At 47.8% G+C, this 288,358-nt stretch overlaps 4 protein-coding genes and 2 non-coding genes across 13 annotated transcripts; 2 read left to right on the top strand and 4 right to left on the bottom strand.

Moving 5' to 3' along the window:
• Positions 1-284: 284 nt before the first annotated feature.
• On the top strand, positions 285-26,544 carry LOC144169354 (uncharacterized). Of its 5 annotated transcripts, XM_077698458.1 has the most exons (7): positions 285-531; positions 14,774-14,912; positions 19,232-19,367; positions 19,573-19,758; positions 21,045-21,231; positions 23,345-23,543; positions 26,141-26,544. In XM_077698458.1, the coding sequence occupies exons 4-7, from the start codon at positions 19,590-19,592 to the stop codon at positions 26,450-26,452; spliced, it is 867 nt and encodes a 288-aa protein (XP_077554584.1). In that variant the 5' UTR covers positions 285-531; positions 14,774-14,912; positions 19,232-19,367; positions 19,573-19,589; the 3' UTR covers positions 26,453-26,544. The 5 variants fall into 5 exon arrangements, with proteins under 5 accessions (XP_077554584.1, XP_077554582.1, XP_077554581.1 ...); XM_077698456.1 differs by lacking the exon at positions 14,774-14,912 and having other exon boundaries at positions 19,577-19,758; XM_077698455.1 differs by lacking the exon at positions 14,774-14,912.
• Positions 26,545-76,487: 49,943 nt separating this feature from the next.
• Positions 76,488-91,498, top strand: LOC144169352 (uncharacterized). Its single transcript, XM_077698454.1, has 3 exons — positions 76,488-77,077; positions 85,017-85,442; positions 87,170-91,498. Exons 1-3 carry the CDS (start codon positions 76,678-76,680, stop codon positions 87,292-87,294), a joined length of 951 nt encoding a protein of 316 aa, XP_077554580.1. The 5' UTR covers positions 76,488-76,677; the 3' UTR covers positions 87,295-91,498.
• A 2,586-nt stretch (positions 91,499-94,084) lies between these two features.
• Positions 94,085-206,765, bottom strand: LOC144169350 (uncharacterized). Of its 4 annotated transcripts, XM_077698452.1 has the most exons (6): positions 206,678-206,765; positions 174,232-174,444; positions 105,549-106,473; positions 103,810-104,031; positions 101,111-101,836; positions 94,085-98,034 (listed from the first exon to the last, which is right to left on the bottom strand). In XM_077698452.1, the coding sequence occupies exons 2-6, from the start codon at positions 174,342-174,344 to the stop codon at positions 97,579-97,581; spliced, it is 2,442 nt and encodes an 813-aa protein (XP_077554578.1). In that variant the 5' UTR covers positions 174,345-174,444; positions 206,678-206,765; the 3' UTR covers positions 94,085-97,578. The 4 variants fall into 4 exon arrangements, with proteins under 4 accessions (XP_077554578.1, XP_077554576.1, XP_077554579.1 ...); XM_077698450.1 differs by lacking the exons at positions 174,232-174,444; positions 206,678-206,765 and adding an exon at positions 150,526-150,773; XM_077698453.1 differs by lacking the exons at positions 174,232-174,444; positions 206,678-206,765 and adding an exon at positions 136,793-137,352.
• Trnai-uau (transfer RNA isoleucine (anticodon UAU)) lies at positions 153,395-153,468 on the bottom strand. The gene has a single exon. It is a non-coding gene; the product is annotated as a tRNA-Ile (tRNA).
• A 36,762-nt stretch (positions 206,766-243,527) lies between the features above and the next one.
• Positions 243,528-243,600, bottom strand: Trnak-cuu (transfer RNA lysine (anticodon CUU)). The gene has a single exon. It is a non-coding gene; the product is annotated as a tRNA-Lys (tRNA).
• A 490-nt stretch (positions 243,601-244,090) lies between these two features.
• Positions 244,091-245,090, bottom strand: LOC144169349 (biogenesis of lysosome-related organelles complex 1 subunit 4-like). Its single transcript, XM_077698449.1, has one exon. The coding sequence runs from the start codon at positions 245,075-245,077 to the stop codon at positions 244,460-244,462; it is 618 nt and encodes a 205-aa protein (XP_077554575.1). The 5' UTR covers positions 245,078-245,090; the 3' UTR covers positions 244,091-244,459.
• Between the last annotated feature and the right edge of the window lie 43,268 nt (positions 245,091-288,358).

Raw genomic sequence — 288,358 nt, 5'->3', positions numbered from 1 at the left:
ACATTTCATGAAAACTTTCATCTGAGCCCCATCCTCTTCTCCCGCCATTTCTCCTTCCCCACCCTCCTCCCAACCTCTCTCTCTCTTTCTCTCTCTCTCACTCCCTCCAAACGAACCACATGATAGCACCTGTTGGAGCAATGGCCCCGGTTGGAGCCAAAGCCTTTTCGTCCGCTCTGCAGCCTACTAGCACCACCTATCCGCGACGCACTGAAGTACCTCGGCACTTTCGTTCGTACGTGAGGGCCAACGAGCGTGGAACCAGGAACAACGCTTTCAGCAATCGATTGAAGCCACTGCCTCCGTGCGCTGCACAAGCAGCTGGCCGCGCGTCGTTCTGGTTCACCGGACAGCCGGCAGTGGGCTCTCTCTCTCTCTCTTTCCGTAGTGCACAACGAGATGGCGTTGCGGCAGTGTTGCCGTGCGCAAGGGAAGAAGTATTGCAGAGTTGGATTTATAACGCAGTTATTCCGCCCTTTCTCGATCTGATGATGTAAATGGATGTGAAATTGTGGAGCAGCTTGAAGAAATGTAAGTATAACGACATTGGACGTCGTGTGCAGGGAATGAAAGCGTTAGGAGGCTCTGTTTATTTTCCACTGTGGTGTACGCGCCGCCACGCCCCCCGGTCAGGCTGGCCCAAAACAGCGTCATTGCAGCGATTGCAGACCTGCAGACAAAGCTACTGATAGAATGGCTGTTCGGCTAATGCGCTACGGGAGATGAGGGTGACGAGTGGCCTCGAGTGAGCAACCAGCAATGAAACGAGTTCCTCGTCGTCTGTATCCTCTCCTCCTTTTTTCGCCATCGGAATGAGAACCGATGCAGGCGCTTTGTATGCGCTGGCGGGTATCTCTGTCGGGTGGTACTCGCTGCTGCGCCCCTACTGTAGAGAAGTGAATCGATCTAACGGCTGGTTTATACGGTTAAAAAGTATCATTACATGTTTTCACTGAGGTTCATAACATATGTGGCATGACCCGTATGTTTACCAGCGAGAGGCCTCCTGCGCCGGTCGTTGACTAGCGGACGCGCTGCCGCATTTTATTCACATTGAAAGGAAGTGAGTGAGTTTAACCGCAATTATAATGGTAAAATAGCACCACGGTTGGCTCCTGTAGTCGAACTGAACGAAACCGCACGATTTATTTTCTCTGCTGTAAACTTCAAGCGAGCTGCATGCCGCCAATATCATGCTTGTGGGTGGTGATACGGTATCTTCGCGCAGTGCTTGCAAATCGCTCCTTCTTTCGTGTTCCTCGCTACAGAACGATTCGGAAAACTTTGAACTCTGCGGTCACCCTGGCGATAGCTGGAAACAGGCGCTTTGGCGGCGGACGATGCAACAAGCGAAGTAAAGTGCACTAGCTGGGCACTGCCGACATCCCTAGTAGCACAAATTGTTGCCGCAACGTTTCTGCCGTGTTGCCAATGTTGTGTAACGTTAGGCAACGTTACACAACGTGGTGACAATGTTGCCGAATGTGGGCCAACATTGGACACATTCAGCAACATTCCCGCAACGTTTACAAACAACGTATAGGCAACATTGCCCGTATGCACATTTTTCACGTTGCAGCAATGTTGCCAAATGTGGGCCAACGTTGGAGACATTCAACAACATGCACGCAACGTTTACAAACAACGTATAGGCAATGTTGCCCGTATGCACGTTTTTTCACGTTACAGCAATGTTGCCAAATGTGGGCCAACTTTGGAGACATTCAACAACATGCACGCAACGTTTACAAACAACGGATGCGCAACGTTGCCCGTATGCACATTTTTTCACGTTTCAGCAATGTTGCCAAATGTGGGCCAACGTTGGACCCATTCAAAAACATTCATGCAACGTTTACAAACAACGGATGGGCAACGTTGCCCGTATGCACGTTTTTTCACGTTCCAGCAATGTTGCCAAATGTGGGCCAACGTAAAATCAGTGTTGGACGCATCCAACAACATTCACGCAACGTTTAACGCATAGGCAATGTTGCCCACATGCACATTTTCTTGCGTTGCAGCAATTTTGCCAAATGTGGGCCAACGTTGGATACATTCATGTAACGTTTAAAAACAACGCATGAGAAACTGCCATTTACACGCTTTTTTCGCGTTGCAGCAATGTTGCCGAATGTTGGCAAATGTCATATTTATGATGATAAACGATTTCACGTGGAGTTACATAAGCTGCCTAAAAATTCAAATGATCCCGTACAGCACACTTGAATGTTTGCGATATAGTTACAGGATACGTTAATTTCGGGAGTGTGGTTAAAAGTGATCAACGCGTACGTACAGTTTCTACATATTTAGCAATGCTCACAAAAAACCTTCAAATTAACATTGTCTGTGTACATGTTTATCTAGGTTGCCGCAATATTGAGGAATGTTGAATGTATAGCAGCTTTCCATTTATTTATTATGTGAAACACCACACTAACCCATGTTTTGGAGAAATTACGTCGCCTATAAAAGTTCAAATGGTTATGCCCAATGGACGTCTTAGCCACAGTTCACTGCAACGTTTTTAGATTAGGTTGGTTTAGAAAATGTTGGTTCACTGTACCATCGCCTCGTGTACTAGGGCCTCACCCATGCAGGAAAGAAAAGTATTCTTTCCTCCTTGCACGGCACTTGCTTCGCGCCATCTCCGCGACCCCGACCTGCCCCGACATACAACCTGCCCCCCCCCCCCCCCCCCTCCCTCCTCGCCCGCTCCATCGCAAGGGGAAAAAACGTGGCCGAGCTTTCTCTTCTCGCGCAAACCCTGCCGCAGCCCAAAACGAAGAATCTGACGCCCCCGCGCCGGCTCCCTCCTTCGCCCTGAGCACGGCTTTTGAAGCTCCTTTCATGGCGGCCGAGCTCGTGCGGGTCATTCAAAATGCAAAAAGGAAAAGTGCGCCCGTAGCCGAGAGGCAGCACTCGCGCCTTCTTGACTGCAACGTCCACTTGTCTTCCGGCACCCTCCCTGCTCAATTTGGCCTCCAACTTGTCCCTCTCATCCTAAAAAAGAACAAATCTCCCAAACTTTTCTCCTCTTTTCGTCCTATTTCATTCACAAGCGTTGCCTCCAAAATTCTCGAATCCATGGCACTCGCACGCCTCGAATTACAAGTATGCACGAATCTGCAACTTGAACCCTGGGCCGCAGACGGGTTTTCCTCGCCAGCGCAGTGCCATTGGATTCAATTGCCGACCTTGTCTCTGCACTAGAAAACGCGAAGGCTACCAAAAACCGTGGCCTTTGTCGTCCTTTTGAACATTCGCAAAGCCTTCGACCGCTTACGCCACGAGGCTATTCACGATGCAGTAAAACGCTGCAAAATTGGCCGTCACCCTCATCTCCCCCGACGTTACAAGACTGGACGAGGCCCGCCACTCCATCGCGCAAGAACCAAACAAGCAATACCCATACGCGTGGGTTGCATCATGCAATGCACCCGCTCGCATCCCAAGCATCAAATTTGGGTGACAAGAATCCTGCCTACTCAGCAGGCTCCGTAACTGGCTCCGTACTGCAGCCTCCGTACCAGTGCTCACCTACAACTGAATGAGAAAATCAACAGTCCCACTTGTTCTTCATCCACATAAATCAAGCAGCCTAAAATATAGAATCCAATTCGCAAATCAAACATAAAGGCAAACCAGATTTCGCTCAAATTCCAAATCAAATAACTACCCGCTCTTCATTTAAAATATGAGTTACAAACAGGCCAGAAAATATTTTGGAGCTGGAAAGACGGGGATGAGGGGAGATTTGAACTAAGACACACTTTGTGTGGCTGGGGCCCCTATATGTACACCACGCTATGAATGCGAATTCTCAGTGTAAGGAAAAATGTAACTTTGTGGACGTCCTAGTGATATCGCGTAATGATGTTATAACACACTTGCAGTGATATCGCATGGATGTCCACAAGCAGATGATCTTGGGTGAAACATATTGTATGGACATCACATGAATGTCCTGAAATGACATTGGATATTGTGACTATTTGTGGATATCCTATGGACTTTCGTGGTTTGCTGGGTTCAGAGGCAGACCGCAAAAACCCTACATCGATGTGTGATCATTTAGAAACACAGCTCTCGAAAAACTGCAGAAATGCATGTGGAGAAGTGTCACGCTGAGCGTGTAGATTCCCCCATGAAATCTTAAAGGAACCGTGAACGTTTGAACGGTTTCAAAACGAAAGAAACGCGTGGTGCCGGTCCGACGGATGGCGTAGCCAAGCTCGTCGGCAGATGCGTTTATTTTAGTCCCTCATTTGTTGGATGATCACACAACATTATCTTAGAGTGGATGCAGCCTCGAATAAAATAATACCGCCATTCCGCGCATCGTGCGTTACAAGCCAGGTGCTGCACCGTTCTAAGACGGTCATTTTTTTCAAGATGGCCGCCGGCTGTTCCATGAATGAAATTCGTTTTTATTTCATTTTTTTAGTAAGCGGGTAAATCTCATCGCCGTTCTTGGTGTTAATGAAAATATACCACAAATATGGCACCTTCGATTGAAGGTTGAGCGCGAACAAAATATTTTTTTGTTCAGGAGAAACTTACAAAAACACTCATTTATTGCTGTATCATTTTGTAAAGCTAAAAAAATACACTAACAGGCTTCGTTTACGTTGGAGAACAGAATTTTAACAGGTCAGGCAGGCAGATTCCCGATCATAGCCAATACTTTCTAGCCTCACTAAGTTATCAGTGTCGTGCGTGAGCTCGCGTCATCCGCAAATTCCCCCGCAATGATCGTGTTGGCAGTGGCATTTCTTTGTGTTGCACATGGGCCCGCGGCGATTTCCTCCACGTGTAAGAAATCGAACTTCTATTATTAGTCACGCAGGCGTAATTATTATAATCATCGAAAAACTACGTCCAATAAATATAAATACAGTAGTCACTCGTTATAACGAAATCGCTTTGTTCGAAATATCGCTTCATTCGAAATTTATTCTGGTCCCAACCCAAACGGATGCATTTTAGGCCGCATTACTCGAAGCGCCAGAAGAGCTTGACCCGCTTAGAGCGAATTAAGTGGCGAGCGGAGGCGTCGCCGTGCCGCGGTGACCCAGTGGCGAGTCAGGCTGCCAACATGGCAGGTCAACACAAGCTGGTACTTCGCCGGCGGTTTTCTCGAGCCGGTCATGCTCGATTCGGGTGATCCCCATTTTGGGCAAACGGTCCAAATGCGTGGTAGGGTCATTGACCTTCGTCGCAACACATTGGTCAAAGGCGTGGACACGACGGTGCGCGAACACTGGCAATCGATCCGTAGAATTGGCAGTGTCGCCGACAACGAGGCGCCGAAGAACTCTTGTGTTGCAAACTTCATGGCTGCACAACTCGGGAAAACAATTCCCAGTGATCATGCAATGCCCCTAATGCGAAACCGATCAGTTTTCATGATTGTGCTTTGTACGCCCAATGAGCGGTTAATCTTTTTATTATTACTATTTATTTATTTTTTGAGCTCAACAAACAACCTCCGTCTCGAGCCACGGCATCTGCGGCGCTTTTCAGCGCAAAACTCTCGTATAGCGTTTCGTGACGCCCGCACGCCCCCCTATAAAAGGGGCACTGCCGCTGCCAACTTTTGTGGGCGGCGACCATAGCCTCCTGCATTGCTTGGTCAAATGGTCAAATTGTAGCAGGGGTTGCTCTCGCCCGGCAAGAACATGAAACAGCCACCACAGCTTACTATGAATAACGTTTTGCTTCAGTGAATACATTATGGTTTGATTCCTCGCAGCTGTGGTGTATAATAAGCTAAACTGGTTTAGCTTTTCTCGAGTGGTTGCTTATATCAATATACCGCTTATAACGAAATTTTTCGCCGTTTGCTGACTTCGCTATAACGAGGGATTACTGTATCTGTATTCTACATGTTTCCTCTTAGTTTTACGGAATAGCAAGCTCAGTTTAAGCCAATCTTTGCAGCGCGTTATTTGTTTTCATCAGTAAACATGCAATAACAAGAAGTTTGTGTTCCCCCTCGCCCCCTACTTGTTGCTTATCCCTGCTCCATTTATATGTCCCATTTGAACTTCAGCCTTCGTAGATCGCTCAAAAACAGTCACTTTCAAAAGCAATCATGACTTTTCTATACTCGTCGTGCTAGTCGCACTTTTCTTATGGAGTTGATGAACAAATTTTTACTTTTTTACGGTGAGGTGCCCACAATAATTTGAAGATATGACTCAACAACGAAGCACCTTATTTCTATACCCGTTTTTTTTTTTCATTCACTTTTCCTAAAGGTATATACGCATACGACGTATACACGCAAACATTTCTTGGTGGCGTGCATCTGACACATGAGTTTCTTGAGGACAGATTGGACTTACAATAACTAAGCGGCCGCTTTTGTTGGCTATGGACGCGTTTCCGTGAAGTCCAGTCCCCGCGAAATTTGTGAACGTGTGCAATGAAGCGTCGCTGTGCCACACCTAGTAAAAAGCCAATCAATTAGGCACGACCGTCACGCTCTGAAAAAGCAATACCTGCAGTGTAAATCAACTTAGATCCGTGTAAATGACCCCCAAATAATGACGTGTTTTATGCAGAATTTCACTGATGTACGAAACCAACTTTTCCATTTTGCGAATGCGCTCTTATTGGAACATCCGTGCGCTCAACGGTTCGCACCAGCCCCTGCAGGCCGTGTCGCTCATGCAATTGGTATACCGATTGTCTCATCTTATAGTGTGGTTTAGTTGTTCTAGAAACCCACCACAGTGGCTCTTGTGCTAGCGCTGAGTCCAAGGATTGAGCCCGAGGACGCGGGCTCGATTGCAGGCCGCGGCAGCCGCTTTTTGTGTGTGCGTGTGTGTGTGCGTGTGTGTGTGTGTGGAGGCGAGAAGCGGAAATGCCCGTGTGTTCGGGATTTCGGTGCACGTTAATTAGATCCCCAGGTAGTCAAAATTAATCCGGAGCCCTCTACTACGGTGCGCCTCATCGCCTGTGTAGCGTCGGCGCATGAAACCTCATAATCAGTCAAATCAGATATTTTAGGGTGATTTTACCACATCATTAAACTTAAAGAGCAAAACACAGCTGCTGAGCACCGATAAAGCCGCACAGCTTTCACCCTCAACTGTGCGTTGTCACGTATGGCCAACTATCGGGCTGTTTTCGTGAGTCTTTTACAAATGCCACTCGGGTGCGTTTTTGTCAATGTGCATGCCGCATATATCCAGGAAACTGACCAAATGCACAGCGCCTGCTAATTAACCCAACGCGCGCGTGAAACGGATGGCGCAGCATTTCGACGTCGTGAGGCACGAATGAGAACTTGGGTTATCTTGCAATCATTATTTGCTGAATAAATAAACAAACTGGAATTTCAACAAGAAAATAGCTTTTTATGCCATCGTCAAATGGTATCTACTCCGACTTGGCTTCCTTTACGTTCCATAGCCGCTCACTTCACCATGACATCATACCGAAATTTAACGCGGCCTCTTTACAATGGAGATGTGTTCTTTTGGGAAACGTGCACCATATGGAAAGACAAAGTGATCGGGTATACGCCGTGTTTTTCATTCGACGTGTTGGCCGTATCTTTAAGAAGTTCGCGCACATTTCTTTCATAACTGCCTGAAAACAGCATCCAGAAATGACTTCCCAACTTTCCTTTCCTATTGTTAAAACATTGCGCGCCTTCCTTTGGTAGTAAACGGTTGCATTATAAAAAGGTAATCGTGCATCGACAAGGAAAATTTCCAGTTCCATTTTGCTAAGTTTTCACAAGCGACTCGCACTGTTAACTTTCTCTCTTAAAGGAGTACTGACACCAAATTTTTGCTTCATGTTTTTATTCGTTAGGTGTAATAGGCGTAATATTTGGTAAATGTTGCCGTGAATGGGTATTCTAGCGATTGCGCGATTACAATGGCGACTTTCGGAAGCCTATTTATGGCCCCTTTAAAGCATGCATGGCCGGGTTGTTTTATGTTGCCACCTGTATATCCTTAAACAAAAATAATCTACATAGAAGGCTCAAACATTGCCTTGTTGCTGGATCCTCATAATTGCTCGAAAAAATTAATTTACTGGAGAAATTTTATATGCAAGCTATATAAATTTCTGTGCATCATATGGGTGTGCGAGCCGTATACATGTCGCCAGCTAATTACAATCGTGTGTTTTCCCTTCATATATACATTGCCGCAGTAATTACGGTTGATTTATGAAATAGATTAAAGCCCAAAGTTCATGTACTTTAAATTGCCCCCTTCTTGTGACATTTAGTCACTGTTATAGCCCCTCTGATCAGCGAACGTTCCAACTAGTCCACACCTCGCACCTTTGTTTGAAATAGACAACATGAAGTGGGCTGTTTTATATTTCAACTTCCCCATAGACATTTCACCTACCTCGAGCGCCAAAGTCAGAGCACCATGGTATTGTAACATATATGAAACAATAAAACAAAACAAAGACCTAACCCTGGTGTGACACCCATTTTCCAGGAGATACTGCCTGTACGAAAGCTCATTGGCCTATTTCAAGGATCTTTTCTCATTATACAAACGAACCTTCCAAGTAACCTGAAAATTTTTGCTCTTGTTCCCTTCCAATAGCATTGCACACACTATCTTCAGATTTTTCCTGGTGTAATTTTTATTCGTAAGAGGTTCCAATGCATCGAACACTTGTCGCGTTCTGCTTGGCGCGAAACGAAATACAGCAGGGTGGTGGAAAAGGAGAACCTCCGCCGCGCCACGCGTGCTTTACTTCCACCGCGTGGAACCGACCTCCCCAGTGGGCTCGCTCGCTGGGAGGAGGTCCTGCTGCGGAGGCTTCGAGTTGGGGTGGCATTATCCCCAGCAGTGACCCACGCTTGGCCTGCCCGCTATCACGCACCGTTTGCGGACACCTGTCCCTTTTGTACGGTCCCTGCGTCTGAAGCCGACACGAGCCACCTTCTATGGACCTGCCCTGCCCTTCAAACCTCTCGCCTGCAACACCTCCGGGGCACAGGGCTCCATCCTGGGAGACCCCCTGATCTACAGCGGTGGATATGGGGGCCTCAGTACCGGTCTCTGTTGACGTTTCTGCGTGAAACCAATGTAATGTTGTATATATGACTGTTATGCCGTAAGGCAAACTCTCGCAAAAAAAAAAAAAAAAAAAAATACAGCAGGGCGCCAGGCGTTCTCGGAACCCCGCCTTTTTCCGAGACTTCAGCTGGGAATCAGGCACGCTGTCTCGCGCATTCCTTTCTTCCTGCATGCCTTATTTTTTGTTTTCGTCGATGCTCCGTCCCGTCCCGTCCCTTCTGTGTGTCGCGAAGGAAGTTTCAGCAGCCGAGCGCGAAGTGGGGGATGGCCGGGAAAAAAAAAAAAAAAAGACCGAAAGAAAAGGCTTTCGTCCTTGGCCAGCGTCCTACCCTCCTCTCATACGCGCACACGTGCGCGCCCCTCGCAGAGGGGTCCTCCCCTCATGCTCCTTTGCCACTGGCAGCCGGCGGTGGGTTGGGAAGAGTAAACGAAATGCGCGCGCTTTTTTCAGAAAGGAGCAGCCATAGTGACAATCAAACGGAATGGAGAAGGAACCATGTCATACGAAATATTGTTGTGTGGCCGCATGTTACGGCGAATATTTGCGGGCCGGCAAGTTCATAGCAACCGACCAGTGAAGGTAAGCGCTCGATTTTCTGAGCTCGCCTCGTTCTTTCGAATGCAGTTTACTTCGTAAAAGAGCGGGAACAAGATTGCCCTCCCGTTTCTAACTTCTAAGCATATCCTTGCTTTTGTGAATGCGTACGGTTGTAAAAGGGGAACACGTATTCACTTAAATTTTATGGAAAGAGTATAATAAGAAATCAGGTGGGCGCTCAGTAGTAGATTTTTTGTTATGATGCTGAAATCGAGTGTATATATGTTCTGCAAGAACCTTGATATGTACGATTGGCTTTTAATTTACTTCTCGCCGCAGCTGCTCACGAACGCGAAAAATACAACTAATAAATATAACTTTGTTATGTTTAATTTCACGCGAGTTTCGGCGGCATGCTGTAACGGAACACAATTTAGCGTTGCAGTTAAGCCATATGTTATCAGCTGCTCATGCGAACCATCTTACGATGTAAAACAACGCCTGACGTCTTTGTGGTATTCACATATTTTCCATGTGAAAGGCTGGTCTACGTCGGATGCTTATAACTATAAAGAAAATAAATGACAAATAAAAATAAATAAATAAAATGATCAAAAATAAATAAAAATAAGAAAATAAAACAGCTCAAGCCAGTTTTTAGCACATTTTTCGAGAGCAAAAGGTAAAATTAGGCAACCAAGAAAACACACGGTTGTAATTTCATCTAGTTGTGCATGTAATGTTTCCCTTCTTTACATTTGCCTGTTTACTAATTTTTGTTCGTTGCGTTTTTATGTTTATGGCCATTGAGGTAATTATCGTCCTCTTTCAATGATTGCCGACGTACCACGTCGTCATCAGGGCAGGCGCCTCGTAGGCGTTGTGAAATCTCCCCCACTACCCCGAGACTATGCTAACTCCCTGAGAGGCCACATGCGCGCATTTCACCTTCAATTTGCACGTATGTGAATTCTATACCTCTATGAACTCTCAGACGGGCGTCGTCATATTCGTGCCGGACTCGTGAAGCTCGGCAACGTAAATTACCGCACTCGCTCGCTGGCGCGCGGCCCGAACTCTCTCACCGTTTCCGGCCCTTGCATACTATTTTCTCCACCTTGCACTTTGTAAATTCTCATGTTTAACTACACCTCGTGCGCCCTCATCTCTTGCCTGCTTTTCTTCCAGCACAACTCCGTCAGCACCCGGTCGACGCGTACGCTGTCGGGGCGCGTTGGCGAGCGAGTACGGCAATTTCGCTGTTGTCGAGCTTCACGAGAACAGCACACATATCGCGGCCCGAAGACCGCGAGGCGTACGGTCGCCGGTCTCGCGAGCGCAATAGCTGCGAAGCGCACTGCACGGAATTCGTGGGGGGGGGGGGGGGGGGGGGGGAGAGATTTCACAACACCTACGAGACGCCAGCCGTCATCAGTTGGTCGGCTTCTCTTGTTAATTGAAAATTCTCTGGCAAGCTGTCTGATCGAAGACTTTTCACTTAATTACTCGATGGCCTGGAAAGAAAGCTGTAAGGTATTTTATATAATTCAGTATTTTGTCCTTTTCTGTTTTCCAGGGATGCTTGAGAAACCAACTCAAGCGATGTGCGTCATAAAGTTGGCACGGGCATTAGAAAAAGTTAAACAAGCAAGACAAAGTGAAAAGTGAAGAGGCCTGTTTTGCTATAATATTCCTTCCTAAAGGTAAGGTTTTCTCTATTAGCTAAAATTTGCTTCACTTCAGTTTTCTGAACCACTTCTATACACTCTGTTTTGTTTCAGAAATACCTTATGATTTACCAGCACCACAACATTGACACACGAATAAGCTCATCTGGCAGCAAGCGTCATCCAAACTGCAGGTGAGCTTCTGAGCACCCTGTGTGTTAGAGCAATGCCATTTTGTTTGTTTTCCAGGAATGGCAGTCAAACCTCACTTGAAGTACAAGAAAATTGATGAGGCCATATTGTATGCCAAAAGTCCTGGTGTTCTGAGAGGTGAGACATTGTCTATGCTGTAACAACTTTGCAACTTCTCCTAAACTACAGCTTTTTTTCATTTCGCAGAAGCGTGACAGTAACAGCCCCATGTTACTGGGTTCATGGCCGTCAAGTATGTCATCAAACTGACTTGTCAAGGCAGAAGAACAAGCAAGCCCAGGAGGAGAAAAACGAAGACAACGGCTGAAACAGCGTACTTGCGAAATTCATTTGCTTTAACACAATACGTATTCGGATCGATTGTTAATGGTAAAATAAAACGCACATGTTCTTTCATCTTAAAGAGTGTCAGTGTTGTTATTTACGCTAGCTGGCATGTTCCTTGCTTTAAAATTCCGCCATTTCTTAGTTTGTTATTTTGCCGGACTGCCTTAATTGTGTGTGTTGGTCAGTGTAGGGATCAAATGTATGAACATGCAGTCTAAAATGCCAGTTTATACCTTTCAGGAGTTTATGAGGACGAGGTTTGAAGTGCTCGCTTATCATGCAGTCAACAATCGTCTGTCTAGGAAAAAGTTAACTTATAATATTTTCATCTAGTTATTGTTGCATGTATATTAGATACATGTAACTGTAAGTTACCTGTACATTGCTGCAATATCATCGCTTCGTAAGAGAAACATTGCTTGAACGTCATATCAGCAGTACGCGGATGTGGCCCTCGTGGGGAAAAACGTATCTGTAAAGTCGCGGTAACGTTGTAGGAAGCATCGCTTGAACATGATAGCGACGTTTTCTAAATGTTACCCGCACGTTGGAAAAATATAGCTGGAAAGTTACCGCAAAATTGTAGGAATGTTATTGCAACTTCATAAAAACATTGCTTGAACGTTGCAGCAACGTTCTTTGTATGCTAACTTCATGTTAAAAGTGTGGATCTAAAGTTGCTGCAAGATTGTAGCAATGTTATCACAACGTCCGAATGGTACAGGGATATGCTTAAATGTGGTATGCACGTTGCGAAAATGTAGCTGAAAAGTTGCTGCAATGTCATCAGAAAATGTCTCATAACGTTGTTCAAATGTGTCCCGCACGTGGCTGGAAGGTTGCTCCAAGAGTGTAGCAACGTTGACGAACGTCAGAAACAACGTTATCCAAACATTAAAACAACACCCTTAAAACGTTGCCCCCATGTTGGAGCAATGCTAATATCATGTTGACGCAATGTTTCTGGGAAACATTGCACTAACGTTAAAAAAAGCGGACATTAGCCACGTTTTGGCAACGTTAAGGGGAAACGTTGTGGAAATGTTCGGGCAACATTCTGTGCTACTAGGGATGCTTCCGACGGAGCCGACCTACAAATCGCCATAGTCGTGGTACTGTTGCCATTGTTCGGCCTATTCTCAAGATAACGTCAATTCTGCAGTGATACCGTGCGCGGAGCTGGTTGCTTCACGCGCTTTATTTTTGCTGCAAACAACGTCGTGTCAGCTGGGGTTAATTGCAGAGACGGCAAGTGCGTAGCATTTGTCAAAACAGCCGAACAGGTGCGTTGCACACTGTGTCATTTTTTTTTTATTTGCACAAGAGCTACTTTTCTAGGAGCCGCACGCAATGTTTTAGTGTACTAATCGGTTCCATTTCTTATAGCAGCACTCGTGTCCCGGTTTTCGGTCCGTTCACAATTTTTTGAAGTCCGTTCGTTAACAATTCAAAGAAAAAATGTGTAGGACGTTAAACTCGATAAGTCCAGGGCATGATTTATGTGAACGCCCTCAGTCGTCAAACTAATTGTTTATAGTGATGCATATAAGCTATAAATTACTGCATCAGGGACTGAAAACGACAAAAAAATCTGCACGTTACTCTGCGCGTGTTCAATATCGTATGGTTCTAATATTGAGAAATATACGAAACGTATAGCTGACCTATGTTTGGTGTTAAAAATAACATGTGTATGAGGAATCTGAACTATCAAAAAATCGGTTGGGAAATCAGTGAGGTCATCCTTATTTTTTCACTTTATGTGTGATATTGTATGTACCGATCGAGATAAATACAGGGGAGTATCCAATCGATCGTCCTAAGGTTACAAATGGATGTATGTGCCGGCATTTTTTTTTTTTTTTTTTTTTTCATTTCGGTCGGAGAATCGATTTTTGGCACTATTGTAGTCCCATCGCCGAAGCCGGATTTTCGCAGGCCGGGCCATATAATTAGGGTTGTTCGTTTTCGGGTAAAAAACAATTTTACGCGTTTTTTACATTCCGAAAACCCTTCAGGAGAATCGGGTTCGACCCGATTTCTTCCCGAATGGACTTTTTCAAAGTAGCAATCTCCACAATCATGCGCTGACGGTCCGCCGTTCTGAAGCAGCATTTGCTGGAAGCAAGCCCCACAAACACAGCTTTCGAGCTCATTGAATATTGGCATGACTCTACCGCTCACTACTGCAGGCTGGTAAATGCTGCACTGACATTGTTGTGCCTAGCGAACGGAAGCTGTGATGTCGAGAGAACTTTCTCCCAGGAGATACGCTCAATGATCGCACTGGTCTCGAATGGAGACCGACATGTTGCGCGTGCAGACGAGAATCTACGTAAACAAGGACGTGTAAAAAATGGATGACCAGCTTTTTGCCAGTAAAATGCTTCGTTTATTGGAAGTTATCAACGCTCTTTACTGTCGTCATTACTGATCCATTTCCAAACAAACGCCTCATTCCGGAGAGTATTGGCTAGGAAATCCTGATATCCCCCCCCAATCACCAGCTTGAAACAAACGCTAATTTTAACGGGTTACAGTTAAGGAGCTCGTGATACCTACTGTTAAAATCAATTGAGTGTATTACTTAGTACATCTGTAGATTTGACCCGAACGATCGCGAATTTCGGAATGGTTTCGCAAAAAATTACATTTCTCATCGACTATCAGTTTTAAAAATAGCGCCTGATTTCTACCCCCAGATTTAAAAAAAAAAAAAAAAGAAAACCTGGAAACGAGCAAACCTACATATTGTGAAGGCATATAATGCCTTCACAATTAAATTTCCGTTGATGTTTTTGCATGCGAAAGCGTAGCAGCTCATGGAACGAAATATGGCACCGGCGGCAAAAACAAATGCGCATTCGCTGCGAACGCGGCATGCGCTGGATTGACGTCCTCATTCCCTCATTCCCTGCGAACGCGGGCATGCGCGTCCTGGCGGCTTTATCGGCTAGGAATGCAGGTATACAATGGCCTGACGTCGCCACTGCCTGAAACACGTCGCGTCGCTTCATTGCACTGACGTCGTGGATTGATAGCACTGACAAGGAGCCAGCCGAACTGCTGGCGGAGAACCGAGAGGGGCAGACACAGGTATAGAGTTGAAATACCCTTTCCTCTGCGGGTAGACAATAGGGACATTGAGCTCGTGCCTGTTTTTAAATGCCTTGGTGTAATTTTTGATGAATATGTGTCATGAAATTTGCAGGTACACTGTTATTACTAAGGTTTCCAGATTTACCGGTGTTCTTTCTAGACTAAGATTTTGTTTACCGAAAAGTGTTAAACTTCTTATTTATAATTCCCTATTTCTGTCATACGTTCGCTGTTGCCGTCTTGTATGGGGTAAAACCACCAATCAAACATCACTAAGCTTCATATGTTACAAGAAAAGCAGCCCGAATAGTTGTAAACGCAGCATGCAATAACTAGTTACCGTATTTTGAGACATATGAACCTTGTTCCTGTTCATGGTTATTACAAACTCACGTTAATGTAACGAAATAAAAGTTGCCTCAGAATGAGTAACAATTTTCTGAAGCACAATTAGAGGCTAAATACAAAAGAATACTCTTGTAACTTCTGCGATTTCGAAAGCTGGGAAATCCAACGAGCTCTACGGCACATAAATGGTACGTCACCCCCCTGCCTATTATTTAAACAAGTTTTGACAGGAAATATATTTTTAGTTAGAATAAGTGGTGCCTTTTGATCTGTGATGTGACATAATAGTTATGTTATCTTGCTTCGTATCAATTTTTATAGTTCATTCTTTAGTTGAAAGTGTGCTGTTCAATTGGAAGTCAATTGTTGTCTAGTGTTTGTACAACTGTATGTTTTGTATTCCTTTTTGCCTTTTCCCTGATTTTTTATTAGAAGCCTGGCTATACTTTTTCTTTGCTTCCAGTTCAGTTTTTCATCACTGTTTTTTGTTATGGCTATACACACCTCCTTGCTCTTTGACTTGCATTGCTATATAAATGTAAGGTAACTGGTGTAAGTACGGTCATTGTTATGTTAGCAGCCAGCCGCTGCTGCTGCTGCTTGCCTTGTACACCGGGCCCGTGTGGGAGATTTTTCTCCATGATTCCCAACACTAATATTGTTGAAATAGAAACATATGTTAAGTGATTAGCTGATTTATTGATGTGCCGGTCTGACGTTAAGCCGTTTAGGACCTCCCACTCCAAAAGGAGCGCGTCGCCTGATGGCTCAAATATGAAGAAACAGTATAGCAGTCACCGACCACGCCAAAGAGTTCAAAGACGTTTCGAAACCCGTACGCGTTTCGGAACGTCTTTAAACTTTTAAACTTCTGAACTTCTTTTAACTGTTTAAGTTGATCGGTGACTGATATACTGTTTCTTCGTACAATTCCTGACGAGGCGAATTTTCGTCGAACCCTTGACTACGGCTCTGCTATGCTATGCTTCACACCTCTGCTATGCTTCCACATCCCTACACAGTAGTAGACTTAAGCGTCCTCTGCATTTTTTACTGCGTTTATTGGTTGTTAAAGGCGTTCTTTATCGGCCAATAATTATCTGTCCTTAGTTAATGGGGCCTGCAGAGGCTTTCTCGAAAGTATTCATTAATTTATTTAAGCCTTGTTTACGCCTGTACCGCTCGACATTAGAGAGTTTTAGTATAGCGTTTGCGGCTTTTGCGTACGATACACGGTAAATTTTTGCGGCACGCTACGTTGGCACCGCGAAGAGAGTTTTAGTACAGCGTTTCATCGGTTTTGCGTTGCGACACGCAAATGTTTACTGCGCCATCTGTTGAACCGAATGCGAAATGACTAATTCATCTGGCCGAACGAGCACCTGGAATTTCGCACGACTACCCAACCAGTGAACCAACCGCCTGTCTGTTAGTATTGAGTGCAAAACAGACACAACATGATACAAATATTTCTCTGCATAAGCGCACTCTATAGCGAAAGCATCAAAGCCCCGCGGTTACTGTTTCGGCGATCGCACACAGCGCGCACGTGACCAAAGGACCTGGTTTCACGTATGCATTTTATTAGACTCGAAAACAATTCAGACATATTTTCGAAAAAAAACGCGACGTGACGGTGTGACTGCTTGCACTGCGAGGCCGAAGCGCAAGCATAAAATGAGATAACTAATTCTGAACACCGTCGCCTTCCAGCGTGGAACGAACGCGGCAACGTACCGTGCACACAGCTATACACGTGTCGCCAGCTTGCAGGAAATTTGTTAGGGCAGTCAGCGATGTCACGTTAGTTTCGTTCACCGCGAGAGAAATGTGCAAACCACAAGACGTATTAGAAGACACGAGCAAGAAATTGTTCTATAAGATGCAAATTACTGCTCACAGAGGATCGAAAGCGTTGAGATGATGATCAGCTCTGTATACCTACCGCCATGTTGTAAACACAGGGATACGCAAGGGCGGTATACCGTACGCACTCTACTTTGAACGCAAAACTAACTTTGCGTACTGGACATGCGCGGTGCGACCGACACAAGGAAATAATGTACGCGCGGGAAGGTACGTGGAGGAGTGCATAGCGCGACCTATAACTTTCGAGAAATGGTTTTCTTCTCATGAAATAAGAAGAGATAATTTCTTGCAGCACAGGTCGTTTCATAGCCTAAAAAGTTTGTCTGTGTCGTTTCTGTCTTTCCGCGCCAGCGTTCATGTGTTCGTGGGGTTGGCTATTTCGGAGAAAATATCTCCGGCGCAAACTCCATTTACACTCGTGTCGTAGAATACTGTGTAAGAAATGCTGACTACAAGTTGCTACACGACTATATATTTCGGCGTCGTGGTGTAACGCTTTCGGCTCGTATACAAACGCCAACGTCCCCAACTTTCTTCGGAAACTAAATTATTGACTTTATGAAAATTAATGCCCATGCGCACTTTGTATGTGTTTTTACTCTTTAAAGATGCCGATATTTGCTGTACCGGACAGCGCCAACGTCGGGTTATATCACAATGGTGTACTTATTGCTTTCTAGTTAAAAATTGTAGATACGGGTCGCCGATTGAGGCTGCTGTACCAGTCCGTTTAAGATCGGCACGCTGTATTTTGCTCGCGATGTTGCTTTAAAACATTTTTTATATTGTTTTACCGGTGCCGCTCCATACAATGGTAGCACGCATATGGACAATGGGATACTTTGTGTTAATTTGATGTATATTTTTCCTTACTCTTGGCGACATTAGAAGGCGCAATTAAGTGGGAAATACACAAATAATAACGTTTTAATGATGTGTTCCATGCGCCGTATTTTCTGCAGCTGCCTAATGCCATGTAGGGTGCAAATACCCAAATTCACCTACCCTTCTGTGCTTCTTATTTTTTCTCACGATAGCTTATGGATACTGCAAAAAGGCATCGTAAGCAACGAATCCGTGTACTGGCGTCGGCTTTTATTAGCGAGCGAATGGACGATATTTAGAAACATTTTTTAGATATATTTGTTTGATCTGATCTGTCGAAATATAACTTTCGTAGCAGCTATACAAACACAATAAAATACGCGCATTTGCTTCCTTTCGGCTAAATTTTTGGGACCTTCGTGAGGAGAACTGATTTGAAATAGCTACTACTACATTTTCATTGTGTGGGGAAATGCCGCCCCCTCTTGCAGGTGGCACCACGTTTTTAATTGAAAACTGCACCTCACGGGCCTATAAGCTGGTGCCTGACTGTTGCACAGCTGCCATAACTTTGCTTTAGCTACTAGGGCAAAACTCACCCTTTCAAACAATTGGACAGCACAAGATTTCCATAGCGTCCCCGCAATGTGCTGTGATATCAGCGTTAGCTTACGTTGTAAAATGGTTATTTAGCTTCTTCGTCGGAGGTAGGGATTAGACGGCGGTGATGACGAGAGTGATGAAGACCCGTTTATATAGCTTAATCCCACATCGACAGAGGCGATCCGAGCACAATAATGGTTCAGCGTCTTGGCTAATCCCAGGTCGATATAGGCCATGTCGACAGTTACGGGGATACCTTTTCGCTACTGACAGACGACGTGATAACACAGAACTTCCGGTAGACAGCTTGCTGTGCAGGCTGTTGGCATCATCGCCTCATCATGGCCTCATCGCCTGCGTTGCGTCAGCACGTTAAACCCTACAATCAATCAGTCAAGTTTGCATTGGTTTGAAACGGGTTCGAACACGGGTCCACTCCGGACAAAGCGGGGGTAATTTACACTGGGAGAATGGATGGTAATGATGAAGAAGATGATGATGACAATGGTGTACACATTTTCGTATTGTTGTTAAAGTCTGCTGCCTTTATGGGCAGCAAACTTGTTTGGGGAACATCCACTTCCATGGTGGTGCATTCGCACGACTGGCTCTTTTTTTTCACCAAGTTTACTTGCAATGTTCATTTTCGTTTTCTTTTTTTCTCATTGCAGAATAAGTGCACCGAGGGAATTTTGTGGTGACTTAGCCGAAAAAACACTAAAGAACTATCCGGTGGAAGACGAGGAAGAAGATCACTGCGCTTCTCTGAAGACCAGGCGTCTCGCCCTAATTTTCCAACAAAAAGAGGTGAGTTTAAGTATATGGAGCTTGTTAGACTTCTTTGTGGAGTGTTTCGCGGAGACTGTGGGACGTCTGCGTGCTCTACTTAACGTCAGAAATCCCTTAATTATGTCCTGAATTTCATAAGTCGTTCCTTACTCGGGCATTGATTTGGACGCAGAGTGTTCTGAGCTGACTAGCTGTCTTTTCGGCGCACGGCTTTTTTTCCCAGCCAGGCAGGACAAAGTGATGTCGAACACGGACATCAAACAGTACACTATTCGGCCGCTCCTTTGGGAAGAATTGCCGCTGACGAAGGAACTGCGTCTCGAGATTGGCTTCGTAATCGGAACTCACCAGCTGGAAACCCTGTGGAAAACAGACCCCGGAAGCGTCTACGGAGCAATCACAGATGACGGTACGCGAACCCTATAGTCCTTACTTCATTACTGATCTTATTACTAGACGTATCATTCGTTCACACAAATTACGTGCATCCATGAGTGGTCAGATTGCGGCTGTGAGTTTATACTCCGATTCAATTAAGAATAATAATCTTTAAAATGAAACGATTATGAAACGATTTCTATTATACCAAACAAGAACTGAACCTTCATTGCTTGGGCCTACATTTGTAGTGCTGTTAATTATTGCCTGTATGGATCGACAAATTAGGTATTGCGAAACCCCAAATATGCAATAACCGTAACGGGGATCGTACATCCCGTCAACACAGTCGTTCAGTTATTTCTTAATGTACCTTGTACAAAACCGGCCGTTCTCGCCTAAAATAGCAAACCTGTTAATTTTTTAAGCCCGTATGCGCTGGCAATACACATTTACGAGCTTACTTGTGTGCACGTTGTTCGTTTCATCGTCTAATTCCTCGCTGCAGAAGTTACCTGAAACGTTGGCTATAAGGAGTTGCCCAGAGTGACAGTTCAATACTTGTAAGTAACAAGCTGCGAATAGCACTTTACTTGTGCTTTTTCGAGCGTTTATTACAATATTATATCCCTGAAAGCTCGCAAACACGGGTTGTACCCTTTACTTGGATTCAGCTTCTTTTTTCAGAACGAAGTAACCACTCCTTTGATTTCTGAAAGGAAGAACTAGTAACGTATTTTTGTTAACTGTTTTGGCCTTGTAACGGTATACTTTTTTTCGGCAGCAGTGTGTACGGCGCAGGTCTAAAACCTCGTTTCAACGCACGCTCGTGTCATTCTCAATCACAAGATTTGTGAGACGGGGAAGAGTGAACTTTCCAACTCCAAGCACGCCAAGGGTGGAACAGGGCACCCAAAAAAACCTAATCATGACCTCCACTTTTTATTTTTCCAAGTGTGAGATTATCTGTTTAATCTAAATAACTTGGCCGGTACTTGTTTCTGCTAGATGAATACCAAAAACAAAATTGCCCATGAGCCATGCTTTGTACTCGAAATTGAGCACCACACTTCGTTCCTTCTAGCGGTCTTCTAGAACCAACGCTACCCCGATAAGAAAGCCGCAGTATTTTCGCCAACACTCTTATCGCTTACGCAAGTAGCCTAGACGCACTTTATCTCGGCTTACGCGAAATAGTTCTTGTCTCTCAAGATTTGCCACGCGCGCATCAGCAGTGTAGCCGGCGAGGGATGAAACTGCAAATAGGCTTTATACTCATCTAGGATGTGTTTGTTGGAACACGCGTTATGAATGCAGGGGAGCTGTACGGCGTGTGCGCCATACCGTTCGTGGGCACGGACCTGGCGCAGCTGGCGATTCTGGGCGTCGTGAACAAATGCCGGCACCAGGGCATGGGCAAGGAGCTGCTGAAGATCGCCTTGGACCATGTGGGCACGCACAACCTCTACCTGCACTGCCTGCCCGCCCAAGTGCCCATGTTCAAGTACGCTCCTCCTGCCATGGCGCCAACCAGCTCCGCACGCATGCGCACTCGGCGAAAAAAACCAACTCATTGTCGTTGAAACCATAGAGCTTCATATCAACATACACTACAGGAAAATCCGCCGTGGCAATCGCGTGTTGTCGTGGGCAGCTGGGGCCCTATTCTCGACTTCATCAATTCACCGTGAATTGGCCATGTTTTTTTTATTAGAAGCAAAACGTACGCAATCAGTGGGTGTCCACGTATAGCTATGATGGCATGCAGTGTAATTTGACGTTTAGGTTGTAAAGATCACAACTAAGCTAGCAAATACTGCGTATAAACGATATAGAAACGCTTGACATGTCTTGTAAAAATTACTACTGCAGCTGTGGCTGGCAAGAAAAACACATCTTTTAAGGTTAAAATAGGCGTCAATTCCTCAAAGCGATTAAGTAAGGTTGATCTAAAAGCTCCAAAACCGAGCGAAAGGCGTTTGTTAAGCTCTAGGGAACTACTGTAGTTCACTGCAGCTAAGCTAACCAACATCACACAATCTTTTTTGCTGTATCTATTTTTTCTTTCGGTCGATTTTAGTGACATAATTGAGCTCTCTGCTTCAATGCAAGTTTTATTGCGTTATGACATTCCCTGCCGTCACTGCCGCCACGCTGTCGTCTGCTGCTCTATTACAAGTTTATGGCGCGACCACATAAATAGACGGCCGTGACCATCGGTTGTATGTTGCGGCAAGGACAGCGAAACACTACGCCTGATAAAGGCGGAGCATACCGATGCCACCGATTCACTATTCGTCAAGCTCGAACTCAATCAGCGCAGTAATGAATAAAACAGTCGGTTTTCTTCGTTATTTTTTTCTTGAATCCGATCATGTGACACATGAGCTTACTAGAAGGGTGGACAAATGCCATGCGTTGGGTTCTTTGTAATGGAAAGGCTGATACTGCCCTCTGATGTTGCTGTTACGCCAATCAAATAATTGCTATTTTATTGCCAAACATAAAAACAAAATACAGGACGTTGTTTTTACGCTCCGTTATCGCTGACCTGAAATAGACAAAACTATTAAATATTATTTTTTTCGCGAGAAAACAGTTTTAAACCACTCGTCGTGCGAGACTGCGCCTTCTGCAAATTCACGGGGATTTCAAGGCGCCGAAGGTCGGCGAAATTTTTTGCCCTAATTCACGGCTGCTACAGCCGCCTTTTGCAAGCTGTTACGCAACGTCCCGTCACTTAAACGCAGGCTGAAGTTGCCGGTGTTTGACGTAAACGTTCCCGCCAACTGTTTATGTTACGTCTCGTCTTCTCGGCCAATCCTCATGACACAAACGCGATGTCGCCCTGAAGAAGCCTTTAAGTATTACAGCTCAACTCTTAATGCGTTCGCATTCAAAGCGCGTAGCAGACCTAAGAGCACCCAAGAATTTATTAAAGCGAAGCTTTCAGCTTCTCACAGATATCGGCCGTATACTCCACCCAAAACGCACTGCAACAAATCCAACTTTTGTTGACAATAATGATGACCGTGGGGGAAGCGACGAAACATTAAAACGCTTCCTACGAATAGAACCTAGGTCCCTCGCGTTATGAAGCCAATGTCTATCCTATTGCGCCATTCCTGAAAGGTCGAAGCAGTTTGGATTTGGAGTGGGGTGCATGGACGTGCAATATTAAACAGAAAATGCACCCCTCCGTATAACCACCATGATGGTTGGGCGCTATAGGAAAAGCCATGGAATGCCCGCATCAGTAGACCACTGGAGAGCACAACCGCAATGCAGTAAACCGTCCGATAAGGAACAGGTGTTCTCATAAAGAGCGCACAGTTTTACGTCATACTGTCGACCACTAGCTTCTGGGTTGGTTCGTTTGGGGTTGAACTTGATTGTGGAAAGCTTCGCGTTCCCCCGTCGTTGTCGTTTCGACAGAAAGGTAGTCGATTGTCTATTTTGTCTGAGTTAATGACTCTGAGGGCATGAATCACCGCAGGCTACTCAGCCGCGTAAACCTTTCACAACGTTAGGTAGCAGAACCGAATATAAGGACCTCCAATGATATAATAACTTTGCAGTTAGTTCACGCAGCTGCTTTGTAACGCTCTACCTCGCAGGGAGGGCAACAACCTTCAGCTGTACACCCGCGAGATCAAGTCCCTGGGTCCTGGCGTTCCGAAGCTGGCCAATCTGGTGCGGACGCTGCCTGAAATCGAGGTGGTCCCCGTCAGCGAGAAGCTCATGCCGCTGGTGGTGCGTTACGACGAGCGAGTCCACGGCAGCTGCCGACAGAAACTGCTCGAGCTCGCGCTGAAGGTACACGTGCTGCAGCCTTCTTTCTTTCACTTTGGTGTGTGCTATTCGAATGCATTATCATTGTGAAATCCTCCGCGGTGGGTCACTAGCTGAGGCGTTCTGCTGCTTAACCGAAGGACGCATGGTCGATCCCGGCCGCGGTGGCTGCTTTTTTGATGCTGTCGAAAGGCGAAAACTCCGTGTGTCGAGATTTTGGCGCACGTTAAAGATGGCAAGGGGATCAGAACTAATCCGGAGCCCTCCACTACCACGCGCTTCGGCCCGTTATACCTCCCCCTCCCTCCACTCCCCCCCAAAAATACTAATTTTAAGGAAGGAATGTAAAGTTAAGCCACGAGTTAAGCTAAGTCTGATTTCAAAAAGATGACACGTGCGTAGTAAATATAATGGTGAATTCCACTAACTAACCGGCATAGGGCACCGAATCCTCAAAGCAGCAGCAAAACTCGACCAAGAGTCACCCAATCTTCACCATGCATTGGCACAGAACCCAACGGAAGCCCAACAAAAAAAGGAAGTAACTGGTCAAAGTTGGCACAAAATTAAAAAAAAAGTATAGCTATTTCATGTTGTGAAGGAATTAATCAAAACACTTAATGTAATTACTAATAAAATCACCTTATAAAATATTTACATAACAGAAAAATGAGCGATACGCACAAGAAAGATGGTGCGGCCCCAAACATCGTTAACAGTTCATGTGGTTTGATGTCCAGCCACATTAGCAGCACACAGGATAGACATATCGAGCGGAAGACAGTCGCGGTTGGTGACCCTATACGTCCAGCCGTTGATTCGTTCGAACAGACAGAATTTTCGCTATAGCCTTAGGCGTACAGAATATTTCGTGGTAAACATTAGGGTAATACTAATTGAATTAACGATGGATGGAACATGCATCCACATTCGTTTTTTTTTCTGTTCTTGTAAGAGTTATGTGCACACGTGACATCCCTAAAGAGAACAACGCGTTTTTACTGGGGAGGAAGAAAGGGGGGGGGGGGGGGGTACGTTAGAGAACAAGATGCTCAGATGTGGCACGAGTGACGTTCTGCTTCGGCTGGCTATGGAACACGTTACAGCGCGATTGTAACGAAGACTGCACATATTGTGAGGATATACGTGCAGACTTTGTCTAAATTTTCTAAGCCGCGTGTCAAGTTCGTGGACAGCAAAAAAATTTAATGCACAAGTGTAACGTTCAAGTTTGACAAAATAATTTCATGGCAGCAAGAAGTAAAGGCTCTTTCGCCGACTAGCTGACATAAAACATTTTGGTTCCCTAGAAAAGTAAGCGGGCATTTTGATATTCTTGGGGCCTATAAATTTTTGCCATAGTCTCGAAAAGTTTGACAAAGATTACGTGCAATATCCGCTATATAAACCGTCTAATGGCGCTTTTCTTGCGTTCCTTCTATGTCTTCAACATTCACGCTGTACTGTGTTGCATAGATGAGTGCCAACTTTCCCAACGACGTATTTTTCCGCTGGCCGATGTTCTTTACAAATTCGTGGCTTTATGCAGGGCAAAATGAAAGAGTTCTAAAATCTGCGTGAAACTGAAAATTGCGTAAAAATGTTAGCCAGCATCAATAAAATTTGGCGTCCTGCAGAAAACGTTCCATCCAAAAGCAGACCTAGGCGCTCAATTGGGGGTCTTTTGATGCTACTTATGCCAACACCTGCGACAGTGACCAGCACGTAGGTTATAGAAAATGTCGGCCAGGTGCCCCTCATGACATATACAAAGTGTTTTCTTTCGCAAAAACAGAATGCCAAAACAAAAATTGTTCACAATCATATCTTGAGGGGTAAATTAAAAAAAAAAGGCATAATAATAAACCTGTTTTTAAACTCATTTTCTAACTCGGGCTCACGAAACTCCTTAAGGCCGGCCAGAAGACTCTGTAAAAACATGCTGTATTATGCTGCTTCTATACTCAACGTAATAGGGGCGAAATTCGTTCGTAGCAATCGCGAACCCGGACACGGTTCCCTTCGCTGTTTCTGTAAGTCGGAGCGCCTGCAGCAGAGCGACTGTTCGCATTATGTCGCCACGTCTGAGAAATTCCGACCTATTACCGCCGTCTTTAAGGGAGAGCCATCACGGAGTGTTGTTGTTTGCGACACTGGAACAAAGGTGCGTGTTCACCAATGCTACCCATGCTATAAATTCGAATAATAAATGCGTGCACGGTAGCAGCGCACAGTACTCAGCATAAGAAGAGCGCCAAGCATATTTCATGCCTTCTTTACCAGGAATAGCTGACTGCGTTCGCCGTGGGGGACGCCTTTAACGGCTGTTCATGCGTCCCACGGGCGCCCGCAAGGACAGTGCCAGTCTTTCCGGAAAGATTGTATGTCATGTCACGTGCTGATGTACCTGAATGACCATTTACATTTAAGAATTCCACACCGTACTCACGAGACAGTTGTTTCGTACGAACGATTCGTCCCTACCCAGCAGTAAGTCGCAGTGTTTTAGATTTGTTATTTGCCGGGTTAACGCCAGAGAAGGCAGCTGACAATAATAGGTATGTCCCATGCAAAAGTTGGCCCCAGCGCGCATATACCTTGGTGGCGCGATCTTCCCGCAGGAGCCTGACGTCGAAACTGCCGTGGCGTGCCGAGGATCGAAGTCGGTTCTTGGCTACGGCTTCATGACGACCAGCATCTACGGTAACCACGTGGTCCGCGGCATCTGCGCCGATTCCGAGGAGATCGCTGAACTTATCCTGGGCTCGCTGGCGCGTGACGCTCCCAAGCTCACCATCCTCGTGCACATGCGCGACAACGAGGAGGCCTACTTCGAGAAGAAGATCGGCCTCGAGGTCTCCACTACCATCAAGACGCTCTTCCGGTGGCCCAGCAGGGATGCCGACTTCTCCAAGATATACGCCGCCAGTTAAACCGCTGCTCGCGACTGGCCTTGCATACCGGAAAAGGCGCCCATGTTAAGTCCGCACGTGAAGCTTTCCACCAGTAAATTTTCATATCTTGATGTACGGTGAACCTCAGAATTGCCCTTTTGCTTAATTTCAATTTAAAAACAAAACGCACGGGACCTCTGCGACCTATCTCGTATCTCCCAATGCATCCACCTCCCATAATCCCCTCAGTATATACCACTTTAGTCTAGCCGTGTGGTGTCTTTCCTTGTCCCATTTGACAGCGTTGTTTTGATTGCCGTTGAATATGACCCTAGTCTACGTATGCCACCGCCGCCCAGTCCCCTCATCTCCCCTACCCCTGAGCAGTGGGAGGCTGCGCTGCCCACATCGGCACCGGAGTGACGAGCCCTTTTGCAACGAGCCCTGGAGTCAGCGAAGTTCCGCGGCCTCCTGGACGTAGCCCACACCTATTGTTCAATAAAAAAAGGTTCTTCCTCCTCCTTGTGCGACCTTAAAGAAACACAACGGGATTTTTAGAGAAGCTGTTACTTCGACGAGCCCTTTCTGATTCCGCTCTCAAGCAAACGGCCCCAACCCTCACACTTAACATAGAAACACCAAAACTTCGTATCACAAAACGTTCTTCGCAACAAAGGGTACACAATCTACCTGCCCCATAAGACATGCACATAATGGTCTCGACTGCTTGCATTAAATTTTAAAGACAATAGTCTTTCTTGGGCTACTCAAACACACAAACTCTGTCTGTCTGTCTGTCTGTCTGTCTGTCTGTCTGTCTGTCTGTCTCTGTCTGTCTGTCTGTCTGTCTGACAGACTCAATTAGCCACCCCGCCGAAGAGAAACAGAATCTGCGAAATAGTCTTATATACGTACAGCCAAATCTAAACGTCGGGTGTCAGTGTCCATAGTTGTCAACATTGTTGAACAAGAACAACACATTATGCAAATGTGAGGCAAAAAATCAATACATAAGTGATATTCGTGGTGTTCCTTTATTGAAAAATCATAGATGCTTGATTTTTGCGATATCAAATGAAATAAATCAACTGCAGAATATCGTCGCCTGCTGTTGCCCGCGCCACTGTAGCTTCTGGCAGAATTTCAAGAAGTCACATTCACGGACATTCACAAGGCATATGACAACGTCAGCCACAGCGCTATCCTGGAAGTTCTCCAAAGCCTACTTGTCCCGGAAAAGGTCCGATCTGTCATCCGGACCTTCTTTACTAAAAGATCATTTTCCGTATGGATTGGTGGAACTAGTTATGGCCATTTTACGGCCGTCCGTGGAGTGCCTCAGGGGTCGGTAATTTCACCCTTCCTCTTTAATGTAGTTATGCTGCCGCTTGCCTGGCATCTTGGCTCCATATCGGACCTACACCTTCTGGTGTACGCGGACGATATTACAGTATGGACTGTCCACCCAGACCTGTGCCGCGCTTTAACGGACACACAGAAATGGTGTGAATACGCTGGTCTCTCGCTTTCAGCTGAAAAGACAGCCATTCTGTCCGTGGCCAATGCTTGGGGCCGTCGTAGACTGGAGATGTCACCGATCTCGCTACAACTCTCCGGCCAGCCTGTGCGCACTGCCACCTCTCTTCGTGTGCTGGGATTGGAGATTTCATCATCAGGGTCAGCTGCCTTGTGGCTTCGATCTGCCCGCCAACAAGCAGGTCAAATGCTACACCTTATACGACGCATTTCACAAAAGTCTGGAGGCTCCTGCTTCAAAATGGCCCGACTCTTGGTGCGGTCAATACTTCAGCCGCGACTTGTCTACCAGGCTCAATTCCAGCATATGACCCAAGCGGAGTGGGCCCGACTTGAAGCAATTAATAGAGCTGCAATGCGGACGATCACCTGCCTCCCTCAAATAACGCCTATACCAGCTCTTCAGGCCGAAGCTCAACTTAACACCCTGGATGAGTTTGTACATCAACGCCGCTCCGCACGCCAGAACAAACTAAATTTTGTTCCGGAGGCAGCGGCGTTGGCGATCTACATGGGCCGTTCTCTACCCGCCTTACCAGCCCGCCCTGTAGCTAGGCCGCCCTGGCTGTACCATCAAGTGACCGACAACCGGCCTCTCATTCGACTCTACAGTCTGTCGATGGGAAACGAAGTCGAGCAATCCGCGGGTGTGCCATTACTAGCCACTGCGAACCTGCCCCAGGTTGTAGAGGCATTTGTGGATGCTGGGGCCCAAGACGGCGTTTTAACTACAGCGATCGTATGCCCCTCTCATCCAGAAGCAAACCAAAACTGTGCATATGAAACACTCCGCACCTGGCCTTCTGTGCTGCCGGAGCTTACAGCCATCCGGGACGGACTACAAGCTCTCCTACCGGCACTTCTTGAAACTCCTGGAAGTTTTACGGCACAAATTTACACGGACTCAACGGCGGCCATACGGGATTTGCGACGTGTAGCCTCCAACTCGTCTGTCTCAAGAGACATTCATGACCTGCTGGACACGTGGCCCTGCCCTCTCCGACTGTCCTGGATACGGCGTAATACTATCACCGCTCATATTGCGGCGGATAGTTTCTGTCACGTTACGTCGGTTCCACGGCCCCTGCCCTTGCTGACAACTGACCCACATGACCAATTTGTCCAACTAAAGGAAGATCTGCGTCGCGCCACACGTGCTCTCATCCCACCGTGTGGAACAGACCTTCCCAGTGGGCTCGCTCGCTGGGAGGAGGTCCTGCTGCGTAGACTACGAGTTGGGGTGGCCCTCTCTCCTGCGGTAACCCGGGCGTGGCCACAGCGATACCATGCCCCGTTTTCCACGACCTGTCCCTTCTGTACGGCTCCTGCCGAAGAAGCCGACACCAACCACCTGCTATGGACGTGCCCTTCACTGAGTGCAGCGAGATCCCGGCACCTTCGCGGCACAGGCCTGCATCCGGGGAGACCCCCCGATCTTCAGCGATGGCTGTGGGGGCCCCACCACCGCTGTCTTCTGGACTTCATCCGGGAAACGGGTGCAAACTTGTACCTGTAGGAACTTATGCCAAAGGGCATACTGTCGTAATTAAAAAAAAAAGAAGTCAAACGGAAACAGTACCGAAAGGTTCCACTAGTTCATAGAGTTTCATGCTAATGTACACTAGAGAAAAATCTGGCGCCACTGTCTAGGGGAGCCGCGCTTCAGCGAGCGTTCCGTCATGTACCGGCCAGACACGTTCCACTTGTCCTTGGCATGGCTCCTGAACAGGCTGAAAAGTTGCTTCTGGCTGCAAAAAAGCGACAATATTACTCTAAAAGATTATTGAAATTCGTTTCGTTATTACAAAATTGAACTTACAGAAAGATTTACATGTCAGTAATTATTCAGAAGCTTTATGCACGATGCAGAAAAAGAAAACGTTACCTTTCTGGCTTCGAAACAAAAAAAGAAGCCATATGGCTAGCTAAGCCAACTAGGCGAGGAACATCGCTAGCTGCAATGGCGCTATAGTGCCTAGTATATTCTAGGCACTATAACGGCGCCACCCATGGCGGCTTGCGATTGCAGCGCCAGATTTCCCTCTAGTATAGTATGAAACTCTATGCACTATATAGGTTCCACGTTCCGCTGGGAATGCACGTGGAGCAGGGCAACGTGGTTCTATAAACATTGTAGTAGGGTGCCTCGAATCACGCGCGTCTCCGCCGTACGGCAGCGCTGCCATCGAGGCACCCGGCCTGGAGCAGCAGAACGCGATAAATTTAAATTGAATTGAGCAGACCTCTGGCGTGTTGTCTAGGCAGTAATGAGAAGGGAGAGGAACAGCATGAAAGTTGATCGGGAAAGCGAAGGGAGGCGTTTACATGGCAGGGGCGGCCCCAATCGACTATCGTCTTTCGTCGACATTTGCAACGAAAGGAGCAGATACGCGGCTATTTTTTTCAAATGGCATATCATAGAGCCACGTGCTTTAAACTTTGCCCGCAGAACAGTGATATTATCATGCACATGTGCACATTACGCACATGCTGAGCAAACTGGAGCTGGTCGTCTTCCCTAGCTTTAACTTGGCTTTTCTATAGCTCTAACTTCGTAAATAGATCGGACACTGATTTCGCCGAGCGCACGCCGTCTCTCTCTAAAATAGGAGAACACCTGTATAGCTTACGTCATCGCTCAGCGCAGCCAATCCGGACGCGCGCCTCCCAAGTCGAAGATCTGCGCCGCGACGTGCATGCCATTTGCTCTCACACTTCTTGACCTAGCATTTTCCTCCTCTTCCCTTTGCTGCGCATTTTTTAGCGTCGCCGGGGGCGGCTGGAACTCAAGCTTAAACATCTCCACTGTTAATATGAACTGTGTGCCCCATCTGGGTCTTTTGGGACAGCGGATTAACATTGTGAGTGGTTTGTATTAATCCTCGAAACAAGCACTTAATTTTTTTCTGAACACTTATTTGCCGATTACCTTAAACATTCCTCAAACTTCAACCAAGATATGTCCCGATTGCCTCCAAATCAGGGGTGAGACAGCTGCGCATATTGCACAGTTTTGATACAAATTTGTTTTCCTGCGGCAGACTGCTCCAAAAGCTTGAAAATTTCGAAAATTGCGCCAAACTGCTCCAAAACGGTCTGAGAGCCAAGGATTTTAACGCTCCCGTCAGTTTCAGTGGGGAAAGATGCTTACTGACGGCATATTTTTCCAGCACCCCCAAGGTGATGCTGTTTGTAAGGGTTTAATTGATTGATCATTCAATAAAAAACCGAGATAGTTTTTAGATGCGACGCATCTCTTACTCTGGGGTATGTCCCTCCGCCATCGTTGTCGGCGTTGGCGTTGTCCGCACGCTCACTGCACATGTGCGACTCTCCTCCGTTCTTCTCTCCGACAGCTGTGCGCAACACTCTCACTCCGTCTCATTATCATAACAACAACAGCTGCGCGCGCGCTCGCTCCGCTCGCGTCTGCTCCGGTACGCAAGTGCGCGCATGCGCGACTCTCTTCCGCTGTCTCCTCTCCCTCAGGCGCTGTGAATATAAAGCGGGTAGCGCGCTGCGGCGGTTCAGTCAGCGCTCGCTCGTTCGACTCCGCGTGACTGTGCTTGACGACTCCGTGCTTTACTTGATCCTTCCGATGGCGACGTGATGGAAGCGACGGTCCCTTCAGCGAGTGGGCTGACACAATCCAATACCAGCGTCAGCGCAAACGCTCAAGGCAACGTTACGACGAATTTAACCCCCCGATGCGTCGCATCACATCAGGGTTCCCTCGCGGGAAGATGGGCGTAATTTTTCGAAAGTCGCAATGTCGGGTTGCACGTGAGTTTTTAATGTTTTCCCATCGAAAACCATTGCAAAGACTTGTAGAAAAAATACTTATGTGTACTGAGGCGGCAAACTACTTGTGGAAGGTGATGAAAAAACGGCAATTTTAGGAGCGCCGTACCTCCGGAACGACATTACTGGGCGCCGCCATCTTGGGGGTGGTGAAGATTGGAAAACATGGCCGCAAAGCAGTTGCTCGTGGTTCAGGCAGAGTGCTCTTCGCCGACTGACTGGGTTCACATTTAGTCGTTTGATCGGGGTCGGGGAGTTGTGCGACTAGAAAGACGGGAGTTCATCCAAAACAACGTGGTGCCCGTGAATTCGCCGTGTTGCCTTGAGTGTGAGGCGCGGTGCGCGCTTGAAGTGAAATTCCGGACTCATTGCGGTGTTATAAAACGCCGAGCTATTCCTGCCTTTGACAGCGAACTTGCGAGCGGCGGGAATTGGACGATCGACACGGCATAAGTGGCGGCGCAGGCCACATCGCCGGAAAATGTTCAAGCAGTGTCCTATAGCGGGATGGACTATGATTGCTCGCTAGTAATAATGGTTCATCTATCTGAAGTGAAATTTAATGCCAAGAGGGAGGTGGGTAAACATACCAACGTTACTCAAATTACAATCTTAGTGAACGTGCACCTTGGGTATTGAAATGGGAGGGCTGGTGGGGTGCGACGACGTCACCTCGTTTTGCGCAACTTTTGCCGTGACGAGTCTACACTTGTGCGTAAAGCCCAATCTGGGATTACAAAAATAATTTCGGCATTCACATGATAATAAAAGTGCCTTAGGATTCCATAGTTTTTCAATTGGATATTTTCAATGGACCTCCACTCTATCTACAGAAGCTAAGAATTTAAAAGTGGTTTGTAAAAAGGTAGTGCAGTTCGCACCTTGTGATAATCTTGTAGAAAAAACTTTATTGAAAGGCTGTTTCAGTGTTATGCACGTTCAAAACCGATTAAAAAGCGCAGCCCGCCTTCCCCACCCGAGTATCCAAAAATTTGATTTTTTTTAAGCTCCTAAGGCGACATAATAAATGTTCTTCTGCTCCAAATCAAGCTGCTTCTGCTCCAAAACCAAGATTTCGCTGCTCCAAAAACTGCTCCAAAATCTGATTCACCTGTCTCACCCCTGCCAAATTTATACTGGAAAACATTTAGTTATACCAGATCCGTACAACACATCCAATTTGCTTGTTCAGCTGGACGTCATGATCTGTTCTGAAATGCTGCGGCTGCATTCTCTCTCTCTCTCTCTCTCTCTCTCTCTCTCTCTCTCTCTCTCTCTCTCTCTCTCTCTCTCTCTCTATCTCTGTATCTCAGCAGCTTTAGTACTTTCCGGCTTAGGCTGGGTAGTAACGTAACCTTCCCGGTTAGTAATCTCAGACGACTGTGTTGCCCAGAGCCTGCTGTAGAACGGATTGCAACGCTCTCAGCGATTCGAAAGTTGGCAGCCCCACACAACACTTTGAACCACATCGTCTTCCAAGGTGGACATTCGAAGCTGCGCAGGGAGGTGTCACGTCTTCTTTTAAGGAGATGGAACTGGCAGACTCGTGGAGAAAGGACCCTGATATTCAGTAATTAATTAGCTTGAGCTCGGGAGGAGCGATTGCCGGCATATCCAGACAGGCTAACACCGCCTGATCCCACACAACAACCACCATTACCACCACCACGACAAATCATAGACAAATTCTTGCATGTTGTCCGAATAAAATTACAGCGGAGGTGATCGCACGCCAATCAATAGTTTTGTCCGCAGGCTTTCACATCTCTCCCAAAGTTGACTGCGCTAGCACGCGCTGGAACCCGCGGCAACCGGCTTCACGAACTCGCCGTCTGTAGCGCGAGCTCCCAATTTCAGGCACGAACGCACGTGAACTGTCGAGGAGAACAGCACGTGTAAGATCATGCCTCGAACGATGGGCACAGTGTTCTTGAAGGTCGAGCTGGATGACGCCGGGCACACCTCGCGAGGCACACGCTCACGTGCGCTTGGTATTTTTTCTTGGTATTTTTTTGCGAATGCCACTGGACAAAGCCCAAGCTTGAAGAGCTCTGCTGCTAAAAGTCAAAGTATATTCACGGCTAGTACGCGTAGTGTAGGTGGCCAGGACCTTCCGACTGGGCACTTCTACGGGCTACTACGTATGCCGATCCTGACGTTCATGTTTATTTTCCCCTTTCATTGCCAGTGGCTCCCCTTGGTTGCACGACCGCCAGAAGAACACCGACATTATAGTGTTCAGTAAATAGCAGTCAGCTTCATTACTCGCACCTCATTGGCCTATTTGCCAGTCAGGTACAGAAAATGGCCGCTGCAATAAAGAGTAGTAGCGAGAAAACTGAGTACTTGTGGCAAAGTGCTTACCCAGGAAACGCAAAAATGGCTATTGGAAATCTGAAAGTCATCTACACAAGATGATTCGAACTTTTTAGAGATGTCTCCGCCAAAAAGTTGTTTATGCAAGCTGTCCTGAAGAAGTGTTGCAGCTGTACATACGCGACGCTTATAGCCGTATAATTGGGTGCTTGCAAGACGGCTACACAACTTGCTAGATGGGTCATAAACTTTTTTCTCATCTAATTAACTTCCTATCAAGCAGCTCCAAGACCGTTTCAAGAGATTTCAAGAAATTCTTGAGAAAACCTCTTATCTACGTTTTTCAAGACTTCCTCAGTGGCACCGGCTATATGCTTGCGCTGTTCCCACAGGCCAGCCTCCGATATTGCTACGAGCTGTCGTAACAATTCGCAGATCAAGCAATAGCAGCTTCTGAAAGACTCGCTTCGACAGCCCACTGTTTTCCGAATAAATCTTTGCTTAAACTGGCACAGAGTTTAAAAGACACTTAATCAGAGAAGAGGGGCTGGTGGTCGTCGAGCGTACTGGAAGCCACCACTGGTCATGTCAGTTGTTGACAGCTGGCGGCAATATCTAAGGCCGGCCTGTCTGAACAGAGAAAGGATGAAGCGGGCAGCACAACGGAAGAGGATGTTAGCACAACATAGACAAAAGGTATTCGCATAAATTCACAAGAATTGAGATGTTCGATGCAAGCTTTGATTTCACCTCAATAAATATTTGTTTTATGTCCTGTGTACAGCAAAACGATTGCAATTTAAAAGAATGAAACCATCGTGTGATATTTTTAAAACCAAGGTTTATGTTTAGTACAAAATTAGCTATACATGTTGAAGCAGTAAGAAAGGGGGAAACTGTTTCAAAAAATGTAATATTCAACAAGCTATTCATTTGGGAGCAGTGATGGTAGCTTCATGTGGCAGGCACTAGAAGTATGGCTTGTTCCCATGAATGCCAGCGTCCTTGTTTCTTGTCTCCATCCATGTTGCCCCATGCCAGCGGGATGCCTGGGTGGAACATTATGCACCGTGCCACTTACAAAGTGTACAAGTATTCAATAATGAAAGTTATCAGACAGAACGACAGCTACATAAAATTTCAATTTCCGTTTTGAATCCAGAGATATAGATTCCAGAAAGTAAGTATAAAAATCTTTAACCTCACCAGCGTAGGCGCGCGACGTAGCGTAGGCGACGTAGCGACATAACGTAGCGTAACCTCACCAGCGACGTAGCGTAGGCGCGCGCGCGCGCGTGGCACGGTTACGCTACGTCGGCGTATGCCGGTCCCTCTACACTCCCGCGTCGGATAACCGCCGGCGTGTCGTACGGAGTTCGGCGCGGTTCCGCGGCACGGGCGTCGGGATAGGACATGCCACAGAACAGATAGGACATGTCACAGAACAGGGAGAAAAATTTGTCCTGGTCCAGGATTCGTCCTGGTCCAGAACGAATCCTGGACCAGGACGAATTTTTCTTCAACTGCGAAGCTTCTGAGAAAGCTGTAGAGCTTTCCTTTGTAGCTGTATGGCTGCATTTATGTGGATGTCAAACTTTCCTTCGCAGTTGCGCGTGTGGTGGAGGCAGTGTCCTGCGGGAAAGCATGTCGTGTTGTAGCGTGTGTCTCCATATGAGTGGGGTGCTTTCTTGTCTGGGCTGTGTTGGCCTCCCGCTGATGTCCTAGGGATGAGGCGTCAAGCTATCGCATGAATGCGATCACTGTCAGGGAGAAACGCATTCCCAGGTATCGATATCAGACGTGCTGGTGGGATGTGCTAGTTTCGGGGAACGATGTGATTGACGGTCGGGGAGATGCGCTCTTGCGCATAATTTCGGCGTACTTCTTATGAGTCGGATATCCGCTCTTGCTGCTTGCTGGGAGAGTGCTGACGGCAAGGGTTATTTCCCACTATTCCGCCTTCGTGCTGTTATCGGTGCGTTAATTGGTGTTTTTTTTTTAATTAGTAACTGATATTGTGTGCCTAAACGTAACGATGGCACTTCGTGTTTGCGATGAAGTTCTTCCTCTAACGAACTCGTAGTGTGATCGCCTTACTCGAGTCCATGTCTCCAAAAAAACTCTTGCGGGTCCTCGACATTGGAGTTAATACAAAGCGCACAAGTAAATAAACATATCGGCCCTCTTCCCTGGGGAAAACAATCAAAACCTTGTTTACTCTGATATCGCGTTGGCATCGCTTTGTTCACTTTTGTTTCTTCACCTTGTGACACGAACTTACTTCGTCGTCGCGGTCACTTCCGCGAGAAATGTGATTCGGCAGAACCTGTGGCCTAAAGTGACGCCACCGCCAGTCTGCCTGACGAAGTAAGTTCGTGCCACAAGGTGACGAAACAAACGTGAAGACAGCGACGCCAACGCGATATCGCAGTAAACAATTTTTTTATTGCTTCCTGCCAGAGGAGAGGGCTGAGATGTTTATTTACTTGTGCGCTTTGTATTAACTGCAATGTCGAGGACCCACAAGAGTTGTTTGTTTTGGAGATATGGCTGTGAGTAGGGCGATCACACTTCTAGTTTTGTTAGAGGAAGCACTTCATCGCGAACACGAAGGGCCATCGCTACGTTTAGGCACACAATATCAGTCACTGATTACAACTAATACTAATTAACTTGAAGTCTTGATGTGTTAACTACAAAAACATGAAATGATATTACCAAACGCTAAAGTTGTACCGGCTTCTTTTTTCACAGGTGCCTCCGTACCTGTCCTCTCTCCACTTTGCGCGCGAATTTTGAGTCCACACCACTGGTACTTTGTCGCCAACCTGAGTTGGCGGAAAGCAGCTCTTGCATATGCCTTCATTACTGATTCTTTCCGCCGGATAGTAGATCATATGGCAGTGTAGAAGCACCATCATCTCGTCCGGCTAAAATTGACCGTGAGTGCCTACTTTCCCTAGCAGCATCACGTTGCTGCATTCTTTTGTTTGGCTGGGCAAGTGGCTTTGGCAGGAGTCTACCAGAAATGGGACACGCTCGTTCTCGTTTTTGGTCTGTAAGCTCGGTTCCAGACGCACTGCCATCTTGCATTTCAACGTGATACGTACCAGCCGGCCTCACATCTGTTTTTAGATCTTCGCTTCAGCAGCGCGGCTCTTTTTTCCCTGGCCAGAAAAACAGCGTGATATGGGTAACAGCCCTTTCTTTTTAAATGCGATCACCTCACTCCGAGAAATCGTGTAAGTACATTGAAGTTCGCACATCCGGCCCCGGGATTTTTTTGCCCGCGCCTTGCAATTCCCCCATTTCAGCTCAGCGGAAAGGGATCCGTGTCTTCTTAACCCGTCCTCAGTTTCGAGGTCCATTTCTGCTTCATCCTAAACTTCGGTTCTTTTTATCAGCACGCCAAAGACAGCACGACCGAAAGAAAACACAGAACGTACGTTTACGTTAAGTAAACAGCTCACCGAGTAACGCATGCAGGTACACGGGGAAGTGCGAGGAGCTTGGTGGGCTCATTTTCAGTCACTTTAAAATATTGTAGGAGAAAAGCAATAGGTAGTTGAGGAAAGCTACATATACACGCCCTTAGCTTGTTGTCGGCTAAAGGTGGCCCTACAATCCATCTGGAAATTTTCTAAAGAATCGATTGTATACAGGATTCCAGAGGGTTTCTGTAATTACCTGAAATATGGGTCCCCATTTCAGGTCCGTCGCTATTAGTGGCTTGTGTTCCCAGTACGGTTTTATAAAATGTATGCAAACAGTCAAGCGGTAGATTGTACGAAAGAAATGCTAACTACTGTTTGTAAACACTTGTCCGCAGTTTCTCTCAATCTGCGTTCGGCCGCTAGCTTTATCAAAGACGCACACAGCTTTTCACCGTTCATTCCACGATTTCCGTATGGTGCGTTAATGGTTATAGGTTCTTTTGGCGGTTAAACTGCTCCATAACAGCTACCCTGGCACACCCGGAAACGGCTATCGATTGAAGGCGTGTACATCCGGCGCCGCCGCTTCTATCGACCGCGGTCGTTGTAATGGCCTCCGCAACGCTGTGTGTCGTGGGGCCGTGTTTGTGACAGCCCCGTTTCTCGAGACGCCATTGGCCGACAGCTGGTACTGGCAGGGCGATAAATGGCTCGCCCGCCCACCTCCCGCGACACTGGCAAAGAGCCTGTTTCTAAGCTCCCGCGTTTCCTGGGTAGGAGCAAACACCTTCGAGATGACGGGAACTGGTGCGTCGCCTGCTTGCCCTTATGTTTATCGTACAGGAATTGTAAATCCCGCCGTTACTGGAGCTTCGTTCTTTGATTGTTTCAAGGACAACATGGCCACCTTCCCAGGCATCTGGCCTAAGATGCTCAAGAGGTTTTTTGCCTGGATGCCAGTGAGGTGCTCGCCTGGAAGGTGCTGCTGCAGTAGCTATTTTTGTATATCGTCATTAGGCATACAGGAGCATGCACCACGCATGCATACATACATACATGCATGCATGCATACATGCATGCATGCATACATACATACATACATACATACATACATACATACATACATACATACATACATACATACATACATACATACATACATACATGCATGCATGCATACATACATACATACATGCATGCATGCATGCATACATGCATACATGCATACATACATACATACTTACATACATACATACATACATACATACATACATACATACATACATACATACATACATACATACATACATACATGCATACATGCATACATACATACATACATACATACATACATACATACATACATACATACATACATACATACATACATACATACATACATGCATGCATTGCAGGTTGCCGGTCTCAGCTTGTGCGAGAATGGCTGTGTATTTCTCGTTACCGTGCGCAGTGTGTAGGTAATTCTTTTCCATTTCAATGATTAAATAATTGCCTTAGTGGAAGATATTTTCTACAGAGCGAGATTCCCTTTTTTATTATTACACTTTTTATGTGGTCTCCGCTGAAATATAAAAAAATCACTGTATCTTCCTCAAAACTTCATGGTCTGTATGAAACATTTTGTTTACACACCGAAAAGAAACTGCGCGGAACATTGCAGGGGCTTTATTGATACAATGCACATTCATCCCGACGAAACCATGCACGTCAACCTCTGCGGCGTGACAACGCATGGTACCGTATTTACCCGATTCTAACGCGCCCCCGATTCTAACGCGCACCCGATTATCCTGAAAAAAAAAAAAACGAAAAAACTTGCACCTCCGATTGTAACGCGCACGGGACTTTCTGACCCAGACAAATGAATGCGAGAGAAACGGGCGATTTATTTCCCGAAGTCGTCTCACTCATCTCACTCCTCGTCGCCCTCCGCTGACCACAACAGCTAGGCCTCCGTGCCTTCAAGCGCGTTCGCGATGCCACACTTCTGAACGAACGTTCAACCATGGTCGATGGAATCATGGCACACGACAGCGGAGGAAGTGGCCATAGCCCTGGCGCTCGTTCAACCGGGCGTCGGGGTGGTGGTCACTGACTCAAAGAGAGCCTACAGCGGTTTCAGAAAGGGGGTGATCTCCTCAGAGGCAGCCACAATACTATCGAAAAAGAGGGCACCGGGCCGAGCCATAGAGCTCACATGGGTGCCTGCCCATACAAAGGTAGCCGGCAACGTCATCGCTGACTACCACGCCCGAGCAATGACCCTCCGGGCAGGGCAGGACACGGACACCCCAACTCCGGCACTCACATATAAAGAAATTACGAACGAATACAAAGACGAGCGGCGTACCCTCCCCGAGCCACACCGCACCTTGAGCAGGGAGCAACAGACAATACTCAGGCGCATCCAGGCGGGGTCACTAGCCCACCCCGTCCTGTTGCATACATTTTACCCTGAACACGAGGGGGACCGCTGCCCATTCTGTAAAACAAACAGCGGCACGCTCGCACACATACTGGCGGAGTGCACTAAACTCAAAGCCCCTATACCCCCCAACCCTCCCTCCACCCCCCCTACCCCACTCCACGAGCGATGGGAGACCTTGCGGTCCAGCCCCGCCCTGCCGACCCAGCTCGCGCTGACGGCCAGGGGCCAGGAGCTGCTGGCCCAATACGGTTCCCGCGACCTGGGAACCGCTCCGTCTGGCGTCTGAAAACGCCTCGAGCTCAAATAAAGTTACTACTACTACTACTACTACACGACTCGCACGCCCATCCCGAGAGCTTCTCCAGAGGTACACGCTTCAGCCGACCGCTCGTTTTGAACGCGTGGGAGCCGCTGCTGCCATTGCTGTTATCAAGCGCGCAAGTGAAACGATCTGACGATTTGTGTGAACGCCGATAGAAAAACCTAGGCGCCTAGGCTTACTGCTATAGAATACTTGCTGCGTCCGAAAAATCGTTGCTAAAACTAAAAGCTTTGGCGCCATCTTGAGATGGCGATGGCGATGGGTGGGACGAAATTTCCGGTGTTTCGGCAGTTTCGGTTTTGTATCCGATTCTAACGCGCATGCAAATTTTCGGCGTATTTTTTCGGAAAAAAAGCGCGCGTTAGAATCGGGTAAATACGGTAAGTAATAAACCGAAAGCAATTGCGTGTGTGAACGTTTCGTCGCAAGCCCCATAATCGGCTGGTGGGGGAAGTTACACTCCCTCGTGGGAACTCGTATGAATTAATGAATGAATGAATGAATGAATGAATGAATTAATTAATTAATTAAATCTTTACTTACAGAAGAACTAAAGTCAACCTATGTTTTACTTCTCGGCTCTCTGCATTCGAGTTCTGGTAAAACTGCAACAAAACTAACAATGCATTGCAAAAGGCAGATGAAAACTGGCGTTCTTTTGTGAAAAGTAAGATAAGGCTGCGAGTGTGCTACACAACGAGAAACAGAAGACTAGCGACACACAAAAAAAGTGTTCATGGTAACGATCTATGAACGGAAGGTTGAGTGAGCTGAGAAACGTTATATTTGAGTGTTTACATTGTCAGCTGAGACGAAATTTCTGAAGTTCGCGATAGCTGCCAACACCAATTATAAGAGCCGTTGACCGCCAGCATGTGGCCAACCAAAATAGTTTTTAAAATTTTGTTCTGGCAAAGATTAGCGTTTTCTTTTTACTTCAGTTTTCAGGAGCATTTACATTTCCATCTGTTCATGGCGTGACTGGCGTGTTCTCCAAAATCTCGGACAAAGCTTGAAATCACTCGGTCGCTTATCCTGCATTGTGCGTTTAGAATAATGTAATAAATAACTCCGCCAAAGTAACGCAGTACTTTCGGGTGCAACGTCAGTGCGTTTTATCAAGAGTAATTGCAGTTGTAATTCATTACGTTTTACTGTTCAATGATCGCGAATCTTTAGTTTTAATATTTCTTTTTAGTTGCGCGTGAAATCTTCTTCATGGTGATAGTGGGAAAAAAGTTCGTTTACTGCCACCATGTACTTTTGAAATCGAACAGTCTAATAAACTAAGGTTATTTCCGCAGAAGCAGTATTTTCCACTCTTTTCAGCGTTTTCTTTAACTCTGTTTTTAAAGTGTCGCCTATACGCACTCCACTAAAAAGACGCCAAGCGGTGTTTAGCAAGAAAACTCCGCGTCTGGCACTGTTTCGCTCTCAGTCCCCTAACATAGCATAACCTAACCTAATAAGCAGATACGTAATATTCGAAACACGGAAAGCCAACTTAAGCCATCAAAACTAAAATTAAAGCTATAAAGAAAAAAAAAGGCGAATCCCAAGCATATGTATACGTGAGATTGACGCGAAGCTTCACGTCAGTTGCGAATTCACCCACTCACAAAAAACTTTTCGAAGTATTTCTCTGCGGCGGCAAATGAGGCGTGCTACTCTCGCAAAGGCAAGAGAAAGGTTTGGTTTCGCCGGCGACCGAAGCGCAGTCGGTGGCGCTTCCATCGGCGCCGCGAGCTGGGTCGGTCGGGGGCCGAACTCTGGTCAGCGGCGCCGTCGGCGCCGTGGAACCGCATGGGGCACCTGCTTAACCTTGGCTGAGATTGAAGGTCAGAGGGACGCTATACGGCGTTTCCTCTGTTAATTTGTACTCGTAGAAATAGGCTTCGCTTTAAAATGGCAACAGTTTGACTCGAACCACAATTCTTCATGTCACGGAGCTAAAGGAAGAGACCTGCACACCGTTGTGGCAGACGTCCTGATTCGTATCAACCAAGCCTTAAAAATTGTTCAAAAGAACTTGTTGCGGTGCCTTTTTGAGCGGTCTAAAAATTCCAATGCCGTCGAATGGCACTCTAGCACCGTGCATTGAGAGCAGAGATGGAGTGCCGTGGGACAGCGCTTTAGACACTGTTCTCCGTGAAACACGCGTAAACGGTGCAGTGCGCGATCGTTCACATATATATAACGGCTCGACAATTCGAAAGCACGTCTAGCTGCTGAAAGCATATACGGGTATACCAACCACGATACCATATTACGGGAACCGAATACACGCTTAGCGCTCGCGCAACTCCCACATTCAGCCCTTTCCCACAAACAAGATGACCAATATATTCATTTGGAATCCCAGAGAAAAAAGAAGGAGACCGAGCGTCCTCACTGTTTCGCCTTCGTCACGTAACCGTACGCCGCTCTTTGAACGCAAATGACACAATGACGCGCATAACCGCAGTGTGGAAAGGAACTGGAACTGTGACAGCGTGAATGGATGAAGGAGGGGGAGCTACGCAAGCGGAAATTGTTGTCGTCGGCTCGCGGTTCGCGCTCCTATATCCTGTCGTCGGCGGTCTGTGGGCCTTGGTTGCAACCTAAGGCCAGAGCTCCGAGACCAATACACCCGCTTCTGTTCTCGCAAAGAGGGGCGTCGGTCGGGCGTTTTCAGAGCGTATTGTTTCCGTCCTGTGTCGGCCGCGTGCGGCCCATTGAGTCGACCGCATTGAAGGGACCCGGCGCGGCGGGGTTCACGTGAGCTGTCACGTGCTCGAAACGCAGAGCGCGAGAAAACTCGTTACCGGTTTCGTGATGCGCTCACCGCGTGGTTGAAGCTGTCCGGGTGTGTGGCCCCGTACACCTCGCCTCTCACGGCGCCATTTTTGTTTCCTGAATATTCATTTCATGCCCGAGCACAAAGCGCAGGTTACATTTCGGGGGCCAGATTTGTTTGTTTGTTCGTAGCAAAGCACGCAGCCAATCACCGGCCAAGGTTTCGAGCGGGCTCGCTTACTGGGTTACCTCCAGCAAACTGCTCACTTACTCTACAATGATTTATTTTTGTTACCTCTTCTTGTTTCAAGAGCATTTGACCATCTTTGTGACCTCTCTAGGTCGCAACATAGTGAGGTCTGCTGCGCGAATACGACCCTCGAAAGGTTTATAGGACCAAGTATTTATGAGATTAATTAGGGCATTGTTTTTGAGAACAGTACCAAATACGATTTCACTGCCAACTAGGAAATAACGGGTTCCCACAAAGCATGCGTCTAGCTCCCAGGTAGCGCATGCAGGAATCAGTGCGATGTGTACTTCTGGCGTGTGGGGAAATTTTGCTGGCCAAGTGTTATATATGTGCTCCACCGAAGGTATACTTTGCTCATACTTTGCGGGCCCCAACCGCATTATACTCAGAACCTTGAGATGGAATTCCCATTGAGTAAAGAATGACGATTGTAATTCAGGACGCATTACTGGACAAGTGTGGTGGTTCGCGTAAGTATTTGCATTAGCATCGGAGTCTGCCCCCTCATGTGATTCTACGGACTGGGAGGAGGTCAGATGCAGCGTCTATATACGATCCACGACCTCACTGTCTCTGCTGCAAGTTGACTGCAACAGTTTAGGTTCACTTCAGGGCGTTCAAGCGCTCCAAAAACTCGGCTCAAAATGAGCATTTGTGTCACTATGCCCCGAAAGGAATGGCGGGTTCTGCGGAGCTTCTCCCAAGCGCAAACCTCTCAGAAATCCGGGCACCTGTCCGAGGGACGCCTGTACCAATTTCTACTGGTGGGCGTCCGGCAGTGGGTTTCGAACCTTCCGCCTCATGCAGCCACTGTACCACGGCTTAGTCCTTATGTAATACAAACAGCCCGCACGTGCAAGACATATCTCTATGCGCTAACTCAAATCTGTGTTTCTCTGCTTGGAGGAAACTCCGCATCTGCCTATGTTGATGGCACTTTAAGAAAAAGACACAACTTTGTGATGTCAGGAAGAAACAGCTTATTCCACTGCGTGGGCGTCGTTTCCAGGAAGAGTGGCTCATACGTCCCTGTTCCCAGGATGTTAAACCAACTGTTGCAAGTAGCGAAACTGCTCTAAGTATATTGTCAAAGGAACGATGGCTCACTATACCTTTTCTGATCAAGAAGTGAAATGGTTCAGTGATTTACGTTTTCGGAGGAAAACATTGATAGACTCTCTTGTGAATACCTGGATGGCCAGCGATGTTGTGCAGCGTTCGATCAGGACTGTATTTGTGAATACTCAGGGCTGTATTTGGAAGGAAGGGGGGGGGGGGACACATGGGGAAACGGAAACGAGTTCGTTGTATCCGTTTTTCGCTATATTTGAACATTAAATATGTGTATACAAATGGTAAGGGGAAACGAACATTTGTTTGTTATAGACGGGATTTTGTAAAAAACGGGTTCATTATAACAAGGGGCCTATACTGTAGTTTGTTACGCAGTCAGAACGAAATGAATGGCAAGTACTGTGCTACCACCAGCGTGTCCCACGGGGCCCTCTCCCCCGCTGCGGTGGCTCAAGGGGCTAAGGCGTTCTTCTTCTGAGACCAAGGACGCGGGTTCGATCCCAGCCGCTCTGGCTGCTTTTCTGGTGGAAGCGAAAAGTGAAAACGCCCATGTGTCGAGATTTCGGAGCACGTTAAAGATCCCCAGGTGGCCAAAATTAATCTGGAGCCCCCCACTACGACGCGCCTTTTCACCCCGGTGTAGCTTCGGTGCGTTGCACACCCAAAATTTGAATTTCGAATTTTTTTAGTTTCACACGCACTACCAGTTCGCTCCGCTGTTCCACAGGCCCCTGCAAGTTCTTTACGGGTGATAGCGACAACGTAAGCAAAAGCGCATCATAGCCGGAATTGACGCCACTTCGGGTCACAATATAACTTATGTCGTCGCTTTCTGTTATTGGAGTTTGAGTCAGCCCCCCTTCGCCGTAACGCACAGCCAGTATGAAATGAAACTCGAAAATAGAAATATGAAACGGTGAAATGGAACGCAGGAATGAAGCTGGTCCTTTTTATGCGAATCAACGATGTTGCTTGGATCATTATCCTCGCGAAGTAGAAGCCTTCCCGCTCGTACCTGCACCGGACCGCATCGGTATTTTGTTGCTTTTTTAAAGTAAGTCTTTCATTTGTTTCTGACTGTACACTCTTCAGACAGTGACATTGAAACGTCCTGGCGGGTCACCTTTTTATGTGCGCACTTTATGGGGTCACCATATGAACAGGGCTGTGTTGGTTACGGACGCGCATACAGGACCATGCAGGTTACATTATCACTTCCATCCCCATTGGAAATCGCAACCCTTGCTTTAAAGTTATACTATTCGCTGAAAAGTTCGATCCCTACAGAAGTTCGCTTAACATCCTCCACATCCTCAGTGGCGCATCCAAGGGCAGTTCAAAATCAATCCAATGCAGATTTTTCCAGTAGCGCTCTGCGCATGCGCTACTCGTGCTCCCAGGGACCGATCCGCCACTATTGGGGGCCAAAATGCGAACAAAACGACGCCATATTGGATTAGCCAGTTGCGAACGCCAAGCCAGCTAAGTGCTGCTCCGTTTTCTGAGCCCTGAAAGCTGCCGACCGGTATTCGCTACGGCTGCCATCGAAGAGTATCTGCCACCAAAACCATGCGTTGGGCCTGAGATGGCTTCCTCAACTGCCCAGGGCAGGTGAAAAAAACGCCTACCACGAGTTCCTCATACTTCTTTTCGTTTGGGCTTCTTCCCGTTTGGACAACTCGGCCCTTAAAGGCCAACTGCACTCAAATTTCACCTCGGCCAAATTTGTTTTTAATGCGTAGTAAGTACCCCCAAATAAGCTGAGACACAAGTGGTAGCCCCGTGAAACGCCTCGTTAATCAGTCAGAAGCGTTTAAAAAATCAAAACATCCCCCTCGCGAGGGGCACGATCAAATGCAGAGCATTTCCGCGGGGGGCGTGCCTGCAAGTCTTATGGATTACGTATTGGTTGTTGTTGTTGCAATTGTTGTCTTCCAGCGTAGACATTGTCGATGAAGTCGATGGTGAAACGTGCCGTGAACCCCCTGCCGCGGCTATTACGCAACGTGGAGAGGCTACGACGCAACATGGCGCGGCTATGACGCAACACAATCCAACACAATCCACTTTAATCCAACCCAATCCAATCCAAGCCGAGCCAATCCAATCGAATCCAACCCAATGCCCTTCGCGAGAGAGTGTTATAGCGCCGAAATCGCGCCACCACATGAACGCGAACCGAACGCGGCGAGAGAGGGTGTTGCGAGCGGAGAGAAGGCGAGGAGGACGCGGGGGAGAGGGCGCACCTGTGGCCGACGGTTGAATCGGTTGAATGAGTCAAGGATATAAGGCGCGTGCGTAACCTTCCATTCAGTGTCGGCTCCGTGGAGCAGTCGGTAGAGTGCCGTGTGCCTTGCGTTCCGCCCGCAGAGTCGTGGGATCGAAACCTGGCGCCGGAAGGTATTATTTCTTTATATAGTGTAGGGTGCGGACTACGTAGTGATGCGGACTACGGACGCCAACGCGGGTGACATCGTGAGTTACTAAAATGCTCTGCATTTAAAAGAAGGGGGCATGTTCTTCTAAAATCCCCCAACTACGGTTCTGGCTGTCGCCGCAAGAGGGCTACGCTAATGAGAAAAGGTGCATTCCTTTTGTGTCCTCGACATCGAAAGTCACGAGCGAAGCAGGAAAAGTATTTCATCAACTTCTCTTCAATATCGGGTTGTTCTACCGGATACCTTTATTCAAACGCACAGAGAGCACATTCGTAAAAGAAGGTCGCAGGTGTGCCGCTTTCGAGAAGACCTTTTTAAACATGTCAGACGATTTGGAATCCAACGGTAGGGTGTTGGTAACTGAAGCCGAAACCATCCAATACGACATAATTGCATTTTCTTTAATACGTAACCATTAGAGGGCTGCTTCCTTCGGATAAAACCGTGCGTCCGTAACGTAACGCGATGCACCCCATAGAGGGGGGGCCAAGTGGAGGAATTTAAAAGTCCCTAGAGCCTTCATATTTTAATTTGACTTTATGTTGCTCTTGAAAAATGTCTTCTCTCCGACACTTTTGTTCAAAACGAACTGTAAAAGAGAGGAAACGCCGGCCAGGTGGTACAAGCGTATTGCTTAAACGAAAAAAAAAAAAAAACAGCGCTTAAGCCAGGACAAAGGAAGGCTATATAGACACACGCAGCGCACTGTTTCGCGCTGCTTGCAACGCTGTCTTTTGCGCTGGTTTTCCGTTTGTTAAAAATTCTGACGTCGACTTTACAGGGGCCCGATGTATAGCAGTCAATCCAACTATTCGCTAACTTGGTCGCCGTAAAACTGGCTTTTCTACGTGGCTCTGGTATGTTGCAGTCAAGACTCACTACAGTAAGTTAGTCAAACAGAAAAACCATGAAGGACCTTGCGTAAGCTTGGCAAATACAGCCAGAATGCTAGCGCTCTAACGGAGAGGTTCTCATAGGACTTTTCTTAAGTCCTCAAATGCAATTTTAATAAAATCAGTAGAACACGGCTATATACGTTGCAGTAACCTACAGAATGTCTAGTGCATCTTAGCGATTCGCGTTGATTAGAACGATTTGAGGATGGTTCAAGAAAACGTTTGGCAGTTAACCCCAACGAATTGTTCACTCTTTACAATCCTTTCCGACTGCTGGTTCTTCAAAAATATAATGTCCTCATAAAATGTCATGGTGATGTTTGTTTGTTTTCTGGCGCAAGGGCAACGAAGGCCAAATAGCGCCAACACAATTGTCAATATCATGACCATTATTTACACGCTGAAACATTAAAGCTTGAAACCATGGCTAATACCCAGAGAATTGACTTATTATGAGTTTTTTTTTCTTTCTTACCAACCGCGGTGGCTCAGGGGCTAAGGCATTTTGCTGCTGACCACAAAGACGCGGGCTCAATTCCCGGACGCCGCGACCTGGAATGGGACCCGCGTCCTTGCAGCACAACGCCCTAGCCAGTGAGCCACCGCGGCGACTGGAATACCCAGAAGGAGAGGCAAGTGTGATGCAGTTGTGCTTCTTGTTGAAGAACCATTGTCAGCTTATTCAAGAAACTTCCTCCAGGTGGTTCGAGAACTTTGCACTCAGAGTGAAAGCACCGCGCACTGTTAAATATGTATTGTTATGACTCTTCACCCACGTTTCCGTCCTTCTCCTTTTTTTGTCGGGCATTGGCGCACTAGCGAATAAGTGATGCTGTTTGGTTTATGCATATTGAGAAATCTCGTTCAGTGCAACTGATGCACCCTGTGATTTCCGCAGGCGCGGGTTTGCATGAATTCGAAGTTTGTGGAATACTACTTCTAGTGGAAATTACGTCTCGTCTGTGAATTCTCCGCGAAGCCTAGCGAACTAAATCGACTGCGGCTCAATTGCGCCGATGCCACGGGGCATAAGTGCGGGGGCGCTTTCCGAACGCTTTCCCCGCATTCTCACGGACTCCACGCTCGATTTAGACACGGGTGCGTGGCCAAGGAAGCAATCGGTTTCTCGGCGTTGTGACTTGGCTCTTTCCCACGCTTCGTCACAGTGCGCCGCGTCGCATTGAGTGCCCCGCGCACCCACCGAGTGTCCTGTACGACTATTTGTCATACTTCAAAGCTAACCGATCCGGGACGAATTAACGTCCGAGCCATTAGTCGCGCGAGTGTTACTGTCTTTCGGGCGGGCTTGCAACGCGGCGAGACCCCGCGTTGGTTAAACCCTCCGCGTGGCCCCTCCTCCTCGGCTCCGCGATGAACCTCCCCATCCTCCCATTCTCCATTCCATACAATTACCCTGCACCTCTATGAAACGAAAAACACAAAATAAGCAAACTTTTAACAGCCTTCTTCCACGGTTCAAGGCTGAAAGCTTCCCAAGAAGTGTTTGTACTCCATCCCAGTTTTTTTCTTATTTCATGTCGTTCTATGGACACCTTCACAGACGAGACCTAGCACCTGACATAATTAAATAGCGCCCCTCTTCACCGTCACATCTGCTCCACAGGCGATATCCCTTTCGGAGCTTACGTTAGGCTTTAACTTGTATTCCGAAGTATACACATTTGGGGTTCAACGAGAAGTTGCATTTGAACAATGAGGCGCGCAGTAGTGGAGGACCACGGAATAATTTAGATCAATGGATATCTTTAGCGTGCACCGAAATGTCGAAACAAGGGCGTTTCTCGTTTTCCACCTTCACATGACAAACTCGCGCTCTGACCGAGATAGAACAGTCTATCCTTGAGCTCATCCGCACAGCGTCTTAGGAACTGCCCCCCCCCCTTGCGCTCTTCCGCAGGCCATTCACAAAAGCACACGCAGACACATACGAAAGCACAATTTTTGGACGTCCGCAGACAGACAGACAGACAGACAGACAGACAGACAGACAGACCCGCAGAGACCTTACGTACGCACATACCCACGCTTGTTTTCTTTTTTCCTCCTTTCAGCCGTTTACCACAGGAAATGCTTGAAGGGGGAGCGAGTCAGGGGTAGTACTGGAGGATGAGGGATGACAGCAACCCGGCCGCAAAAGTTTCCCTATCCTGCGTCGGCCAATACGGCAGCAGAGAACCAATGTCCAAACCAGGCTGGACGCCTGGCGGCCTACGCCGCCGCGTGCGGGAAGAGCTCCCCAATTTCACGCCGGGCGGTCGTCAGTGGGGCGCGCCAAATGCGGCAACGCATTCTTCCCACGTGCTCGAAAAAGCAACAGTCGCGCTCGCCCAGCGCGCCCTCTGGCTAACGAAGTGTGGAGCTTCCCGTGAGTGGCCGCCGGCGCCTCCCCATTCAGGTCCGTTTCCCCCTGGGAGCGCACATTCGATACGGCAGTCAGCAACGCGATACCGCAAGGGCGCCTGTGCGGTGCTGCGCGTACACGAACCGCCGTGCGTAGGAGCGTACACGAAATAACAACGCGTGTCCTCGTATACGTAACTTTATGACGTGGGAATGGTGGCGCTAGAAAGTTACAACTTCGCGATAGTCTCGACGAGAAGGGAGGCCGTAGCATTGAAGAATTAAAGACAGTCACGCTTTTTAAAGAGCGTCAAGAGGTAAAACGAAAATTAAATTTTTCCAGATTACCTCTGATTCTTTCGTTATTTGTGCAAATCAAATTAGCGTTATTAAAATCGAATACCGCTGATACGCAACCAAGCTGCCAAATAAAATACCGCTGATAATCAAATAAAATACCGCTGATAAGCACGAATTACCTAGTTGGACCTGGACCCTGGACAAACTATGGTAGCCGAATAATACATATATATCAAAGTGTATGTCTCTGTAACAGCCATCTTTCCGTAATTGATGAAGCTCATTACTCTAAATTTATCTGGCAATACAAAACGACAATAAAACTCCTTCTGCTAGATGCATTCGGCCTTAACTGACTTCTTGCGTGCTGAGAATTATATGTAATAACCAATTTATTGTGGTATGCATCACATAAGGTAAATGTTCATCTTGTACAAACATACAATTGTAACAATCTATTGTTTATACATGTATTAGTTTTCATTGTGCATGTAATCAACATTATATTTGTATTTTGTACCCAGTGCGCTTGCTTATTCTGTCTTTACCCTATATTGGAAGTGTTCGTTTTTCTGCTCTAGTGCAGATTTTTTGCGCTGTTCTGTTTTCTTTGATTACTCTGTTTTCCTATGTGTACTCCCGGTGCGGGGGCCTCGTCAGTACACATACGAATCTCCTTTTGCCGCGCCTCGTGGAGACGAGTACATGCATGCGTTTATGACCGAAATAAATATATTGAAATTGAAAAACAAAATGAAGACACTGACAGGAAAAGTGGCTTTCGTGCTTGTGCATATGTCGGAAGCACAACTTTAAAAAAAACCCAGAAATCATGCCCAGAAAGCGCACCTACTCTCCCTAGGCGGCCCGTTTTCCTCCTGTCTTGCCTAACTTATATATGCAAGACCTCCATCCACGGGGTGTTTGTTCTGCGAGCGAGCGCTCTGCGACGCGACGGAGGTTCTCAGCTCAGCAAAAACAGGGATGTGGGCAAAACCGCAGGCCTGGCTGCTTCAGTACCTCCATGCAACTAGGTCCGCCACCCGAAAGCAGTGCACTAACGACTTCAGAATTCGTCTCTCTCCCCTTGCCCCCCCCCACCCCCCTCTACATGTTGCAAACTTACCCGCGGGTTCCCTGCTGCGGCGCCGTTCGTGCGGCAAAACGATCTATAGCCACAGCTACAAAAATAGGTTTGCCGCGGTAAATTTCGCGGCAAAACCTATTCGCGGCAAAACGCGGCAAAGCAAATTCGCGGTAAAATTCGCCCCTTGTAGATGTGGCTTTCTGAATAAATGTACAATTTTTTGCCAGGGACACTATTGTTGCCCTGATCAAAATATAATCCTCTCGCGTTTGTCCCCACAACTGGACATTGTGACGTATTTTTTTTTTGTGACTAATTTTGGTGCAGTTATCCGCAGTAGGCGATGGTTGACAAGCTGCTACCATGCAATATACTGGCATAAAAGACAGGGGTGTCAAGATTTGTCTTTAATCATCGCATGTGTGCAAAAAGGAAAAAATAAAAGAAAAAAGGATGACAATGAGACAATAAAATAAAACGCCCACCCATAAGTTGTGTGTTTGGTGTCAGTTATTTGCTTCCATATTTCTTGCTCCCGTGTTTGTTAAGCTTATATGTTTATATTTGTTCTACATTTCCCTATTTCTTAAAGTGCTATTTATTCTAATGTAGATCAAACAGAAGATTGCAAGCAGTGATAGCAACTCTGCCACAATGCTCGGAACATGCGAATAATATTTTTATGAAATATTTTATTTTCCTTGTTCTTGACGTAATAATTTTGCATTTTCAATTAATAGTTCCAAATTTTAGTCATAGTTAGGTATATAATATAAAGTTAATAGTTTTGCATTTATTATAAAAATTGTTGATCCCTTGAAAAATCATATGGAGAAGGTTGAGGCGAACTTTTCTCTCTAAATATTTCTCATTCTATCTCTCTCGCTCTCTTTTGAGCTGAATTGCTTCTTGTTCTTGTCGTTGCTGTCGTTGTTGTTGCTGTTGTTGTAGTATTTGCTTTAAAGTAAAAGTAATACGTCATGAGTTTACATACCTAAAAATGACAAATGCTAAATCACTGACCAGCTTTTACTTAATTTTGATGCAGCTTCGTCTTTAATGAATGTGTTGCTAATTTCGAAATTGGTCCGGTAGTTTTGTTACGGTTCTTTCCCTATTTTTATAAATTTAACGTTTCCCAAGCTGCAGACTCTACAGCAAACTCTAAAATTTCTTTTTCGCTTACACCATTTGCAAGCTTTCACGCTTACTTTAACTTACTCGACAGTTCGACTAAACACTCGTAGGGTGTTGGCTGTGGATAAATATAACTGCCTCTGTGCTTTAACGGGTGGCGACCTTTGGCTTCAAATATTTCACGGGTGCTGCCTGGCAAAAGTTAATGTTATAGCGGTCTTCCGCGGAAGCAGATACTCAGAAAAAAGCAAAAAGGAAAAAAAAAAAGGATACCGCAGATTGCGCGCTAATTTTGGTTAATCATTAATGACGTGTTTAATTAAGACGCAAAGCTGCACGCTCGGTTGCACCTATAGCAAATGAGGTGCCGCAATTAAGCCCTTCAGTGACAGTGCCACTCGGATTCCACCTTTAGTTCCTGGATAAAACTAGGTACAAAAGTGCAACAAGTTCGCAACACTGAACCGATCATCGTCCGAATAAAAAAGAAAACACGCGGATTTCAACTTGCATAGCTAGGCGTCGAGAGCTCTGCGGCACGCGGCACAGCCGCCTTTCACGAGTCCGCAAATCTTCCTGAGGTGCGCGCTTCAGGGCTGCCGATTACGGCTTTTCTCGCGTGCTGCCTGAGCGAGGCACACCCGAATGGCGCACACAGAACGGGAGTGGGGCGGTCACATATCGGTTTCACGCCGATTACGGTTCCCACCGGGACTATTCCACTGCGGATCAACTAGCGTTCATTACGTCACTCAAAACCACAGCCGCGTCGCTCGCGACGACCGCACGACATTGCCCTCAGCTCCCTACGAACGAGCACCAACAGCGCTCCCTCCAAATCCCCCCTCGAGAACCGCGCCGTTCCCCTCGGCACCGTATTGTCACAGCGATTACCTTACCACCGATTCGCGACCTCGTGCGACACAATTTCGTCCGCCGCGTGGTGGTTATCCCTCTTCGCTTCGCACCACTCCCCAGCAGTCAAAAGCGGCCGCTCCCTCATCGACCCAAACAGAAACGCCCCATTGCCCTCGAGAGGAGGGGAAAGTCCCGTTTCCTTGTTTCCTTTTTTTTTTTCCTCCCGCGCGCCGGAGTTCCGCGAGAGGAAGATCGGGTAGTGAAAGCACGCTGCTCAGTGCTCTCTCAACAATAACTCCAATTTGCCAAATCCGTGGCTCGGACCCGAGGACTGCCTCAACCAGGCGGCAGACCACCGGGTCGCTGCCGAGCGGCGCCACCGTCGACAACGCTGTCGTCGCCCGCTTTGCTTCCCCGCCCCGTCACGCGCCCGGTGTTGGGCACGCGACCATCGGCACGTGCCCATCTTTTCAAGCTGGTTTTTGCACGTGGTGTGCGCCTGCGGCGGCGCTGCTGGTGCCGTCCAGATTCGCTCACTCTTTCCCCTACACGCACGAGGCCTACCATCTTCCCTAATCGGCGCAGGGTTGTGGTTCCGTCAGTCCTTGGCTCAGCTTTCCTGCTCGATGTTTTATTTTCAATTTTTTTTTTGTCGCTGAGCTTGTACCTTCTAGCTGTCTCTTGTCGGAATAAAGGAACAACAAAACAAAAAGAATCCCGTCGGGGGTTCTTGTGTCACAGTCGCGAGACGTCGAAGCCTGCGTGAAACAGAGAAACGCTTATGACCCAAGCCCAAAACGCAAGCCCAAGCATATGATTGCGAGGGTGAACTAGAAGAGGGGAGAAGAACAGGGAAGAGGCGTCGAGGCTAGAGGATTAAAAAAAGAACCTGAACGTTTTTTTTATTATTATTATTCAAGTTCTTTATACAGGAGGTTTTTAGGGTAACGGGAGATCGTTAGCATCTCGGTATCCACCGGCACAATGGGAAAACGCTGTAATTGGCACGGACTTTGCGCCTTAAAATATGCTCCCCGACGCTGCTGCATGCCAGGCGTAAAGGCGACCAGCTCGCAGCGGAAGGTTGATTTGCATACGTGCTATGTGCACGTGCGGGTAAACAGCCATTCTAAAAAACTTGCGCTTTATTACTGATTTTTTTTTTCAATATCTTTGCGAACTGTATCCAACCAGAACGCGGTCGCATTTGGAATAATTTTATACATGCCCGGCTCAACCATATTTTGGTGTCAGCTGAGATTAATATTGTAACTGTAACACGACTTATCCTCAAGCCTTTGCCTGCCGTCTTTGAAAAAAAAAAAAAAACGTGTAGGCATTACCGGATTATGGAAGTGGAGTTCCCGCGTAGCCTCACGGAACATTTTACGTTCCCATCACTGCAGCCTGCTATAACGTTCGTTTTGAAACACGGACCATCTACTGCTCTTTCTAACGATCATTGAAAGTTTCCCACAACACCAAACTACGCATACGAGCACATAATATCGACACGCATGTGAACTAATGTTTGGCACGAGATCCACTTATTTTAATTTTTTCTTGGCAAGACACCAGAGCTACGCAGTTATCCTTGGTTACGGATACCGCGCTCTTCAGAATGAAGAATGCCGAACACGCCTCACATTCATGCACGGTGACGTTGCACTTCGCTATCGCTGCAGCATCACGGTAATATATCTAGCGCCTTTTCTTACACCTGATGTCTCTGGTCAACCGCGCCAGGGCTGGAGCGAAGGCCTAAGGGTACCTGGACCGAGGTCAACCGACCCCACTGATTGAAGGCTCAGCCACCACCGTTAGCCCAAATAACGTCTATTCTCTCTCTCTCTCTCTCTCTCTCTCTCTCTCTCTCTCTCTCTCTCTCTCTCTCTCTCTCTCTCTCTCTCTCTCTCTCTCTCTCTCTCTCTCTCTCTCTCTCTCTCTCTCTCTCTCTCTCTCTCTCTCTCTCTCTCTCTCGTGTACAATTTATATGCATCAGCAGTCTTGGTTGTGTTACTGCAGGACGAAGGCATTTCCGGACGAAGGCAGGACAAAAGACTCGTAAAGTAGCGGCGAGAAATATGGCGAACTCCGAGACGGTTCATACGTCTGCAAAGAAACATTGGGTAGTTCGGAGAGCTTATGGGTTCAAAACGTTGCTATATCTACTGAAACTAAAATTTCATGCCTAAAGGTTTGGGTGAAAAGTTCAGCTGGCTGTAATTTTACGTCCATTAACCGACAAGGCCTCCATTGAAGCATCATATGCAGAAATTATAAGGTGCCCTCCAGAAAGAAAAAAAAAATAAAAATAAAAAACTGGGTCTCCCATATTTGGCCATGGCTATAGAGGCCAGCTGAAAACCTTTTAAGAATACGTAGCAGCGCCTATCAGTGTCAATGTCTTTTTTTCGCAAAAAAATTTACTGAGCAAAACAATTTGAGTAATTGAAGACGTTATGAGCTCTATTGACGGTCGTCTATAGCTGCTTTCTACCTCCTACAACGGCGAGTGTATGGTCTGCAACCACCGTCGAGTGGCAGCATAAAGTATAAACGGACTATTTGAAGCGGCAATTTGTACAAGTGAATTTTTTTCTAGGAAGTGCAACCTCTTCTTGAAAAACTCTTCATTGGTCGACGACAGCCGCGCTTGTATATTATGAGACATGAACATAAACTAAGTGCAGTTGCGGACCAACCCACACAACAAAACTTGGTTTTAGTAGTTTTATTCCGGAATTTCGACAGAAGTGCGCTGCAGTGCCGTACCATAGGAACAGCAGATTTTGCCCCCTCGCTGTCTGTTCACTTTTGGTTCGAAAAGCGTTTCTACTAAAGCCTATGGCGGGTATACATATCGCGTCACGAGTTACTCTCAGCGGCCCCTCCACTCATGTCCCGGGTAAAGAAAGTTCCCCAATATAAACATGATACGAACGCGTTTTAACACGTTCGCTTGTACTCTTGCCAACGTTCAGACCGAAACGCGCATGGTAATTGCAACTACGCGTTTGCGACTCGGGCGTATAGCTCCTTACCTGTCCTGAACTGAAGTCATATACTGAATTCCTGGACTGAGGCCCGCTAACCAGGTCTATTTCACTGTTAAATTTTTTTGCCTCCTCCTTGTCCTTGACGTCTATGAAGACACATCTTCACAGACACCAGCAACTACATTAACGAATAGGCATGGACTACCATAAAAATAAAAGGCACAGAACAAACGAACACCTGTCCGTGCACCCAACATGGGTGAAATGCACGCCACAAGACAAGCCGTCTGAAATTGCGGACATGTCACCAAACCTCTCAAAATCTGCACCGGCCCTCGAAAGCATGCATTCGCCTCCTACGCAACCAGATTCTGCCTCGGCATGTACGTTTTGTGGAGTAATAAAATAAAAAGTCAGGTTTGACTGTGTACCTGGCCATGCCGGTATGCAGGGTAACGAAAGAGCGGACTGAATACCCTGCGAATCTTCAGCCTGGTATTGTACCAATCTTGATGGGGAATGCTTACCCAAGTCGCTCGCTTGTCACTCTCGTACCAAGAAGTCACGAAGCATTACCGTCTCTCCCGCCGCCGCTATCCCCTGCCTACACATCCCTCACCAACGCTCAGGAGAGCCTATATGGCGTCTCCAGACCAACTCCCTCGCCAGTCGTTCCCTCCTCCACAAGATCTATCCCTCTGAGTTTCCTTCATCCAACTGTCCCCTCTGTGACTCCCTGGACATACTAACCCACGCCATGTGGGCCTCTCCTCTTAACCCATCCCCCCCCCCCTAATCTCCAGCGTCGAGCAGTGGGAGGAAGCGCTGGGCAGCTCGCAACCGGGGATGCAGCTACTTCTTGTTGACCGAGCCGCCACCGTCGCCGCCACCGTCGCCGCCAGCCTACGGCCGGTAACCACCACGCGTTCCTAGCCAACTTGCTTGGAAAATAAAATGATTTCTCTCTCTCTCCCTCACTGTGGCACAGCTTGAGGAATTGAAGCGAGTCGAAAAGGTTCGTGGACCGTGCTAAGCAAACGCCAGTGTAGCTTTGCTACACTGGCGTGTTAAAGCTTTTTGAGCGACATCATACTTCATGGTTCTTTCCGTCTCATGCGAGAGAGCTTCTTCCAAGATCGCTCTCTGATTTTTCGAAACCTGTCAAGAGTTGAATAGAAATTCCCCGCATTAAATTAGCGTTGTCGAATTTTTGTGTTTTCATTTTGTAAATACAAGACTTAGTCAATATGTATCTCACTACAGGAAGAAAGGAACCCACTCACGCTGTTGCTGGCTTAATTTCGTAAAGTAGAGAGAGAGAGAGAGAGAGAGAGAGAGAGAGAGAGAGAGAGAGAGAGAGAGAGAGAGAGAGAGAGAGGCTAAAACATCACTTGAGTCTACAACGGGATAACGTAGCGACACATAAGGACATTTTATGATCTCGGTTATCTCTTATACACGTGACCTATCATGTACACTACAGAGGGCAACATTAAACCACTGATTATATAAATGATTATTTTCAGCGAACAACGAAAATGGGAAGTGCATGTTCTGAGGTAGCACGAAAACGTGCCGGTAAAGCTGATGTTAATGACTGCGCAGTACGACAAATTTATCGGTTAGCTGAATGTAAAAAGAACGCGGTGCACAGAATTTTCATGAAGTGCGAGCGCGGGAATAGAAAAAAAAAGGGAGCATATACACCATTTTCCATAAGCAGCCGGGAAAGGGGGAAAATACTCTCAAACCAGTTCTCTCGGCGGCCGACCAGCGTTGCCTGTGCGCGCTGGGCTGTTAAAATCGCCCGGCGCGGTGTGCTCCGCAGCGTAGTTCAGCAGTATTTTGCACCTTATGCTTAGTTTTTGCGGAACTTTCAACTGTTTTAGCCAATGCTGCGATGCCGTTCAAGGCGCAAACGTCGCTTGGCCAGCACTGCGCGGTGGTGGGTTATTGAACAACCAGAGAAAGCGAGAAACAGTCGCTGACAGCACGCATGTGCACGACACCGCCTGGAGAAAATGCACTGCGGTCGCGGCGTGTTTTTGCTGCATCACTTCCCAACGCACACCGAGTTGAGATATCGGTGGATGCCGTTGATAAACCGCAACGACTTTGTACCAACGACCAACTCCAGGGTTTGTTGGGTGCACTTGGACGGCAAGCAGACGGAGCAAAATCCATTCATTACACGCAATGCTGCGACAGGGAACCGAACCCCCTGAAATGTTAGAAGCAACTTTATCTTTTACAATACAGCATTGATTGATTGGTTGATTGATTAATTGATTCATTATGGTGTTTAACGCCCCAACGCTTCATGGGTCATATGAGGCGCGCCGCAGTGGAGGGCTCCGGGTTAATTTTGACTACCTGGGGATCTTTGACGAGCGCCGATACAATACAACATTACAATAACTTCGGGTTCTTGTAGTCAATTTAAAATACCATATATTGTTTGTCATTAAAGCCGATTGGCATTAAACAATCCCCTTTTCATTTAATGTAACCTTTAAAATCACGGCGTTTTGTTTACTTTTTTTCAGGCCAACGCATTACACTGCCAAACGATATGAAAAGATAACTTTCTCCATCGCACACTGCTGGTCGATAGCAGGATAAGCAGGCAGCCCAATGTGGAAACGCAGCTGGAGATACGCGTGAACGATGCATTTGGAAAATAGCTCAACCTGTTCACAACGCGGTTAAAGGAAAAGCTTCTACTCCTTTTGCGTTGACACGGCATCTAAAGTATTACAATTACAAAACAGTTACTGCTGCTCGCGTAAAGCATTTGTGGTGCAAGCAGCGGTTTCACAAAGGTGGGCTCCGAGTGACAGGCCACATGCGCTGCGCAGAGTTAGGTCAATAATAATCCCGATCATGATCAACCAATATTAACTCGCCCGAACGTCGACCCTTTGGCTCAACCTTCGAATAGTAATTTGACTGGTTGTGCGGTCGTGTTATTTTTCCGCCCAGGTAATTTCGTTTCGTCAGTAACCGTCATAAGTCTAGTTAAGAAAAATTATATTACATTACAATGTCAACAGCGTCGCAATCGCCTCGTCGAAAGTCCATCGCGAGCACGGATCACCGTGACCCACATATGCTGTGCGCGCTTTGCATTCGACGTCCGCGCTTCCGTAAACATGACTAATCGGGGAACATAACAAGCACGGTGGCATTGAAAACATGTATTTACTCCCCGATATCGATTTCTATGTCAGTCGGTGCCATACCGATTCGTTCAACGTTGGATTCGTTTGCATCGCGGAACTGCGGAGCACCACCGGCACCACCACCACACTGCTACTGCTGCTCGCAACAGCCGGGATCGGCATTTTCCGCTCTGGCAGTAAATTAAGACCTAAAATCCGTCTGCAGATGATGAAAACAAAACAGAACACACACACATACAAGCACTGCAACCGCTAACTTAACGCCAAACCACTACGGTTCACTTGGTAATGCACGGGTACCGAGCAGACGCACGGAAAGAACGGAGCACTTAACAGCCCAGCGCGGAGGTTTCGGCGGTCGCTTCATAGACGGCGCTAGCGGTCCGGTCAGAAAAAGCAAATGGCGGCGCCCACCTCTAGCAAGGAAAATGGTGTATAGAAGCTGCTGCAGGTGATCATTGACTCCACATGACCCGGCCGCGAATAGTTCGCACGGCCGATGAAGAGAGAGAGAGAGAGAATAAACTTTCTTTATTGAGAAAAAAATAAATTAAAATGGTGTCTTCGGGGTGGCTTCCCTAGTCCAGGGCGCCTTGAGCTCGGGCCGCGTCCACAGCCTTCTCGACCAGCTGACGCTGATCCTCGAGGGTGGAGCTGGCCAAGGCTGGCCGCGCTTCGAGGGGCTCGGCGTGCAATATATCCGCTAGAGACGATGATTCGCGCTTGCAGAGTGGCGTACGGAAACGTCGACCAAAACGATGAGCTCACTCTGGCTTTGCTCAACATAAGGTCATTTAAATGCCATGCCCCGCGACGTACAATACGACACCACAACGATAATAAAACTCAATTTTGGCCGCCCATGATCACCTAGACCAGCTTCAAAATTCAAATCTTGCGCGCGAGTGCAAGCTTCCCTGATGTTTTGTCACACAGCAGCGCACAGTTGCCCTCTGCATTGAAAACTGAAAACACGAGCTGCCACTTTAAACAGCCTCCTTAAGCGTCAGCACCATTCAGTGTCTGAATGAAAAAACCTGAGCGTCAAGGCTATTATCAATGGTAGCGGGAACAAGGCACCACGAGTTACAATTCGTTTGCTATCTGTTTCAGTGAAAGTATGACATGCTTCGCCACGACGGCTCATCTACAACATCTCGTAAAGAAAGCAGAGCCAAAGAACTCGCTAGACTCAGCCCACTTTGCAGTCAGCTTTGCCGCTGAGGTTGAGTCGAGTCTGCTAAACCCACTGCAACTTAACTAACATGTACCTCCGCTCAACCTCACCTCAAAGTCAGCTTCGCACATAGTCTTCACATTAACTTATAGTGCTTAAATCAGTTCCCTTAAAGGCGCACTAAAGGGCAAAAACAAGTTAGCTTGTATTGATAGATTACGGTGCTGAGAATTTAAATTCGCCATTCTCGCAATTAGCAGCTGTTTAATAAGGCAGAAAATTCCAGAAACGTGAAAATGGGTGTCGACGCCCGTGCACCTTCGGGTACGGTGGTTTCTGACGTCCCAAAAGTGATGGACAGCGAGAGCTCGCTTGAGAAGCATCAATAATTGTTTTTTTTTTTTTCTGACAAAGTTGGTGCGCAATTATCGAAGTCAATGCTCTATGATGGCGAACGCCCGAGCTTCTCCATGCAGTAACCTCAGCAGGAAGCGCCAAAAGGAACACGATTTTAAGCGACCCGCCTGAGCTTTTAATCTTTTATTCTTCGCACGCTAACGTTGCTTCCGGTAAACCACGCCCGGTTCGCAACTTACCGCCCGTGAAAGGTAAATGGGTAACTAGCTTGCGCTGTTGCGTTCGCCCAAAGCAACTGTTGATAATTCGTAAGCGTTGCATAGCTCTACGTTTGGGCCCCGGTGGAGCCCGGCAGGACTACTCAGTCGTAATGTTCGCAGGCCGTAGTACGTGGCCGGCGGTTTATTCAAGGAGCGTACAAAAAGGCGTCTTCACTGTCAGCTTATCGAGTTCGACTGCTCGAAGAGGGCAGTGCGGTCGCAACTTATCGCACTGACGCACTGTTCACAGCGCCGAGAAGCTCGCTAGAGCGGCGTCGGAAAAAGGTCACGCGCTGCGCCGTTTCAGGTATCATCTCGCAGGTGTGCGGCTTTGGGCAGCGGTTGGTTGCGATGTTGTGGCCATGGGCATCACTGGTATGTCAAAAAGCATTTGTCGTTCCGTCGGAGTCAAATCATAAACGTTCTAGCCACACCCGTCGGCCATAGAAACATCGACCGTGGCTCGCGCACGTAGAAGCTACCGCTGCCAGCATGAGAGCTCCTAGACCGCACCGGTGCCTCGCTCCTACTCTGTGACGCAATGGCTACGTGACTACGTCACGAAAAAAATGAAAGGGAAGCGGGTGAGAGAAATGCCAGTTCTGTTTGCTTATTTCTCAGCAAATACCGTACTGTTGCTCGTCGAACAAAAGCGGAGGAAGCTGCGAAACGTATGACCTTCGAGTTCAAACAAAATTCTATTCAGCCTTTAGTGTCCCTTTAAACTACTCTCAAGCTCATTCTGAGCTTTCTTTGTATGCGAAACAAACTTCACTGATGTGAAACAGACACCGGCTGCTTAGCATAAAGTGTACGTAACATTAAGCTTATTGCATTAAGATTACTAGCTTTGGACCCGAAGATTACTAGTAGAATCGACCAAATGGAGATTTGAGGATTTTTAGAGTTTTTACTCCTAACGAACGAATAATAAGATCTCCGCTTTGTTTCGGAGTAAGCTCCCCCAAAATGCAGGTGATCCAAGCTTAAGAAAAATTGTGTTGTCCAAAGATGCCTTACACACACACTCTGAGAACTATTCGCGCGTTACACGAACTTCATTTATTAGTTGTTTTTTTTTTGTTACGTTGTGCATTTTTAATGCGTAGCATTCTTTGACATGTACCCCGACCGTGTAATGCCATGCATTTGCAGAGAAGCGCAGAATCTGCGGAAGTAACACATTTAGTCGTTATAATAGCGTAAATGGAGATAATTTATCCTACAAAATTTTCAAAAACCAAAAAACACGAAAAAGGAAAATAAAAATTTACACGACTTATCGGAAGAAATAAAAAATATGCACTTTATACATATCCAAACATAATGAATACTAACGAAGAAAGCCATTGAAGAACGCTGAAATTACGAACAGATATTAGCGAAAACGTATCAACTTAGCACTATACATCTGCGAAAAAATACATAATTGGTGTAGTAAAGGCCCTTACTCGCCGCAATGGCATAAATTTACATCATTGCCGAAAAGGAACAAAACAAAAGTTAAATACAATAAAATAACTCAACGTCTTTGACTACTCATAGCCAAATCTGGCTGTAACAAACTCACAATCCGGACAAGCGGCTTAAAAACGCTACACATTGGCAGACAATTATCTGATTTTGTGGATATTTTTGTTACAATGAGCCAACCTAATTGCTTATACACATGATTGTAACCAGGTGTTGTGTCTCTCGAAGTGCGGCAGAAGCCGGGGCAAGTATACCGGTAAAAAAAGTCAACAGAAAAGTCGAACTACAATCGTTATGCTTTTCTTGGCCTTAGAGAGACACAAATATGACAAACTTCTGCTGTTGTTTGCATTGCGCAGAATGGCCAAAAAACTTTTCCATTAATTATCCGGTCTGCGAAGCAGTATTTATTTATAAAGCCTGAAAAATAAAAAAAAAATACCATGCGACCTTTGCGGAGGCCAGAACTAACAGCCAGCAGGGGCGCGTATTCGAGTTGTGATGTGATTGCACCATGTCCAAGATTGGAATTAAAATCAGTTTCGGTTTCGGTTCTGTGCACCAACAGCTGGGCATCAGACGTTATTATTGGTTAGGAACTCTCGATATTACAGGAAACGGCATACCACGCTTCTGCCATGTTCTGCCATGTAGAATGGGTCAGAAAAGCCTGCCAGCACCGCCTAAATAGACTAGGCATACGTCGTTCTGCCTGTGGCAGAGCGGTCTTTTCGTCATCAGAGAAGGTCAACTGCGAGGCACTTCGCCCCCACCTTTGGAGCTTCAATGGCTCGTCCCTGTGTCGCAAGAGGTGTCTTCGCACCAGGCCGAGACTCGACTGATTCGGCACTGTGCCCACAAGCACTCGGTGCTTACGTCAACACCACGCCAACGAGAACTCGCGAGGGCATCATTGTCAGTCTGCATGCGATCTGCAAACTCGCTCATAGAGCAACGGAGGTTGCAGCGCAAAATGGGGAATTCACTATAGAAAACACTGCCTGAGTTTTCAAAAAATCAGCAAAGAAAGTCCTGTCAGGGATTCGAACTTGCTAATTGCCGCACACCCAGTACTTGAGGCCACTCGGCCACAGCTTTTTGCTTGTTTGTTTGTTTTGTTTTCCACATGGTATTTATTGCACTACAGGTCAATGTAGGAAATGATAATTACAACACGTATTTACAATATGTTCACATAGAAATGAGTTGATTACAAGATGAAAAATAAAACTAAATACGATAAACAATTATGTACATTCGATTTCAAAATGGGGGCGGGGCGATAGTGAACAACTAATAAGCAGGGGATACCAGACTGGGCGAGAATCATTTCGTCCTAGACATCTTAAGATTAATGACCATTTGGCACAAGTGTGACCTGAAATAAACAATTGCCTCAGCATGCCCCTCAAACATTTGCGTTTTCCAAAAACTATGCAGCGCGATTAGAAAAACCGATCATTTATCATATCACCGTCTGCGGGGGATACGAGATACCGTATAATAGGTGAAGTCAATTCAAAGTCCTTCTTTAAAGTTCTTTGAAGACATCCCAAAAGAGTATGACCTCCTTACAATTTATGAAGTAGTGCTCAATTGTTTCCGGTACATTGCACAGGCGCAGTTTACAGAAGACACAAAAATGTTCCGGTTGTGCAGCCACGTTCTAAAATGAAACGTTTCGCTCTTCAGTTTGAAGAATAACCTTTTTGTTGAGGAAGAAAGCACCACTTCATGGACAAGTAAGGGCACATCTTGTACAGACAAGTTAGAGTAAACGGTTATCTACAGTGGTGCTAGGAAAAGCATGTAAATTAGGTCCCTGTAGAGTTTAACACGTGACACAGGTAACATGTAATCTAGGGAAAAACTAACCAAAAAAACCATATTGAAGTGAGCTTCATACATAAACGACCACAAAAGAATTGAGGGAAAACAGCATTCGCGCACAAGCCTTGAATGGCGAAGCTACTGTATAGGTGCATTGCCGGACACCTAGCTAAGTTTCAGTATGATTGTTTATTTGAATAGTTGCGGTGCTAGAAGTCGTCGTTATATGCATCGAAGAGATCGTCGTCTTATTCGCTGTGAGTGGTGGATGCAAAGTCATGCTCAGCATTGTAGACTTCAACCAGCTGAACTGGCGAAGGTTATGCTAAGCTGCGCAAGGCTTGAACCATCGCGAAGCTGCAGGATTTCTTTATACGTGAGCACTGAAGGACACATCACCACGCATTTGCACAAGTTTGAAATTGTTTATTTACATGCTCCGTCGTTGCTTTGCACTGTGCTCGAATTAGCCATCGTCATATATGCATCGATATCGTCATGTTCCTCTTATCCAACAGGGAAGAACGGCTATGGCAACTGGTGCAAAGCCATACCCTCCCCTGTCGCTACCACCTGCACCGTATTTATCCTTCCGTCTACCCCTCCCCCAACTGCCCGGCCTACGGAGCAGTGGAAACACTGGACCAACTCCTTTGGAACTGTCCGTACAACCCCTATCCCCCCTTACCAGATGGTGGGCACTGGGATGAGGCGCTGGGCAGCTCCGACCTGTCTAGCCAACGGGTGGTCACGGCGAGGGCTGCTGAGGTCACCGGTACGCCGGTCACCACTCCCCCTAAGGGGGCCTTTAAAGGCTCAATAAAATGTTTGTCCTCCTCCTCATGCCAAGCATTACATGCGCGGAGCACTTGATGACAGCGCTGCAGTTTTTTTTAATTTTTTTACTAAAGCCACTGCGCGAGCCGGGGACTCCGCGTTCAGCGCGAGGAACGCGCTCACGAGCGCTCGGCATTTTCTCACTCCCCGTGGTTTCTGCTTCTTCTTCTTCTTTTTTTTTTTTTTTTTTGCTAAAGCCACTGCGCATGTGGGGAGGCTGGGTGGTCACCGCGAAGAACGCGCTCACCTGCGCTCGACGTTTCTTTGGTTTTTCTTTTTTATATTTTTTTGTTTCCTATTTTTTGCAACATCGAACTTACTCCGCTGTTAACAAGGTCTGGTCGAAAATGATGATGAGACAACAAGATTAGGCAAAACATGGGCGGGTTAACTTGCAAAAAAGAGCGAATAACAGGGTGGGTGGAGTCTTGAGAAAAGAACCTTGCAAGTATTTGCCGTGAAAGGATATGGGTTAAGCCCATCCCGCTAGCTCAGACCGGTCTATAAAGGTTGTCACGCCTCATTGGCTAAATGGTAGGCGACCACACAAATGTAGCGAAAACCCGACGGAACCGCTATATGTGACTACGAGCGGAATGAAGAATTTGCATTTCATATACCAATATTGATGACAAGAATATGTTACATGCCTGGGCCCTTCCGAAAATCGACAGGTTATGCGGAACGAAAGCCAGTGAATAACTATACGAAGCGCCTCAGTGAGCCCCCGTCAATAGTGGGCGCGTTGTCGGTAGGAGACCAGCGGAACGCCGATATATTTAGGTTGTACACAGGACGATTGGATGCCGGCATACTCGGTTGGTGTTAGTGCCCATAGGCCAAACCAAAGTGCACAGCTCTTCAAAAGGTTGACTTTAGCACCAGAAACTAACTAACCCGAATTCGTGTGTCATAAAAATACCTTTATCTATAGTTGGTTTGTCAATACAGAAAAAGACCAAGTCGTCAGAATAGTTTGAGTTCGGTTCCAAACATATCAAAATCCTGAATGCTAGTGCAATGGAACACACTGAGACATAAAGGCTCTAAATAGAGTGAAAAAGTAAAGGTGGATGCGGGCACCCTTACTTACTGATGAATGTATAGGCACCGGCTTCGAAAGGTGACCGTTAACAATTAGGCGGGTATAGAGCAGTTGCTATAACAAAGACGTACTCCCTTCAAAACGACCAAGACAGCGTTGGCTCCCTCTAATAAAAAAATTCAGTGGGAAACACAATCAAACGGTCTTGAAAGATCTACCGGCAGTAACACGAACTGCTCATAGGAATCTTTACAGAACTGATGGGCTGTTCGAGCAATGTGAATTGGTCTGTATTGATCGGTCCCGCAGTCCACACGTTTGATTCTGGTCAGTAAGTATGGGCGTGACATATTGTAGATGATTAGGTAATATCTTCGCGAAAATTTTGTAATCAAGCTTCATCAGAGTGATTGGTCTGTGGCTATCCCAGATCGCAATTTTTTACGCTCTTTACTTTGGGGAATTAGTACTGTATGTCTTTCCGTGAGTGACGGCGGGAGAGAATTTACATACGGACGGCATTAAAAAACTCCAAAAAGAACTGGACATAAAATAGACTTAAACACCTTATAAAACTCTCCGAGAAGTCCATCGGGGCCAGGGGTTTCGGAGACCGGAAGCTGATGGACTGCGGCCTCTATCTCGTTTAGGGTAATAGGGCCACTTATAATGGAACTGTCATTATCTGTCAATGGCTCTACTATGGAGACAAAATGTCCCGAAAGGTCACTATCAATGGGATCATAAGCACCACTGAATAGTTCCATATAATAATTTTCAAATGGTGATATAATCTTTTCCGCGTTAGTTAAATGAACAGCATTTGAATTCATACCCGGGATGAACTTAGTGGCAGCGTGGTGACGCCTGTCAAGTAAAGCCTGGCGCGTCGGGTTCTCACAGTGCATAGCACGATTGTTCCGGCACCGAACACGTGCACGGTGCACCCCGATATCGGCCCACCTCAAACTTCTGAATCTGACGTTTTACGGTAGCAATTCGTTCCCCACAAGTGTCAGGCATTTCGCTCTCAATCTCATGGAAGCTATACAGGCTTTTAAGCAATAATTGTTTTCTGGTAATGCTTGTAGAAAGCATTAATCGAATCGCACTCAATCGCTATGCCACGAACTTCCTGATTGAACAGTTCCCATGCTGCAAATTGCATGGAAAGGCGTGCCTTCAATGTTTCCCGCACACGGACACGAGTGCCTTCATCCCGTAATAGCGACGAATTAAGTTCCATAGAGCCCATGGGGGTCTAAAAGTACTGCGACCACCTCCGCCCAGGCTCACCTCGACAGGACAGTAATCCGGGAAAGAAATTGGTTTGAGGTCACATACAGGACGGTGGGAAAGGAGCGTGGAGGAAATGCAAATCCTGTCAAGTCGTGCATAGGAAAGCCCTTGAAAATGTGCGTACAAACAAGCCGCTCTTCCTGGTAATGCAGTGTCCACTGTCCCACAATCCGCAATGGCGGGCGACAAAACCTCAGCGCCCCTATCCTTATATGATAGAGGTTGGGCGCGATCGTATGCTTCACAGACGCAATTAATCAAACAGATCAGACAGATAAGGTCACAAACAGATCAAACAGATCAGGTCTCAAATAAAAAACATCCAAATTTGTGAAAAAGAACTGACTCGTCGGCCGCTAACATTGAATGTATAGACATTGATTAATCGCCACGGTTCACCGTACAGCAAGAAATCGCCACATATAATCCGCCTCTCTACATCTTCCTGATAGGTTATGGCAGAGTACGGCAATTCCTGTTTTAGAAACAAGACACAACGTGCCGAAAGGACAAATGAATGCGTGACAATTACCTCGTAATCGGAAAGAAATTGCCGTAAAGTTCTTTCTTAATCATAACTACCGAGTTTTGTCTCTTGTGCTGCAGTGAAGTGTAAATCAGTTGAGGAAAGCAGTCGGAGGAAGTGCATTTGTTTCTGCCCGGAACATAAACCGTTTATATTCAGTGTTGAGAAGCTTAATCTGTCGTAGATCACTGTGTAGGCGACGGGAATTTCAAATACCCATTTGTTCTCTCACGGGACTAGAAGGAGGTGAATCACTCGAACTGTCCCTGGACCGTGTCGAGCGCGATCTGTAACGCCTTCCCCTTTTATTGGTCGCCTTCTGTCATGGGTGCTGAACCTGAGACCTTGAAAGCCCACCTTGTCTGGGGTGTCCAACGGAAAAGGAAGCCGCGTTCTTTGCTGCTCTGCTAGGGCGGCAGAGGTTTGAACTTTGAGACGTAGAAGGTTTCACGGTTTTCCCAGCAGATTCCCCGCTTGCCGGCACTTCGACCTCAGTAACAGAAGTAGCAGCCGACTCCTCGGGCTCGTGCGAAGATGGGGTATACGGTGCACGTTGGGCTCACCTGGCACAGGCTCCAAGGATGAAATGGACGCCTCGAATGCACCTAAGGCCCCACAGAAGCAGCAGTTACGTCCGGTGCAGCATTGCTCGAGGAGCCATTAACTGCAGACGTCAAAGGTGAGCCGCTGGCGCGGACTACCGAAGCTGTAGGAAGTTCACCTGTCGCATCAAGAACCTCTGTTGCATCCATTAAATGTTCATTCAAATCTTCATCCGGTGGACGCTGGTGTTGACGGAGTTTGTCCGCATAAGTAACAACATGTTCTTCAGCCGAATGTCCGAAACGGTGGCAGTCCCCACACCTGGGCGCGCACTACTGGCGGTGAATGCGACCAACGTGGTTGCAGCGCAAACACAAAGGCGGCCTTCCGGGAATGAAAACAAGACATTGTACGCCGCCGACGAACAGCTGATGGGGAATATCGCCGATAGCTCTGTCGGGTATGGAAATAGAAAGTATATATCGTACAGTGTGTTTATTTCTTTTTAGTTTCGGCATTCCCAGAAGTTTATATGACTATTTCCTGACTGATGCTGTGCAGTAAGCGTCCCCCACAAAAATCTTGTATCTAGTGACCCCATTTCTTCGGCATGAAAGCGATTGCAAATGTGGGGTCGTGCTGTTAGCTGCGGTGTCAGTTCACCCAGCGCAAAAAGCACTTTTTGTATACCTTGGTATACCTTGAAGGTGTATACCTTCAAGGATCCGTGAAGTCCTTGCGTCACGCGATCAACGCATGCTCTTTTCAATGGAAGAGTTAGAGGCGGCTCTGGTATCCTGCAAGTGCAGCTCATCTCCAGGTCCCGTTGAGGTCTCCTACTCCACACTATATGTCACCTTGGCCTTCAAGCACGTCAAACGCTTTTGAATATCTTTAACAAGACGTGGAAGGATCGCATTGTTCCACCGGAGTGCAAAATAAGCCGTCCGGTCCCTTTACTCAAGCCTGGCAAATCTTCACCGGACGTTTCATCATACCGCGCCAATTGCCCTGGCAAGCTTGCCTTTGCAAGGTCATGGAAAGAATGATACTCACGCATCTGCCGTGGTATTTTGAATACAAGAATATATACCCTGAAGTAATGGCCGGTTTTCGACGCGGTCGTTCCTCCATAGACTGCGTGGTGGACTTGGTAACGTTTGCGCAGCAAGAAAAAAGTCGCAAAGGCATGTCCGCAGCCCTCTTCCTTGACGTTAAAGGCGCCTGTGACAATGTCGTTCATGAGGCTATTCTAGACGTCCTGGAGCACTTCGGACTTGGTAGGCGAGTTTACCGATGGATAGAAAGCTTCTTGTCCCGAAGGTCAATAGACGAGTGAAGCGGGGAGGAGAAGAGCGTGAGGGTTGGTAGCAGTGAGTGGAGAACGGCGTCACCGCCCCTATGGCGAATCACTGCTCTGCACTCCCGACAGCTTTCATGTTGAGGGGAACTGCTTTAATTTTTAGGGGTGAGGCACCTTAGGGGCTCGACCCATCGGCTTCTCCAGTCGTCTCATGTAGTCACGGTACTAAAACACCAGGACATTCGTTTTTCAATTCCTAGCGCTAGAACGTTCCATCTCCATGGGCAAAAACGCGTACTAAAAGAACGCACCGGGGCACTCGTTTTCCAACTCCTCGCGCTACTTCTTAGCATACTTCTTAGCATGCTGCGGAGTGTGACACGAAGACAACTTACGGCCAGTCTGTGTCTCTATCCAGTTAAACGCAAGAGACGGCGCCACCACCTCAGCAAGCGCGCGATTGCTCCTTTCACCAGCGCTTCTTCGGCACCCAATCAGCGCGCGTCGTGTGACGAGAGAGATACTTAACAATCTTTAAATATACTTATACACTCCATGATTCACCCCTACTCATGTTTCCAGTTAGTGGAGATGGCCCGGGATTTTTTAGGGGCGAAGCCCCTTGGGGCTCGGGCTGTCGGCGTCTCCTGTCGTCTCGTGTAGTCACGGTACTAAAACACCGGGGCACTCGTTTTCCAATGCCTCGCGCTAGAACGTTTCATCTCCGTGGACAAAAATGTGTACTAAAAGAAGACATAGGGACACTCTATAGTTTTCCAGCGCCTCGCGCTAGAATACTTCGTGCTTCAATGACACGAGAGTTTTACAACAAAGCTGTCTAACTCTACCCCCAATGGTTTCATCTCCGTGGGAAAAAACGCGGAGGCGCCAAGAATACACTTATACAGTGCATGCTTCGCCCCGCCTCGGGTATTTTTTTGCTACTCACCTCATTGGTGCTTCTTTGCTTATACCAGGCTCAGACTGCTGCTGCAGGCCTCAAAACCCGTCTCTAACACACGTTTTTATGTCGGAGGCCACAACGCGTTCACTAGGTCCAGTTCTCGTTCAACAAGAGTCGGCGAGATGTGGTGAACTTTGGGGTGTGTGCTAGCCTCGCCTTCCGCAGTCCCTCGTTTCAATCGCCCGGTTCTTAATTATAGTATTTCTTGGGCTGTCTGTCTGTCTGTCTGTCTGTCTGTCTGTCTGTCTGTCTGTCTGTCTGTCTGTCTGTCTGTCTGTCTGTCTGTCTGTCTGTCTGTCTGTCTGTCTGTCTGTCTGTCTGTCTGTCTGTCTGTCTGTCCCTTCGTCCGTCCGCCCCTCGAGTCAGCCATCCCGTCAAAAGATAAAAGAATTGTGAAACGAGAGGCTTCTATAGGCAAAACCTTTCGAGGGTCCCGTTGCAGTTTTCAAGTATGGGACGGTTGTCGGTGTAATATTGTTATTGTACTACTTTTTTTGGAATAACTAATAAACTGAAACTGAAACTATAACAGGGAGATGTACCACTAAATCTGGTACGATGCTTCATACTTACCAACATTGTTAAGCAAAAAGAAAACATCACGCGTAAGTGTGGGAAAAAAATCAATAAATAGCTGGTACTATGCAGTGTTCTTTTAATTGTAACTAGATGTGCGTTTGATGTTTGCGAGAGCAAATACAAGGATACGAATTGAAAACAATATTTTGACCAGAAAATACAAAAAGAGCTCGTTTCCGAACCTATAGACTCTCTTGCGGCATTGCAAGTCCAACAGTAAGAAATATTCAATATAAGCCGCGCGAGCAGTGGAACGCGTGAAAATGGAATGGTCTTGAGCAAACCTACGCTGTGTTTATCGTGGCAGGACAAGTGGGAGGGGAAGAGCCGGAAAGGTTGGCTGGGAGAGAAGAGAAGTATTTACGTGGCCGCGAAGTGAGCAGTACGCAGCCAATTTTCTATCCTTTCAACCGTCGAAAATTTTGTGTGCCATCCATCGGCCATAGTGTGCGTCGTATGTGTGTCATTCCTGCTAGATTTTAGATCGACTGGGCTAATTAATGCTATGAATTACAAAGACTTTGCGGACCACGCCAGGAGCATCTGATCCGCCGAGCGTCCTCTATTCAAGCATTCATTGCTTACTGGCGGGATCATTTACTAACTTGCTAGGCCGCAAACTTTATTGCCACATTATAAGCACTCGGCAGCTCTCTCGGGAAAATGACAGCTGTCCTTTTAACAGCAGAGCTGTTTTAGGCTTTTAGTTCCATTGTAAAGCGTTACCAGGAAACGCAGCCCAGCCAAGCGCACGTGAGCGTGCGTCTCGTGAGGAGCGACTGGCGTCGGCCAGCTCAATTCTTCGATAACACTCTGCCCAGCTTTCGTAGCGCGATCTCTCCGGAGATGTTATCCTTGCCAGTTCACGGAGCACAGATGCCGAGTTCGCGCTATACGGACGCCAAGTTCGAGAAGGCGGTTGCAGTGGGTTCTACCGCATGCTAACACGGTCCACTTCGAGAGAGATGTGAAAGTCGGCAGACAAAATGATCTGGGCCTGGCAGTCATGGAGAACTTTTAGCGGCAAGTTCGGAAATCCATGTCAGGTGCAACAGCCGGGTCTCCGACGATGGTAGAGGAGCCGCCAGCTCTGCTGTTTATCCGGCCTTGCATCACTGGTGCAAGTCCTTTTTTTTTTTTTTTTTTTTGCGTTAGGCCGGGTTCAGGCTGTTGCCGCAACTGTCGTAATGACTTTGAAGAATGACGTCATTTCACGTCTCAGCCAACCGAACAACGTGACACGCCGTTTTTTTTTTACGCCCATAGATCACGATATGGCTTTTGCGTCGGTAGTCTGAACATACATCAGAACGCGCACTGGACCCACATGATTGCCTCCTTATGCTGGACATGGTTGTTTCTTTTTTGGTGCGAACGAACTCCCGGATGCTTATGTTGTGGCGAGAATAAATAAAGTGGGATAAAAGCAATCGGTGCAAAACAACAAAAATGAATGTTTTGTTCCTTTGTGTGAAATAGGGCTGGCGATCTATCTATTGAGGGCCGGATTCATTCTTAAAACAAGGTAAAAAAAAAGAGATTGCGGGAGTTCGCCTAAAAATGGCCGTGGTTTAAACGAAACGACGTTCTTATGAAACTGTTATTAAAGAAAACCCGACAGTATTGGTAGCCTGTGCTTTACCATGGGGATCAAAATAAAAACAAGTCTGGACAAGGCGTCACAAAAGTAGCAAAAGCCCTCTTGGCCACTGCATACTTTGTTGTTTCCGTAGGCCAGAGTCCGGAACTCCATCCGTGTGCTCGGAGGATGATATTTTTGGAAAAAAAAATTAAAGCACAGTCAGTATCATTCGCTTAGTGAATGGATATAGCCTCGTTTAGTGTACCCAACAAATCTCTCCCACACAGAACCGCCTATGCCTCAAACTAACCGAATCGCTTGTTTCTAGTAATTGAAAGTTTAACAAACAGGGCCCGCGAGACGCCGATGAGCGTTATCACCTCGCGCTGAGTAAACATTGTGTACATTTTAACTTGTGTGTATTTTTTTTTTGGAAGCCGGGATGTACCTACCCAAGGGTCTGTTTTCTGGTGTGTTGCGCTCTTTTTTTTTTTTGCTTGTTGTTTCTGCTGCGGAAACTTTGTGATGGATGTACCTAACAAAGAATGCTTTTTGGCTATGTTACGAGCTATTTTTTGTGATTGTTGGTTTCTACTCAGGAAACTTTGCTCTCCCTTGTTCGGTTACGTGTTTCGCTGTACCACGCGAGTTCTCCGCTGCACCACAGTGCTGAATGCATAAATATTACTCCTGCCTTGGCTGCCAACAGGTGGCTGGCAGTATATTACAAATAAAATAATTAAATAAATCTCCAAAACCGCAATCGTCGAAATTACACTATCTTGTCCTTTTACATTTACCGTGTACGCCTGCTTTTAAATCCTACAGCGAGGAATAACGCAAAGAAATAGCCAACACCAAGAAATAAGCGTCCAAAGCACCTTCCGCCCCACTCGCCGTGGTTAACGAACCCGCCGAGACGCGGGATAATTTCCCCTGCCGTTTTCCCCTTCCACTTTTTCTCCTCCGCTTCTCTCGAGCGATCGACGCTCCCATTGGCCCTCTTGGTGCGGTGTGTGGGCGGAGCTTCCAGGCCGCAATCTCCCTTTTCCGCCAACCCGGCCCAACTGATGTATGTTTCATCGATCCCTTTTTTCCCCGTCTCCCACTGCACTCCCTCGCATGAGCCAGCAAAACGGGCCGGAGAGGGCGCCAGGGAACGTTCGAACTGGATGCCGGAGGCCAGCGGGAGGTGCAAGAACGCACGCAAAAGAAGTACAAACAGAAAACAAAGGCGTTGCCTAAAACAGAGTCGCTTTTGAGGAGCCCAGCAACCGAGCGAGTGTGCCAAAACTGGCTCAACATAACCAAAGCAAGAGCGCGACAAGAGCGCGTGGGGGCGGAGAGGCTTTCTCAACGTGAAATCCTTCTCCTTTTTCTTCGCTTAGAGAACAGCTGAGTTTGGCGCCCGCAGTAGTGCAGACGTCCGGTGCTTGATAATTTGCTGGCTGGTGGCGCATATGTAGAGAGGGAGAGGATAAAAGAAGGTTGGAGGGAGCAAATTGACTGTCAAAACGAACCGCCCTCGCGACGGCTCTGTTAGTTTGCGCGCTCGAGCCAGCGTGAGCGCGGTGCCTGTCAGCAGCAGGAGCTCCTCTCGGTGATCGGGAACGAGGACCAGCCGACTTCCCTCTCCCTCCCTCTTTTTTCTTCCCTTCCAACGCGAACTCCTCTCCCTCGCTTCCCCCGGGGACAAGCAGAGCCCGCCGGGATCGAGCTTGTATCCCTGGGCGTGTGGCGGAACGGCCCAAGGTGCAACCGCAGCACGGGGTGTTGCCCACCGCGGGACAGTGTCGCTACCCGTTGCCGACGGCTCCTCCTGCGACTGCCAGAAGGAAAACCCGCGGCCACGCGAGAACTCCGTCGGAGCGGCCCGAAAGATTTTTCAGAAGCCGGCAACAGAACTCCGATTGTCTGCCCTTAGTCGCGCGTGGTTCTGCGGCATTGAGTTCCAGTTCAGTCTTTCCGCCATCGTTCCCAGGACAGAGCGAAGACCCGGCTACCGACTCCTGGTCACCGCTGCCGAGCACTGCAGACTGTTCCGAGTCCAGACATCGTCGCGCCTTCTTCGTTGCCGGAGGCGGGCCGAGCCCTTTTCTCTCTTTCCATCATCGTTGGAGCAGCTCTTCCATTCTTGCTTCACTCTCTTTCTTGTTCTCTATCGTTCGTTTCTGCGTGAATTGCAGAGTTTTTTATTTGTTGATAATTTTTTTCTCCCTCCCCCAGCGAGCCCTTCCATTTTAATTTCTCGTTTCTGCATGTCATGCGCGGTATTTTTTTCCCTTCACGAGCAGGCGACCAATCAATTTGCGTAGCTGTCGTTTAGCGTTTGCTCCAGTCCCTTCATCCTTGCTTTCCTTTTCTCACAAGCTTTACGGTCCCCTGCGGCGGCGAACTTGCTTTTTTGTCAAATATTTTTTGCTGCTCGAACGTCTTTAGTTGTTGCGTAGCCAGCATACGGTCGCCGCGGTTGCCATCTTCATCGTCATCGGGGGCCATTTCAGAACAGGACAAAAGAAAACTTCTGGACCGAAAGGCAAAGGATAAGGTAGGCCGTAAAAAAGGCAAGTAGTAGGGAGCATCTTTAAAGGAGGAGGAAGAGAACTGGGAAGGAGGAGGAAAACTGCGCAAGACGAGAAGAGGATAAGCGAAGGGTTCCCAAAAAGCCGGAGAGGAGAGCTCGAGGAGAAATTCAAAGCCGGTCGCAGGATCTGCCAGAAACAGACTTTTCAATAACCGCATGCCGGTGCCAGGACACGATTCTACGGCGACAGAGCCCTGAGCGGCGATCGGCCCCTCCGGCGGACCTCTACTTTTCCCGTTTCCACTACTTTCGCGCCGCCGGTGTGCCGAGCTTCGTTTGACTCCTATTATTTCCGGCAAGAAGGGAAGAAGCAGAAGAACAAGGCCCGAGGAACAACCAAACGAGTAGGAAAGCAGTCGCCGCTGCCCCGGAAAGTGCGCGCTGCTGTTCGGGACGTGGTCGGGAAGAGGCGGGAGAGAGGGAGGCGTCCCCTACCCCCTCACGCACGCACGCGCGCCGGTTTTTCGGGAGGGCGGCCTTGTGCTCCGGGGCGCGCGTTGAGCGCGTGCGCTCGCGTTCAGAAATTGGACTTGTCGCTTGCAGCAGCGGCGGATGCTGCTTCTTTCTATGCGGCCGGCTTCTTCTTCCCTCGCCGCGGTGCGGTCTCTTCAGCGCCGGCTGACGCCGCGGCCGCTGCTGCCCCTGACGCCGGGCGTATAAAAAGGGGATCGTGGACAGCGCGGGACCATGTCGTCGCAGTCCCAGGCGCCGTCGCAGCAGCTGCAGATAGCCCCCCCGCCGGCGCCCCCGCACCACTTCCGCCACCACAGCAGCGGCAGGCCCGGACAGCAGCACTTCGCCGAGGACTTCGGCGCCGCGGCGGCTGAGTTCCCGGCCTACGAGGAACTGGCCGGTTACCCCTGCGTGGCCTCGTCCGCCGGAACAGCCACCGCATCGGCGTCTTCGGCGGCAGCGGCGGCCGGTGCTGGGGGCTCGACGTCGGTGCCCATGCGCCTGGAAGACGCGCACGTAGGCAGGGACTCGCCGGGGTCGCCTTCTTCGGCGGAGCTCCAGAGGCCGGCGTGCGAGTTCGCGGCCAGGGCCGGACCCTTGCCGCAGGCCCTGCCCTACCCAGCCTGCCTCGCCGGTTAGTCTCGCACACCACCACTTGCACTATTCTATATATAGAGAAGCACACATCGATCTCTGCTTGACCAAGGGCGAAGTTTCCTTTCTTTTAGGACTTGAGCCGAGATTTTGGTGTAATACGTTCGCTGTGTACTCTTCTGTCCTGCGATTCATTCTGCCCTTGAAATCTGTTTATAGGATCTTCAAAAAAAGTGTATTTCGTTTGGTTACTGTAAGTCTACCGGAGGGACTAATCTATTGTAGTGCACTGGCATGAACGTCGCGACAGCAGCAAACACCATCTTCATATGTCATACAATGTACCAGCATCCCCATCATTTTAGGTGGCGCTAGATTTGACTAATAGCACGCAAACATAAGACAGCTTGTTCGGCCTTGAACCTGCAATTATTTTTCTTACTTATACAGTCGATCTTCAATGAGTGGAATACGCTGTGCTTGAATCATAGCGGGGCCATTGCAGGCTTCACACTGTATCAGGGTTTGCTTTTGCTCGAGCTTTATTGCTAGCTGTAGCGCAACCGGTGGGTGGCTGAAATACATTGGGTGCAGGGTGTTACAATGCGCAACGATGGAGCAAAGGGGGCTTCATTCAAGCAGAAGAGGAAAACGTGGATAGAAATTGATTCATGCATTTTGTCGAAATTCCAGCCGCATTAGAAACTATCGCGTAGTTTACGCTTATGGCAGGGTTGCAACTATGTCATTCGGCTTCAGCACCCGCTGTCTGTATTCCCTGTGCGTTAACAGCCTATTATCTCTGCAGTTTTCGCGCATTCCTTTTTTTTTTTTTGTGCGTGGAAATTTCAGGTATTAGGGGGCCAAAAGCACATTAAGATTATGATTTTTTTGTTGATAACTCTGCTAGCAACTGGCTTGCACTGCTGCTACTCCGCTATACTTAGTTATCAAATCATTGCTTCTATTTTCATTGGTGTAGGTTTACTTTGTTTCTTAACCTTTTAATATTTTCCACCTTTGTTTGGCGGGCCGCCATGAACATCTGGAGGGAATACAGTAGGTTGAGATTATGTACACACCTGCAACCTCCCGCATTCATCTACAAGGTTTATTCTCGGTGTTTAGATGGATGGTCCAACAACATCACAAAGTTTCAATGCATTTGCTCTTCCGCTGAGTCGTTTCGCCTCCCTACATGTCTCGCCTGTGCTCACTAACACGCAGCAAAACTTGCATCCCGTATGTCAACTTTCCTGCATGTCAGTTTCCTACACGTCAGTGTGTCCCGCATGCCAGTATCTACGTTGCCGACGGCTTCTGCTTTCACAAAATTGCTAATAGTATTCCGGGCGAATCAAACAATCAAACGCCTTTATTCATCACCCGCCATTCGAGCAATCGTTGCCACCTGGCCAAGCCCATGGTGGAACCCAGCGATATAGCCAGCGGGGGTTCAAACCCGCTCCGAATTTTTTTTTCCAGGAGGCGCGTAAGCGAGCTTAGTGTTCCTTTCTGCAAAAATCCTCGCCTCCAATGGCCCATAACCCCCTCCGAAAAAAAAATTCTGGCTACGGTACTGGTGGAACCAGTACTTCACTGATGAGGTATAAGCGCTTGTGTTGAGGAGAATCTTGCACCGAAGTTATATTCCTACATATGCGTAGGAATGTGCAACTGTGCTTTATAGCTGGAGGAACGTTTCCGTCAGTGTGCGCCTTGTCACTGCTTTCGGCCGGCCGTTTTGCCGCGAAGCTACGAGCATAATCGATATTTTCTGGTGGCAATGATATCCATAGCTAGTTCACAGCGGAGTTGCAAAAGCGTTTGTAAAACTTAGCATGCTCCGCCCCTGAAAATGTACGGGCTTTAAGGAGAGGACTACGACTGCGTACAACGCCTGCAAATCACGTTTTAATGTACATAAAAGAAAACTTCAGCTATGCCGCATTTGTCCGCTAAGAAGCCTCTATAAAGTGACAAAGTTCATCTTACTTGGCCCTTTAGATAATAAAAAGTGGATACGATGCAACTCTTCCCAGCCGCGCCGAATTCGGAGGAATGACTGAAGAAGGAGTCATATACCCAGCATCATGAAAATAGCTGGCACCAGACCTGTCTGTTATTACAGACATATAACATAATAAACTAATCAGAAATAGGCTACACTCAATTCCGATTCGGCCGATATTTTTGATCTCTTACATATTTGATGCCTATTCCGGCACTCCGGCCATCTGCCGGTCATCAATACTCTTCAGCGGGGGAAGCCACCTATGCCGATACGCGACTTCTAGCCTTCAGTATCTTGTGTATTCGCCTTAAATTGTCCCTGTCATCACCTTAAATCTCCCCACTCCGCACGGATTCAAATTGTTCAATCGTGACCACTGATTTAAATACCGTATCGTCGCAGTCGAGTTTCTTGGGAAAGCTTGCCGCACCAAGAGACGATGACGTGGCAGTGGAGACGACGACACAGTGTCTTACATTCAAGCTGTTTATTCAGTCGAGAGGAAGACAAACATATGCAAGGTGTGATCGTCGCAATTTTTGCTGGCACAGGCACAGGCTTCTGTTATTAGAGAGTTTTAGCTAACCGTGTTCGACGGTCCGCTCCGGTATCGGCGGCACACTCAGCGCAAGCGGAGCCAATGCCGTTCGCGGCCGAGCGCGCCACGCATGCGCAATGACGCTCCCGCTCGCTATCGGAGCGGAGCGGACCGTGAAAAACGGCCAGCTAAAACTCGCTATTAAAAAAGCAGTCTCTTTCATGGCACACCACTAGAAGCACTGCTAGTACACGCAATACTAGTGGCTTTCTTAATTGTGTCAGGAAATTGTGGAATAGAATGGGTACGAATGGATGGCGGAGGTTATGGTGTGAAACAAAGTCAATAAAAAGTACTTCTTAATGAGTGTTTCCCTAATAAAGGTCAGTAGAGTGTCAAGCATGTGCTTTCTGTGAGGCAGACTGCCGATTGGACAGACTGAAAATTTATAGTCTGGCCGTCGTATACTGGGCAAGTGTCCTCAGGTAGTGTTCTTTGTGAACACGAGGCATCAGGACGTAGCGAGAGGGCTTGCCGCTTTTTTTTTTTTCAGTAAACGCGCGTTCACTATGTTTATAATCCTGTAAGATTCGATAATTTCTCTTGCATTTTTGTCTTTATGACCAGCCAAAACAGCGCATTGCGTGAATAACGACACGCAGTCGTTTTTGTAAATAGCCACAGCTATTTACAAAAATAGTTATAGTTATTAGCATCTTGTTTGTGTCCAGTACGTAGCCGGTCAGTCGAGCATATATATCCGTTTGGCTAATGTGCTTTTCGCCACATGACAAAATAATTTCACACACGACTCCTTTCTTCGCAAGCCACAATCCTGCATTTCTTCAAACAACGAAGTGCTACGGCTCATGACATGCTCATATCTTAGACGGTTTGTTGAGCTTTTCGGGCGCAGAGGAAGTGGCTGTTACAGTCTTCGTATTTGCAAGATTTTTCAGAAAGTGCACCATTCGATGCATGTACAGGATCACTGCAATCTCCTGCATCTCTCTATAGGTCCACCTCGATAATGGCTTTCATTCCTTCCCAAATTCTGCATGCAGCATGCTACCAATCACAGGAACGAGAACCATTGCTTGAAAGTCTGCTGACGATAAACGCTTGGTCTGTTACATTATACAAACAACATATGATAATGTCATGAATTTTAATGGAAATACAGTCAAACATAAAATCACAGTCCCGTTTTTGTCTAGTTAACTATATGCGCGGGTCACTCCTTGGAACCGTTGATACGCGGAAAGCTTCAGCTTGCCGTCCGGCGTTTGTCGTGCTATTCAAGTCGCCCACTGTTTGCTGCATCTCATGATCGTAGAGCAAGCATTCTCAGTTTATTTTTTGTTCACTGAGTGCCCCGCTTTGCCAAAAAGGCGTCACAGCAGGGGGGTTATAATATCTAATAGTCATCACCAAAAAACAATAAAAGAATTGCAAATGGTACACCCGCCATTTACCCCCAAGATGCCCATACTGTCACACAAGTACCTCAGCAGACCTCACTCATCTCGTGTGGTCATGTCCTACTTGTGCCAAACACCGAACATTCACGGCACCACAACTGCACCCTGATCCCCAACAACTTGACAAAAATTAATCCAGCAAATAGCACTTTATTCTCTAAAGAGCGGTCTGGCACGAGTTGTCTGAGCGGAGACCTCACCGGTCCTACTCACAATGGACTATTTTGCCTGGCCTACCAGTTGGGATGGACTCATTTCAAGCGTGAACCTGAAAAGAACTGAACCCCCATAAGCGTGAACACGGAGCAACGCAGTGCAAGCCAAGAACTGTACTACTAGTCCCAGTGCTTTTACTACCCTCTCCCCTTTCTATTCCCCTGTTTAGACCAGCGGTCTCCCGTTTTCAATAAAAGCTTTACTACTTTACTACTACTACTCACTTTGGGTAGGTGGTCGTTTCGACTGGATATGCAATTGGGCTTATTGCAATAGAGCCGAACAATTCCAATGTTGCCATGAAATACAGAAAAAAACCTCAAACGCAGTTTCGTTTCTGCGCAAAGAAGACGATTCACGACCTAATTCCGTTTTCATACCAGTTTGTCCCATCTCCGGCGTATTGCGACATTCGGTTCGAAGCAGTACATCGTTTGTTTTGATGGACGTGGGGAAACTAGAGTTGTAATCAACGGGTCACAGTGCGAAGAACGCCTACGCGGGCGTTAGAATGGAGTTTTGCGCCATAAAACCGTCGCCGTGACATCGCGCCAAGCTTTAATTGGTCGCCATCCAATACACCGTGACTGTGCACTTGACGGTCAAGTCACATGACTGCCCCCACCTTCTACGGCGCATTTCCGATCGACCACGGGCACTTATTTCAGGAGTTTACGCTACAACCTACCATTTCCACCACTCTTATCGGTGTTGCACATATAGCTGTCTGTCAGCAATAAGAAATCGTCACCAGTTTCTAGATAGCAACTTCATTTTTAGGGTCATAGAACCTGAGCTGGTTGGGGCATATCACCATCTTAACGAGTTGGCCTACAAATACTGTATACACTGAACAACAAAAATGCGACATCGGTCGTATTTTCCTCTGTCAGCGCGGGTGTTGTCGCATTTCTGTAGTAGTAGTAGTAAGCTTGCCCGCAATTTCTTGGGAGGGGTTGGTGTCGCACACCTCACGGGCGATTACATGGTTAAATTCCCGATATTTGTAATCAGGCTGTGAAAAATTGTTACAAATGACATTTACAGACTTTCTGTGAAATCAGTCGCTATAATTCCTGTGATCGTGCTATTGGTTCGAACCACCGAGAAGCACATCATTCTGCCCAGTTGGACGAACGCAAAATAGTCACAGTGCTTGCTTGAGCTTGAAAGCAGGTTGACCCAGTCATATAGCCTTAGCATTAGTAAATTTTAAAACCTTTCGAAGTAGCCCTCTTGAAGGATTCAGCGCAAACTCTAAATTCGTTTGCTTCGATCACAGGCAATTTTACTTTGTTAACTTTATCAGCTTTGAGGCCTTCCGAACACTTTCGAGAACCTCATCTAAATTACTGTCACTGTGGCGCATAGTTGCGACGCCGAAATATTATTGGGCCTTTTTTTTCGCAACTGCAATGATTACCCGTTACAAGATGGTCAGTGTGCAAGGAAGAGACCAACGGCAGTTCATAGGAATGCCCTGCTCCACGCCAGGGTGTGTGCGCGCCGGGTTTAATTCCTCGCTGGCACATAGATCACGTTCTTGGTGACAGCTTAACTCCGCAGCGGCGTTTCCTACATCAAGGGCCTGCTCCGCCCACTGGCGTGGTGCAGTCGCCTTGGGGGCCTCCGCGATTCAAAATGTAGTTCCGTAATGATAGCCCTCTTTTGGCTGTAAATAATCATGTACAAAGGAGGGAACTAAATCCATATCCATTTCCTTTAAAAATATGACGAACTGTTTTATCAAAAGGCACCCATGGGGAACTAAAAAAAATCACTTTGAAAAGGCGATGCGGCAGAAAAAAAAGAAATTACCTGCTGGTTTAGCTTTCGGAAGAATGTATATAATTGCTTGAATTTTTTTCACTTGGCACTGCTGCAAAATGCGTTGTTTTTTAACAGTTTTTTTTTAAAAACGTGCTAAGTAACTTAAAGGGGCCATGAAGATAAAATTCAAGTTTCTGTTATTCAAAAGATTTCGTATTCTATTGGGCCCCAGCGCTTCTCCGGAAGCAAACGATCCTTTATTCACTGCGAAATTAATCAATTTAAGCTAAGATTTTGATTCTCGCGCCAACACGTGTGTTTGAACGACGTTTGCAATGACATCGTAAGAACAGGTTTTTCAGCTAAACTTGGTGTGGAGCGGCGACTTGCTCACTGTTATTCAACCTAGATGGCGACACCACAACGCGGCAAGCAGTTTTCTGTATTTGGTTTGTTTGAGACCTTATTTAAACCTGGCTTATTTTTGTTCATGGAGAAAATAATGGTTTCGTGAAACATGGTGCTCGCTCGACAAATATGGTCACGTAAGACACCATTGAATCGGCCAGTGTCGTCTGAGACAACCCCAAAGCCCCGCAGTGCTGTGCAGCTAAAAGAAGCATAGTGCGCGTAGTACCTACAGCAGTACACATCGGTACTTCTATGTTTACGTGTGCTTTCGTAACTTAACCACTCTTTTTCCCACCATTCATACTGATATAGAAAGAATATGCCCTAAATTTAAGCGCAAGTAGCTCGTTCGGCAAGCTTATAAGTTCTGTCCAATTTGCGTTTGCTTTTACCGCCCTCCGCCAATCGCAGAGCTGGCTGGTATGACATCATAGGTTCTGTTGCGGGAAATCAGCCGGGTCGCATGGCCATTCACTTTTTTTCCTAATTATACAGCTTATTTGAGCGAAGTTTACGTTGAAAGGGGTGTCAGCATGATTCTAACGAGGCAATCTTTTGAATGAAGCAAACCTGCATTTTGTCTTCACGGTCCCTTTAAGCGCGCAATAGCTCCTCCCGTCAGGTTTTGGCACATTCGCGTGCGTGTCGTGTGCCACCATAACGCCTTGCACCGCGTGCCCTTTCTGCTTTCGTGGGCTCTCTGAGTGCGTTGTGTGGATTTTTTTCCGTGATGGATCCCCACGTGGTGCCTTCGACACGTGATTCTTCCTTGCCTGGTGAGTCTGGTGGAGCTTCAACAGCTACACCGAGCACTCTAAGCAAGAAGAACAAGAGCAGCAATGCGTTCAACAGCACTGCACCGTTCTCTGGTTCTTCCCTTTCACCCTCTCTCTTTCCCGTCCTCCCTTTAATAGCAAAGCTTCGTAATGTCAAGTGAGAAAATCGCATGCTCTCTAACCGGTAATGAACACCGATGACATGAGTGCGCTTCTACAGCTTCAGGTTACCGAGAAACTAAGCAAAAAATTAGTAAAAATTGCGCTAAGTTTACTACATTAAGCTTCCCGTCGTCTCCTGAATGGCCTAGCATGCTATGTGGCGTTCGTGAAGTCTTTAAGCGAGGGCACTGGGAATGCCTGATCGCGCATAAGTGCTAATAGGACATGCTACTATGACAAGTGTCCCGAGAAAATGAACATGGCTGCGATAATTTATCGAGTTACAGACGACAACAAAGTAAGAGAGCTTTAGGTTGGGTCAGTTGGTACATGGTCGAGTGAAACAGCCATGACAAAGTGAACAGTAAAATAGTCTGAGACGGTTGTTAGGGTCTGCATCTGTTACTTCTTGGCGGTTTCCCGTCTTAGTGCTGTTCTACACCTAGATTGATAAACTCAATAGTTCTGCACGGAGCAGCAACATGCGCTAAAACTTCGTAATTATGTAAGCCGCCTGCTCTGACGTCATAAGATGTGCTCCTCCCTCCATTTGTCCACAAACACGGAATGCGAGTAGTGCGGTGATCATTAGCAAGGCTTTCCGCATGCAGGAGGCGCTGGCGGCCCTTCGGACGGCTTCTGCTACGAGTACGGCCCAGGCAGCGGCGGCGGCGGACCTCTGGTCGTCGGCGGCGGGGGACCTCTGGCGTCTGGCGCGTGCCCTTCGGTCGTCGGCGGCCCGGGGGGCGGGGTGGTGCCTTTCGCGGGTCCGTACAAGGTTCAGCGCCGGGCGGCCAACATCCGGGAGCGGAAGCGCATGATGAGCATCAACACGGCGTTCGAGGAGCTTCGCTGCCACGTGCCCACGTTCCCGTTCGAGAAGCGCCTGTCCAAGATCGACACGCTGCGGCTCGCCATCGCGTACATCGCGCTGCTGCGCGAGGTGCTCGTCTCCCAGTACGACCCACTGACGCACATCGAGAAGTGCCTCCGGGGAGAGCTCAAGGGCGAGCATGCCGCCGAGTGGAACACCTCAGGTACGCCGCCCTTGCACTTCGTCCGTCCCGTCCGCAGGCACTGACGGTCCCGCGCTGTCTCTTCCAGCAATCGAGCTCTCCGTCAACCCACGATGCATGGACTGTATGTCGATGTCTAGCTATCCTAATGTCAACGTAAACGCAATATCAATGATCTGAAGGAACTTAAACTTCAAAATAGTGTGCCGCGGCCGCTGCACGTCACGCATATATAGCCACTTTCCTCGGCCCCTGCTTATAATTCAAGCATTAAGGTCTTATTTCTGCCAGTTGTGTGGCTGTGAGGTAATTGATCACCCTTCTACAAATGTTATTTTTATTCTTGTTTCTAACCATCACTTTCGGGAGGCGCGTTTTCTGTCTTGCTTGCTCGGTGTATTGTCTTCACAATGTTCTTGGCTCCGCCTCAAATTTGTTGCTATCTGTTTATTGCATTACTCTTAGAAAATAAATAGGGTAGTAAGGTTCACTCAAAATTACTTCACTTTGAAAGCACGTAGTAAACGTAAATTTGCAGTTGCTATAGTTGCGTCAGCCCGTTCGCCATAAGGGAGTCGCAATGACATCAATGAAGCGTGGGCGGAACGTTCACGGGGAGCCCCACGCTTTTTCAATTCTCTAATTAACTTCCCTAATTTAATACAAACTTCACAAAATTGGCAGAGACACGGAAGACTGCTGTGTGGAAAAGCGAAAGCCGAGCAATGACGCCAGAGCACCGTCGTGCTCCTGCGCTGCGCAGTTCCCGGCACTTAGTCACGTGACTTTCGATGCCATTGGTGTCGACGCCGACAACGACAACGGTCACATTTCGCGTTCGATTTTCGCGTGCGATGAGAAACATGAATTGTGCTTTAACAAAATTGTCTTGCTTGTTATACAGGAATGGCAGGCTATAGAAAATGAAAGTTCGTTGTCTCTTTTTGCTTTTTTTTTGCTTTGTTAAAGCAACCAAAAGCGGAGATAAAACTAACGCAAACACACCAGATCTAGTAATTTTCGCTAAGAGCTTCGCCGTTAGCAAAAATTATTGCACCGTAGTCCTCCACTTTACAGGCAACGACATTCTAAACGATTCAAAATTCAACCACCACAAGTGTCGCATTAGCAACAGCGTCTGTTGATGCCACTGATGATGTAACATTGCCTTGTCCTCGCTTCTATAATCTACGTGGCCGTACCCGCCCTGTGACCTCATACAGTTGTGAAGGTAAAAGGGGCACCTCAAAGCGCCGCACAGAGCTGCCAGCCCTCTACCACGAAAGATGTACGCGTTATGTGCGAGTGTCACGGATGATAGCGTTTAACGGCAGACGAAGTCACTTCACAACCAGATGTCAGGTCGTGAGGGACATTGTTACCGAAAATGGTTCCCCTTGCGGTTATGATGTTACACCCAATTCCGGTGACGTCACCACGCATCGCTGCTCTTCAGCTTCAGCAAGCAATGCTGTAGGTGCGAAATACTGCATTTTGTCGCCGCACAGGCAGTGGAACGAGCAGACCAGTCGAATCAAACACAATATATGCTCAGCTCGTCACAGTCACCTACCTGGTGCAAGAGTGTTTATAGTGTGCTAGTATTTGCGAGTTAATGTGTAGAATTATTCTCGGACAGATTTCATGTGCACTTGCCGTACTTCACATGTGTGCTTGTGACGTGTACACTCGAGTGAGAGGAGCGCAACGCATGCGTGATGGCCGCCCTGCTTTCGTGGACCCCGCAGATCTGACAGCGCGCCTGTCCTGGATCAACTGGGAGAACCTGGGCGTGAACCCGAACCGTCGGAGCGTCCTCACCACGCTCACCCTGACCGCAGACACCATCGGCTGCCACAACGGAACCCAGTGATGATCGTGCCATCTTGCGGTTTAGCCGCCGTGTGTCCGCGCCTCGCTGACTGCATGCTGCTGCCCCGGCCACCGACTTGGAGGACGACGAGGACGAGACAGTACAACCCCCGGGCCGTCGCCGCCGCTGCAAGGGGAGACATGCGCTCATGTGCCCCACGACAGTGAACCCGCCCGCTTTAAGTGAGCTGCCCGCAGCAGACAAAGGACTCATCAACGCTCCTCCCGTCGACAAACCTCTCTTCTTAGGATGGACGTCAGTGCACACCGATAACTTTAGGTGAAGCCCGTTCGACTTCGCCCCGACCTTTAACCTTGTAGTGTTTCGCGATTAACGGAGTCCAGAGTGTTGGATCTATCGCGCACATGTAGATATTCGCATGGCTCACTGCAACGGCCCCAGCCTGATCAAGCACTCATAACACGAGACCGTTTATCTTGCACGATTTAAAACACAAGGTTTCGTGATGTCATCATAAACATCGGTCTTGTGGCCAAACAGAGACAGGCTGGTGCTATTGGCAGCAGAAAAATGCGTGATAATCAATAAACAGGTACATCGTGCGAGCCTAAATGGTTCAATATTTCCAGCATGACAATGTTTTATGGGAGCAGATGGGAAGAATCTTGTGTAAGTCTCCAAATAAATTTGTTTCCGTGTCTTGCGGATGCTACCAAGACAACCTAAACATTTTCTTTTCGTGGGAGCAAGGTATAGCTATGAATAATTGTTTTGCAAATAGTGAGATTGGAATGTATAAACTTCGTCACGTTGGCGATGGAAAAGATCTGCGGGACATATATACATCGGCAATTAGTTGTTGCGCATATTGTTGTACTTTTTGTGGGGCCATTTTATTTACTGGTGCGCGTAATTAGTTTTTTTACTTGTCGTGGGTGTCATAAGCGTTTTTTTACTGCAGCAACCTTGAAATCTTTCTAGTCGTTTTAGTCAGTCTATGAACAAAACATTTTGTTGCCGACTCATAGCGTTGTAGCCACTTGTGTCACGTCCTTGCGGCACAGGCATAAGTAACGTGATTTGGAAGAACGGGAAAAAAAAAGCGTGGATGGTGACGAGGTTTTTGTTACATAAGTTGTTGCGTGGCCTTTAATTGGGGCTTGCCTTCGCCGGGAACTTATTACGGATATTTACCTTTGTTTGTGAATACGGTTGTTGAGTTTATTTCTTTTAATACTTGCTGCTCAATGAGCGAAAGTAATCATTGTATAAGCGTGTCATTGTTAGTCTGCAGTCAGCATACGAAACAGTGCGATTTGTTGACAGTCCTGAAAGCCAAAGAAGTACGTACAACCCTCGTTGGCACCTGTGATTCTCTGTATGAACACCAGTGGCATTGGCGATCCAACATTGGCTAAAGAATTCTGTGCCGTTCCAATCTGTGAAGGTTGATGAGCAGCGAAGCTGTTTGTGAGGTATTGGGTAACCACAAACTCCCTCTCAATACGCGCCGTCGCGCTCCGGAAGCGTTCACCGACACATTGCGCTTTCCGTCTAGTGGTGTTCGTAATCCAGACGGGCTTACCCTTCGCGACTGCGGCCCGATCGTCGTCGGTGGTCTCCTTCCGACCGTGGTTCGCCCATTCCCGTGGTTTTGAAAATAGGTTTCGCTGTGCAATAAGCAATGTGCGAAAGCCAGCTTACACAAACCAAGCTTACACCGACCTTCTTAACGTCGGCTTCTCTTTTAAACACAAATTAATTGCTGGGAATACATTTTATGGCCATTATATGCCATCTTATATCAAAATATGAAGCGCTGGAGGAGAACAGGTGGTCGAAGGTAGCGGGTGTGCGGAAGTGAGGAGGAGGGGAACGGGTTTTCTCGGTCTACGCACCGAAAACACGGCGACGTACGTTGGCCAATAACAGCTCCGCTGTAACAACCAATGTCAGGAAGTCTGGCTGGACTGCTAGTGTGTGCAAACCAATGCAGGTCGAAAATAAAAGGTTCGGTGACATCTCAATTTACTCCGACTACGACTTGTCGCGACAGTGTGCTGAACAGAATAGCTGAAAAGAAAAAGAGCCGTGTTTCTTTTAGTGTCCCTTCGCCTGAAATGGCATGGCAGCCTGAAAGTTATGACATTTGTATAGCAAGCAGTCGTGTTTCGAGCTCCCTTTCGGCTTTGTTTTTCTGTTGGCAACGCTAATTTACACCACTTTGTTAGAGCCCCAGTAGCGCACGCTTACATCGGACATGTTTCGCGGACACTGGCTGGCCGACAGCTGAGTAAAGCGCGCAAGAGGTCTATTTTTAGTGATTTGACTCAAGGTACATAGTCCGGGACATCAATTTATCCAGTCATTCACTAACTCTAATGTCGGCCTGCAGACGGGTGCCTAAATTAATGTTTGCTTACAAAATGAACCTGCCATGAGTGAAGTGCAATATCAAGGTAGCAAGTTCAGTTTTGAGGTATTCCTCCTCTAAGGGATTCCTGTAAGCCTTTTTTTTTCTCTCTCTCCAAGCCTCATCTTTCGCGCCTTTTTCACGTTTTTCACGCTACCTTTAGCTTGCACATAGGAAAAATCGATCTTTAAACCATGGCAACAACTGTTACACATGTCCTGCGAAACAGTGCAAGCCAGTCGTAAATTATTCTTTGTTGCTTCCTTACAGCCAGCAAGCAGAAACTCTTTTCAAAGCCAGCGTACTTAGCAAACAACAGCCTTGCAGGTTTATTTCGCGGCATCCGTTGACAAAAACAAGCAAGCACAGTTTAAGCCTGCGTAATAGAAATATACGTGAAAGAAAAGTGAAACAAATTTGCTCAAAACTGAATCGTGCAGGGAATTTGCAGTAGAGAAATCTAAATTGATGTCAATGAACACACTACACATCCGAATCTCTTTTACCCAGCAAGGCACCTCCCGAGGTTTGCCAACATGTTTTTTTTTGTTTTTTTTTTTTTAAGAGTTGAGCATGCCTGGTATTTCCTATACTTCTGGCCTGAGAGTGCCCCGGTAATTAGAATCGCATGTTTAAGGAACAAAAAAAGCATTTGTGATAGCTTGGTGATGAGAACGATTCCTTTTGGCATAATGTACAGAAAGAGCGTTATTTGATCACTTAGTTTGTGTAGTCTTAACATGTAAATAAAAAATCCAGGACCTGGCATCTTGCTTGCTGTTTTCAACAGCAAATATTGAGTGTAACAGACTTCGAAGGGCACCAATTAAAATTTTTATTGAATGAAACATCAGCGGTCTGGCTGAAGCTTGTATAGTTGCAAAACAGAGTAGAACATGAACGGTTTGTCTAGCCTTCGGCGAGATATGCTAGTTATCATAACACTGCAAAGATTGTGATGACTTATTCAGTGTCATAACGACCTAGCAATAGTCTGTAAAAAACTTCTTGTTCAAGGGCAACAACGGAGTTCAAAAGCAGCTATATAGAACACAGGACACACCCTCCACACACACAGAAAGCGAAAATGCTTCACCAGGATTGCCGCAATACAGAAGAAAAATTGTTGGTAAAAATTACTCCCACCTCCCCTCGCGGGAACCCCTGTGTAGATGCGACGCATAGGGGGTTCCGTTGTTGTTTCCGTTAGGTTGATTCTCCCATCGCGTGAAACGTGCCGTGAACCCCCTGCCGCGGCTATGACGCAACACAATCCAACACAATCCACTTTAATCCAATCCAATCCAAGCCAAGCCAAGCCAATTCAATCCCATCGAATCCAATCCAATGCCCCTCGCGAGAGAGTGTTCGCTATCAGAGAGGAGAGGGGGTGAGCTGCGGAGAGCGAAGCTCGCGCGGCGAGGAGAATGGGGGAGGGGTGTGGACGGACAACGACGCCGTATGGAGGGACAAGGCGAGTGAATGAGATGCAGTCGCATCTAAAATTGTCCTAGGAATATTATGTGCCTCCAAGTAGGTTCGGTTAAACATTGTGAGTAAAACGTGAACGCGAATACTGTGTTTTTTTTTTGCCTTTGGTTCACAAAAATGCGCCAACATGCCCAAGTTTACACCTTGTTATCTTTGTCCTCGTGTTCGCGCCGTGTTACCTTTTCTTCGATAGTATTACCCAAGGTCCAGCTTCATACTTTGTTGGTTTAATCAAATTCATCGGTGGAGGGTCCAATGTTGAATCTGGCACCATTGTAGAAACATTTGTTCTACTTCCACAGACGCGGTGTTTCATTTTCGTCTTCGAAATAAAGGAAATTGAGCCTGTTTGTTGTTTGTTTGCTTAACCGCTTTTACTTTCAGTGTTTCTAGCAGAAAGTCTGAAGGTATACGCAATGGTTCCAAACAGTCATTCAAGCTCTTGAATGTCCAAGCATAAAAAAGCATCCTCTGTTAACATTCAAAAGATGTAGGCATATCTTATTTCAGTCCAGTAGCAGCAGCGTCCCCACTGCTGCCAACGTCTTTTTCACCATGCAAGAACTGTGCCATAATAATGGCCGCTTCACCACAACGAATTTCAAGGACGGCTGATTAAGACTGTCTGAAAAGTAATTTATCTTTGCCCTGCCCTACCTAGTTTTCGTGTATATTTCAGCGAACAATTTTGTAAACAGACTTCACAGGTAGATGCGTTCTGTATTCAATTTCCTGTCAAATACACCTCTAAAAGCGCGTCTACATGCTTATACGAAACAAATGCTCCGTAGAAACTGTTCAAAAGAGCTTCAGTGCAACATAGGTGATGGACGATGCAAGAGCTGCATGGAGAACAACAAATGAGCTATGTAATGTCAGAACAGCAAAGCCGCTTTCTTAAAAGAAAGATGGTTAAAACGAGAGGCTTTCTTCCATGCAACCTGAGGCAAAGTCCAAAATACAAAACCCTTCGACCATGTCGAACGAGGTTTTCCCTGGAATATCTGTTTACCCTTTCCAGGAAGGCTTTGACGAACACTTTACTACAGAGTCTGTTCCCAGTGCCGGTTTATCGCCAGCCTTATATTGGCCACCATAAGGACACTGTTTTGAAGCGTGTCACACGTATGTGTCTTCCTCCAAATGCAAAAACATTTTTCTTTAAGCTGCATACATCAACACTCCCAGTGAAAACATGGTTGCGCGAGGAAGGAATGTCTATTCATTGGTCTGACAATTGCCGTTTATGCAATCAACCTGAAACCATTGATCATTGTTTTGTTTTGTGCCGGGATGCGGTGTTTTATGGGATGTGTTGCAACTAACTCTTAAAAAGGACATGGGCATTACCTCTTAAACAATTCGGTTCTTGCCTTTTCGAGATGTTACTGGAGTGCCCTATGATATATTTGCTGGGATGAGATTGTATAGCTTGTGGAAGTTCCGCATGATGGACAGGCACGCGGAACCCCCTCGCCCAACGAAGACCATTTTTCGGAAGCAAGCTGCGTTGGTGCGGAGCATTTATGCGGCGCAAAGTGACCCACCAGAATGGCTGCATCTTTTGGACGTGTGCGCCTGCTTGCCGGAGTTTTGATGGATGGCTTATTTTAGCTGCAGTGATGTGCATCTTCTTGGATGACTCATAACTTTTGTAGGCTGTATTAAGTGCAGTTTTCCATGCAGAAAAGAAAAAAAAAGTCGGAATGGCGCAATCGGATAGGCGTCGGCTTCAGAACGCGAGAGACCCAGGTTCGATTCCGACCACGGGAAGCGGTTTTTTTAGGCGCTTGAAGTGTGTTCGCTTATCATCGTCATCGTTTTGTGAAACCCAGTGTGTAAAGCTGCGTTTTCTGCCGGGCGTTTTGCTAGGACATCGACGCCATCAGTGAGACATAGAAATCTTCCCTTTAAAAATGTTGAGAACGTCTTTGGAACTTCGTCGAAATTGACGACCAACGAGAAGGTGAGGCCTCCATCCGCCCGTAAGCAAGGAGCACAAACAAGCAAGCGACCATTAGTGAACCCTGTAGAGGGGTGGTGTGGTGTGAATCTAAAAAAATGTAATTCATAACGCGATATTTAAAGCTTAGTTGAGTCAATAACTGCACAAATCTGATCTAATGTTTCAGGCAGCGTCGGAAACAGTCTTTGGCACTGTAGACCGCGCATTCTCAAAAATGAACATCGCCTTCTTGTAACTACGCCTAATGACACCATGCTGTAATGCGCACAAATAACGACAATGCCCATATACATTATGCATTCCCGGAATATTCAAATGTTAATCGATGTAGGACAGATCCATTTCCGGCAGGTTTATGAATGTAACAATCTCCTCCACCAACGCTGCGGCCTTGAGCCCATTCTTTACTTGTTTTTAAGTAATTCATTTGTGTGTACAATAAATTTGGTCTGCAAAACAAGCTCAAGCGTGTACAGCATTGCTAAGTTTTCCTCACGAACGTCACTACAGAAAGTGTTAAAAGTATACAAGAACAAGGCCCTTCAGTTATACTATGCCCAATGACGAACAATACTTTCATTCTTTCCGACTAAATTTGGGAAGCGATCTCTCAAAGTGTGCTGCCATTAAGGTGCATCCACCATGGCTGTGCTTTAAGGCAGATTTTGGGCACTTTGGGCACTCAAAACATCTGGTTTTTAAGTGTAATGTCTGCGCATTTGAAAGAACACATATATAATCGGCGTGTTGCGTGTGTTTTGCATGCGAAAGTGTGTGCTAGCGGTGCGCTCCGTTGACACTCTGGAGTCACAAAACTTTTTCAGCAAAAGTGCTCTTAAAGCAGTTACTGTAAAGCTGTCATTATGTTCCTGTACGGTTGCAGCTCTGGTAGCCATTTCGCGGGTGTCATAAAGGGGCATCTTTACGAGATAAACCACAACGTTCGAAAAGCAGGGACGTTGAAAACATCAACAGAGCTTTATTTTTCCGCAAAGTACACAAAGCTGTGGTTTTAACAACCACCCTATAACTCAACAACCCCACAGGCCAGACACACACCGCACGGTTCACTACCGTGCGACTAACCATAGCAAGAATGTCTTTGTTTCGTACCTTCTTCCCATTTACACAGCAGCCGCAGTTTTATACCTGTAAGCTTGCCAGCAGTCTTTGTGCACGCTCGATACAGTATTGCAAGCTAGCAGTAACGTTTAGCTCCTTATTTAGACTGACAGAAGAAGAGAATGGAAGGCCTTCCTCCAACATACTAGGGTAGTGCTTGGGGACGACTGGTAAAAGGAGCCCATCGCAGTCAGATGCTTTCATAGAAAGGCAAATAAAGATGTTTTCTCTCTCTCTCTATCCCTCTCTCTATCTGAAGCAAGTTCTTTCCTTTTCCCATATTTTAGTGGCACGCGTTTAGCGCGACGACGATTATCGCAATAATTAACCTAGAAATTATTCGCGTACAAGGTGCAAAAAACAGGCGGTGCCTATATGCTGTTTGACCTTTCATTTTCCATCGCAGTGCTACGCGAACTGCGCTGACTACCGTAACAGCCTTGAAAATGTTAGAGCGACATGTTTGCAGGCAGCATTCCTTGAAGGACTATATAGGCTTTAAACGGTTCAACGGATGTAGACCTGTGGCAGACAGCCTTTTAGTTTTTTATCAACGGTAGCGTTCTTTTGGACGCGTGGTACACCTCTAGAAGAAAATGCTTACCTTCACAAAGTTACTTGGCGAAGTTAGAACTTCCACAGCCCTCTCTATATAAGGCAGTATATACGACTTTGCACCTAGACAGAAGTAAATTTTCTGGCATTGTGAAGCGCTCAGGTTTAATGTTTGGGCTGCCTTGATAAACCAGCTTCTGTTGCTCTTTTAGCACCACTTCTTTGCTTTATTTCTAGTGAAACTCTAATTTCAACGTTCAGCGCCTAGTCTGGCATCAAAACTTGGAAGTTGAACCTGCATGCATTTACCGTAAAGAATGGCGAGATTTCTGTATCATCATGACTAAGTGCTCTGCGGCGTGACTGGCTCACGTACGACGTACCAATGCTATGTTGATATCCCTTCCACGTGTTTGTGCAGTTTTGTACAGCCTACTGTACAAAGAAAAATCGTCTATTGCTCAGCGTTTGTAATGTTTTGTCCTGAATTAAAATAAAGATTGTTGCGAGAACACAGGCAGCATACTGAATGTCCATCGAGCGGACTATTCGAAAAATACTGCTTTTAGACCTCTATTCGACATTCACTTTACTCTCGTTGAAGTAGTCGCCAACAACCACCCCTAGATATTGCTTTGCGTATATTGTCAGGTGTCTTCGGGACAAAGCCGCTGAGCGACAAAATGCCAGCTCTGTTTTTTGCGGAAACATTCGATTCATGGCCAAACGCAGGACGTTGTCACAGAACGCACAGGAAACCTCTTCCTACTTCTGTTGGCCTGCATTCGCGTCGCTTTCTTCTCCCAGCCGCAGCGCGTTCATGCTGGAGTCCTCGCGCGATGCTTGCTAATTATGTGGCCCTTACACCTCTTCCACGGCGGCTCGAATAGTTTATGCACATTTCTGATGCCTGTTGTTTGATTCCCAAGACCACAAGATAGGTTTAATGCCCTTGCCAGATGCCCTGTATGCCCTGAAGATGTCCTGGCAAGAATTGTAGGCTAGCGCTGTTTCAGCTGTCTTTCATTCATTGGTGAAGACGTGACCCATACGCTCCTGGGTTCAAGCAGTGGGTTGGTCTTTAATAATCTGGCACCGTGATGTGGGCACAGTATGCCCAGCTCACAATGCCACAAAACGAAACCGACGTGCGGCAAGCGAACTTCAGCGGCTTGTGTCTTCACGTTCTGTACACTCAGCCAGATTTCTGGTGGCTGATATTGGCAGTACTGCGGCAAATAAAATTATGCTGTAAAGACTTCATAACGCACCCGTAAGCTAAAACCGCGCGGTTTAGAATGTCAAAACTCTAAATCTCGCGATTGCCACCCAGGCTGCTCTCATTCGCTGACACTTCTGAAGGACCGGCGACAGGTTTTACGCTTGCTGTTGTAATGCAAGTCGTATGGGGAAAGAGTTTCTTGAGCATACAAGGAAAATTGAAGACTTTAGTTCCCATCTAGAACGTTCCACCTCAGAACGCACCCACATCGTGCCATTCTCTGTTTGAAAAGGCCGTTTGTTTTTTATTTTGGCAATTTTTCAGCTTATTCAATGGCCAACCAGTTTTTAAGGAGACCTAGGCACTCCGAAGATGATGCTAACCATACAAGCAAAAAAATGTGCTCATACACTATGCAGAGATGGTTGTTAATCAGCATAGCCATAACGTTCAGCCGGTGTTTTGCATATGACCCGTGGCCAACCCATCTAGAAGTAACGAGCGGCAGCTCTTTGCCATCGCCACGTTGACAATGCTCCGCCCGTACCACCATTATCGCTTTAACTGTGATTCACCCATTAGCTCGCTACGCGAGGGGTCCGCTGCGATAAACCCAGCCGATCTGCCCAACCTGTTTTGTTTTTTTCGCGCATGCGCCTGTGGTTCCGCCGGAAGAGTTTTCTGCATACCCAAGACCGTCAGATTTTCCTTCTACCCAGCCATATAAAGCTTCGTTTTAAAAATAATCAGTGCTCAGGAATCATGGTGCACGGTGTCAAAAGGGCTCAGGCATAGGGCTGCTAATACAAGCATGCTGTTCCTCTTTAGACAACCACGCCTTCAACGAGGCAGTTCCTCAGACCCCGAGTTAGACTGGCGGGTCGCAGTACGCATAACATAAGGACCGTCGGGAAGAAGGGCCCACAGCGCGTGTTTCTTGGTGAGAAAACATAGTATTGCTCCATGCCCGAAATGCGGCGCTGCGCTTGTGCAATGCACAGAGACTTGTCATGGCTTGCCCACCGGAGAATAAAATTTCACACCGCACATAACTAGTTCGAAACAAACGAAGAAGATCACTTCGTGGACGTTGCTTTGCTACTCGAATCCGGCGGTTTCAAGGTGCTTACGACAGCGTTGATATCCACAAGTATGTTGCCGCGATATCTTCCAAGTAGTAATTCAAAGAGCGTACGACTCGAAGTATAGAAGAAACACCGCTGCGCGCAGACACAATGGCAAAGTCCCGCCTATACATACACCTCGAAGCGAAGTTTCCCAAAGACAATACGCCGCGAGCGACTGCAGTCATTTCCCAGACAACTCGTTTTATAACACGATATACCTGTGCGCAAATTGGTCGTTCCACCCGATCTTCTCGCCTGAAGGCTGCACACGCATAATGCCACAGATGCCACCTCAACGCCAGTCAATCTTCGCGACCATGACCGAAAAACAGCAGAGGCAAAGGATGCACAGTACATAAGCGCACGCCAGTCATTAGAGGAACATAAGGATAGCCGTTAACGGGTAACACGTCGGATACGGCACAGTTCAAAAGACTTGCACGGAGTGATTCTTGAAGTCGCACACAACCACCTCGTTCTGAGCGGTGACCGCAATGCCCGAGATCCAGCTGAACTGGCCGCTGCTTGAGCCCTTGTTGCCGAATGTCCTGACGTGGCGTCCGTCGGGCCGGCAGATTTGAACGCGGCCGTTGCCGCTGTCCCCGACTAGGATGAACCCGCGGGCGTCGACGGCCACGCACTCCGGATGCATGAAGTGTCCCTTGAGCGCGCCCTTCTGTCCGAAAGTGCAGATGTGCTCGCCAAGGCTCGAGAAGACGTGCACCCGGTGGCTGCCGAAGTCGCACACCACTACGCGCTGTCCGTCCGCGCTAACTGCCACACCCGTGGGCTCCTGGAACATGCTCCGAGAGCGGTTGAAGGCGTTCTCCGGCTGCGCGTGCGTGCCGATCTCGCGCACGAAGATGCCGTCGTGATCGAGGACCTGCGAAGATAACACATAACACCACGCGTTGATCAAGCTAGGTCCTTACTAGTCAACAGAAAAGTGTTTTAGAAACAGGCGAATATGCACACCAGGATAGTTTAGACATTTCTTTCGTTCCCTTACATAACGATAGAAGTCGCTGATCACCATACTGCTTTCCGATTTAACCTAACCGAGTAGATTTCTGGAAGGAGTCCTTCCCATTGTCCATGTTGCGTGTCTATGTTTTTGCGAACTAGAGAAAAACGACGCTTGTTTTAATGCTAGGAATGCTTCCTGAACGTAACATAAAATGTTGTCGATCCCCCAGGCCTCCATGACCAAAATTTATACAGGTAACACAAATAGTGATTACTCATCTTCAGGTGTTAACTCTAGGTACGCTATCAGCTCATTCTTAACGTTTTGTCTTGGCTGCAAAACGAAAAATTACGCCCACCTCCCCTCGAGTGAACCATGTGTAGATGCGACGCATCGTGGGTTTCCCTCGGCGTTTCCGTTGGGTTGATTCTCCCATCGCGTGAAACGAGCCGTGAACGCGTACGATGCATTTCCGTCTACTACGGGGTTCCCGCGAGGGGAGGTGGGCGTAATTTGTTGTTGTTAGTCTCCATTCAAAGCATGCAGCGTTGAACATCGGAGCACCGGCGCTGGAACGACGGAGCGGAGCGGCGCAGGTACCGTGTTTTATACCGCCGCATAACGGTGAGGGGAATGAGAGAGAGCAGCGCATGCGCATGTGTAAACCGAGCGCTAGCGCGCGCCGACGCACAGCTGGCATTGCGAGGAGCGAGCGCTAACCCGCAGATAACGCTGCGGTGAGAGCGGCGGAGAGCGCAGCTGGCGCAGCGAGGAGAATGGGGGAGGGCGCGGACAACGACGACGCCGGATGGATGGAAGGATGCATGCATGCATGGACAAGGCGGGTGAATGAGATGCGTTGCATCTAATATAACAAAACAAATATTATGTATAATGGCTAGTTTCCGGCCAACGAAGTTTGGGCTCACTGCGAAACCCGCGTTTTTTTTTTTTTTTTTTTGCTTTTCACACATTGTTTGCCAGCAATCCGTTGTAAAATTTTGTAGAAAGATGACACTTCAAAGCTGGGAAGTCAAATGAGGATGTAGCGACGTTTTTTATCACATTTCTAAGTACTTTAACACAGCCCAAATAATATCCTTAATACACGGACGTTTGGAATGACATGCGAGTCGAACGGCATCCGAAATTTGCTGTCATTCAAACTGCAAGGGGTTCCGAAGACCTACACAAATTAAGTTCCAACCATACTTGAAAGTTTCAGTGTCCACCCGCCATGTTTCGGCGTCTGCTTCCAAGTTTCGTTCCCGTAACTTAGCGAGTACTTTAAAGTACACCGTAAAATTTGGGCAAAGAAAATTTTCTCTAAATAAAAATAATTATCAGTGAAAATATGCATGAGTTTGTAAGCTAACTGCTAATTATTTGCGAGGACTCGGCTATAATTAAAAAGATACCTTTTTGCTCTCTGACCCCATGTGGCCCTTCGTTATCCTGTTTTTCATTGTTTCATGGCTCTTAGTTTACTTTTTCGTTCCTTCTAAAATTTCTTAAAGCTCTTGATCTCTAAAATTTATATTTATTCCTAGAACTTTTTTGTAATTGTCGGGTTACGACAGTCCGCGCGATGGTATGACTGTTTCAAAGGCGGTTGAAAGCCTCGAAGGTCGCTAACGGTAAACATTGGGCTCAAATGACATCTCAGCCGAATGGCTTTGAAAAACACAGTGTAGCAGCTAAATGGTGGCTTTTGAGTCAAATGACGTGTAATTTCCAGTACCCTGTAATCATGAGCGCCGAAGGGTATAACGTGCGTATTTGCGTGCAGACTTTGCACGGAGTTCAGTAAAGCTTGATGTCGAGCTAGTTGGTGTAGCATTCTTTTGAGGGTAAGTTGCGCTTGTTAAGAACACTGAGACGGGCACGGAAAAAAAAAACGTAGACTTTCACGAAAAGACGGCGCCGTCTTTTCGTGAAAGTCTACGTTTTTTTCCCGTGTCCGTCTCAGTGTTCTTAACAAGCGCAACTTACCCTCAAAAGTTTGCACGGATATCACATTTCATGGCGCGTTTTGGCTTGGAAACCATACCGGTGACCACACTGGCGGATTACACCCTATATAATCGAATAAAAATGCAGTGTAAGTAGCATTCACCGAGTTGGTTTCTCACCCAGTTCATGTTAATCTCACATGAACAAGTATGCAAACTAAAAAATGCCTGGACAAAAAGAAACGCTCTACATTAACGTTATGAAATATGTTTGGATTATCTAACACGCTCGAGTGGGAGGTGTTCGTGATACCGTATTCCAGAATACACCAAATTTCTCGAAAGAACATTTATTGGTGGTGCTTTTAGCACTACAGCAAGAGAGTACACGCTGAAATCTAGGGCGTAATAACTAACAAAACTGCCAGAAAAGTAGATAAATCTAGTTAGCGCGCTTTATTGGCATATAGCGCTCTTTCCAGCGTCCCAGCAGCGATGGCGCAACGGCGAGGTTTCACGCGCTGGAGCAGCTGCATACGGACCAATCAAGAGCGGCTTTCTCATGCCATAGTGGGGCGCTTGGGGTAGCCCCAGCGGAAAAGAGGCGGTGCGGGCAGACAGTCATGGGCAATATCCATAGAAACGCTTGGCTTTGATGACATTGTTGAAAAATCGCAAATCAATGAACTAGACAAAACATTTCGTGTGACGCCTTCGAGAATGCGAGAAAGCTTTCCGGGTTCGAGTGTTCCCAAATTTTTAGGGCTACGGGATCATGCTGCCACATTACTGTCGAACGTAGAACTTGAAGCTATCGTTATGTACTGAACCGAAAACTTAAGCGATCAAGCTGTAATGAATGTTTCCCACAATACTGAAGAGACCATTTTAAGCTAGCTGCACGAGTAAACTATTTGTGGTTTTTATGTGTGTCTGTGTGAAGTCTGTGTGGGTGTGAGTGAGCCCCCGTGTACACGCACACAGAAGGGCTGGCTATGATGTTTCTTGGTGTCATTGCCAGCCCAGCAGCAACCACCTACCTGTATTCTGTGGTTGCACGTGTCGCAGACGTATATGCGGCCGGCGTTGTCGATGCATATGGACTCGGGACTGCGGAAGTGTCCCGCCGAGCGTCCCTTCATGCCAATCTGGCGCCGGAAGTTGCCGTCCCTGTCGAACACGTGTATGCAGTGCTTCCACTTGTCAGTGATGAGGATCTCCTGGTCGACCGGCGACAGCGCGATGCCAAAGGGGCACAGGAACTCGCCCTCCAGCTGGCCGCGGCTGCCGAACGAGCGCAGGAACTTGCCCGTGCCGGAGTCAAAGGTGAGCACCTTGTGGTTGTCCATGGACACGACGAAGATCTCCGAGGACCACGGGGACACTGCGACGCCCGAGGGCCGCTGCACGAGCCCGCTGCCGAGCCTGGTACGCGCGATGAACGACTTTGAGCGGTACAGCCGCGACTGGGCGTCCGCGGCTGTCTTCTGCAGGTCGCCCTTGCTTTGGTTCGGCGTCTCGGTTGCTGCCGGTCCCGACGTGACGGCGCCGCTGGACGGCGAGGAAGAGGATTGGGTGACGTCCGGGCTGGCGCTGGGTGGTGAGCCTGGAGGGTCGCCTTCGTCCTCGACAACTGCAGCGTCGGCCCGGCATTCGATGGTGACGCTGAACGCCTCAGGATCGAAGCTTACTTGCGTGTTGCCCACGGAGGTGACCTCGGACAGGGCGTCGCCGGCGTCGCGGTGCAACTTCATGAAGACCCGAATCTGGTTGTGACATTATAAATGGTGCACGCAAGGTTTCATTGCCGCAAATTCTGACAAGAAAATCGAAGATGTAAAAAAAATCATTTTTCGCCACTGCTCGCGCTGGGGCTAATTTATCGCTAGCGGGTTCCAGCGTTCGTTTTCAAATTTAACGAACCAAGGGTAACGTCGTTTTCCTAACACCTGTTGTGCGAGCTGCGTTAATCCCAACTTATACATTTACCAAGATAAATTTGCAACATGTCTCTAGTATTGCTCATATCGCATATTTTTCAAAGAACGAATGGACGTCCAACATCTGTTCGTCAGTATCGACCACCGTTTACTCCAGCACTTAAAAACTGAGAATACCTAATATCTTTATTAAATGTACATCTTACAAATGTCCCTGCAGTGCTTCGAAAACAACGCTTATCCGGCAATTAGACCTACAGATGCCTCTCGGCGAAATCGTGTAGGCTATGTTAAGGTTTAGGGGTAATTTAATGAGCTGACGCATGCCGTTTTTATCCGCACTATGTTACATGTGCGCACTTGCCTCCGTTTAGAACATACTGGTTGATCGGTTCATACTTACAGGGAACTATGTCAAAGTATGTCCGGTCCTCAAGCCTGTCCCGATGACCTTGTAGAATCACGGAAACTAGTTTTGCCGTTATTTTTTAGCTGACTCTACCAAAGTGAAGTTTTGTTCTTTGTTGCGGTTACCATTCAGACACGATGTTAGTACGCCAGCATTATGTAGAATGCAACGCGTGCAAGAGGGTAACTATTTTTTTCTCTTTCACGTTAATTTCAGTTTAGTTGATAGGATCTACTAGCCCTTCAATAGCCACGCGCTGAAGTGCATGCGGCACTCATACGTTAGATTGCTTGATGTGCATAATTTTGCGAGCGTATCCTTTCCCTGGGGATCTACTATGAATAAAATGTTTCATACGCCTCCTGCGTGAGGGTCGAAGAATTCAAAATTATGGTCTTCAAGCATCATAGAAACACGTCTGCGCCATGGCGTACGCAAGATTTAGTTTCGGAGGTCGCCCGAACCCAGTAAAAAAGGGAAACAAGTAAAAAAAGAACACTACGCAAAAAACGACTAAAAAGCAATAAAAACTTTGCCATTTATTGGGGGTACACTATAGGCGACTGTGTAACAAGTTGTTTTTATTCCTAACGGCACCGCCTAATGGCTGACCGTGTTGAGAGCAGACGTTCAATTTGCGAAAGTTTGTTGGGTTGTCACTTGTAAACGAACAATAATTGGACAATAAGCCGATCCAGCACCCTTGTTGTCACATCCCCGCCTACCCCTCGAAAACGGAAATTTCTCAGGGGGCCGCGGCCCCCTTGACCCCCTAGCGTACGCCAGTTGGTCTGCGATGAGGTGCATAATAGTGAAGTGCTGCAGATTAGTTTAGCTCGGTTTTTGTATTATGTCCTCCCATGACGCTACATTTCCTGCTTTCTGACTTCATGCAAAGAAAGGAAGCGCCGGTCGGAAAAAAACTCCCAGCCAGGGCTCAGCAGGAGCTACTCGGTGATACAGCCGCGGTGTGCATGTGCCACATCATTTTCTAGCAAACAGAGTTAGCCGACGCATCTTTTAACCGAAATCAAAAACGAAACAGACCCAAAGAAGGAGGCAATACACATTAGATCGATGCCGGGCACCCTTCTCGTGTCCGTGTCGTCCGTGCGGTGGTTTTAAGATGTTCAATGATTACTAAAAGCTAGTTGAATTTTTAGTTTTTTACTATATTATTAATTTACCTAACGCAACATGGTTGTAGTTAAGTGATGCCAGCGACCCCCGGATACACTATAAAAGCGCGTGGACGATTATAGAGCAGTAGACAAAGTCACCTGCAACCGGGTTACGATACCTTCGCCTTTCCTGCAGTCATATGCCCAGGCAAAGTATAGAATCTCCCGGATCCAGCCGCCTCGTTCAAGTGGCGCATCTCGGAATTCACCTTTTCGCTGGGGTCCTGCAGGTGGTCGAACCCCTTGGCGGCGAACAGTCGCGCCCCAACGGCAGCGCCTCGCACCTTCTGCGCCACCTCGTGGAGTCCCGACTCTTCGGCCGCCTTGGCTGCCTCCACGCGCTGCAGGAGCTGGGCCTCGGAGTCGCGGACCTTCCGGACTCGTCGCTCGGCCTCCTGTCGAAGCCTCGCCTGCACCTCGGTCTGGCTGGACTGCGCGCATCAACACAAGGCGATTCAGGGGACGCACAAGTTGCCAGTCTCGTAACGCAACCGGAGCATAGAAAATGTCGTCGGAAAGTACTGCTGCTGGGCCTAGTTTCTGGATTATTTTCAACTGACGGATAAAAAAATCAACGGTAGTAACGCGTCGCAGTCGGAAGAGGTTGCGTATTTTTAGAGCTTGCTACTAGTGTTGCTTGCCTACCTCTTGTCTACGCTTTTCGTTTGACGTAACGCGAGTATGCATCTATAATGTTCCGTTTCAGACGAGCTCGCACTGTGTTTACAATTGTGTATGGAGCCGTAATGCGACCTGCCTTCCCTTTTGTGTCTCCTCCTTTTCCCTCTTGAACACACGACAAGCTCAGCCACCCGGCGTTGAAGCTTTGCGAGGAAGCCACCCTATTGCCGTTGCCGGTTTAGATGTGTAGAAAAGCCCCCTAAGGGCTGGGGCGAGAAACAGTGAATATCAGTGAGGAAGCCAAGACACTCCATGGTGCATGTAGCAGCGAAAGATAGCAAAAACTAGAACACACAATACGACACAGAAAAGCGGCAGCAACAGACCGCAGATAGCAGAACCTGACCTTTTATGGTGAAATAGACTGTTTAATGTTTAGAGTAGCTTTTTTTATTTTTAATGCCTTATGCACTTTTCGACAGCCGAGATTAGGAAACACCAAAAACGCGCGCGGGCATAGCGGCAGTGCCCTATCTAACGATGTCTGTCCCCGCAGCCCCGTTTTTTTTTTATTATACCAATAGCAATCTGAAAGGTCTAATAGCTAATTTAAGAAACAAGCGTAGAGCCGAAACAATGTACAATAGTCAATGGCTTTGTGTAAATGCCACAGGTGCTGAAGGAAGCCCTTATGTAGCAATACTAGTGTGTTGAGGGCTTTTGCCTTCTCTTCTGTATTTAACCATTGAGTGAACGCAAGCTGTGCAGCTCTTCTATGGCTCGTACAGCTCGTAAGAAATAATAAATAAAGGAACAGATAAGTGGAATATTTTGTTCAGCCGGAGCTTCTCCCGAATGGAGCTGACATCTTTTTGCCAATTCTAATAAATTATCATATTACCATGAAGTTTAAATGTCCACACTGGTAGTTTCAGGAAACGTATTAAAAGTTAAACATGTATCAACGAAACTGTCTTGATTACTTTGGAAGAGACTTCTCGACAGCTTACAATTAAGCAAAGCACACGAATAAAGCCGTTACATACCGTGCGGCACGTTACTTGGACTTTTTTTTATTTTTCATATATCACATCTCTACTTTTAAATGTACTTTTGGAGCCAGATACAAAGATGTTTAGCCATAAACACTAGTTTTCCGAAACACGGGCGGGATGTGTACTGTGAGACACATGCGCAGCTACATCAGCTCGCCATACGCACAACTCGTGTTCCAATCTTAAACAAAATGCTCGCGGTAACTACTCCGAGAAACAAACACCCGCATGCATGCAGGACACCCACGATGAAATCAGAACGGAACCCAAACCTCGAACTTCTTATATCGCTGAGTAATCTTGTCGACGGTGGCCTCCAGTTGGTCGGCTATGTGTCCCAGCTGCTTGGCCAACTCTTCCACGTGCCTCGCCATGCAGAGGGAACAGTACGAGAGCTTGCAGTGCTCGCAGAACACGCTGCTCGCGCTGACCGTCTGGCAGGCGCAGCACTGGAGCAGCTCGTCCATCGAAGCATAGTCCGACTCGAGCAGGTCCAGGATGTTCTGGAGGTGGATGCTGGAGGGGAAGCCCGAGATGCCTTCCTTTGGCAGCGGCACCTCGGCGCGGCACTTGGCGCAGCGCAGTCGGCTCGCATCAGCCGACATCACACTGTTCTGCAAACAGAGAAAGCAGAAGGCGTGCTGGCACGGAAGCATCTTGGGCCTGTGGAGGCGGTCCAGGCAGATGGGGCATTGGACCATCTCTTTCAGGCTGTCGGTTCCCTTCGAACTGAGGATCGTTATGGACGCCTGTCGTTGCGCTTCACTGCCACCGTTGCCGTTGGTGTGCGGGGAGCACGATCCGTTGGTGTCCGTGACGGACTGGCCTGCGGATCCGTACCCGTTCACGTTGATGTTTGAACTTGCTGCCGAATGCTGTGAGCCGTTGGAGGACGAGGACGAGTGTAGGTTGACTTGTGCCATGGAGACTTGAGGACACGAGGGGATGGACTCTGTGGAACTGGATGAGGATGAAGAGCCGTGCGAGCTGGAGTGGTGGGAGGCGGGGTGCATGATGGATGTTGACGGTGTGGACGAAACGGAACCGGCTGGCCCTCCTACAGCCGACGTGGACGGGCTGTTGAAGTGGCTCCGATAGTCAGCCACGGAACCCACCGCGGGGCTGCAGGCGGGTGTTGTGGGAGCAGTCCTCACTTCCATTTTACTCGGGAAGTGGACCAGTTTGGGCTGCGGGATCCTGCGACGAAAAGAAATATCGAAGGCGACGTGAGTACAATATTGGCCCTTTGACTTTCCTTTGAAAAACATGCAGAGGTAGCCATGCAAAAACGCTTTTCCTAATGTGTTCTTCCATCATCTGCAGTGTGTTTACCTACTGTGCGCCTATTTCATATCGCTGTAAAAACTAAAACGTCCACGAACCATACAATGGCATTCATGCTACCCACATTCTTGACCGTTTTACGCAGACCACCCACCCGGAATGGGATTGAACTTACGGCAGAATAACAACATCATGCAGACAAATGAGTAACCTAATATAGTCAATGTCCTTAATTAGCTGTACCTGTATTCTCTAAAGCAGGTAAGGTAGGTTAAAGTATTCAGCAAGAAGAAAGATTTTTCCGGAAATCTCGGAAATAGTTTCATGCAGTAATTGCAACGAACTAATACCGGAGGCAGGTGGTCGATAAAACGCCCCGACGGCAAAAGAAGAATCATCTTCTGATCTAATGGAGCACCAAACTGATTCCACTGTCTCGTTATCAAGCGCCGATGAATGAAGTGAAGAGTGAATGAGTACAAAGACTTCCCCACCTAAGCTGGGCATGTCGTTCCGATGAGCTATAAAATCATCGGGAAAGACTTCATTACCAAAAATAGACAGATTCAACCAAGACTCTGTGCCCATTAAGATGTCAGCTTTGAAAGAGTCAATTAAAACTGCAAATTCTTCTACCTTATTTATTAGGCTCCTACAATTAAAATTGCAACAAAATCGCGACGGGCACCCCTTTTGACAACAACTTGCCATTATTTGCGCACTGGCACAACTTCTTTCTTTTCCATATCCCAAATGAATGCTTGGCCGTTGATAACAATCCGGTCATCCGGGGGCAGACATCCGACGCACCTGATCCGAATCTTAAGGCTAGGGCGTAAGTACCTAGGCGTTTGTCTTTGATACAACCCCGGATGCTTTAGGCGCATTTCGAACATATTTAAATTCTGGGAACGATAACGTGTAACGCTATCACCGCCCCGCTCCGCACTACCAAAAAATCATCTACAAAAAGGAAAGTTCTCGACATTACCGTCTCTGCTAACCAACCAGCGAGCAACCTGTTCCAGCGTGCCATGCATAGGTAACGAACGGAGGGCTCTATACACCCGCCTTCTTTTTTAATTAACGCTTCATCTGCCTTTATACGCGCCAGACATTTAATTGTGATCCAGAAAGCTCGTTAAAATAAACTCCCATCAACTTGAACCGGAGCGAATAAAACTGAACAATCCACACGTTTAAAGCTTGCATTGCGGAAAGGAATAATGTATTATTCCTGTAAATCAATTAATCCTGTGATTTCAATAAAAAACTTATTGAAACCCCAACCCTGAACTCTAAACCAGGATCTAGAGAACCTTAATTCCCTGGTTCTTGTACCCAATGAATTATTCCCGTCTAACTACGCAATATTTGTCTGTAATAATTCTGCTATTTCTGCCGGGTGTTCCTCTGAGAAATGATTTCCCCGAAAGTAGCGCCAACCTTATGAATTTTGGCGCTCAAAGCTCGACTTAACACTGAACCGTCAAGCAGCTACCAATATGCTGTCTAGTTTGTTTGAGTTAGTAGCTGCTGTATGTTCCGTCCTTCGAAATTAACAGAATCGATACGGCGTATATAGACCGCGTCTGCCGCGTCCTGCGCTCGTTACTCGGAACATTTTATTTCTTGGTGAATATGAAACTACCCGGCGTGCATATTGTGCGGCAAATGCTATCATCAAAAGACCACACTATTTGAGTACGCGTGTTAACAGCTCGAGAAAACTTTCCCCGGAAATTCACATCTCGTGGTCTTTTATTTTTTCTTGAAAGCATTTTCGCTGGTGACCGAAATGATACGAAGTGTTTCGTGGTCCACCGCTCACCCCCGGCACATTCCGGTTTTTTCCCTCATTGCGCTTTGTGACAACACTGTTACAAGTTTTCGCTGCGCTTATTCACGCTTTCTTTTTTTCTGTTTTTCTATAACTCGATTTTCGATTTTTTTTAGAATACTCCCAACTAACGAATATTTAAAGGAGCGAATAGAGCCTAAACTACAGTTCCAATAACATTAGCAGCCCGGGCTGCATGCGCAGAAATACAAAGCCTCAAGCAAGGAGGCAAACGCGCATGTAGCGACAGCTATATTCATAACAAGCGGAATATCTTGACGGCGTCGCAAAGCACGACGAAAGTGGCGCGCAATACATCCCCACACGCCCACGTGGGAGTCTTGGCACCACCACCAGGACGCGCGCGATGGTACTCGTTACGGCTTTCCTTTCGGCTTCTCTTCTTTCGCTCCGGGGCAACGCAGGTTGCGTAATTGTTTTACGGTTGCATCTGCAATTACGTAAACGATGGACGTCGGACCACTTTCACCTCGTGTACATGGCACACCCCGGCGTCGTAAACTGGCCGAAGGGGCGCGTTTTTCCTCCGGGTTTATTTTTGCGCGCGCGTGGTCACAATGAGGAAGGTTCGCAAGAGCCATCATTGATGCGCGTCCCCCTGCCGTTCGATCACCGAAAATAACACGTTTGTCTGTGGCTTCGGCAGCGAAGCCGGAATACGTAAAAGAGGTCCATCGCCATTCCTCGCGTGATCACTTAGTGCGGTTTGCTTTAGCCACGCCCCTTGAATGTCAGTGGCGTGGAGGAGCACGCCGTACGAAGCTGGCCATCTTGCAGACAAAGCTTCAGGGCACCCCATCTCAATTCCGCCAACTCTCGTCGAGCCAAAGTTGACGAAGTGAGCAAGAAAATAAAGCTTCGCCCTAGAGGGAAAAGTTTCGCCTTGCCAAAGTGAGTGTCGAAAGAACCTGATGCGGTTGTTTTGCTCGCGATTTCGACAGTGAAGTGGTCTTGCATTCAAGGTTCTAGATAAAGAACACTAAAAAGCGGCGCAGCCGGGTCAAAAAACACTTGAAACTTTCACAGGCGCACTGCCTACCTTTTCATGATGCGCGGGCTAAAAGGCGTACATAATGTACGCGTATTTTTGCAAACCTAGACTAAGGCCGGGTTCCGACGGTTGCCGCAACTGTCGTAATAACTTTAAAGAATGACGTCGTTCCACGTCTCAGCCAACCGAACTGCGGGACACGGCGTATTTTTTACGTCTGTTCGTCACGATATGGCTTTTGCGTCGGTAGTATCAACATAGCCTAACACATTGTTAGGCCGGGTTCAGACTTCCCTCAACTGTCCCAATAACTTACATAATGACGTCACTTTGCGTCTCAGCCAACCGAACTGCGTGACACGCTGTTTCTTTTTTTTTTTTTTTTTTTTTACGTCAATAGATCACGATATGGCTTTTGTGTCGGTAGTCTGAACGTAAACTTAGGCCGGGTTCAGACTGCTGCCGCAAGTGCCGTAATATCTAAAGAATGACGTCATATCTAAATAATGACGTCATCTAAAGAATGACGTCAGCAAACCGATCTGCGTGACACACCGTTTTTTTACGTCCATAGCTCCCGATATGGCTGTTAAGTCGGTAGTCTGAACATAGCCTTACTGAACCGGATATACGTTCGATAAGTATTTTGGATGATAACGGAATAAAGCGTTATTCATTCGATCAGACTGACTGGAAAACAGTACTGACAAACTATACATAAATTGACTATGGATACTTTATTGATTGATTGTAGGGTTTAACGCACCGACGCAGCGCAGGCGATGAGGCGCGCCGTAGTGGAGGGCTCCGGATTAATTTTGACCACCTTGGGATCTTTAACGTGCGCCGAAATCTCGTACACACGGGCGACTATGGATACTGTCGATAGGTTTTGGGAACTATCGATGGTTTTAAGATATTCATCTATTCATACAATTGTTGGTAGTTCTACAAAGCTAACTAGAGTCCTCGTACAGGAACGTTGGTGCAACCTGCATGCTGTGCTCTCTAGAGGCAATTTTAGGGGCGAAGCACCTAAGGACCTCGCTTTGTCCGTGGCTTGCCCCTTGGCGTCCGTGTACACAGTGTTGCGCATGCGCGAGGAGCACTGGATTGGATTGGATTGGATTGAATTGGATTGGATTGGATTGGAATTGTATATACTGTACATACGCGTTGTCACTCATTTACATGCGCGAGTGGGCAATGCCACGGGTGATTTACGCTAAGAACTATCCCCAGTGCTTCACCCACTCGTCATGATTCACTTGGTGGAGATGCGTGAATTTTTTAGCTGAACTGATGCAGGTTAGTGCAGTGTCGTGCAAAACAATTCAGTGCAGAGGGCTACTGCAGCTGTCAGCAAAAAATGAACATGTGCTGCACTGCTCGCACCAATGCAGCCAGTGAAAATAAAAAAATGCCTCTTCTGTGTCGATGTTGAATAATCTAGTTTGTGGATAGAATTGCTGCAGCAACCCGCTCCCCTAGCCCTAAGGCTAGGTTGAAGGTATAAGTAAATCATAGGCAAGCAGTAGTGGTAGTAGTCAAAAGTTTTACAGATATGCGAAATAATAAGAAAACCAAAATTATCAGCGACAGCGCAAATATGTGTGAGCTTGTCAGCGGAAGAGCCATCATTTTGTTTCACTCTAGCTGTGGTTTTTGCCAAAAGATACGCATAGTGATTTCTGATATTACTAAAGTTATGTCCTCAGCTGTTTAATTTTCATTGATTGCACTCCATTCGCTGAAGAAATGCACCGTGTATTTAGAGAAAGTTTGAGAACTGGCAGGCACGTACGCACGCGCACTCACGGTCCTGTAACTTCATTTCTCGATTTTTTGTCAAAATGTGAAAAGAATAAAAACAGCATAAATAGCTAAACTTAAAATGGCCAGCTGAAATCAAACTGAAAAAATTGTTTCGGACTGCAATATCCTTGCGATTATACAAACGGACTTCAAAAAAAGCAACGCAAAAATGTACCTCCAGAAAAATCGACGCCAATAAACGTGCCGGGGTTCGCGAAGATTAGCTTCGCATATAACAGCTCAATAATAGCCAACATACTGTTATTTTTTGCGTCGGTAGTAAATAAATACGATCGCCTTGGGGTGAATTTTGAAGAACATTGGATAAAACAAGAGGTGAAAAGTGCATTCACGACCCATTTCTGTCGCCCTTTAGGAAAGGCTTCACGCAGTCCCACTCCCAGAGTCCCTGAGTCACTCGGATCCCTTCTACTATCCCGCTCCTTTTACAAGTGAGCAGCTGTTCATGTTGACGATGACGATGCATTGTTTTGCAAACAGCGAGGTATTCACCGTATGTTACGAAAGAATGGCCCGACAGGATGAAACATAAGAATTCCGAAATACGCCGCCGGGTACGTGACTTGGCGCGTGGTGCGGCTCCGCCCACACGACCAGAAGCAAGCGCGTCCCGAGTGGGCCTAACCCGGTGCGCGCAGGCGTTCGCTCCACTGCGTGCTTCGTGTGAGCGTACGACTGGGGATGGGATGAGTGCCATTGGAAGCTGCGACGCTCGCGAGGAATTCTTCGTGGGTCGAACTGCGCAGAGTCGGTGTCTGCTGGAGGCGTAGACGTGTATTGCTATGTGCGCACTTCATCTCCTTTCCGCCCAAAAGTTCGGCGGGTCGAAAGTATGTGGAGTGGGTGGGTGGGCGCTCCTAGGTTTTTGGGAAGCTAGCCGAGGTCGGAGAACTGGATTTTTCTCTCTAACCCATGCCTGCTTTGAAATCGTGCAACTTATAATCTGGAGGCACATTATTTGGCAGCGTATTCAGCTGATGAGGACGAGATGATGGATTAAGTTAAAACGGCTGGAAATTTGAAAAAAAAAATGTAGCGGGATGCGGACTGAACGACAGGATCCTCATGCCAAAACAAGAATTGTAAGAGCCTGCGAAATCTAAGCAGTTGTTTAAAGGGGCATGTAAAATTGGTGGGGGTGGGGGCTGGATCGAGCCAGGCGAGTCAGACGTGGGATGCCATTAGTGGCAACTCATACACTATGGTTAACATTCGAGTTGTCATCCCTCCGCACGCTCGGCGATTGTACAAATTGGCCAGCTAGGTGTAGGTACCTTAATCTTAACAGCTATTACTGCTATTTTAAAAAGTATTACGTCAATAATGAAGACCAAAGCCCGCGTGTAGCTAATGTGACCTATCAGAGCAGCGTAAAAATAAATATTTGGTCGCCCTTTTTCACGGGATTTTGAGAGATTTACTTCCCATGCGGACGTTCCAGCAGTCAAAGAAAGTTCTCAGAAAATATACTGGCCTTACTTCCTTTTCAACAATAAATAACCACGTTTAAAGACCAACAAGATAGGAGCACGACAAAACTGTAAACCTCGAAACGCGCTCAGCACTGATTTAATCAGGGCGTATAGCTAGCAAGAACTATGTGAAGTACTCAATTCATGAAGTAATTGCAGGACACCATAACGATTCCTGACCTCTTGACAAACAAACGCCTACCTCTCCTACACATACCCAATGCACCCACGACGTGTCCAAGTATTAGAAAGGGGCCGAACTATACTTATCTAGTGCGTTCAGAGGCGGCATATTTCATAAGGCTTTTTTTTGTTCTGCAGTTAGAACAAAGGCGTATAGGCAACCCTAGTTCTACGGAATCGTGACAGGTAAACGTCTGTGACTTCACTTTTTACGGTAAGTGACAGAGCCAGTAATCATATACGTAAAACAAATTGTATGGCAAAGAGCTAACTGATTAAGCACGAGCTCCGAAGTTCAACACAACTGACGCGATTCACATTTGTAAATCAAACTGCAGTTGATAGTATAATAAGACATGAGCAACTGAAGTCGATGGCTCATGTAATAACCTATATATAAAACTGTGCCTATTTGCCCGTAGCGTGAAGACGACAAAGAAGTACTTATCTTGCGACTGGGCGGATGGTTCACGCCACGCATAGTGTAGCTTTGAGCAGATCGTCCTTTTTTTTTTTTTTTGACGAGGTTTCATCAAGAACACGAAAAAAATATGAAGAATTCCCAATGTTCCGCTACACAACGTCGGTAGTGGCGTAAAATGAAAATACTAAACACAGAGTGCGTTAACTCCATTATAGCAATGAAGTATCCCAATCAGACGGAGATAGAGGCAGCACGCATTCCCACTCATGTTTCTTGGTGGTGGATTTGGTGGGCAGCCTCCAATTGCACAAACAATCCATGTGACGTCATAAGAGCTGGACGAGAAAGTGGCTGGTGAATTGCGAGGGCTTCGCCCGCTTTCTTGAATATCTAGCTTAATTGATTGCAGCTCGCGCTAAAATCTGTATCTATGTTATTGAGGTGAAGCAGCCTTCTGAAGGAGCCGAATTTGAATTTTGGCTGCCTGGTCCCTGTAAACATAATAATTAGAAATTATAAAGTTAATATCAAAATATATCGTTTCGAAATTACCTCAGTAAACACTACACAAAGCTTCGTTAGTCGTTTATACATTGGTCGTAAGATGGTCGCCTAATTTCTTAACCCTATTTCTAAGCGATATTGGAGCAGCTGCGATTAGCACTGCCCACCTGATCATACACGTCCAACTGGCACAATACAAACTTCAAGCTAAGAGCACACTGACCGGTGTCTCTTCTGACGCACACAAATCGACCCGCAGCTGACAAACACCGCACATGTCAGGGGTACAAGGGCAAGACAGGCGCATTGACACGTGACAAGTCAGTAGCCACTGACCTGCGGCACGTCTCGGAACGGAGTCACAACGCAACAATCTACACACGCGCAGAGGTCGATGCATATAAACGAACGGCACTTTACCTCGACTTGACGCGCTCGGTCCGCTCGGAGGTGCCGCTGATGTTTACCGGTGCATTGACGTCGTTATCGCGGGGCCTGATCGAGAAGCTGAGGGACCTGAAGATCGCCGCAGCGGCCTTCCTGACACCGTTTCTCCTCGACCACGACGGCGGAGACGACGACGACAGTTGTGGCTTCTTCTTGCTGTTCGACTCGAGAGGCCTCGAGCCGTCCTTACGATCCAGCATCATTGCAGAGTGACCGCGGTCGCAGCCGTCACTTTCAAGAGCACCTTGGCAAAAGCTTCCTCACACTCGGAAGGCGACTCGCTGCGGTGGCCACATCCTTCGCGTGAACGACGACGCCTCCGTCTACTGAAGGAGGCGCACGACGATGCCTCCTTCTACTGAAACCTTACGGCCACTCACCGATCGCGTTATGTGGTAACGATCGATCGCGTCAGTTACGCAGACAGCCCGTCTGGTAAGTCGTTGAGCAAACAAGGGCGAGTATCCAGCGAGAATTCTTCCCCCTCGGGCGCTGCTGCGCCACGGACTCTCCGGCGCGCAAACACACGCTGCACGCGCAACGCGCGAAAGGCGACAAGGACGCCGTCATGTCGATGACGATGCGCCGCGTACGACTCCGCCGTGACAGTTCCGACGGTCCTTGGCAAGGGCGGGTCGGACGATCGCACCGTACGCCTTCCTTCGACACTTTCACTCCAGCCTGGGGGTCGTGCGTCTCGGCCTCGGCCTCGTCGAACTGGAAGACCGCAGTCCCGGTGTGCGGCGTCTGTCGCGAATCGGCAACCAAGGCGCCACGCCGGGGACCGACGCGGAGTTCTTCCCACTCTTCGGTCGACGCGCGCGCGCGCGTGTACATCACGACGCGGCCGAAACACCCTTGGCGAGAGCGAGAGCACCGCCGCCGCCGACGACGACAATCCGGTTTTCTTTCGCCGGCCCGACGACTCCCACACCTGTTACTTTTTCGCTCGGGCGGTGGTCGCGCCCGCGCTGATCGTGCGTGTACACAAGAGAGCGGAGTCGTCGTCGTTCTTATTATTCGGCTCGTTCTTGCGTCGCATTGTGTGCGGCGGCAGGGGAGCCACCGTTGACGATTGCGGAGGCGCGCACGCCGAGCCCCGACAACGGTCGTAGACAAACAAAGGAAACGGGGCAGAGAAGTCTAATGGGTGTGTCGTTGAACGCTAATGACTACAGAGCGTTCTGTGTGCATTCAGAAACAGCGATCTATGTACACCCCGAAAAAAAAAAAAAAAGAAATGCTGACAGCATCTATTCCACAGATGAGCAAAAAAGAGACAGCGAAATCTCAAACGTCCTGAGATCTTGCAACTAAGCAAAACTAACAAAATCCACCAATGTAGTATTTTTTTTTTCTTCAAATCAACGCCATTTTTGTTTATGTTGCAGTCAGGAAGGTGAAGCGTATGCTGGCTTCATGCGGCAAACGATTTCCGCCTCCGGATGTTGCCAGTTTAGAATGAGATGCATTGTCTCACACATGCTATGGCGATCCGTCGTTTTCCTAGTTGGCGGCTTAACCTTGCGTAATCTTTCGCGCTTACCAAGTTGATCACCTTTATTCACGATTGTTCCACTTATCGCTATGCATGCATGAACGGCGCACTATCAGTTTGGCAGTGATGATGATGCTCACAACAACACGGGGAAGATGGATCACCGGACCTCTTCATCACTTAATTTTCAGTTGTAATATCACGCAGTAATTTGAATGTGCACTAAATAATGTGAGACTGGTGGCACATGTAGTTTGCCTCGGTTTGTCCTTGTGTTCCAAATGGAAATACTTAGAGAGCACAGTAAGATACAACTAATAATTAAGGAGAGCAACAGGCTCTGAGAAAGCTTCGCTTGGAAGTGGGAACGACATTTGACTATAAAACAATGGGAACAAAACGCGAGTTACTATTTATCTGTGCAATGAAACTGCTTCCTATCTGGGTGCCGACCCCCAGATCGAGAACCTAACGGTCTATGACAATTTGCAATTCACGCCATCTGAGACGGGAAGTTAAATAGCGTGATTGGATTGGATTGGAGTAAATTTATTTGTGCCTGCAAATCGGCGTTCTTGTGCGCCGTGACGCGGGCCCGGCGTCGTCCTAGGGGTTAGCCGTTATTCGGTCCGAGCCACCCGCTCGCCGTTGACGGCTCGCGAGTCTCGTGCCTTTCGAGATCCCTCAGGACCTGCTGGACGGCCCAGAATTGATGTTCGCGGTCGTAGCTCTTCGCGGCTTCTTCCAGCCGCGGCGGGATGGTTCTCGATGCCGATTCCTCCGGTTGTTTTGAGCAGAAATAGCGTGAAAGTCACACAGTGCAACCATTCCTAAACCTTCTCTCAAACCTGTTGTACGAAGTAGTACGACCCACTTTATACTGACATTTTTTAGGTGCGAATGCACTTTATAAGCGACCCTGAATTCCGGTGACCGCCGTCCCTCCACATAGCAACAGCTGCGGGTGCGCGCGCTCCTCGTCTTCCTTGGCAACGGGGGGAGATGGGCGCGCGCTGCCTGGCCGCTGACATGGCACATACCCACGTGGGGGATTGGCCAGGAATCGGGCATGAGAAGGGCTAATGCACCCGCTTAAAGGAGTACTGACACGAAATTTCAAAGCTGAGATCCGCTCTAGCAATCAAGTACAACGACAACACAAATAGGTGTCTGTGAATAAATGCATCTTTCTTTCTTTGTAGTTGTGTGTGTGTGTGTGATCTCTCTTTCGCGAACATTACCGAACCGCGCGAATTCAACTCGTGTATTCGCACTTTCACATTCTTCCCCTCGGGGAAATGCGGGGAAATTTTTTTTTTCTGGCCACCTTACACGAGTTTGGGGAAATCATTGTGGGTGAGCGTTCCACAAAATCATTGGGTTGGGTTTTCGTGTTGCTGTTAGTTACTACATTGCCGGCTTTATAGCTCTGTTTCATATAGACGCTGAGGGGCCTTTGAATCGCCGCAGCGATCTACCCGAGACCATTGAGAATAAACGGTCTCGGGAGACCACTGCGGTGATTATGTCATTCATTCCGTGAGCCTGAGGGTGCATCATTAAATTGGTCTCCGTTTTTAGAGGCGCGCAGGCAATCATGCGTTTTTTTTTCTTCTCCTCCGTTGTCTCCCTATTTAAATCAGTGATGATATTCGAAGCTTTTTATGGAGACTCTACGTGCGCACCGACGAGACGCTGAGTTATCCCGGTTTCCTGAAGCAAACGAAATAGTCTTAACGCATTCCGCCCGCGTACATTTGTGCCAGTAATGACCATCGAAAGCGTCACCCGTACTGACGTTTCGCCAATGTCCATATGCAAGCCTTGTCAAATGTACAATGCACGCCACTGAGAAGTGTTCCGGGCGCGCCAGGATGTGCGGGTGTGCCGGAACTGTATTCGACTGCGGCGTACGAGCCACGCTTGTCATCGCACGCTTGCCTCCCACCCAAACATCCTAGAGATAATAATGTCTGCGAACTATTGTCTACCCCCCCCCCCCCTTCCTCCGTTTGTCCCATCAATTTTTCTCCAAGGTCTACCACTAGCTGTTCATGCCATGCGAACCACTTTTCAATTATCTTTAACCGAGGAAGGTACACTTGCACGACCATCTAGTAACAATGACGAGTGCAATTGAAAGGCATTGTTGCCGCGGTAGTGTCACTGCAAATGTATGTTTTTTTTTTTTTTCGTGTGCTTTTCCGTCTCTCCTTCATGGGAGGATCCCCCGTGAGTACAAAGGACGTGCCCTGTGCCAAAGGATGCCGCTCTGCCACACGGGTACACATAACTTCCCGTGCGCCCGAGCCGTCCGCTTCTCGTGGCGTTAAAGGGAGGTGCCGCCACTATTCAGGCCGTACACTCAACTAAACTGCCGCGACGACGGCTATCGCTGCTGGAGCAGTAACCACGCACGCCGCCGCACCCAGCAGCAGCGGAGCGTGGGCGTGTGGACCCGCAAGAGGACTTCGAAGCAACGCACCCTTTGTCAAGACAAAGTGTTTGCGCTTTCGCTTTCGTCCACGGCGTCTGTGTGTTGAGTAGCGGTGAGGGCGCGGTGAAAAACGCGTAAAAAAGGGCGGCCCAGCGAGGAAGCGAAGTCTTGCGCGTGCCTGACTGTTTGTCACCCCTCGTTTTCTGTTGGCTCAGTTGGAGTGTTGACAAAGACCACTTGCCATGCCTGGCACACGACTCTTCGCCAGCTTCTGTATGTACGCTCTAGAGGAAAGCCGGAACGTTGCTTGAATCACGGTGGTGAAGAAAGAACACAGGAAGCGGGATGCTGCAGCAATGCTAATTTCGCGAGTCATCTGCACAAGCGAGAGGAAAGACAGAGGTATTTTTAGCTGTCCCCACAAGCGACTCCCATTAGTCAGCGTGTCAAATGTTAAATCGCATTCAAATGCATGTAGTTATGCTTCCGGAGTGCGTCCAAGAGGCGCCAAGAACAACAGTTTCTCCTGACGGCAGCCAGGAAAAGAAGCAAACAACGACGAAAGCAGTCAGCCTATAGAGACGTTCCAGAGTTGACGCCCAAGCCTCTCTGGCATTCATCTGGTTAATGGTGCAACCGAGTGAACGATCTATTGGCACATAAAAGGATGATTAATTGATTGATTGATTGATTGATTGATTGATTGATTGATTGATTGATTGATTGATTGATTGATTGATTGATTGATTGATTGATTGATTGATTGATTGATTGATTATTTAATGACCATGTTTCTTTGCGGCTCAGCGAACGCGAAAGCGTAAGGAGTAGCCACCGAGGAAACACAGCTGATATGACAATAAGGTAGCGCGGCGTCCACTGGCGCAGTCAACCAGCCGCCGAGCTCAGGTCTGTCTGCAGCGACTACCGCGAAACGCACTCCCTCGGTCTTTGCCCCTACAATACAAAACAATTCAGTGCCCTTCCCCTCTGTGAAGAAGGATGACCAGCGAAGCTAGGCGCAGTGCGAGGAGTACAGGAAACAAAACTCGTTTGTTTTTAAATGGCCGTTGGGCGTACTTACTAGCAAATGCTGAATAAAACTTGGAAGGACTAGAGTTTTATTCTAGCGGGCAAGCATGGGGCTGTCCGCTTCCCCGCCGTAACCCGTGTATCGACAGCAGATGGTAATTTTGTAACGTTTACAACTTCGCTGGGAACTCCGTAGATGTTAAAAGTAGATAAAACTCTGCGTGAAGTTACAGACGTGTTAGAGACAACTTATTATATAATTTTTGTCGGGATAGCTTCGATTAAACAAGAGTTACAGCCGTTTGCGCTAACCATACTCCCTGAGCAAACGGCCATGTATTGACAGCAGACGGGAATTTTGCAACATTTCCAACTTCCGCGTGAACTGACTATTACTACAAGTAAATTAAACTCGCCGTAATGACAGAGCCGTCCCAGCGGCCAATTTCAGTATGATTTTTTTTCGAGACACCTACATTAGTTTGAAAGCTGCACATCATTCACCAAAAAGTTGGCTTTGCCACAAGGTTAAAAAAGTTCTTGTCAACGCGCCTCAGTCCACGTACGCAAAATTTTTCATAAACTGGATAGTGGCGGCTTCGCCTCAAAGAATCGCCAACTATTACGACATCCCCTAATACGATGTTCGAGCACAGTCGTTAAGGTGTTCTAATTTTTTTATATAAAATGGAAAATTATTTGAGAGAGAGATTCATCTATGCAGTTACAGGCTACTATTTCTTTACTATGTATCAAAAAAAAACGACAGAGCAGATGGATGATGAGTGAGCGCAATTGGCACCTTCATTTTTACACTTCTTTTTCCTTTCCCTTTTCCTCGAACCGCAACACCACATCTTTTCTGCGGACGACGGCGCCAGTGGGAAACCAGCAGAGTCGCGTTACACTGGCGCCACCTCTTAGCCGTCCGCAGACAGACTTCGGATCATGCGGAGTGGTGCAACGCTTATAGGAGTGGTGCAACGGAGTGGTGCAACGTTTTAGTGTTGTTGTTATAGTACACTACTCTCCTCCTCAGATTCCCTTTTCATGCTTCCGCTGAACCTTTCACCCCAGTGCCCAAAAGTTGTGCACTGGGTGTTTGAGAAACCGAGGCGCGGGTCGCGGGACGTAAGTGATGTCTTTGATAGTGTATCTTACAATGATGGTGATAGTAGGAGGCAGCTGCCAAGCGACCTCTTCTTCCTCTTTAACTTTAACACTGGGTTTCCACCGACGGCGACACCGTCGCCGCTCAACTGCGTGAACAGGAACTTAAAAGTCGCGATCTAAAAGGGTGGCATTTGTAACTGCACATACACGTATATCTTTAGCTGAACATTATTGCCTTCAGACGCATATCTTACCACCGCCCCACCCTGACCTATCCAGGGAACAACAAACTACCATACGGCTCATACGTAAACACGAATCGCTACGATGCTGAGTGTAAATTTTTTCAGAAGTGGGTGCACTAGTCACATAATCAGGGTGCGCAAATTTAGCCCTGAGCACCCTCCTCTCTTGCCATCAACTAACCAACAAGAGCAATGGGAGATGGCACTGTCCAGCCCCTCTCTGCCTACCCAGCTGGAGCTGGTGGGCAGAGCACAGGTGGCGCGGACTGTATATGGGATCCACCAGTGAAGAAGGGACTGCTCCCCTGGGCCGCCCACTGGGCCGATTTGAATGCTCAATAAACGTATTTACTCCTCCTCTTCCCCAACCTCCTCTCTTAAATTTACTCCATTATTTCACAGGATTAAGACACCTAAACAGGGGCGCTCAAGTTATGCGTTAGGGATCGTCCGATTTAATAAAAGCCGCAAGAGCGTTTATATTTTTATACCAGACAGGTTATATAACCACGTAAAAAAGGCTTCCCGCCGTGACACCGACTTTAAGCCGGCTCAGTGTACAAACGTCAAGCTGACTTCGTAAATTTCGCTTTTCCACAGAGCGCTAGTTTATTGCGTTGATGCCTAACGACAGAAAATGAGACGGGTCAGAAAGCCCTGGTGAGCAATGCGTAAATGTGACGCATGCGGCCAGAAAGCTCGTGTGCTATCCAAGTTTGCCTAAAATGGACAAATATACAGCTTATTTAAAGTCTTTGTACGTTGCCTTGAACCCTTCCTTTAACTGCAATTCCATTCCATGGTTGTTATTTGGTTCATCGAAAAGAACAACCACTTGTATGGTTGTTATTGTTCATTTTGATCTTTCGACGAGGCGCACGAACTTAAGTTCCCAGCTTATTGGTATTGTGATGTCAAATACATCTGTGCTGAGATTATTTTATTTTTGTTGTGACATCGTGGATGATGAGCATGATAAACTCAAAGACAGTTAGGCACACAAGTGAAATTGTTCGTGCCGCTATTGTTACTGTTGTTCAAAGTGTTTTTATTTTAAAAAATACTTCTCGAGCGGTTCTCATCAAGGAGGGTGTATAAAAGTGAATCGCGTGGAGGAAACAAAGTTGTGAAATACGCGACGCTAGTCAGGCCGGCCTGGCATGCTTTTAGCACGCCCAGATGGAACAAATATCGCCACTAACTGAAATTCTGGCGCTTTTTTTACAGCGGAGCTGTCATAGGCTATGTTTTGGCTAAAGCTGCGTGCGTCGACGAAAAGTGTGTCGACAAGTTTGATGGCAAAGCCAACTTTCACGTGAAAGCTCTGTAGTTCTCAATGGAATGTACTCGTCTTGGAAATAATTATCCTGAAATTATACATACCGTCAGTCCGGGCTACAGCCTGATTGATGGGCTAGCCTGACTTACCCCCATGTTTTCATTCTTTCTTCTCTTTTTCACACTCTTCTATATCATTTAATTCTTCTCTACTCCCCTTGCCCTGTACTAGGTTGTATGCAAGTGAGCTCTCTGCCGAGTTCAATAATATCCCCAGTGCGCTTCCTTTCGTGTTCATTTCCTTCGAACTACCACCACTACTACTACAGAAATCACACCGAAAGTGGCCTCTGCCTCGCGGGAAAGCCAACTTTATCGCGAGTGCTCAGCAGAAGGAGGTTGTAACTCTTGTTTAATCAAAGCTTCCCCAACAAAAACTATGTGACGATTCACCGCTAAGACGACTCTATTATCACGTCTGGTTTTATCTACTCGTCACGATTAGTTATTTTACAGTGACGTTGTCAACGTGACAGAATTCCCGTTTGCTGTCAATAAATGGCCATCTACGGAGAGAAACTGGTTACAGAAAACACCTGTAACTCTTGTTTTATTCGTAATATTCCCCAACGCATTGTATAAAAATTAGCCGCTAAGACGACTTAAGCATTACGCCGGGTTCAATCTACCTGTCATGATTAGTTGGTTTAGAGTGAAGTTGTAAACGTTACAGAATTCCCGCCTGTTGTCAGTGCATGGCCATCTGCGGCAGGAATGTGGTTACAGAAAATGGCTGTAACTCTCGTTTTATCGAAACTATCGCCAAAAAAAAGTTTCAAATCCATTCCGTCTAACGACTACGATTGCCGAAACGCGAAGCTTTCTTGCGTGCGAAAGTCAAATGGCGAAGTGACAAGGTCAAGGCGCTGAAATGAGAGTCAAAGCGTCAACGGTAGAAGTGCATACCGCCTGAGAGTTTAAGTCCAAACGGCAACGATCGAAATCCAAACTGCCTGCGAGCCAAAGTGCAAACCCAGCGACAGCAAACGAATACCTCAAGAGAAAGTTGGGCGCCCCCTACGAAGTAATCGTCGTTGTTACAGACCATCGTCGTCGTTAGACGGGCGGAATTTGAACTTTGTTTGGAGAGAGAATGGCCTAAGGTGTAGTGTGTGGTGTTGTATAAATGAAGAGCCGGCAAGCATTAAACGACTGCTTCGGCCAAGCCTGAATGGCGCCAATAAAGGGAAGAAGTTTCTTCCTTTAAAGGCAGGGGGTGTTGGGCTCATGCATTTGTTTGTGCACCAACTTGTGTCTCGTTTTTTCTTCTACAAATTGGTTGATCACCCACTTTTACTGACTGTACTTCAGCAGCGCATAAGTTTCCATTTGCCTTTTTTGCTTGTATGTACGGGCGAGGTCAATACAAAGCCTCCATGGGGATTTCTCAAAGAGGTCGTGGAGTCATTTAACTTTCTTACCGCGCGGTTTTCCTTGGAATATCTGTTCAGCATGTCAAGGAAAACTATGACGAACACTCTTATTGAAAGTCTATTCCCGGTGCCTGTTTATCGCCAGCCTTACTTAGGCCACCAGAAAAGCAATGTTTTAAAACGCGTAATGAGCATGTGTATCCCGCCAAATGCAAAAACATTTTTCTTCAAGCTTCATTCTTCCACACTCCCAGTTAAGACATGGCTGCGCAAAAAAGGAATGTCTATTCCTTGGTCGGACAATTGTCGCCTCTGTAATCAACCAGAGACAATTGATCATTGTTTTGTGTTGTGCCGGGACGCTGTGTTCTTCTGGGACGTTTTGCAACGGACACTAAAAAAGGACATCGACATCACCCCGTACACCATTCGCTTCCTGCCATTTGAAGATGTTAATCGGATGCCATATGACGTTTTCGTCCTCCTAGGATTGTTTAGCTTGTGGAAGTGCCGTATGACTGATCGGCATGCGGAACCCCCTAGGCCGACCAAGTGCATTTTTCGGGAACAGGCGGCGTTGGTGCGGAGCGTTTATGCTGCGCAGAGTGATCCACCAGAGTGGCTGCCTCTTTTGGATGCGTGCGTTTGCTTGCCTGAGTTTTGATCTTTGTTCGACTGTCTGTTAGTGCTTAAATTGTGTGTTAAGTGTCTCGTCTTTTGAAGTTTTCTAACATTTCCATGCATTAAAGAAAAAAAAAAAAGTGCCCAAATGGCGCAATCGGATCGATGTCGGATTCACAACTCGAGGGACCCAGGTTCGATTCCCACCACCGGAAGCCCCTTTTTTTTTCCACAGTCATCATCTTCATCATCGTCGTCGTCGTCGTCATCCTAATGTTCCCTCCAACTGTGTAAAGTTGGCTTTCCTGCAGTGCGCTTTCGAATCTGGGAGATATCGTGGGAGTTGCAATAACCCCTCTTAACCAGCCGTTACTCCTGTATCTCGTGGTGGAATCTCTGGAAATTCCGAAATCGTATCAGGCATTTGCATGAATAATTTCTGAGCGCAAAAATAAATTTTGTAATTTTACTGGCATAGAAGGTATTGTAGGAGCTTTAGCCGCACCCTTCAATTTAATGTTACACAATTAGCCTCGTTAGGTGCGAAATTTCTAAAAAAAAATTATGAGCTGTATTTTGCGACATTTTGTATGAGACACAACAATCAGGTCCCTATTTTTGAGTGCCTAAAGCATATCAAGAGATCTGGGAAGAAGTGTTTAGGCCTTAGGTCCACCCATGTCCTTAAGTGAAATTTCGAAAAATCCCGCCCTAATGAGCATCCACGGCTGAGAAAGAATATGTTCTCCAAAAATTAAGTAACTGGGCCAGTGCTTGGGCTATGATGAATAACTCAGTTAATCAGTCAGTCAGCCAGTCAGTCATTTGTCGTTTTATGTATGTATGTATGTATGTATGTATGTATGTATGTATGTACGTATGTATGTATGTATGTACGAACGTATGTATGTATGTATGTATGTATGTATGTATGTATGTATGTATGTATGTATGTATGTATGTATGTATGTGTTTGTGTGTGTGAGAGAGAAAGAGAAAGACGGATGGAAATGAAATCAAAAGGCTGAATGCGTGACATCGAAGGCGATATTATTCATGGAAGCGCCCTCCTTTTTTAGAATGAAAGAGCTTTCCTTTGTAAAGACAGGGATTTTCGTTTTCCGCGAGGAAACAGAATTCGCTGGCCGAGAAGAAATCGGGGAGACGGACACGAGAAACACCGGGGCGAAGGGGCGGACTGACTTCCGTGAAGGCGCCGCGGTCACTGAAGCCGCGCGCAATAGCGCCGCGGCATGAAATAGGCGCGTGAAAGTCGAAATTTGCGTGACCGCGTGCGCGGAGTCACGCGCTGACGGAGACGCGCTGTGGCCAGGAAGTGCTGATGGCAGTCTTTCTGACGTGCGTGCGCATCGGGAAAACACGGCGTGCAGTGATTCTCATCCTGCTGCGGGCAGCGGTCCAAAAATTCGACGGACGACCCCGAGCTACGCCCTCGGGCGTGCAAACATGGTGGTTTGGTCAGCACAATTGCTACTGCTTCTTATTCTTTCTCTTCCGCGTACACTTACAACCGGTGAAACCAATCTTCTCGGAGGGGCTAGAAAGGATAACCTACAGTCGAATACACCGAGCACTAAGCATTTGGCATCGCCACCCCTTTCAACATTACGAAGGCAACCTTTACTGACAGGCGACGAGTGAAACCTGAACACTTAGCCTCCATTATGGCGTGGTGATAATCAAGGGAAGATTTTGCGTCATTCATGTTTACAATTATTTATGAAATTTAATGAGTGCACAGGTACTGAAATTGCTTTATTCGAAAAATGGTTTTACTCGAAGTGGCCGTGGTCCCCACTACAGTACACATAGAGGAAATCCTTCTCACTTATAACTATGGTTGTTCGTTTTCGGGTTTTATATTTTTTCACCATCAGGTGGTAAAAATCGGGTGCTATTTTTCTAACTGATCATCGGGTAGAAATCGGGTGCTTTTGTAAATCCTTTCCGATGTTAGGGTTTTTTCGGGTTAAATCCAGAGATGCACTAAGTAATACACTCAGTATAAGAAAGTTTAAGGATTTTCTCAACTTTCACGAACTGATATGTGTGTTTGTTTCAAGCTTTCAATCGGGAGGACGTCAAGCTTTTCTAGAAAATACTCTCCGAAATTTGGAGTTTTCCGTTAAAATTGGCGTTTGTTTCAAGCTTGTAATCGGGGGGCATCAAAGTTTTCTAGCAAACACGCTCTGAAATTCGGAGTTCATTCGGAGATGAAGCAGTCATGATGACAGTAAAGAGCATTGATAACCTCCAACAAATAAAACATTTTGTTCACGAAAAACTAGCTGGCCACCGATTTTTTACACATCCTTGCTTACATGCATTATTATCTTCATGCGGAACATGCCGGTCTCCATTCGATAACTATCCAATCGTTGAAGCCAGGCGAAAAAGTTCTCTCGACATCACAGTCACAGTTCCTATTAGCTAGGGGACAACAATGTCAGTGCCGCATTTGTCAGTCTGCAGTAGTGGGTGGTAAGTCATGCCAATACTCAATGAGTTCAAAAGCTGTGTTTGTGGGGCTTGCTTCCAGCAAGTGCTGGTTGAGAACGCCAGAACGTGAGCGCCTGATTATGCACATCGCTACTTTGAAAAGGCCTATTCGTGCAGAAACCGGGTTCAACCCGGTTCTCCTGAAATGTGTTCGGGATGCCAAAATGGGGTAAAATCGGGTTTTACCCGAAACGAACAGCCCTACTTATAACAAGGTATCGCTTACAACGAAATTATTTTTCTGTCCCACGTCCTCGAAAGTTCACGTGTCCGTACAACTCGCTCACTCACTCATTCACACGCTGGGGTTTAGACGCGTATATTCCCCTTTCTTCAAGCTGTCCTTGTGAACAGAACAACGCTGTACGCTCTAACTCGCACTTTAAGAAAGAACAGGGCCCATTTCCGCGAACAACGCCTAACAAAAAAAATAAAAAGGCAGAAGCGACGGCGTCAATCAACGCTCCGCAGGAAGGAGCCTCATCCGCGCGAAGCAGGCTCTGACTCATTGGCCACAGTCACAGGCCACGCATCATTTGGCCCTCGCGGAGTCACTCTGTCATTCTCCCGCTCCGTGCCAATGTTCTCCCGGCGCTCATCAGTAAGCGCGGCCAAAAAGCTGCCGGCAAAGAAGAAGGCCCCTCGGGGCCAGAGACGCACGGGCGCTGCCTCTTCGAGAGACCCCCCCTTCTTTCGCAACCCCAGTCCGTCCCGCAGCGTAACTCCGCGTTGACATAGCCCTGACCGCTATACCGCGCCGAAGAGGCTCCTCGCTGGGCCTTGTGCGAGTAAGCACCTATGCATGCGCGAACGGACGTACACGGCGTCTTGTTTCTAATCAGGGAAGGGGAAGACTCCGAGGGTGCTTTCTTGTCGCGAAAAAATATTCCGCCTGGGTAGCGGAGATACTCTGCGGTGTTTAGCAACACCGCCGGGAAAAACATACGCTCGTCTTCCGCATGCAGCTGAAGGGGTGTTTCCCTCGGCTCGAAAAACAAAAGCAGCAATGAAAAAGCTGTTGCTGCTTGCGAAGCGTGTCATTTCGCTGTGGATGCTGTCGCGCAGGGCAGTAATGGTTGCTGCCACTCTTGGGATAGGCGCGAAGCGACACGGTGTTGCGTGCGCCGACTTCAAGGTCCACCTTTTCTCGTATTCGTCGCCTGCTATGGTGTTCGCAAGGCGTGCGGCGACTTGAGTGGCAATCGTCGTCGACGCTGGGAGACACGCCCGTCCGCGTGACAAATTGCGGGACCCATTGTGCCTTGGTGCTTGTTCAGCGTCCCTGGCCAATCAGGTTGCCTGGGACGATTTCTGTATAGTCTCCAAACCTTGTGGCGCCACTATGACAAGCATAATTGGTAAGGTTAATGTATGCATAAAAGTGGTACGGATTCCTTGTCGGTAGGTTGCCCATTTCGGTAACGCCCCGGTTCCTATTCCTTTAAAGCGTGTAGCTATATGACGGTGTCCACTGAAGACTTCGTCTTCCATTATGGTCTTTGTACGCGCAAGAAGATCTCTCTCCAGCGAATATACGCGCAAGCTGCCGAAAGTATGCTAGAGATACTCTGCAAAATATTGTCTGGCATCTTTAGTATATAAAATCACGTATGCCCATGGCTCCAAGCACAAATATTCCCATACGTACGTGACGCATTGCCATCGGCACCATCATGATGACCTTTTCACGATAGTGCATCATTTTATTATGACAGCCATCTAATTACATGTCGGCATGGATGTACGGGACAGCGAAAGAACTCACATGGCGCACACCCAACAGCCGCTGCTCTTAGTCTAGCAATGTACTCGTTGTACTGGATGCACTTCGAGCTACAGTTATCGGTTGACGTCGCAGTACCTCAAAGAGTAACGTTAGGTTTAAGCTCCGTTGCATCCCAACAGCTGCAGTAGCAATTTCACGCAGCGCACTGGATGCTACCCGCTTGTAAATAATCGGTCCAATGAGCCATCCAACTCACCGTGGCATTTTACGTTGACCAGGAGAGGAAGAGCGGCAATAGGCATTGGAGCATTTCATTTTATTTTATTTTTGAAAGGCAGTTCTGTTCTCCCGCTTCCACCATGAAATGGCACAGCGAGGGCGGGTTAGGTTGACAGTCGGGTAGTGGTGCTCGCAGTGGTGCTCGCAGCTTGTGAAATGAACTACAGTAAAAGGTCATCGATTCGAACTTCAATTATTCGAATTTGCTGGTAACTCGATCTGTACGATTCGGTTCGGCCAAGCTACATAGAAGTCTATGTGTACCAAAGCACGTTAATTCGAACGCCAGAAGTCTCCTATGGATATTTCGACCTACGTGCCACCGTGCCCGCTGCTTGGCGCCTGGCACACGGCTCCATGAAAACGCCCCCGCTGTCTATACACACGACCCTACGCAGAGTCTGAAAGGAAGGGAAGATTTGTGTTTAGAACTTTAGGTAAAATCCGGCAAAACCAAACCAGCGTGGAGGGCAGAAATTAGCGGCTGTTGTCCCCTCTCCGTTCTACGTGGCGTCGGATCTCGAAGACTTCGCAAATATCGCAAATATAGTGTAGCTTATTGCCCAACCATTTCCCAATCGCAGTGGGCTGTTGTTGTTCTTCACTTTCGTTAGTTCCGACTTTCATTAATTCTGAGTTTGCTCTTCCGTGCGGTTCGAATTAACAGGCTTTTACTGCATAGCTTTCTTCATTTTGTTCCCTTCGTGCGGCCACAGCCGCAGTAGCGACGTGCCGTAACAGCGCTAACCTTCGTCACCTAAGCCGAAGCGCTTCCGCGCGAACTGCACAGGCAGCAGCAGCTCGCTGAGTTCCCTTGATCACCCGGTCTTCGCTCAACGGCAGAGATCGTGCGCAGTGGGCGGTGGCAGAAGAAGCGTGCACTAACCTCGTAGCGGCCCCCCTCCCCTGAAGTCAATTCCGGCTGTGACCCTCTGAGGGCGTGACAAAAAGCGAGGTGATCTGCCCCCCGGAGCTTCTGTGGCCGCTTGACCTTCTGTCGTCACCGGCACGGCAGAAGAAGCATTGGCAGCTGTCACACGATATGAAATGGGCGGCTGCGAGGCCTCGGGGTATACAAACGTCTGATCAGTTGCGATTGGCTTTTGTTTACGTTTTGTTTGCTTTGCTTCCGCATTACGACTACTGTCAGGCCACCTTCAACAGGTAAGCCATTGTTGCTGTTCAACTTCTCTGAGCGCGGGCGGTCCTCAGGCGTTGAAAAAACAGTCGAAGGGATGAATTGGATGTGTGCGTTCGTTCCTTTGTTGTTGTTGTTGTTGTTGTTGTTCAATTTGTTTTAGTTATTTGGAAGCCAGTGATGCAATCATCCATTCTGTGGTTGACCCTGCACAGACCTCACAAGTGGCACATATACAGCGGTTGCTACGTGTGAGGTCGCCAATCACGCCTGCGTGAGCGGTCACGAAATACGACGGATAAACACCCGCCGCGGAGGCTCAGTGGATGAGGCGCTGAAGTACGCGGGTTCAATCCCGGCCGTGGTGGCTGCTTTAAAGATGGAGGTGAAAAGTGAAAACACCCGTGTGTCGAGATTTTGGCGCACATTAAAGATCCCCAGGTGGTCAAAATTATTTCGAATCCCGTACCTACGGCGCCGTTGCGCAGGCGTAGCTTCGGCGCGTTAAACTTCATACAAAAAACGACGGACAAACATTTTCCACAGGGATTGCGTTGCACATCATCTTTATTAGTTCGTTGAACCGCGTTCATCCTTATTAGTTCGTTGAACCGTGAACTAATAAGGATGAACGCCTCGTCCAATTCTGGGTCTGAAAATAACTGTGGAAGCAGGCATACAACTATTCAGATATAGGGGCGCACATTCAGGCAGTATTGAAGTCCTTTTGGAATTACGCACTGGAATGCCGTATCAACAAGTTTACCGTAAAAAAAGTTCGGAGTGTATGCGCTTTACACAGCCCACCATATACGGAAGACGAGCGCACCTTTACGCCGCGTGCCGTCCGATCGGAAACTCACAATGCTTCACCGCGCGCTCGGGCATAAATACGGGCAACTTACCGAAGGAAGAAATGGCTGGGATAAATAAAAACCACAAGTAAATTCTGTAGCAGCATCTTGTCGCAGACTCTTTGCTGTTGTTTGCAAACCCGGAGACCCCGACAGCAAATACTTTCTCACGAAATTGTATTACAAACTGAATGCTAACAAAATGAAAGTATTACACCACCATTTCAATCGAAAAACACGCCATTCACAGTGCAAACATTCACTCGGAGATGTGATGATCCGTGAGTAAAAGTGCTTCGGATGTGAACTCTATAGCTAGCTCCTTCCGGAGTTCACAATGCGTGTTTGACAGCTATCCTTGCCTTTTTTTCGTGTTAAAGGGCCGGTCAAGCAGACAGCATGATTTTTATAACCCCTTCCTTAACCCCCGTCGTACGTTTCAATGCGCACCGCTCTTCAAAATAAACCGGGAAAAGAACCGACAGTGCCGAAACAGGCAACCAGATGCCGTTAGCAGTCCGCTGTCTGCGAATCGAATCCCGCAGAGTTTGGCAGCCGGTATTGCAAATTCAGTGTCACATCGCATTTTTAGAAGAGAGTCTTAACTCTACGTTCGAAGCACGTGTGTTGTCAGGAACAGAAAATATTTTTAAAAAAGATAAAGTATCGTGAGTCGGGAATCGCGCGCCATGAAAAGGAACCTGCAGTGCTGGAGAACGGTCAGAGAATGGCTCTGAGAAAGGGCGACGCAGCACGCGCCGGAAAAGGGAAACAGAAGCGCCAAAGGAGGGTAGGCCGCTACCGCAGGTGCAACACGAGCCGCCTTGAGAGCTGTAGGTGCCAAAAGGTGACGAACAATTAAGAGACTCCTGGCAATGACTAATGAGCGGAACGAGCTTTGGCGCGCGGTGCAGGTGGTTGGTCAAGTGGTGACGGGCGTGATCCCAACGTTCACCAGTATGTTCAACAGCACAAAAACAGGGATGTTCAACTATTCTACGGAAGTTCCTCCGTAATTTTTTAGAAGCATGCACTCACACCCAGAACCGCTCTGACCATGCTTGAAGCATCTAGGCAGGAGGGGAACACGATACACGTCTTGCCTCGCAAACCAAATATCCGGGTGCGCCCCATGGCTTCAGCAACAAGAAGATGCTCCACTAGAAGTATGATAAACTGATATTGTCCGTCCGACACCGATAACAAGACACGCGAAGAAAAAAAATAAACACAACATACTTCACCGCAGCGTGATAAGAAACAATGCCTAAATTTCATTCTCGAAATCGACCGAAAATGAGCACCGCCACTCGCAAACGCTATATGGATAGTGCCAAAACTATTTATGACGCCGTTTTGTTCACTGCGTGCACAAGACGGGAGGCTCAGGATTTCTAGAGTAGGCGCCTGCTTACAAAACATTTTCTTCCGCCGGTGCTCCCACAACAGAGAAGAGGGAATTTCTAAATTTGTGTTCCGGTCTGCTTTCGTCAAACGACAGTTCGCCAAGGACGTTAAAGTATAAATATTCCTGGTGTGAATTCACTTAGGTAGTGACCTCTTTGCACCTGCTTCCACACCATGAGCCACCATTGGGCGTTCAAGTGTTCACCATAACCATTACCGCCACAGTGATCAGTATCATCATCGTAAGCGCTAATACCATCTGACCATAGGAGAAGGGAATATTATGCCGAAATCATTCTGCGATTAACAAGCAGAACATCGTTCTCCCGATTAATCGAAGCAACGGTCCTATTGAAGACCATTATTTTCTGTGTACGCCAAAACCACGACGCAAAATAGGTCGTCCATAGCCCTTCCATCAGGCGCGGTGAAAGAACCTCCAAGGACGCAGTGCATCAATGAAAAGGTAGAAACAGCTCAGAGGGATATTTTTAATTGCTTGCAAATTGCTTTTGAATAAAAGGCGGCCTTCACTTTTTTTTTTAAGTGCCTTCAAAAAAAGGCTCTTCGAAATGAGCTTTGTCCCGCATATAATCAGGCAGCACTTCTGTCGCTCTTCGCGCAAATTAACCATTTCTTATGCGCTCGTCTACCAGAACACCGGAGACGTAGACATGCCGGGGACAGCTCTTACTTAGCTATTTTTTTTTACTAACTTTACGCTCTAACTGACGTGGATAACAAAATCAGCACCTTGTCCTTAAAATTCCACCGAAGAACTGTTGCGTGCCAAAGTTTAATCGCGCTTCAAGCTTGGCACAGTTATCATTTATTATAATAAACATTCACTTAAGAGATAAGGTGAAAACGATACAGCTTAAAGATTCGATTCAAAAATCATCGTGCCGACACACAGGACTACGAACTGCCGGCAACTGGCGACGCGAGGACGTCCCGCTCATCAGCCTAATCTGAGCAACTGCAGGAGTCGGTGTCGGCGAGCAAATGTCCTTGCGGTTTTATGCGCGCCTGCGTCGCGTGATTAATCGCCATTTCCGCGTCTGAACGCGATAGACATCTCCTCATTACCGCAGTGGGATCCGTCGCTGGGAAAAGCGCCAAGGTGACCCGCGATTTTTGACACCGGGAGAATCGCCGGCGTGACGAGATTCGCATGGAGTCAAACGACGGCAGGGACTGACGAGTGCTTTGTTACGTCGTTAGTGTGTATACGTGTTAGGAACGGAAAGCGCGTGTCAAGAACCTTTCTTCTGTTGCACTTGACGGGTGGCCCATTTTCGCTATTCCCTTGTTCTTCTGTCTTCGCTGAAGTTAAGTGACGAAGAAAGCATGTCAGCTTTCAAATCGCCATTTTCGCAACCTTTGAGTGATGGGTGAATTCATCACTTGCATTATGTGATCACTGGTAAGAAATTATTCTTTCCCGTCATTTTTGTCTTTTTTCCCAGTTTAGTTCATAGCGTAGCTCTAATTTTTAGATAAAATGGTATGCACGTTGCTTTGAACCGCCGAATCGATTTTGTTGGCGGCATGAATTTGTCACTCGAATGCACTGAGGCGAAGCTGAACCGTGGTATTGCCTCAGCGTGTACGTAAAGCAGCCTACCGTTTTTCGGACTCCACAAATTCTAGCTGGATATTCCGGACTTTCCCGAGGTACCGCGAGTTGTCCCATATTAGTCATGTATATGAACAACGGATGTTTCGCACAAAATAATGCAAAAGTTCGACTTTTCGGACAAAATTTTACGCGACAGAGCCACAGTGCGACTACAGGACGTCGTCATTTTGACTCATTGACCCCCTAGCTTGCTTTAAATTGTATGGGGATTGGCTTGACTCCCACCAGGGTAACAAACTTTCATCTTGGAGGCCATAAGTTTGCATGTAGTGTACGGCGGAAGCAATATCTAAAGCCGTAAACGGGTCATACACGGCCAGTTTTTTTTTTTTTTTCGACACCATTTTTTAGGCACCAAGTGACGCTGACTTATAAACAACATAATCATCAGGTTTGTCTTGTTTCGCGCGTCGTGCACGTTTTTTTTTTTTTTACTTGATCGGTAGCCATTGCGATTATTGTGGTTCACTGGGTTCACCCCATCGCCTGTGCTCTGTGCGTACCATCAGCAGAATTGTGTTGCGGCCCTTCAGTGTTCCTGTTAGCACACGAAGGAGGAAGTTAAGGGAAGGAACCACTCGAGACTTCTTTAGTCATATTTAATTGAAATGAAGTTCGTTTTTGTGATCCGCGGATTTTTCTAAGTACTCTTTTATTCGGACTATTTTTCGTTTACCTCCAGGTCCGAAAAATCGGTCGGCTACTGTACTCTGGAATTCGCATTTTACCAGTTTTGCACAGATGACTGGCTGAACTTGCCTTTCAAAAACTGGGAAATTCTTCGGTGTTACGTTTTTTTTTTTTTTTTTTTCAATTCTCGCTGTTCGTTGAAGTTTATACAGCGTACTATCTTTCAGGACGACGCCCCTTCCAGTATGGGCAAATCATCATTTTCAAAGAGAACGGTTGCCAAGCCATGTGGCGTCAACGCCAACTTGTCTCGTTTGGCAACTCTGCAACACTGCATATTGTAAGGCAGTGTTTGGGGAGACGTTAATTTGAGAGCTGATATGGACACGAATACAACCTTCAGCAACTGCCAAAAATGCATAGGAAGTGTTTTCAACTTGATGTCGCATAGGTAAATACCTTCTTTTTTTGACGGGAGAAGTTCGGGAACGCCAAGGAGGTTGTATGCAACCTCCTTGGGGAACGTAGAGAACAAACGACCAAAGAAGCTGAACACACCACAGTGCATTCAGTGCACTGTGCATTCAGTGCACTGTGCATTCAGTGCACAGTGCATTGATATGAATGCACAACAGAGCGTCCTTCAGTTTTTCGATGCTCAAGTAGGTGAGAAAAAAGCAACGACCATATATGAGGCATGTACTCCACCCCTCCATCGAAATTCCGGAACTGGTGTTCCTTTTTTTTTTTTTTTCTGACCATCTTTCCTTCTTGCTTTCGTAACTTCTTTTCTTTGCAACTACAACTGCTAGTGCTCGCCTTATATTATCCATATTTTCAAATTCTGGGCATATTCTTGGCTAAAAAAAGAAAATAACGCCTTTCTTATAGGCCGGAGTCACGAAGCGTTGTTTTATTACGTGAACAACGGATGGGGCATGTGGGCGAATTTCCTCGTTTCTCCGTCAACAGAGCTGCGTCGATCGGTCAACGAGCGACGAAATAGCCCGGAACGAGAGAGTGGAAAGATCACGTGGAGAGAGCTGCCTTCGATAAAGTAGAGAGCTAACTTCGCAACTCTGCCGACGTTACGAGGTAGACCTCAAGTCGAAGCGTAGCTTGGACTTGAAGTGCCGTTACTTTTGTTAGCACCGCCACCGCTTGTACGCATTGTGTGCAGCCAGTGCAAGGCGTTCCCCTCGGGCCAAGCCTCGAGTTCGCGAGTAATACAGGTGAGATGATCTCGCATTCTTAAGCATCTACCAACGGATCTTCAGTTAGTTTACTACTTTCTGTTTACTGTGAAGCACCTTCTGCGATTAGTTTTGTGACTGTTCTGGATTTTAAGAACGTGTAGACCTACTTTGTAGCGCGTGGTCACAAAACATTTGGTGGGGCGGGTACACCAGCGACTGCAGTTAAAATAACAGACATAAAAAACGAGACGCAAGAGTCATTACAGCAATAAAACAAATCAAAACAAAGTCAGGTGAAAACGCCAATGATCTCTGTAATCGTTAGCGATGTTATAACAGTGGCTGAACTATTCCTTTTTATAGATATACTCGTGCCTCACCCCTCAAAACCCAACCCTTCCCACTTCCCTAACTATTTGGTTTCCTCTGAATTTCAATACGCGATAAATTTTGGTTGTCCTGATTTTTACTTGTGTGATGCTAAGTTGACAAAGGAACGCGAAAGCGCATGAACGAAAACATACCGGGCCAGTTACTAATAGCCCGAACTTTTCTGCAAGCTCATTATTAAAGATAATTTGACTGCTGGCGTTCACGCCAAATTATCATCCGAATAAGATTTTACAGTCTAGCCCTCTTATAACGAACACATTAGGGAAACGGAAATTAGTTCGTTATATCCGTTTTTCGCTACATCTGGTCATAAATTAAATCTATGTATAAAATGGTAACTGGTAACGAAGATGTGTTCGTTATAGCTGGGATTTCGTTCAAACCGAGTTCGTTATAAATGGGCTATACTGCATACTGGAATGCTCTCCTGAGCCGACTTCCCCGGCGCTTTTACGCCAATTTTCTCGCAATTTACTTTGACTATTATCAGGCTCCTACAATATAATGCCGAGCTGAGCGTGCTCACGTCACCGTTCAGAGCTTTCAAATCTTCTACTGTTACTCCGGCGAAGGTGAAGAGCTGTCTACTCTTGACAGAGAAAACCTCACCCGATCGAAGGCAATGAAGGAAGCGTTTATCTTTCACCGGTAACCTGAACGAAGTTTCCTTTAGTGACTTGAGCAGACTAGAACACGCATGAGTTTGTTCGGGCTCTAAGTATATACACTCTCGGCACCGGTCCACCCTATAACGAGCCCGTTCCATCACCTTTGTGAACGAACAAGCCGAGTTCAGTAGTACTTCTGCCGCGTTTTCGCTCCGACACAGTTAAACACGAATGTATTATGCGGAAACCTCCCACACGTCCAAGAATGAAGGCGTGTGGAACAGCGTACAATAAAATTACGAAGTGAACTAGAGGGATACCAAACCAATAAAAAAAAACATATCTTACGATTCCATCGCGCGCAACCGTCCGCATACGAATGAAGCGACGATGACAAATCGACTGTCAGCAAAACAGACACGGAAAACCTTAATGAAAAGTCCAAGTTGTTTCAGTTCACTCACCGAAACACCTGGCGAGTCTCCAGGAGCAAGCTGTGAGCGTTCATGATGTCTCCTCGCGCCGTGCCGCTGCTCGACCACACTTTCGAAGACGGCTTGCTTTCAAATTTATCGCTGCGCCACCACGCGCTGCAAAGCTCTCCGCTATTGCACAGTATCCCACAGCAAGAAGGCGTCGTCGAAGAGGCACTAACCGGACTGCGTCCATTCACGGCTGCCGCACCGCGCTGGCGCTGCCAACAGCCGGCATTGCCCGTGGCGAATAGTACGCTCCTCCTGCGCGCCTGTCTAAACTACTCGTTCACACGAAACGGTATCCACGTTCTGGCCCGGAAAACAGACCAATCACGCAGTGTGTGAGGACGCGGCACGAATTGCGAATTCCCGCTAGTTCTCTCACTGATGCGGTGGCCGGCGTTGCCGCATCCGGAGATGAGCGTGGAATCGAGAGACGTCTCCCGCTATCCACGAGCCGAGATGAGTGGGCCTGTGGAGAGACGGACGGCTCGGGTTATGGCGTATGCATTTTTCCGCTGCCATCGGCCCTGTTGTATTTCGAACGCGAGCCTTTCCCTCAAACGTCGCCGTCGCTTTCCCTCTTTCCGCGCGTTGCTGTGTTTGTACGTTTCGTCTCGCTTTCGTCTCGCCCTGCTCGCAGTTTGCGGTTCCCTCTCTTCCGTCCCCCCTTTCGATCTTTCTCCTGGCTAAACCCTTTGTCTGGGCGGTCGGGCAAGAGAGGGGTCGGAGGGAGATCCGCGAAAACGAAAAAGAAGAAACGCCGCGCGCACAGACGCAGATTGAGGCATGTATATATAGAAAGCGCTCATCTCTGGGGGGGAGAGGGGGATTAAGAGGAACAGGAGGCGAGACGGTGTCTGCGAGACCTTGAAACGGCCGGGCGTCGCTGGCGCGGAAGGTAGCCGCAACGGATCCTGCGTAGAAAGCGAGAGGCTTTTGCCTTCTCCTCCTTCCTTTTTTCAGGGCTGATCGGCGCGGATGCTGCTATCGTGCGCCATTGCGTCACGACGCAGCTTCTGGCGTGACGAAGCGACGCGGGGACTGGGCGTTTTCTTTTCTTTTTCCCGTCGTTCCTTTTTCACCGCTTCACTTTCACCTTTCGTCCTCTCGTCACTTTCGTGTCGCGTTTGTGTGTGTTTGTGTGTGCGTGTGCGTATGTGTGTGCGTACTTTTGTTGTTTGCTCCGAGCGGCAGTATTTACGCATGTGACGCTCATTTGCGAGTACCGTTCTTCCTTTGGGTGCCTGTGTGTGTCTTCTGCGTCGTCGCCGCCGCCGCACTGCCGTTGGAGTTGCCGGAGCGAGACGCAAACACGCATACAGACGGGGGCGAGCGCTGTTTGCGTTCGGGACTTTTCGTCATCCGCGTCAAGAGTGTCGCCGTCGTGGTCGGTCAAGGCTCCTCTCCGCGGCGTAAGGCCCGAGCGCCGAGGCACGCCCGCGCCACCAAGTCTTCTGCGTGCGTGCTCGGAGGCCCGTGTGCGCGATCCGTCGCGCTTGGCTTTGCAGGTTGGCCGTGTTTGAAGGCGACCGCTGTACGATGCGTGCCGCGGCTGCACTCTTCCGCGCCTGTACTCTCCTCTACCGACACGGTCCAGTGCCGTTCCAGGAGAGCTTGCGCGACCTAGATTGGGGCAGTGCGAAGAAAATATTAACTACCGGGGCAACGCTGATAGGCGTGTCATACTCGGCCACACACTCTCTCTTCCGCACAATGTTCGGGCGTCTGACGTGAAAGTGGTAGTAGACTATTTTAAGGCGATTTTTGTACGCAATTATGCCTGTTGGTTCACAGGTCACTCCCTCGGTGGGAGAGCATTCCAGGGGACGAACAAAGGGCTAGACTTCTCTTATGTGTATGAAAATAAATGGTCACATGAGTTTAAGCAAACATTGCACCACTATTGGGAACACAGTAGCGCACGGCTTAATTCAGTACCAACTAGCGCCATCTTCTTTTTGGCTCTGTAAACAACGGCTTGACCAACTCTCTTCAGCGTCACCTTTAACCCATCCACTTGCGACACCAGATTAAGTGCTTCTACTGATTGTCCCGCACCGAGCGGGAACAATTACAATGTATTGCGTAAAAAATAAATTACTTTGTGCAACCACAATAACTTTGTCAGAGTTTGGAGAGCTTAGCTTACATTATTTTGCAAAAAAAAAAAATACTTCGCATCGTCGTGGAACTTCGAAACAGAAAATGAAACTGGGGTGCATTTGGAGCCCAGCAGATATCGCCCAAACTCTAAGGAGGAGAATTTCCTGGGAGCTCTTCTTCGTAATGGCGGCAATGATGATACGAATGAGGGTGCCATAGCGTACGTACGAGCGTGCGTACACTCACGAGGTCTACTTCAGAGCTCGAAGTCGGATTTTTCGTTGAGTCAGGTCCGCGTGTCACGAACAAAATCGTGCTAGAGGTTGGGTGATTACCTAAGCCTTGCCGCCACCCTTCGGCTGCTTAAGTGGAGGTCATTATGGCGCCGTTACAGGGAGCAACATCCGCAAAGCCTTGAGCGCAGCGCGCACGATCTGTTCGGTCTGTGAAGGCCCAACTTTCCAAAGGTCAGTATACGATTCAAGTGGAAGTTAGTCGAGGCCGGCTGACGTCGGCGTTAGATTCGTCCGAGACCTTCATTCGACGCCGATAATGTTCCCGCTCTCTGTTTTCCACCAGTGCGCGGACACGCACGGTCCGGTGGATTGTTTCGAAACGCCGGGGAAAGACAACGGCAAGATCGCATTGAGTGAGGCGCCCCATGCGTCCACTCTGCAGGTGAGTCAGCGAAGGTGTTTTTCTTCACCCTTGGCGGCTGCCGCTTCCTATTTCTAGTCGGCGCCAAGGCGCTAAAGACACGAGTAGCCAGCACCCTGCAGTAGCTCATTTGCAGGTTGCAAACAGTCTTAACAGCGGCAAGGCAAAGGATGGCGGGGTACGAGCGGATTGCGACAATTTGTTGCAAGGTTGGGTGATTAGTTGGTTGCGGTTCGTTGGAAGGTCTGTGCTCGGATGAGTTAACTAGCGTTCATCTTCTTCTTCTTTCTTTTTATTTTAAGCTGAAGGAAAGGGGGTCTGTTTAAGGACGCGCTTTCGTTGCAGCCACTGATGACCGCTCGTTAGTAGCTGGCTCCGACAGTTCCGACGGGGAAGACAGCTTGCAAAACAGGCAGGACGCGCCAAACAAGGCGCACGGAACGCGTGCCAGTGCGCTAAACTGCGCTAGGAAGCTGCGCAATTTGTAGAGGAAGCTGCAGAGGAACGGATCATGCCGTGAAGAAAATAGGTAGCTTCAGTAGCTATTTCGTCGACGCTTTAGCGTAAACTGCATGTTCTTGCAACGAATGACTCCATTAGCGAGTGAATGAATTTTCAGGAATGTGAACTGCGAGCCGTTTGCTCCAGAGCTCGGAGCCTAATCTGCCGTTATTGAGATCATATGTGTGTCTTTGGGCTGAAATAAAAATGCATGCTCCGCTTATACGCATCTTTGTAGAAGTAGGCAGCAAAGTCTCCTTTCAAAGATGCTGTGTAATTGTGGTTTGCAAACACTCTGAACTGGTAAGCCTCGACTACAACAGAAAATGTATTTGTGTTTGCCACATTGAGCGCAGGCTTCCAAAAATCCACGTTAAAGTAGCCTGAAAAGCACAGACAAGAAAAGGAGCTGCACAGACCATGAGCGGCTGGCTTCTAATTGAACCTTTTATGGGGAGGGTTCTTTGGCTAATCCTGGTTTCAAAGGTCTGTCTGGTTCTCTGGCCTCCTACACAAAGTGTGCTGGAATACGTTGCAACAGCTGTCGTTAACGTATGAAGCGACTACTCGTACTGGACGATCTGCCGAACTGGACGATACAAAGAAGGCCATTTTTCAAGGTGAAATGGCCAATCTTATTCTGTACACCATTCTCTTAAACTTCTGAGCCTGTCGGAGGCACAATGGAAGTAATGAATAACAGGGCGCCGTTTTATTTCAGCACCGCCATCATCACGCAAAGAACTCTTGGGATATGATTTGAATGCCTTTCCGAATTACATTACTACGCCAGTATCGTGTTTAATTTATTCATACATCATGTATTACGATCGCTTTCCGGAATCCAGCATTCCGAACCTGTACAAGAATCCATACCGGTCGAGCTTTCTGTCTCACTGGCACAACATACAATTTACAGTTTCGTTAGCCTAGCTTTTCGGCCCGACATACACTCGTAATGGCGAGTCATTTGAGTTTCCCTATAAATCAGGCGCAAAAAGCTCACGTCCGGTAAAAATATCTCGTGCGGAGAAAAACGATATGTGCCGCTGCCACGGACGGGCTAGGACTACACGGCTAAGCATTTCCCAGGAGTAAGTGGTTGCATCGTTGTAGACTGATTTCAAAAACCCAAGTGCGCCCGCATGCAGCTTCCCCATTGAGACGTCGATGGCTTTCGTCGTTCTTCAGCTACGCGGAGGCAGATAGCAACCTTGTGCGGTCACTGATGAAAGTCACCACAGCAACAACCAGTCTAGGAACACGGTTCCCGTTGGCACGCATTTGGCCCGGACACGCTTTGCGAGGGTCGTAGTGCAGCCAAAATCGCTGTTAAATATATTTCGCACAATATAAGAGCAGTAGCAGGGTCATTTCAAAGAAGAAAAAAATGGCCCCGTATCTGCTCCTTTTGTTGCAAATGTCGACGAAATACGATAGTCGACTGGCGCCCCTGCCATGTAAACGCCTCCCTACTCTTTCCCGCTCACCTCTCATGCTGTTCCTCCCCGTCTCGTTCCTCCCAAAATAACACGCTAGAGGTTTGCTCAAGTCAATTTAAATTTACGGCGTTCTACTGTTCCAGGCCGGGTGCCTCGATGCCAGCGCTGCCGTACGGCGGAGACGGGCGTGATTCGAGGCACCATACTCCAATGCCCTGCTCCACGTACTTTCCCACCGGAACGTGAAACCTATCTAGTGGAACCTTTCGTTACTGTTGCCGTTTGATTTCTTGAAATTCCGCCAGGAGCTATAGTGGCGCGGGCAGCCGCAGGCGACGGTTATCTGCAGTTGATGTAGTATTTCATTTGAATGTGAACACCTTCGACAGAACTCTGTCTGGTTGGGTAAAACTTGATGAGGCAAATACACCAACCAAGGGCGTTTATCCAAAGCGGTCCCAACGTTTCGGAGCCTGAATAGATCCCTCGGAGCCCTTCCCACCATCTACGCCCACGGCCTCCGACGCGCAAGGGCAAGATTCCAGTAAGAAAATAGAAAAAGAAAAAGAAAAAAGAAGACACCTGAATAACCGCTGCTTCTTGTCGTACACAGTCACCCCTGATGAAGGAGCCGAGTTGGCTCCGAAACGTTGGGACCGCTTTGAATAAACGCCCTTGGTTGGTGTATTTGCCTCATCAAGTATTTCAATTGATATCGCAAAAACCGAGCATCCATGATTTTTAAAATAAACACTGCAAATATTGCTTATGTATCGATTTTCTGCTTCACATCTGCGTAATGTTACGTTCTTGTTCGACAATTTCGAAAAGTACGAACATTGACATCCGATTTAGACGTTCAGATTTAGCTGTGGGTATATAAGACTATTGCGAGATTCAGTTTCATTTTAGCCGGGTGGCTGAATCGACAGGTAGTACGTTGCTAAAACGCTTGAAGGCTTTCAGTCGGGCAACCCAGATTTAGATATTACAGCCTTATCAGCAACTGAGATATGCGAGGAATCGGCTATTGGGCAGTTGGATGACCGGAAAAAAGAATACTCGCGGGGCCCGCTGGCAACAGTTAAAGTCAGCGGTGCTTCCTGCAGACGTTTGCGATTTCGGGTGGCTGCGTGGCTGGAGAGCCCTGCGGACGTGTGACCGCCTTGCAGCATTTGATGTGGTTCACTCTGCCCGGTGCCCGCAATTAGGATGCACTGAGACTCTAGAGCATGCTCTTTTTGAGTGTCGTGTGGCCGTCACATTCTCGGTTTTACTCAGCAGAATGTTTGAGCTTAGGCTCGGAGCCTACACGAAATAGAGATACCCGTTCGTCAGTTTTCTGCTGTGTGCGGGTGCCTTTGTTGTTTGGCGCCAGCGAGGTGTAGCCGCCTTGCAGGCACGACCGCAGCGTGCCATGTAGCTCCTGTTTTGGCGCGTTCGTGAAATGGCCGTACAGCACCTGCAGCATGAGCTGGTGGCGCTTGGAGAAGACTCTTTCCTCCTGCGTTGGTCGACTCGCTTCATCAAGGTCGCCAATAACACCATGCAATGGCGTATAGTGCCTTTATAATAAGGTGTAACACTTGCGTGCTGGAAGGGAGTCGTATGTTCAGAGGCCAAGGCACAGTTCAGGCAGCCTGGCTGAGCATGCCTCTATGTGCGGAAATAATACAGAGTAGAACTGATGTGTGTGAACTGTTGTGGCTTTTATGTTGACTCCCATGCGTGAACTCTGGTGTCTGGACCTTGTGCCGTGGACATTAGTGAAAGAGCCTTCGGTGCGGCGGACCTTGTTTTTTGTGAACTTGTGTGATGGTCAAGTGACTTCGTTTCCTCTGTAACACACTGTGTATATCCTGTTCCCTGTCGACCCGTGTCGTAGCTAACTACAGCGGGTCCTAGCTGTAAATAGTTTTCATAAATTCTCTTTTCGGCATACAAACAGGCATACGGAAAGACCAAAATTTCCGCGTTTAAGTAGCCCAATAAAGACTATCGTCTTTAAAAAACCCGGCGATGTCGGGGTGTAGTTGGGAGGGGGAGGACGACGTGGCGATGATTGTGGAGGGTTTTGAGGAATCATCTGAGGTATGGGAGAAAGGTGGAATGAGAAGATGGGGGAAGTGAACTTAATGCGTCAACGACAACCTGTTACAAAACCGGAATTGCAGTGCTATCGCAAAGGCGGCCCATCAATCCTATCTTTAATGTGTAAGCAATGACTCAACGAGGAAAACCGTCTGTACGTCTGGTAACGCTTGGTGCGTCACACTTTGGCTGCATCAAAAATTGGTGTTAGTAAAGGCGCTGAGAACTTCATATTTTCATTCAATACCGCTGATATTGACCCTAAAAAAGTCTTCTCGGCAAGGCATTTGTGTACAACATCGAAGGCGACTTTAAAGGGCCCCGTTGTATACTGTTTCGGGGTCATACGGAGGTATTTGTTAAAGAAAGGCCCTGGGACCACCATACCTTGATAACAGACTCCTGAAAAATGTCTTATCAGCAATGCACTTCTGTGTAGTCGCGAAGACAACGTTAAAAGTCTTGGTTTATAGCGCTTCTTACAGATATATGGAGTCTTATGGAGATATCTATAAGAAAGACCATAGGGCTTGCCTACTTTGATAACAATCTCTGAGCAAAACATTTGTGCATGTTAGTGGCACCGACTTTACAAGTGCAAGGCGTATTTGAGCGCGGCTTACGCGTTTATCCAATAAAATTCCCACCAGGGAGTTACAGCAACATATTTTTAATTCTTCTCACAAGCATAAACAAGAGCCGCACGCACGCACGTACGATCGAATGGTAATTAGGTTGCTGTGATCTCACCAGACAATTGTCTTCCTTCAAGCGGAGAGCGGGCTTCTCATCAAGCTTGTCAATCAGGTAAACGTTTTAAAGGGCCCTCCCTTCTGTCATATTTTCTGAGAAGCCCTCAACTCGGCCCCAGATCCTCCTGCACGCGCCGTCCCACTTAGAGGACTCGAGAAGAGTGTCCGACGCACTGTTTCTGTTGTTACTGTGTCTGACGCCAACGCTACTTGCATTAAAACTGTCCGCTCATTCTGAGCCCTTGTTTCCTGCGTTCGCTTCTTAACAGGCCACGCCAAGGCCGAGAGCGGCGTCAGGTTAATTCTCTAGAGTTTAAAGGAATTCTCAAGTTAATTTCACACACTCCCATTTGTCCTTGCATTGTGCCGTTATAATGATGTGGTATTTTACTTAACTATACGCGGGGGTAGCATGAAGGTCTTGTTTTCTCCCAAAGCTCGGAAAAACAAAAGGCGTCCGGTGTTCCACTGGCCTCGCGAATAGCTACGCCGACATGTCATATGTGAAACCTTGTTATAATGAATTTCTTCGATTTAACTTAAACCTAAAGTAGACTCTCGATAAACGGAACGTCAACGGACCGAGAAAATTAGTTCAATTTAACAGGAGTTCCGTTTACTGCCAGAGATGTGCAATAATTATTTCATTGAACTCTAAGCATTAGAAGGTGAATGTAGCAGATAGTTTTTCAGAAAGCAAGAAAACTACAAGAGAAATTTAGGAACAGCATTCACAAAGTTTACTTGGAAACAATTAGTGTCTGTGCACTTGTATAAAATGCATCAATTTCTTTTTGTTTTAGCCCTTGCAACTGCATATTCAGGATCTGGATCTTCAGCAGCTGATGCTCATGGCAACGGGTCTCACAAGAAGTTCTATTTTCGGTTCCGTTTACACGGTGACGCGGAAATTTTAGTTCCGATTACCGAAAGTTTTTTTTTTTACGTTATCTTAATACAAAACCAACCAACTTACAGGCTACTGCTCCGTTTAAGCGGCAATTCCGTTTCAGCGATTGCCGTTTATCCAGATTCTACTGTATTTTTAATTTCTGGTTATTCATGCATTGATTGTCATTAAAAACTACGTATCATTCTTGGACATATTTTGTAACTGCAGCGCCAGTAATGGCCTATAGGAGGCGAACAGAAGCTGAATATTGTGTACAATAACGCAATCATTCGTTATTTCGTTTCTACCAATGACTAAAATAATTATCGTTGACGATGTCGTTTTAGTCACCTTTACAGTGTGTTATAACCGCCACACCTGAGTGTACCCACAAGGAGGCGCCTTGAAGCAAACGTTTACAAGTATGGTTCAGGGCTGGCTTATTGCCTACTCCATCAGCTATGAAGCAGGAAACTAAAATTAAAAAAAAATCAATTTACGGAAACACGGAAGGACGCGTCCTTTTTCGCTCCTCTTACGCGAGGACTTCCGCAAAACCATTTGTGCAAAGGTTGTTCAGCGTCGTTAGTGCAGCCGCGACACCGTCTACCGCTTGCCGAGGAGGTGGTATATCGGCCCTGCTAACGAGGTCACGCGTGGTATAATACACGGCCGCCGATGAAGCGCATGTACACAGCTAGTGACGCCGCATCGGAACGCGAGTTGCCGTCATTACGTTACATGCCTGAGCGTGTTCGCTCAGGCATGGCTCATCTTGGATGCGTGCCTGAAGAAGCAGTGACCATGAATCGGCTTTACGCTGTCGGCATCTACCTCGATGGCCGAGGTGTGCGCATGTATTCGCGCCCTCGTACGCATCCCTGGCGATGATGACAGACGCCGGCATGCGCGTGTGTATTCAGATAGGTGTGTGTGTACCAGGCGCGTTGTAATCCGAGGTGTCTTCGTCTAGCGGTGATGATAGACACTCCGGAGCGGACTCCTGGGCGAGTATCGGCGTGTCCGAAGGAGCGTGGCAGAATTAATTTCCACCGCCCGTGAGGCGTGCGACTGGCCTCTTTTAGTGCTAAAGCGTTGGTTGACTCGATAGGCCGGAAAATCGTCCGTTGATGATGCCGCAACCGAGGAGTGGCAGAAAAAATGGCCCACGTGCAAAGAAAATAAAGTAAAATAATCAAGTAAAGAAAAAAAGGTAAATTTGGATCTGGAACAAACTTGAACCCAGGAGAACACCCGAAATGCGAAACGAGTTCTCATTCTTCAGCTACGCCACTACAGCTCCATATAGCTGATTGAAGTGCATGCAAGAGGGTTGCAAGCTGGGCTAGTTGGAAAGACATTCTTGGATAAAACCAGCGCGAACTCAGACGAATCTGTCCTTGTGTTGCCCTTCCTTCGTCTTCGTCTTAGTTCGCGCTGGTTTTATCCAATGAAGTGCATGCATTGTGCTTTACAGACATGCGTTGAGGCCTTGGTTGAGGCTCATAGCAGTAATGTGAGTACGCTATTTGCAGAAGCACCTATTGGGCGAGTAGCAAATAACGTATTTACTCCGTGTGCGTTTTTTCTTGGCCGTGCGAAAAGGGGCACGGGGCCGTATAGCGTGTCCGCATCTCCCCCTCCCTCTGCTGCGCCGGAACTACGGGTGTGTGCTGCCCTCACGTTAGCCTAGTGTTACGCTTTGAGCTCTAACGTCTTCAAGCGGTACCCGAAAGTTTACGTACAATAAGTCTGACGTTGCTTGGCCAGTCGTAAAACTTAAGGTTAAAGCTAACCAAAGTTTAAGCCAACGTATTGGGCTAAGAAGGGCAATTCGCCACTGCTTGAAGACATACAGACGGAGGAGGAAAGAAGGCCTGGAGGGAAAACGATGATAATGGTTAAAGGAGGATACGTAATTTAGCTACACTCTGCTTCGAACTTTGCACCTACGCTGTTGCTTCACCTAGCGACGCAGGAGTCACCAGATATCCAGGGCGCTATGCACGGCGCCCACAGCCCACAGCGGCACAGCCGTTCCGCATTTACGCCACATCCTTTCGCATCCACTAGGAGTGCTTAGATGTCCTCGCTGTCTTTAACTATAGTTAAGCAAGCTTAACCAGCTAAAACTATGTATAGTTTTAGCTGGTCAAGCTCGCTTGCTTTCATACGCACGCCTGAGGCTCGTACTGCAACTGTTTTACTTTCCTTTGTACTTTCTTTTTAAGCATACACAATAAACTTTTTTACACTCTTTTAGCCAAAAAGAGTGTAGCATAAGTGGAAAAAGGGTGTTAGGAGGCCTTTACACCCTTTTTCTTGAATCTCAAGACCCTTTTCCTAGCTCTACACCTTTTTGTTGGAAAAAAGGGTGTTGATCAACTTCAACACCCTAGGTTTTTCTTAGGGTGTTGAAAGGGTGTGGAAAAGGTGTTCAGCTGTTAATTGAATAAGGCCATGCTTGGATGCATAATAGCACTGTAAAGAAGAAGACATCCCCTCATATACTCCTCTACTCGCAAGAAACTTCGAAACGCAAAAAAAGAAATGCTCGTATGCAATGCGATGCACCGCATGCCCCAAGTTTAGCTTTGGCCCGTGAAACGCCAATTTGAACCTTCAAAATTAAAAGGACTATAGTCGTGTGGTGAAAAGGGTGTTTACCGACTGCAACACGCATGGCTTTCTGTAGGTTGTTGAAACGGTGTGAAATAGGTGTTCAGTTGCAAAAAAGAACAGTGTAGCTGGGGCTCTACCTAGTTTCTTGCGGTGTTGCTAAGTTTTGCAATGTTCTTGCTAAGCTAGGATGACCGCTGAGGGGTGAGGCCAAGTTTAACCGCATTTTACAAGGCTGTTCCAGTGTGTGTGTGTGTGTGTGTGTGTGTGTGTGTGTGTGTGTGTGTGTGTGTGTGTGTGTGTGTGTGTGTGTGTGTGTGTGTGTGTGTGTGTGTGTGTGTGTGTGTGTGTGTGTGTGTCCCATTGCCAGGGGATCCAAGGGGGAAACAAGCTAGGTCGACCCCCAGCTATGCTGTTTCTCCAGCCTTGCACCACTATTGAAAGCTGGGCCAACTTTTTTGCCTTTTAGAATCCAGAAAAGACTTGTACCTTTGAAATGGTTAAGTAAGAGGTGCGCATACGCATAAACCCTTTGTGCTCCCACTCTAACAAGCTCGACAGCCGACTTCACTGTTATCTTACCCTATCTGCGATGGTGCACCCTTTACAGGTGCCGCATTTTTTTTCCTTGTATTTTTTTGCTAACGCCACCGAAACTAGCTCAAGCTTAAAGAGCTTCACTGGTAATAAATTACGCCAATTCATGTTGCTATAACCATAGTGAGATACAAAACACCCCCGCGTGTAGAAAATGTTCAGCCCACCCGTGTAAACAGGTACAAAATGCCTCCAAAAGTTTGAGGTCTCTTCCCCTTTTTTCTTAGTTGGCGGTCTTTTCTTACACCCTTTTTCTTACACCCTTTTTCTTTACGCCCTTTTTCTTTGTTTCGAACACCCTAATTTGTAGCTTTACACCCTTCTGGGAAAAAGGGTGTTGAAATAATGAACACTCTTTTTGAAGGGTGTTGAGTTGGCAGGGAAGATTTGTTTCGTATTTAATAAAATTATATAAATTATGGAACACAAAAAACTACCCTGTGATTAAAAAGTTTTTTTGCAAATCCGCGTTTTGATTTGTATATTCTTATAGTAAAATCCTTACTCCCAACATTAGCGCTAAAATATATGTTTTTATGCGACAAGCCCACCGACTAGATCGGGGGGGGGGGGGGGGGGCTTTCCTCTCCTGGGTATAAAAGCAAGAACAGCACATGTATTTCTAAGTAAGTATGCGCTCCCTGTATACCGGTTGCATCCCGTTGGTCTTTTTTTTGCTGAATTCGTTTGTGTTCCAACTGTAACTTGTGCGTATTGACTTTTTGTACTTAATGCTGCGCGCTCTGCCGATTCTCATTGCCAGTGCGCATGCCATTACCTTAAAAAAGGGTGTGAGGATGCTCAACACCCTTTTTTTAGGGTGTTGAGCATCCCCAACATCCCTTTTTAAGGGTGTTGAGCTCAACACCCTTTTTTCATCCGTACACCCTTTTTTGCCAAAACACCTTTTAAGGGTGTTAGCCATGGGACAAAATTTTTACACCCTTTTCTGTCCAAAAGGGTGTAAAAAAGTTTTGTGTGTAGACATGGCAAATCGCACCTGTATCTTACTCTCCCCTCCCCCAAGCTACATCAGGGCTTTGCGGAGCACCTTAGTTACACCGATGGATTAATTCCGACAGCCTAGGCGGATCGTGAACGAGTGCCGAAAGCTAGAACACGTGAATGTTTGCGTTCTTCGCCTTCATGAGAAAAAGATCCACCCCGTATACGGGACCCGAATCGTGACCGCTTGCTCAGCAGCACGACTTAGCCATTTACACGCTGCTGAAGGTACAGAACATATTGTTGTTATTTCGTGATTGTGTCGTCCTTAGACAATGTATCAGGAGTAGGAAGGAATGCATGGTACATCGCATTTTAAAATGAAATGACACGAGCCATCCATCATGTCAACTAACTCTACGCACAGCAAACCAACCTTCAAGAGCTATTATGCATCAGGCCAGCCCACTAGACTTTAGTTACGCCAAACAGTTCGCCTAAACCGATACGGCTAACTTAGATGCATTGAGTTTGACTGGCTGCTATCGTTCACGCCATTACATAAGACACGGGGGAAATCAAGTGTACGGACACATTGTGACCTTTCGCTTTGAAGACCGACGGTGATCCCGGAACGTAATCCTTTCCATCACATCGAGCAGTAAGCGGATAGGTGTATATCCTTCAGTTCGAAACCTACACACATACGCTTCCCTTCTCGCTTTGGCAGGTTCGAAGACGAATCGGCCGTAGAATCGCGCCTGACTCACGAAACTGCGCGGATTAGATATATACGCTTCTTTTTCTGGTGTTATTGTTAAGACAGCGTTTCCGTAATTACACCGAGCGTACACGCGCTAGCAACACGGTGGAGGTCGAGAAGACGACTAATCAAAAAGAAAAAAAAGAAAGTCAGATGACCTTTACTGGATTCGCCAGCTTCGGCGTGACGGCAGAGAACACAAAGGGTCGACGAAGGCGACGGATAAGCGGAGATGAGCCAATCGGGAAAGTCTGTGCATTTTCTGCTAATGACGATTGTTTGCGCCTTTTTCCGAAAATGTAAACGAAGGGGAGGGAGGTGTACTAACAGAACGAGAAGGTAAGAAAATGACGTACGATCTCTCAGTCTTGGGGGAGGACGATGATCCAAGGCGCTGGACGGGGCTCGGATTCCCGGCGATGGCGGAAGATGCGCACATTGGCGGCGGCCTTGCGAACGCACGCCGCGGCAAACAGTCCCCTCGGTGCGGTGGTTTGCTGCTGCCTCCGTGCCGAAGCGCCGACCTTGCGGTAATTAAGGCCGACGCTATGCGGCGGAGGTCCGCGGCACGGCTCGCTTCCTGCTGCATGAGGCGTTCGCGGCTAATCTGCCAGCGCGGCAGAAGATCCGCGCCGTTCCTTGCCTGGTCCGCCCGATGCGCCGTATTTAGAAGCGTTCGTCATGCCGCCGATCGACGCAATCGCATTCACTTGTACGTACGCTGGCATGTTACATTGGTTGTACATCTGTGGCCCGTTATTTTCTGGCACGCTATGCGGACGTCGAACGGTGCCTACGGAGTACGTGGAGCTGATAAATGGTTCAAGCACTTTCCTGGAATGCGTAGTATTTGATTTTAAAGCGAAAGCTCTTTAGTGGTACCGATAGCGTCCTGCCAAAAAACCAATGCACTTACCCATAGACCGGATGGTCGGCCGAAAAGCTTTGACGAAATCTTTGGACATACAACGCGTGTGTGAAACCGGGCTTTCATCGTACCAAAGCGGTCACTTGAAAATCGCGAAAAAGGGACGGTTCTAGATAGGAGAATACACGCACCGATAATGAAGAAAGAGTACAATAGTGCAGCTTTATCTCATAACCCACCCATTGGTATGCATTTAGTCGTTCGTATATGCATTTACTTAAGCCCGTTCTACATGGGACGAATTTCGCTTGTGAATTCGCAGCTGCGGCGCCGCTCGTGCACCAAAACGATCTATTCTCGTTGCTCTGGAGAATTTCCAAATGTTTGGAAGAGTATAATTTCTCTTGTGAACGCCGCTTAGCATTTGGCGATATGTTTCAGCAGTGAAAATAGGAAAATAATTCGTTTTGCCGCACGGGCGGTGCCGCAACTGCGAATTGCCAGGCGAAATTCGCCCCATGTAGAACGGGCTTTAGAGCGCAAAGAAAAATCGTCGCATGGGTTCGTGCGCCTTTTTCGATTTGCGTCGTTGAAGTATTGCAGATCGATTGGACGCGCTTTCGTCGAAGGTTGGACGCATTTTTAGAAAGGTTCTGACGCACTTTCGACGTAGTTTTGACGTGAGAGAAGGCCACTGCCCTTCTTTCAACCTTATTTAAGAAGGGATGGTAAAGCTTTTTTTTTAACCGCTACTCAGTAATGGAACAAGAGCGCCCACCAGTCTTGGTCACACATCTTGTGCAGCCGGAAATTATGCCTCCTACCGATAAAACAGGCATTGTTTTGATGTTCAGCTGTACAGGAGAAATTCAAAGGCAGAATTTTACGCTCTAGTGCACACAAGTAACACAGTTGCTGCGCGTCTGCTTCCGCAGTAGTCGGGCGTTGTCTGCACCAGGGCCGAGGAAACTTGTTTTGAAGAAAAGTGTCATTTTCATGGCATTTATGTGGCATTGTCTATTGTCTCCTTAATTTCTCTTTCCTCGTCCTTTTCTACATATAGATATATTCCTTCTGAGGTCATAACAGTACCGAAACCGGATTAGTGCAGGCATACAGACTCGGAAAGCGCTGTCATGCATCACTCGTTCGATTCTTATACCAAGACAAAGTACAAGAAAACAAAGTACACGACACGAAGACAAAGTACAAGTTTGGTTGAAGAGACTGCTTTGCTTCGATAACAATAATGCAATTTTATCGCAAACTTCGAACACGTCGTTGAGATAGTAGGGAAAATAGAAGAAGCAGTGCTCTCCAGCTGCTTTCCGGTGACGTCTTTATGACGTCACAGAATCCTGTTTGTGCGATCGGCGGCCACCGATCGAAGCCACCGCCTAGAAACATGACTGGGAAATTGTAGTGGGGCCTCTATAGTACTGTTTGTTCACGTCACTTGAATGCTAACGCGAAGTTAACACAATGATAGCTGTGTGTTAGTGCTCATAGTTCCTCGTCCCCAAACACGTCTCTCTAGCGATAAAATGTTTTTCTATATTTATAATGTTTTTTTGTTTAAAAAACGTCCTTTGCCCCTGAATCGAAGCTAACTGGATTACAAAAGGCTTGTTTATTTTATTTAATAAAGTTGTATCTTGTCGTTGTTCTCCTTCAAAGAGTGAGACATTCGTTTACGCTCTTCACTCAGGGGCAACAATCCCGAAAAAAATGGCCGCGTACCTGTTCACTTCGCTGCAAACGTCATCGAAAGACGAGAGTCGTCTGCCGCCTCGGTCACGTAAATGAGCCTGTTCTCTCTCCCGCCCACCACTCACGCTCTACCCCTCCCGTGTTGCTCCACCGACGATAAACCCTGTGGAGGTTTCCTCAAGTCAATTTCATTTTCCCGCGTTCCACTGCTCGCGCGCCGTCTATGGACTCTCGTTGCTGTTGGAATCGGAATGCGGGCCCGAGGCCTTGCTTATACAGCGAGCCCTTTCCGTGTTTTTTTCTTTGTTGTTGTTGTTGTTGTTTTTGCCACAACATTGTTGTCAATGCATTTTTATTAGCTATCACCAAAATAAAGCACACAACTCTTTTTAATTAAAAGAATACTTCGAGTACCAGTTATGTATTAGTGTTTCGCCTCAAATATGCTTAATGTTTTAGTGTTTGTTTGCAATGTCGACAAGTGTGACGTACCGCACCAGAGTTAGTGGTTTGGAAATGTTTTGCTTCTATAAACTTGCCGTCCAATAATTTTTGGACATTCAGTCAGGTTGCTGGACCGAGCGACAGACAGACATACAGACAGACAGGCCAATTTTCGGTTTTAAGTAACCCAAGGACAAAAAAACTGGCCTGCGTAGGGATCGAATCTACGACCTCCGCGTTATAAGCCCGATACTCTAACCGACTGAGCTAGCAGGCCAATGTGCACGCTGTGATAAGAAAGGGTACTATGAAATCTTTGCGGGTTACGTGTTCTTTTGTGTGGATCTGCGCGTACGTGTTATGCGCGGACGCACGCACGCCTGTTTGTGAGCACGCGCACACACACGCACGCGCACACACACGCACACAAACACACGCACGCACGCACGCACACGTCACGCAGATACATATTTTATTTCCATTGTCCGTATCTCGCATGGAAAGCGCCTTGGCTCCCTTAAAGGGATACTGAAGGCTGAACGAAATTTTGTTTTAAATGAAAGATCATGCGTTTCATAGCTCTCTCGGCTTTTGTTCGGCGAGCAACGATGCTTTATTTGCTGAGAAATAAGTAAATAAAGCTGGAATTTCTCTCAACCTCTCCCCTTTCATTTTTTCGGGCGTAGCCACTGCGTCACAAAATAGGAGAGAATCCCGGTGCGGTCTTCAGCGTAAAGGCTGGCATCGGTAGCTTTTACGTCGCCAAGCCATGGTCTACTACGGCAACATTTCTTCAGACAAGGAAGCTGGCTTGGACTTTTATGTTTTTCCCCGACGGAATGAGAAAAGCTTAATGAGACGGAATATGCGACCGGTGTGCCCGCCTACTCCGGCGTCCCAGACCCCATCGAGCTGGCTGCGAGCATGGAGCAGCGAAGCCGCTTTTGAAGAAGATCAAGCGCGGTGTCCAGGGCTCCCAGCTGGCGCCGTTCAGGTGGGCGCCTTCAATTCACAGCCATTTCATCACAGCCATTTCATATTATCTTCACTCTCGCGGCGCGAACCTTGCGTAAAATAAACACTCTTCGCGGCAGCCCTGCCGACTTGTACTAATCGTTCCCGCGCTCCCCCTGGCTCAAACATAACAAGGGCAGAGCGACGCACGCTTTACGGGTTATCGACGGCGGCTCGAGGCGAACGGAAAAGCACAAGGGCGGATCGGTCAGCTAACCACTCGCAGTAAGTTCCTTTCACTGGCGATTACGTTCTGACCGGGCGCGCTTTAGCGATAGCAACATTTAAAACAAAGTGTTACTCCTCCTCCTCCTCCGTTCGCGGATAACAGGAGATTAGAAGGTCAGGCGGGTCGCTTTAGCACCTGCAGTGCATCCTGTTTCTTTTTTCCGCTTCTAACGAAGTGACTTTCGCAGCCTCCTGTCGGGTATATTGCTTGCAGAAGCTGGGGCGCTCACCGTCGAAGGTTATTGACTTCGCTAATTGCGCACCAATTCTTTTCGAAAACGGAACTGAAAGCATGGTGGCTGACTGAATAGTGACGGAAGCAGCCCACCTCGCAGTGTATAAGAGCAGTAGTCTGAGTTTTTTAGATGATGAGCTCAACGAAAGCTCTGATTTACGTTTATCTCACGTTGTCAACCATTTAGGAACTGCTTATTTGAGGAAACCATCTATAGATCCATGACTTTGTGTAGCGCAAAAAAAAACGGCATAGGACACAGGGAGGCGATGGGCACAATCACTAACTTCCAACTGAGTATTATTGAAAAAATGAGTGGATTTGAACACTGGGGCGGGACATTATCGTAAAGAAACAAGGAAGCATTTATAGATGCTTCCGCAATGAGCTTGCACCTTTCACCACTTTTGTGCCGTCAAACACCGTAGAACCCAAAAGCATACTGGGCGTCTCCCTCTGTTTTCACGTTTCTAGCGTTTTCTGCCTTATTAAACAACTACTTATTAAATCTACCCCCCCCCCCCCATCATCACGCATAACCGCCAGCCGCGATGTGCGCGTGCTTAGACGTGAAAGACACCTGCTAAAATTTCGTTCCGAAAGCCCTTCAAGGTGTTTGTGTCATATAGAAAGACAACCGTCAAAATGTTACTCCGGGAGCCCTTAAAAAAGGCAACACAAAACACTAGCTCTGGATACGGAAAATTTTCGTTCTACGCGAATTGTCCGCGGACGCTATATGTGGAAACCAAGACATATACAGCTTCTCTGTAATAAGCACGCAGAAATTACACTAATGCCAAAATTGTAATGTGGCAGAAGAATTGCGGGACACACGGGTTCATCACACTGTGACCAAATCAATGCTTCAAAAAGCGTCATCGTGCCAAGCGCCATTCTGCTGTGAAATCGTCGGATCTTAGCGCCAACTGGCAGTCGTTTCTTGCACAGACGGAGGACGTTATCCCTCGGGCAGCCATGCCTGTCAATACTGAATCCGTAAAGGAACTTCCGTGCCGTCAAAAAGTTGGCACGCGAGTGCGTGCAAGGCGCGCACGAATGTACCTGCGCGCTTTGTTCAACCGTTGGCTAAAGTGGCAGGTACCAATTACGGAAAGATTTGCTTAGTGGCCTTTTCTCATGGTAATGACCGAGGCCTTGCCGCGCCTTGCCATCACGTGAGAAGACGCTCCAGCAGTGTCTAGCACAGGATGGTTATGGTTGCCTGCGCTATCATTCAAATCCCCCGTACTTTACCGCGCTCGAAGGGCGCTAAAAGGGCGTTTAGAGGCGGCAGTTTTTCCCGGTTTGACGTCAGCGCCGCCAAATACCCGACGGGATGTCAGCAATTTAGTGAAATATCTTTGATGCGCAGTATAAGCGGTGGTTTGGAGACGAGATATATGGGCTGGCAAGCTCGGAAGATTATTCTATAATTGTATCGAGTGAACAACCGCTCACATCATGAGGTTATTTTGGAATCGAAGGTAATGATTTACCCTTTGGCGCTGGATATGTCGGGTTGAATTTGTTTGTAGGTTACGATTTGTCAGGCGCACGCAGAGATCTCTAAATTTCACACAAAAGCAATTCTCTTACAACGAACGTACTTTTATCCTACGGATCGTGTTCATCATACTAAAAAAGAAGACAATTCTGTCAATGTACCCAATTCATAGGGAGGAAGATTTTACGAGGTCTCGATGAGCAATGTCAGCTTCACGGCCTCTCTCTCCCCGGCATCGAGGTGGCACCAAGCGAAACATCATCATGCAAAACATCATGAAAAACATCGAGCAAAACAACATTTGCGGCACCGAGCAAAATATCATATTCCAAGAGAATTTGTTCATGTTTTTTTTCCTCAGTGCAATAAAGTCAATTTGTCTTGAAGTAGCTGTTCTTCAATTTGCTTACTTTCTTAGTTCTGTTGAGCACCTACCGTATTTTCGCTCGTATAACTCGCTCCAAAAATGCGAAAATTTCAGTGGTGCGGATAATGCTCGGGGTATTTTCTTTAGTGCAGCTTCACGGCAATACGCGTTGTGCCGTGAAGCTCTAAGCCTTCCATGGCAGCGATTGCGCAAAACATACAAGGACAAGGAGAAAAAAACAAGGACGAGCGCACTCTAACTTAAACTGATTTTTATTAGTGAATTTCGTCTTCCGCCTTGCAGTCAGTGTATTCTACTTGCTAAATATACGCTTTTTCTGTCTGCATAGCATGTGATGTGTTGCTTGAGCAGGAGCTTTGGTGCAGCCTTTCCTGTATCAAATGTGCGGGCAATACGCGAGGATTTTTTAAAATTTTCCGACGGGCTGAAAGGGGGCGTTCGGAATATATGCAGGCGTGGGTTATACGTGGCAAGATACTGTATTTGCATTGTGAAAGCAATGCATGCAGTACCTGAATTCAGTTCTTTTTGTTTGTCTGTTTTCATGCGTTTCCAGACATTATTTCGGGCGCATTTTCCGAATTTCCGGCACAAACTCTCCGCCGAGCGAATTGCAAAACACTGACGTCACGCAAATTGAAAGTGTATTCCTGACAAAGCGGACAGCGGCCGAAGACTATTTTTTTCTTCGCGACGCCGACAATCAAATGCTTGCGGATAATATTAAAAACGCCCTTGACGAACAGTGATAGAAGCAGTGTGATCTTTCTTTCTGCATGGCCATGAGCCCTAACTATGCGTAAAAAATAACAAAGGCGCCGCTGGTCTACTAAAGCATTCCAGTCCCTACCCGATGCAGCATCGATGGACGACCCAGCATTGTACTTCAGAGACAAGAGGCAGCCCGAACAAAGTGCCGATTATGTGGACGTATAAGCGCTCGTTGTCAACTACGACAATAGCCGACTACAGGTAAACAAGCAAAGACCGGCCATTGCCCTTACTCCTATTTGTCTTCACCTCGCAAACAGGTTGCCCCTTGTACGGCAGTCAAGTTCATCAGGTCATCGAACCGTCACACTGATAGCCTGTCCCGTCGTAATCTTGAGCCACACAGAGCTTACCCCTGATCTCTGCCAGTGGCACTGGTTCGTGACTCTCGTGCGTGCAGCCACGCCTGCGCGGCGATGCGGGTACGAGAGTAACTGAGCGTAATAGTCGGCATTGTTTTCCCCCCGCGAGGCGATCATCGGAAAGGCGGGAAATACGGACAGGCAGTTCGTGCTAGCAGAAACCGTGCAAGCTACGCACACTGCGCGCACAGTGCGTGTTCACCCCGACTTCGGGACAGTCACGCATCCGAAGTCATCAGTGCTCTGTGTGCGTCGACCTCGCCGCCGCTGTTGCGCCTGCACAAAGGAGTAGCAGTGCGTTACGGCGGCCAGGGTCGTGCTTGCACAGAAGCAGCACTCAGACGACTGCGTCGTGGCTCGACGACGCATTCGCGGCTCGAGGATGGCACCTCCCACCATCACCGCTATTCGCTATGCTGATTCCATTTTTTTTTTTGTTCCTGCAACATGGGTACACCCTTTCGCCTGTGGGCTTCACGTACGCCTGTTATTATTTTGCCACGTCGGGTGCAAGAATACGCCACATGCGACCACTCAAGTTCGCTGGAAACACACCTGACGCACTCTCGGTCTACTATACTTACTTATGTATACTACTACTGTCTACTATACTTACTTACTTATACTCACTTACTATACGACGAACGTATTCAGCGCAATTTCTAAATTTAAATACTTTAGAAATAAAAAACTGGTTGGTGTCCTTTTTGCGTGGAAGTAGAAAGCACGGGTGGTTGTAACAAAAGAAATTAACGCCGTTCCACTCAATGTGAAAGCTCTCGGAAGTGCAGAGCAGTGATTCGCCATAATGGGCTGCGGCACCGTTATCCGCTCACCCTTACCACCCATCACGCTCTTCCCCGCTCTGTCTCATTCCTCTCCTGATGAGTTCAACGGAGGTTTGTCCAACGCATTTAAATTTCCCGCCTTCGCAGTGCTCGCGCGCATTATGCCTGGAACTGCGCCAGCGGGAGTTCTGTTCTTTTTGTGCTTGCTTTCCCTCCAGCACGTGCCAGCGCTGCACTGCGTCTTTTTTTCTCTTAGTAAAAACCAACCCAACCAGCGTTCCTAACTAAATGAACGCGGATGCTGGCGGTTAATTACGTATATTTTGCCTCAAATGTACATGCAGTTTTTTTTTTCTTTTTTTCTTTTTGAAACAACGGGGAGATGCTTGACAAGCGCCAGCGGCTAACGAGTTTCGAACGCTTATAACTATATCAACCACTTAGCTCTCGAAGCCTCTGTAGGACGCCGTGACGACAGTACGCCGTGTGGCTCTACTTGGATCCAGCGAGCGAGCTTCGACGACAAGGCCAGCCCGTGAAGTGCTCTGCACTTAAAAATCCCGGGCCATTTCCACAAACGTGAAACCTCTGGAGGGGCGAAGAAGAATGCAGTGTAAAAACGCCTTGGCGTTTTTGCCAACGCAGATTAAATCGTTGGGGGGTGGAGGTATACAGCTTTGCTGTAAAAGTATCTTGTCTTTGAAGCACGCAGCTCTCTAGCGTGAGGCGTAAACGAGTGTGCGTTTTTTAGTGCGCGTAACGAAGTGCTCCAGCGCGAGGCGTAAATGAGTGTCCCGGGTTTTTTTAAGTACGCGTTCCGTTCTACCGCGAGGCGTAAGCGAGTTTCCCGGTGTTTTAGTACTGTGACTACATGAGACGAACGGCGATTACGACGACGACGACGACGACGACGACGACGACAGGAGACGCCAACAGCCCCAGCCCGTAAGGGGCTTCGTCCATAAAAAGTGGAGAAAATTTTGCCGTCCGGTGTAATCCGAACCCGCAGCGTTGGGGTACTATGTCTCATCCTCCACGATTCGAGCTCCTACCGCGACTGAATTTCCCTCCATTCTTTTGTGTACTTGCGCGTAGGGGCTTCCCCCGTTTAGGGGGGTTGCAAAGCCAGTGTCGCTCCGACAAATTCTGGGAAAGGGACATTTATAAAACCGATGTATCATTATCAAAAGCTATATACAAAGCTCCTTCAAAGTCAGCATCTCTACTATATACGCTTGGTCTGCTGGGAAGACATCTTCAGGGGGAATTGGGGGGGGGGGTTGTAATTTGTATGACCAATGAGTCTGTCCTTGTGTTTTTTATTACTTTTATAGTCAGCCGTTAGCGTACAGTAATTTATTTGCTTCCTTTTCTTTCAACACTGTTACTTGTTTGAATTTCTGCATTGCCTGCTGCCATGTACAACGCCTCTTTTAGCCCAGAAGAGCATACAGAGTAAATAAACTTGACTTGACTTGACTTCAAGTGACTGGAAAATTATAATGCTGTAGGCGTATTACATTAAATACCTGCATAAAACCCGTGTACCCCACGGAGTGATACACACCGAACCCCTTTATACTCGGCTTCGCTACTACCCACAAATACATTACCAGGAAGGCATTTTTTCAGGCACCGGCCGAGACATCTGGCGCCAAAATATTGTACCCTAAGGGACATTTTTATTAAGTACCTGCATAAAAACCCATCTATCCCTCTCAAGCGCTGTATACCAGGCTCACGTTGAGTCGGCTTTACTACCACACACAAAGAAATTGCTAGGAAGACATTCTTTTCTGTATCAAAATAAGCAGTTTGGTATCACACCATGAAGGTCATGGCACCTTTTATTGAAAGCCTTTTTCGTATGCTGCGAAAGTGACGAGTCAATTGTTATACCGATGGATAGAAGGATTTCCTCGTTGAGTCAATTTAAAAATGCTTAGGTATTTTTAAAAACTCTACCATTCCTTCCTCAAAAAGAGTTGAGAGAATCACGAAACAAGGACATAACCTCCACTGCATTGCATCCAACCTTCTCTGAAAGTGCGTTGAATCGATCGTTAAACCGTCAGACTCAAATAGCAAACAAGGAACGAACTCGTGCGAAGATTTTTCGCACCTAAGTAAACGCATCTACGGGCGATCTGAACGCATGTCGATACATGGTTTATGAGATAAAGGTATGCTATTTTACTCCTTCTTCATGGTTTGATTGATTGATTGTGGGGTTTAACGCGCCGACGCAACGCAGGCGATGAGGCGCGCCGTAGTGGAGGGCTCCGGATTAATTTTGACCACCTGGGGATCTTTATCGTGCGCCGAAATCTCGTACACACGGGCGTTTTTGCTTTTCGCCTCCATCAGAAAAGCGGCCGCCGCGGCCGGGAATCGAACCCGCGACCTCGTGCTCAGCAGCGCAACGCCTTAGCCACTGAGCCACCGCGGCGGGTCCTTCTTCATGGTCGATGCCTGTATTCTCTTATCTGGGACCGCTCTTTTTTCTTGATTTTCAGCTAACTGCTTTGACGGAATGGATGCCCAGTTTCACTCACACGCCGTATGTCCAGAGATCGATCTTATGAGAGCTTTTCGGTGCACAAGCAGACAGGACACCACCGGTCCCGCTAAGAAAGCTTTCAGATGATGGGTGCCAAGCCGACCGTGTTACTCGATGCCGCCGAGGAAATTAGCGCCGACAACTGACTTGACTGCCTTTGACAGCGAGGTGCCACCCATGCCCACCGCGAGGAAATAATGCTCAAGGCACCACAGAAAAAACAGTATAAACAACGGCGCGCACTGTCCTAACAGATGACGCTCAAGCAGTACGAACGCGGGAAAATTGAATTGAATAGAACAAACCTCCAATGGATTCACCATAGGGGAGTGAGAGGGGTGGGGAACAGAGGCCTGAGAGATGGCACGGGCGGCAGGGGACTACCCCTCGTCTTTCAATGACGTTTGCAGCGGAGAAAGCAGATACGCGGCCAATTTTTCCTCCGCAATTTTCAACGAGTTGTTTCTCAGCTTTCCTGGAACTTACAAGTGATGGGATTGACAACAAAACCATTCGCCAAATACACAAATTAAATAAGCCAGGGAAAATAGTGGAAACGATGAGGGTTTGTCAATTTTTTGTTGTTTCCCTCTGTCATTACACCTCAAATATCACTTTTGGAAAGTCAGTTGCCCCGCTAAAACACCCGCGACCTGCATTCCGCGTGACATAAGTGTCCCGCTACCCTCGTCGTACATTCAACTACCCACCCTACTTGCAAACCCGCCCGCCCCGTCACAGAGAAATATGCAAACTGCCACGCTGCCGTTCGGAGGTTGTATGACACCGCCTCAGAGCTCCGGCGAGAGCTGACCGCCGCGAGCCGCCAGGCAGTCATCACTATTCGCGTCTACAAGCGCGTCCATGACGTCGGACGAGTTGGCTGAATGAAGCTCCGCGGCGTACCGCAGACCTACCGAGAGCGGCAGGGAGGAGGAGGAAAAGGGCGGAAGGTCAGTGCGCTTGCGGTGGGGTCGTCGTCCAAAAGCCCAATCGACGGGTCGCACAGCGTCGCCGGTGGAACTGTGGCGCGTACGCACCGCATTGTGCGTGACGCAATACGCTATAGCGAGGTGGACACTACCTCGCTAAAGAAGCTTGTCGGTGCACACCCCCATTCCATGTCTTTCCCCGACCGTAGGTTACGAGTCGTTGCACCCACGTTGGAATATCTTCGTTTACTTTCCTCTAAACACGTGTCTTACGAAGAAGACGTTCTTGCGATCGCCTCTATGATTGTCACTCCTTCAAAACGTCTCTTTTCTGGTATGTGTACGTCAGGCCTGGTGACCAGGAAGGTGTGCAATGTAGGCTGACTGGTGCGAGAAAAGGGACGGTGCTGAGAGGAGAATAAACCAGGAGATGGACAACAGCGTGCTTGCCGCCTCCCTGCTCACCCCCTCCGAAGGAAAGAACAATGCGAAGCGCCCTGTGACCTGGCAACCCGACGATTGCAGTCAGGGTTTTCACGCTTTGTTTTTCAGCTGGTTGGCTGAGGGCTACCCGGATATGTGTTATTGCTACATGGGAAGGGGCGCCGAGAGCTCTAGCTTTACTCCCACAAACGCTAAGCTTTCCTTGGGGGCCCTAAAAAGTGACCTGATATCCGGTTGATTAAATACTGGTCAGCCTAAATTTAACTCAGGACACAGAAAAAGACGAAAGACGAAGCACAAGCGGTGACCTTGTCTTTCGTCTTTGTCTGTATCCTGAGTTAAATTTAGGCTGACCAGTACTTTAATCAATTATCATCAAACTAGCTAAGATTCTGCCTCTAGTGATACGCGGGTCTCTTTGCCTCAGTGCTTCACGGGATAATAAATTATCGTTTTATTTCTGACGCCTGCTTAGAATTAACACCCACAACTTGTTCATTCCGTAGGATGAATATCCGCGTCATTGCTTGGATGATTAGCATTATTTTAATTTCCTTATGACTATATTCTCTGCGACTGGGCTTCCTCTATGCGAGCTCTAAATCATTTTAAAGACGATAGTATTTCTTGGGCTACTTAAACCCAGAAATTTTGGTCTGTCTGTCTGTCTGTCTGTCTGTCTGTCTTTCTCTCTGTCTGTCTGCATGGGCGTCCGGAAGGGGGGGCAAGGGGGGCAACTGCCCCCCCCCCCCCCCTTGGAAATTCGGATATTTTATGCCCTACAAAAAAGCTGCACAACTTGGCTGGCCCATAATTAAAATAACTTGGCCCTGAAGGGCGGAAGAGAGGAGAGAACGACACCGACGTTCTCTCCTTTGTCCCGTACTTTAGCGGAAAGTTTTTTTAATTATGTACGTGAACCAACTAGCGCAACAATCCACGCTACCCAAATGATTAGCACACTCAGGTCGTGCGTATCCGCATGGAATGTCCTTCAGGACTAGACACTGACTAACATTGCCGGTCATGTGACGGCAGTGAAACAGACTGCCTGTGCTGGCTATTGAAGATAGCGAACAATTCGGAAAGGTTTGAGGTTTTTTTTCTCTAAACTCTATATTTATGCAGTCTTGCCGCAAGAACTTCAGTTTTCGGACAAATTTGCAGCTATATCTAGCAAAAAATCTTTACCGCTACACCTAGTAGGGAGAGTGTAACATCCTCCCGTACCGTCCCATCACCTTGTACACCCTTTCCTTCGAAATTGCGAAATGTCGGCACCACCCAAGCCCCGAAACAAAACCTATAAATCAGCCCCTCAAAACGCTTGTACGCCTCTACTGCATTGAAAGCCAGGGAGGCGAGTAGTATCTTTATTGCGTGAGCCATTTCAGTAGACTTCATCACACATCTCATCTCGCAATTTGCCCATAAAAACCCGAGGCGTCTGCAGCTGCTATTCAAGGAAGATTGACGGAGTGCAGTTTTATGTATGTGAATGTATTGTACTGTGTACTGGTGATCAGTTGGCGTGAGTCAAGAACCCTCACGCAGCGAGACTGGCCACTCTTCTTTACAAAGTGAGAGTAACTTTTCGCATTTTATTTATTAACCTTATTTCTTTGTTCGGTAATAAAATCCAATGTATATCCTCCAAGTCTGGTTCTAATTTGCTGTTTGTACTTCTTGTAACAACAAATAGCGCCTTTTTTGTGTTTTCCAACCATACACCCCCCCCCCCCCCCCGCGCTAATGGCTGCCCCCCCTTGCAAAAAGTTCTGCGGACGCCCTTGTCTGTCTGTCTGTGATTCGATTCAGCCACCCGGCCAAAGCAAAACAATTCCTGCGCAATAGTCTTATATAGTCACAGCTAAATCTACCCGTCTATGTCCGGTGTAATGTTCATACTTGTCAACATTGTTGAAGAAGAACAAGACATTACGCAAATATGAGACAACAAATCAATACAGAAGTAATATTTGCAGTGTTCCTTTATAAAAAAATCAAACATGCTTGACTTTTGCGAAATTAAATACTTCATCAACTGCAGAAAAAGAATTCACTCCGCCGTCGCCTGCTGTCGCCTGCGCCACTATAGCTTCTGGCGCCATTTTAAGAAATCAACCGGCAACAGTTACGCAAGGCTCCACACGTGGAGTAGGGAAACGCGGTTCTATAAACGTTGAAGTAGGGCGCCTCGATTAACGCGCCTCTTCGCCGTACGGCAGCGTTCGCATCGAGACACCCGGTTTGGAGCAGTGGAACGCGTGAAATTTAAAATGATTTAAGCAAACCTTTGACGTCTTTACCTTGGGAAGAGCGCGACGCAAGAGGAACAACATGAGAGGTGAGCGGGAAAGCGAAGGGAGGCATTTACTTCGCAAAAGCCGATAAAGACTGTCGTCTTTTGACGGCATTTGCAACGAAAGGAGCAGATACGCGGCCAATTTTTTGTCCTGTCACTGATCTTCTCGGACTCACTGAGCAAGAGACGATCTAGTGAAACTCCCAGTAGGCCAAAATATTCCCTATTCGCTCATGACCCGAAATTCTCAAATTCGAGCCTCTTTAATACGTTTCCTACAGAGGCTGTAAATTATTTAGGAGAGATCGTACCTTCCTGTCACATCTCATTCCTTATAATAAACTTATCACTCTACTTACGACATATTGTCCAGCCAGCAGAGGCCGCGTTGGTCCGGCGTTACGCACACACCAGTAGTTCAGGCAGCCTGTCAGCTTCTTATTTGCTTTTTAGTTATTCAATGCCTCGGGTAACACTGGGGCGGGAAAATACCGGACATTACCACAGGACGCGCGTGACATAAGTTGTCTATAGAGTTTCTCCTTTTCTGCATTACGACGGAATGACTTGAGAGGTACGTCGGAAAACTGGTTTCCATATCATCCGTCTCCCCACTTCTCCCACCTTGCCAATGACACGTGCGCCCCAAGCGCTACCGTACACCAGTGCACTTATCCTTGCCTGCTGCCCGTCGCCAGTGCCATGTTGTTTACCACGCTTTCTTTTTCTTTTTTTTTTTATATCTCATTCCTGACGATCAATAAAGCGAAGAGTGAGAAAAGAATGAGAAAAAAAATTAGAGTATTTTCGACTAATGCGTAGCACAACGATTAAATGGGTTACTGCCGCAAAATACGCGTTTTCGTGCAAATTCAGCACGTTACACGGTTGGCCCGTCCTCGCTATTTTTTATCCGTCTTTCTGACCTTTCCTTTTTTTAGCCCTTAGTTTTTTGGAGATGTATAGGATGCATATTTTTTTATTTTGTTAGTTCATTTTTATGAAATTTATTTTTTCTATAATTCGCATTTTATTCTTTCTCGAAATTCCGCTAAACGCTCTATTTGCTCTACTATAACAATTAAATGTGGTACTTCCACCAATCATGCCTTTTCGTGCAGATGCAGGTCGCTACACGGTCCTGAATGTAGGAAACTCGATAAAAAAAAATTGGCCGCGTATTTGCTCCTTTCGTTGCAAATGTCGTCAAAAGACGATAGTCTTTGCAAACATTTGCCAAGGAACTGCCCCCTTTGCTTTCCCGCTCACCTCTCATGCTGTTCCTGTACCGTTGCGCTCATCCCAAGGTAAACACACTAAAGGTTTGCGCAAGGCGATTTGAATTTACCGCGTTCCACTGCTACAGGCCGCGTTCCTCGATGCCAGCGCTGCAGTACGGCGGAGACGCGCGTGAAAGGAGGCGGCCGACTACAAGGTTTATAGAGCCGCGTGGCCGTGCTGCACGTGCGTTCCAAGCAGAACGTAAAACTTAGTTAGTGGAACCTAGCTAGTGGAACCTTTCGTTCCTGTTACCACGTGATTTTTCATATGCCGCCAGGAGGCGGTGGTTTTCTGCAGTAAATGTAGAACATCATTTGCTATCGAAAAGCAAGCATCCATGAATTTTTAATAAAGGAACACTGTAAATATCCCTTGTGTACTAATTTCCTGTCATATATGCGTAATGTCTTGTTCTTGTTCAACAAAGTTGACAAGTATGAACATATAAACCGGACATTAGGCTGTCGGTATATAAGACTATTGCGCAATATTAATTTTACTTTGGCCGGGTGGCTGAATCGAGTCACAGACAGACATACCAAAATTTCTGGGTTTAACTAGCCCAAGAAAGACTATCGTCTTTAAAAATGCTGCTCATTCAAAAGTTACGCAGACCTACACATTAAAGTGACTGACGCAGAGCAGGGGTCTCGAAATTTGAAAGTGACGTCGTCCACGTACGGAGCCCACGTGCATTTTCCGCGCTTTTTTATTTTTTTTCGCGGCAAAACCTGCGCTCGATCACGCGCGTGGCCCTCCGATTTGGGAGGCTGACGCTCCCCGAGGTTGCGCCGCGAGATCGCGGCTTCGAGAAGTGACGGGCGTACCCCCGTCCGTGGACAGGTACGCCTGACGCCAGGTGCCTCGTTCGGCAACTGACTCAGTCAGGCACTGAGCCTCCAGGTTTTGGTTTGAGAGACGTCGACGAAAGAGCGTACTTGCTTCGTTCGCTCTTCGCTGTCTTTTTCTTTTCTTTTCGCCCTCGACGTGCACCGGCTCTAGCGGGGATATCTAAATAGCGGGTAAACGACGCAATCGCCGGGGGCGGTTGATAGAGCCGACGCGTGCCCGCGCGCATTAGCGTATATACAACGGAGAGGACATGGAGAAATGGCACTGCGGGGTGCGCTGGCAATTTGCGAGTGAATCTAGGAATCTTGGACGCCGCTGGCATTCATCGCCGACGGGAAACACAACACCGCCTTCAGCGCCACTTGAGAAACACACGCGTCAAAATCCGCGAGACGAATGTCAGCGACGAAGGCACGAGATGTAAAGAACGCACGCGCGAGACGAACGCTGCCACGGGTGAGGCGGCCTGTCGTGTTAAGTGCCTTGCCCTTTGCGCTTACGCGGATATGTGCCACATTTCAAGGCGAAAAGCGAAGCCTATCCGTCTTCTTCTGTTTCCACTAGAAGGCAGTGACGTGGTGAACATACACCGTGACGTCAGCCCCTTTATCTTAATCCCTGAACTTGTTGACGGCATAATAAATTTTCCCCAATTGGGTCAAACCGTAGCTGTAGGGTATATATAACTGGGCAGAGACATGACTAATATATTTGAGGAATTCAAAAATATAACAAAAAATACCCGTTTAACTTTAATCCCGTTTAACTTTTAATCAATACAAACAATCAATTAACTTGTACACCAGCCTGAACTTTAAATATAAAGCTTTTTACATAATCAGTCTAAGGTAAATGTAGAATCCCTAATACTTCTTTACATCCAGGTGAATACACTTATGGCAGTTTCAGGCTATCTATTTTGGTATGCGCCAATGCGAAGAGCAATCCCGCGAACGGCAATGTTTATAGATATACTTGGTGTACGGCAGATATGCATTTAAACAGACTCCCTTCGGGCTGTTAAAGAGCTTGAGCACATGACTGAGACCACCCATATTAGTCAATTCATAAGAATTCGGCTGCCCGACGTACGACTCGTGAGCTCCCTTTGTTGATCCAGGTTTTCGCAACCCAGCGCAGCTTCCCACTGGTCGAGGGAGGCGATAAGAGGAAAATGTGAGATTTTTCAGGCCCTCATATGGTGATGTAATGTGGCCCGTTCTTCGCAGTGCTGCCAGAGTGTTGGAGGGTATAGTGAGGAGTGAATGTGAAGAGCCTATCGTCAGGTTTCCAGTGGACACTACAGCACGCTACGGAATGCCAAAAAAAAAGAGCGGTGGTACACGCGCGAATTTGTGTCCGAACCGTTGCTTCGATTCGTGGGCTCAGGTCGTCGTGCAGCACATTCGCACAGCCAGGCAATATCTCTTGCAGTAAAGGCAAGCTGGAAATTTCAATACGGTCAACCAACACGCCCCCGCACATTCTCGTCGTGGATCTAATCCCTGCCTGAAGCTACTGCAACTCCTTCTCTGGGATTGCCCGTGTCTCTGGGTTCGCAGGCTGGAGTGCGTACCAGGAACGGACCTCTCTACGACCAGTGACGGATGCGTAAACGCAACTTTACGTCGAGCCCAGCGGGGCCTCATACGAAAGGAGAAGCTGTTTTATTTTACCCCGTTTACATTTCTCACCTGGGACTTCCCCTCTACTCCCCCCCCCCCCCCCCAACCTGTAAATTAAAAAAAAAAACATTTACCAGAGAGAAAAGTACTTAAAAGCGCCTGGTGTGCGCGTATCATGAAACTAAGTGTATTTACTACCCCCCCCCCCCCCCCTAAAAAAGAGTTGTGATTGTAGTTTTTGAAGAGCTTCCACATACTGAGACATGAGAATGTTGAAATTGCCGTAAACGGGTTACTTTAATTTCACCTATCAAAGCGCGGAAAATATTGAATTTTCGTATGGTTGATTCAGTCATGCAAGCTTGCGAAATTCAAAACAGCAGGTGCGTAAGCATGCAACATATCGCAAATTACGGTTTAAGCCACCTCAAACGACTAAACCTCCGTGGGCCATCCTCCGTCCTCTGAAAAATTGGCCTAGTGTCTGCTCGCCTCGCTGCAAATGTGGTCGAAAGACGGTAGTCTTCCACCGCCCCTGCCACGTAAATGCCTATCTTCTGAAAAAGCGTGGTAATGCGGGCTTGTTTGTGCATACTTTTGTTGCGTGAGCTACACTGGCCGAGGTTGAGCCGTTTCGCGTGGCTCCTGGAGAGCCGTGCTGCGCATGCGCGAGGAGCAGTGACGTCACACGGCGCACAGAACGTTGCTCGCTGCCCGGCGTCTCTCGCACACCCCACGCGCCCAGCGTCTTCGCCGACCTCAGTTCCGCAAGCGGCGGCCCGGTCCACTTGATCATGCGAGGGGTGGCCGGGTGTGGAACCCATGGCTCGTGCGTTGCAGCAACACCGTCGTGCGCCTGTGGCACCAGCTTAGCTCTGGGGCGATTGGTCAGCGGCCGAAACCGACGCCTCCATCTCCCGCGAGGGGGGGTGCGAGGTAATAGGCAGTAGGTTTGCCCCTACAACGGGGGCTTGAACGCAGGCTAATAAAGATGTTGTTTCTCTCTCTCTGGGGCGATTGGTGACGCTGCGCTGGAGCCGCTTGATAAATACACATGTGTCACATAATGAGTATACCGTGTGTGTGTCACTGAAGCAGCAGTAAGCATGATAATCAAGGTAATCCTACACAACCAGGAAAGCTAAGAAACGTTAGCTCACGCTACGTATATCCTGGCATAGCCTAGTTAAGCCAGTGCTAATTGTTTGGCGCTCTTGTTCAAATGCTCAGCCTATCTTCTCTTTCCCGACCAACCCTCACGCCCTCAGTCTCCCGTTTCGCTCTCCTCCCATGATAAACGCGGTGGAGGTTTGCCCAAGTCGGTTCAAATTTCTCGCTGACTGACCGACTGAACAAACTTTATTGAGAAAAAGGGAAAGGAGGGAATGGGGTATGGGATAGAAAGGAGTGCAATTCTTGGGTGGGTCCGCCTCGTTGCGCCGCTCGCGCGCCATCTACTGGAACCTTTCGTTACGTTTCGACTTCTTGTAATTCCGCCCCGCGGTCTATGCACGCGCGCGAGAGCTTTTTGTATCCTGTGGTAAAAATATGTTTTTTTCAACGCGTATTTTTTACTTGTGACCGCAAAAATCAGACAGCCTTGATTATATTATTAAAAGAAAGAACACTGTAAATACCCCGTATGTATTGATGTCTTGTCTCAGATATACGTAATGTTTTCTTTTTGCTGAAAAATGTTGAGAAGCGTAAAGTGTGTTTCCAGATTCAGTGGTTTAGGAATGTTTCGGCTGTATTCTTGTTCGAGAATTCTATTAGGCTTTGGCTGGGTGGTTGAATCGAGGACGACTAGGCAGACAGACAGACCAAAATTTTCACGTTTAAGTAGCCGAACAAAGACTATCGTCTTTAATATTAGAAGCACGCTGCGCAGGCAGTCGACTACTATAGCGCCATCTGCCTCACGGAAGCAACAACGTTCCGGCCGCCGACGCCAAGGCCTCGCGCTGCCGCCTTCATTCAGACCGACCTTGTAACAGGCGCTCGTGTCTAGCACCAGCTCGTTGGCAGCAGAGCCTCGAAAATACCGGCTCTATAGAGCAGCAGTCTCTTAAACGTTTCATCCATGGAGCTGCGTAAGGGCTCAATTATGTAGGAATGTCGAGAAAATTAATAGAAGAGCGACAACAAAAATGTCTTGTAAGCAAACAAAACAGCAACTTTATCGGATTAATTATGCTACATTTGTATCAGCACCAATAAAAGTATTTCTGCCCTTTGACCTCATTCAAACAACTACGCTTACTTTCTTTGTTCTCATTGTTGTTGTACCGGAAGTGTTAGGTCTATTGAAGTGAATACTGGCCCCATCCATCATAGCTACCTACTGATCTATAATCCGCCAACCAGTCTTTCGAAAATTAGATTACCAATCAAAATTGCACAGTAAACTTATTTGTTAACGACGGTCAGTGTACATGTAGTCGTAAACAAACGTAATGCAAACGCGAAAATACGAATCGGAACACACAAATATTGCAATTTTTTTTATGCAAGTCGGTTTCTCGCAAGGCAAACTTTGTAACTGTGATGTTACAAAGTTTGGAAGATGTGGCGTGTGAAATATACCACAACCGCGTCATTATGTAGGTTTCACAAACCATATTCTTCATATTTTGCTTATTTTAATTTGTCCATGACTGCACACATATAGCACAAATTATGGTCCCCGACGTGGAGCCGAACAAAGTAACAGAAATGTATTTACAACGATCCACCCTCAGAACAACAGAATAGAATCATGCCCCCGCAACTGTTCTCACCGTCCAATACCATTTACATTGTGGATAACGAGCACCTGTCCATGATTACGTGCATACATATTTACGGATTGGGAACAGGTGGGAGTGACGGTTAATGGAGAATACCTCAGTAACCTCAGATTTGCTGATGACGTTGCCTTGATAAGTAACTCGGGGGACGAATTGCAAAGCATGCTTTCCGCACTGGACGAACAGAGTAGAACTGTGGGCCTGAAAATTAATATGCAGAAAACTAAAGTAATGATCAATAACCTCGGGACAGCACAGCGGTTTGAGATAGGTGGCGAGGCAGTGGAAGTGGTAAGCGAATATATCTACCTAGGCCAAGTTGTGACCCCAGATCCCAACCATGAGGCAGAGGTAATTAGAAGGGTAAGAATGGGGTGGGGTGCATATGGCAGACATTCTCAGATAATGAATAGCAGCCTACCATTGTCGCTGAAGAAGAAAGTTTATGACAGCTGCATCTTACCGGTACTCACCTACGGGGCAGAAACCTGGAGGCTCACTAAGAGGGTTCAACTTAAATTGAGAACGACTCAGCGTGCAATGGAGCGGAAAATGATAGGTGTAACATTAAGGGACAAGAAGAGAGCGGAGTGGGTCAGGGAGCAAACTGGTGTTAAAGACATATTAGTAGAAATTAAGAAAAAGAAATGGATGTGGGCAGGGCATGTAATGCGAAGGCAAGTACCGCTGGTCATTAAGCGTAACAGAGTGGATCCCTAGAGAAGGAAAGCGTTGCAGGGGGCGGAAGAAAGTTAGATGGGCAGATGAGATCAAGAAGTTTGCGGGGATAAATTGGTCACAGTTGGCACAGGACCGAGGTAATTGGAGAATAATGGGATAGGTCTTTGCCATGCAGTGGGCGTAGATAGGATGATGATGATGATGATGATGATGATGATGATGATGATATTTACGGAATTCCTGTAGCAGTGGCAGACCTTGGGAGGAAAGGGGGTAATTGCCCCCTTCCCCACCACGCCCCTACAGTAGCACTACCAAGCCAACAGCTAATGCATACCATGTACCTCGCTCGCCCTCTTCACGCTCCGTAGTATATCCGTGGTACAGTTCTCCCCACCCTTCTCCCTCAGAAAAGGTCAGTAACTCTGAATCGGCCGCAGCTTCTGAGCTACTTTGGTTTTCTGGTCAGACGGAAATTTGAATAGAAAACAGGTACAGCGACCTCGCAATGTCCGTTGGCGTCCCTTGACGTCCGTGCACACAGCATTAAAATCGAAAAATATGTTAGTCAAGGCACCTGAAAGGGTACAGAACGCAAAAATAAAGTCACATATCTCCACGCCGTGAACAATGCCGAAGTTGCGAAGTACTGGGACGCGAATTGCATTTCGTGTGGCGCTTGTCATTTGCAGCGCATTTACTGCACCTCAAAATCATTTAAATCTCAGCGTGCATCAGCACGCACGGACGATGACGCTCATCACACAGGCAATACACAACTTGCGTCCCAGTGCTTCGAACCCTCGGCACCGTTCACGGCGTGGAGATGTGTGATTTTTTTCGTCATGTTTATTTTCCAGTTTTGCATGAAAAACAAAATTGAGAAAATGATCGCAAAAGGTAAAATAACGAAACCATTTCGGCGGTTTTACGCGTCTAGGAAATGTTTTACATCTGGGCTATGAGACCCGCCGTACTAGTCGGCAGCGGAATAATTTAAATCACTCGAGAATCTTTAATGTGCGCTAAGATATCTAAGCAGGGGCGTTTTTTAACTTCTCCCCTCCATCGAGGGAGGGGGGGGGGGTGCAGAAGCTGCATCCTTGGGTTCAGCATCATGACTACTTAGGCACAACGGCTAGTATAAACAAGTAATAAATAATACAAACATCACTGCGTTTTCAGTAACATATCTGATTTGAAGGAGCTTTCGGACGTAGCCAAATGGGTACCACAAGCGATGAATGGAACTCAGAGTGCCCACTCGTACGTCTGAGCACACTGCACCTTCCTACCCTTTCGGGGCGTTGAAGGGGAACGGAATACGGTGAAAGTATGGTTAATTTCTCTGTTCAGTTTAACGGTGGCCCAAGTTTTCTAACATGCTAAAAAGCGAGGAATTCAAGGAACAATAATTAACTTGTAATTGTACTTTAAACTATACAACAAAGAAAAAAAACACTCTGACGCGTTATTTTAGAAAGGGGCCGAGTCAAGATTTATTTGGTGAAGTAAAGTGGGCTCCCGAGTACGCGCGCACTGATGTACTGACAAACAATCCTTATAATAGAGAGGAAGAATTCTGCTGCTATTTTAAGCCTTCTAAAATCTAACAACATTCCCGCATTTCCAATACGGGACTGCTATTGTATAAAGACTTTGTCCTCGAAAATTGACAGTGACAAAACACAACTATGAAGTTATTTGTTTGTATCCTATCATGCGGACAGCAAATCTTCGCATTACTCTGCCAAATTTTTCGTTCACCGTTTCCAGACGATGGAGTACAAAGCTATTCGTTCTGCTCGTTTAAAGCTATACCGGCGATAGCACAATTGGTAGCTAAGCGATTTCACTTTCGGATAGCCTTGTTCAGATAGCCATGGTGTTCGCACTATCTTCAAGGTCAGGAGCCTGGTTTGTACGACTACATGTAGTCGGGGATACCTAGACCACGGTCACTCTCTTCCATTCAGCGGCCCTGCCAAAAGTGACGGAGCCGAATTACCCGAAATAGAATTGAAATATTTACAAGGTAGCGGTATACTTATGGTATGAGCGCAAATGTGTCCTTATATATTTATTTCGTTTATTATTCGCCTTAGGGTTTCCTTGTACGTATTGGAAGACACCAGAGATGCTGTGAAGACGGCCCGAAGTAACAGGTTGGGGATCAGGCTGCCTTCTGGACTCCGTATGCACCCGTGGGCCCATCGCGAGGAATTTACGGTGCGGGGCCATGCCGACCCCTGCTTTGTATTTAATTGTGTCCACTCACTTGTTGGCCTGCGCGGCGCTGGACTTGTTTCTAGAGTGCCTCCTGGCAGCCGCTGGAGTGCCGGGCGCCGAACTTTTGCGGCCGAACAACAGCCGGCCCTTGCCGAAGCGCATGGCTAAGATTCGACCTCAACGCCGCCGGTGCCGCTCTTCCTCTGGTTCCCGGCCGCCGGCGCACGTTGCAAGGCCAGCCCGATGGCTGGTACAGGCGTGTCTGCACGGGGAGACAGACTTAGTGTGAGCGGAAGAATGACTCCAAACAAACAGGTCAAATATTACGCACGCGTGCGAGAGTGGTTCCTAACACCTTTTACAAAGTTGAGTGCTGTTTTGTGAGTTCATCTTGCCGCAGCGCATGGATGAAGGTGAATGATCAGATGATAACAGTGTTGTACGGAACGGCGTTACAAGGAACGGCGTTCCTGGAACTAGTTCCTTTTTGGAGGAACGGAGGAACGCCACCGTTCCATTAAGGGTCGGTGGAACTGTAACGGTAACTCGTTACGTTTTTGAAGGAACGGCAGGAACGGCGTTCCTGCCGTTACATCTCTAGGATTTGGCTGTTTCTGATGTCAAGGCTTGAGTACAAAAATCCACAAAGCGCTACTGCGTTTCTCTTCCTATAAGATGGACAGTTTGCCCCCCCTTCAGCCGTACGTGCTTCCTCGAAGGTCAAAAGCCGAAGAAAAACCCACGCAGCAGGCCGCAGCTTGTGCTTGCTTTCATGGTGGTTGCTTGCGCGGCGTTCGACGGGTGAATAGCGTAGCCGCGTGAATGCTTTTCACCCTTCATCGTTTGTCTGGGGAGGCCAGAATGCGCGTCTGGCCGATAGAATTGTTCCCTAGCGGGGAAAGAGTAGAATTTTAGCAGTCCGTCCGTTCTGTCGTATGCGTTGTTACTGGGTTGACCGGGACCCGGCTGGGCAATTGGGCATTCGTCGCGGTAGGGGAATTAGTTCCGCGGGCCTGCCTTCGCCATGTCCGTGCCTCCGCACCCTTCCTACTCGCCCTTCCGCGCGCTCAGGAGCAGACCGGGCCCGGCAAACCCGGTAACAACGTAGCCAACGAAACGGACGGACTGCTAAACGGGATCCGGACATTTCGGTGTCGGAAATTTCGGTCCAGCACGTTTCGGTGTGGACATTTCATTGCACGGACATTTTGGTGCACGACGTCTTGACCCAGACATTTTGAGTAAGAGGATGTCCCAGGCATTCTTTGAACATTTTAGCTTTAATATTGTAATTTCGTGACTTGATATGATTTTACGCTCGAGACTGGTGCTTGCGCCGCCGTTCGTGGAAACGAACGCTAAACCCTGGCGGAGCATTGCCACGTGAAACCCAATTTCTGTAGCAGATGGTAAAAATTAACGTTGTTATTTTGGATCCGTTCAACCATTTTTCTGTTATTTTAACATTCATGTGAACAACCCTAATAGTTTAAGTGTTACCAAAACGCTTTCCTTTCACTTCACCCAACGGTGCAAGACGCTGCTGCTTTTAGTCTATTCCTCCCCCCCCCCCCCCCCCCAGGGAAACTTCCGCAAAAAAACCACAGAAAAACGAGTTCGATTAGGCGCGTGTGCATTTCGTTTTAATTATTCTCTCAATCAATCTCGCCTTCGTTGCATTCGGTGTCAGTTCAACTTAAAACTAAGAAACCAACGATCGCACTTACGGTGGCGTTACTTAAGGGAGGGGAAAGCTGAGCCCCGCCGGCAATCATCCCCCTAAGTAGAGAGAGATGGGTGTCGCTTGTGCTTCACCATTGCGTCGACTGGACTTCGAAAACTTGTATACCTGGGGTGTCCATGATATGCGCGACTTGATGAGTTAATTCCCAAGGGGGCGACTGAAGGCGCAGAAAGAGCGATTCCTGGAGTGGGAGCGCCGTCGAAATGACCGCGACCAGCAAACGATAGTGGCCATTGTGTTCTCAGCGGCTTTTTGGGTGGCTTTTTGTGTCACATTATAGAGGTTTCGTGGGCCCATGGTGAATGTAAAGCTTTTTCTCTGCTTTAAACGCGAAGTGTGCTATGTCACTGTTCTGAATGTATCACCCAATTCCTGCAAAAGCCTCCACTAAGACGCTAGCAGTATGTTCTAAATAAAAAATAAAAAATCACTGCGGTGATGCTTCGGAGACCGTGAACTCCACCACGCCAGTAGGATTTTCAGGGGAAACCGAAAATAATATGGCTGAAAAAGAAATCTAGTCGAGATTCGAGCGTACAGGAGGGAGGTGGGAGGGGGGGGGGGCGCTAGAACAAAGAATTAAAACGTGGTAAATGCAGGCTTGTAAACATTAAACGAAGGTTGATTGTCCCGAACACAATGGGGGTGGAATTTGTATGCACAACCGGTACGCGCTTTATCAGCAGTTAGGACATTAGAACTTGCGGCTGTTTTCCAAAAGGCCCGTTTTTCTTCCCCGACAATATCCTAGACCAGCGTTCGCGAATTCATTTTAGCAAGGCAGCCCAGCCTACGTAATACTCTTCATTAGGTTTTCTTCATTCTGGGGGGCTAGCTAATGTGTGTTACTTTTTAGATATTGAGAGCGTGCATGTAATTTATGTAATTTGAGGGTGTGTAATTTAAAAAAAATACAAAAGAGGCGGTAGACCATCGTAAACACGGGCGATTGACTTATCTAAAAAAGAGCGAATATAAATATAACAACCTGTCATAAATGGAAAAAAAAGTCTACTAAAGAATTCAATCGTTGTACCCAAGTGTCCCCAGCTGCATAACAGGTGTCCCCAGGAAGAGGTATTAAACAAAAATATATAAATGTAGAATATCTAAAAATACGTGGCAAAGATTGAACATGGCATTAATCAAAAAATAAATTCACTGCTCCAGATTGTTGTCCGTAACCCACGTTAAGCGGAAATAAAAATATAACGGCTGTGGCAAACAGGCAAGCACCGGATAATTTGGTTGCCGAAATGTCCGTACACTGAAATGTCCGTACACCGAAATGTGCGTGCACCGAAACGCCCGTACACCAATATGTCCGTACACCGATATGTCCGTACACCGACATTTCCACACCGAAATATCCTGCACCGAAATGTCCTCGAGCCGTCTGGAGTTTGTCCGGTGCTCCCTGAAAAAATTCGCCTAGGAGCGTTTCTTTTGATTATCTTTATCTCCAGATAATCTGCTGCCGGTGGTGTTAATATTCCTATAATATACGTAGTTCGATGTGAGTTTTAAATGTCTCACCTAATTTTGACCCAGGATTATCCGACACTATATTTTAATTTAAAAACCTAATTGTAACGTTAATGTAACGACACGTTCCAATTTTCGAAGTGGAACTGGAACGCGTTCCTTTCGCAACAAAGGAACTTGTAACGGGAACTCGTTTCAAAATTGGCAAGGAACGAGGAACGAGCTTTCGTTCCTAGTTTGGAGGAACGTGTACAACACTGGATGATAATGAGGCAAGGTGATCATAGCAACACGAAAAGGTTCACTTTACGAATGAAGTTCAGTATACAGTGACGATGGGGCCTCTGTGTTCACGCAATGTGACAGGGCGCGTCGTCAGAGGCCCTTCGCCGAAAGGTGCCGTATCCTCGCGCTGAACACAGAGCGTGTGCATGATGCAGTATTTGGCAAGTATATATATATATATGTGTGTGTGTGTCGAACCGAAAAACATACCGGTTCGCGAACCGGTGCCGTAGCTAGAACGGGTTCGCGAACCGGTTCAATGGGTTGAATTATCACTGAAATTATAAAAAAAGCATTTAGTAGTTTAAAACGACAGTCAAATCAAAATACCAACAAAAATTCAAAATGTTGCTGTTCCTCAAGGGCAGTGGCGCAATTGCAAAGCAAATTTTAAATAATTACGAGATATTAGAAAAACATGAAATGGCGACGATTTAACGCCTACTTTCTCGCCCAGACTTTATGTTGTCCTAGCTACTATTCATAAAGCCGCCGCGAAGGGATATGACAGTGGGATATATTTTCTGCCCTTTCCTTTTTTGTTGAAATCACAATCGTCGCTATGGAATCGCCCAGCACGCTAACCTTGAAACCTCAAACTTAGGCATGCGTACTGGCGCGTTCAAATACCAGCGCTTAATATTATGGCGCACATTTTTAAATATTTGTAACATAACAGAAAAACAATACAACAGGCACATAATTACTACCAATGAAATAGATTATTCAGTCACCCTGAATAATCTGTTAGCTGTCACCTTATCGAATGTGTTAGCCACACTTTTGTTAAAAGTAAGCTTTAGTTAACGCTCAGTCATTGCATTATTGCTCTGACCACTGCAATTGCTTTTGCGATATCTATACCGGATGTCTGCATTACAATCAGTATGCCATCGTACCGCCTAACCCGCGGCTATCGTTCCGTGTGCTACATTGCGGAATCTTATTACAGATTACGCCGTTACAAAATGAAATGGAAATTTGACGTGAGGGGCATGAGATGAGACTTTTTTGGGTAGACGCTCTTTAATTCGTCCACAGAAGTACACACCTCCGAAAGGAGTAGCTGTAGAAGTAATGTAGCGAGTTGGGCCATCAGTACAAGTGCACCTTCGAAAAAAAGCAGATCTGAAAGCGACAAAACTGCAGAACACGCAGAAAAGGTGATCGCTGGGCGAATGGGGCAGTGTGAGGTACCAGCCTGCCTTTCTGCACGTGTCATTTGCCTAATTACTGTTTCTGCTTCCGAGACAAGGTCGAGGGCTGCAGTTTCTTGCCAAGGGATTAAGTGGGCACCTTGAAAGTTTTCTCTTACATATCTGTTGTTATTTGTATCTGTAAAAAACGGAACTTGTCCACTGTACTGTCCTCAAAGACTGACCAAGGAACTCATTTCCTTCGCACTGATGACACGTTTGGTTGTGAAAGGGAGGGCAAAGAAATGTATAGAGCAATATCCACGTTTCGGTGCTTTTTTTTACTTATTCGGTTTTACTTACTTTTAGCGTAATATTTTAAAACAACGTGATTCGCCTTTCCTTTTTTGTTGTTCTCCATGTAAACATATTTTTATAAAAACTTGAGCATTTGATGCCCCGTGCTATATCTCTGCTCCGAGGCGCAGCTTATGTTGCAGGCCGGCAGACTTATTTTAACCAGCTGGTGTTATTAAACATAGATCGAAATCTCCATACAGGGACGTTCTCGATTTCCATCTACTTCAGAAAAACGGTTGTGGGGAAGGGAGATCGAGGCCACTTGTGTTCAGCAGCAAATGGCTTAGGGACTGAGCAGCTCCTGCGGTCACACTTGTCAAGTATTAACAACTTGCAGGTGTCGGACCTTCTAAACAAATTATGAAACGCCAAATGTTTGCACACATCGGGTGTGGGCTTTCGCTGTTGCGCAGTGGAGCACTCCTGCAGCCTGATTGCTCCAATGAAGTCGCAACTAGGGAAGGCCAAAGTCGTTTTATATCCCCTGCAAGCTGCCGAGAATGACATTTCGTTTGGTCAGCTTGCACTACTCTCGCGCTTCCAACAACAACAGACCATTGCTACATTGGTGCTCATTCATTTCCCCTGTTGTTACATAGCACGTGGTAGTGTTCAATTGTCTGGGGGGGGGAAAGTGCGCGAGCGGGTACGAATTTGATGGTACGTGAAAGAAAAGAAGGCCTTTTGCATTGAGTGTGCAATATCAACAACGGAGGCTCGAACCATTTCGGCATGAACCGGTAACAGTTATTGCTTTTTTCGGTTCAGTTCCGGAACGGGTTCAGCGTGCTCAAAAAATAACGGTTCGGGTTCGGGTTCAGTTCCGGCAAAAAACCGGTTCAGTTCCGGTTTTCGGTTCGGTCCGGTTCCGATTCGACACCCATATATATATATATATATATATATATATATATATATATATATATATATATATATATATATATATATATATATATATATATATATATATATATATATATATATATATATATATATATATATACAGTACAACCACCAAGATGTTACGGAAAGGAATACGTACGTGACAATATGTGTATTTCACACCTGTATGTACAGGGAAGCGAGCACCGTGTTGGACCTAACACGAACCTCTTCTTCCACTGAACTGAGCCATAGCACATGTGCGCAAAATGCTTGGGGCTATGTACTACCTTCCCGGCTGCTGACACACTGCAACAATATATATATATATATATATATATATATATATATATATATATATATATATATATTGTGAGGCCGTAGATAGCAGGCGACCAGACCGTGGCTTCGTAGCTCCTTTATTCGGAGGCGAGTCGACCAGAACGCAAGATGGCGATCAAGCCCCAGCACTGATGATGATCTCCGAAGAAGCGGGCTCGTCGATGATGATGAGTTTGTACAGGAAATGAAGAAGTGATCACCTCAAGCCGGTGGTGATGATAGTGGGCAATTGCTACCTATGGTGGCATACAGGCTGTAGCCTCAAACAAAGCTCACACTAATGCCCCCTCTTGGGAAAAACGGCCGCCTGGCCGCGGATTAGGCAGGATCACGGCGAGTGAAGGCCTTAAGCCGGGACACGTGTACAATCTCTGTACCGCGACGACGACGGTCCGAAGTTCCACAAACTGGGGTGACGCGATAATTGACGGGTGAGGTCGCCTCGAGAATCTTGTAAGGACCAAGGAAGCGGTGTAAAAATTTCTCGCAGAGGCCGGGAACGCGGACTGGTGTCCAGATCAAGACTTCGTCACCAGGGGAGAAGTAAACAGATCGATGAGCAGTGTCATAGCGTTGTTTGCGGTCCTGTTGACTAGCTTCAGTGCGCGTGCGAGCAAGCTGGCGGCAATGTGCGATGCGAGAAACGAATTGTTCGGGGGACGATGCAGAAGGGGAAACCGGAGCGGTAAAGAAGCAGGTATCCAAAGTGTGTGAAGGGTGCCGACCGTACACAAGGTAGAATGGGGTGTATCCTGTGGTGCGTTGAACTGCGGTGTTGAAGGCAAAAGTAACAAAAGGTAGGATAGTGTCCCAATTTCTGTGATCAGGCTGTATGTACATCGAGAGCATGTCGGAAAGAGTGCGGTGAAAGCGTTCCGTAAGTCCGTTAGTTTGAGGATGGTAACTCGATGTCATCCTGTGAGAGGTGTTAGCAGCTTGGAGTACATCGGAGAGGACCTGCGACAGGAAGCTCTTGCCCCGGTCACTTAGGAGGACGCGAGGTGCGCCATGGCGAAGTAAGATATTGTGCAAGAAAAAGTGAGCGACGTCAGCAGCGCTGGCCGAACGAAGTGGAGCCGTCTCCGCGTAGCGAGTTAGATGGTCAACGGCCGTGACGATCCAGCGGTGACCAGTGGCCGTCATAGGCAATGGACCGTAAAGGTCAATACCGACCACTTCAAACGGTGTAGCTGGGCATGGAACCGGCTGCAATAGACCGGCGGGTGGAGACGTAGATCTCTTGCGATGTTGACATGGCGGGCAGGAGGCGACGTATTTGGCGACACTGGTAGACAGTCCCGGCCAAAAGAAGCGACCTCGAATGCGCTCGTATGTCTTGTGAAATCCAAGGTGGCCAGCGGTTGCGTCATCATGGAAAGCTTGCAAGATGCTTGAACGAAGGCAACGAGGCACAACTGGAACCCATCCGGCACCATCGGTGTGGTGGTTGATACGGTGAAGCGCGCCATCAACCAACCGGAAATTTCGTAGTTGCCGACGTAGGCGGCTATTAGGTGGTTGCGTCGAGCCGGTGAGCCGATCGATTATGTTTCGGCAGTAGCTGTCGGCGCGTTGACGGGCAACCAAGTCCCGGAGATCAGCAGACGTGACATCTATGGGTGCAATGGGCAGGTGGAGCTCATGGGTGGGTGTCACCAAGTCGTCCGACGACTGCGTGAGCGGGCACCGTGAAAGCGCGTCTGCGTCGAGGTGCTTGACTCCTGACTTGTACGTAACCGTAAAGTCGTATTCTTGCAAGCGCAGCACCCACCGACCAAGTCGCCCAGACAGGTTCTTCAATGAAGACAGCCAGCACAATGCGTGATGGTCTGTAACGACCGTGAAATGTCGGCCGTAGAGATATGGCCGGAATTTTTGTACAGCCCATACAACCGCCAGACACTCTTGCTCAGTGATTGTATAGTTCTGTTCCGATTGTGTCAGAGAGCGGCTCGCATAAGCTACGACTCGTTCACGCAACTGGGCATCTCGCTGTAGCAAAACGGCGCCGATGCCTTGCCTACAAGCATCGGTATGGAGTATGGCGGGTTTTGTGTCATCGAAATGACATAGTACTGGTCCGGAAGTAAGTGCCTGCTTGAGGTCTTCAAAAGCTTTTTCGCAGTCATCAGTCCAGACGAAGGAGGTTCCGGAATGCAGTAGCTGGTTGAGGGGCGAAGCCAGAGTGGAGAAATTACGGACGAAACGACGAAAATATGATGCTAGACCGAGGAAACTGCGAAGGGCTTTTTGGTGTTGGGGGCGAGGAAAATTGGCGACTGCGGAAATTTTGTCTGGGTCGGGCCGGATACCATCCTTGCTGACGACGTGACCGAGAACCTTGATAGATTTTTGGGCGAAGTGACATTTGTTGGTGTTCAAAGTCAGGTTGGCGTTAGCCAGACTAGTCAATACTTCATCAAGTCGTAGGAGATGTTCAGAAAAACTCGACGAAAAAATTACGATGTCGTCAAGGTAACATAGGCATGTCTTCCATTTAAGGCCGCGAAGGACTGTGTCTATCATGCGCTCAAATGTAGCAGGGGCATTGCACAACCCAAAAGGCATTACGTTAAATTCGTATAAGCCATCTGGAGTTGCAAACGCTGTCTTCTGTTTGTCAGACTCGTGCATGGGGATCTGCCAATAGCCAGATCGCAAATCCAAGCTCGAAAAATATTGAGCGCCTTGCAAACAGTCGAGCGCATCATCTATGCGCGGCATCGGGTAGACATCCTTTCTTGTGATCTTATTCAAAGCCCGATAATCGACACAAAAACGTACTGAACCATCCTTCTTCCTCACCAGGACGACGGGGGAAGACCACGGGCTGGAGGACGGACGAATAATGTTGCGTTGAAGCATGTCCCCAACGTTTTCTTCAATCACTTTTCGTTCCGACGAAGACACGCGGTACGGGCGACGACGAACGATTTGTGTCCCTTCCGTCTCAATACGATGTGCTGCCACGGATGTTTGCCCTAGTTTGCTGGAAAAGCAGTCAAAGGAGTCCTTGTGTTTTTCCAGGAGCTGAAGAAGGAGTTGTGTTTCCCTTTCTGTGAGGTCTGTGCTTATAGTAGCCGCCAGTGGGGAAAGTGATTGTCCAGAATTTGAAGGCCGTGAAACAGGGAATACCGAGCAGAGGGGAAGAAGGGACACGGCTTCGCCATTCACAACAGAAGCAACGTTGGTGCCTTCGGGGAGCCTAATCGGCTCGGAAGTGGCATTGGTAGCTAACAGCGTCGCCGAGCCTTCCGTGAATCGTACGAGACACGTTGCGATGACGACTCCTTTGGACATAAAACGCGGAGATGGAACTATCATCACGTCACCGTCCCTGATCTGCGCCGAACGAACACAAAGTAATGTTTCCTGGTCTGGATATAAAACGCAGTCGGCACTGGCTGTTAGGTGCATAGTAGGTTGCACCTCCGAAATGCTGGGATGCTCAGTATCTGTCATTGCAATTTGGGGTTGGTGACAAGAAATGACGGCGGAGGCGGAGGACAGAAAATCCCAACCCAAAATCAAATGATAAGCACAGGGAGACAACACTGCACACGGAATATGATGGCGAAGGGCACCGATGAAAACCCGCACCGTGCATTGTCCGGAGGGCCTAATCACACTGCTGTTGGCTCCTTGTAAAGAAGGTCCGTTGTATGGTGTTCGTACCTTGCGTAAGCGTGCACACAATTCCGCGCTTATGACTGAAACACTAGCACCAGTGTCAATTAGGGCATCGATGCGAACACCTTCCACTAAAACAGACAGCAAGTTCGACGGACGCTCTGGAGGACTTGTAAGATTCGCAAGAGATGCAGTTTTCCCTCCCAAAACTGCATTAACTAGTTTTCCGGGCGGTGGTCGGAGACGTAAGACGCAGGGCGAAGAGGCGATACCGAGCGGCGACCTGGTGAAGGCGAGCGGGGTCGTTGTCCACGGGAGCTGCGGGGAACGTCGCTCGACTGAGGCGGAGACGGGGAGCGGCGGGAAGGCGACAGGTACGCACGCGGCCGGTAGCCGTAGTAATTCGGGGCCAGGTGTTCGCGTTCATAGGCGGCGTAGCCACGTCGTTCATCCCGTTGGCGACGTCGACAAAACCGGGAGACGTGACCTCGAATGCCGCAATAGTAGCACACGGGGCGGTTGATGGCGGCATCCTGGCGGGCCGGAAAGTAGGGCGGCGAGCTCGGCACACGAGGCATGGCCGCCACATAGCCAGACGACGGGTGAGCCGTGAGTGGGGACAGCGGCAGGGGTGTCCGTCCAGCGACCTCAGAGTAAGACGGCGTTGAAGGAGCCACAGGATGAACAGGAGGCAATAGCACCGGCATGGCGGCAAGCTCCTCTTTAACCATCTCGCGAAGGCCAGGAGCAGGAGATGTTGAGGGGACACCATGTGTGCAGTGAGAGACGTCGCCATACATTTCCTCGCGAACTATAGCGCGAATCATCGCACGAAGTTGTTGTTCGTCTCCGAGATGATGAGTAGACGTCATGTCCCGTGGAAGGCGGATCGACTGACGTTCGTCGAGACGCTGACAGGTAGAGATCACGTCAGATACAGTGTCCAGGTTCTGAAGGACAAGTGCGTTGAACGCGAACTCGCCGATCCCCTTCAGAATGTGACGGACACGGTCGGACTCCTGCATATCATTGTCGACGCGGCGGCACAGTGCTAGAACATCTTCGATGTACGAGGTATAGGTCTCGTTAGCTTGCTGCTTGCGGACATCCAGTATCCTCTTTGCGTTGTCGCTCCGAGCTTTAGTGGAGCCAAAAATCTTTCGCAGCTCCGTAGTGAAGCCAGCCCAGTCGGCAAAGTCGTGTCGGTGGTTTAAATACCATGTCTCAGCGACTTGCTTAAGAGAGAAGCCAACGTTCAACAGTTTGTTGTGATCATCCCACCTATTGAACTGGCTGACGCGGGTGTAACTGTCCAGCCACTCCTCCACGTCTTCTCCCCGAAGACCATAGAAGTGGGGCGGGTCGCGCTGGGGGCTGGTCACGATGCACTGCAGGGGCGCTGAGACAGCGCCACTGGGAGTATCTTGCGACATGGGCATTGGTCCCGAGGGCAAGCGGCGACCGGAACGGAGCTCCAGGGGTGTCGAAGGAGAGGTACAGGTCGGGATCGAGTTGCAGCTCCACCACTTGTGAGGCCGTAGATAGCAGGCGACCAGACCGTGGCTTCGTAGCTCCTTTATTCGGAGGCGAGTCGACCAGAACGCAAGATGGCGATCAAGCCCCAGCACTGATGATGATCTCCGAAGAAGCGGGCTCGTCGATGATGATGAGTTTGTACAGGAAATGAAGAAGTGATCACCTCAAGCCGGTGGTGATGATAGTGGGCAATTGCTACCTATGGTGGCATACAGGCTGTAGCCTCAAACAAAGCTCACAATATATATATATATATATATATATATATATATATATATATATATATATATATATATATATATATTGAAAGGCTAAGGCACGGGGAAGCACAGACCGTTTATACCGGCTTTGCGAAAGGAGCAACCAGGAGAGAGTCCGATGAAGATGACGCTCGCGCGAGGCACGGGATGTCGGGGTGACAGCCGGTGGGGCGTGAATGAAGGTGATGCTGATGATGGCAGTGTTTCTGGATACTATGAACTGGGGGAATGACCACTGTAACGATCGGTATGAAAACATCGCTCACAATATATATATATATATATATATATATATATATACACACCTGCGTTTTACATTCCCAGAACTGACTTGGATTTCCTGGGGGAAACGCTGCCTGAGCAGGTAGACAAAGCCACGGAAACTACATACAAGGAATTTACAGCGATAATATACAGGTGCACACAGTGTACATCCAGTTACCCAGTCAAGGTGAAAATAATCTGCGCAACCTACAACCTTGCACAAAGAACCAAGGAGACAAAACGAGTTTCTAAAAGTACAGCTAATGTAGGGCGCCTACATATCTGTGAACACGTATAGGTTAATAAAGAGTAATTGCAATAAAGATTGCAGGCGCTCACAACGAGAAATGCGCGCACAATCAAAGACAGAAACTGTAACAGACAAAGCACTTCGATCACTCCTTGACCTAAGTGATTGAGATTAGCCTCCATCATTCATTACAGGTATACACGAAACGTGCCACTGACGAAAGGGGTGGGAGTTTATATGCGCGTATGATTGTGCATTACGTCCGTCAAAACGTTTCTAGTTTCTCGGCTCCTTCATATCGCTTTCTTCGTGCGCGCATATATGGAAATGCGGGCCGGAACATTTATTCATGCTCCACGCCTCTAGGTGGCGGGAATTCCTTTGCTCGTTCCCTCCATTTTATTTCTTTTTGTGTGTGTGTTTGTGTGAGCATGTACTCTCCTTGTAGCGTTCTGATGTATGCTCTGCCATTGTCTTCCTATGGACATCCGTTAAAGCTCATCACCATGCACTCGCCGACTGTGCATTTGGTATTCAAGAACAGCGGTCGACTCGAACAAAAATTTCTCTAGCCGCTCCGAGCAAATAACAGAGGCATGTCTCTGCGCTAGCGTCAACGCAAAGTAGGCCGACCGCCCGCAGCTACGCAGGGCATCCGCTGATACTGCGAAGAGCGGCTTATTAAAACTGGGTATGAACGCACTCATTTGGAAGCATGCCGGATGCATTCACCTCGTCACAGCGGTTAATATTCGCATCACGGCGGCTGCAGCTCGCGCTCCGCCCCGGAATTCCGTCGGTCTCTCCAGCCGGTCGGTAAACAAAGGGGAGCGGCGGGACAATGATAAGGAAATTGATATGCTACCTTGCTTCTCCGTGAATTAAACAAAGAAAAGGGAGCTGAGGTCAGGTCGGAGATTACGGTGTTAACAAATGAGTGGGTTGAACGAACTTTGACCCCTCTTGTCGATGCAAAACCATTGGCCGTAAGCGCGCGACGTTAAGCGTACTTTCCTACGTGCGCACACCCTTCCCCCTAATTCAGTTCCCCATATTTTGTGTGCTTAGTTCCGAGTGTATTATTACGGGGACCACCATATCGGCGACGTTTTCAGGCATGGGCGGTTCTTTCAGCGCTGGGTTGTCGGACAGGTTACTCGCAGCTTCGGTGACGTTGTTGCCCGAATGACGTGCGGTTGAGGAGGAGACGTACTTCCCCGCGGAGAAAGCCGCGCGAGTTACAGAGCTCTCGTTGTGCACGTACCTACTTTGGTAGCCTTGGAACGGCTTGGCTTTGGAGGAGCTTCCGGGCTGTGCACAGTGCCGTCGCGAGGAACACCGGGCGGCGAATGGCGTCAGCGTGGGGACCTACTATTGAGGGCCATCTTATGTTATCTTGAACCATGCATTATCGTGGGTGAACCCCACCCAGCAAGCATTCGGTGCTTAAAGCCGTACGTTTATTCAACAGCGGAACAACGTGGAACAATTCATGAATAAAGCTCTACACCGTACCGCACCTCATTAACCGCACGTAATTCTCCAAGCCATGCCCACGAACCTCATCACATTTGTATTCGCTGTAAAACTGCCAAAAGAAAAAAAAAACGCAGGTAACGTTTTTCTCTGATATGAAGCCGAAAGGAAAAGAAACCACTCAAACTTTCCCAGATTCTGCGCCAGGGTTGCCACGCCTTCGTTATATGAGACAGGAATTACACGGTTAAGGTTGTGGGCAGCGTAAGATAACTTATTCCCACAACTCACGCCCAGTCTCACCATGGCGTCCATGTTTTTTTTTTGTATTTATAAACAAAGAGAGAACTACTTACGGCAAGTCCACGTTGGCATAATAAATCACTTCGGAAAATTTATAATAAATGCGCACAATCTGAAACCACTTTTTTTTTCTTATGCAGATAATATTTCCAGTGGTTATTTACGCGAGTGCATCAATTACAAAGTATAACACAAGATAAAACTACGCCACAACGATGCAGCAAGGTTGCTCTAATACAAATGAGGAGGGATTTGAGGATTCCTGGTAGGCATTTCCCACCCAATGCTATAGGGGCATTGCGTGCATATTGGCTGAAGTTCAATCTCATGGAAGATTTACGGCACCCGCTTCAGCGCTCAGCTGCAAGCATAGCTGGGTATTATTCTGCTCACAGTTCCAATGTTCCGCCAGGCACAATAGCCGCAAGCGGCAACTCGTGCCTTTCTTTCAATAGGCGTGGCGCCGCACACGCGCTCCATACATTACGCGCTCCATAGACTCCATACATTACGTCAGATGGCAAAAGAACATAGCAAATGAAACATGGACATTCTTACTGCCCGAAACACAATAAAAAATTTGGCGCAGCTTGCACTAGTGGTGGAACGCTGGAGAAATAGCGGAGATGGGTGTCGACCTATAGCTTCTTCCGGTTCTGGCAAGTTTTGCTAGGCTTTGCTAAGTTGGGTTAAATTTTGCGATGTTTTTGCTATACTTGGCTATGTGTTGAGGGGACAGGCCAAGCTTAGCCGGATTTTACAAGGCCGTTCCCGTCGGTCCCCCACACTGACAGCGGATCCCAAGGGGTAAGAAGCTAGGTCGACACCCGGTTCCGCTGTTTCTCCAGTGTTGTACCACTAGTGCTAGCTGCGCCAATTGTTCTTTGGCTTTTTAGTAGCCCAAGGAAGACTGTCACCTTTAAAATGGTATAGTAAGGGGTGCGCATACGCATATGCCACTTACGCTCACACTTGAGCCAGTTGAAGGCCTTGTGCTAACACTATAGAGCAGGGTGAAAGCCGACTTCCATTTTATAATAACCTATATGCGATGGTGTAGCCTTCACAGGTGGTGCCGTTTTTGTCTTGGTATTTTTATAACGCCACCGCACCATGCTCAAGCTTAAAAAGCCCTGCCATTAAAATGCAGTTTAGAAAAGTGCAACAATTCTACTAAACGTCTTAGTTATTTTTTTAACTAATTTGTGACTGCTTTGCCTATATAAGAAACCGACTTGCGAATCGAAATATTTTAGAACAACTTTAATCGAACGCTGAGTATCTGCGTTTGTCGTTGACTAAATCTTGCTTAAGTCTGGTTTATTCGCCTGTACTTATTTTGTTTTCGTTTGTGGCCAAGGAGGTGTCATGTATATTCCCTGTTTTCGTTATTCCTACTCTGGCTGAATGCGTGCTTTTGGTTCATTTCGTTTGACGCCAATTTACCAACTGATGCCATGTGGAACTTTGTTGCTCGTAAACATTCTCCCATAAGTCACTTTTACGTATTTCTAACTGACGTTTGAAAATTGTGGTGTGTCTTATGCTCCCCAATCAGCCGTTGCAATTATACTCCTAAAGGTTGCAACGCCTCTCGCGCAGATCGGTGTGTGCAATGTCAGCCCGCAGCATCAACATGACACATGCATCCATGACCTCAATGCCATGTCGTTTGCTTCGCACCAGCCGTTCCTCAGCGGCTTATCGCAATGCCTGAGCCGCGTCTGTCCTCAACTAGGCCCGGGATTAAACCCTCCTTATTGTCGGGGGACGACTGCAAGCTCGTGCTTAGACCCAGATAAGGTTTTGCTCTAACAAAACTGAACCCGGCCAATCTCGCTGGAGCCATTCTACAGGAAGCAACTTACTTTTCGCGAGACTGACATTCGCATGACGGTATATATATATGCAGAAGATTGTGAGAACATCCTCCCCGTGCGACCCCTCACCAGAAAACGCACGTTCCCTCAGTTAAATCCGTCAGCTAACAATTGAGGGGAGAACCCATCCGAACAAGATCGCCGAACTCTTCCGCGCAGCCTCGGTCAAAGAAGTGATTCACGACGAGCGACTACCCTGTATACATATACCGTCAAGAAAAAGCAAGTTTGGTTGATCTTTAGTCCCCGGTGTATACAAGTTCCTCACGAGCCACCGGGAGGTAACGCCATGACGGCGATCCTTCCCTCACAAGGACATTTTGTTATGACGGGTGTTCAGGGTATTAGCGTTGTTTTCGTTTTTCCTAATCCCGCTAGATAGTACAATTCTTCCTGGGTGGTGAAGTGAAATTCCACTCATGTTGCTCAAGAAGCTGAGCAAAGCAACTGATTCGTTGCCAATTTTTCAGTTGAAGTTTCAGTTTAAGTTTATTAATTATTACAAAACAGTGGTGCGATAATAATATGATATAGACGAGGGTACCTAAGTTAAAAACTGCAACAGGAGCCTTGCAACAGGATGTTCTTGCACGGGAGGCTGACAAAAAAAGGCTCACTCGTGCGGACCCTGATGTTCGATCTAATCTGCTTCAGGAAGGTGCTAAGACCGTGACGCAAGCGAGTCCAAAAACATAGCCAAGGGGACCAACGGCAATCGCTGAAGACCTTGATCTGAATTTACCCGAAAGTGACAAACGCCCATAAAACTGCGGCAAGAAGTGAATTAGTTCCGACCATCTCTAGAAATGGGAAGGGAAGTCAAGTCAAGAACGCACCACTATAGCTTAGGGCCCAAAAGTCTTCAAAGCGTCTTCAAATAAATCATTTCAAAAATATCCAATCCTTGCGTTTCTCAAGTACATACCACAAAAAAGGCAATTCCTTTCCAAAACTTGTGCCTGTCGACCTTATAGCTGAGATGTCCGATGTTATAATGAGAGACGAGTGTCCCCGACTTTTTTCAACTTTTCTTCGTCTTCACTGCTCTGCGTTTAACGTGGTATAACGTGACCGTCGGCAAACCTGCTTTCCCTGCAGACGTGCCGATTCGCGGCACCGCCAATCACAGCCTGTTCCTGTTTTATGATTGCGTGTGGAAGGCGTTAAAAAAGTAAAGGCACTAGTTTACACGTCAGAAATTGCTACTTTCCCTTTAGGCACGGCATGACCTCCCAGCCAGCAAATACAGCGAACTCTACATCAAAAACCGACAGCGGGACGGGGCAGCGTTAGAACAAAGGTCTGCTAAGCGTCCAAGCCACCCTCACCGTATAACGCTGCTGTCAGCGCCCACTTTACAGGTGCAACTCAATAAAAGAGACCGGAGTAAGAGAGAAACGGGGAGAACAAGGCTGTGCGCATCAACTTATCTCACGCCCTCCGGTCAACCTTGGATGTCAACGGTGCTCCGTCGTTACGCGCTGAATCGATTAGCAATTAGGGCATCGTCTCGTTACGTCGTCCCCGGGCGCAACCTGCATTCGCTCTAACGAAGCCGCCGGGATATTACAAAGGCTGCATACAAGCAGCTCGCTCGCTCGGCCGTCCGGTTTCCTTTCTTTTCTTTTAGCGGCGTTCCTCTCGCCGTCTCTTTAATTCCTCGTTCCGCTTGCCAAGGATGTCGGCTCGCTTTTCCGGCCTTATCTGGGTTCGCAAGGAGGAGAGTTGTGCCGCGCGCGTGCGTTCGCGTGCGCACCGCATAAAAAAGCGGGCAGCGGGCACGGCTGGACGCACCGCCGCTTCGTGGCTCACGCTAACCGCTGCGGGATCGGGTTATCAAGATCGCAGCGATCAGCACGGGGTGTTCAGTTGGAAGAAACAGAAAAAGGAAATTTTTCTGCGTTAGAGCGGCTTTTTGGAGAGTGCCTTCGTGTCCGCAGGCCCGGCCAAGTTATAGGGTAGTCGCTGTTTTAAACGCGGGCGCTGGTTGTGTAGGCATCGGCGCTCCGAGCGCTGTCTCGTGCGTATACCTGAAGGAATACAGGGAGTAACTGACTCGCGTCTCGCTTTCGAACAATGGAAATGGTGTGCAGGAAATGGGATACGCTACACTGCGGGCACCCAAAGCACAGGACTGAGAACTCCGATGGAGGCAGTCCATAACGTGCGCAGAAGTGCACTTGGGAAATAAAACAAATTTTCTCTGGACATTTTTGGTAGCGAAAATAACAATTTCGTTTTTTGTTGTTGTTGTTGTGTCCGCCTTCCTTGTCCGGCGTGAAATTGACATCGGGGAGTGTACCGGCAAGCACAATTTGGTTAAACCACGGAAGAGAGCATGTAGAGGTGCTACAAATACGTTGGGCGTGTGTGCGAGCGCGTGGGGGAGAGAATAGTAGCATAATACGACGCAAAAGACGAGGACAAAAGAAATTTGGCAGACGTGGTGCCTGTCTTTGTTCTTTTCGCCCTCCTTCTTTGCGCCGTATTATGCTTCTATGGTCAATCAGCTCCCCGACCTGCCCTCGAGGATGAGAATGTGTGGGGAGGGGGTATTTTTGGGACAACAGCTGGTGTAGTCATCCATTTGTGTTAGTGGGGAGTGCACTACATATTAAAACGACTGTGCTCATTTGCAGGTGACGAATATCGTGTCCTGTATGGCTGTCCGTGCTTTCATGTGAGCGAAGCGTCCACATCATTTTGGCGACGGAGCAAACCATATTTGGGGTTTGCTGAGGGTATGAAGGGAACCAAAATCCCGGGCCATCTCCACTAACGTGAAACCTGGGGAGGGGTGAAGCATGCAGTGATAAACGTATACGTTCTTGGCGCCTTGGAATCTTAGCCAACGGAGATGAAGCCGCTGGGGGGTACAGCTATAGAGCTTTGCTGTAAAAGTTTGTTGTCCTTGAAGCACTAAGCTCTCTAGCGCGAGGCGTAAACGAGTCTCCCGGAGTTTTCTTAGTACGCGTTGTGGGGAAGGGCGCGTTTCAGGGACAGTGTGGTTCTGTCCGTTATAATGAAGAACGAAGGCGATAAGTGAGCGCAGTGCCTGCTCCGCCTCGCGTCGCCTCAACCCAGTGGGTTCAATTAAACCACTCGTGGTACCTGTCTTTGTAGCAGAAGGTGACGTATCCATGGTTCAAGCGAAAAAATTGTGCGCGCATAAGTAGCAAGTTCCGAAGTCCCTACACCACAGCTTTGACCGGCTGTTCGTATACGAACTGCCGGTCAAAGTTGTGGTGGAAGGACTTAGCTTAAAGGGGCACTGACACAAAAATTTTGCATCTTGTTTTTTTTTTTTTGTTGCGATAAGTAGCTAGTGACCTACTTATAACCTGTAGAAACCTCATTTGCTTCAGCGTGCGACGGTTGTTTAATTAGAGGCATTTTCAATGCGGCCAGTCGCAGTTTCGGTTTCAGCGAGTGCCGCGAAACGATGGATTTTGTGGATTTTGTGTGAACAAAGCTGACCACGTGACCGTCGGAGGGATATCACAGAGCAGAGCCGCCTTAGCACTGTCGAATCCGCATCGACGGCAGTTTCTGCGAATGCCCCCACGTACTGATCTCGTGAGGCGCTTAATTAAAAAGCGACCGTGGATGTGACGCAGGCGCTGCGAGTGCAAATGCTACCGCGGCTAAAGAACGACGCGCGACGCTCGAGACGGTGGGTGGCAAGACGCGCGCTGGGAGCAGCCGGCCGGTCGGCCTACAGGTCCGCCTACAGATGTGTTCGGCTTAGCACTGCGGCGGATATTCGAGTGCCGCTCTCGTAAGCGGTGCAGATGACAATTTTTAATGCAACCCGCCACCGCATCATTAACTCCTTTCTCATGTAAGCCACCATGGTCGGGACTTGGGGACAATTTCGTGCAGCGGTAACAAGCTATCACTCGAGCTACCTGCGCCGGCCTGGGCCACTCCGCGGCCGTGGCCGCCGCCTGCACAGCGACCGTGCGGCTAGCTCAGTGGGCTTTTCGTGCCTCCGGCGCATTTTCGCATCCAATGGTAATAAACAGTAATAGAAACAGAGTGCCTGGAATCGCCGTAGAACTTTGGTCGCGGCCAGCTGCCCGATTAGCTGACGAAATCACGGCGCCTTCGCCGCCAACGATCGGGTCGTACGTTCTCGAGAGCAGAAGCTCCGCCCTCCGGCCCTCCGATTGGAGCGGCGAGCCGGGCGAGCCGGCGAAAAACGGCGGCAGTGCGGAAGCGGCAAACACGAACTCGTGACGTGTTTAAATGTTGTTTATTTACACCATATCCTCGGGATGTCGATTGCGCGTGGACCTCTGCTGGCTGCTCGGTTGCGTTTCGCACACTTTAAAATTGATTTTAAATATGTTCTAGGCTGTATTCGCCGCTGATATTTTGCAAATGATGTATATGTGTTCCCACCAATCTATCTCCGAAGTTATCTCGCCTTCAAAATTTTGTGTCAGTGCCCCTTTAAGCAGCCTCTACCACGGAGGGTATACGCTGCGTGGTAGAGTAGAAGCTAAGGGTTTTAAAATGTATTGGGTACTGTTAAGTTGGTAAACCGACCCGGAAGTTCCCCGCGAACGTCGCTTACACCGCTACTGTACACCTTCCTGAGGAGGAGGAGGACGAGGAGGAGGAGGAGGCAAATTCTATATTCCTATAATATGACGTATGCCGAACGTTACAACGCATCACAATAGCAATCATCAGAACCACCTCGTCAGTAACGTGAAGGTGCAGACTGATGAACGGAATCAAGAACCCTCAAGCTCGAGGGGATGAGAGCAGTGCGACGGAGGGGACGCAAGAAAGAAGGAAGGAAGGAACAATCTTTATTAAGAAGGAAGGGAAGCGATGGAAAGAAGACACAAACACTTGCTCAGTCTCTTTTTTCTTGTGTCCTGACCATCGCGCCGTTTTCATCCCTTTGGTTGTGTATCAACCAGCCCATGTTTCAACACTTTCCCGCTCATGAACGGGGATTCACCTTCCCTAACGTGAGAGGTGGTATGCAGGGTGTGTTTTCGTATTTATGAATAGACTTGTTATTACATTCTTAGGTTCTATTTATTTCTTATAAAAAAGGAGTTAACCTTGCTTTTTTTCTGTGCTTGTTTCACTTCAATGCGTCAAGTCACCGAGACAGGATTGAGCAAATAGGAGCTAGCATGCCCGCATGATATTCCAGTAACGGCAGCTTGATGTTTGTAGGACGAGAGAATGAGGCGTAAGAAATTGTGCACAACCTCAGGGGCTGTTGTAATATGAACGCGTCCTTCACGTTGCTGATACCTTGACAGACCATAACTATAGAAAGCGTACAGTGGGTAAACGCTGATGGTGTTTCGGAATACAGTATGCTTGACGTTATGGTTTTCTTTCTTTTTCTTTAAGTTATCGAGTTTAACGTTCAACGCATTTACACGTGGACGTGTGCTTTAACATGGCTAGGGGCGAGGGCCCGTTTGACATCATTCTACTTTCCCACGTGTCCTCATCCCATTGTTCTAAGAAAGTTTCAGCATGAGTTGGAGCTCGTGAAAATAAACTACTGCTAGTCGCATCACACGCCATTGTTTTATCGAACGATACTAACGACCCCATGGCCCGTGTCTTTACGCGACGATTAATACATGTTTCGCTGCTTTCGCGAATCATACCTGTGCCTCATTAGTGCAGCAGTGCAACGTCATAGCCTCTGTGCCATCGCGATGGGTGCACATGGCAGGTGCAACACTTTTTGCTCAGTCTTGTTTGCTCAGCCATAATTCAAATTTACATTTTTGGGGCTTAGCTACCGTCCGAAGTTACATCTGGGCCATGAGGCGCGCCGTAGTTGAGGGCTCCGAATCAATTTAGACCACCTGCGGATCCTCAACATGCGCCGAAATGTCGACACATGCGCGTTTTCGTTTTTCTCCTCCGTCACTAAAACGACCGCCGCTGCCATGATCAAACCGGGAGTTTTTGGGCCCAGCAGCACAACGCCTTAGCTACTGAGCTGCTTCGGCGGGTTCAGCCCAAACTGCCACAATCCTAAGGTCTCTGGTTATATATCGTTTACCAGAGAATTATAAGGGAGATTTCAGCGCACGTACAGAAAATCAAAAAATTGGCCGCGTATCTGCTCCTTTCGTTGCAAATGTCGTCATAAGACGCTAGTCTTTGTAGGCATTTGCCAAGGAAATGCCCCCTTCGCTTTCCCGCTCACCTCTCATGCTGTTCCTGTTCCGCCGCGCTCATCCCAAAGTAAACACACTAAAGGTTTCCTCAAGGCTATTTGAATTTACCGCGTTCAATTGCTACAGGCGGGTTTCCTCGATGCCAGCGCTGCAGTACGGCAGAGACGCGCGTGAATGGAGGCGGCCGACTACAAGGTTTATAGAACCGCGTGGCCGTGCTCCACGTGCGTTCCAAGCAGAACGTGGAACCTAGCTAGTGGAACCTTTCGTTGCTGTTGCCGCGTGATTTTTCATATGCCGCCAGGAGGCGGCGGTTTTCTGCAGTAGATGTAGAATATCATTTGCTATCGAAAAACCAAGCATCTATGATTTTTTTAATAAAGGCACACTGTAAATATCCCTTGTGTACTAATTTTCTGTCTTATATTTGCGTAATGCCTTGTTCTTGTTCAACAAAGTTGACAAGTATGAACATATAAACCGGGCTTAGACGTTTACATTTGGCTGTGAGTATATAAGACTATTGCGCAGTAAGCCTTTACTTTGGTCGGGTGGCTGAATCGAGTTACAGACAGACAGACAGACAGACAGACAGACAGACAGACAAACAGACATAGAGACAGACAGACATACAGACAGACGAAAATTTCTGGGTTTAAGTAGCCCAAGAAAGACTATCGTCGTTAAAATTTATTGATTGATTGTAGGGTTTAACGCCCGACGCGACGCAGGCGATGAGGCGCGCCGTAGTGGAGGGCTCCGGATTAATTTTGACCACCTGGGGATCTTTAACGTGCGTCGAAATCTCGAACACACGGGAGTTTTTGCTTTTCGCCTCCGTCAGAAAAGTGGCCGCCGCGGCCGGGAATCGAACCCCCGAAGAAATAAAAGACAAAAACCAAAAATTGTCTTTTTTCTTCTGCCACCCGAAACCCTATTTGTTTAGCGCACTTTGGTTGTCGTGGCTGTTGATGATGTAGCGAAGATGGCGACGACATCCTCCTCATTGAGATCAAAGATCCTGTAAGCCGTTCCAAAGTATCAGATTTCTGCTGCAGTTTGTTCAGTCCTCCCAATTTTACATTGTTATATCTGATTCTGAACCAAACAAAAAAAAAAAACAACTTTCGTTTGGCCTCTAGATGCCCCGTATATATGTTACAGCATCTAATGGGGGTACATACATTAAGATTGTGATCAAACCCACGGAATGCCTCATCTTCTGCGTTCTCTGATCAATCTCAGAGCACCCTGTTGGCCATGACTTTGCGGTATTTTATGGACAAAGCGATTCTCGGTCGTTAAACATCCGAGCAAAATTGTGTGCTTTTTCTTCAATGCAAAAATTTATCAATTCATTTTCCCGGGTTTTTCTGGGAGTTTTCTAGTTTTTTTTTTTTGTTTTCATGAGGAAGTTTGCTAAAACGGGAACAACAATGAGTGACTACATGCATACGATGCAAAGACTATATAAATAGCCTCTCAGAAAGAGGAAATATTCGCGATATTTATAGGGAAACTGACGGGCCGGTGGTTCCGTGTTGCAACTTATGTCAGGGTTTCTTTCCTTGATGTTCACCAAGCGTAGACATCTGCAACAGCTTTCACGGTCCTAAGTTCGGCGCGGAACGGAGGGAAAGAGAGGAGGGAAGTTAATGTCAAAAGCATCAAGTTAGTAACAAACGCAGAAAATTGAAATCGTAAAAACCCTTCAACGCGTAACAATTTGCCCGTAGCAAAAAAAATGTTCAGCGGCCGTATACGTGTAAAAAGAAATGCGTTAGCCAGACGGGCAGATGCCTAAATTTCCGCCATCCCAAACATTGAGTCTCTTAAAAGGCCACCGTATTCGCATTATCACTCCACTGCAATAGGGCACATGCCAACCTAAGCTTGGTGACACGGTTACTGTTGAAAAGCAAGCGAAGCTTTCAGCGCTTGACATTATACAGGGTGTCCCAGCTATCATGCACCAAGATTTAAAAAAAGAGTAATGCGTAACTCCAAGAAAACCTAGTGCATAATGTTTGCAGTACTGTGGAGAAGCGGGCAGCATTTTTTTCGTTAATTAGACTTAAATAATTAATTTTAATTAATTATATAACTGGAAAAGTACTCTCCTAATTACTAAAGTGTCAATGAGACACTTGTAGGTACCCACGAGGGGCATCTAACTGCGGTATTTTCAGCGACGAACTAATTGCGTACACATTTATTCTGACTGATAAAGAAAACCCCCGAAATATGAACAATACCCCGTGACGGCGCCTCCGCGCGCATCGTAAAGCAATGCCCTCAAACAGGCTGCCTCTGAGTTAGTCAGAATGAATTAAACAAAAGAAAAAAAGAAGAAATCGCGACCAAGTTCATGCCTTATCTGCACACGCGCCCCGCGTATCTTGGTGTTGCTGTTCCTTCCATGCATGCCATTATCAAGGTGATGCGCTGTCTCTTCGGGCGGGTGACAGGCGAAGCAGTTGCTTTCAATCAGCTTATTTGGGGACGCTGCTTTGGAATGCGCGGTGAAGCGCCGTCACGTGGTATTTTTCATATTTCGCGGGTTTTCTTTATCAAGCAGAATAAATGAGTGCGCAATTAGTTCGTCGCTGAAAATACCGCGTTTAGATGTCCCTCATGGGTACCTACAAGTGTCTCATTGACACTTCAGTGATTAGGACAGTAATTCGCGAGTCAGATAATTGATTAGAATTAATTAGTGAAGTCTTATTAACGAAAAAATTACTGTCCGCTTCTCCACAGTACTGCAAACATTATGCACTTGGTTTTCTTCGAGTAATGCCATTGCTCTTTTTTTAAACCTTGGTGCATGATAGATGGGACACCCTGTATAGTTTTCCGCATTACGAAAAGGGGAATAGCTGTCTCAGCCATCTGCAGGTTATGCTATCAGAAACTGAGCTTGCCTTTTTAAATGCGGTTAGATTTTTTTTTTGTATCTATGACGCGTGCCTTGTGATTATATGCAGTTTTCTGCCCTTGATGTTACACATTGAATTCTTTTGTTACATAGCGAAGCTGGATTTGTGATACCACCATTTGTTTCACGTATATACAAGTACGTTTTCTTAATTAAATTTTCAATTGGTATCTCTTTCTCCTGTACTTTTGTGGTATTCGTTTCAGTAGCGGTTTTCCCATGATAAACATATACCAACAAGCAGAACTTGAAGTTATTAAAATGTTGTCATATGTTACGTAATCACCGAAGAAGCTCAGGATGTGATACAAAGAAGTTCAATCTATGACCCCCTTGTCCAAAGAAAAAAACATTCTGTGTGCGCAAATATGAACATATTGCGCATGCGCAATAGCTCAGTGTGCACCCTTTAGCTAGCTAAGGTATCCCGAGATGATTGAACTCTGATTGTAGGAAACAACAAAGTAGTATCGCTGGGTCTTCGGGTGTTCGAAAGCCTGTAAGAAACTTAATGGCAGAAACAGTGCCCTATCACCCATTTTCAAGTGTTTCTGCGTACTTGTACCTTTAGGAGGAACCAAGGGAAATCCTCCCTCATGTCGCAGTTCCCTCTCGTACCTCTCGCCTGTTAAAATTTCGGGTATGTCTGTACATTATCCTGTCATGAGAAAGTATAATCTGAGTTTAGTGCAAGGCTATTGGTGGTGCTCACTAAAACGTTTAGCTGTCAATTTCTTCGCTTGGTAACGCTAGGAACGGCCATGTCCCTGCCTCTTCGGCACAGTCATGGCGCGGTTTGTGCCACTGCAACCGCGCCCCGCACAACAAAAAAGACAGGTGCATGCGTCGTCTGCCCAGTTTCAACCCGATTGCCAACGGGGGTGTCAACAGAAATCTTATTGACCGCACTCACATTGGAGTCAAGGCATTTGCGTTCGGTGGGGGGCAGTTTGGAACATCAAGCACGGACAAGTAGCGCCATCTCGCAGAGCCCGACGTAACCACTTACGGCGCACACACATGGTTGCCCGCATGCGTGCCACGCCAGTGAATACAACCTATAGCGAGGCACACCAAGTCGTAAATAATACAAGACGAAGAATTGGAGAGCTTGAAAATTTTCTGGGAACCTCCCAGTTGCGGTACCCCGTGACGCAAGCCAAAACAAAAAAAAAAGGCCTAGATCTAGAATATCGGAAATGGGGATTTATAGTCTTCCTATGAAGCAACTTATTATCATGAACGCTATCTTGCAAGATTTGTTGTGTTTATTAGCACGAGGAGTGGATGCATTTTACGAAATGCCTTAAGAGGATTGTCTGTTCGCAAATGGCTTGGATGATTTTCGTGAGGGCTTCCTTCGTTTGGCGAAGTAAAGTGGCACACGAACTATTAATTAATGCATAGTCAACTTCTTATTATTCGTTCATCTACAATGCGTTTGGTTAAAGGCTTGTGAGTTACCCCAGCCCACGCAGTGTGAACCTCCGCGTGCACATTACTGTTGTAACGCGGGATATCAGCGTGGTAAGACCCCATGCTGCTTTTGCACTTAACTTTTTGTGTGTGAGATAGGACCGCACAACTTTTGTAGCCATTATTAACATTGAGGCCCCACTGCGCTTACGAGATTAACCAATGCTCATCATTCAAGCTTACACGTTCACAACCTGCCGTTGAAAGATAAAACGTATCATTGGAGAACCGCCTATTTGGCAAAGTCCCATGAACCGCACGCCACACGTTGGGCTTTTGCGTTGTTTGTCTTGTTAACGGAAGGGGATCGCGTGCAGTGAACCGCTATGCTCCTGGCGCTACTTGGCGACAAGCGCGCACATCGCGGCGCACGTGGTAGATAGCCATCGCGCGCACTTCGCATGCTTAAGAGAACGACATTAGCGCTCAGTGTAATGCAGTGCGCTCGCAGTGCCTCGAAGAGGCTGACCCAGTCGACCCTCGCCTACATACTCGGGAAGACCGATCGTCCTCGAGCGATATGGAGACCAGCCGGGACTAAGGGGTAGAGGCCTACCGGATCAGCCGGCCTGGTGTATTTCGCAACTGAGACAGGTGCAGCAAGTAACTGAAGCGTCCGGCGCAAGTATGATGCGCGTCTCAAGCAAGACCTTGAGAACGAGTCGGAGTTAAGGGATTCAGTTCACACACAGGCTACGCCCTCACTGATAAGCCCTTTCAAACAGCTAATTTTTACACGCTCTCTGTCATCCGTCTCGATCCCCCGGTTCCTCTCAGGCAAGGGCACTTAGTGTATTTTAACAGGTTAATCCACCAGAATTTTTTTAAAGGAGCTACTAGGAAGCTGTGAGATGTACAGAATGATCGGTAAAGTACGAGTGTTTGACCGTGGCAGGTGGCAGTACTGGTAAATTCTTAGGCTCGCGTGGCCGCCTGTTGTAAACATATAACGGCAGAAATGAGAGATTGATTGATTGATTGATTGATTGATTGATTGATTGATTGATTGATTGATTGATTGATTGAGTGAGTGATTGATTGATTGATTGATTGATTGATTGATTGATTGATTGATTGATTGATTGATTGATTGATTGATTGATTGATTGATTGATTGATTGATTGATTGTAGGGTTTAACACGCCGACGCAACGCGGGTGATGAGGCACGCCGTAGTGGAGGGCTCCGGATTAATTTTGACCACCTGCGGATCTTCACCGTGCGCGGAAACCTCGAACACACGGGCGTTTTTGCTCCATCAGAAAAGTGGCCGGGAATTGAACCCGTGATCTCGTGCTCAGCAGCGCAACGCCTTAGCCACTGAGCCACCGCGGCGGGTGAAATGAGAGAAGTACGCTTACGCGAAATGAAGGTTTCCTATCTGGAACGACTCTTTTACCTACACGTCTCTTTTTGTCTTAATTCTTTATTATAGTTGTTTCATTACCGGTATGTGCCTTTAATTGCATTCCTAAGCTTCGAATACACTTCGAATATACATTTTAATTGTCGTATGATTCCGTTGCATTCAAATCTTAAATGTAATTAAATCGGCTGCTCGAGTTTCTAATCATCACGAAGCTTTAGGTTCATGATGTTGGTTTACATGGGGACTGCTCCTATTGTCCTGCGAGGGTAATCTCGTCGTCCAGCGTTGGTACTCGCGTTCTTAAAATCCCGCTGCCACGCCGTTAAGACGTGCTATTTCTGTCGTAGAAGTGACACTAAATAGGTACTCCATTTTCAGGGGTATAAATAGCATAAAGGAAACGCGGTGAACTGTGCGCCTTACCGTGTTTAACTGGCATAACCAAGGAGTGTGGCAAAGGAAGCTCCATGCACAGCTTCCTATATAACGTTCCTTAAAACGCGCCGGCTCCTTGATATCAAGAACTTTCCGCATAGTATGCTCTATAGTTTTCCTGGTCCGGGCTTAAATTTCCTCCGTGACAGCTCGGACAAAATAAAGTTGTTCTCTCACTCACTCCCTAACAACTAATACTATACTGTGGACTAGCAAATATTTTCCCCGCTTGACGTTCGCATTTCGTGTGCTTGTGACTTTTCCGAAAAACCTTAGTTGCACTCTTTCGTTTGTCATCTTTTTGCTTTTCGTGCACTCTGTTAAAGACAAACGTGCGAGGGTGTGAAGACTTAATGTAATGAAGCTAATCTTTTTTTTCTGAATGTCGGACACGTCGGAATTTTGAGAAATTGTAAAGGGTTAGAATACTTGTAGAATGAAGAGAGTATATATCAGAGCGCAAAGACTCTTCAGCATATGCAGAAGTTATGCACTATCATCGAAAAGTAAAAAAACAACATGATTTGCTTGCTTCGTTGCAAACTACGCTCAAAAGCAGTAGGGTCGCTGAGAAATCGGCAGAGATGGGGACCACAAGGCTGCTATGCCAGGCAAACATTAACGCACTTTGGTGCATATGTTTGGCGACGGAACCCACCACCGCGGTCTCTCAACATGCGTGCTGGTGGCGTCGCGCGCACCTTGTGGCTCCCACGGCACAATTGTGCAAATGCGCCGTCACTGTAATTACAACCACTGCATACATCGTATACGTCCGTCGATGTAGGAATACGGACTGTTAATACAGCGACTGCCACTAACGAGCACGCGCCGTGCACATAAAGACGCCATCCATCCTGGCAAAGGCCGATACAGACGGCCCATCACGACAGCGAGTGCAGTGGAACGAACGCGCGTGCTCTGCGTGTACAGCTACCGCATACACAACGCGATTCCCAAATATCCATCTCTCCCCCCCTCAACGGAACAGCCACGCAAAGGAGGGTTGCGCTCAGACCAATGCGCATGCGCGTAGTGTGCGGTCAAATACGGCGCCACGTCGTTGCGGTGAACAGCTGCGCCAACCCCCATGCATGCGCCCATATGCACATGAAACGACTGAACGTTTTCGTCGAAATTCCCCAAGGATACCCAGAGTTTAATGTCCTCGTTCGTGTGGGTAGCCATAGCGTTGTTTGGGTTTACCTCAGCAGTGATATATCACCGCACCCATTATTGGAACTGAGTCGCGCGAATACTCCGACAGAAATTGCCACAGAGTCGTTGTGTTATATTTATATTTTCATGATCCCTGTCAATTTGTTCATTATTGTACAAAACAGAGGGCCCCACCTTATTGGCAAGAACAAAATGAGGCAGATGACCGTTTAGGGTCAAATTATGGGCCGAAGCTATACCTGGGCGATGAGGCACGCCGTATAGTGGAGGTCTCCAGACTAATTTTGACCACCTGGTGGTTTTTAACGCGCACTTAAATCTCGACACACGAGCATTTTCGGCTTTCGGCTCCGTCTAGAAAGCAGCCATTGCGTCTGGGATCAAACCCACGTCCTCGGGTTCACTATCTCAACGCCTAATAGCCACTGCGCCACCGCGGTGAGGGCGCCTCGCATGCCTCCGCAGAAGTTGGGAGACAAAATTGTATGAAGTGTTCAGATGTGTTTCCTCTTCCTCTAACGGAACACGCCCTGTTAGGCGACATTGGTTACGTCACGCGTCTGTGTTGTGGAAATCGGTTCCATAGCCGGTAGTCCTCAGCGAACCCCTATCCCCGCCCTAGCGCCCAACTCAAGTGAAATTTCAGAGTTTCTATCTGTCTGCTGCTGACAAGCTACATACTTGGGCTAAATGGACGGTTTAGCGCAAAAAAGACGAGGACGGTGGCAAACGTGACAGGTCACGTTTGCCACCGTCACGTTCAACGTCACCGTCACCGTCAACGTCACGTCTGCCACCGTCCTCGCCTTTTTTGCGCTAAACCGTCCATTTAACTATGTACCAACTCGCCCAACAGCACGTTCTGTTACATACTTGGGAACTACAGTCATGCTAGTATAGTTGTTTTAGCTGATAAACGTACTGGCATGTGATTCGGGCCATAAGGAATCAAATGATGCTGTTGTCCACTTACTGCACAAAATAACAAGTCGTTATCGAAGGATCTTGCGACGTAGACACCCGATGACAGGTGATTCGAGCAAGCAGTGACATTCTTGTGGCTATGTAACTTTAATAAACAAAAGAAGTCGACAAAGCACAGGAAAGACTTTCATTTTTGCGTTGTTTAAATCTAAGTGAGATTATTACGGCCCTAAAATGTGTACGACACATGCTACATTGCCAAATTAAAAATAGAACGGCCTCGTGGTCTCATCAGCCCCAACCTCCCGAATGCCTCCCCTCATAATTTTCGCGACAACACCTCAAAAACACGTCTTGTGCGCTTAGTGTCTATTCACCGAGGAAGTGTCATCCACATTAAATTATGGTATACTGCCATTGGATAAAGGCCACTTCAGATATATCCAATGTTGACGAAGTAAAGAAGTTCTCGCAGCGCTATTGCTAATTTTCTTTTACTAGAATAATTTTAGAGGGGGTCACGTTTCCGAAAAAGGCTATTAGAAGCTACTGAGGTCAGGTACTTTACGGGGACGCAAAAAAAAAAAAAAACGCGCTAGCAGTACGTTAACTGAGAGCGCATTATAACAGCAAACTTATATTGAAAAAGCAATAACTACTAGGTTTCTTCAAATGTGTGCCAACTAGAAGTCCGAAAGAAGTCCTCAAACTGTTTATTCGGGGCCAACTCCGAAAAGGGTGGGGTGGAAGGGGGGGGTGGAAGGTGGGGGGGGAGTAAGCAAAGGGTAGTGTGACGGGAAGTTCAGTGAGGAGTGTGAAAGGGCTTCGACTAGAATTATGTCTGAAAGTTCGATTCGGAGTAGGACCAGCAGCATGGTAAGGAGGGTAGTTGAAAGAAGACTGAGAGTGAGTGGCTGAACTATAGTGTTAAAAGGGCAATTAAGTGAGAGAATAATGAGAAGTTATGGTACTAAAGTATTCTTCCTTTATGGCGTGTGCTGTTTCTTTAAATTGTTCTTCAATGTGGAAAAGCAGGGTTAATAACATTCTGAACAATTGTGAGCTAAACGTCACTCGAGATGTATCAATGAGTGTCTATAAATCAGCAGGATCGCTTAGTTAAGACAACGTATTCGAATAACGTGTCATTTTAAAGTGTTTTTATGAAAGTGATTACAAGGATTGTAACAGGAAATATTTACCTCTACGACATGTGTCTCGTTATGTGGTATTAAGAATTCAAACACACAACGGGAGATCCACACGATCACGGTAGGTACCGGCATATTTTAATGAGCTTCCAGATGATCTGTTTTTGATAACTTTGCGAAGTAAGCTGAGAGCGGCCAGCGAGTGTCCTGTGTACTTCTTCTTCGTCCGCGTCTATTTTTCGCTAGTAAAATGCAGTGAGAGCGGCCACAATTTCTTTTAAGGACGACTGAGCTGAAGTGCTCAGCAATGTCTCATTTTGTTGCACCTTTGTTTCTTGTTTGTTGTTTTCCCTATATTTTGTATTTGTATTTCCTCTAAGCATTCCTCCGGTGTTCTTGTTTTGTATTTTCTCTGACGTGTTGTAACTGCCCGTTGTACGCAATCAGTTTGTGAACTGTCGCTGCTGCAGGACGTCGCCACACAAGCCTACTGAAGGCTTAGGCTTGCCCACCATTATATTGCTGTACATGGCGGAGTTAACTTAATCTTTTCTTATCTTATTTATATCCTCATAGGGTAAAAAACGATATCCCAAAGCAGGCAAGTGAGTAGCTAAACCATTTACTGTAAAGTCAAAATCCTTAGACTTGCCGGGCCTCTGCCTCCTTCCCTGCAACTTGACCTAGTACTGCTGGCAGGATCACATGCGGTTTGTGGAGTGAAAGACAATCGGGATTAAACCGACGCAAAAGTGTGGAAATAGGAAAGAGTTGGATCATTGAAGAAAAAAAAAGGGGGGGTGGGGGAGGGGGAGCAGACCTAGGCGCAGACGAACACGCCCACGTGCACGCCCACAACACACATATTTGACAACGCTTCCGGCATTGCTTTTGAAATAAAATTCTGTGCGAGTACTCGCTCATCACGCTTCTTCCGCCTCTCAACACACTCGACATTTTGAGATCAACGCCACGAGCCAAAGTCGCAAGATAAGAGATGGAGGGAATCATACAGCTTACGTATTCTCGCATCCTCCCCGTCGTAGCACGCCACTCAACGGGGCTAATCCATCAGAAGTGCCATCATCGGACGCGTCACAAAACTCGACCACTACCACTACCACGACAGCGGCGCCGCAGGCACATCGGGACTCCCACCACGCGGCCTTCGTCGAGGAATCCGGAGGCCACAGAACGCACTGGCGGAGCTATACACTTGTTCCGACAAGGACTCTTCTTCGCTCAGCGGTGGAGGCCGATGCAGCGGGATCGCCCGAAGAAGACGCGACAAGCACTACACGGGACAGTATTACACACACAACTGGACTAAGTTGACGGGGCGGTCGGTGTTCCGGTCGGCCCGGCCTGGCCGCGGCGCGGCTCAAGCCCTGTCGGTTTCTGGCGGCGGCCGCTGCGCTGAGACGGCGTGAAACCTGCTCGGCCAGAATGCGCCCGACAAACTGGGATACCCGGTGACGCTGGCACTGTACGTACCGCCGCCACCACCACCACCACCACCGACGCGGCCAGCAGCACCGGCGCTTACAGCTGCCAGCCGCACTGCACAACCGAAACGGTAATTACGGCCGTCGAAAGAAAGTCGTCCAGGGCAGGCGAGACCGGCTTTCTGGCGCTTACTTCCCCTTTCTTTGCGGCACTCGGGAATCTGCTGGTTTTCTTTGCTTTCTTTTCCCCTCGTTACGTACCCGCGCCTTTCTCTTTTCTCGTTTTTTCGCTTCTCTTTCGCAGATGGAGGGCGGATAGAGAGCGAGGCCTTGAAGACGGCTGCTGCCGGTCAGGCTGGTTGTGCGGCCGATAGTCGCCGAGCCGTGCAAGAAGCGGAGGCAGCAGCATAAGCGTGCGCGGCCAAGCATCGGTCGTGCGGGCCTGTGGCAACGACGGCGACCGGACCGCAATGATGCGTGCGTCTGGTGCTGCGTCGATGAACGAGGATTCATTGTTCGCCCCCCGTGGTGGCGGCGGCGCTCTGCAGCACGAGGAAGTATTACTCGGCCGGCACTGCCATTACAAAAAGAAGAGAGAGAGTAAAAATCACTGCTAGAGTGACCCTCCTCCCGTTCTGTGGCGGAAGGGAGGTGCCGCGGAAGAGAGTCGTGAGTCGGGGATGAATGGTTAAGTCACTCTCACAGCGGCGCCATCACACATGGCACACACGTTGATTGTTATCCGACGAGCGCGGCTCTTGTCCTGTTTTGTTGTTTACCCGCCCTGAACGCAGACGGAGTTCCACTACGTCTCTGCAAGAATAAACAAACGTGACGGGATATCCTCCGGTTCTTGTCGAGTTGGTTACTCTCGCGGCGCGTGCAAGGCATTGAGCGCCTCAAGTAGCCGCTCTACACTTCCGGGAAAGAACTAAAAGCAATGTTGTCGACCGGGAGGGCGTACAGGGCGGAACGGGACGGCATAGCAGGAAGTGCCGACATCCCGAAGAAACTGTCCTGTCTCTGCCGTGTCCTGGACATCGGGGTACTCGCCTGTGCTTGCCACGCGAGGACATATGATCGCTTGTGCGTGCCACCCACGTTACGTCAAAGCGTGCGTCCATTTATAATGGCTAGGAACCAAACACAAACTTGACCACTCGAGGGCTGCCAGCTTCGGCTCTACCAACCATGCACAAGCTGGCGAGCCTAATGAGCACCCACATTTCAGCGTTCATCGCCTGACCCGTCATCATTGGGCAACACTGTTTTCTAAATCCGGCATCCAGAATCTATCTCTCGTGGGAATCCACTATTGGGAGCAGGATCATGGTCCTGCCTCTCATATACTCGGTTACAACTCAAGAACGGCACCACCTCATCTAGTGTATCACTCCGCCAAAGCGCCGGACCCGTGACGTCAGTGCACGCGCGTTTTCAAAGGGGTTTGCTATAAATGCGTGATATCGTCTGCCTTGTCTCACGCAGTTTCTTTGTCGTCACTGGAGTCGTATAAAAGCATATTAAGTCCAAAAAATCGCGGGAACGGCTCACGCCATGTTCGAAATATTCCCAGTTACTCCGTACTTGCGCCATGCGGAGAAACATCCGGCTACGGTGATAAGGCACAGCGGCAACTTCCGGTGCCGTTCTTAAGTTGTCACCGAGTATAGTAACGTATGGCTTGGTAAGGAACAGTAGCGCATAGATTTGGCTCCTCAACAAGCTATGCGTGCCCATGAAAAGGAGTTGGAGACAGAATAAAAGCGTTAGTGTTTTCAAAAAAAAAAAAAAAATACCCGTTCGGTTTAGTCCAACCATTTGCGGAGACGTGAGCGGCCAGATGATGACTCTTTTTTTCTTCTCGGATGTTAGTATGCCTAGGACGTGGGAAGACGATCGAGCGGTGGGAGGTCCAGTAAGTGTCACGGTAGGAAATTTGCTGGAACAAACAAATCGGAAGTGTGGGCTTCGTATTCCGAATCGATAGTTCTTTACATCAGGCTTACTGAACAAATCATGGTTTTGAACTTCCCCAATCACCAGCACATTACTGCGCACTATCCTCAAACTAACGGTCTAGCCGAGCGACTGATCAGGACCATAACAGATATAAATTATTTTCATGTGTATGTAGACGACGACCACAAGGACTGGAACGACGTATGACCTTACACTAATCTGTAAATCTATAGAGTAAGGTACAACGATTAAGAAACAACGGGATTCACCTCTTTTCGTCTAGTTCACGGAAGACGGGTCACGACATTGATTGGTGTCATGCTTCCGACCAGTGGAACTGCAGTTCCCACTTTAGGCGCTGAAGAATTCATTCGCCGCGACGAAGCCCCTCGAGATCTTTCGCGATATCGAACACTGAGTTGACGCACATAGAGGTGGTCTGCCTGTCTGGTGACGAAATTTGGTTGGGGAGTGCTGTGCATCTTCGAGGGCGAACCAAGGTACCTTTATGCCGTTACTTCGGCCCTTGCAAAGTTAAGGGAGACTGTGGCACCTGTTAACATTCATATGAGACCAGCTACTTCATGACCCACGGGCTTAGAAACCATCAGCACCAATACAAAACTCTTTACAAACATATCAATGTTCACAACGTCCTGGTTTGATGATTTTAGAGATATGTACTCTCTGTACTGAAATACGAAAACAAATATCTTGCTTGCTAGACAACTAGCGCCACCTAGTGAAAACTAGTTAAACTGAAATGCATTTCTTGTTTATTTTTTCTCAGTAAAAAGGGGATATATTTCGAGAGGAGGTAAAGTAGGCCGTTGGGAACAATTTACAAATTTGTAAAACACTTCGTATCGGTACACGATGCTTTTTAAGCCCACGATTTCATGAATTAGAAAGTTCCATATCAGTGCATGTGATCCGGTGAGTCCCCCTTAACAGAGTAAGGTTACTTATCAAGTCCACTCCTTAAGAACCGTTCAATTTCGGTAGAGTTAGCTCCCGGAAATTGTCCACGTACCTAGAATAAAGCCGTACCACTCGCGTTGAGCGGTGACGCTGTTTCAGATTGACTTAGAAAACTGGTATCTGTTAGAAGCGGTATATTTCGCTTAGCTCGCTTACTCTGTTGTTAACAGCCACCTGCGGTCCTTTTCCGTTGATTACCTTTCTAGGTAGTCCTAGCGCAATTTTGGCCAACGCACTGGTAGCTGTATTGCACTGATAGTGCAATGATAGCTACGACCGAACGGTAGGAATGATGAGCAAAGTGTGATATCCGTGCCCGTTCTCGTTTAGCTAATTTCTGTTGCAAGAAAGTTAGTGTGATGCTGACGTATAAATGTAAAGCTCACGATCGTGCCCACACTTGTCGGCGTGGACTACAGGTCACTCGCCCCTTCAACACCTTTTATACGTTTTAGTGCACGCGCACGTGTTGCTGAGTTGCTCAGTGGTCCATGAGTAAACTGCTCGTTTAATGATTAGCACTTGCTTTCACAATCTCAACTCCATGGTGCGCGGTTCATGACGCCTCGAAAACCAACAAGCTGTCAAGAGCGCCCGTAACCAAGGCCGAAACTGTCATCACAAACAACGCTGTGATGAATCTGTGTCCAAGGGCTCCGGTAACTCGGAATCGGTCCCCTTAGGTTCCCAGCTTGTTCACAGTATTCACAATCTTCATATACTAGTTAGAAACACATATATATGCCGGTGCACCAACAGACTTCAAATTAACAAGTTAATATAGCAAGTTCAACACCATCGCATTGATTTCGTTTTCCCCTATGGCACCACTGTTTGAGCCGACAGGAAAGCCGGCCCAGGTAAGGCTCTAGGCACATGATCGGCGCAGATCTGGTTTCGTCCTTTCTGTGTGCGCGCAGTCGTGCCGCCCCACTACCGGGTGAGGTACAGAGTCTAATTATCCGATACACTATCACTGCCCAGTGACGTCGTCTCCAACACCAGTACTTCGACGGATTTGGCACAGCAAAGTAAAGCAGCATTCAGAGAAACACTGCGAAAGGTAGAGGGAGGAATGCCCCGAGTGCCCGAGCACTGCACGTTATGCAATAACCAGGGTGGCACATTCGTAATAATAGAGAAGACATGCAACGCACGTAATGGGAATGGTTTTTCTTGCAACGCTCCAGCAGCAGCAGCAGCAGCAGCAGCAGCAGCAGCAGCAGCAGCAGCAGCAGCAGCCCAGGTCCGGTTGTTTGTTCCTCTGCCGCATGCGCCCTCGTCGAAACGTTGCTCCTCCTGGAAGGACACCGGTCCGCGAATGGAACGGCTCCTGACCTCGCCGCAGGTGTGCGCCGTAATAAAAAGGTGTGCAGACAGGTCATCCTACGCGCGAACGCCGCTCTTCCCCTTTGTTATTCTTCGACCGCGGTGCCATCTCGCCGGGATTTGCGTGGCCTCGAGGGTGTGCCGCCGTAGAAATCAGCATTTAGCGCTCGCAAGCCGCAAGTAGTGGTATACGGCAATGGCAAGCATGCGTATACGTTCGTGGGAGCGACGGCAGTCGTCATCCACGAGAGGCAGGAGTAATCTAGAGAGCCTTTTTGGGCGAGTGCTGCCTTGCCTGAGGAGCCTTGCCGTCTCGGAAGAAGAGATATGCAAGAAGAGTTGCGTACACGCCCTGCCCGTGTGCGTGTACGTGCCTGTAATACAGCCAAGATGCCTTCTTGCGAGGATGGTGCGGCCTCGGAAGACTTCCGGTCAGAAACTCGGCCGCGTGACCTTTGCGCAGAGGGCACTCGCTCGCGCCCGCCTGCAGCTCCATTGTCTTGAGTCTCTGGCCGGAATCATGTAGTTCATTAGAGCTCTCCACCTCCATGTTTACATTTCTGTGTCTTTGCTTTTTCTTGGTGTTCAGGACCTTCTTATGTGCTGTAGTTGTAAATATTGATGGAAATATCAAAACCGACCTCGTTTCACCGGACACGACCTACATCAACTAGCATGCCCTTCGAAAATGGGCCTGGTAGTAAAACGACGAGAAGCAGCTTATGAGAGCGTACAGTAGATTCTGGCTATCTCAAGAAGAGTCCAGTCATAGGGCGATCTCCTGAAGCCGGATGCAGAATGCCCGAATGTGTGTGATGTCTTCTTGGGACAGCTGATACATCGCAACTAGCAAACAACTCTGGAATTGATCGGAGCAGCAATATCGAAACATTTAGACACAGGGCCATATTTAAACATCATATTTCGCGAAAAGAAAGCTTCGACCTCATATTCTGCCTATTTGGGCAGGAATTGTGAAGTACTCAATGGCTATAATTATTGCAGTCCCCCATAAACCTAGGCCCTAGCAGGCTTGCATCGACGCTGTACCGGAACGCGGGCAGACTAATTATTCCGCGCTGAAGAACAACTCATTATATTCATACCTTGAGAGGAGGTCACCGTTATCCCTTCATTCGCAAATAATGTGCGAACCCAACCTCAAGTTTACAAGGAACGCTGATAAACTGATTGATTTTTTTTTTTTTTGCAACATTATCAGTCTTTCCAGAGACGCGGGTGAGGCCGCGCGGAATTTGTCCGAAGCCGGGATACGGTGATCGGCGGACCGGTCGCCCCGGCGGAGGCGGCCGGCGTGAACCGTGCGGCCTCGCAGAAGCGAAAGGAAAATAGCAACCGCAAATATAGCAATCGACAATAGCAGCCCCAAATATAGCAATCGACAATGCCGTATAAGTAACCGGAAAAAAATAGGCTAAACACGCGTTGACATCTTCTCTCAACTTTTTTGAAGCTATATAAGATGCGGATAAATGAAAAAGTTATACACCTCATGGGTGTCAGCTGCCGCATAAAACGCAAGTCTTTTGGATCCACCCATGCGTGCGTGGTGCTTAAATTATTCCCTACTGAATTAAGGCTGCCATAATTGATAGAACTTTGCTGGCAGGGCGCCGCTTTTGTAGGCTTTTCGTATAAGCGTTCACTTATTTCTGATACTATTTACATTCGTTGCTGCATAATGCGTCAACCGATCTTGGCTTGGCTCAATTCTACTGCTTTTAAACACACAAGCAGCAGAGGCTGTACAATCCGCGCGTTTTTATTTTCGATAAAGGAACGAATGTAAACTCTTGCAAGCGAAGCCGAGAAGCAACGGTGGTGATGCGTTTGTTGATTAATGGCCGAATACTATAAATAATTATGTTGAACCAAGATGTTTTAGTAATAACGTTGGGTCTGGCCGTTCAAATGCAAGCTCTTGAATGCATTTGGTAACCCCCGTTTTTGTTTTGGGACTAAGAATCGACGCACGTGAAAATATTATACCAGCAGTCAAATCAACGTAACGTAATTTAAGGCAGGAGACTTCTCCTAAATTAACTAACACAAACCAAAAGCGCACCTGTAAAGTAATATATGTATTTTCATGTGTGCTTCAATATCGCAACCCCAGTGAAGGCTACATGCACGTGTGAATACGCGTGGGCTTATATAATCTTCCTTTTATATAATGCTAAAATGTTCGCTTGTTTACCCCTCGATACGACGTAATAGCAGCTTCGTCTCCACGGTTCTACTACCCACTAGGTTTTACTTCGTCCATGCAAAACACTGAAATACGCACATATCACGAGCGCATGGTGTACATGGTCTTCTGCTTAGCAGGCACACAGGAAAAAAATTAAGACGCCTGAAGTATATGGGCCTCGTGCACCGGAATGGTGGCGCCACTGATGTGCTGCGTTCAGCGCCATCTTGCGGACAACGAATTCATAACTTCTGAATTCCGCGAGCAGACGACGTCCCGTAGCATGGCATTCAGTGCGGTACGATTCTCAGCAAGAGAAAGAACGAATGGCCACTATTCTGTTCAAGCGCGATACGAACAACCAAACAGTACTTGAATAAACAGAAAATGTTTCGCAAGGGCGACAGGAAGGCGATCCATCACAGCAAAAGAAGTTGCATACAAGCGCCAGACTGTATCCGCGCAGCGTGGACACTCATTTCGCAACGGCTTCAGCCGAACACCAGCGGCGCCATAGAGTTTCTTACAGTATACACTAGGGGGCAATTTGGCGCTAGCGTCTATGCGACTCACATTAAGGTCGTCTGTGTCGTCATGGGCCGCCATTATACATCGCGCTCGCCTTAGTTTCATCATTGGCTTGGATTGAAACGTTTTAGTGACCGCAAATTTAAACAAAGTGCCACAAAAACGCGAAGAATAGTGTGCAATTAAGTGGAAAATAAAAACGGGCTGTTTTAAAACTAAGGAAAAAAGAAGTAAAGCGTATTTTTGCCGGAACGGTTGTGTCCGCTATTCCGCAGGCCACGGTTGTAGTTACGAACAATGTTAATATTTGGGGGGTAACTCATTAGACACGGTGATTTTATTAATTTTACCATTATTTAAAGTAACAAGTTGTTTGAAGAGTTTGAAGAGTTTGAGTTTGAACAAGTTGTTTGAAGTTTTTTGAGCGTGCCTATGGAAACGTTGCCTTCGTGGTGAACCGGTGCACCGCGACCGCCAGTTTAACAATAAAAAAGAAAACGTGGCGTCAAACAGTCGTGGACGATAACAAGATAGGATGCATACAAGCTCCCGTATCTGCCGTATCTTATCTTCGTCGAAGTACGTTTTGTTTCTTTTTTTTTGTCGGCTACAAAATTCGCGGCGGCATATAACCCGCTCTGTCATACGTCATTCGACTGCGGCATGAGCAACGTCAGGTGCGATCACGCATTGCCTGCTGTTTGATTGATTGATTGATCGTGGGGTTTAACGCGCCGACGCAACACAGGCGATGAGGCGCGCCGTAGTGGAGGGCTCCGGATTAATTTTGACCACCTGGGGATCTTTATCGTGCGCCGAAATCTCGTACACACGGGCGTTTTTGCTTTTCGCCTCCATCAGAAAAGCGGCCGCCGCGGCCGGGAATCGAACCCGCGACCTCGTGCTCAGCAGCGCAACGCCTTAGCCACTGAGCCACCGCGGCGGGTTTGCCTGCTGTTTCACTGAACACGGCTACCACAGGAACAGGAGGATTTCGGCTTCCGTGTAGCTCGTAAACGGGTTAACGCACAGTGAAGAAAGCAAATCCCAAAAACCGCTTAAGAATCCAATTGTCATGCTAAGCCCAAGCCAAAAAGGGGGTCTTCCCATGAACCCCCACGACGACATGGCTTACGAGACTCTATGAGCGGCGCCACCCAAATGAAAGATAACAAAATTGGCTCCAATCCATGCTGTGAAGGTGGTTGGAAAGCAAAGCTGTAAACAACACCCACAACAATTTGCCCATGTGACGTCACTTGAATTCACACACGTGGCTCTACAACGAGTGAAGCCATAGATTCTATCACCCGTTACCTGGGATTCATGGGACGGCGTCCCGAACGCAACAGCGTCGGCCACGGCCATGCTAGAGCGGCGGACGCCACCGCTCTATCCCGGCCGTGCGCCGGCTCAAAGAAAACGGAGAGGAGCGTCTTTCAAAGGGTGAGACAGCGGAACCTAGCCATCCCGATGTGCTGGCTCGGAGCTACACCACCGCGCGACACAAATGCAGACACCGAAACAATTCGGCATGTGAGCTTAATGATCTCCATTTATGCCGATTTAAACTATGCAGTTTAATAAGATGAGAATTGCGATGAAGCTGAGGGAACTTTCATAATCATTATTTATCAGAACCAGTTGCTCCTTTCGCCTTTTGTAATACCCGTTAAAACCCAACCGAATTGGTATTCACCAATTTAGAAAATGGAGACCCATTCGTGGCAAGCAGTGCGCAAAAGGCAGCGTTTCTCTAGAGGTCAGATGTCTGTATGTGGTCTCTGCATTTTGTTTTGATCCAGCCCTTAAAGGAGTACTGACACGAAATTTCTCGCTTTCAGTTTTTATGCTGTAAAGAATACCTATTGGCCCAGTAATTACGAAAATCGAACCGAAAGCCGTCAGCCGCCAACACAGAATTAATTATAGCATGTTTATTGCAACCAATTTCAAATTTGGTCGCCGCGCGGGAAAATGGCCGTTCGAAGGCCAGCCTACAAGCGGGCCAGCCTTACGTCACGGTCTCACCCGTGACGTCAGGGACGTTTTTCTTTCCTCCATGCGTTCGCCGCATCGTATGCTACGATTTCACATGGTCCGCGACTCGCCCGCGCAGTCGACATGTCGTCTGAATCGTCAGACTCGGATGAGTCACTGCCACCCGACAGACAGAACAACTATTTGGCCAGGCGATTAGGCCGGCGATGTCTTCGCCGTCGTCTGTTTTTTAGTATCACTGCGGCTCGAACCGGCGCAGACCGTGATAGCAACAGCTTGTCGCCACTCTTCTAATCAATCTGATCACGAAAAAGGAGCTCCACATGCGAGAAAGTAGATTTTAGTGTGTTGAAAATTGTGCTAGGAGTTGTTATCAGCGCTCAATGTAAAAGTGGCGTTCAGATATTTGCCGCGATGGTAAGCCTACGTTGACCGGAAGCGGAGGTTCGGCGCTCCGACCCAGCACTGCCGGCACCACGGTGCGGCGAGCGGCCGAAAGATGGCGCCACATGCGCGCTAGAGTCAAAACAGGCCGCGGCAGATGTCTTGGTCGCCGATCGCTGGAACGGAAATTATTGCCAAAATAAAGCTTCATATGCGAAAAAGGGGATGATAGTGTGGTGAAAAGTTGTGTAAGGGATGGTCATTCGCAGTTGTACAGATACCAGCGATCAAATAGTCGCCACGGTACTAAGTTCCCAACACCCAAGATGACCCGTGCAACCCCGAGCCCGCTGGCTTGGGCGACAGTTCTTGGGGCCGCCGGCGCGCATGAACTCAGTCCACCTTTAGCGCTGCATGTCGTCGCGTGGAAAATAATGCATCTTGGCGTCGTCGTCGATTTGCTCGGACAGGCTTCCACGAGCAGTACTTCGCATACCGCGAGCTTGCCATAGCACAACTTGAGCGAGCTCGGCGACGCGCCCCGCCGCGTCGCCACGGCGCCCGTCGACGTCGCGCCGTTTTCGGCACCAGTGCCGAACACCATGCGCCGGCAACGAACTGAAGAGCAAAGACGTCGAACACGCAACGTTTACAAGCATTGCTCACACAGCTACGCCCACGTCTCCTGCCCAAACGAATACCACCGACAACAGCAGCGCAGGATATCGTTTCCGGTTCTGAAAACGACTATATGACGTCACCCTGAACCGGCCATACACGCAGGCCAATGTTTCGTCACGCCGAAAGCGATTGCGCTAGTGCTGCCGATTTGTGGAAGCTCGCGGCCTGGACAATCAAAATCGATTTTAGATGTGATTCCGGCCTCGGAACGCTGCAAAAATTTCTGTGAGGCATCTGTACAAACTACTGAAGCCAATTATATCATTTTTTAGGTATCAAAATTTGGCGTCAGTACTCACTCCTTTAACGTATCTTTGCCCTACGACCACCTAATTCCGTCGGGTCCGGGTTACCTAGGAGGTGCTTTCTAACAGTTTAATCAAGCCGTGCGAAGGAAGCGCGCAATGAACGTGAAGCTGCGCCAAAACAGGCCCAGAACAACCGTCGGTAAAGCAGACGAATAAGCCGATGGAAGGGGTCCCGCCGTCGCGCCCGCCGGAGTGAGCAGGTTCCGGCGCGCGGCGAAAGCTGGGTAATAGCGCCATCTGCACTGGGTAATAGCGCCATCACCCCTCGCACTCAAAACGCGCGCGGTGTGATCTCCGAGGCCATGATTAAGGACGCGTCGGAGAGAGTGAAGTCGGCGCTCCTCTTTATGACCACCGCGGCCATCCTTGCCCCTCTCCCGTCAGACGACATGGGTGACATGGCTCGCCCGGGTGAGCTTCCACCGGCTTCCGCCCCCCCATCCCAGTGGCGCCACGAGTTACCGTGCATCGGCGTTCGCCTCAAGCACCACCGCCGCTGCCTTCCCTGCTGATCCGGCTGACGCGCAAGATGGCGGCACCCAGGACAACAAACAGCCGAGTGGGCCCTTCCCCATGGAGACCGCGACCTGCGGCGGCTCTTCAGGCGACTCCTCGGCATCGGAACTTTCCCCCGGACATCGTGAAGGCCAGTGGACCGTCCAGCAGAGCAAGGCAGTACGACGGAAGGCCAGGAAATTGGCCGCTCGGCGCCCGATTGCGCAGCCGGCCGCCGGCACCTGCCTATTCCGTCCCACAGATCGAGCCACCTCCTTCCTCACGACATCGAGGGAGGTCATCGCCCGTGAACTCGCCGCCTACCCCGGGGTGTCCCAGGTTAGAGTGAACACCCGGCTGAACGTGGTCGCGGTTGACGCTGAGACGGACGAGTGTTTGGCTGCCCTCCTGGCCACTCAGAGTGTGGCTGGGATTGCTGTCCGAGCCGGCCGCCCCGCCAGTCGAGGCACGAGCCGCGGTCTCGTTTTTGGTGTTGACCGTCAACTCACCGTCGAGGAGATCCAGGCCAACATCGACTGTGAGGTGGCGGTTAGGGGTGTGGCACGGAGGGCTGATGGGGCTGTGCTGATCACGTTTGCGGCCCCTTGCCCCCCCTCGTTTGTGGCTGTGTACAAGCTGCTGCTGCCTGTACGTGGTTGTCGGCCGCGGCCCACGAAATGTGCGCGCTGTGGTCGACTGGACCATGTGACAGCCTGCTGCAAGGACAAACAGAGGTGTGCTCGCTGCGGTGGGGGCCACGCCGCGCAGCAGTGCCCTGCCTCTACCCCACGCTGCACCAACTGCAGTGGCCCGCACCCCGTCACCGACCCCCGCTGCCCCCGCTGGCAGCACGAACGCAAGGTGGTCACAGCCATGGCACGCGCACCACAGCCAGTACCCCGAGCGGAGGCCGCAGCGTCAGTCCGCACTGAACAGCCACCAAGCTACGCGGAGATGGCCAGGCGACGTTCTAGCCAGCAGCAGGCCAGTCGCCAGCTGCAGCAGCGTACTGCCACCCAGGGACGCCAGCAGCAGCAGCAGCCTCCAGCTACCCAGGGACGCCAACAGCAGCCACGCAAGCCAGCCGGGCGCCCACCTGCCCAGCCGTCCGCACAAACAGGGGTGGAGCAGCTGCCTGCAGCTTCAACCGCAACTGGTCAGGACCAGTTGGTGCCCATCCTTCTTGCCCTGGTGCACAGCCTGGTGGGTAACCTGCCTACTGAGGACCCCGCACGCCTGGCGGCCACTGCTGCCCTGGCACACCTGCGCCCCCCCGCCCCCAAGCATGGCTAACAGACCCTGTAGGACCGGCCAGCGGCCACGCATCTTGCAGTGGAACTGCAACCACTTGGGGCCTCGCCACGCGGAATTGGCAGAGCAGCTGCTGCGGGAGCACTTCGATGTACTGGCGCTGCAGGAGACCAACGTCTGTGGCAGCACCCTGCGGCTTCCGGGGTACGTGTGCCACGCCAGCGCAACCAGCTGCAGCCTGCGCTCTTGCACCAGCCATCCGTGCCAAGACGCCAGCCACCCACCAGGCAAGTCCCAGGCAGCTGTCTACGTTAGGGCTGTGCTCAACAGTGCTCCAGTGAACCTGGACTCGATCGTGGATGGCCCCATGGAATGTGCCGCTGTCACAGTGCGCATGGGGTCCACGGACACCACTGTGGCCAGCGTCTACGTCCGTCCAACGCGGCCCTGGGATGCCACAGTAGTGGGACGGCTGCGGGCCCACCTGGGCCCGGACGTTGTCGTGTGCGGAGATTTTAACGCGCACAACTCAGCCTGGGGCAGCCCCCGCACCACCCGCAGGGGACGGGAGTTACTCGATGCTACCACAGCCTGCGGACTGCTCGTGGCCAACACAGGCAGCCCCACCTTCACCCGCCCTGGTCCATTGGGCACGGTCCAGCTGTCTCACATTGACGTCACACTGGTGTCCCAGCGGTGTGCCTACACCTGGGAAACCGCCGAGCACCTGGGGATCTGACCACTACCCCATCCTGGTCACCCCCAGGGGCGATCGCAGGCGGGCAGACACCAGGGTCTACGCCGTTACCAACTGGACTGCCTACCGCAAGGAGATGGCAGAGCGTCTGGAGGACCCAGAGCCCGATTTCCTGGCAGCTGTCGCGCAGAGCGCCAACAAGGCGACATTGCGGGGGGAGGTACCCCTCTACACGGCACTACCGGACCTGGAGCTCCTGAGACTCCGGGCCAGGCGCAACCAGCTGCAACGGCGGGCCATCCGGAGCAGGCGTCCGGAAGACTGGACGGCGTACCGACGGGTGGATGCACAGTGCAGGAGGAGAGCCAAGCAGCGGCGGAGGCAGAGCTGGGAGTCGCTCTGCTCCTCCATGGACTCACGTAGAGATCCGGCCAAAGCTTGGAGAGTCTTCCGGGCCCTTCTCCAGCCTTCCGTCACCAACCGGCACCCCCTGCTGGCCTCCGCCATTTCCTTGCGCATCACTGAGGAGGCCTTGGCAGAGCGGCTAGCCGACCAGTTCACCCCGGCTCTACCCGCCGCTGAAGTCCAGGTGCACGTGTTTCCGGTGGCTCTCCAGGACCCGCAAGTGGTGGCCGTTTGCAGTGGTGACATCACACTCTGGGAACTGCGGGCCGCCCTGGATCGATGCCCCAAGCGGCGAAGCGCCCCTGGTATTGACGGGGTGACATACCAAATGCTCCGGAACCTGGACATCACCCAGCTGCAGCCGCTGCTACAGCTCTTCAACCAGGTGTGGAGGGAGGGCAGCCTTCCACCTACTTGGCGGGTGGCCCTAGTCAGGCCGATGCTGAAGGTCGGTAAGCCGCCCACCGAGCCTGCATCGTACCGGCCGGTCTCCCTGACGTCCGTGGCGGGAAAGCTGATGGAGAACACGATCCTGGCCCGCCTCCAGTGGATTGCTGATCGTCGGGGCGTCTTCAAGGAGCAGCAAAGCGGCTTCAGGCGCCACCGCTGCACGGCTGACTCCCTGGGAGATGTGGTGTCTATGCTGGAGCAGGCCCGCCACGACAAGGAGGTGGCCTTCTTGCTCCTGCTGGACATGAAGTCGGCCTTCGACTCCGTCCCTCATACGGCCATCCTGGACGCCCTGGACAGCATGGGCGTTTCGGGGCACCTCCGAAGATACGTGAGGGCGTTCCTGACTAACCGGACCCTACGAGTCAGGGTGGGCCGAGCAACGAGCAGCCCAAGAGATGTCAGCTCGGGGGTTCCCCAGGGGAGTGTACGCAGCCCATTCCTTTTCAACCTCGTCCTGGCTCCACTCCCGGACTGCATCCCAGCTGGGCTTGCATTTCCAGTGGGGATGGCAGTCTATGCTGACGACATCGCCATCTGGGCGCACGGACCAACGAGGCTACTCTCCAAGGTGAAGGCGTGTCTCCAGGGGGTGCTGTGGGCAGTCGCCGCCTTCCTGACAAGCCGTGGCCTGCAGCTGTCCGAGACGAAAACGCAGGCCATGATCTTCCACTCGAGGGGCTACAGAGCACGCAAGACGACACCGCCGCTCATCTTGAACGGTCAGACTCTTCCGTGGTGCACTAGCGCCAAGTATCTGGGGCTCCTGGTCGACTGCCAGTTGTCCTGGCTACCTGCGGTGAAGGCGCTTCGGAAACGCACAACGAGGGTCCACCAGGGCGTGCGGAGGTTGCTGGCGCATGGACAGGGCTGCACACACACCGTGGCCCTGAAGGTGTTCCACGGGATGGCATCGTCCGCCGTCCTCTATGCTTGCCTTTAGTGGAACTCAAGCCGCGCCGGTGGGAGGAGCTGGAGGTGGATCAGCGCCGGGCTATCCGCCTCTGCTTGGGCCTTCCGAGCACATCTCCGGTGGCGGCGACATACACGGAGGCAGGCGTCTGGCCCATCCAGATGCGGGCCCTGCAGGTGGGTCTCCACCACATCCACCGCCTGCAGGGCACACCTGACGGCGTGGTACTCCTTGAGCGCTACCGCAGCCGGCCCAACTCTCGGATGGGCATGCTACTCTGTACGTACGAGAGCCACATCGCGTTGCCGCAGCGGCCACGCCTGGAGCCACCACCCCCAGGCACGGGGCAGGCTCTACGCATTGTCACTACATTGCCGGGGGTCCGTAGTAAGAGGTCGACTCCACCCCAGGCCGTCCACCAAGAGGTGGCTGCCCTGCTGCAGGGCGACGCTGCCGGACATCTGCAAGTTTACACGGATGGATCTGTACAACAGCCGATGGGCAGAGCCGGAGCCGCCTGCACGGCCCTAGAACTCGGCACCAGCCAGGTGTGCAGCCTGCCCTTCCCTGCCTCATCCACCCACGCAGAGCTGGCTGGACTCCACTTGGCTGCAGATCTTCTTTTCAAGCAGGGCACCCAGGCCCGGGGGGCCATCATCCTGACTGACTCACGGTCTGCCCTCCTCCGTCTGCGTGCCGCCGACCAGCCAGCCAGCTCTAGCGGCTACGTTGAGCGGTCGCTGGCGGCCAAGCTTCATGCGGTGGAAGCGCAGGGGTGTCCACTGCGACTTCACTGGCTGCCATCGCACGTGAACATCACGGGCAACGAGGTTGCAGACGCCTTGGCCAAAGGTGCTGCTCGCCAGGCAGGGGTTCCAGCCTCCCGGGATGTGGTGTCATTTGACGCTGCAAGGACTATCCTGGCACGAGTGGTGGAGGCCATGCATCCAGATGCCCGAGTAGTCAGTCGCCAGGCCCCACGGGTCTTGCCCGGACGCATTAGCAGAGACGCCCGGTCGCTCCTTCTTCGCCTGCGGCTCAATTGCTGCAACGTGGGAGCGCGCTTGCACCACCAAGGCCGCCGAGCATCCCCCACCTGCGCTGACTGCCCAGAGCCCGATACGCTAGAGCACTTGCTGTGCTCTTGCCCGCAGCACGACACCGCAAGGGCACAACTTCGGGCCGAACTCCAGCGACTCGATGCCCCAAGCCACAAGCTAGAAGACTTCCTGTTCCCCACGGGACCGGACGCCATCCGACGGGAGGTCTTCCAGCACCTAGTCAACTTCCTGGTTACAACAGGACTAGCGCTGCGTTTGTAGCCATCGAGTCATGGACTAAACGAACGCGATATAGACTATCTCCCACTCTCCTACCGCTCTTCTCTTCCCCCTTCTCTCTTCCTATCCTTTGAAGCCCCAATCCCCTTCCCTGGACTGGGTCGTATGAGGGTGAACTTCCCGTTGAGTTCAACAATATCCCCAGGCCTTTTCTCTTCCCTCCTTTGTTAATAAATCACCACCACCACCACCACCTACTCTGTGGTAGCCTCCGAAAAGCGCCCTCCCCATCCCCAGCCACGTTGGGAGTTTCTCGTGGCGCACGGCATGATGAAACCGTTGGCTGGTAGAGGTAGAAAGCTTTGCTTTAAATTAAAAAGACGGAAACCCGCGAGCCCACTTACGAGGAGAAAGAGAGGAGAGTAGGAGTGTGCGCTAGTGTGTGCATCGCCTGCTTGAAGTGAATATGTGTGATATGTGTGTGTGAGAGAAGGCGCGAATGATGCACCAATGGAGGAACTGTTCTGTGGGGCTGAGGGCCCCCGAAGAGCATGATTTGACGGCACAACGTCCCAAAGGCGCTGGCAACTCATTAGTGCATTCCATATATTCAGCTTTAAATCCCGGTCAGGGCAAAACTGGCATAATCCAGCAGTTGGCGGACAGCTTAGTGGGAAGAAGACCGGCGACGCGACTTCACGGTGCTTGTAGAAGCGAAAGTCTCCCGTGTAAACTGCACTGTGCCGTTTAGGTTCCACGAAGCGAATTTGATGTCCGTTGTACGTGCGGAATTGCGGCGAAATGTTTGTGTGCATACATTGCGACACCCAGGATATACGGCTTCAAGAGCCGAAGATTCAGGTTTCTAAAGGCAGATTTTTGAATATACAACTACTCAGCAAAACTTTAAGAGAAGCTGCTGAAACTACGATGAGTGTTCGTTGGATAGGTTTGAAAAATGTCGCTTGATTTTTTTTTTTTTTTTCAAATGCGTTCATGTGTTGATAAACGCGTACTTAACATGCTAACATTTTTGGACGTAGATGCGCGTGACGAATCTCACGAAAGCATCTATACGTTTACTTAACTTGTTGTTCACCCTTCTATTATTCGACATATCCACGGACCTGGGCTTGGTAGAGCGCACAACGGCAGCTGCGATTTTAGACGAATGGTTCCCCTCGCATTCGAAGTGTCGATGAAAACAAAATTACGCCCACCTCCCCTCGCGGGAACCCTGGTGTGATGCGACGCTGAGGGGGGGGGTTCAAGCGCAAGCGCAGAGTAACCGTCGACCGAAAGGCCGCCGGAGAGCGGCACACCGGTTATATGCGCAGCGCGCCCGAAGGAGAGGAGACCGCGGAGAGAGAGAGAGAGTACTGCACATGCGCAGCACCGCCCGCAGCGCCGCCCACCGGCGGAGTGAGAGCGCGCTGGGCCGCACACCCGCAGATGTTGAGAGAGAGTGTTCGCTCTCACCTGGGCACACGCCGGCGCCAGTGCGTCTGCCGCGCCTATGACGCAACACAATCCAACACAATCCACTTTAATCCAATCCAATCCAAGCCAAGCCAATCCAATCCAATGCCCCTCGCGAGAGAGTTCGCTATCGGAGAGGAGAGGGGGTGAACGGAGGAGAGTGCGGACGCCGACGACGGACGCACGCAGGAAGGACAGGGCCGCCGACAAGAGATGCTCTCAGCGTCGCATCTAAAAAGCAGTTTAGAATAATGGAGATGGTTTCAAAGCTGTACTTGGTTGTTCATGTAACTGTATACACGTCCGCGTACGTATAGTTGCATGTGCTGGTGCGTTTTATCTGTCTCAGCAAAATTATTTCGCGCAACAAGCTCCACTTCAACTCGTTTCCTTGAACCTACTGGGGCAGAAACTCAAACTACAAATTATACAGGACCATATTTCTGAGGTATTGAGTCATTTCAATAAAGCTGCATATGCGAGTCTCCGAATTGGGACTGGTGAGAGTCCATCTATTAATTGTTGTGCCGCTGCGTAACGTAAACAATTGCGTTCTTTGTGTTTTCGTTTTAACCCTATCTTTATGTTTTGCCGGCATGACTATCTGCCCTATGGAAGCTTGCATATACGTGGGATGCTCCATGTGTTTCCTGATGCGTGCACACTTATGTTGACACCAGAAGTCTATATGGGGAGCGGCAAAAAATCCACACTCGTTCCGTTTTGTTGGATACACGGCCTTTTTTCGCAGCGGTCTGATTCAGAAATGCACCTGGTTCTGTTTTTTTTTTTTTTTTTTGTCCGGTACCACTTCTTCTCCAGCACGTCGGCTTCGCAAGCTGCTGATCCGTGTCGTCAGTCTGTTTTAGAGAAGTGGCGCTTTCTAAAATGTTTTAGCATGCATTCCCGCAGAAGAGAAATATTCATATTAAAATTACAACTGCGAGCGTTATAAAACGCGGCGATGTCTTGTAGACCAATTTTCCGGTTGGTGTTGTAATTGAGCTCCGTAGCGAACTGTTGTACATGTTTATTTTCTACTTTGGAAAAAACGCCGCTGCCTCTACCAGGTGGCGCCACGTGTTTACTTGAAACTGCAGTTCACGAGGTCCATAACGTAAACTGCGACGACGTACAGCTGTGAGATTAGTCCTCCTTACGCCCGATTCCTGGCCAAACCCCCACGTGGGTACGTGCGCTATAGGCGTTTTCTCGATATTTTTGTTCGTACGGACGGCGCAACCAAGATCTCAAGCAGCTTTGCTATTAAAACCTCCAGCAGTTCCTTTTAGAACCTTTCACTTCTACGTAACATAAACCTCGTACTCCATCCTAGACTTCACCCCAACCCCTCTTCCCCGATAAATCGCAACCCCATAGAAGCTCCAGCCCTGATCATGATATGACGAAAGGGATGCCGCTGGTCGCGCTGCAAGCTCAGTAAGGAAAATGCCGCACCCCGTGAAACCTGCACGCGGTATGAAACAGCACGATTTGCATTTTTCATGCATAGGAGTCAGTCCAACTAGTAGAACAAGGAGGCCTTAAGTTTGCTAAACCTTAAGGGTCCCTGCAACACTTTCGATAAGCGCACTCTTTCCTTCGCGTCTGGAACCACTGCGAAAGCCACAGTTATCGCCAGCACGGAGCGGCACTGCGGGATTTCCTCATCGCACCAGATACGCCTTCCATTTCTGCTTTGTTTTTGTGGCTTTATTTTTAAAGTTGCTAACGAAAAGCGTTCATTGCTGCAACTGAAGCAAAACCAGCCAACAGCCGCTACATGGCCTTAGTGACGTAATTCGAGCCGTCGAATAACTTCAAGACAGGGAAAAAGAGAAAAATCTTTTGAGCGAGTTTACAAGTTATCTGATGAACATAAAGCAGTAATCTTTGGCTGAGGTACTTTGCGACCCCAGGCTAATCTAAGTACTGGATGTGTTGAAAGCATTTAAGATTTCAGAAAAAGTTGAAGAAAGTGTTGCAGGGTTCCTTCCTTTTAAAACTACCTCCTTATTTCATTTCAACGGCCTAGAGGCCTTCCTTCTATGAACAAAGACTGTTCATCATCATATTTCTCCTGAAAAAATTCCCCCGCGTTTCCCCGAAGGGGAGTATGAGGAAGTGCGAAGCACGGGGTGATGCTAGAGGGGGAGTTTGTTGAAGTTTGGTGGCATTTTGCCCGTTAGTTACATTAACACCCCCTCGTGATCACGTTCGGCTTAACACGCCTCGTTTGTCCCTCTGCGGAAATCTTGGTGAATTAACGTGTATGTTCGAGAGGAGGAGCGCACCGCACCGCAGCGCACCGCAGCTGCGAAGCGCCGACCGGAGTGAAGGGAGAGGAGGCGCAGTCACGTGAGAGAATGCAGAACTAGCGGGTTTGTAGTATCACGTGTACACCACGCAGTTATCAAGCCGCTATAACGCCGCTGAGTCGCCAACGCACGCCGCTGACGACGTAGTTTGAATGCGTTAAAGATATAAGGCGCGTTACTACACTGATATCAACGTCGCGTCCGTGGCTTAGTCGGTAGAGCGTCGCGCTGCGGCCGCAAAGTCCGCAGATTGAAACCTGGCGCCGGATGCTGTTTTTTTTTATATAGTGTAGTGGCCTGGCTGGCGCGCCGAGAGAGGGTGTTGCGAGCTGGAGAGTAGTAAAGGGGCTTTAGGAGAGTAGGCGAGGGGGGAGAGGAGGCGCTATGCGAGCGCGACGATTCAGGCTCGCTTAAGAAGTGCATTCGCACTTATTCCTGGCCAATCTCCCACGTGGGTATGTGCCATGTCAGCGGCCAGGCAGCGCGCGCCCATCTCCCCCCGTTGCTAAGGAAGACGAAAAGCGCGCGCACCCGCAGCTGTTGCTATGCGGACGGCGGAAGGTTCGGGGTCGCTTATAAAGTGCATTCGCACTTAAAATGTCCCGAACCTGGAATGTCTAAACGCTGTTTTGTGCGAACTTTTCCGTAGAGTTCGTTTTTGATTGATGAGAATGCCTTTGGTTCTCCAATGTCACGTTAGAGGTCACGTGTTCTACTTTTCTCCGGTTTTAGGTCCTAAGAAAGCTGATATAACCTTTTTGTTGCTTTCCAGGTTCCCAATTATGGTTTGTTGGAAGTTTTACATAGGTGAAAATACGAAGGGGGGGGGGGGGGGGTCATTGCCTTTGTTCCTACTTCTTCGACGACTGTGGACTGAGACGTTCCCAGAGATGCAGTCTAAGACTGCGCAGACGCGTTTTCTGTGACCCCTTTGTCCGATACCGAAGCCGTTCGCGATAAATGTCATTCGCACCTGTTTCACAACCTCTTGAATATTAATCGCACAGCGTGCATTCAGCAATGATGCACGGGGGGTTATTTCACCGATTGAACAAAAGAGCGAACCGGTGCGAAAGGAGGCAAAGGTCGCCCCCATAATAAATTTCTGGGGAAACATAAAAGTACGTTGGATTGAGATTATGCGCTGGCTGCCTCCACTGTTCCCTCCCCTATAGGTCTCTGTTGATCGCGAGCCTCATGGCGGATGTATTGGCGGCCGTGAGACGTCGAACGTTTGGCGAACCGGTTTCCTTTGCGGTCGCTGCGCCTTGACCACGGAATATGTTGTGGTCTCGGAGAAGAAACTGAAGAAAAAGGAGCTCAAGAATTACGGCTGACACTGCGAGTGGTGCCTTCGTTATCGTTCGTTCACCACCCTCAGTGAAGGGCATATCGCGCTAGGCCTCTTTTTTTCTTTTTTTTTTTTTCTTGAAAGCAAATGCAAAATGCGGAAATGTTCCCACGCAGGCGTCTGATTACTCTTGCTGGCAAGCCCGCGCGTTGACCGCGATCAGGAAGACGTATAGCGTTCCTGTATGTACGAGGCACCATGAACTCTGTGTGTGCCCTGTCGATCTTGTCCAGGCATATATTTAGCGCAGACTTAAAGAGGACCAGAGGTGACATCAAGGGGCAACTCCAACTAAGCATGCACTACTAAGAAAACTAACTAACTAAACGCAAGAATGATATGAGGTTGCTCCTTTCTAAAGTATTCCCGTACTGAAAAAAAATTACAAACAACTTCCCAGGATAACCAATTAAAAAAAAAGATACCGGTTAGACTCTGGTTCTCGTAGAAGTGGATTCACTTCGTTCCGGTTCAGTTCCGGTTCGACAACGTAACCTACCGAACCGGTTCACGAAAGTTAAATTGATACCAATTGCAAAACAAAATCTTCGGGACACTTACGTGCTTATGTGCGACGGCATTATGGCTTCTCCTAGCAATACGTATCAAAGACTGCTTTACGGTTTCGTCACGTTTGCGTCTCTTCCTTCGTGTTTTTGCTTTATTTCTCCGCTCTCCCCGCTTCATTCTTCGCCTTCTGTGCGTCGGCATTGTTGGCGCATTTGCGTGGTAGACCGCGCTTAGCTGCAGCAGAAACCAGCGATTTAATTAATCGACGTAGATGTACTTTATGCGAATTACTTCGACAGGCATATTCCAGCCATACCTCATGCCACTATTTCCCAAAAATCACTGTTCTCCGTGATTGAAGTTCACCTGTTAACTTCACGTGCCATCACGTGCTCCTCCTCCCCATTGGCTGCGCAGTCGCGTTCCCAATGACGCACGCTCTGGGCGCACCTTTAGTCTAGAGTTCCTGTATATAGCTCCCGCAGGGATCTATATACAGGAACTCTACTTTAGTCATCAGAGGACGGAATTCTGAGCTGAGCATGATAAGCATTTGGCATCCACTTCAATCGTGACGTAGTTGCACCTGCGTGGCCTATGACGAATGTCATGCACAGAAACCGATGCCCGGCCTTGTATAGCATCGGAAAAAAAAAAAAGGAAATGCGGAATGGGTTTATTTGAACCAGATTTCTTCCAGATGCGCAGGCACGTGCGCGCACCTTGAGGTGGACTAGTGCTTGCGCACTTAAATAAAAGCTGACGCCGTTGCAACGCCTATTAGGCTGCGTTTGGGCATTGTTCTTCACAATAAGCTCGTCAAAACAACGCACAGTCATGGACAAATGAAACGCAAAAACGCAAATATGAACTAGAACACATAAATAGCGCGATTTCTTTCCAAGCAAGTCAAAATGACGCGTGGCTCAATTAAAAAAATTAATGTTGGGAAATGTGGAAGGAAGGAAGGAATAAAGGTAAAGGACAGAATGGAATTTCGGCCAGGCTGTGGCCTAGTTTGCTATCCTACATGTGGGGAAGGGGAACAATGGGAAAAAAAGATGAAAACAGTAAAAGAAGAGAAGGTAAGGGCAGAGCGATAAGAGGTATGGCCAGCGTTACTACACTATAGACGATAGAGTTCATTGACTTCATAGAGAGTTGTCTTTTGTACTAGGGTCTTCTTTGCAAGTTCGTTGCTTTTAGGAAGCACAAGAGGGCTTTTGTCGCCTTGTGCGTAGATGACGGTGAAGGCCAGTGGCCCAGGATTTTCTCCTCGGAGAACGACCGCCGAGAATACAGCTTCCGTGAAGCTGAGAATAGTTGCCTTCTTGCCGGTGAAAAACGTGGACATTCGCATAGAACATGGCATATGGTCTCCGGTGTGTCACAGACTTCACACGCCTCACTGTTTGCCATTTCAATCAAATGGGAGCAAGCATTTGTGAAGGTGACTCCAAGCCAGAGACGGCAAAGAACGGTTGCATCAGTCCGTGGGAGGCCTAATCGAAGAGGACGGTGTAGATGCGGTCCAGGGCATGAATACGAGAGCTCGTGAACTCTCGGGTAGCCCTCATTTGGTTATCGTGGTCTCCCTGGCAAATTTGCGGAGAGTCCTAGCGGCGTCCGTCCTGGATAATGGAATAGACATGGTCTCCATCTTTTGCTGTGCCAAGCATGCGGCAGCGTCTGCACTTTCATTGCCCACAATGCCGCAGGGACTGGGAAGCCACTGGTAGGCAATATCATGACCCGCTTGAGCAGCATGGTCATACAGTAGTCTTATCTCGGCCAGCAGCTGTTCATGAGGTCCACGGCACAGGGCTAACTGGAGCGATTGAAGCGCAGGCTTGGAGTCACAGAAGATCGCCCATGGACCTTCGGCATGAGGCTTGCTGAATGGTGTGAAGGGCGCAACGGATGGCGGTAAGTTCTGTAGCCGTGTAAGTTGTTGGATGGCATATCTTGAATTCTGGGGTCATCGACAATCGTGGTATAACCACGGCGCCGGCAGAACCAGAGGTTGTTACCGAGCCATCGGTGTAAATATGGGTGCGGTCACTATCTCTCGTGTAGATAGATGAGAGTTAGCTGCTGTAGTGCTAGCGTTGAACAATCTCGCTTCTTCGTTAAGCCTGGAATACTAAGGCATGCTCGTGGGTGCATCGTGCACCAAAGTGGGAGCAGCGGCCTCGTCACAGGCGTATAGTTGGATGGCATGCTAGTGATGTGGGCAGCTACAACCATTGCGAAAGATGCATGGGGGCGTTCCGATGGCATACTCGCAAGGTGATGATCAGGCAGTCTGGTTAAGTGCCTAAAATGCGCCATGAGTGTATCAATTGTCACGTAGGTGGGCAATGGGTGATCACTGGCCACAGCAATGGTTGGAGCTGTTGACGTGCACCGTGGTAGGCCAATTGTTAGGAGTGCCTGCGGTTCCATTCCTTGCAGTTCCTGAATATTTGTGCGGCATTTACATGAAATTACAGGCAGCCTGTACCTTAGGGAGCCCAAGAATAGTGCATTGTACAGCTTCAATATTGATTTCATGGGCGTTCTCCACGTCTTGCCGCCAAGGAAATGAAGAATATAGGTTCCTCTCAAATACACCAATAGCGTGCCTTCACGTACAGTTTTTTTTTTCGTATTCTTGTTCATATTTTCGTGTGCGCATTTGATTTTTCCATGACTACGTTACCCTGACATGTTCAAAACTGACTTCTCGTGGAACACACCTCAACGGTAATTTACAGGCTCATAAGCGTCCTAAAACACACACAAAAAAACGTGAAAAAATGGATTTTCATTGAAGTATTGCATCAAAACGGCGATTTGGGGCAGGGAAGCTGTAGCCACACTCAGCGCCCGGACTCCAGCAGACGACAACGCCGTGATGCGGGCGCCGAGGCGCAACTGGTACGGCTTGAGGTGATGAGTATGTCCATGCTTTTACGGAACTCCGACTAATTCCTGCCACGACGGGATGCAAGTCAACACGACGTGGCGTGATGTCAGGTCGCCAATAATCTCCCAAACAAGGTGTTGGAAAAAAATTTTTCTTGTTCCGGTTCTGTTTCGTTTCATAAATAAACGGTTCGGTCCGGTTCAGCTCCGGAACGAAAAAAAAAAATGGTCCGTAACGGGTTCATAACGTTTGCGTTTGCACGCAAGAAAAACCGAGATTTATGAAACTATGTTAAAAAGCATTGATAATTATGGAATAGTATTAAAAAATAAGTGACGCTTATGATATTTTTGTACAAATGTCCGCTAAATAGCTCAACTGCACACAAAAATATTCGAGGACACCTAGAGAGAGAGAGAGAGAGAGAGAGAGAGAGAGAGAGAGAGAGAGAAAGCTTTAATGAATACTGAAGAGGCTAGCCTCACAAACGGCCATGGGCTCGCTACTACAGATGGGGGTGAACATAGTGAGGCCGCAAAAATAAAGGAAAGGGTAGAAATTACTCAGCAACAATGAATAATAGAAGGCAATAAGATCAATAACGAGCGTAGAAAAAATTTGCAGCTCAAGGAGAAAAATCTGAGGATCTCAAGGCTGTAGAACCTCAACCAATCCCGAGTCAGATAAAAAAAATTAAGAGCCTTTGTCCCTATTGCGCCGCGTCAGCGTGATTCTGCCAGTCCAAGAAAGTCATTCAGTTCTAAAGAGTTTCCTAGTCCTTGTCGCGCCCCTTTTGATGGCCCAACTGCAAAAGATCGCTCCAAGTTTCCACCTTGGTACCCAGAAACTACATGCCGGCATCCCTGACGCCCAGGTCTGATGGAAAAGTTTTGAGGCGCTGTCGTAAATGAAAAATCCTCGAGCGCTATTTGTTCTGGGGTGCCCCATTGGGGTGAAGTATACAATTTTTAGTTGTGAACACTCCACGCTTCCACAAAACCAGCGTGATGAGAGCGTACTCTCCATTCCTGAGTATGCCGCCTTGGTCTGGTACCCGCCGACAAAAATTCTTATGAATAAATTTGAGGCAATTCTAAATCCAGCTGTGTCCTTTGTTATTAAATCATATATTTGTGATATTCTCGCCATAATTTTGAATCTCTCTGTCTCATGGAACACTACAAAACTCCTTTGTTTAATCTTAAAATATATTGTATGATGGGAGGTAGCATAGGACCACATCAGTACTTTCAGCTTACATACCAAGCGTGTTTTTCGAAAGTCTATTAAAGATAGGAATGTCTTTCCCGGCGCTGTTCATTCCGCCCCTTATGAAATGTTTTCCGCTGTGCTTTGGCACCACTTTTCTACAAGTGCAACACGACTTGTGGCTGTTTTCGCTGCTAATTGCGTAGCTGCAGTGCACGGCAAACATTTGTCTTTTTTTGTCTTCTTTATGGTTATGGCGTGTTTCACAATATTTGTGTTTATTCATTTATCACACCACCCTACTACAACGTCTTAGGGCTAATGTGAGTATTTTAATGAGTGTGTCGAACCGAAAAAAATACCGGTTCGGTTACGGTTCTGGTTCAGGCGAAATCATTTCATTCCGGTTCAGTTCTGGTTCGACAAAATCACGTACCGAACCGGTTGAGTTGTATTATCCCTGAAATTAAAAAAAAAACCGTTCAGTAGTCTAAAACGACAGTCAAATCAAAATGCAAACAAAATTCAAAATGCTGCTGCTGTTCCCAAGGGCAGTGGCGCAATTGCAAAACAAACTTTAAACAATTACGAGATATAGAAAAACAAATGAAGTGGCGACCATTTACCACCTACTTTCTCGCCCAGACTTTAGGTTGTCCTAGTGACTATTCATAAAGCCACCGCCAAGAGATATGACGGTGGGATATATTTTGTGCCCTTTTCTTTTTGTTGAAATCGCAATCGTCGCTATGGAATCGCACATCACGCTAACCTCGAAGCCTTAAATTTAGGCCTGCATACTGGTGCGTTCAAATACAAGCGCTTAATATCAATGGCGCATATTTTTTTATATTTGTAACAAAACAGAAAAGTCCTACAACAGGCAGATAAATACTACCAATGAATTAGATTATTTGGTCACCCTGAATAATTTGTTAGATGTCACCTTATCGAATGTGTTAGCCACACTTATGGTAAAAGTAAGCTTTAGTTAACGCTCAGTCACTGCATTATTGCTCTGGCCACTGCAATTCCTTTTTCGATAGCTATACCGGATGTGTGCATTACAATCAGTATGTCATCGTACCGCCTGACCCCCGGCCATCTTTCTGTGTGCTACATTGCAGAATCTTATAACAGATTATGCTGTTACAAAATGAAAGGGAAATTTGACGCGCGGAGCATGAGATGGGACTTTTTTGGGTAGACGCTATTTCGCGTCCACAGCAGTACTCCCCTCCGGAACGAGTAGCATTAGAAGTAATGTAGCGAGTTGGGCTGTCAGTACAAGTTCACCTTCGAAAAAAAGCAGATCTGAAAGAGACAAAATTGCCCCAGCAGCAAACGGCTCAGCCACTGAGCAGCTCGTGCCGCGGTCACACTTGTCAAGTATTAACGATTTGCAGGTGTCGGACCTTTTAAACAAATTACGAAATGCAAAAAGTTTGCACACATCAAGTGTGGGCTTTCGCTGTTGCGCAGTCGAGCACTCCTGTAGCCTGATTGCTCCAATAAAGTCGCAGCTAGGGAAGGGCAAAGTCGTTTTATATCCCCTGCAAGCTGCCGAGAATGACATTTCGTTTAGTCAGCTTGCACTACGCTAGCGCTTCCAGCAGCAACAGACCATTGCTACATTGGTGCTCATTCATTTCCCCTGTTGTTACATAGAGCGTGATAGTGCTCAATTGTCTGGAGGGGAAAGTGCGCGAGCGGGTACGAAGTTGATTATACGTGAAAGAAAAAAAGGCCTGAATTGCATTGACTCTGCAATATCAACAACGGAGGGTCGAACAGTTTCGGCATGAACTGGTAACCGTTATTTCTGGGGAAGACGTTAGAACAAGGAACGCAAGACCGGGTGGAGTTCGGGTGCCCTCAGACAGGCGATAGAGAGAGAGATATATAAAAACTTTTATTGACACCACCGGCCTAAGGAGCCGCCATGGCTGCTCGAAGGGCCGCCACCACGGCTTGTGCTCGCGTGATCAGTGGGCACTGGTAATCTTCGTCCGAGCGGCCCAGGGCCTCCGTCCAGTGGTCAGGGGAAGTTATGGTGGGCTGGGGGTCATAGGGGCAGGCCCACATCGGGTGCTGCACTGTGGATTTAGCGCCACACTGTGGGCAGAGCGGAGACGGGTAGGCGGATGGGTAAATGTGATGAAGGAGGGCTCGGCAATTGGGGAGCGATTCCGTTTGGAGGAGGTGCCACAGCTGTTCCTCCGAGGGGGTTAGGGATGGGTGAACCGGGGCCAGCGTGTTGTGGGAGAGGCGGTAGTAATCTGTAACCTCCCTGTAAGTGGTGAGGGAGGCGACATTCACCCGAGGGCGACGACCATGCAGCAGCGCTGGGACGTCGCCAGCTCTGCCGGCACAGCGAGGCCCGCGCCGTATATAGGGCCAGACACTCGTCTATCTCCAGGCACCCGAGCTTTGCGCCGGGTAGCCTGGGCATCGTTCCCTCCTACGGGGCCGCCACGTTGTCGGGTGGACCACCTGCTCTAACCACAGATCGAGGCACCCGTGCCTTGCGCCGGGGAGCCTCGACTCGCACCGAGTCATCGGGGCCACTACAGTCCATGGTGGATCTACCGCTCCTGCCAGGCAAGGCAGCGGCGCCAAAAAGACCCGAACGCTGCGCCACGGCCACTGGACACTCCAGAACGCGAAGCCGTCGGGCAAGTTTACGTTCCTACAATGGATGCGCCTATACGACGCGCCTGAAGAACTGTGAGCTAGTTCTTTTTTGTTCCTAATAGCGACATTTAGCGGGTACTAGAACTATTGCTCTTACTACCGGGACCACTCCATTGAGCTTTTTTTGGAGAGTGTGCGTTTATTGTCGCTCCCTTTGCTGCGTTCTCTGCGCTTTAGTTTTTGAGCCCGTTTATAAATGTGTCTGGTTTCTCGAGAACCGTGTTGCCACTCGTTCATTGCTTGTCACGTGTGCGTGGCCTCATTGTTTATAACACCCGAACCCTGACATCATCACAGTATGTATACGTATAAATTTTTATTAAGAAAAGGGGTGGCCCGTGGCCTAAGAAGGGGGGGGGGGGGGTGTTGTTTGGAAGGAGGTGCAGGGCTCCTCTAGGCCCTAAATTCTTGGGGCTACGCCTGACTCTTCGGAGAACTCCCAAAGGGAAAGCAATGTCTCTTTGGCATGACTAGGATCCATGGGCGTAGTCCACTCTTCGTATGATGGCTCCTGTTGGGCGTGTCGGGCTCGGAGTTCACGAAGGCCCCCACAGTCCCACAGGAGGTGTCGAATGTCCTGCACGACTGTGGAGTCCTTGCAGAGATGAAAACTTTTATTGGCACCTCTAGCCTAAGGGGCCGCCACCACGGCTTCCGTCCAGTAGTCAGGGAAAGTTGTGGTGGGGGGGTCAGAGGGGCAGCTCCCACATGTGGTGTTGCACTGTTGACTTAGCCCCACAATGTGGGCTGAATATTGGGGGATTTTTTGGTGGTGTTGTTTTTTGGTTCCCGTTTTTGTTTCGTTCCGACGCACTACTCTTAGATGTTCCCCCGTTCGAATCACTCCCACACGAGAAGCTCATATTCCAGGCCCTCAGTCCATCGGTGGAGATTCGACGTCACGAAAGCCCGTGACGTCAAAAAAAAAACGCCAAAAAGAAAAATTACCCCGGATGTTTCTGCTCTTCGTCGCATCTGTGAGCGCAGGGGGGATTGCTTCGGCGTAAACAAAACAAAACCGAATGATGCTTTGCTTCAGCGCTTTGCCACGGAAAACGCATACTGTAGCCCAAATTTTCTTGGAATATAAGTACATTACCAAACAGTGTGAATTCCTGAGTTTGCCTGCTTCCCAAGAAAAGATGCGACTCACACCGCTGCCCGCGGCATTATTCCCTAGGCATGCCCGTCGAGAGCGGACGACTCGGTCACACTTCGTCCAGCCCATTCCCTCTTGCTTCACGGACATTCGCAGCCGCCTCCACTATACCTTCTCTAAATTTGACTCTTCCGCTTTCACGGCACCCCCATTCTATACCACATCTATCCCTGCTAATACCCTTACAACTGCAACTATAGATGGTATTCGTTGAAAAGTTTAGCGGTCAATTTCTTCGCTTGGCAACACTGGAAACGGCCACAGACATGGCCGATGCGCCACGGACATGGACAATTACCGCCATCCCGCGGAGCCCGACGTAACGAGTCACGGCGCACTCACACGGTTGCACGGAGAACAGTGGTGCCTGATCTGGGGGCCGTGCGCACAACGTCGCCTAGCAACAGACGCTTGGCTACAGATATGGCGGCGCACTCGCATGGATGCCTGCATGCATTCCACGCCATTGAATACCGGCCATTGTGAAGCTCTTTGCATCACGTACCACGTCGTGTTGGAATGCCTAAAGTTACTGGGAATTCCCATACCACTCAGTGGCACTCACCCTCCTTTTCCCATTCACAAAGCAATGCGAGTGCGGGCTAACCAGCTCGCAGCCTGAAATTCGGGAATATTTGGTCGCACAATTAAAGCAGCGACAGCTCACGACATCCTGAAATGAAAAAATGCCACACACCTTTGTTTGTTTTTTGTTGTTGTTCCTTATATTCGGCTCAACTACGCTTTTCTCTCTCGCTCAGGTACGCTGCCTAATAATCATGGTTTCCGATGTGGATAACGATCCACAGGAGATATACAAGATTTTATGAAGGATAGCGGAACCTGGACAGGCACTCTGATTTTCGACCAGGACCTTTAGGAGTCGTTTGAGAAGACTGGAAAGTGCACACATTAACGTTATACCGAGTTGTGAAAACGTCTGGAGCACTTTACCAAACGCCACGGCACTGATTATTTATTTAAATAACAGACATTAAATCACACGAAAGTAAATTGTGACCAGAGCCACTTATCAGGTGCACTGCATATGCATTCAAGAATTCTGAAGTGGATGGCTTGAGAACACATCACACACCAGTATGTTGTGCGCCCCAAATTTCCCGAGTTCTCGCCGGCTAAACTGCTGAATTGCCTATGAGGCACGGTTTCCAGTATTTTTTCTGCTAATAAATGAACAAACCAAATTAAATGTAGTTGCAGAAGTTGGCAAAAGGAGAGATATGTGAAATACTTATCCTTTTCACGTCGTGGTGGTCATCTTGGTCAAAAGGAAGAATATTTTTCATGAGCAATGCCGAATAAGGCTAGTTTCATGCCTCAAGGGCAACGCGATACCGCTTCTTTTGTTCGATGTGAAGACGTCCCTTGGATACTTGACCTTTGGTGCTTTTGTCACAGTTCGAGACAAGAACCTGCATACCTAAAGCCCTTAAAGTGTTCAGGGAGTGGAATACTGACCTCTGTCCTGAATTTTCGATGGTCGATTACAGTCAAGCTGAAAAAAATGCTTTGAAAAAGTGCTTTCCGGAACGCAAAGTTGTGCCATGTGACTTCCACAGGGAGCAAGCTTCGCACCAATGGCTTAAAAGGATGGACTGCTATGTGCAGTCAAAGGATGATGTATTTGTTTGTCTCAGAACTGAAGTCGCAAATTTATTTTTTGAAGAAGAAATGGAATTGCCCATGTGACGTTCGATGATCGCAACATTGCTCGAACAGCAAGCTGAGGTTGTACATAGAATGTCAATGGCTGGCCGCCAAAGACATGTAGGTAACAGCATATACAGGCTTCATTTTAATGTAGTCATTACCACAAATAATGGTACAGAGGCCCAAAACAAAGTTCTGAAGAATAAATATCAGAAAACCAACCGGGGGAAACAAATTGTTGACTACTTTGATATTTGCTCATGTAAAGAAATTTCTACCTGACAGGCCACGAGGTTACAGCAGGCTGTGATGTGATCACAATTCCCTTAGAGGGCCTATAGTGGTAATACCCCAGTGTACTTGCATGACAGGCCAGCTGATGATGCAGAGAATGAACACTGTATTGGAGTACAAGGAGGGTCATGTGGATGTCGCAGGTACAGCTAGACATAGCAAGTGTGCTTACAACCATCTGGATGGCACAGAGAGGAGATGTTGCCGCAAGAATACACCTGCATGGACGTGGACTTCAATGTAATCAAAATACCCTGTACACATTTCTGCAGCGTCTTTAGGCACGGTAACACTTCATTCTTACAGTGTCCTGTACATTACTTCAATGGGCCTTTTGTATCTATGACATGCACGCCCCACACTGATGCAGGAGAAATAAGACTAGGGCCCACTGAAGCACAGCCAGAACCTCACGAAGTCACAACTACACTACGTATACCTCAGAGCTCATCGGCTTGAACCATAGCCTCACAGAAAAATTTAAGTTTTGCCTACTACTGCACAAGTCATTTGGCTCTGGATTATGTTAACAAGTGGCTTGAGAAGGCCTGTAACATTTTAAGTAAACCGATTCCTTTGTGCAGTAGACTGCCACTAAGAAATTACCTAAAACAGCTGCTCAAGCCAAAGGCCCTGGCCTTTGTCAAGGAAAACCATCAGGTCATTAGGAAATACCTTGCTTCTGACACAGTGAACAAAAAGCACTGCATTTTGAATAGTGCTAAGAAGACGAGACGCAGGAAAAGGGACAATACAGACACTTCTTAGTCCTGTTCAAGATGCACTTGACCAATTAGCTCACGAAAGAATAAGTTTGCGCAGAAGACGAGGACGAGGACGCTCGTCCTGTCCTCTCGTCTCTTCGTCCTCGTCTTCTGCGCAAACTTATTCTTTCGTACATCATGAACCAACTAGCAGCAATAAAGTCCTACTAACTCCAATTAGCTCAGTTTTTTACGAAAGAGCACTGGTGTACTAGGAGGCGTGCTGGGAAACTTTCAAGGGGCATGCGCAAATGTTAAATCTGCTTTGTCAAGCCATGTGCTGAATGAGATTGCAGAAACTGTGGCAATGCACTTGAAAGATGCAAGCGCTGGTATCACAGGTGCATCATGGTTGGCGCAAGTGGTGACCCAAGAATATTGAGAATTTTTTGTTTTTGTTTTACTTTGCATCAAATGCTGCATTCATTTGCCAACTTGCTTGTCTTGTTGAAAGCCTGCATATAAACACCCACACCGTCTGTGTATATGCCCCCCACCCCCCACCCCCCTTTTCAAGAGAAATGTTCTATGACTGGCTGTAGTTCCATTTAATGTCAAGAGCCCTATAGCACTTTAAATATCACACATTAATCTGTCAGCTCACTTTTGTTGACATATACCTAGGCTCGTCATATTCTCCATAACATGCAATCTGCCATAAAATAAATGCTTCATACCGTCCACTTTCATCCCCATCATAGTAACACAAGTGACACAATGCTATTCGGAACAGAGTTAAATAAACTCTTGTTTTAAATGTCCCGTGTTGTAAAGATATCTAACCCCCTGTCATAGTGATGATTTCAGGTATAGTACACACATTAGACATTGCTGGAAGTGGCACTTCGAAAATGCACATAATTTGTTTCAGTTAATGTGTGGAACGGGTTCATATCCACATATCCATATCCACATGAATGCTAAGTTCACATTGCTGCTTTCCCTTAATGTTTTTCTGTGTGCATTGCAGTCTCTATGTTAATGACCGCTAGGCTAATTTCAAATAAAGAAAACCGCTGATTGTTTTAATTCTGGAGATTACCTGCACAGGCACTACATTGCACTTGTGTTTGGCTAACATTTAGCTTATTGCTACAAAAGTCAAGAAAATTATGAGCAGCACACAAACGATGGGAGAAATTTGCAGTTATGAAACTACTTCTTCCACTTAGACGTCCCACGCATCGGTGAAGTGAATACGACGGATTTGAATTGTGACCTGTACCCAAGAGTAAATATGACCTGGTACGAGCTCATTTACGGTTAAATTCACTACTGTTCCCAACGAACACTGTACCACCGAAGAATGGCTGAGCTCAGCTGGGAATTTAACCATGAAGTAGCTGGTGCCAGCACATATTTATCACTTGGTTATGCATTTCTGAAAGATGTCGTTAACTGCAGCAAATTAATCTAAAGTTGTGGATCTAACTACTGCTAGGTCATAAACGAGTGTTTTCTTTTAGCATATTCGTTCACCATAGTCGCATTTTCGCGGTTGCTAACAGCGGGTATGATGACATTTACCGCGCAAAGGAAACTCTGGTGTAGCGATTTCGTCCTTTCCTTCATTCAGTCTATCTATGTAAACAAACCACCGAGTAGTTTTTAACAAACCAACAGCGCCCGCACGTAGTCCTTCACGGGAAGTGGGGTACTAATCAACTGCGCACTGCTGGAGCAAGCTTCGTATGGCTTCGCAAGGGAGTTTAAAAAAAATGAAGCGGTGCCTTAGCAAATCACCCAGTTAGGAAGCCCGAAACGGGGCAAACCCACAAACACACGTCATAGCTGCGCGGCACATAACCGCACAATTTTCACCGAAAAAAAAAACAGACGTTCAAAGCAGTTGCCCGGGCACATCACCAATGTGCACTGTTTCCAAGTACGCACCAACTGATCAGCTGAAACACGAGGGACACTCACACAAACGCACCTTCGAACACAAATGCTGCCTACCGGGCCCTAACGCATCACCCACTTCACGCACGTATGCTGCCATCGACTGAAAGCACCCGCAGACCAGCTAAACCAAGACGGACACACGAACACATCTTGGAACTCAGTGGCGCCCACAGTGCGCCGAGCCCACGGTGGAGGCCGAACCACCTGTTCTAGATTCCGCCATGATTCCGCACCGCCGCTTCTACAACAAACAATGCAACAAACATAAAAAGCACAAGCTCAGTGACATCACTGACGCCTCAACCAACCACCCTGAAAGAAAGAAAAATGCCAACCACCAAAGACGATACAGCTGCTGCCCTCTTTCGTCTGCTTGGACAAGTATTTTTTTCGAAGCTCCCGCCAGTTCTTTTCGTATTTACTTGACTGGCCATCACGGCCTTTATTCGGAGTATATTATCTCTATAATCGGAGTATATTATCTCTATGCTTTATTCGTAATACGTATGCAAAAGGTTCTTTCTCCACCTCAAAACATGTACACCTTGATCGAAAGTTCTTGTCCGCAAAAAAATGGAAGGCGGCTTTTTCAAAGCAATCTTCAGGAGGCTGAAAAACATTTTTGGTGCGCAAACGTAGCAGTTTTTGAGAGTTAATACTTTTTATAGATTGCTGTGCCAAAAATTATAATTTTTGCACGTTAGTTTTATGGCGTCACATTTATATTTTAGTTTAAATGTATAAAACAAAATTTAATTTGGCGACAAAATTTTACTTAAGGAGTTGCCACCGGCTTACGTTGGGAGAGCATGTTTGGTCGGGGTGTTGCGGCGGAGCGGTTGCGTTACCAGAGAGAAGGAGATTGGGTGGCGTGCTGGCGTCGCAGCCAAGTTTCGCTATTTATTTCTCTAGCTGGATCGCCGCAAGGCGGTCCCCGCAACTAATTCCAAAATTAGAAACGAATGTCGCACTCGGGAATGCGAACGTGTGCACTTCGCCGTCTGCTACGGGTGTTAATTGCGATAAGTACCTATCGGGCGCGGCACTCATGTGCCAAACCCCCCACCACATGACAACGGTAAGGCCAGTAACCAGGTTATATTGGAGGAGTACTGCAAATGCATTATTGCGTAGACGCGTACACGTCACAACTTCTCGGTTGAGCCCACCGAAAAGCACTATGGGGTGTACTACAGCTAGCCGTACAGTGCCTAGCGAAGTGCGATTGTATCCACTTCTCGCAATCAAAAACAGCAGTCATTCGCGACTCGTAATCGTCGATGCACTCCTCCAGCGACCCCTCTACGTCAAATTTGAAAAATTGTAGATTGCATCACGGCCGGACTGGAGCAGCGGCGAGCGCGCACTTTCATACGGCCTGCGCACCCAAGAAGGAACCAATACAGCAGATTCTTTACAGTGGGGGCGCTTCGAACCAACCCTCCTTTCTGTTAGTCGACGCATCGCCTCTGGCCGAGCAGCTGTGTGTTTTTGACAGTGCGCTTCGCTGCCGGCGGGCCGCTCAGCCTGACCGGAGCGTGAATAGCAGAATCACGTTTAGCTAAGCGATAACCCTATCTCCCTCGACGGGAAATCATTCGCGTCACTGGTCGTGCCCTGTGCGTGTGCAAACCAAGACATCATCCGAAAGGAAAAATAAAAAATAAGAAATGACATTTCAGTCACGGAAAGTGCCGTGTTTATTTGCCTGTCTCACCATTTTCATATAATACAGTCGCTGATAAGATATGAAGGCCTCGCATATTTTTCTTCATGTGCCCCGAGTTAAAATGTTTCTTTCAATTTTTTGATTCGGCGCTTCCGAATGATAATGTTAGGCTGTTTGACCCTAATAGACCGAAAATTCAGAAGGGGGTAAGGAATCAACTATTTTAAGAACGCCCATGTAAATTAACACTGGCAGGTATCACCTGTAGTCACGGCAGGGCTAGGGCAGCGGCAAATCCGCGCGCACCGCTCCTCTACCCCGCCCGTGCTGTGGGTCAACTGGCGAGGGTTGGTCCGAAGCGCCACAAACTAGCGGCGGTGAAAGGTGGGAACTATACCCGAAGCGCAGGCCGTATGAAACTGCGCGCCCGCCGTTCCTCCAGCCCGGCCGTGATTGCATCCACGTTTGGACGACGCTCCGCCCTTTCGGGCCAGGTGCACCCCGTTTTTGGCGTGGTTGTGGCTCGGATAGAGGCGTGCATCACCACGCTCGCCATTTACTAGTGGACATTGTACGCCAAAAACTTAACGTAAAGAAAAAAAAAAAAAAAAAAAACTCGCCCAACGTGGGGCTCGAACCCACGACCCTGAGATTAAGAGTCTCATGCTCTACCGACTGAGCTAGCCGGGCGGACGGTGACAACAGCTGCAAAGTTACATTTAAACGCGCTCAATTAGAAACTACCTGCCTTTTTGTTACTTTGCGTTACGCCGACATGACTTTTGCACTGCTGAAACGTATACGCCATTGCAGCATATTCACTGCATGTGCACTTGCCACGAATACACAACAGGCTCGCAGCTTCTGTCGGGATCGGAAGCAGCCGCTGTACAAAAGCGAACGTTCTTTCCGAGGAGGTCGTACGTATCAACGTTCATAGACATATCAGTATATATTGCATTCAGACTGTAATCAAGAAACAACAGCGCAAATACATAATACCCGTAAGGTGTAAGAGAGCGCGGTGCGAATCGAGGGAGGGATGCGTTCTTGCCACCACAATCGTTCGCGCAGCTGTCGGCCGTCGCAACCGTCGAACATCGTTTTGCTATCGCTACGGCTATTCCAACGCTTCGAACACCCTTTCTGTTTGTATTCAAACGTTCAAACCACAAAGACCGAAACAAGAAAGCTTTTATTAATTCTGTACATGTAAACGAATGGTAAACATACTTGACGGAAAAATACTTCGCATCATTACATGTAATGAGGCAGCTTCGCATAACGTAAATGTGTAAATAACGCAATTTTACAAGCGCGATTTAATAAAGAACGGACGAGATAATTCATCAGAAAGAACAATAAACCCTCACTTGTTCCGTTGCAGGTCACACAGGAAGAGAAAGAGCGTGTTTATATAACAGCGCGTCAGATGTATACTACCCGAATAACGGACTAGAGGCGGTCAAACATTTCATGCGCAGCATATTTTTCCGCATCAATTCAGTGTGACGCAATGCAGCGTAATATCTCACTCAATGTCTATTAGTTACTCGGTTGGGCTCATAAGCGTCCTGTCCTCTTCAGTACTGCGGTCACTCGCAGTAGTGTCGAGGGAGAAGTTCGAGGCGCTCGTGGGCAGCGGGTCATCAGCGGACACCGTGGACAGGTAGTCGGAACAGCGAAATATTTCCGGTTCCTCGTAACGTAGCTGCTTTTTGTACTGCTGAGCAGGCTTTTTAGCAAACAGCGGAGAGGGGAGACTCGACAGGAACTTTTTGACGGTGCTCCCACCAAAAGCGTTCTCCGCTTCGGTCACTTTTTCCTCCATTGCGTCCACAGTCTCTTTCACAACACCGACAAAGCTTTCCAGCGCGTCGATGCGACTGAACACTTGCTCCAGGCCCTTGCTTTTCTCACAGATGTCTGGGAGCGTGTGCGTCAAACACAGGGTGTCGTCGCTGCGAACCATGTTGATGAGGCCAGTGAACTCGTCCAGCCGCGTGAGCAACTCGTCGATGCACTCGTCCAGCGCCCTCTTCTCGTTTGATATGTCGACTTTGAAGAACTGGCTGTAGTCGGCGGCGAGTTCTTCCAGTAATTGGCGGCTCTCTCCATCGTCCGACGATACTCCTTCAGCAGCTGTAGCAGCTGCGGCCTCCTCCATGTTTGCTCCGCAGCCACGCTAGCCACGCACGCAGTGGTTCAGCTGAAACAGGGGGCGTTTCCTTGTTTCTTTAGCGTTTTTACGCTTCTTCCATAGATGGCGGCACCATACCACACCACAAGTGTTTTTTAGACTCTTGTTGCGCCTGCTAGATGGCAGCACGGCTGCAACAAAAAGTCATCTCTGTTTAAAATTGGAAGCGCCAAATCTAGCCAAAGCGCTTGCTCTTGCTCTTAGGTTTTTCGACGGGATAGATGGGTGAAAAGGGCCCGAAACTGTCTGGCGTAGGGTGTCGACACCTTGTCAGGCCTTGTGGGGGAAGGGAAGGGGACTTGAAAGGGATAGGAGTGTACAAGGGAAGAATAAAGAAGAGTTGCCACTGTGACTGCGACCAGCGCGCACGGAACACTTCACAAACATAGTATCCGGGCGTCAGTACGGGAGATGAATCTCGACGTAGAGGCGAGGCTGTGATGTTAAGAGCTGTCCACAGCGGTCCGAAGTCTGAAGAGCTTGCTGGGTGAACGCCCGAGAAGACGAGCGGGTACTGGGGAGCGGGTGCTTGCGCTCTACGGCCCGACGCAGCAGAGCGCCCGCCGCCCGAAAAACGAACTCTTGGCATGTAGTGTGTTTTGCCGTTGCGGGCGACCAACACAAGCTCATCGACAGGACCTGGGCCGGGCACGAGCTTCTGGGGCCCTGAAAGAAGAGTCCACACACCCAAGTTCCTTACTTTAATCCCCTCCGCAACCTGCATGAAGTTTTAGGGAACTAAACTGAGCTCATTTAAAAACGTTCTCCACTCTTATAATCATAGTACTCTAAGCAAGCACATCTCAGCATGTGCGCGTGTGGGGGAAGTAAAGTGACAGAAGCCAGGACGCCACGAGCTTTAAGGACGATGCTTTAAGGACGATGCTATATGTACTACGTAGTGAGGTCCCACCGGAAATTGCTATACGATGATGATGATGATTAATGGCTTTCCCTTTGAATCGGGGCGTCGGTTGTCAGCAACCGACTTGCCGGTTTTATAATGTTTACTTGCCCTACTCCCAGCTAACCTATAGATTTGCTTCTTCCCTCCCATTTCTCCCTCTCTACCCATATAGCGCCATCTATGAGGAGCTGTCAGAAACACTCCCGAGCTTGCTTGGTGGCGGGCTGACGCGACCTCCGTACGAACGGCAACGTACCTTTTCGGTCACGGCAAAGTTTGCGCTGCAGTCATGGGCGCGAAATAGATTATGGCTGCCCACAGGGACGTTTACGACGCGTTCGAGCTTTTAATCGAGGAAGGAACAGAAATTACGTGGGCAGCCGGTGCACAACATGCGGTTAATACGGTGTTGATCAACATATCGTACGTATGTTGGGTCGGGCCGGCCGCGTCATTTTTTGTTTATTTTATTTTTGAGTTTTGTGTAAGCAAGTATGTGTAGCCCGAAGCTGTTCATTCCTGGGTATTGCCAACTCTCTAAATAATATCCCACGGCAGCTTTATTCGCCTTAATAAGATTTATCAGGCGCCAGATTGCTCAGATCTCGCATGGTCTCTCATGCGTGCAGGGGGTACAATGTCTCGGGTTCGATTCCCGGCAGCCAAGGCTGCGTTGAATTTACGATGAAGGCGAAAAATTACTACGTGTACCCGATGTTTCGATCAACACTAAAGATCCCTGAGTGAGATACGTGTCTACAACGCTGCCCCGTGCCTCTTAGCGCGTTGTGGTTTCGGCGGCGCACAGAACACCAGTTTTGATTGACTACGCAGCAGTTAACTAAAGCATGTTCTACAGGAACTCCTGAGTACAAACGGGAGAACATGCACCTGTGCTCATACGTGTTTGTACACCTTGCCTCGAGCTGTTAAAGTTGGCTTTTCCGCATGGCGGTTAAGCTGTGCAAGAAAGTCACCGGGGCTAAATGTGATATTAAGAAACGCTTCTGATGTTCAGTTCAGTTCAGTTTCAGTTTATTGTAATCGATAACAAAGGTACAGTGCAAAGCAGCTCATCCATAGTGTTTAAGAAACGCTTAGGAAACATTCCTTTGCAATGTGACCTTTAAACGTTTCACACCCCTCTTCCCACTCGGCCTTCTTTTGGTAAATAAAGGCGCTTTCAACATGCAGACACAGGAAAAGGAAGATGTATAGAACTTTTTTCTTTCACGTACATTATGTCACATGCTAGCAGTGCCATTTGTCCACCACGTTTTACTTTGTGCATTGTAACAGTTTCTTACCAAGATCCAAAGACTCGCCTAGAAAATTTCACATCACGAATGATAAAAAAAATTATCTCTGTAAATAATGTGGAAGCAATGCCCATCTCTTCATTGTTGACACTTTCTAGTTTATCACAGCTGCTGCAGCCAAGCGTCATGTTACATCTATAAACTAGAAAATACAGGAAAGAGGCCATTTCTAAGCAGACGGAATTATATTGATTAGCATCTGCGTTGTTTGAATTGTATGTTTTCCAACTGGCAGGGCAACTGCTATTATTTCTATGCACATAAGATGCCCATGATTTTGCTCCAGTATGTGACTCTTAGGTGGTTACATGCTGATAAAAGAATTCTGTGCTATCTTCATTCATACAATGCAACTCGTTCGTGCTCATGGTGAGCATGCAGGGTGCACATGTGACGCTTAGCATGGTAAACGTCAGGCGACGTCTGCTCAGTTGTAATGAGAATATGTCTACTCCAGAATGCTTAAATAACTGAACCAATCGTGAAAACAGTCAACTCAAAACCACCTGAAAAAAATAGAAGCACCCTCCACCCTAAAAGAAAAAGAAGACAAGAAGAAACAAGTTAACTATTTCACATTATTTTCAGGTCATCCAAAATTAAGTCTCCATGCAGAAGGTTCAAGAAAGGCTGTTGTTCCTTACACTTTCAAGAAGACATCAACACTGCCATTGTTTTACAATATAAAGTAAATTTTTATTACTCCATATCCTCAGCTTCAGTTGGTGTTGTCCTTTCTGGGTGACCTGTAAAACCAAAGGTGCAATATAATTAGCAATACGGCTGTGTTCCTTCTATACATGATAGAAAAAGAGCAAAAAAAATATACATGGCGAAACCCAGGACCTTCTTTATTTTGTGTTATTTTTTGTTCTACTGGCCCAATTTCAATTCTTGAAACCAACTTTCGTGAAAAACCTATTGAGCATGATTTTCCATACCAACTCTTATTACATGAAATGGCTGCACAATACTTTTTGCCTGAATGTAAATGTGGCTAAGAAATTTCTTCATTATTATTTTGAAGCAGCCAGTTTTTACTGACAGTCACAGAAAATCGGGGCAGATGGTGCAGAACTGTATGCGACGTACCACACAGTGTGAAGTGGTGTCCAATTTTTTTGCAAATCACTTGTTAGCCCAACTGGAACCACACCACCTACAGAAGCTGTAGTAGTCTTTGACATAGCCTTATAAATTGACGTGAACCTTTATCCTTCAGTTAGAACTGATATCCTTTTTTTGCTGCTTGGTGCTGTTTACAGTAAGAACCACATTTTTTTAGGAAAAAAGTAATTGCCGCCCAAAGAAAACCACTTCTGATTCAAAATAGCAATGTACAAGATTAGAATCATACTGCAGAATCATACTGCAGAATCATACTGCAGAATGGGAACGTATACAAGTTCATTTTTACCTGCAGCTCTACCTGGACAAGCTCGTGCTAACTTTGTGTTGCGTGGCGCACGCGCCTTGTTGAGCGTGCGTTGGTCTACATAAAGATTTCTAACTGGACGGTCCGGAACAAATCCGAAACATATAGCTTGGGACGTTGTATATGAAAATTCGGGACATTCCTGCAAAATTCGGGACGGTTGGTAACCCTATGTGCGATCTACACATGATGGAAATCTAATAATGATTTTGCAGCAACGAAAATAGTTCACGCATCGCAGAACAGAACGCAGCGGCAATCGGAGTGTTTATGAACGGAGGTGCCTGACGCATTACTAGTCGAAGATTGTTTCAGCGCATACACTGCCGGGACACTGCATGGTGTCAGCTTTACTAATTATACATGCCGCTACGGACGTCAGTGCATGCGCAACGGCGCTATGGCAGTCGGAGTCTTTATAGCGGAATGGTTTGGTGGGGACAATGTTTTGTGACACGTTAATGATGTAAGCGAAGAAAAGGAGGAAGCGTTGCACGGATATCAGGTAAAGAAATCAATATCGTGGGCTCTTCTTTTTTTCTTTTCAATTTTGCCCATTGCCCTTTTATGCGCGATCTCATGCGCTCTTTCATTAATTGTCATTGCCCACCACATTTGGGCAACGAGCAAAGACGATGCACATTCATTTTCAGATCAGGAACATATATGATGGCAAATCCTTCCGCGCACGCACGCACATAACATCGTTTAGAAAAAAATACCCATGCCCTCACCTTTAATCTCCCCCTACTAGGCCTACACTTCTTAAACAACCACACCATCCTCGCCCATATATCCTCCTCCTTCGTCTGTAGTCTATGCCAGCTTTGTAGCCACATCCTCAACAGCGATTTATACCCCCACCCAACACCCCCCTAACAACCCCATAAGGATCCCCCCCCCCCTTAAAAAAAAGCTTCCACAACCACAAGCACCCTGCTTATGGATTTATACCCCCCCCCCCCAAACCGCCTTCCAACACCCCCAGGAGGATTTCGACACACCCCCAAAATCTAAATTCTGCGTGAACCCCTGATCCTCACCCCCTACAACTCCGTCTACTCTTGCCCACACAAGCCATGTCCTCATCCCTTGGGCGGTGGGTTACCGCGCTGACCAGTGAGAGGTCGCAGGAGCAACAACATTTCTTGGTGACCAGAGCCCAAGAAGCAGCGGCTTTAAGGCGGCTGATCACACTTTTCCACCTTATACTCAATAAATGTTCGTTACTCCTATTATCTATGTCGGAAAGGAAATTCGTTTGTTCATCGCTTTAGAACTTCGTTTAATTCGCACGATTTTGTGAGTACTTGTAGAATTCTAATTTACGAGGGTTTTGCTTGTTTTTTTGTTTGTTTTTTACTCTACGCCATGCTTCGGCTTCAGTAAATTTACTCCCACCGCTCATCTAGTGGAAAATAAGAGGCCAGCACTGGCCTCTCAAGGGCAGCGAATATGCTCTAGGTGGATATTCCATGCATGGTTTCGCCGAATTGGCTTTACTTAATTACTTACTATACCCATCAGATAGAATGTAATTTGAAGTAAGATAAGCTTTTCCCACTTTAAATGGTGGCGCTTGTCTTAAATGGCGACGCTCTCCCAGGCCAGCATTTCTCTTGCTCACTTTTACAGCTTCTCTCCTTAGTTCCACGATCCAATCTCTCACTTTAGAATTCCCTCGGCGTGTAATCCTGACATTCACAAATACAATAAGGGGAGGAAACTGATTGATCTCCTCGAGTCTGTCACTTTATCACACATAACGAGCGCGAGACGGTACTATTCAACGGATAACGAAGGAAGCTGGTGTCACTGCGCAATTACGATTGCTTTAGCCTTTCGCTGTGCGCTCGCTGCGTCTAGTAAATTATTTTTTGTCGGTGGTGTAAAAGAAATATTGTAATGCATATACCGTTTTGGAATTACCGAACTATTGGAACTAGTATTTGCCTATTCAAGTTCAACTGAATTCGCGGAGTACCAATTTAGCAAAGCCATTTGGCTATCTACTGCTGCCGTACTAAGAAATTTAGGCTCCATCACCTTGGCGTCATGTGTTTGCGGAAGTAGCACCGTTGGTCGTGACGGAAACACTAACATCCCAATAATAACCTGGATGGAACTGGTTGCTGAATCTTTTTTCAGTAATCAATGAATCAGTCGCAGAAAAGTCCGAGTTGCTGAATTTGCGATGTTCATTCCATTCCAGTTTCGGGAATGGTGGTTTCTGGTAATTCCACTCCTTTTAGCTCCATTCAGTCCATTCCCAGCGACGTTCCTTACTTTTATTTCCACCGTGAGAAATGTTTATTCTATATGTTCTTCGATCCCGACGAAAACAAGAGAAGTCTCTGTTATATAAAGGGCTTACAACAGCGTCGATGGGTTGAGAAAAAAAAAAAGCAGCACAGTGATTCTATTTCCGAGTGAAAGTGAACAAAAGGCGATTCAGCCTGCCCCTTGAATACAGAGCGGTAAGAATTTGGCGAGAGACTTTCCAAATTCTTCGCTTGTCTTGCTTCTTTCTGGGGCTCCTGAAGACAGTAGCGCTGTTACAACGAAACAGCAATAGGGGCAGAGGCTGCAAAGACGGTAGAATCTAATCTGCAGCCTGCAACTTAGAAAACTCTGATTTGCTCGAAAATACCTTTATACTTTTAGCGCTCTTCCAACTTCAAACGATCGAAAGCTGAACGCTCGAAGGCAATTTTCGACTGGAATAATGGGAGATGACATATCTTAGTGAAAAGGTCGATGCGTTTAGAATCATATGAGCCGGTGGCAAACGATAGCCAGGCAGCCGAAGAATATGATTAATTAAATACAACCCCACTCTTCTGAAAGCGATCGTGTCTCGTCAGATTCTGGCATATATCGTTTCGGCAGGCTAACTTCCCCGTGATTCACTGTTTTTATTCACTGTTTTTAGTGATGAAGGCTCTATTAGATGCACGGACCCGAATCTGCACATCTAATTTTGAAATCTGGTGCCTTGCCATCTCCATGGTTTTTTGTAAAGACAATTTTCTAAAACCTGTGCCTTTGGGGCTGGCAGTATTAAAAAAAATTAATGTAAGGGTGTCAAAAAAGGAGGCATTACATTCGAAATTTTTTACAGTATGTCTATAGGAGGTGTTTAGGAGGCTTCATCGTTGAAAGCCGGCGTCCGTATTAGACTCACCGACTTCCATGGGCTGCGACGCGTTCTATTATCCATGCCTCAGAAAATCATGCACACCCACCGCCGCCTAACTACGACGATGGTAGAACACGAAGCTTTTTCGTGGGGATTCCTTGGTTGTCGTCTGAGTTTGGACTTTGACTCATTGAGCTTTGAATTTGACTCGCACGCAGTTTAGGCTTTGATCGCAGCGGCTTTGACTTTGACCCTTCGCCATTTGATTTCGCACGAAGAAAGCTTCGCGTTCAACCATAGGAGTCAACCGTTAGACGGAGGGGTATGTGATTTTGCTAATTTTGCACGTCCATGCATCTAATTTTGAAATCTGGTGCCTTGCCATCTCCATGGTTTTTTGTAAAGACAATTTTCTAAAACCTGTGCCTTTGGGGCTGGCAGTATTAAAAAAAAATTAATGTAAGGGTGTCAAAAAAGGAGGCATTACATTCGAAATTTTTTACAGTATGTCTATAGGAGGTGTTTAGGAGGCTTCATCGTTGAAAGCCGGCGTCCGTATTAGACTCAGCGACTTCCATGGGCTGCGACGCGTTCTATTATCCATGCCTCAGAAAATCATGCACACCCACCACCGCCTAACTACGACGATGGTAGAACACGAAGCTTTTTCGTGGGGATTCCTTGGTTGTCGTCTGAGTTTGGACTTTGACTCATTGAGCTTTGAATTTGACTCGCACGCAGTTTAGGCTTTGATCGCAGCGGCTTTGACTTTGACCCTTCGCCATTTGATTTCGCACGAAGAAAGCTTCGCGTTCAACCATAGGAGTCAACCGTTAGACGGAGGGGTACGTGATTTTGCTAATTTTGCACGTCCATGCATCTAATTTTGAAATCTGGTGCCTTGCCATCTCCATGGTTTTTTGTAAAGACAATTTTCTAAAACCTGTGCCTTTGGGGCTGGCAGTATTAAAAAAAATTAATGTAAGGGTGTCAAAAAAGGAGGCATTACATTCGAAATTTTTTACAGTATGTCTATAGGAGGTGTTTAGGAGGCTTCATCGTTGAAAGCCGGCGTCCGTATTAGACTCACCGACTTCCATAGGCTGCGACGCGTTCTATTATCTATGCCTCAGAAAATCATGCACACCCACCGCCGCCTAACTACGACGATGGTAGAACACGAAGCTTTTTCGTGGGGATTCCTTGGTTGTCGTCTGAGTTTGGACTTTGACTCATTGAGCTTTGAATTTGACTCGCACGCAGTTTAGGCTTTGATCGCAGCGGCTTTGACTTTGACCCTTCGCCATTTGATTTCGCACGAAGAAAGCTTCGCGTTCAACCATAGGAGTCAACCGTTAGACGGAGGGGTACGTGATTTTGCTAATTTTGCACGTCCATGCATCTAATTTTGAAATCTGGTGCCTTGCCATCTCCATGGTTTTTTGTAAAGACAATTTTCTAAAACCTGTGCCTTTGGGGCTGGCAGTATTAAAAAAAATTAATGTAAGGGTGTCAAAAAAGGAGGCATTACATTCGAAATTTTTTCCAGTATGTCTATAGGAGGTGTTTAGGAGGCTTCATCGTTGAAAGCCGGCGTCCGTATTAGACTCACCGACTTCCATGGGCTGCGACGCGTTCTATTATCTATGCCTCAGAAAATCATGCACACCCACCGCCGCCTAACTACGACGATGGTAGAACACGAAGCTTTTTCGTGGGGATTCCTTGGTTGTCGTCTGAGTTTGGACTTTGACTCATTGAGCTTTGAATTTGACTCGCACGCAGTTTAGGCTTTGATCGCAGCGGCTTTGACTTTGACCCTTCGCCATTTGATTTCGCACGAAGAAAGCTTCGCGTTCAACCATAGGAGTCAACCGTTAGACGGAGGGGTACGTGATTTTGCTAATTTTGCACGTCCATGCATCTAATTTTGAAATCTGGTGCCTTGCCATCTCCATGGTTTTTTGTAAAGACAATTTTCTAAAACCTGTGCCTTTGGGGCTGGCAGTATTAAAAAAAATTAATGTAAGGGTGTCAAAAAAGGAGGCATTACATTCGAAATTTTTTACAGTATGTCTATAGGAGGTGTTTAGGAGGCTTCATCGTTGAAAGCCGGCGTCCGTATTAGACTCACCGACTTCCATGGGCTGCGACGCGTTCTATTATCTATGCCTCAGAAAATCATGCACACCCACCGCCGCCTAACTACGACGATGGTAGAACACGAAGCTTTTTCGTGGGGATTCCTTGGTTGTCGTCTGAGTTTGGACTTTGACTCATTGAGCTTTGAATTTGACTCGCACGCAGTTTAGGCTTTGATCGCAGCGGCTTTGACTTTGACCCTTCGCCATTTGATTTCGCACGAAGAAAGCTTCGCGTTCAACCATAGGAGTCAACCGTTAGACGGAGGGGTACGTGATTTTGCTAATTTTGCACGTCCATGCATCTAATTTTGAAATCTGGTGCCTTGCCATCTCCATGGTTTTTTGTAAAGACAATTTTCTAAAACCTGTGCCTTTGGGGCTGGCAGTATTAAAAAAAATTAATGTAAGGGTGTCAAAAAAGGAGGCATTACATTCGAAATTTTTTACAGTATGTCTATAGGAGGTGTTTAGGAGGCTTCATCGTTGAAAGCCGGCGTCCGTATTAGACTCACCGACTTCCATGGGCTGCGACGCGTTCTATTATCTATGCCTCAGAAAATCATGCACACCCACCGCCGCCTAACTACGACGATGGTAGAACACGAAGCTTTTTCGTGGGGATTCCTTGGTTGTCGTCTGAGTTTGGACTTTGACTCATTGAGCTTTGAATTTGACTCGCACGCAGTTTAGGCTTTGATCGCAGCGGCTTTGACTTTGACCCTTCGCCATTTGATTTCGCACGAAGAAAGCTTCGCGTTCAACCATAGGAGTCAACCGTTAGACGGAGGGGTACGTGATTTTGCTAATTTTGCACGTCCATGCATCTAATTTTGAAATCTGGTGCCTTGCCATCTCCATGGTTTTTTGTAAAGACAATTTTCTAAAACCTGTGCCTTTGGGGCTGGCAGTATTAAAAAAAATTAATGTAAGGATGTCAAAAAAGGAGGCATTACATTCGAAATTTTTTACAGTATGTCTATAGGAGGTGTTTAGGAGGCTTCATCGTTGAAAGCCGGCGTCCGTATTAGACTCAGCGACTTCCATGGGCTGCGACGCGTTCTATTATCCATGCCTCAGAAAATCATGCACACCCACCACCGCCTAACTACGACGATGGTAGAACACGAAGCTTTTTCGTGGGGATTCCTTGGTTGTCGTCTGAGTTTGGACTTTGACTCATTGAGCTTTGACTTTGACTCGCACGCAGTTTAGGCTTTGATCGCAGCGGCTTTGACTTTGACCCTTCGCCATTTTATTTCGCACGAAGAAAGCTTCGCGTTCAACCATAGGAGTCAACCGTTAGACGGAGGGGTACGTGATTTTGCTAATTTTGCACGTTCATGCACTCCTCTCCAAAACCAAACTGCTTCGCCCATGTCGCTATCTGAAAGACGTCGGCTTCATATGCGAGGGACCCAGGTTCGGTTCCCGACACGAGAATTAAGCGTTCTAATTTTTCTCTTTCATTTCACAGACGATCATCATCATCGTCAGAGAAAGTTGGCTGTCCCGCAGTGCGCTTTGGGAGAACTACAGGCGACATCAGTGAGAGGCTGGAAGCTTCGCTTTAGAAGTCGGGCGTACAAGTATTTATTATTCAGCCCCTTCATGTGTACCAACGACATCGTTTTGTTGCGCGGAAACGTAAAAGACCTGCCAACAAAAGTTCGGGTAATTCATTCTCCATTTTTCAGCTGTGTGGGCTTCGAGATATGAACGTGACTAAATCGAAAGGAAGGTTAAAAAGGTCAAGTAGCAATCAACCACGCAATTAAAACATACGTACACGGTTTAAAAACAGGTAAAACCCATTGTACGAACCAAGTTTGACACCTCGATTGTGTTACGTTGAGTGGAATGCATATTGGCTAGTTTTCGTCGATCGATATTACGAATCTTTTCGGGGGTTATAGGTGGTAAGCACGGCAATGACCAGCTCCGTGACGTTCTTTCGGCTCACATAAGAAGGGAACCGCAACGAGAACAAGGTCAAACAGTTAAACACCGAGAAAAACGCCAACGTCATGCAAGTTCCCTCCGGCCAAGGGGCGCAAGAGGCTTCTACAAGGAAAGTAGCTATAGAAGAGGCTGTCAGTATACTTTTGGAAGTTGCGAGGAGAGCTCAGCGCCTTTGTTTACCAACCAGACGGAAAGCAAGCGAAATCTTCGCTAATAAACACTGGACGCGGGCGCTTTGCTTTTAGGTCGAAGCTGGCATCTTCCCAAGAATGCAATGTCTGCGTGATGGTAACTACGTTCATGGTCGGGAGTGGCTGATTTGATTACGCAAAACGAAAAGAGGGTTAAGCGATGGTCGGCCACTTCCGGTGACGGTCATATGCTTTAGTACCCGGAGCAAATATACGGTATACGACGTATCGACACCTCAGTTATTTTTGCCTCATCGAGCCGTTTAAGTGGCACTATTGCCGGGAAATTTAGCTGTCCGTAACCGAGGTAGGCCGATAGTGGAATATAATAAAATGGGGGTGATATATCTGCAAAAAGGAATTGGTCATAAGGCGGAAGTGTGCTGTGTATTGGAGGAAGAAGTCACTTGAGTTTTTGCTTTGCCTCCAGATAGCTTGCACTGACCTCACTGTGTTGGTGCACGCCGTGCGCCGTGGAAGGATGTGTGCCGCTCTCATTCAGAGCAGAGCTGAGTAGTCTGAGAGCGATGCACCTGCAAAAAGGGCGCTGGTGCCGTCATGTGCAAGCCATATATTACAAGTTCGATTCTGTAAACGTGCATCAGAATGTCTGTTTTGCAATCGACCTCCAACCAGCGAGAGACGCCCCAATAAGAGACCCTCGCCGAAGACGCCCTCAGAAGACTACGAGGTTTGAGAAGGCAAGCAGCAGGCCGACACCCCGTTCCAAGCTTATCCCCGCCCACAGGCGTACGCAGGGGGAGGAGGTGGGGGAGGGGGGGGGGGGGGGGTAACGAATGACTTTCTCCGCCCTTGGAAGTGGTCGAGGCCACTAACTCGGCCCATCATGAAATAATGACTACCGATAATCTTTATTGCGTCGCAATCTACAGGTACGAACCATGTGCGACTTCTATGCAAGCTCTCACCTCGAAAGGTCCGCCATTGTGCAATTTAACTCGGGGAAAGTTATGCAGGCTACGGCAACCACCTGAGGTTTTTTTATTTTTATTTTGAATAAAAGTCCTTGCTTTGTTTTTTATTTTATCACTTTTTACATTTACCTTCTTTCATGGTCTCCCTCCCCTTTTAGCCCCCCCCCCCCCCCCCCCCCCGGCCGCGGAGGCCGCTTTTCTGATGGAGGCGGAAAAGCAAAAACGCTCGTGTGTACGAGATTTCGGCGCACGTTAAAGATCCCCAGGTGGTCAAAATTAATCCGGAGCCCTCCACTACAGCGCGCCTCATCGCCTGCGTTGCGTCGGCGCGTTAAACCCTACGATCAATCAATTACCCCCCCCCCCCCCCCCTCCAGGCGAGCGCACCTGTCTCCACCAAAACCCACGCTGTCATAACGCCACCATAATGATTCCTATAGGCTTTTTTTACACTTCCCATCACAATGAACTGAATGTTTATCTTAGGCATTACCGATTCGACATCCTCGTAGAGTCAATAGTTCCATCTCCGTAACTAAAGACGTAGGGGGATACGCTTGTACTATTTACTTCTAACTCCTACTTGATCACAAAAGCCGCGACCTTTTCGCTAATGCGGTAGAATTACCTAATTCCTCCGCATTCCCCTCTCTCCTTCGCTGGAGTTTTGGCGACATGCAGCGCCCCTAGTGGCCGACGCCTCTGGGTAGTACAAAAGCAGACGACCCTCACCGCCCTCCATGTGTTTTTAATTGCAAGCCAGAGCGAAAGTTAGTTGTACTTAATTTAATCACACTGTGGTGCGTTTAATTGACTGCATACCGAATAAAATGCCCTAAAAGTAGTTGCAGAGGCCAAACAAAATAATATTCCCTACAACGAGCCGATTTATCGGCGTTTTTTTGAGCGAGCTGCACCCGTCGCGGCGTGGGGCAGTATCGCCAGGTCGGGTGGTCTAACTTCTCGACGATAATTATCGTTCGTTCTTCTTGCGTGAGGGCGACAAAGGAAAGTTCACAAGTAGCATAAACAGAACGTTGCTGAGGCTGAGGTAACTGTAAATGGTCGCTTCAGCAGGAGCATGCCAGCGGACGCGAGGAGCGCAGCCGATTCGCGGACGCTGCTGGCCATGCAACGCCTCGAAAACGAAAGGAAAATTTGTTTTTCATCTTCGCGCACTAAATGATTCTTGCTTAACATTTTACGCCACATGATTTACGAACGGCGAGGTACACGTATACTAGCGAATATATATGTGAGGAAATATCGTCAAATAAACAAATTGAGCGCAATTAACGGACGCGAATCAAGCACCGAATCGCAAGTCCGTTGCCTGCTTAGATGTGTAAGATGTGTAACAAAACACAGTCGCGTACACGCGTTGCACGGCCCAAATATTTACATAAGATTGTCACTGGCTCTGTTGGTTATCTTCTAGTGCAGGGGTCGTCGCTAATATGAACGCCGACACGCCAGTTTTGTCCTCAAAAAGGATTGGACGGCGAGACAATAACCGATCAGAATTCATGGCTTCCAGTTGCATTGTCCCCCATCTTCACACTTCGCCAGATTATTGTCAAATATTATTGGCAATTCGCTGATTTTTTTTTTTCTTTATCCTTCAAAGCCACGCTCCCCCCTCTCCCACCCGATTTGCCGTCCAGCCCTCTGCCGTGTCGCCTTCATGCAACTCGGCACTGCACCTCGAAACGTTGCCGATCCTTACTTTAGTCTATTAAGAGGGAACTTCGAATATATGATGCAAGAGCGTAACTAAATGCGGTGAGACTCGGGGCCACTTTCGCCCGACCACTTTGTTTTACGGCCACTACTTTCAGAATCACAAACATATTTGACGTTTATGACGCTCGCTGCATTTTGTGACTGAGCCACGGAAAAAACGGCAAGCTAGCGCTACAATATGTATTCGTAACGATGGCGCAAACCAGCAGTGTTTATTGAAAATGCACGCATAAGTGAGCAGGTGCGCAAAAGTACAGCTCACCGAGCGGACGAGCCTGCGGTCCGCGAGACTCGTTGGCTTTTACGCGCGATCATCGCCGATTGCGTTACTCTTCTTGTTTGATCGGCTGTTGTTGAGAATTCCTTGTCACTAAGCGTATTAGTATAAACAAGAAGCTTTCACTTCAAATTTCACTTCATACGACCATCGATCGGTGAATCTGCGACTGGCAGAGCGCCGTCACCGTCCCAGCACTTTCGTCCACGCTGTAAATGTATTTAGCGCTGCATAGCTTTTTTCCCTAATGCCAAGTTGATCGCCGGACGAGATCGGACGCGTCGGGGATGGGCTGGAGACGTATCGAGCTCATTTTGCTTCTGTCAACACGCGTGAACCTATGGGACACCCGCAGCTTTGTATTACCCGGAAGTTCTGCCCGAAAGCCGGTTTCGCACGCCCCCCCCCCCCCCCCCCCCCTTCCCCCCTGGGCAGCGCAGGGGGCCTATAGATCAAGAATGCAACTCCAAACTCCGGCCGTTATTGATGCTCTCGAAAACACGAAATATTACCCCCATTGAAGTTATGAGACCCTCGCCTCTTCTTTTAACCTTCTTTAATACCATATGATATCCCGTTTTACGCCTAAGGCTGAGAGATCCTCCAAGTGCACAGCCAAGCCGTCCTCGCCCAGCAAAGTTTTCTCGTTCAACGTTGCCAGGAAATAAAACTCGTGGATCAAGATTACTCAATAACGGACGTGCGATAATAACGGGCGTGCGATCATTGACGTGCGAACAATAACGGCGAACATGCGAACGATACCTGACATTACCGTAGAATAACGGACGTGCGATCATTATAAGGTAGTCTTCTCTCTGCCGCATGCATGCAACGGCGGAGCCGTATTTTAGCGTATGCGCCCATTTTAAGAGTGTGCATGCAGAGTTCTGAAAAAAATTTTGCGTATTTTTTTTCCTGGCACCAAAATAAGTAAAGTTCTTAACGATCGCTACAACAGGCGACCGAAGGGGTGTGCCGAAGAACGCAACTCACCTGCCTTTTCAGGCACTATCAATACAACATACGCAGCTGAACTGGACCGTATTAGTCCTGATCGTAACGATCACGCTACGCTAGAATTAATCACCCAGTAGGCCTTTGAAAGCGCTCTTTATAAATTGGTGCGGCGGTCTGACCCGGACGCAGCCGGACTTGTCGAATCTATCCACCCCCAATGCGTTCAGTGTGAACTGTGCATATACTTAGTGACACTGATTGACTAAACTGGGAAGACTTCGTGAATTGGACCCCAAGACTGTAACAGCGCCCATTGTGTGAACTGTGACTTTCCCCTTCCCCTAATGTTCACTTTCCCCGGGGTCTTACGGCCCCTCAATTTAAAAATGTATTTCGCTCACTCACGGCCGAGAGATTTTAGACGATGCTGCGCGTTAAAAATCCAGAACTTAACTTAGTTCTAGCTCTTCCCGAGCCATTCTGTGGCACAGAGCTGAGCCTTATGCTGCAGTTATAATACTTTTCCGCGTCAAGCTACAAATTTTCCCCGTCAAGCCAGTCTTTACAAATGTAAAAAAAAAAAAAAAGGAGAGGCGACTTACGGGCCACGTATACAGCGTGCGGACGCCAAACTATTTTTTGAATATTCCGCCAAACTCGCGTGGAATCTGTGGCGTGTATACATTATATGCATCGTTCGCGGGCCGGTCGAATAAACCACTGCCCCAAAATAGCGAAGCATGCGACCCGCCGTAAAAAAAGCAGAACGAGCAGTAAGAATGAAGAGCGCTCTTCTCACGGCCACAGTATCGTTCCTCAAAGCTCGCATCCAGAGAAAATGTGTAGCCCATTAGGTTAAAAATATCGCTTACGCGAGGCGGGAAAATACGTCGTTTGCAGACTTTCGAACCTTTACACTACACTTATTTGCTTTATTTCATTACTCTCTTCTGCTCTTCCTCGACCGCTCGCGCGGATTGGCACCCATGCGTCAAAGGCGACACTAAATTTCCCCTCAAACTTTTCGTTCATTTTCTCCTACCGCTGTCATTTCCATCGTTCTTTTGTTCTTTTTTCCGAGTCACTTGCGGGCTCGAGTGCAGAATTTTAACATAAAAGCGCCCGAGACACAACAAAACGCAGACGATCTGGCGCTCTCCTAAAATGGCCGAGGGAGCGGGAGTCTGAGCTCCCCGCCTCCCTTACCGCCCCCGCCACGCACAACGGAGTCTCGTGAGCCACTGCCCCAGTTCGGCAGCGAACCCCGACGAAGGGGAAGGGGAGGGGATAGGGAGAACGGAGGACACAGCAGGCAGAAGTACTTAACGCAGAAAATAGAGAGCCCCGGTACACGAACTCGAGCGCAACTCGGGGTGAGAAAGTTCTTACGGGGCGGGGCGGCACCACTGAAGCTGAGGCAAGACGGGCCCCGGAAATCGTACGTTTCTTTCTACGTGAGGTTTGGGCCGGGGTTCCGCGAACGTCCCGCTGCGCGTTGCGGCACTCGATCTCACCGGAGCCGGCGGGAGGAGATGGAAGAAGCGGGACCAGATCGCTGATGTAAGGTGTGTCTGGAAGAGCTTGGTCGGCGCAGCGATGAGCAAATATATGTGGGAAGGCACGGGCGAAACATGGAGGCTATTCTTTCTCGCGCGCCTTGTGTGCGCCTCCTGTAAGGCGTCTGTGTGACGAGCGGACCTAATCGCCAGGCCGGGTGGAGCCCGGCTGGGAAGTGCCCTGGAACTCTCTCTTTACCGGTACTTCCTCTACTAGACACTGCGTGAAGATGATTTAAATCAACGCTCCCGTACTGATTATGTTTATCATTCACTTAGCGGGCTTTGTAATGTGGTTGTGAATGTTACAAAGTAAGCAGTTCATTTGTTTAATGAACCAGTCAAACCAATTAATTATTCATATGCTCTCCATACGTATAACTAATTAATTAATTAATCTGCTTCGCTACGCTGCTACGTTAAAATGGAGAAACGATGAATATTCCATGGCTGCTGCCTTTCATTGCTTCTTTCACCAGGAAAATAGTGGCGGTAACATCAGTAGCCGAGCAATGAGCACGATAGTCAGCCGCGTGAGTGGGTCGAAGAAATAAAAAAGACATCACAGTTGAACCTGGTCGACTTAGAACCATGCTTTGTAACCATTTTTTTAGTTGCGAAGGTGTGCCGTGTCCATTGTATTGGGGTAAAATTCGGAATTCTCCCTCTCTATTTTTGACTATGCATCACCCACTGTGCTGAGAGCATTGTCATCTAACTCTGCCCGTTTAGTAACGCCTAATCATCGAGGCTGTGATTCTACTGTCTTCTAATACACCCGTCGGTTGCCACTATAGCTCTGCCGTTCCCCAACTTGACATTTTGTTCTCACAGATATACTTAGGATACGTTCTTGCGGGTCTCCTGCGCATTTTGTAGTCGCGGACTAATGCTTATTTCGATTATCGTAGAAGCAAATAAGGGGGACATGAGGGTAAATTGCAAGTTTGGTTAATTAGTTTTAGCAAGTTTGGTTAATGCTTAGTTTTTGTGACAATGGTACAAATTACCCGCCGCCGGTGGCTCAGTGGCTAAGGCGTTGCGCTGCTGAGCACGAGGTCGCGGGTTCGATTCCCGGCCGCGGCGGCCGCTTTTCTGATGGAGGCGAAAAGCAAAAACGCCCGTGTGTACGAGATTTCGGCGCACGTTAAAGATCCCCAGGTGGTCAAAATTAATCCGGAGCCCTCTACTACGGCGCGCCTCATCGCCTGCGTTGCGTCGGCGTGTTAAACCCTACAATCAATCAATCAATCAATCAATCAATCAATCAATCAATCAATCAATCAATCAATCAATCAATCAATGGTACTAATTACAACGCTAAGTTGAAACTAATAACCTAGACATTGAAGGAAGCAGAGCAGGCAGTGGCGATTGACCAGTCAATTTCTCGCCCAGCACTTAGGACGTCACAGGAACCGGGGGTGTAACCGGGGGGTCGTTTCGGTGTCAGAACAGCCCCCTCCCCCCCAGCCCCCCGATACTTTGATCCGCAACCCTCCCTCCCCCTTGCTTTCGCCATATTTTTCGCCTCTGCTCTTTACACAACGAATCGATAAACTGTAATGTAGAAACAAAATTTTTAAAGGTGTCGGTTTATTGGGGTGTAGGAAAAAATGGTCCCGGAAAAAATGGTCCCGGAAAAAATGGTCCTGGAAAAAATGGTCCCGGAAGAAATGGTCCCGGAAAAAATGGTCCCAAATCCAAGGTAGGAAAAAATGGTCCCGGAAAAATTGGTCCTGAAGCCAAAGCACGAAAAGTAGTCTTGTTCGAGTAAATCCGGTTAATCGCACCAAGAACGTTTGTTTTACCGAAATTCAGGTTGAGTTGTTTTCATGGCCTCTCCAATATTTATTTTCTAATTTGCCGTTATGCTAGCTTAACCCACAGATGTTTCGCATTGATGACGTCTCAACCACATATAGCATGCATAAATCTCAGTACATCTCTGTTTTGAACCCGCACGTTGTGAGGAGGGTAAACCGCTTCCACACAACCTCGACAGGTGAAGGTACCGATACGAAAAACAGGATCCTGGTGATGTGTAGTGAAAGGAAGGAGCGTCAGAGGGGGCTGCCCAGGGGGCTATTCAGGAGTGGACGGGGGCGACCGTTAAGTTCGTATGAAATTTCAAGGCATATCAACAGAAAATTTCGCCTTCACATTCTCAGAATTGTAAGCCCCCCCCACCCCCCTGCAATTTTTTACGTTTTTTTTTCTTAACTTTTTATGACACTATGTTGCTATTTGTTTCTCTTGAATGCTTTTTTCCTTTGTTTATTCGTGCTTTGAAGTTAAAGATTGTATATTTTAATTGTATTTACATTTATATTTCGGTGGCCGGACATTTCGGTGCACGGACATGATGGTGCACGGATATTTACGTGCACGCACATTTCGGTGCACGGACTTTTCAGCGCACGGACGTTTCGGTGCACGATGTTTCGGTGCGATCATTTCAGTGCACGGGATGTCCCAGACATTAACTTAAAGCTTTAGCTTTAATATTTTAATTTCGATATGACTTTACGTTCGAGAGTTGGGTTTGGGCCGCACTGCACAGAAACGAAGGCTAAACCAAGGCGGAGCATCAGCGCGTAAATCCCGATTTCAATTTACACCGATTCTGATGAAACCTCGCAGCGTAGAGCTTTAATGACCTTCCAGACACTGAGATAGCTGTGTCCGACTAAGCTTCTAAACCGGCTGTTCCAGGCCTCGCAGTTGTTTGGGCGGTTTTAATCCAATTACTTGCACTAAATTTTTAATCGGTACTCAGCCCTACCATCCATCTATACATCCATCCATCTGTACGTAAATCGCCCACCCATCCATCCAGCCTCCCCTGAATATTAAAGCATTCCATCTCTTTCTCAACCCTTTAGCTAAAAAGCAAACGCACAAAAGAAAAGCCGCCAAAAAGTTCAGATCTGACTAACTTGAAGGGAAACACGTCGACTGGAGCATGGGACCATTTTTTCCTAAATGGTCACTGGGACCATTTTTTCCGGGACCATTTTTTCCGGGACCATTTTCTCCGGGACCATTTTTTCCGGGACCATTTTTTCCGGGACCATTTTTTCCGTTTCCGGTTTATTGAAGCCCAAAAATTACAAGATTTTTTGGGGTGCACAGGAGTTTTCTTTTTTTACCGGTGACGCAATATTTCTGGCTACGGCATTGATAGTAATTGTTTGTGTGATTGGTGACCACCGACGAAAACCACCGCTAAAATCCGGAAACGGAAAAAATGGTCCCGGAAAAAATGGTCCCGGAGAAAATGGTCCCAGTGACCATCTAGGAAAAAATGGTCCCATGCTCCAGTCGATGTGTTTCCCTTCAAGTTAGTCAGATCTGAACATTCTTGCGGTTTTGATTTTGCCCCTTTGCGTGTCAGCTAAAGGGTTGAGAAAGAGATGGAATGCTTTAATATCCCTATAATGGGCAGAAATTAACGCCTCTGGAGGCTAACATCTAACAAAGCAAATTGGGTAGACAGACAGACGGACGGACGGACGGTTTCATAGATGGATGAGTGGGCGATTTATGTACAGACGGATGGATGGATGGATGGATGGATGGATGGATGGATGGATGGATGGATGGATGGATGGATGGATGGATGGATGGATGGTAGGGCTGAACATAGATTAAAATTTTAATGCAATTATTTGCATTAAAACCGCACAAACAACTGCGAGGCCTGGAACCGTCGGTTTAGTAGCTTAGTCGGACACAGCCATCTCAGTGTCTGGAAGATCGTAGAAGCTTTACGCTGCAAGATTTCATCAGTATCGCTGAAAATTGCACAAGAAGCCGTGGGAGCTCCATTGATGAAGAGCACAGCGTCGTGCCGGGTCTAGTACATCTCGGTGCTGTACACTTCGGTGCAGGATGTTTCGGCGCGGACATTTCGGTGTACGCATATTTCGGTGTACGGCCATATCGGTGTACGGACGTATCGGTGTACGGGCGTTTAGGTGCACATACCTTTCGGTGCACGGACATTTCCGTGCGCAAACATTTTGGCCACCGAATTACCGGGTGCTTGTTTGTTTGAAACAGCGTTTTATTTTTATTTTCGCTTAACATGGGTTATAGGCAACAATCTAGAGCAGGGATTGCATTTTATATTGCTGCCGTGTTCGATTTTTGCCAGGTATTTTTAGAAACTGAACTTTTGTATATCTTTGTTTAATACCTCATTCAGGTAACGCCTCTTATGCAGCCCGCTGACTGAATTCTTTCGCACATGTTTTTTTGTTTCTTTTCCCACGGGTGTTTTTGCTGTTCGTCTCCATCAGAAAAGCGGCCGCCGCGGCCAAAAATCGAACCCGCATCCTCGTGCTCAGCAGAATCACTACACATCACCAGGCGCATCCTGCTTTTTTCTGTCGGTACCTTAACCTGTCGAGGTTGTGTGGCATCACTGCGGCAGTGGCTTACCCTCCTCACAACGCGCGGGTTTAAAACAGTGATGTGCTGAAATTTATGCACGCCATATGTGGTTGAGACGTCATCGATGGACAACATCTGTCGAATAAACTAGCGTAATGGCAAATTAGAAAATAAATATGAGAGAGGCCATGAAAGCAACACAACCTGATTTTTGGTAAAACAAACGTTCTTGGCTCGATTAACCGGCTTTACTCGAACAAGATTACTTTTCCTACCTCGGCTTCGGGACCAATTTTTCTGGGACCACTTTTTCATACCTTGGATTTGGGACCATTTTTTCCGGGACCATTTCTTCCGGGACCATTTTTTCCAGGACCATTTTTTCCGGGACCATTTTTTCCTACACCCCTAAAAACACGACTGCTATTGTATTGACGCCTTCAGTTCTGTTTGAAGCCCAATTTGAATGCTAACATGGACGCGACAGACGGATAACCATTTTTTTTTAGTATTTTCCCTATAGCGCCACTCCTGACGTTGCGTAGCGCGAAATGTGACAGTTCCTCGTATTTAGTATTTTATTTGTGTGTGTGAAAACAACGTCTTTCGGGGACGGAATACAGTAGATTCAGTTACGAAAGGCTAGTTTTTCAATTCTGAACAACGGGGGTATTTTGCCGTCGTGATCCTTTTAAATCACTGATTTTACCCTTCAAGCTGGCGCAGTGGCTAAGGCGTTCTGCTGGTGCCCGAGTTTGCCGGTTTGATACCGACCGCGCCGGCTGCATTTCGATGGGTAGCAAATGTGGAGACGCCTGCGCGCTGATCTTTTGTGATCGAAACTATTCCGGAGCCTTGAATTACACCTTCTTTTGTTTCATGTGTGTTGAATTCAGACGTAACTACGCATTATTTTTTTGCAGTTAGTTGCAATCAATAACTACCGTACCAGTCCGCGGATTGGGTTAGTCGAACCGGAACTGAACCAGAACAAAATGAACTGGCTTGAACCCGAATCTGAACCTAACCGGTACTTTTTTTTTTTTTTGTTCGAAACCCTGGACATAACATGGAATTGAGGTTTTGTGTTTAGCACGAGGAAATTATTTTCGAAAGTTCATTTTTGTGTTGGATGCTTTCTCCCGGCTGGATGATTTTCCTCGTTGTTATGTTACTGATGGTGATAAAGGGAAGATTTCCGGGTCATACGCACGGAGGGACAAATTTTCAGAGGCAACCAGGCATACCTCCCAATCTGCCGTAAACTAACCGACACTATTTGGCAATGTCTAAAAAAGCAAAAAATTCCTGCACATACGACTCCCCCTCCTCCCCTACCCCTCATGAAATCTGACCACGACACCACTAGTATCAATAAAGACCGAAGTCTGTTGTGCAACCCTTGTCCGACCCTTACCCGCTTGCCATGGTCCAACGTGATTCGAAAAAAAAAACAAAAAAACACGACACTTCTAACAACGCTTTTGTTTTGCCATATTTGCAGAGGCGCTTCTGTATCCACTTTACCGACAGAAGATATAATAGAAGGAGGCAAAAAAACGAACGACACCTTCACTGCTGAAAAGACCACCCCAGGTTTCGGTGGCGGCACGCGCCTACGGCAACAAGCTCATTTGTTTCAATCCACGGGCTCCAGGTGTATTTTTAGCAGAAAGAAAACACGTCCTGGCTCCATCCTGTCCCTCTTCTTCCCGCTTTTTTTTTTTTTTTTTTTATGTTTAGTTAAACACGCGTTTCCCGGGGCGACGGGTAACGTTGTGCACTTCAACACACAGCTAGGCGCACCGTCTGCGGCGCTACCCCGCCTTCTTCCCCGCCCCACGGTCTTCCCGCCATTATGCGCGACTCAGGCGGGAGTACAATGCCGTCGCCGCTTGTCAGGCCCATTGTGGACGAGTCACCGGTCGCAGAGGCGCCGCCGTCTGGCGCCAAAGGGCTGCGACGGGCCGCCCGTAAGCCGATCACGAATGAGGGCTGGCGGCGATCGAAGTTCGGGTACAGTGGTCCGGCAACAGGTACACGGCTCGCCGACAAGGTCAGAGAGGGAGCCGCCTGAACCGAGCTGTCGCGCGCGCACCCACCGTCCACACCCCGTTGTGGCGTAAGCTTAGAGATAATGCGCTTGGGGAGCTGCCGACGTGAGAACCTTTTTGCCCCGCAAGTCAAGTCATTGCTGTTGACAACTTGAAAGATGACTAGCCTTGAACCTCAAAGCCGAATTTAGAGGCGCCGTTTTATCCCGCCGTGGTTTTCTGTCGGGGTTGATGGCCCCCGCACTTTTGGAAAGCAAGCAACACACGGAAGAAAAACACGGCTTGTGTATATTGCAGACAGATTCCTCTCAAATGTCCTCGCAAGTTTGAGCTAATCTATGTTGATTAATCTTCATACAATCTATTATGATATGTCCCTTTCATCTAGCGACCTACCACTTGCTACGGTCCTTTCGTCTCTCCAACTCCCCCCTCTCTCCTTTACCTTCAGTACAGTTGCCTTTTGGAGTTATATCACGTCGAAACCCCTCTCTGCTCCTCAATTGCGATATCTTTATCTATTTGTCTGTCTGTCTGTCTGTCTGTCTGTCTGTCTGTCTGTCTGTCTGTCTAGTATGCACTGTTTGATATTACTGTAGCATATTGTTGTACTGATATTCAGCAAACAAATTACAAAGTTGTCTAATTACAGTTTGAAAGACGTTGACTTCTCCATACGTAAAATAAGCGTCAACATATGATGTGCGGTGTGTTAGACCGGTGTAGGAACAAACGGTTCCGGAACAAATGGTCCCGGACATTTCTTCGGGCAAAATGATTCCATTAAACTCCACATGTGCTCTTGTTTAATTTTTTGCACCTTGAGTGCAGCATCGCCTGCTCTCGCAAAAACTGCCAGTACACGATTCGTTCATTTTAGTTACCTAAATTACGCATAGTTGTAAGAGGCTGCAAATTTTTCAGTGAGTAAATTAATAAAGGCAAAAAAAAATTTTCATCAGGGACGCAGCCAGATGCGGCGGGGGGGGGGGGGGGGGGGGGTATTCAGCTCTCCACCTCCTTTTTTTTGAGGCAGGGTGCGTGCAGGTACTAGTGTTCCTTGGCAAAACTTCTCCCTTCCTCTAAACCAACAATAATACTCCCCTTTCCCGAGAAAATATACTGGTTAAGGCCCTGCTGTGCACGATGATATTGCGCTTTGTATGCTCCTCCTCGCAGCGTTACTAAGAGATTGAAAAAGGCCCGATTCGATCTTCATGAGTGACAGCGCAGTTCGATCCCTTTCGTGAGGAATGGCGCAAGAAAACAGGCGTCAGTATTCTTACGCCGCCTGCTTTATTGGGAGTTTTTACAACCAGCTATGACTGGCCAATTACGCGCTGTTATTTTATTGTTTTAAATTGTTCCTTTGTTTTTCTTGGCCGATGTCATTCATTTTCATAATTACAGTGATTAAGTGCCTTAACAAGGCCAATAATTCATTTTACTGCAGATTCAAGTCGTGGTGTACCGTTGACCCTTTTTCGCGATTTTTTATTCGTCGTTCTTGCGTTCTTTCGCGGCCTTGTGATTTTCGTGTACCTTCTTCGGGAACGGGTAGAAAATTCACATTTTTGACCTTGTAGGTTCACTTTTTTGATGCCTTTAGGTTTTTATTTTCTGTATACTTAGATTTTTCAGATCACTGATTTGATTTGGTTGATTGATTGTAGGATTTAACGCGCCGACGCAACGCAGGCGATGAGGCGCGCCGTAGTGGAGGGCTCCGGGTTAATTTTGACCACCTGGGGATCTTTAACGTGCGCCGAAATCTCGTACACAATCTTCTCGCTTCCATCAGAAAATCGGCCGCCGTGGTCGGGGATTTTTCAGGTCTCGTTCAAACGCTTATTTAAATTTACGCTATTATATCGATTACCGTTATTTTCCCCGATCATGCCGTTTTGTGCAAACGCAGGGCATTACACGATACGCCCGTTTTCGGTGTTTTTTATTCGTGTTTCCGCTGTTTTTTTCCCGGGCTTTCTTATTTGTGTCTTCGCATTTTTGAGATGTTTAAGACGAATATTCTTATTTATTTTCTCTCTCTCTCTCTCTCTCTCTCTCTCTCTCTCTCTCTCTCTCTCTCTCTCTCTCTCTCTCTTTGTTATTATTATTATTTGATTTTTGTGAAATTTTAGCTGTCACACTTTTCGTATCTTTTGGTTTTTCAAAATACCGCTCTACTAACTATCTGCATTGTCACTTCATAACGAATAAATGTGTTACTTCCGCAAATGCATTTTTGCGCAAGTTAAAAAAAGCATGGCACAACACGGTTGGCCCGTTTTCGGTAATTCGCATTTGCGTCTCCACCTTTCTTTTCCGGGCTTTTTATTTTCTTCTTCGTTCGTTGCAGAAGTGTGAAGGCACATCTTTTATTTCTTTAGTTGTTTTTGGAATGCTCCTTTATTTTTTCCATCTCTTTGGTATTTTTGTTTTATCGAAATTCCGCTGAACAAATCATCTCCATTTTCGCTATTAAAACTATTATTATCCTTACATCTACTAAGTATTTATTGTTTTGCAAATGCAGTGCGTTACAGGGTCCAGGTTATGGATGTACTCGGTAAAGAATGCAGCATCAAAACAATAAAATTTTATTTCTCATGACCAGGTGAAAGAGCGGAATTCTGCTCTTTATGCGTTTGAATACAGTGCAGTCCGCAACGCAGCCGTGGTCCATGAATCATGAATCATTTACCTTGCAATGCTTCCAGCATTGAAAGAAATTTTTGTGACATTTCTACTCGGCCATCCTCCCTTCTTCCCCTCATCCACCTTGCACTCGACTTTTTTTATTCAACCATCCGTCACAGCATACAAACAGTGCAACAGAAAGGAACACACACAAAAAAAGGTCACGTGAGAAGCTGGCGTCTTTATGATTTACAGACTACTTAGAAGCGGAGGCATGCCTCAGAACGAAGGTTCAGTAGTTTCTTGTGCGCAAACACTTCGATACAACTGGACGTTAGTAAAGGGTGCGTGCGTATGTGAGTTCTATATCCTTCAGAGTACATATCGTTTATTTTTGCGATGTCTTTCCTTGTTTAAGTGTTTATATACTTGCGAGTATAGTACGTAAGCCAGCTTATATTGTATTGATTGTATTAACTTTAAACACTGTATTCACTCTAAGGACTGGCCGAGGGCTGTAAGTGCACGTATATTTTCATTGAAATGTTTGCCCATGATTTGGTTGGCACACGGAATGACAAAAAAGACGAGCAAAGGAAGCACGGGAGGACGTACACGCACGACGAAACATTTGTATACAGCATTTCACTCAAGTAAATTCAGCCTTAGCAAATTTATTATATGAGAACCGACGCACATTGTGTAGAAATACAACAATATAAATATAAATACACTTACCCCACCCCCCTCCTTCCCTCATACAGGCACTCATAGGTGCAGTAGCGGTGGGACCATTTTGTCCTACGTTGAAGTTGGGACCGTTTGTTCCGGGACCATTTGTTCTGGGACCATTTGTTCCAGAACCATTTTTTCCGCGACCGGTATTCGATGCTTCCGGTCGAGAAGTGAGAAATATCGAAGGGGTCCGGACAGTTTTCTGAGCACTGCTTTACCGAACGCCGCTTCATCGAAGCCGTTGTACCTAAATTCGTTTCAGTCGACACACGTTTTATTGAGGGCGTTCTATCAGACACTGCGCATTAAAAAATGCTTTATTTACCTATACATATTACGTGTTTACAGCTTTTCTTTCATTTTTACGCATTCTTTGTCATACCTAGCTTTATTATAGCACACACACACGCGCACGCACACACATCTATATATATATATATATATACATTTGGCTGCACAAATCAGATATTACAGGTGGTTTAAACTAATACCTAGTCCTGTAATATGCTGGCGTGCCGCATATCGAATGTGTTGCTTCAATAAGTAAACCCACAATTTAAACTTGCTGCTGCGTAACTTAGATGGCAACATTGGGACTAGCGCGCCATTACAGTGGTAGTCAGAAGTGGTATCCAGTGCTCTGGCATGTATCCTTTGCCATAGATTCGTTCTGCAATTATCAACTATACTGCCAACGCGGCTAGAGCATAAGGCCTGTTTCCGTTTTCGTGAAATAACGACCCACGATAAGCCTATGAACCGCAACAATGACTGTAATTGGCTGAAGTAAAGAAACGTGCTGGGCCACAAATCGTGTGGTACGCGTGCCTGTGTGTACGGCCCATCGCTCTGGGCAAAACACATTTCTTCGCGTCAACCGATTCCAGCGCTACAGGGTTGTGAATACGACAGCAAAAAAATCCAAAGGAAGCAAAGGTCGCTGCACTCTCATTTTTTTTCAACATATCCAGGAGTCCCGTAGGGGACAGGCAACAGAACTCGCCGGTGTCAGCTGCAGACGCGCCAGTGCGGAAGCTCCTTATCTCCGCACACTTTCAAATTTGCCGCCACACCGCCAGCGGCCACTACGCGCTACGCGGCACGAGTCTCGTGCTGTGGGGTCACGTCGGGGCAGCAGGCGCCAGACGACGTGGTGTGCCTGTTTTACCTGTTGTATTCCCGTAGCGATCCGGGTGGCCCGCTGGCGAAGAAACGTTCATTTTAATTAACGCTTCCGCTCGGCGTGCCCGCTGTCACCAACCCGCACGCGACTGGCTCGCGCGATCGTTTCCGTCGCGTGGTGCACCCCCCCCCCCCCCCCCCCGTACAAATGGGCGAGGCGACGAGGGGTCGACCACATGAGGTAGAACTCAACCATACCCTAATGACGTGGGGTGAGGTCAGGTCAGGGGCTTCGACTTGCTGAGCTGGTGAGACCGAGTGTTTAGATGATGAGTTTGATGTTGAATGAGGTTTCTGTTGGAGCGGCGCTTAAATTGAAATCCAAGAACTACCCTCTTACTTTGTGTGTGTGTGCTCTGTACTTAAAATTTTCTTTCAAACAAACACCTTTTAAATTCCCGTAACAAGTACTAACCACATATTTACCGCAGTGTTTTATTTTTTTTTTCATCTTTACACTTTTGGTCCCCAAGCACCATGTGCATATGGCACCTAGATGGGCCATCTATCGCGATTCTTTAATTTGTAGACGCCCTTTTCCTGTCATAGTAATGGGGATTAACCTCTACAACCATTAGCCAAGGCGCATGAAAGAAAGTTTCCTCAATTCGGTGCCATAAAATGTAGCGCCAATTCTTCCAGGAATATTTTAGCACCCATGTTCACGACGCGTCCGCTTCGCATGCTTGACCTGTCCTTATAAGAAAGCGTTCAGTTAGCGGGAGCTTGCCAGAACAACAAATTGTCATGTTCTAGGGGTTGAGGAATACGGTGTACGGTTTGTGGGGCGTCTTGTAATCTCTTCGCCGGAGCCGACCTTAACCTTAATAGGCTGAAGTAGCGTTTGGAAAAATGATTTGAGCTTGAGGTTTATTTTCTCCCTCTAACTTCCATCTGACCTTAGACCAGCGAAATCGCAAAATATCGCTCACATTCCCAATATCCCCACTCGACTTCCCGCGGTGCCACAGGCTTTCATTTCATTTTTACGCGTTTACACTTTGCTTTCTAAGCGCTACAAACTTATCGATTCGAGTGCTGAGAATGTAATGCGGGACATTAACGCTGAAATTTCGTAGAAGTGAGGTAAGGGGGGGCCAGTCCCTTGTTTTAACGGGAAAGCTTGAACGAAAAAAAAAACACTGCAAAAAGACAGGACAAGGGAAGGTGGGACTTGAGCGCTGTGTGTGTCCTATTCCTTCGTCCTAACTTCTGTACTGTTTTTCTGTTTAAACCTTAAATTTCGACAGTCGGCTCGTGTTTCACGTTTTTTACAATTCGCGAAAATGTGTCTAAAGAACGACAGAGAGAGCAAACAGTTCGCAGTGGAGAAAAATGCCGTTCGCAAAGCTTTATAAGGCGATCATTCATTCGAAATGTTCACTGAAAAATGACAAGCGGCAAAATGACGCTGAAAAATGACGCCCATCAAAAGCATTTTTAAAACGCCATCCTGAAACGATTTGCAAAGCTGCGGGGAAGGACGCAATATAGAGCGGCTTTCGGCATCGTGCCGAAAGCCGTTCCTGCTACGGGATTGCGTAGTCGGTTGGCAACAACGCACCTGCGTAGAGTAACTCGTACTGCGCACAAGAAACGGTGCGTTATACCCATCACACATTCTCACTCACTTAACCGCGATGGAGGACCCGCCTCTGCTTCTAAAAACAGCGGAAGGGAATCACTGAGCTGCCGAGGAGTGATGGATGAGGACATGCTATTGGCGCCATATATGGACGCAACACAGCGATATATCGAGGACCACATAAATCCCATTCTCCGAACGCTGCGCTGTGAGGGATTGAGCCCCGTAGAGAGCCGGCTGGATGATGTATGGCTTCACTATTGCTCGATACGTGCGGCTTCTCGATGGAGTAAAAAAAGTGAGCGCCTGTGGACGTGTGATCTGAGCGACGAAGCAGTTGCCGGGATCCTATATAAGGCCGCACATAGCGACGCCGGCTAACCACCGGACGAATTGCTCGAACACGAAAGTAAAAGCCTCCAATTTTCGCCCGGTTAATGCTTATTCTAAAAACATGGAAGCTTCTTGCCTGATGACACTTTTTAGGGCGTTTAGTTATATATTTTTTTAAATTTATTATCAGTTGGATAACATAGGGTTGTCAGCTCACTCTAAGCCAAGATTTCAGTTCTTTATTAATACTCGCAGTAAAAATTACCAGCCTTAGACTTCGCGGCAAATGCTCGAAGTGGATAGGACCATCTTGGGCAATGCTTTTAACTTTATCTTTTTCCTTTTTGTCTCTGTTTTATTGCGACCCGTGAGTGCCAGGAGAGAGAGAGAGAGAGAGAGAGAGAGAGAGAGAGAGAGGGGGAGAGAGAGAGAGATAACGTTATAACGCATACCTGACAAGATACACACCGACGGTGGACTCCTCACGGGATAGCCCATGCCTATGAATGAAAACCGACCAAGGAGGGGTCAATCGGCGTATATGGCCAAGGCGCTGCGCTGCTGAACACGAGGTCGCGGGTTCAATTTCCGGCCGCGGCGGCCGCTTTTCTGATGGAGGCGAAAAGCAAGAACGCCCAGGTGTACAAGATTTCGGCGCACGTTAAAGATCCCTAGGTGCTCGAAATTAAGCCGGAGCCCTCCACTACGGCACGCCTCATCGCCTGCGTTGTGCGGCGCGTTAAACCCTACAATCATCATCAATCGGCGTATACAAAAGTAATAATTTACACAAATGAAAGTCAGTAATCAATTCCAATAAGCCAACAAGCTAATTCAGTCAATCAGTCGGTTATTCAGTCAGTCAGTCCTTCGATCAATTTGAAGCAACAAGTTCATCTCATCAATCAACAACACAGTCAACTTCAATCAACTAAGCAATGTTGACATCGGTAGGCGCAGAAATTTGCAGCACCCGCCTGCGTGCCCGCTCCTATATTTTTGCGCAGATCGGATGCTCTGCCGGGTCACGTGCCTTCGCAGTTCGCAGCAACGTTACTATTCCAGTAACGTTGGTTCGCAGAACCACGGCCGGACACGACTCTCCACCTTCCGCGCTCCCATGGGAGGAGAGTCGAGTCCGGCCGTGGCAGAACTTGCAGACTCAGTCACATATGTGAGGAGGGTAAGTTATCGCTTATTCTCTCTTTTTTTTTTATCTCCAAGGCGCTGTTCTTCCTGCGGAGATGCCCCATGTAGCCGACGATCCGCATCCCCGTGCGGTTCTGTTCTTCGGCAATAAATCGGAGTCGGCCTGAGCGCGGGTACCAGCTGTGGCCTCCTTTTGGGAGCCTTCCCTATACGTTATAAGGAAGGGCACGGCACACCGAAGTTAACGGACTACCTTCAACGTAAATTGAGAAGGTGCACCTTCCGGGCGTGCGAGACGGGATGGACGTGTGCCTGCTTATATATATAGTGTTTTTTTTTTTTTTGAAAAGCGCAGAAAAAAGAAGTTCGGGACGGGGGATAGGGATCGTTTCGTGCGCATGCCTGCGTGGTCCGTGGTGTACCATTGGTGACCCCGTTGACGCTCTCAGCCAAGACTTGCAGCAACAAGATTCGGAAGCCGTGATAATAGCGAGTACTTCAGGGGCCCGTATTCCACGCACTTGGACGCGAGAGCTCTACCGGCAACGAATCTCGCAGCCTTGGATGATTCTTGCCTCGATACGAGTGACCCGCCGCCGTGGCTCAGTGGCTAAGGCGTTGTGCTGCCGAGCACGAGGACGCGGGTTCGATTCCCGGCCGCGGCGGCCGCTTTTCTGATGGAGGCGAAAAGCAAGAACGCCCGGGTGTACAAGATTTCGGCGCACGTTAAAGATCCCCAGGTGCTCGAAATTAAGCCGGAGCCCTCCACTACTGCGCGCCTCATCGCCTGCGTTGCGCCGGCACGTTAAACCCTACAATCAATCAATCAATCAATCAATCAATCAATCAATCAATCAATCAATCAATCAATCAATCAATCAATCAATCAATACGAGTGCGCTGTATCCCAACCTTCGGCGACTCGGAATGTCTGCGATCTGCTTCCAGAACAGGCTGAAAAACGAATGACCCGTGGTTTTCGGCAGGCGCGGTGCTGCTCATTCAAATTGGGCTGTGCCACAGAGCTGGTTTCTTTCGCTGCAGGCTATGCCACCGCTTGCTGAACGGATATGTCTTCAACGGATCTGGGTTCACGACAGCAGAAAATCGGGCTAAGGACTAACTTTTAATTCTAGTTCTCACGTATTGGTTTTTGAATAAAGTAATTTGAACAACTGTTTGTCCGAAAAACGGAAAAAAATTGTCACGGAAAAAAATGTTCCGGGATAAAAATGGTCCCGGAGAGGGTGGTCGTGGAAGAAATGGTCCCAGAGCCAATCTAGGGAGAAAGGGTCCCATGCTCTGGTCGACGTGTTTCCTTTCAAGTCAGTAAGATCTGAACTTATTTTGATTTTCTCCCTTCGCGTTTTAGGTGAAGGGTTGAAAAAATGATGGGATGCTTTAATGTTCATATATGGGCCAGAAATGAACGCTTCTTGAGGATAAACTCTAACAAATACAATTGGGTAGACAGACAGACGAATGGGCGGACGGACAGTTTTATGGATGGATGGATGGATGGATGGATGGATGGAGGGACGGTAGGGCTGAGGATCGACTGAAATTTTTTAATCTAGTTAATCGGCAGGTAATTACCAAATTGGTTTGTCAGTTAATGTGGGTTACAGAAAGAATAAAAAATAATACTACATTTCGAGTTACAAGTCTCTTTTCTCGCTATTGAATTTCGTGTACATTCCCGCATTTTAAACCAATATTATGTGTGTGTGTGTGTCCGTGTTGGCTAAACAGACCCTCGGGTGGTACAGACGTTGCGCGAACAGGTCTTTAACTGTCGCTATTTTTTTCGAAGGAGTGAGGTCGGCGCCTCTCGTCTTCGACTACATGCGGTTGCGATTCTAACCATGGTATTATGAGAACGGGTTGTTGTTGATATGTATAGACAATGCCCTCCAACATGCTTACGCAAAGTTTGGGGGGACTTGCTATCTGGTGTACTCGCCTCACGTGAGTCCAACCGATTAATTGATTAATGAATTTATTCGTGAACAATGCATTTAATCGATTCATCGGTAGATTGATCGCTCAATCGCCCACCCCTAAGGATGGGTGGCATGGATAGTGGTAGCCCGAACAACAGGCATCCGACCCGCCGCGGTGGCTCAGTGGCTAAGGCGTTGCGCTGCTGAGCACGAGGTCGCGGGTTCGATTCCCGGCCGCGGCGGCCGCTTTTCTGATGGAGGCGGAGAGCAAAAAGGCCCGTGTGTACGAGATTTCGGCGCACGATAAAGATCCCCAGGTCGTCAAAATTAATCCGGAGCCCTCCACTACGGCGCGCCTCATCGCCTGCGTTGCGTCGGCGCGTTAAACCCCACAATCAATCAATCAATCAATCAACAGGCATCCGACACTCGAACTACCAGAGTTTAAAAAATACAACATAGAAGGACAACACAAACTTGGATGTAGGTTAGTTGTTCATACCATGCGGTCGGAACAGTGGGTGGCGTAACCCAGTTCTTTCCCTGAACACCTTTTGTGCTACCAATTTTTCCGGGACCATTTTTTTTTTTTTTTGTACCTTGACTTTGGGACCATTTTTTCCGTAACCAGTTCTTCCGGGCCGTTTTTCCCAGGAATATTATTTCTGGGACCATTTCTAACTACACCCGTTTGTCCACACGGCGGGACAGTTTTGAACTGTTACTTTCAACAGTTCAATTTTTCTATCCAACTGATGTGGATTTTGCTCTTATTAGGCGCTTGAGTTTCATTAAGGCTATTAATTACGTAAAAACCCATCCGGTGGTACAAAATTGTCTTAATCGTGTCCGACTGATTTAAGCTAAGTTCTCTGGCACCATACTTACTTCTACGGTAAGAAGGAGGGGGCGGGGGGGGGTGTAGTCTGAGTGTACTGCCGTGCGGGTTTATTTTTTGGATAGAATAGAAGAACAGACCGTGTCGCAATCTTTGGTCACGCCACCGACTGGAGACGGCGTGCTGTTTCGGTTGCAGTGCACTAGAACGCCCAGAGCTCCGTGTATTCTAGCATGCCGCTGGATTCCAACATTTCCGGGTCCGGCGTACTTCCCTTCCAGTTTTAGCTGGTCAAATAATGGGGTATGGCTCTGTACACAGTGACGCTGGGATTAGCGATATGACGTACGCCCGCGCGCCTGCACACACACATGCGCAAGCAAGCACGATCGCCAAGCACACACGTTCTAAAAGTACTGTTACAATTTATTTCTAACTCACTCAGGAATACAAAACCGCTCTCCACCATTTCCTCCTCGCTTTTTCTCACACCGTCTCCCCGAGTGCACTGACGACGACGGTCTGAAGGGGTGACCTCGTAGTATCCGGAACAACGTCGTACAAACCAAAGCAGCGTTAGGTCCCCGCTATAGTTTCGAGACACGGTGTAACAAATTGATTCGTGTAACCGGCAGCGGTCTCCTCTCTCCGTAGCCTTTGCAGAGCAAGTTACGGCTAGAAATGAGGAGAGAGCAAAATGAGGCGAAGAAAGGGAACTCAGCAGAGCGCATTAAAGTCGACGTTCTCGCATCGGCGGTTGCAGGATGAAGCCGAGGCTGCCAGACCTGGGGTCCCTCGTCCGTCGCGCGGTCGCCGGGACCAAATGAAGCGCAGCACCTTCGGCGAAAAGGGTCGCGCGCGACCACGCGTGCAGCATCCAGCCGGGGATCGCGTTTCTCGTCGGTGCCTTTGATGGCGGCCACGGACAACACGGCGGGGGGACCAGGTTGGTTGGAGCAGAGCCTCCTTTCCGCGTTCTCCTCCTCTTCTTCTCCCGCGGCTCTCGCGTCTCGTCTCGCGTTCTGCTCGTGGACCACGGCTCATTCTTCAAAAGCGGGGCGCGCTCTCAGTTGCAGGATTGCACCGACGTGCGCTCACTCGCGCTGCTGGGAACAAATTGGCCCTCGTTTCCCGGAGATAATTGAAACTCGCGACAAGGAACGCGAGAGGAGAAGGGGAAGGGATAGTGGCTCCAACTTAGCCAAAGGCAGCCGTTCGTCAAAATGAAAAAAATAATTAAAAAATATGCCGGTATTATATAGAGAGGCAACGGTTTCCGACAAACAATAATCAGCAAATGTGGGCATGACTGCGTGCCGACACTTCGTGGTTATCGTCTGTCGGCGTGCTCAGCGGAGCATACACTCAAAGAGACGCGCGCGCGCTTATTCACTTCCGGGGACTCGGCCTCGTTCTTCAAGCGGAGATGCGAACAGTTTGTGCCGAGCTTACTGTTGGTAGCGAAATAGCTGTAGCGAAGTAAGGACTAAATTGACTCTTTAAAAGTGAAACTTCCTGGAGGACTTGCAAGCGACCCCAGGATTGAAATCTTCGAACTTGCGAAAGCTGCGACTGGTCGGCAGGACCGAGGAACCACGTGGGGTGAAAGAACAGCGCTGATGTTTCCCAATATTTTATAACTCGCTGTCCTGAATTTCTAGTCTGCTTTCACGCACGGACGTACAGCAATCAATCAATCAATCAATCAATCAATCAATCAATCAATCAATCAATCAATCAATCAATCAATCAATCAATCAATCAATCATTTGCGTGCCCGGGAACAGCCTGGGGGCCTTTGTGCTGGCGCACGGAAACATAAACACACGAAACATGACGTACACATCTATCAGAGAAAATATTAGACGATAATAGTAGTGGTTACACACGAAGTAAACTAAACATTTTGACATAAATACACACAAACTCACGAACACAATAATAGTGGTTACACACAAAGAGAATTACACAATTTGATTTAAACACACACAAACACACACACACTTACAAGCACCCATTCATACACACAAGCAATGCCTAACAGTGAGGCATATCTGACAGAAGTAAACAAGACAATTAAAAAGTGAATAAAAAGAAAAGAACGAAAGGTTAGCCTAGGCTAAAGTCACAGAATGAAAGTCAAACAAGTGCATGAACACGGGAAAAAGACAAATAGAGAATAAGTAAAGTTGACAGTTACGCCAACACAAACTCACAGACATGTTTGCGAAACAGAGTAGGACAATCGTTAAATATATCCACGTAAGCCGAGTACCGCGATTATACGTGCATTGCAGACGGCACATAGGGCACAAAACACGCAGACATTTGGGATTGTAAAAGGTATCATGTTTCCTGGTCAACTTTTGCGGCACGTACATAGAAACATGATGCTGTAGCAGCTCACCACAAGACACTATGCCGTGAATAATTTTAAAGAGAAAGAGATTATCAGCCTTATTCCGCCTGGAGGTTAAGCATGGTAGCGTCAATGAAGACGGGGATCCAGGTACTACTATCGCCGAAGCGATGGTTGAAGATAGATATAAACTTATTTTGGACCCTTTCGATAAGCGTACGGTTTGTTTTGCACGTGCTATTCCAAACTACAGATGCATACTCAAGCTGAGGACAACATATAGTTGCGTAGAGCTTGAGAAGAGAATTCGGCTCCTTGAACTCCTTCGACACGCGGCACACAACGCCAAGCGATCGAAGAGCCCTACGAGTAATTACGTGAATATGTGGAAAGAAGCTCAGTTTACTGTCGAAGTTGACGCCTAGGTCATTAACCTCAACCATACGTTGTAGTAATTCACAGTTGATGTTATAGGATAACCAGATGCCCGTTTTTCTTGTGTATGTCATACCTTAGTTTTAGATGTGTTGATGACGAGTTTGTTGTATGAACACCAATGCGAAAAGGACGAGATTGCTCTCTGGAGAGCGGAATAGCTGGCAGTGTTCGAAACGGATTTAAATGTTTTTACATCATCGGCATATAAAAGAAATTACAATCATTAAATACTGGGAGACATCATTTATCAAGATTGTGAAGAGAAATAGCTCGAAAACTGAGCCCTGAGGGACACCACTGGTGGCTTCATAGGAAATGGAAGGCTGCCCATTTATACGCACGAAACATGACCTATCACATAAATAATTGCATATAAGGTATATGAGGGGTGGTTGAATATCAAGCTGAGACAGTTTTTTTTAAATAAGAGCTCGTGGCAGACGACATCAAAAGCCTTGCTCAAATCAAAGTAGACGACATCAAGTTGACCTCTCCCTTGCACAGCTTCCGTAGCATGCAGCATAAAGTTGACTAGATTGGTAGGGGTCGATCGCCCCGCGAAAAAGCCATGCTGTTCAGGTATCAATACGGTTTTTATACTGAACGTGAGTAGTTTATGCAGTATGGACTCAAACAGTTTAGAAGCATCACATAGAATAGATATCGGTCGGTAGTTCGTGGGGTCCAATTTTGAACCTGACTTAAATACTGGAACAACCCTTGCATTCCTCCAACGAGCAGGGTTGCCGGTCTTGAGAGAAGTTTGAAATATACACGTCAAGACTGGAACAAGGATATCACCAAACACTTTCAGTACTGCAGAAGGAATGCCGTCAGGGCCGCACAAAAATGACGATTTTAATTGTTTTAGAGCTTTCGAAACGAGATATTCGGAAACCAACACTTCTGAGAATTTATAGTTACCTAGAGACAGTGGAGGGGGGCAAGCTACACTTTTTATTCCGTATGCTGTACGAAAATGTTGCGCAAAGGCACTGGCAACGTCCGATATGCTCTCTCATTGTTCATCGAGGAGGATAATGTTTCCAGGTGAATTTTTAGAGGTTTGGGAACGGACGTGGCCCCAGAAAGCTTTGGCATTGCGGGTTGCACGAGCCTGAACCGCGGCAATGTAACACGACCTATCGCGCTCAACCAGACATTTACAGAGAGATCTGAGTTGACGAAACTCATTCTGCCACCTCTCTTGTGCCGTTTTCTTAGCTTGCTTGTGCGCTCGATTTTTCCTCCCAAAAGCTCGTTTTAGTTCAGCAGAAAACCAATGCGGAAAATTGCCTTTCTTTGCGGTTTTTTTGGAACAATGCTACACAAGCCATCGTGAAAAACTTCAGTAAAAAAATCTGTCTGTTCGTCAGCGTCCTTGAGGATAGCTATTGGAGACCAGTCAGTGTTATTAAGGAAGTGAAATAAACCAATGTTGTCCCCACGAGCAAAGTCGTAACTACTGCTTCCTGGTGTGCAAACAGGGGTCTGTGATGTAGAGATACGCTATGCAATGAAATATGTAATGGAGTATGAAACTTGTCAGGTTTTACGAGGTTAGTATTACTGCGCGAGACCTCAACACCTCCCAAGATAGTCAGACACAAGTCTAAGACATTCCCACATGAATTACTAATGAAGTTGCACTGCTGCAAAGAAGTAAAGGAAATGAAATCTAGTAGAATCTAAGACATTCCCACACGAAATACTAATGAAGTTGCACTGCTGCAAAGAAGTAAAGGAAATGAAATCTAGTAGAAAGTCACACTTTCGAGATTTTGGATGAGACGGCTGACTGACCAGCTGAGCCTTTTGAACAACTGGTACTGTTCGTGACCCGGAACTGGTAGTGTTCCGGGTACTGTATAGTTTCTAATTTCTATTTCTTTTTTTTTCTCTCGGGGGGAGGAGGGGTTCAAACCGACGGCTTTGGATTGGCACTGCGCACCGGGGAGCAGAGATTACGGATTGCTGGCTTCAAGCTGAACCAAGCAATGACGCTGGCCCTCCTTTGTCCAGGCAAAAAACAAAAAAAAAAAAGGGGGGGGGGGGGGACGCTGCTCTAAACCAAAAATCACCAGCACCGTAGTTGGATGATGATGATTGAATGAGTTTTTGATTGCTCTAGCGCGAGCACCACGGTAAGACCCCCCCTCGCCCTCCTGCATCTGACAACGGTAAGTTGTACCCTGCAAAGTATACGCAGTGAAGTTCCAATTCGTTATGGGTCTACGGTGTCACCACGACGGAGGATAGATGTGACGAGGGACTGAAAGCTAGCTCCTTTTGTAATGCACACGCCGTGTTGACAAAGGCGGAAATTTCGTCGGCGCTGAGCATAATCTCGGAGCGCGTCTTAGGAACAACACAGAGAGGCCGCCCGAGGGTCGCAGGCCAGCGCTAGAATTGCTACCAGTCGGTTGGTTTTCATTAGTGATGTGCTTGGGCTTTGATGAATACCTTGGAGTTTGAGTGAGAGTGAGAGTGTGGATCAAGTGGTTGTTTGTGCATAATATTTTGGTTGACTTGGCCAATCAGAGGCCCAGTGTGTCTTGTTAATAGCCTCCTCCTCACACTCCTTTGGGACTTGAAGGCGTTTTTTAATGTAACAAAAATGAAGTATTTGGTGTTTTGGGGTGGATCTAAAGAAACTAGAGACGAGGGTCAGCCGACCGAACGAGAGCAAATGAGGGCAGATGCCGGGAGACCCTCGCGACTTTAATATGTTTAGCTATGGGCATTTCTCCGTTTTCATGTAAATTGTGTACATTCGTTAATTGGTATGTCTTGAATTGTAACGAAATGTCGTCGTCTGTACATTAAAAAGAGTTATTTCCAGGAACTCAAAGCCATTTCGCACTTCATCGCTGTATTAGAGTTCTTCTGTGCCCTTCGATGTTTTATTTAACAGCACTGACGACTGTGGCTGTACTGAACATGCTATCGTAGCGGCAGGCCAAAAGCAGTCTCTAGAATATGACCAAAGCCTTCATCGACTAACGCCGCCGGATTTCGTGGAAGCCTAGCTTCGTCGACTCAGCGCGCAGGTCTCTTCTGCCCCCTCCTAAAGTCACTACCCCCTTCTAAAGTCACCTAAAGTCGTCGGATCCGCGAAGTTTCGAGACCAAAAAAGCATTGAAGGACTCTGGTAATACAAATAATAGTAGTACTCATAAAAATTATGATAATATTAAGCAAGTGCAGCAAGACATCGTTTTCCCCTAATATGAAAAGAGATGTGACCGCGGAAAAGGGGGGGGGGGGGGAGTTTTAAATTCGCAAGCAAACCTCAGTGACTTCGTTCTTACGCTTCGGCCATAATGTCTTGAACACAAAAACATCCCGTCGGATCTGCGATCAGACTTGAGATGCGACGTGCAAATTCCACCAAATAAATGGCCATATTTCATAGAAAACCAGCAGCGCGCGAGCTCCTTCAGAAGCCGTTCACACGCGAGGAGGGACGGCGTCTACGGGGAGAGTGCGGTCATTAGCGTCTCCTCGCGCATCTCGCTGTGCCAGACAGCGTTGCCCGTTGTTCCTTAGCTCACCCAGTCGCCCTCCGCGTAATCGCTACTACTTCAGCTACTCGCAAGCACGCCGGACCTCTGTGTGTCGGCAGCCGCCGGCAGCCCTGGCGTCCGGCGGCCGTCCGACCCATTATCTCTGGGCGACTGCTGCTGCCCGGTGACGTCGTCGCCCCTCGCACGGGCGCCGTCTCTGTCCTCTGTGGACGCCGGCCGCACAAGGGGACGTATTATCCGGGGCGGCGTGGCGGCAGCGGCGTCGGAAAGCGATACGCTTCTCCGTTGTCTGCGGCACTCTTTTTGGTGGCGGCGGAAACGGCCTGGGCGGCCTATTGCTCCAGCGATTAGCTGGTAGTAAGCCACGCCACGACAGTATGCGGGGCATTGTGTCACAATACCTAACTACCCCGTTTCCCCCGTCCGTCCCTATTCTGTACTCGCTACTGCGCTATCGCGTACTTACAGAGGAGGCCACTGCGCTGGCGAACGGGGTTCGCTGCCTGTGGCGCCACGACTGAGCGAACACCTTCGGCAGAGAGAGGGACATAGCGAAAGCTTTATTCACATTCGACAACACCAGCAAATCGGAATTTATCGCTGTTCGTCGGAAGGAAGTCATATTTAACGGGATTTCGAAATTAAAAATGTTCCATCGAAGGCCACGGCCACTTGCTGTTATATAGAAGGCCGTTATAACAGCTAGGAAAACAAAACAGACGGCATTGGGGTGCCATCCACGAAACATCGTGCTAAGTCAGCATACAATCCTGTCTATACAGAGTTTTCCAACACATTACTTCATGCGGGTGTGTACAGTCTTTTATTTATTTATTTATTTATTTATTTATTTATTTATTTATTTATTTATTTATTTATTTATTTATTTATTTATTTATTCTCAGTATAACACAAACGATATCTTGTGGAGGAGTGATGCGAAGCGGATATATCTATTTCTCCTCGAGCCTCTTCGAAGCACCCACGGCCTAACGTGCGAGTACCGATTTTTCCCAGAAGTCGCCTAACTTTGCCCTCACTGTGACGCAAATATTTCAGCAAGCCAGTATTGAGGAGTAGCGACAGGTGGCCGAACGACACGCCCGCGGCTGAAGCGCTTTCTAAGACGCAAGTTACACCTCATTTTCTCCTCCAATGTAAACGATTGTTACATCTTGTGGAGGAGCGTTGCGAAGCGGATATATCTAGTTCTCCTCGAGCCTCTTCCAAGCACCCATGGCCTAACGTGCGAGTACCGATTTCCCAGAAGTCGCCTAACTTTGCCCTCACTGTGACGCAAATATTTCAGCAAGCCAGTATTGAGGAGTAGCGACAGGTGGCCCAACGACACGCCCGCGGCTGAAGCGCTTTCTAAGACGCAAGTTACACCGACACTCCGACACCTGACAAACACTTGATCAACCTTTGGTCGACCCGCGAGATCCTCCACCTTCAATATCTCAGCAATGGAAAACAATTCAACGACTTACTCAAAGTTCGGAACAAAACAGCACAAGCCAGACGGTACGCCAAGCACCTCAGAAGAACTCGTTGGCTTGACCACTGCGCAAGCCTAAATGAACGAACCGGTTCCTATAAGCTGTGGCGCACTTACAAAGCTCTCTTTGGTACGACAAAATCCCTTAACACCACGCAAAACATCCTACTTGCTCAGTCTATAGACGAAGACGAACTGGAACGAGTTGCAGCCCAGACATTCTTCCCCCAAGATAATGTATACGACTCGACTATCTACGCCCCAACGTATGGTGATCACCTGAAGCCTGAGGATACATTCTTCACCATTCAAGAACTGCATATAGCCCTTGAGGCTGTTAATGTCAAGAGCGCTCCCGGAAAGGACAAAATTACTTGGCAAATGCTTCGTAACCTTGATGAGAAATCTAAAGAACAGTTGTTGGCGGAAATTAACACAATATGGGAATCTGGGATACTCCCTGTTGAATGGAAGCACTCCGTTGTACACCCAATACCAAAGCCTAAAAAACCCCCTACTTCAATTTCCAACCTTCGTCCCATTTCACTTACATCCACTCTTTGCAAATTGATGGAGCGCATGATCCTTACTCGTCTCACCTACCTGCTCGAGACAGCGAACGACGCCATTTACGACCCTGCACAAACCGGGTTCCGGCCCGGTCTGACCACTCATGACAGCCTGCTCTTATTACGACCAATGATAGAGAAAAAATGGAGAAAGAATGTTAACACAGCTCCAGGAGTCCTTGTTACTATTGACCTCAAGAAAGCATTCGACACAGTTTCCCACGCCTACATCATTTCGATTATGGGAGAACTTAACATCGGTCACAGACTCACCAATTTTGTCAAGAACTTTCTCTGCAACAGAACGTTTGAAATACATACGGGTAAAGAGCATCCCCACATCTTCCACAACCACCGAGGTGTACCGCAGGGCGCTATTTTATCTCCGACTCTATTCAATCTCGTCATGTCAAAAATTGCCAGGCAACTCCGACAAATTCCCAACATTCAAAGTACTACATATGCCGACGACATTACTATTTGGATTGACCCCCGTAAGACAGACCTGACCCAACAGCAAGTGCAGGTACATATTCAAACTGCACTTGACACTCTCGCCGACGCCCTCCAACACACTGGGATGCAGCCTTCACCTGACAAAAGCACATACGTGGTGTTTGGTGGCACACAGCAACAGAAGGACGCCTACACTTTTCAGTTTGTACGATCGCTCCTTAAGCCGTCCCCCGAAAAGTGGGTTAAAGTTCTTGGCATCCCTGTCCCTGAGGATGGGGGCTGCAGTGTGTGGCTTGAACAAATCAAGAAAACATGTCACCAACAGCTTCACATAATCAAACGCATAAGCAACCGGTTAGGAGGGGCTACAACGGAGACACTCAAACTGTTGACCCAGGCTGTCCTCACGAGCAAAGTGACATATGGGGCAGTATGCTTCGACTTCACTAAGGCTCAGTTGCAGCAGCTGGAGGTGCTACATCGGGAGAGCCTTCGAGTCATCACTGGCCTTCCTAAACATGCCAAACTCGAGGAGCTCTACAAGCACGCTCAACTCCCCCCTCTCACAGAAATCATCCGCACCCGCCAGGAAGGCCACGACTTCCGACGAGCATCCACTCTCGCCGGCCGTGCGCTACTCGCGCTACTGCCACAATGCACGGCACCACAACATCCCATCCCTTTGCCGCTTCCACCATGGGACGACTTCATGGTCGTTAACCCAAAGCCACTCCCAGTCACCGGTCCTACGCTTCGCCACTCCAACAAACACAGACGCACATCTGAAATGACTGAGCGGTTTCCACATAGCGCTGTTTATACCGACGCCACTTGGGACCCCACCACGAATACTGCCGGATTAGCGGCCATTCACTCGACATTTCAAGCCGCCTGTCAACAAGAATATCCAACAGCGCCATCGTCTACCCACCTCCAACTCGAAGCGATATTACTGGCTGTCCGACAACTTCAAATTTCT

This window comes from Haemaphysalis longicornis, unplaced genomic scaffold (genome assembly GCF_048455015.1).
Source record: "Haemaphysalis longicornis isolate Haplotype H1 unplaced genomic scaffold, Haemaphysalis longicornis Haplotype H1 scaffold_2, whole genome shotgun sequence".
Taxonomy (NCBI): Eukaryota; Metazoa; Arthropoda; class Arachnida; order Ixodida; family Ixodidae; genus Haemaphysalis; species Haemaphysalis longicornis.
The sequence above is the reverse complement of the archived record's forward strand: the minus strand, read 5'-3'. Positions and strand labels throughout refer to the sequence as shown.

Excerpts from the sequence above, each read along its gene's own strand:
- LOC144169354 (XM_077698456.1), top strand. The coding sequence starts at position 19,590 with ATGTCGAACACGGACATCAAACAGTACACTATTCGGCCGCTCCTTTGG. Across the intron at positions 21,232-23,344 it reads GCCCAAGTGCCCATGTTCAA|GGAGGGCAACAACCTTCAGC; the intron begins GTACGCTCCTCC and ends TCTACCTCGCAG. Across the intron at positions 23,544-26,140 it reads TGCTCGAGCTCGCGCTGAAG|GAGCCTGACGTCGAAACTGC; the intron begins GTACACGTGCTG and ends ATCTTCCCGCAG.
- LOC144169352 (XM_077698454.1), top strand. The coding sequence starts at position 76,678 with ATGTCGTCGCAGTCCCAGGCGCCGTCGCAGCAGCTGCAGATAGCCCCC. Across the intron at positions 77,078-85,016 it reads CTACCCAGCCTGCCTCGCCG|GAGGCGCTGGCGGCCCTTCG; the intron begins GTTAGTCTCGCA and ends TTCCGCATGCAG. Across the intron at positions 85,443-87,169 it reads CGCCGAGTGGAACACCTCAG|ATCTGACAGCGCGCCTGTCC; the intron begins GTACGCCGCCCT and ends TGGACCCCGCAG.
- LOC144169350 (XM_077698450.1), bottom strand. The coding sequence starts at position 150,758 with ATGCAGCAGGAAGCGAGCCGTGCCGCGGACCTCCGCCGCATAGCGTCG. Across the intron at positions 101,837-103,809 it reads TGCAGGACCCCAGCGAAAAG|ATTCGGGTCTTCATGAAGTT; the intron begins GTGAATTCCGAG and ends TGTCACAACCAG. Across the intron at positions 98,035-101,110 it reads CGTGCAACCACAGAATACAG|GTCCTCGATCACGACGGCAT; the intron begins GTAGGTGGTTGC and ends TTATCTTCGCAG.
- LOC144169349 (XM_077698449.1), bottom strand. The coding sequence starts at position 245,077 with ATGGAGGAGGCCGCAGCTGCTACAGCTGCTGAAGGAGTATCGTCGGAC.